The sequence below is a fragment of the Phalacrocorax carbo genome, chromosome 5, assembly GCF_963921805.1.
Source record: "Phalacrocorax carbo chromosome 5, bPhaCar2.1, whole genome shotgun sequence".
NCBI classification, from domain to species: Eukaryota; Metazoa; Chordata; class Aves; order Suliformes; family Phalacrocoracidae; genus Phalacrocorax; species Phalacrocorax carbo.
In genome coordinates, this window is record NC_087517.1 from 37,580,963 (window position 1) to 37,869,320 (window position 288,358).

General features: G+C 38.7%; 1 protein-coding gene across 1 annotated transcript; it reads right to left on the minus strand.

Annotated features, from left to right (window-relative positions):
• Positions 1-76,087: 76,087 nt before the first annotated feature.
• Positions 76,088-234,466, minus strand: ZNF804A (zinc finger protein 804A). The gene is made up of 4 exons (XM_064452050.1): positions 234,139-234,466; positions 116,909-117,052; positions 82,166-82,296; positions 76,088-79,830 (listed from the first exon to the last, which is right to left on the minus strand). The coding sequence occupies exons 1-4, from the start codon at positions 234,247-234,249 to the stop codon at positions 76,533-76,535; spliced, it is 3,684 nt and encodes a 1,227-aa protein (XP_064308120.1). The 5' UTR covers positions 234,250-234,466; the 3' UTR covers positions 76,088-76,532.
• Positions 234,467-288,358: the final 53,892 nt, after the last annotated feature.

The window sequence follows — 288,358 nt, forward strand, 5'->3', positions numbered from 1 at the left end:
CATATTCATGACTTTCTAAAGTTTGAATGCATTACCAAGCTTTACGTTTACATTTTTCGTTTTCCAAATTAAAAAGATTTTTGTAGCTTTTAACACTCTATGTCTATGAAGACTTCTGTACAGAAGAATCACTGTGTAGAAGCCAAATCTGAGAAAGCTCAGATGAATTTTAAGATGATTCTCTGATAACTGAGATTCTTTTGCATTCAAATACAAATATTGCATCACTGCCACTGGAATTGATTGCAGCTGAGCAAGAAGAAACAAGAAATTCAGTTGCAATACATTTTGGGTTTGTTTTGTTTGTTTGAACTTAAACATCATATCAAGCTTAGTATATGTTTACGGATAATAAAAACACTTGTAGCCCAGCGCCTTAAATGAACATTGTCATTTACATTTTTTAAAGGTAAAGACTTTGCAGTCAAATATATCAAAGAGGAATACAAATAAAGAAGTTAACCCTCTATTGCACTTAGTTTCATTTTCAATATCCTTAAGTATAGTTTCCAGAAGTTAGGTACAATAAGAAGGCACCAAGAAACAGTAAACTTGCCCTCTGCCTCTTCAGGCTGCTCTGGTGGTTTGATCATTTTTGAAAGATTAAATATTTGGGACTAGTATCTTGTTAGAAGTTGTCCATAAATCAAAATATGTCATGTTCGTCCCTGAAAAAATAGAGGCCCTTCACCAGCTCTCCTTTTCGTCAATGATAAACTATTCACACATCGGCAATAAAATTCCATTTCAGTTGTCATCTTGATAAATTAAACAAATTTACTTACTTGAGTTTATCAGTATAAAGAACTTTCTTTACCTTTGAAAACGTCAATGTGGGTCTTTTTTGTTCCTGGATTTCTTAACTTTATTTCCAAAAAGTGGTCATCAAATCAAGACTGAGCATTTCAGTATCAGAGTATTAAGACATGCATTGATTTTTAGATTTTGCCATCCCTCTTACATAGTAGAGAGAGGGAATGCTGCAACAGGTCTGGAAGGAAAATTCCCAGGCTGATAAATATTAAGCAGCACTAAAGCAGCACAGAAGCATGTACAGTATTACAAATTTAAGGCCTACCTGAATTCACTGTAATTTTAGTGTAATTTACCTACCTTTCTCCCTTATCACCTGCCTTCACCTTAGTTTATGTATTGTAGACCTGAATTCTGAAACACTTGGGCTGACTTAACAGACAATTTATGCAAGTCACCTTTGTGGGGGGAAGTGAGCATAGTGAAATTTAAGTTTCAAATTCTAATTCAAGTCATGCTCGCCAGCTAGTCCATTAACATTTTCAAGCCTGACAAGGTACTCCTGCTTTTACAGAACACTAGGATTGATTTAAAACTCTGCTGACTGAGCTAGTATTCACCACTCACTCAAATCCACTCCAGAGATACCACTGGCATGTTAGATTTAGTATCTTCAGATAAAAATGGAGAGCAGATTATTTTATTGTTGGTATAACCATCACGCCACTGACATTTTTTATTACAACCTTACATACTTAGCTGAGGAGAAGAATTGACAGAGGAGGAGAATAACTGAATCCTTGCTTATGACTGAGTAGACTTGCCTTTAAAGCATTGATCTATCTCTACAAAAAAAATTTAAAAATCTAAAATGGAAGTGTCCTCATCTTTTATATTTGGAATGCCTTTGGAACAAGAGTACCACGGATATTAAAAAGTATAAATAGGAAGAGATTTAAAAAGCCTCAGAAGTAACTAGGGCCATCAGTTTAGAGCAATTTGGGTTGGAGAGTCACTGCTGGAGGGTCAGCACAGCAGTATGAGGTGTCCTTCCCACCCCCTTTTTAAGCTGTAGGGCAAGTCCTTTCTTGCTATAAATTGTCACTAGGTGTTTAGCAGCCATTAACTTAAAAGTGGCTATAATTTCTCAGCGTGTAATTAGTGATGGTCACTAAACCCGATCAGGCATCATCCTGTCAGCTGTCTCAGATTATGGATGCAAGGCACCTCTCCCTCTCTGCCAGTCATGACAATTCATTAGTTCTGCTATTTGAGAGCAGCTGTACCATTTGAGATGTAATTTATTCAGATTCCCTCAAAATTATTGCTGAAACATGGGAAGATAAGTGATTTGATGAGGCTATGTATTTACTGTCAGATAATATTATAGGTTGGATGTGTGGTCAGAAGTAATAGGAGATTATGTTTCATGAGAAATATTGGCCTTTTTAAGGCAAAAGGTTAAGTTAGAGGAGGCAAAGGACAAAATGTTTTAACATGTCAGTCATGTCTCATACTATTATCCATAAAACATCCCTAAAAAAGAACCTGTGAAGATCATGAAAATTTTACCTTTCTGTCCCAGTTCATTGATGTATTTTTTTAAAAAGCACCTGATTTAGTCAAAGAAATCTGTTGAAAGGATAAGAAAATATAAAATTCTCTGCTTGAGCAGTAAGTAGGGTGGGACAAGTAAAATTCAGACAGACTTAAATGCCAAACTAAAACTGATGAATTGAGAATTTAGGGATTTAACTTGTACTCTGAGAAATAACACCAATGTGTATCTTCTGAACAGACCTGGAACAAATCTGTAATACTTCAAAAACTCAACCATCTAACCTGTGTCTGTTTTTTAACCCCAGTGACACCACTCACCCCTGTACATGGCAGCATAAAACCAACTCAGAATTAAAGAGCAGACGGGGGGGGTTCTAACCAGCTCACTCCCCTGAATTTTCTTTTTCTTATTTCACGTTAATAGCATACCAGATGAGTAGCCACACTGAGCTGGACCCAATGTCCAGTTTTTAACTTCAGTAAACTGCATGACTCAGTTCTGTTTCATCAGGATAATACTTCTTCTATTTCTTTCACAGTAAATATATTCAGACTTACTTCTGGTCCCCATGACTGACTGTAACTGAGGATGCTCAATTGCTTATGATGACAAGTTTTCCTATTGATTTTACTTAGACTTTCACCCAGCTTTAGCATTCAAATATATACACACACTGAGTACACTGATACTTTTCCAGCAGTGAAGTGTCATAACCACTGACAACCTCTTCATGGTCTTAAATTCAATATCCTGTGGCCTCACTGACTTCAGGATTTTAATTTGCTATCCCAGTGCACAGTAATTTGTGGTTATCTATGTCATAGTCTTAAGCACATCTCAAGATGAAATTTTGGCAGGTTGTCATGTTTGCTAAGAACAGGTGCTCTGACTTTTTTTGCAGGTTTTTTTTTGCTTGGATTCCCCCGCCCCCCCAATCTGCACTTCAAAATTGGGCACTCTGTGTGAATGTATAATCTCTGACCATCTGAATATGTAGATCTTATCCCCACTTTTTTACATACATGCACAGACATTAATTTTAATCAGGGAAAGCTAAGATGAAATACCAATAAAAGAGGAGTTGTTAGGCATGACATTTCATTTATGGATATAGCTGAGAAGATTAATGTCTGAGCCGGCAGCCTGTCCGTTACTACCTTCAGCTACTGGGGAACGAAACATCACATATGACAACTCATTCCTCACTGCTCATGAGATATTCTTACTGCCATTTCATTCTATCGCCCTCAATTTATCTATACAATAGTATTAATTAGACTATGAAATACAGATAATTTTAAAGAAGAAATTCTGCATGATCTCTTTTCAGGGCATACGTGTATGTGTGCATTTGCATATTTTCTTTTGATTAATATTTTAAATGTCTTTAATGTGTGACTTACATAAAGGAAGGTTAGCTCCTCAGGACTCTGCTTATGGAAAAACTTCAAAGCAAATGAATGTACCTGTAACCTGGATTAAACCAGAAGACTGAACTAATTAATTCCCTTTGAGTACTTTATGTGGCAAGTGGTGTTTTTATGGTTTGTTCATAAGCATCAGGTCATATTTACTAATGGAGTTTTACCTTCAGAATACGGTAAGTTTCCTTTGGCTGGATACACCGGGTTTATTGACAGAAACAGTAATCTGGTACTTATTACTTCACCTGGCCCAGTAACAAGAACAGAAGTGAGAAGCAAATACTGATACAGTCAGAACAAAGTGAATATTAATTAATCAAAATACTGAATGGGTATCTTTGATAATATATGCTTTTACATATAAGGCACAGAATTCATACATTATCTAGAAAGAGTATATAACAACACAGCAATGTCTTTGACTGGAATCAATCACGGTTGAAATGCCTTTTTTCATGGCAGCTCCACTCTTTTAAAACCCATTCTGTAAATTGCACAAGGACGGGTGTAACCGGAGAGCCCCTGGTTCCGATTATAAAAAAGAACAGCAATGATGTCATTCTTTCTCCCTCTGGGTAACCACCACAAACTCAGCACAGTGCCATCTCCACAACGGGGTGAGATTATCCCATTCTACCTTGCCACCAAACAGCTGAACAGCTCTGTGTTTAATCAAAGGGGATCTTAAAAGGTTTTTTTTGAAAGTGCAATGATGGAAAACGTATTAATGCAGTGCCATGCTATATGCTTTCAAATGCAGAGCGGGGTTATTCAGTAGCCCAGGTACCACTGCCCTGTGCTTTACCAAGAGGAAACGTGTTAACAGGCGACTCATTTTTTCTGATTACTGGGACATCAGCCTTATACGGGGATTGACCCAGGTATGTTTGAGAAAGCCCACGCCAGGCTCATGTTCTGCGCATACAGCCTTCAGTGAACCCTGAGCCATTGTGGTTTGTCTGCAATTTTGGATGCCAACAGCAACAGGAAGATTACCCATGTGCCAGAGAAGGCTTCCACTGGGGAGTAGGGGGAACAAACCAAACCTGGTAGATTGGGTAGAGAACAACTCCATTGCTCCCCCCACCTCCAGGCACATAAAAATAAATATTTTTGTTCAGTGGGGGGAGAGAGGGAGAAAATTAGAGGAAATGGAAGAGAAGGGAGAACATGCATGAAAGTATATTTGTTTGCAGACGAGCCAGAATGACTATTCTACAACTGAGCTAGGAACTTGTCCTAAGCATCTCAGGTCCTTTTATTCTCAAACCTCTCTATTCACACTGTCAAATTAATTTCTTGCTATTAAAATGAAATAAGAAAACACACTTTTTAGACAAAAGAATGACTTATATATGAAGTACAACACCTAGAAATGAAGAAAAATCCATTTTATTTTCACACCTGTTTAAGCAGAGTGATATTTTTCAATTTTACCTCAAGTGAGTATTTAACTGATTAAAAAAAATGCATTGTCTGACTTACCCTGCTCACAGGGATAGTCCCATGAAGAGTATTTATTTGCAAACAGACTAGTGGGAAAACAAAGCCTAATTATTTGGGACAAAAGTAAAATATGGACATAAAGTAAAATTATGACTCGACACCTGTGTGTGTGAAAAAGGGAAAAATAAAAGGAAGATGATCTTTTTCCCCATGAACATAAATAGATTTATCCCAATAGCTAATGATGCTGTGTTACATTTATAACAAAAATCTTTCCGTAAGTGCAGAGATCAAGGTTATTTTCTACAAACTCTACCAAAGGAACAACTTGCATGTCCTAGATGATCCACAGGAATAGTAACTCTGCACTGTCACAGAAAGTGTTAGCCCCGTAGTCTGAGCTTCTCCCCAAATTCACATGTGCATCACATACATAAAGATTGTCAGGGGGAAAAAAACCCAAACTTATTAACTCAAATACACAATTTGCATAATTTATGAAACCTCAGAAATTCAGAGTCTCTAGGTGTTTTGAATCGTTGTCCAGGACTGCATCCCTTATTTGTGGATATTGTCCAAAAGACAGTGAGAAAATCCAGCTTGTTGAAAATATACATCCTTGTTTACATTACACAGCAAGTAGTAAAGACCATCCCTGCCTTTACCAAATATAATTTATAGCGATATTTTGTATATTTTACCTAAATACTTCACGAAACACTTTTCTGCTCTATAGCATGCATTAGTATCATAAGACAACTTGACATCTTTTATGTTTTTCAGAGGGGGTATCTTCACATAAGACTAGCTAGACTTCAGAAAGTGTCATTATAGAAAAATCACTGGAGAATGGATTGTTTACAGTGACAAGAAGTTTCTTGAGCTTTCCTCTTTGAGAAAATGCATTGCCTGCTACCACCAGGTATTTTAGTGCAGCTCTTTTCCACTCAAGCACATTCTTTCTGCAATGCCAAAATGTCAGACACTTGGCAGACACTTTACATTTGCCTCATTTCTTGTTACTGGAATTGTCTTTGGTAACAAAAAAGAAACTCAAAGCCAATTTTTCCACTAATAGTATTTGTCATCTCTTTGGACTCCATGTTCAATGTCTCTGGAAAATTCAGGGTCAAGTGTCTGACATACGAGTTGCTTCACCATAAAATCTCATCATTTCTTTGCAATACCTATCCTGCTGAACAGATAATGAGGTGGTTGTGCTGAAATGGTATGTGTTTGTGTATAGGAGTCAGCAGGTTAAACACCTCCCTAGAAAATTAAAGAGAGAAGAAAAATTATAATTCTAGGGGGAAAAGCTATTAACACAGTAAAATCATAAAACAACAGTTTCAGGAAACTTCCTTTTGAATATTGTTTATAAATTGATGAATTACTTGAATTCAAAAGATCAAGGGATCTCTGCTTCAAAAACATCAGCAAGTCTTTGCCACATGAATAGAATAATAGAAAACTTGGTGGTGGACAAGCAGATGATGCAGTGACTCTAATATCCAATTTTAGTATATAGGGAACATTTCATTAATTTGAGCTATACACGGTATAGACAGAACAATACATTTACAAAAATAAGTCAGACTATCAACAACAACTTACATTAGCTATGAGAAATTTTTTTTTCCTTTTAAATATATACCTGGAAATTAAATGCAAAAATCCAGCTATGTAGGGTAAATAAAAATGTTTAATTTTTAAAAAATTATTTGTTGTGTTAGAGCTATCATTGAAGGTTCCTTTCCATCCTTGTATTGCTGCAGCAGTATTTCCAGCTTTTTGCTGCTCCTACCTAAATGGCAAGCCTAAAGAGAGTGCATGCAAGTCTCTAGATACACAAGCTAGTGAAGAAGCTCTGCTCCTCCTCCTGAACAGCAGTGAAAGAGGAATCACTATACAAGACAGCTCTTCACAGGATTGCACAGTTAATGCAATTCCTCTCATGCCCTTGCCCCAAATAACTTTTTCTAACAGCATAGTTATCTATAATTTCTTAAATCACATATATGTTATAGTATGATCACTGTGAAAATCATCACCATTCTGCTAAATACTACACAAACATACAGCTGGGCTTAAAGTATGTGTGGGAAAGAAAAAAGCCAAGGGAAATAAAAATAGACATATGGAACAAGATTCACTCTGGTTGCTCCATTATTATTATTATTTTTGGCCAGGAGGGCTGTTAACACAGCAGTTCCCCTGTGAAGCTCCAATCCAAGGGCTGTCTCAGTGCCCAAGTCTCCTACCAGAAAGACAGCCAGGATGTTAGAGTGGACTCTTGTTGAAAAACATTGCATCAAGACACTCTCACCAAAAACAAAACCACAACTTCTTAGAATTTACTTGGGTACCCGATTCTTGGTTGCGCAGGACAACATGCTTCCAACAGAGACACTGTTTGCATCACCCTGCAGACAACTCCTCCCTGTCCCCCAAGCCTGTAATTAGTCACCATTTATTTCTAATATTGCTTCAGGGGAAATCTCACCTTCAAGTTTTATCACTGAGCCAAGTTAAGATACTTTTAAAGTTACCTAATTACAAACATCATTATTTCTCCAGCTTCTTTCATGTAAGAATTACAAAGAACTGCAATAAAAAAATCCAATTAAAAAACAAAACAAAAAAAACCTACACCAAAAAAAAAACAACCCCATAACCGCAAAAAAAAAAACGCAGAACAAAAAACTGAAAGGGGATATTTTTTCTTAAAAATTTTTTTTTTCATAATCACACCATCAGGTCTCATAATATGCAGGTGTCATTCTTGTTCCTGCTGTAGACTTCCTGAGAAATTGTAGGGAAATTATTTGTTCTTTGTTCTTTAATTTGATGTTCATTAACCTGAGATAATAGCACTTCCTTTCTCTGACCTTTTGTACATTTGCTCTGAAGTCTAGTGTAAATTTTACTGGGCATGTACTGTCTCTTATTACGTGTAAATTCAGTATCTATTGAAATAAAACCTTGATTTCAATTGGGACCTTGAACAACAACTACGGAAGAAACAATAACATACAGACATTTCAGGGGGAAAAAATGTTCAAGTTATTTTTTTCTTTTAAAATACAACATGCTTCAGCTGTGAAGTTTGAAGATGAATGACAGTATAAAACAGGTATTTTAATTCTGTGTTCTGTAATGCCACATCATCTTGCAGGCATTCAACATTAAACATGGAAATCTTTCCCAGAATATATTATTTCTATCAACCAAAGTAGCATTGATTAACTCATGCATCCTTTTTAAGCCCTTGAAGATTTTATAGGCTATGCAAGTTATTTTTAAGAGATAATCTTGAAGAAGGGGACTTCTGATCTAATTTCCTGATGCCTTCCCTCCCTGACAATTTGAATGCCAACACTGAATACTAGTGTTTCCTGGGATCAATTGGAGGGTCCTCTTAACAGACAGGTTTTGACCATGGAACAACATTTAATGTACATCAAGGAATAAGCAAAGGTGGTGGTAAACCCTTGATTAACCAGTTGTCTTTAAGCACTTAATTCTACTATATTGCACACTTACTGTTATACAGAAGGCCACTAGAAAGCTACACACCCACAATTATGAACTCGGATGGATTAAATGTTCTTTAGTGTTGCCTTGTACTACTGAAGAAATAAAGACAGCCCCAATAAAAGTGATGTGGTCTTAACTTCACCAGTAAGCAGGACTGGAGAAGTCACTGTTTCTGAAAGTAGTCTTCTCCTGCCCTACACTGCTAAGCTAAATAAGGAAAATTATTTTTTTTCCTCTCTTCTCATAAAATAGACTCATCATTTCCTTTTTCTTTGTTGCTCTTATTTTCACCTTTGCCTGGATTCAATCTCTTTAGATATGAAAGGCTTTTCAGATGCATCCACAGCAGTCAGCAGCATGCCACTAGTATAGTACAAAACCAGCTACAGTAAATTCATTTTAATATTATCCCTTTTTTTTTTGTTTAATAAAAAAATATTTCCTGTGATTGTTTTTCTTTAGTATAAAAAAATGAAAGAGAAAGAGCAAGGGGATGGACAGGTTGCAGTGTTTGCTGTTAAAATTCTGGCTTGTTCCATGGAATCTCCAAGTGCAGGGTTTCAGATTAATGATTCTTTAAAACTGAACTTCAGACATATTTTTCCTAAAAGGTGAAGTTTCATTGAAAAAGTTGCCATTTTTTTTGCCAGCAGGCAGACAGAGTTTTGAAAAGAGATAAAAGGGATTTGAATTTCAGACAAATTTCTGCTTCTTTGTGAGATAATACATTTGCCTCTCTATCATTTTGTTTGGAAAATTAACTGGGTTTTGTTATATGTCTATTTCAAATCAAAATTTGTCTGTAATCACTGTATAGTTTAGAAATATATTAGAAAGACATACTAAAAGTCTTTTTAATATTTTAGTATAATGAAGTTCATTAATGTAACAACAGTGACTCTAATCTAGCTTTATACAACTGGTTAGTGCCTTCAATACAAATCTCCAAGAGACTGTAAACTACTGAAATTCATAAACTGGAAAGAGTTGCAAATAATCAAAAGAAAAATAATAAGTATAGGTTCTATGGACTTGAAAATATAGGAAAGATAAGGTTGTTTTCTGGAAAAAAAACCCAACAAGCTAATGATATGCGCGTGAAAAATTATTACTAAAAGACAAGACACTCAGAAAATATATCTGTTTAGAATCATAGAATCGTTAAGGTTGGAAAAGACCCTTAAGATCATCAAGTCCAACCGCTAACCTATCACAAGTCCACCACTAAACCATATCCTCAAGCACCACATCCACCCTTCTTTTAAATACCTCCAGGGACGGAGACTCCACCACCTCCCTGGGCAGCCTGTTCCAATGCCTGACAACCCTTTTGGTGAAGAAGTTCTTCCTAATATCCAACCTAAACTTCCCATGGTGCAGCTTGAGGCCATTTCCTCTCATCCTATCACTTGTTACTAGGGAGAAGAGACCGACCACTGCCTTGCTACAACCTCCTTTCAGGTAGTTGTAGAGAGCGATAAGGTCTCCCCTCAGCCTCCTCTTCTCCAGGCTAAACAACCCCAATTCCCTCAGCCGCTCCTCATAAGACTTGTTCTCCAGACCCTTCACCAACTTTGTTGCTCTTCTCTGGACATGCCCCAGCACCTCGATGTCCTTCTTGTAGTGAGGGGCCCAAAACTGAACACAGCACTCGAGGTGCGGCCTCACCAGTGCCGAGTACAGGGGCACTATCACCTCCCTGCTCCTGCTGGCCACGCTATTCCTGACACAAGCCAGGATGCCATTGGCCTTCTTGGCTGCCTGAGCACACTGCTGGCTCATGTTCAGCTGGCTGCCAACCAACACCCCCAGGTCCTTTTCCTCCAGGCAGCTCTCCAGCCACTCCTCCCCAAGCCTGTAGCGTTGCATGGGGTTGTTGTGACCCAAGTGCAGGACCCGGCACCTGGCCTTGTTGAATCTCATACCGTTGGCTCCGGCCAAACAATCCAGCCTGTCCAGGTCCCTCTGCAGAGCCTTACTGCCCTCCAGCAGATCAACACTTCCACCCAGCTTGGTGTCATCTGCAGATTTACTGAGGGTGCACTCAATCCCTTCATCCAGATCATCAATGAAGATATTGAACAGGACCGGTCCCAACACTGAGCCCTGGGGAACACCACTCATGACCGGCCGCCAACTGGATTTGACTCTGTTCACCACCATTCGCTGGGCTCGGCCATCCAGCCAGTTTTTAACCCAGCGCAGAGTGCACTTGTCCAAGCCGTGAGCAGCCAGCTTCTCCAGGAGAATGCTGTGGGAGACAGTGTCAAAGGCCTTACTCAAGTCCAAGTAGACAACGTCCACAGCCTTCCCCTCATCCACTAGGTGGGTCACCTTATCATAGAAGGAGACCAGGTTAGTGAGGCAGGACCTCCCTTTCATAAACCCATGCTGGCTGCGCCCGATCCCCTGGTTGTCCAGCATGTGCCATGTAATGGCATTCAAGATGATCTGCTCTGTTACCTTTCCTGGCACTGAGGTCAGGCTGACAGGCCTGTAGTTCCCTGGATCCTCCTTCCAACCCTTCTCGTAGAGGGGCGTCACATTCGCTACTTTCCAGTCATCTGGGACCTCCCCGGTTGACCAGGACTGCTGATAAATGATGGACAGTGGCTTGGTGAGCTCCTCTGCCAGCTCCCTCAGTATCCTCAGGTGGATCCCATCCGGCCCCATGGACTTGTGAACATCCAGGTGAAGGAGCAGGTCGGTGACTGCCACCTCTTCAACAACTGGGACTTCATTCTGCATACTATCTCCATCTCCCAGCACAGGGGCCTGACAACCCCAAGGATGACCAGTCTGACTATTAAAGACTGAGGCAAAGAAAGCATTAAGTACCTCAGCCTTCTCCTCACCTTTCCTGGCAAGGTTACCTTCCGCATCCAACAAAGGAGGGAGGTTCTCCCTGGCCCTCCTTTTGTCACTGATGTATTGATAAAAACATTTTTTGTTATCTTTAACAGTGGCAGCCAGTTGAAGTTCCAGCTGGGCCTTCCTAATCTTTTCCCTGCATAACCTCACAACATCCTTGTAGTCCTCCTGAGTCACCTGCCCCTTCTTCCAAAGGCAGTAAGCTCTCCTTTTTTTCTTGAGTTCCAGCCAAAGCTCAGTATTCAGCCAAGCCGGTCTTCTCCCCCGCCTGCTTGACTTATGGCACATGGGGACAGCCTGTTCCTGCGCGTTTGAGACTTCCTTTTTAATAACATCCAGCCTTCCTGGACTCCTTTGCCCTTCAGGACTGCCTCCCAAGGGACTCTCTTAACCCGACTCTTTAACAATCTAAAGTCTGCTCTTCTGAAGTTCAGGGTAGCAGTTTTGCTGACCCTCTTCCTTACTTCTCCAAGAATCGAAAACTCTGTCATGTCATGGTTGCTGAGCCCAAGACGGCCTCCGACCATCACATCACCCACCAAGCCTTCTCTGTTGGCAAACAGAGGTCCAGCGTGCCACCTCCCTTGTTGGCTCTCTTACCAGCTGTGTCAGGAGGTTATCTCCCACACACTCCAGGAACCTCCAAGACTGCTTTCTCTCTGCTGTGTTGTATTTACAACTGATATGTGGTAAGTTGAAGTGTCCCACGAGAACAAGGGCTAGAGATTGTGAGACTTCAGCCAACTGCTTGCAGAGTACTTCATCTGTCTCCTCATCCTGGTTGGGTGGTCTGTAACAGACTCCCACCAGGATGTCTGCCTTATTGGCCTTCCCCTGATCCTCACCCATAGCACTCAACCTTATCATTACCATCGTTGAGTTCCAGACAGTCAAAACACTCTCTAACATACAAGGCTACCCCTCCACCTCTCCTTCCTTGCCTGTCCCTTCTAAAGAGCTTGTAACCATCCATTGCAGTGCTCCAGTTGTGCAAGTCATCCCACCATGTTTCCGTGATGGCGACCACATCATAGTTTCCCTGGCATGCGATGGCTTCCAGCTCCTCATGTTTATTGGCCATGCTACGTGCATTGGTGTAAATGCACTTCAATTGATCTATTGATCTCTCCCAACACAGGCATGCCACCCCCAGGCTTATTCCTAGCAAGCCTGGTTTTATCCCCTTCCCCTTTCGTATCTAGTTTAAAGCCCTCTCAACGAGGCCTGCTGACTCCTGAGCTAGAATCCTTTTCCCCCTTTGTGACAGGTGAACCCCATCTGTCTCCAGCAGGCCCGGTGCCACGTAAACTGTTTACATCTACACATTTCTGTTAATAATATAGATTGCAATTATTTTATCTCTAGGCCTCTTATATAGTCAGACAAAATATAAAGATCATACAAAAATTAGAAACTTACTACTAATAATAATAATATCAATAATAAAACCACTCACTCTGTCACCAAAGGAAAAATCACAAAAACATATCTAGTTGTCTTCTGAGATCCCGCCCTGCCTGGCCCTCCTCCCCCCTACCTGAGGAAACACTGTGTCTAATGAGTTTCTACGAGGTAAAAGCAGAAAAGTCTCCCAGATGACATGTGAATTATGTATATTCTAACAAAGAGAAATGTCCTTTACCAAAATCAAGAAGTAGCCAGAAAATATCTGCAGTAAACAGCTCATTTTGTTCTACTGTGGCAGCCATCCTAAATAAAAGATAAGAGTGGCATGACTAGAGGTAGAAGAGGTCTCACTCAGAAGACACGGAAGAACTTAGGAACAAACACTTAGAAGTATTAGGAAAAATATAAAACAAATAAGAGAGATAAATTATTAAATAACTAAGCAAATTAGGGGTAAAGAAACCCCAGCCAGTACATTGGGAATGCTATGGGCAGAGAGAGGAGGTCTACTGAAAACACTGTTTTGGCAGAAGGGAGATTTTTTAAAAGTGTGCAAGACCTAAGGCTGAGAACTGATAGGTAATTAGATATCAACTTGTAAATTGATATGACAAAGAATGTTACTGTGATTTTACACCCTACTAATAAAGATTTCATTTTGTGGACAACACAACTAATTAAACATCTTCCATTGACAACTGTTGAGCCTAAAATTACTATATTGCACAAACCTGATGCAACCCAGACAGATACAGACAAACTGGAATGGGCTGGGGGAGGGAAGAAGTGTCGCCAACTATATGTGAAGAAACATTTCAATAACATTAATTCGGGGGTTGAATAAGATGACCTCCAGATGCTCCTTCAGCCTCAACCAGCCTGTTATTCTGTGATGATTGTTCAGATGGTTCGACAAAAAATGGACAGAAAATTTACAGCACAGGTGAGACAGTACACTTATCACACTAGAGAAACTGTGTTTTGTAATAGTGAAACAGACTGGAAATAGAAAGAGGTATTTGTGAGAGACAGTATTTGTGTATGAGTGAATGCAATACAGATTGAGGATGCTGTATCAGTTAGGGTAGTCCTGTACAATCTGAGACTTAAGCAAGGTTTGATTGACTGAAAAGTGTCAAACTCCAATTTAAAGATCTGCTGTTCTTGTTGGAATATTTGGGGGAAAATCAGAAAGTTTTCTTTGACTCAGCCTCAATTAGCAGATGGTCAATATTGTTTTGCCAGGACCAAGGGACAGGAAATACACATTTTCTTCGTATCTAACCTCAGTTCATAACTGACTTCTATAATCACAATGGTCTGATTACAATGCAAATCACTTTAAATTAGAAACATCTTTTTCAAGAATTGACATGAGCACACAGCTGGGAATCACACAGAATTTTCATAGCAAGCTTAACAATTACTTTGCCTTCTTTCCAGATCCTGTCCTTGTCTCCCTGCATCAGGTGAGGAAAGGAATTAATCTGTTCAGGCACCATCACATGCACTAAAGGAAATGAAAAACATTCCCACACAGAATCCCAGTTTGTTCCTAGTTCACCTAGGGAGTGAACATTGCTGTTTCTTGCATTATAAGGAAAAGACAGACAAAGCCAAAGATAACTTCATTATCTATTTGGGTATTTGACATACTTATTAAATATTTATCTTTCAGGGCATATTGCTGGATAGGTTGTCTTGGCAATAGTTGGGAACATGAGGGGACTAGCTGCTCTTCAGTTTTCAGAGATTTCTTTCCAATTTTTGCATTTAATCCCAGCCTTAATTTCTTCCCTGTAAAACTACTATAACTAATAATGTATAGTAAAGAAAAAAGTCACTGTAATAATATACTACATATACTTAAATAGCTATATATATGTATGTATATGTGTGGGTATATAAAATTTTACTCGACAGTCAAAAAACAGTCCTCAACATCTTTCCATTGGCTTATAAATTTGAACCAGAGCCTGGAGAAATTATAAAAACCAATGACAATTCCAACTTCAAATTTAGCATCTGCTGTTGAAACATCCTTGGGAAAGTATAGGAAGTTTTATGAATTCCCATGGAGGCCACACAGCCAATTTAGCTGGTTAACACGTGAGTCATCTGTAGAAACAAGGTCTTCAGGCAACATGGATAGCAGCAGTGCCTACATCTACATCCCTTGGAGAAGCCCTTGTTTAATGAATATTAAACTGTTTCAAACAGATCTGTTTAGATTTCGCTGGACTGTGAGGAAATTTTTGTGGTCCATTGCGAGACGTAAGAAATCCATATGTAAAGCTAAAATGATATCAGATGACAATCTTATTTATAATGATGGCTGCAGTATCATGTCAATATTAAGAAACTAATTTCTCACTCTATTTCCCTCCTGCAATTTTTTGAGATTTAACTGATCATTCCTCAGTTGTAATTTTGAGCTCCGCTGAACTGTTGTGGATATTCCATTTTAAAAATGAAAACAAGAAAGAAGAACATGTGTGAACTGAAGTCTTTCTTCTGCAGCCAGATGGTGCAACTGATTGTGTTCTAACCTTACAAGCAGTCCTCAAATGGTGACTTATTATCTTTGTTGGATAAAGCAAACATATCAACACTAACCCTGCTTTTTTTTCCTGATTAAAAAGCCACCATCATGAATAGAAAGACAGAATCTGTGTATGTGTATATGAGCATATGATTGTATATATTTATATTTTAGGTATACATCTGTGTGTATGCAAGATTTGTGTTTTAGTTATTCATCCTCAAATCACATTTTTGGGTGAATGTGATTAAGAACTTAGAATTTTGGAGGAGAAATAACATCTAGTCTTATCTGCTATAACTACTTTGCAGTCTTATGCAAATATTTATTTTTCTGTCCACTTTTCTTGAAAAGTGGATTAACACAAGCTTAGGTTTTCTGACATCCTTCAAAGTAGGTAGCCACAAAAATCCAAGCTACATCATAAATCACCATTGCTTACTGGTTTTCGTATCTCAACCTGTAAAATTAGTTTAGTTATTTTTGATCAGGATACCATTAGAACCATCTCACACCAAATTACTGATTTAAAAAATATCATTGCAAATGGGTAAGGCTATGATTAGAAGAAACAAAATTGTTCTGTGTGACAATTAACCTGTTTTTCTACTAAAACCCAAATTTTTATATTCCATATACCTATACTAATGTTATTTAGCTTTAGTATAAGACTGTTTGAATCTTGCCTTAGAAAGATACTTATGAAGAATTTCTATGATTATCAGAATAATTTACAAAGCTGTAATATTTTATATACTTGTAACAGAGCCTTAATGATTCCATTAACTGCAACCCATACTTCTGCAATGTCAGCTATTTGTGCCTCTGTATTACTGAAATGAATAAACAATTCAGTTCTGAGGCCCTTTTCATTAGATAAGATCAAAAGTAGCTTTCTAAAAGAATGAAACAGCTGCAGGAAGGAAGGGAATTCTGCATGTCTCTGATTATGATGTACTGTAGAGATTTGGATATTGTGAAGTTATCCAAAGCTCCAGTCAATGTTTTTTTTCTAAGCAAGACAACCTCCAGTACTAATATACAGAATCCACCTACCATTGTTTAAAACAATTGGTGTTGATTTTTAGCCCAAGAACAACACTGGATTAAATAAAAAAAAGAGCAGTGTAATAGTATAGTATATAATAAAATAATAGTAATAAAATGAGAGGTTTATGGAAGTGCAAGGAATATTTATCTAAGATACAGAAAAGATTATGTTGGAGAAGCACATACATTAATTTGTCTGTGGACCTGCAATAATTTCCTTTACGTAGCTTTACTTTTTTCCCCACAAAGAAAGTTACATATTGTTTTTCGAGGTCAGATATTTTTACTCCTTAAAATGCCACAAAAACCATCTATGTTGCTTATAGTTAATTGGTTCTGGAAGGTTAGCAACATTTTAAACATATCTGACATGTTCCACTTGCTCTCAGCAGAAGACCTATTACCTTTTACATTCCTTCAACGTTATAATTTAATTACTGTGGAAACTCTACATATACAAGCTGCTTTTATTAATAAATATAAATCAAAATGTCTACTGTAAATTATTGATATGCTACATTATATCTCAGCTTTTCTGTAGAGGTCCACATAAAAATAATTTTAGTTTTGACAGTCTGACTTCCAGGTTTTTTTTATCATAGCTCTCAGTAGGACATACTCATGCATATATATGTTAACCGTTAAATAAATTTTCTTTAAGCAAATATAATCTCTTTGACACCAATCCATGCACATCCATAGTTTGAAGGTTATAATTTTAAATTGCAATGATTTTGCCCATTTTCTTGCAGTGAAAAAGCTGAAGACTTTCTGGAAGGAAGATAAAGATGCTCACTATTAAAATACCTTGATTTACAGAAGATATTCTTTAAGTAAAACTATTAATGTACCTCTCAGAATTAACCTACTTTGTTGCACACCCTCCATCACCAGCCACACACTTGCTTGAAAGCCACCTACATTTAAATCTCACTAACCTCTAGGTATGGTACACAGCAGCTAAGTCACAGTATGATGCACAGCAGTTGACATGCTTACCATAGCGTGGCATTTTACCTACATTCATATATACACACCACAATGATGGTGCATGCATATGAGCTTAAAGATATTATACACATTCCTGCCAGTTGCCTGTTGAAAGAGTTCTCTTGTCCTAAAGACACCGGAGCCAGCCATCATCCTGAAAATTAAAGTCATAGATGCCCAACATAAAGATTCCAGTGATTTTTATTTTTTTAACAGTATTTTCAAGTAATTATAGCATCTATCTGAACAGCCCACATCCAGGATTAAGTTAGCTAACCATATCTGTCAAAGATATTTATGTGTCACCAGTAGTACCTAGTCATTATAAAGAAGTTATTATGGGAAAGAATCTAAATCACAGTTCGAGAAATCTCAAAGTACAATGTTGTAATTACAATTTGAATTTCAAATACAGAATACGGAGAGCAATATGTCTCTTTGGGACAATTTTTGCTAGTCTTATTGCTTTCAATTTTTGTAGTTTTTATTAGAAAATAGTATTTTCCATTATTTTCTTGTAACACATTGACACACTGCAAATGCCTTTCTACCGGCATAATAGACAATGCTATGAATATATTTACATTTACTCTAAATACTTAAAGAGGAAAGCCATGGATATAATCACATAAAGGTTATTTCTGAGCTGGTATATTTTTGTATTTTATCCATGCATTCCACTGGAGCTGAAAATCAGTGGAGAAATAAATCACCAATGCCTCTTGACTGTATCTTCAGGTTCTGTCAATTTGCTTGAAATATATCAGGTGATCCTTACAGATAAGAAATAATACACCTGTTCTAACAAAAGACCTCTTAATCCCCCTGTTAGTGACTGAGGTACCATGGTGGTACTGGGAGGAAGGCCCCACTTCCATGGGCAGTGACAACAACCTCTGGGGGAAGAGGGGGCAACCCCTGCCAGCAGCATCCCTCCTGAGACCCACTCCCTCCTCCCAGTCTCCTGACAGCAGCAGAAGCAGCAAGCCCGGCTCTCCTTGCCTTCCCTTTTCCTCCATTTTGTACATCTAACCTTAATTTTGTCTGCAATTTTCCAAGAAGCCCCACATATAAACTTCATTCTTCACACACTGAAGGCTAGAACTGTGGATCATTACCTTGATACTTCAAAACAAATGTTAAATACACCAATTGTTGTCACCTTCTGGAAATATTTTAACTTAATGGAATAAACCCCCCATAATCCAGAAGGAAGCAGTTTACAACCTGCTGAGCCACCTGGATGCTCACAAGTCTATGGGGCCGGATGGGATCCACCCCAGAGTATTGAGGGAGCTGGCAGAGGAGCTTGCCAAATCACTCTCCATCATTTACCAGCAGTCCTGGTTAACAGGGGAGGTCCCAGACAACTGGAGGCTTGCTGATGTGATGCCCATCTACAAGAGCTGGAAGAAGGATCCAGGGAACTACAGGCCTGTCAGCCTGACCTTGGTACCAGGGAAGATTATGGAGCAATACAGCTTGAGTAGAGCTAACCCAGGCAAGTACAGGACAACCAGATCAGGCCCAGCCAACAAAGGTTCATGAAAGGGAGGTCCTGCCTCACTAACCTGGTATCCTTCTATAACTAGGTGAACCACCTAGCAGATGAGGGAAAGACTCTGGATGTTGTCTCCCTGGACATTAGTAAAACCGTTGACACTGTCTCTCACAGCATCCTCCTAGAGAAGCTGGTGGTTCATGGCTTAGATAGGTGTACTCTTTGCTGGGTTAAAAACTGGCTGGACAGCTGAGCTCATGGAGTTGTGATGAACAGAGCTAAATCCAGTTGGCCACCGGTCACAAGGGGTGTTCGCCAGGGCTCAGTGTTGGGGAGAGTCTTGTTTAATATCTTTATCAATGATCTGGATGAGGGGATTGCATGCACCCTCAGGAAGTTTGCAGATGACACCAAGTTGGGTGGGAATGTTATCTGCTCAAGGGTAGGAATGGTCTACAGAGGGAGCCAGACAGGCTGGATCGATAGGCTGAGGTCAATTGTATGGCATTCAACAAGGCCAAGTGCTGGGTCCTGCACTTTGGTCACAACAATGCTACAGGCTTTGGGAGGAGTGGCTGGAGAGCTGCCTGGAGGAAAAGGACCTGGGGGTGTTGATTGACAACAGCTGAACATGAGCCAGCAGTGTGCTCAGGCGTCCAAGAAGGCCAACAGCATCCTGGCCTGTATCAGGAGTAGCATGGCCAGCAGGAGCAGGGAAGTCATTGTGCCCCTGTACTCAATGCTGGTAAGGTCATGCCTCAAATACTGTTTCCAGGTTTGGGGCCCTCACTACAAGAAGGACATCAAGGTGCTGGAGTGTGTCCAGAGAAGGGCAATGAAGTTGGTGAAGGGTCTGGAGAACAAGCCTGATGAGAAGCAGCTGAGGGACCTAGAGTTGTTTAGCCTCAAAAAGAAGAGGCTGAGGGGAGACCTTATTGCTCTCTACAACTACCTGAAAGGAGGTTGTAGTGAGGTGGGTGTTGGTCTCTTCTCCCAGGTTACTGGTGATAGGATGAAAGTAAGTGGCATCACACTACATCAGGGGAGGTTTAGATTGGATATTAGTGAAAATTTCTTCGCTGAAAGAGTGGTCAGGCAATGGAACAGGCTGTTGGAGTCACCATCCCTGAAGGTGCTCAGAAAACATGTAGACATGGCACTTCAGGGCATGGTTTAGGAGTCATGGTAGTGTTGGGTTGATGGTTGGACTTCATGATCTTAAGGGTCTTTTCCAACCTTAATGATTTTATGATTCTAAATTAAAGTGAGTTTTGTATCTAGACTCTTAGCCAAGGTGATTTTTAACTCCACCTCTTAAGACCGGCATTGTTTCCTCTCAAACTACAATCTGTTTGAAATAAAAAGTATTTGTAGCCAGGATACTTAAACAAGTTTGTAACAAGGAATGCTTCTGAAAAGGACTTTCTTTTTTACAAGACACTGTTGATCATCTGGTATTTCCCAACTTTTACACAGAAGTATCACATGCCATGGCTACTGTGATGATCAAATCACTCCTCTGGAATCTCACCTTCGAACAGGAATATTTATCTAGGAAAATACACTGATAAGCCTCATGACAGGTTTATTATTCACATTTCAATTTTCTCATAGCAACATACCAGCCTTCCTAATTAACAAACAATCAAGAAATTCAGTTTCTCCAGTTTAAAACACAGATGTTACACCAAGATCTGCTGGGAGACTTCCAGGCATACTTTGTTCTGCCAGTTTTCCCAGGTTCTTTCCCTCATTTTCAAGGATTTCTGTTCTTATTGTTTGGTGGTTTGGTGTTATTTTGTTGTTTTTGTTTATTTTGGGGTTTTTTTTGTTTGCTTTTGCACATTGTCTGTCCTCTAACTGGTTATATTCACATTTCTTTCTCACCTTTTCAGAGAAATTCAAGAAAATATGTACTTTTTTCCTACCAATGAATGAACAGACATTCTTTATTTCTGATATGTCTGATTTCTCATTAATTGAACTCGGGATGCTTCATGATGCTAGTGTAAAAGGATGAGACTTTACCATACCAGTACAGTTAATACTGAAGGACATGATAGCAGTCTCCAGAATTCATTAGAATCAGCAAGTGTGGTGAAGGAAACAATAATTTAGTTTCCATTAACATCCAGTGCAACACATGCATTCCTGCACACCCTTAGTAACCCAGTCAGAGCTTCAACAGGGAGTCAGTAACTGTGTAATGTATAGATGTTAAATCCTACACCTGTTTGATCTTTCACAAGCGTTCTGTAGTCAAACCATACCTGCAGCATGTCCAAGAGATTTGATACAGACTGTTCATGCTTTACATAGTCAAAAGTGTGTGCAAGCCCAGAACATCCAACACATAGTGCAGCATATGTGTGCTTGACTTCAGATTTGACATTCGCTATACATTACACATGGAAGTTTCTTTCTGGCATTCCCCTATTATACGTGCAATATACACTACTGCAGATTTATACAACATCAGATTATAGTTTATTTCAAAGTAGTTTGGATCAGAAAACACACAGATACAATAGGCAAGATTAATCTAAGTTGGAGACTTAGGAGTTATAGGTTAAGGGAGCAAATGCTGCATAGCTGAGATGCTGATGGGTAAACCCCTCAAGGCTCACTCTTAAATTCACACTTGTAGATAATGAATTATTAATGCAAACCAAAACTTCAGTTGGGAAGTATTTTGATGGTTAACTAATGAATACTTGCAGCCGTTGATCACTTCCGGTGACCATCCTCCAGAAATGTGTTATTTCTATTAGAAAGTACTTTATGGAGCAACAGTGGAAAATACTACACCATATAGTATTTATGGGTTTATCTCCAAAAACCTTCCTACACTTGAGTTTCTCTTTTGGAAAAATCTAGCTAGTAGAGATAGATTTTTAGTCTAAATTCCTTGTAAGTTGCACATTTCTGAAAATCTTGTCCTAATACTTCAATTGTTAAAGATGCAACCAGGGAAGTCACAAAAGGAATTTTGCAGCAAAAGCTAGGTGTACGAGTAATGAACATTTTGCTAGCTATAGAACATTTAAAAAGAAGCCCACACAACTTCTGAGGTTGGCTCGTCCCCTTCCTTTCATTAACAAGGGCAAAAAATATGCTACCTAATTGGAAAATTGTGTGATACATGACATTCTCACTGCATGTATTGAAATTAACATGAGCAAGAATGTCTGGGCTCATTGGATAGTGAATCGACAAGGCTGCACATAAATTCATATACACTGACCAAAAATAAAAGCAAGGTATAAAAATATTATTTTCATTTTAGCTGTACTAACAGTGGTCACATCACATGGATTTGGAAAGACGATTGGGAAGTATATGTCAGACAGAAATAGCAGTTTTGAAATTAAAGCAGTAATAAACTTTTATACTTGTCACTGTTTTATTCGTAAGCACAAAAGATGGATCAATGTTCTAAGTCTGCCAAGGTACCAGTTGGGCACAATTAGTTTTCTGATTTTATTACAAACCTAGTAATTATGTAATATACTCTATTAACCACTGTACAATTCAAGAACAACCTAGCTCAGAAAATCTTAGACATTACATTAAATCACAAGAGGCTTTGAAGTATGTTTTCTCATAGAAAAGTATTTCTCAATTCCAAATTTTATTCTATTCTCAATGATCCAATAGCATATTACTTCACCAAAGACACCCAAGTGTCTATCCAATTTTTGCACAGAAACCCTGGAAATACCAAGTTTTCCAGTGCTGAGGTGAAGATATAATATATGCTAAGTCTTGAGAGAATTTAATGTAGCTTAAGAAACTATATCAACGAAAAAATATGTATACTAGAAAAATCTGCTTTTACATTTGCTTATAAAAATCACTTAACAGTTATTTAGTATGTCTATTACATTTATGGCACTTGAAGCTAATGTTCCAAAAAATAAATTTGTACTTTCCTCTGAAAGTGATTAGTATTGTTCCTGACATTTGCTGTGAGAAGAATTAGTTTAAAAACATCAGAAAGCTATTGAAGTTCTTATTTTTAAATCCAGTCTAAGATATTTGGACTTTGATAAAAATGCATATGGATCTCCCGCCAGTTCCCAGAAGCTGTACAAGGAAGACTATAGGTTGATCAAGGAAGTTTCAGTCCTTAAATACAGTGATGAAATCTCTGAAGGAAGTCTTTCTTAATCTTCAAGAAAATATGAGACTGTCCACACGGGTGCCGCTGATCCTGGGATCTAGCCCTTATGACCCTAACTCATGCATTTCTGGTTTATGATTCTATGATTTCTGGTTTTAGTCCACATATGTAAGTAGTTCTTCTTGACTGAACAGCCCCTATGGTTCTCACATTTCCTGATACTTTCTCTTTCCATCAATATCCTATTAACATAGAGAAAGTTTCCTTAAAATTGTTTGTTGAAACATCTGTTTCCTTCACTTGAAAGATATTTCTTAATTTTTGTATTATTTAGTAGGTATTTCCCTTCAAGTAATTTTTCCTACTATTCCAGTGTAATATCTTACAACCTTCAGTATTTTCTGAAGGTTCATTTTCATCCATTTACTACAGAATGTACATAGTTTCTATAGTACTACAATCACTCGGGGCAGGGGAACAAAACAAACAATCTTAAACAAAACCCACAAAATCCCCTTAAAGCCCTTCCAAAGTAGTCTGAATTTTTCTACCGTATGCAATAAACTTTACCAGTGATTAAGGAATGTCAATAAAGCAAGACAAATTAGAAATAAACCAGGAAGTGGTACCTTAAAACCTAAAGGCTGTCAGCTTTAATGCTTCAAGCTTCAAAAGAGTTGTTTGTGCTTCCTGACCTCTACAACTCCTGGTCTTCCACATACCACAATGCCTTATTTAAAGTGTTTGGTTTATCATTCCTGCATCCGAACCTCTGACTTCAGTCCCAGCAGTCAGTCACAAGCCAGCTCACTCCCTCCCACCCCTCCAAAATCATTAGAGGTTTAACTGAATTTAATTATTTCTTGAATAGTTTATCAAGTGTCAAAGACTTCGTTACTGTGGAGCACAGGCACTGAGCAGACAAGGAGCTATCAGTCACGTTACCAAACCCAGACCCCCAAATATTTGTTGCCAAAGCTTGAGCAATAAGCATTGATATACAGATTTAGTATCAAGCTGAAGTTGTCAGCCAGGTCAGTCATCAATTAACACCTTTCCAAGAGTGTCAAAATGACTGTGATCATCTTGGCTGTGCCAGAGGGCTGAGAAACCAGGACTGTTTGCATTGCTTTTACTACCATGTGTTTGGGAGGTATATGTAGAATGTGCTTTACCACTAAAAAGGTAACCCCTTCCAGAAGCCAATGCTTCAGTCCTTTCCATGATCTTCCAGATGCTTGATTTAGCCATATCCTACACCATTTTATAACAGGAACGGTTCAGTGCCAGCCTGTTACCCTTGGGACAGCAATTTGCTCATCATTGAAGAGCCTTGAACTGAATCAATATCATTTATTCAGATCAGTGTAATTTATTCATTACTCAGGAATATGTGATTTTATGAGTTGGCAATCAAAAGGGACCCAGGGACGCAATGCATATTCAATAGCTGGCCTTCCTTGTCTTCTGTGTTGCACAAAAGCAATCCTACCTGGGGGCATGTCTCAGTGCTTATGAGTAGATGGATAAGAGAGCATGAGTGCATAGGCTTAACTTGGTTTTGATTTAACTTTCTAAGCATCTCTCATGCAGTCTCTAAGAGAATTTTGTTGTGTTGATCGTGGCCTATGGAACAGGCCATAGAGAACAACATGCCAGTCTTGCCTTTCCCAAACTCTACCATCTTACAACTTCTCCCTTATGTTTTTCCCCCCACTTCGTGACTAGTGACAGATTAGATGCTGGTGATCATGCATCTACCTACCCACATATTACTATGGCAATAAGGATGGACCATAGGTCTTTAACTATATTCAAGTTCTCCAAGAGCTGGTATAACACAAGTCATATCTCTTAGCCTTATTAGCCAAGGTTTTAGAAAAACATGTCTGGACTTGACATGCAGTTCAGCATCCAAATACACAAAACACTTTGTAGCCCTCATTATCCTCCAGATATCATGATTACACACACCTACAGAGGTGATGCATTTTTTCCTTCTAATGTACCTACAGGTAATTATTTTTAGCTAAAAATCTGTATAAGATCACCTTGGCAACTACAGCCATTAGCTACTCAATACTTCTTGCAAAGAGAGTTGAAGTCAACACTAGTCTTCCATAGAAATTCCAGTAATGTTCTTAAACAACCCTGCAACTTTAACTAGTTTTATTGCATTTCTGGACAGGACTGTTTTGTCATAGCAGTGACGGTTCAGGGAAATAAGCCTGTGTCCAAGTTTAAGTTTCATCTGATTCTGTAAACACTGGTTGTAAATATAGCTGTCATTCTGTTTTACATCATTGCATAACAGGCAGCAAAAACACAAAAAAAGCTACATCTCGAAAACACAACAGAGCAACCAAAGGACCATCAATACAGCGCCTCACAAGTGGCTTTTTTCCACATGGGAACTTTGTACCAACTTTGTTTATATAGTAAACCATTCAAGCACACTGATGTGAGCACATGACCATGTAGGACAGTGGTTCTTTTCTCAGAGAAAGCCAGACTGGTTAGAAGGGAACTTCCTTCACAGGGCACAACAGTTCCCTGTGATTTGAGGTGTAAACATCCTTTAGCAGGAAGAAGTAAGCATTTACAGGCTCTTCACTCAACGACCTAGTAGCAAATCTTGGGCCTCATAAAAGAAGCTAGAAGCTGATGCGCAAGGATTATCTCTAGATTAACACACTTTCTAAATCTGCATGTTACTGTTTAATTGTATGTGTGCATCTTCCTAGAATCCTATTGCTAGCCTTCTTTCTGAGCACCCCTTTGCCTCTGAATGATAGCTGAGTAATCAGGTGTACCAGTGAGGACTGAAATATTAATTCTCTTTTACAGATAGCTGTAAGGCAAACAGAACCTCACCACAAGAAGCATTACTGCTGTCCTACCACTTCCTAGAGCATCCAGAGCTAAATGTCAGGATGATGTTGGATGCTTGTTGTTAGAGTTTCACAATGGATGCAAGTTAGCATCTGGAAACAATAGGAGCAGTTTAGTTCCCAAACAAAAAGCCACTCAGTATGTGATATCACAGCCTAGGTATTTAAAAGCTCTCTCTGAAGACTCTACCCCTCCTTAAGAAAAAACAGCACATGCTCCAGTCATTCAGAAATGGGGGAATTGCAGCCTCCTGATATTTTATACTCAAACAGCTCTCTGAAGAGAAAGCTCATACACTTTCCAACTGAATCAGCTTCATTTAAGTGGGTGGTGAATTGAGCCTGCATATGCTAGGCTTTAAAATGCTTCAGGAGAAAAAACATTGTTTAAGATATCATATCTTTTGATTTTTTTCCCCCATACACACATGAATTATTTTGAACTACTAAGCCATTAAACCCCTTCTATAGTAATATATTACTTAACCACACTTCATTTGAATGCACTACAAAATTCTAGATAATTCACATCACCCAAGAAAGAGAGCTGAGTTACAACACTTGCTGAATTGCCACCAACTTACAGTTACCAAGTAAGCATGCTGAATTCCAAGCAGAGATTTAAAGTCTACACACTTTGGTAGAGGCAAGACACATTTGTCTTGTTTAGTGCTAAGGAAAACCACAGTATATTAGGGCATCCCATTGTTCTGTTAATCAAAATAGATGCACTGACCTCACAGATGAGGCTCCTGATCCAGGTGAGCAGAGCAGGGACAATAACAGCAACAAGACAACCCATCAACAGCCCAGTGATCCTCAGCAAAGGCAGGGTTACAAGTCAGGCCCAAAGTCAGCCCAGAAAAATCCAAACAGTAAGACAGGAACAGGACTAGGAACACATATCTAAAACAGCTCACTCTAACCCTAAGCCTTCAGGCTGGAGCTTAAATATGCTCCTGGGCTGATGGGCTGCAGGTGTAGGTTGAGGGCCAGGTGAAGCTGGTCAGGGCTATTACCACCTAGTGCTGCCCTGAGAGCTGACAGACAAACGCCCCTCATTATGTCTAATTCCCTTTTGACTCTTCTGATTCTTTCCCTCTAAACATCTGGTTTTGGCCAGCACCAGAGGCCTGTACAAGACTAGATAGAATATTGGTCTTGCCATGTGTGGATGTTCTCAAGTTAAGTGATTTTCTCTTTATGGCTCTGTGTATTGTTTGTATTTCCTCTGTTTAATTTCAGGTAGAGAAGGAAATGCACAAGTGCATACTGGGCTCATACTCCACTTGCGCCTATGCATAGCTCCTTCTTAAATTGCCACTAACATATAATCTCAGCCTCCTACTGCACTCAAGGCAATCACCTGCAGCAACAATACACAGGCAGGGCTTTTGCCCCACTTTTACAACTAGAGGTCTCCTGTTAATGTCCTTGAAAGCAAAACTTGACCAAAAGATACAGAGCAAATGTCTTTCAATTCAGAATCCAGAGAGAGATCTGAATTTCACAGCCACTCTCTAGAAAGTAATTTGCATATCTGGGCAAACTGATGTCCCAAAACAGCTTGAAAGTTCACTATTTCAAGCTCAATTACAACTCTACTGTAGCATCTAATAAAAGGAAGTGTAGTAAGATATTCAGCTGTAGAAACCAGAGGGATAAAATGCAATTAAGTTGCATGTAATGAAACAAATAACTTTGATATTTTGACTGACACAAAAGATCCTATTTCTGCCACATATCTGGGAATTATTATTAAAGAAAGGTTTTCATATACACATGTACATTCCACTACAGAAAAACAAAAATTACCATCAAAGAATTAAGCCATTATATTCCTTCTGCTCCACCTCAAATGAGTCTAGACAGGAAAACAATTACTTTGTTCCTTTTCCTTAAAAAAACAATAAAGAGAGAAAGGAACTTTATACTTCATCAAAAGAAAATAAGCATTTTTGGGAGGGTTTCTCTTCAATGTTCATTTTAAAAGTCTAATTTTAGGCAGACAGTATTTCAGAAGAGAGAAGAGGTATCATTTCCTTTTGTTGTTATACATGAATATGTTCTCCAGCCTGTCCAACATCTAAAGTGTAGGCTGAGATTCTTAAAACCCTACAAGCGTTACTTATTTTTAAAATTCTTACAGATCTTTTTTTCTGAAGAGATTAAGATTGTGAAAACATACATCAGAGAAAGGGGATCAGCCAATTTTCAGATTAAATAGTCACAAACCGTGTAAGCAAAGGGATGAATATTATCCATCTTCACTAGGGCAGTGTCGAAATTCCCATCTTCTTTAAATGTGGCAAAATTGGAGACACTTTCCAGACCACACACTTTGGCCTACCACGCTTGAAGAATGGAAAATACTTCTAGAAAAAAATAGCCAAATAATAATAGTGGTGTTATTGGTATTTTAAATTTGTGATGTGTGTTTTTCAGCATATATTTAGTTCCAGAATTAATTTAAATCTTCAGCTTTATTAACATGTCTGCACCTGCTGCAGTGAACTGCAGGTCATGCCCTCTACTTACTAGGGAAGTCCAACCCAAATGGAATGGAAGTGTTCTGTTCATCTTAGGAAAGGTTTCTTTCAGGCATGACAGTGTGAGAAAGACACTAAAATAAATCATCAACTAAAACAGATATGATTCTTGTCAAGCATTGACATAGATTAACTACAAAACTGATTTTAATTCCCTTAAAATTATATAAAGGATGCAATCCAATCACTTTAGTGAATTACTTCTATCTCCCATGAAGAAAATATTACATTATCAAACATGCTATGCATTTGTATGATGACTTGATGCTTTTTAGAAAGGACTCTATTCACCAGTAACATCTACCGTCTGAGGGTTTTTATATGCTATTACACATCCTGTAAGTACTGCAAACATTTCTAAAAGCTGCATATGTGCTGTAGATCAAGTTACGTCCATGACTACTTAGATGCTGTTTTAAGTACACCACATACATGAATTAAAATTGAAAATAAAAAAAAATAAAATAGAAAGAGCCGCCAAATCAAATATTGATATATGTTTGCCTGAGTGTGCACTCTTTGCATGTTTGTGTATATAAAATGTGTGTCTGGAAACGTTGTCCATGTTGGTTTTGGCCATAGCACAGCACGCTGGGAATCAGTATGGTTTGCTGTATGCTTCAAGAGTAATATTTGCTTATATACAATGTCTTTGCATTTTCCGAAGAAAAGTGTTGTTCCAAAGATTCCTATAACTAATCAGTGTTACAAAGACAGCCTCAGAGGCAATAACACAACCCTCAAATCCTGGCTTGCTGTGCTTTGTCCTTAAGACACCAGACTAAAGCACTTCACTTGTGTTGGTTCTGAAGCAGCTATAAAGTTTGGGATATTTCCCTCATCTGTTCATCAGCTAAGACAAACTAGCTGATTTTCTGAGTGCTCCTACTCTATTTCCGTAGAAACAGAAAACAATACGTTTGATTCATTGCTGAAATTTTCAAGGGAGTACATGGGTAAATCATGACTTTGGAAGTGCAAGTAACAGTTTTAGGAAGCCACTCCAACAGCATTTTGGGCTATGCTTGGTGTTATATCTTATCACTAAAACTGTATATGGAAGGCTTTTTGTTTGCTTCAACTATTGAATTAAAAATGGAACTGCTTTAGAGGAGAGGGAGTTGAACTGCTGTGGCTCTCTTTTCGCTGATGAAATAATAAAAATTTTGTTAAGTTCAATCAGTGAGATCTATAGCAAACCTCTTGGCTTTCAGGCTCGTGGAAGAAAAGCAGTGAAGGCAGATAGTGGACTTTAACCTTGCCTTGAGCTCTACTTTCCCACTAGACTGTACAGGATATCCCTCCGAGTGGATATCCTGCTTTGTACACATTGCATGAAAAGTCACGGAGGCTAAGGGAGTTAGACCAACTCTCCAGTACGAGATCTAGTACAATTCAAATGGCTTCTTTGATGACTTGCTCCATAACTTTCAGAGGGACTGAAGTGAGGCTGACTGGCCAGTAGTTTTCCAGATCCTCCTTCCTTCCCTTCTGGAAGACAGGTGTAATGTTTGGGTTTTTTTAGTCACTGGGGAACACTTGTGATTGCCGTGACCTTTCCAATGCTGGAGAGCCGCTTTGCAATGATGCCTCTGTCCTGCATCACCCTCAGATGCACCCCATCTTGTCTCCCGGGCTTATATAGGTGCAGGTCACTGAAAGAGTAACAGGTCGTAAATGATGTTGCCAATTCTGGATGTTTTATAATGGGAACTACATACAATGATTCTCACTGTCTGAAAATAGGTTGTCATCTCAACCAAAATCAGCTTCTGGAACTTTTCCAACAGGCACAGAAATTGAATATAATTTTTAAAATTATAATTTTTTAAATTGCAGCACTCAAAAAATCTTGTGATTCTAAAGAAATTTTTAAAGATGAAACAAAAAAAAAGATATAAACATGCACTTTGATGCCTCTGTCCAGTGTTACATTACAGGTGACAGAATTAGGAAATGGGAATGCTTTCTCAGTGCCTGATGTAACATGTTGGGCATTATAGATTTCCAAGCTTTACCATATCCCACAAAGATATTAACACCCACTGTGGTAATTTCTGATTATGGAATCTCATTTCTGAGGTTCTGAATCATCAGGTAAATATGAGTCAGAAAAATGCTGCTGCTTTAATAGACACAATTGACAAAGAGGGTGGAGGGCAGGGGAGGAAGCCTCTTATTGTTACAACTAACATCTTTCTTCATAACTACCAAGATTTATTTGGGAAAAAAAATTGTTTACTGAGTGAAATTACCAACAATTTATGTGTAGCTATGGCAACTTTCACAAAGTATGAAAAGGAAAAATGGATAAAGCAGAAAAATAAATTTGCAGGGAGATTTGGAACGAATACAATTGAAATTTTCCAAAAATGAGTGCATTTCCATTTAAAAATGATCCTCTCAAAAGGAAATGAAAAACTCTCCCAACATTCTGGGGTTTTAGCCTACAATCAGTTTTTATAACTGGAAACCTGTCAAGGAAAAATGAGTCCATTTTCAACCGCAAGAGAGAAAGAAGAGCTTCAACAAAAGATTTTTAACTGCTTACAAAACCAGGCTTTTGCTTCAGATTTAATCCTATAATCACACACAGTATGCAGACAGAAAATGTTACAGTATTTACTTGTAGTTGAATTGACTGAGAAAAGTGTTACTGTTAGGCACTTGCCTTATCTTAAGAAGCATTAAATCTGCTGGATGTGATGAAATCTCTTCCAAAGTGTTTATCAAACACTGTGAAAATCAGTAAGATTAGTAACACAGCAATGTCATCATTTGTCTAGTCAAGGGTAAAAGGTTCTTGGAAATGGGAGAAGTAGAGAATACTTACTTCAACAAGTAACCTCAGAAAACTTTGACATTATGCTAGAAAAGCCTGGAATATAGAGGCCATTTCTATGCAGTAATTCTTTTGAATACACTACCAAAACCTTTGCATGGCTTTCAGTGCACTTTGGCTGAAGTCCCAGATGGCGCAGTCACTCCCAGGGCTTATGCTTTCAAACTACTGCCCTAAACACGAGCTCAGTGTCATGCCATGATGAATGCCAGCTAAGGGAGGAGAAAACTGAATCCCTGCTCACCTGAATCCCTGCTGACAGGGAGAATGGGGATGGTGCACGCTCCTCCAGCATGGGTAGCTGGTGGGTGTGGGAAGAGGTGAAAGTCACCTTGTCACTAGCAGAGACATGAGAATGGCACTTAGTCACTATGGGAAGACTTGGATGGGTTCTTCATGTGCATCATTATATGTTTTAGTTGAGTCACAGAATCTTGATGGCCCAACCTCCCCGCTACCACCACTCAGTGTTCTCAGGCAAAACCTCTTGTCTTCTGACATCGCTTGGTATGCTGCATAGAGACTATTTTCTGCAGCTTATTATCCCACATTTCCATGCTATAGCAGCATGCTGCTTCTGGGTATAGGTGGATTATTTGGGAGTTTGTGCTAGAAACCAACCTTGTATTTTATAACCCTGAAGCAATTTATTGAAAAAAAAAAAAAATCAGCTTTTTTTCCTACTTGTTTGGGAGTTGGTGGTGGCGTTATTGAGTCACCAATGTTTATGTTAAAATCAGGAATCTAGCAAAAGAAAAAAAATTATGAAAGCATATAGGAAAGGTAGATGTGTTTAAAAAAAACAGGAGTGAAAATAGTTACAGTTAAGAAGTAACTAGGCTTGTCAGGGGAAAAGGCCAAATAACAACAGACCTTTGACAGGAAGAGTGAATGTAATACTTGTTTTAAAGGAAAGAAGGATTGAGCAGGAATGGTGTGTAAAATACACAGATCTCATTTGTCTTTAGTTAAAAGAAAAAAGGCACTTTAAAAATGAAACACTGTTTTTTTGACAAAGGGAAGATTTGTGTCCAATGTTACCTACTATGTCTCAGACTGGGGGCCTTTTAAAAGCATGTTGTGTCTGTCTTACAAAGGCAATAAACGTATGCCCTCAGAAATCTGTGATGTTAGACATTAACCTTAAAAGCTCATGCTTTTTAGTGGATACTTCATATTTTCATTCCTTCCACACATTGTTTGCTTGTCGAAAATGAGTCAGAAGGATTAAATAAAATTTTCCTTCTAAATAGCAGCTCGAGAGGTAATTATTTCATTAAACAGAGACCTCCAGGGCTGCTCAAAGCTCAATGCTGGCTTCACTTTGGAAAGACACCACTGCTCCTCATCTTGCTAGCTCCACTGAGAGAGGGAACCGTACCCCTCTGCCCATTAACGCTCCTTACGGATTGCTCCCAAGAGCGATGCGCTGCGTCGTGCTGCATGGGATTGATGGCAAGCAGGCAGCGCAGTCCCCTGCGAATCAAGAGCTCAGCACTGTCACCATGGCTCATTGCCATGCAGTCTGATAACACATAACTCAGCTCTGCAATCTCCCAGTATGGCACAGTGCATTAACATGTGTTAGATCTGCAATTGATTGGGCTTTAGAGAAATACAGTTGCGAAGCAGATTGGTAAACTGGTTTTAATCTAATAACACAGCCCAGCTGTAATCTAACTTAACAGCATCCCTGAATAACCTCACTGGATAATATTCTGTGATATGGAATAGAAATGGAGTTGGTAACAAACAGGAAGGCCAGATCTGGAGATTTATCAACATCTTTCAAGACACAGATATATTGGCTGTATTCAAAATGGGTAATTTGGAGTATACAATCTTCATGCAAGATGTAGGAAACACATGCTGTTTTGAATCTGTGGGGATTTAATGTTAAATAAAATCATTCCCCAACTGACACAAATGATAACAGCAGTGAGGCAATGACTACACTTCTGGCTAGAAGTGACACCTGCACTGTTGCTTCATTTAGGTATAACGTTACTGGATTTTACTTTTTTTCTCTGAAAAGCTTTTAAGAAAAGCTGAAAAAGTTAATCAGGATTAAAATTCTTATACAGAAAATCTCATGAAATAATAATCACCAGTTATTTTTTTCTAAAGTGAAATAATTTTGTTGTTAAACGTAGAACAAAAACATAAGTAAAATCCACAGTATATGAATAAAATTCCTAACAGCTGCATTGCCTTCTAGCTATGCAGATCTCTCCACTTCCGTGGCACAGTTAATATTTTTTTAGAGAGTGCCGTGTCCACATTCAATATTCATATAATTAGGTTTTTTGACTGACTTCTCCCATCCCAGAATTGAATAAGCAATTTTATGTCATAAATTCCAGCTGATTCAGTGGGTGGTGAAAAGGCAGCGATTTTTTCTATTCATCTAGAAAGCTCAGAATATGGCTCTCCTAATGACATTTGGATTGTCCCACACTATATTTTGTTTGAGGTGCCCTCTGCATTTTGGCAGGTACAAGGTCCCCCAAAAGCTGTTTTATTTGTCTCTGTTCCTTTACTTTGACATGTGAGTATCAACAAATGTCAGCAAACCAAGAATGCATGTGATGCTATTGCAGTCACGCAGAATCAGGGCTCCTAATAAAAAATACAGTGCGTGTTGAGACATACAGTCTGCTCTTTTCAAGCTATTGCTGCTTGGCACTGATGAAGTCCTAGTGAACTACTCCAAGCAACCCATGAGCAGGAATGCACCATCCAAACAGATGGCTGCAACTGCAGGCAGCCAAGAGACCACGTTGGGTTTTTTTTTTTATAACGTGTGGGTGTTGACAGCATTTCCAGACATAAATCCAAATGGCTGTCAGTTCTGAGCTTCTCGTCTAAAGAGGATATGTCAGCGTTAGTCTACCTCTGAGACAGATTACCCTTCACAATAGAAAATCTTCCCCTTATTTATAATTGGTTTACTCTTAACACTTGCAGGTCTTTCCTTTCCTGAGCCATTATATAGTGGGTTTTGGATGCCTTTAGCTCCAGTTCACCTCTGAGGTAGATGCATCTCAGGAATGAAAGACTAATTTGCACATGATTTGGGGGTTTGATGGTTAGTCCAATAAATAGGGCTAATTACAAGCTAGCATCCAGACACGGGTCTTGAAAAAGTTTTTCAGCTTTATGCATGTTCACACACAAAATAAAATACAGACACACTCTTGTTCTCTATTTACAAATGAATGATTTCACGTTTGGTGTACCACTGTTACATACTGTCAATGTTGTGCAAGGTGCTTATGATGAGGAGGATTTCTCATTCCCACCCAGGTCACAGTGGAATTGCTACACTGTATTTTAAAGGAGGATGCTGATATATGTAATAACAGCACATGACCTGTCAGGATTTAGTGACAAAATGTCAAAATCAGCTAGGTAAGGCTAAAGCATAGCTAGTCTACACAGAATATGTGGAAGCTTTCCAACAATCCTTAATTAAAGAGAGTGGTGAACCATACCGATAGCTGCTCTGGCATTGCCCAATACAAATAAAACTATTAAGAAAATTAAAGAATGTATGGAGGGAACAGTAGAGGACTATCCCTAGTCTGCCTCAATATACAAATACAGTTAGAAAGTGTTTGCAATAAATCAGTGACAGAATGTTTCCATCAGCTTTAATTTGCACTTACCTTCTCTGTTAGCTCACATCAGCCTTAAAATAGCCTTTGTTTATGCATTACGTCCTGTGGTACAGTAAATTGCCACAGGCTTCTGCATCCCAGGCCTCAGATGAACCCTTGACAAGGCATGGTCATTCCAGAGAAACAATATCAGTTCAGTATTATACAGAGAAATGTGCATGAAAACTGTCAGTAGAGTTAGTTCCATCAGGTGAGCTTTCTTTGGACTGCAAGCCAATGGCAGCCCCCAACAAAGCCTGCTATAAAGCTATTTTAAGATCAATTAAATAAAGATGAAGATAAAAATCTATACATTGCATTCTAATTTTCTTTTCAACAGAGGACAGATTAATTTAAGAAGGCCTAAAATGCTTTTATCCCTGTTGCCTGTGTGGCTTCCTTCATCTATGTGCCTTAGCAATACTTGACATTTGATTAGGAGATGGGAAAAGGCACAGCCTTATAAAAATTCACGTTGCTTTTCTTCCTCAGTTCCATTCCCTGTTAGTACAGCCTTTCGTACCTCTTGGGGGTGACTAAAGGCCCAGACACTTTAGCTTGAGGCACCACTGAGGCATGGAGATAGTGCTTTGGTGTCTTCCTTTGTTCCCAGGTGAGCTCATGGACACACAAATAATCCCTGTACCTTCCTCTACTCAAGTCTGGGGTTATCTTTCTGTTTATTTGCCATGTTATCACAATACTTAAAAAGCTTTATGAGTGTATTTACAGAGAAGGCAATCATTAGTAAGAGGCCTCCTGGGCTCTCCCTTGGAAAACAAGTCACTCAAGAACTCAGCACATGTTTCTGCCTGTCAGAGGGACAAGGACTTCATGGACTCATCTCCTCATCTCCAGGAGCCCACCCAAGAGTCAGGCTTCTTGTAGACAGAGCCCTAACTTGCCCAGAGGCACCACAGTTTGGGGCGCCATATTGCTCTCATGAACTTGCTATGGACAACTATATTTTTTCCTGTGGATTCTGGAAGCAGTGTGTACGGGCTGCAAATTCAACATGAAAAAAGGCGTATCTCACATAGATTATCGGCAGCTGCATATGAAGTACTCATTTGAAATTCTCCCATAATTGTAAAGTGCCCCTTGAGAAGAAAAAATAAGCCCTGCCATGTTTCCTAATCTTGCTACACTAGTTATACAGAGAAATGTTCATTCCTAATGATGACACAAAAGCTGCTGTAAGCTTTTCTTCTGCAACACCGCTGCTTATATCAGCTATTATTCAGTTATTCCATCCTAACAGTGGAGAATCATTTTTGTGCTTTTCATTCTTCCTCCCAGAGGGCAACAGATGTAATAACTTATTCCCTGTCTGGCGCATTAAGGCTTGAAAAATTAATGCAGTGCTGCTCAGATTTCCACTTTCTGCTTTACTTAGAGTGCCAAAGCTTTGAATATCAGTGAAAAAATATTAAGTAATAAAAAGCTTATTTTAAGTTTGTTAATGTACTTGTCTATTTTAATGTCTTTCTGAGGTTTCAACAAAATAAGAATTCCAGTGACTAATCTTCCTGAATTTCTTTTGCTTCTAAGCTATTACGGTACTGTCTAATTGAGACCTCTTCAATTTCACAATTATGACATACCAACTGAAATTTGAACACTATAATCAACATTATTATACTAAAAAATAATCATTTAGGAATATTAAATGCATGTAGAAATGCTTACTTGCAATGTTTTATCAGGCTGCTCACAAAAAGTCCCCAGTCACATCACCCCACAGCTTAATCAGTCACATATTGCTCTCTACATGTAGCATATGCTTTATACCCAGGCCTATCCATTGCTTCAAAAATTTTGTCCAGTTACATAAATTTTGTAAAAGAGAGTTCCAACCAAATTTCATCTCTGTTTTATTGCTTTTGCTCAAACCATCCCTTTGGAAACAGCATGAAAAGTAAACATTGCAGTTACTGTGTGAAGCTTGCCTGGGGTTTTGATAACTGTGACACAAAGCTTGCAGCAGAAAATCAGAGCCTGCCTAGTTGAAGACTTCATCACAAAGGGTCCAGAAGATGGCACAGAGATAAATGCGTCATGTACTCCTTTGGAGAAGTACAGGAGATGGGTTTACATATGTAAAAGTGTTTCCCTCTAAATTAGCACGCACTAATCATTCATGTCATACAGCTTCAACAGGCATATCTCCAAAGTGGCTACCTTTGCATCTAATAAACAGACCTATATCAATATCAGGTGTTTATAGTGAAAGAAAAAGGCAAAAAGTAGTAGACTGTGAGTTGAAGAAGGCCAAGAATAAAATCAGAGATGGGAACTACTTCTCCTCCAAAAATAATGCAGATTTTTTTTCTGCCCTCTCCCAGATCTTCACAGTAAAAGAGGTGAAACAAACCCTTGATTTAGACTTTACCTGTGCAGAAGTCAGTTCTTAGTGTCAGAATTCTTACCCAAAAGGACAGGGTGGAAAGCGTTAAATATACAGGTTCAAAACGTATCAGCAGTTACAGGAAGAGAAAGTCCCCAGCAATTTTCCCTAGCACTGTAGAGCATTTGCTAATGCTACTGCTTTGTGTATTCCAAGTCTGCAAGCATGGGAACAGGCATTACCTATACATCATATCAGGCTGTCCTTTCACTCCTACATGCGGCCACTTAGCTCTCTTTTCCACCTTGGATAGAAAGCCTCCTGTAATTTCTCCTTTGTCCTCCAGGCTGCTGGCTGAGCCCCAGAGAGCACTGAGCGTTAAAGAGCACAGATTTCATATTTCCAGTCTCTAGCAATGCTTGTTCCTTTATTCCACAGAGGGATTTCTGTTTCCTTAAAAGCTTTCTTTGCTGATTCAGGCTTCCTCATCTCAGCAGATTTCAGTTCAGAGTTTGATCTATCAGCATCAAAGACATCCTTCTGTTCAGAACATGCCTCAGCAATCAGACAATAAGCAGCAGAAAAGTTTCAAACGAGGCTAGTGGTTCCCCAGGAGACCAAAGGCAATTAATAACATGTTTTTCTGCAAGAAGCAAAGCTAATGAAGCCTGATTTTCTACACATCCGAGACATTCATCTTCTACCCTGTTTGTAAACTGGTAACCCAGTTACCACTGTAAACTGATCTCCTCAGTTTAAAAACCTCATGCCTCCCGCTTCACCTGCCGATCCCCCTTACCCAATTCCTCCTAGATCTTACTGTGACAAACAATCTTCTTGTTTAAACACTCTTCTTTGACAAATATCCACTTTCCTCTTGTTCCTACCAGGACCTCCACAGGGTCCTAAGCTTCCTCTGTGCATGTTTATTTGCTCTATCACTTGCAAGACAATACACGCTGTGGCTAGCCCAGAGCCGCGTGGGTACTCGGGGCCAGCAAACTGCTGTCAGGCAAAATGAGTAATGTTTGCACCTTCAGCAAAAGGCATATTAAAGCACATGCCAAAACAGCAATTTTAATGAAAACCATAGGCACTTCACAGCTACAAGGCATCGGTTCAGCCAGAGTTGCCAAGTTTGGCTGAAACAGTCCAATAAATACAGAAGTTATCAGGAGTTATCAGGAAGCATTGGACAAGTGAGACAGAAGGAGCAATAAGAAACAGTGTGAGTGCAAAAATTTTTCTTTGAAAACCAGGCAACCAAAAGAACAAAGAAGTCTTTCAACAGCTGAACTGTGACCCTGACTCAGTCACATATACTGATCAGAATCTGATATGAACTACTGTAGTTGTGACACTGACCATCTTCTTTCAAAGAAAGATGTGGAAACTGTAATTTTATTAACACCTGGACCATGATAGCTGACTGCCATTTTAAAAAATGACCAATGTTAAGCTAGATGATGAACAGAAGCTGATCAGACTGACACTACAGAGACTCTAGTTTAAGTAATTTGGTTCCCCTCAAGTGTGTGATTAAACTGAATTATTCTCTATCATATTATGTGGGAGCACACTTACTTAGAGGAAACCTCTGAGCATAGCTATCCAGCTGCTCAAGGGACTCATCCTGTGGACTCTTTGGATGTAACTTTTGCAAATAGCATTTAGTCCTACTAGCAGGATTGTGAATGGGTAATTACTTTAATTTAGAGTTGCTGACCCAAATTTTTAAGGGAGCGTCTGGCTCAACCTACAAACAAACACTTCTGCTGTTAGCCAGGGATTTAGAAAAAGCCAGACAGATTGAAGTGTCCAACATCCAAGGAACTACTTAATGACATATCTTACCTAATATCTAGATTCACTGGACTGTACCTTGTCTTCAATCATGTGCTATTGTCAAGTTTCAAGTGGAAACTGAGCAGACTTCGCAAAATACTCTTTCAAGAGAAAAGTTTTCATTTAGGAGGCGGCAACTCAGGGAAATGGAATAGTCTTTATGAGCTACTGCTTACCTTTCAGTCAACGGCTTTCTTACAGGTCACGGCATATTGTGATTGCTGCTGCTTGCAATAACGTCTGCATGACTTTGCAGATTTTGCTTTCTTGTTATTATGAAATCCAACTCTACCGCTAAAAAAAAATATCAGAGAGCATAACATCACTAAGGACATGGTAGTGGGCAACTTAGAACACAGATTCAAAGAAGTTTGACACTGTTTTGTTTTGCCTTTTTCCAGACACAAACGATCATGCAGATATAAAACAGCCATACTAATTGCAGATGTTGAAACTGAGGCACATAATTTCTGCAAAGGTCCTAGAATAAATGTCCTTATTTCCCACAATCCTGCCAGACATACTACATTAATTAAATAGGGCTCTGGATGTGCTGTTAATTTCTGCTCCCTGTGATCAGTTAAAATTGAGTAAATAGATGCTGCCATTCTGATCACATCATTTACACCTTTGTATTTAGTGCTTTAAGTACAAGATTACGGAATAGCATCTTTTTCTGAGGGGAGAAAACTTCTGGCATGACTTATTCACCAGGTAAGACTTTTTGTTCACACCATTTAAGAGATCTACTTGGAACCTAATTATCTTTGTTCTTTTTTTAACTTGCTATTAAAAAATAAGATGACCATGCCTTAGATTTAAACTAGCTCATCACAGGAGCTGAAAATTGATATGTTTCTTGAAGATGAATGGAAATACCATCAAAGGGAGAACAGTTCATTTGTTTATGTATTTTATTTCAAACTGTGAACTAGTTCTAAACTGAGCAGAAAAAAGATGCGTCAAGTGGCTTCAGTAAGAAGGAACTTAATAGCAACTTGGATGAAGAATCAAAAGAAAAACAAGGTGATAAGAGGAAAGAGAGAGACCACAAATTAAATCATTATTTAGTTTATCTCAGTCATGTCTCGGGTTGACCTCCATCTAGTGCAAAATTGTGCTATGATTCATTGACTAGTAGCTCTTGTATTTGTAGAAAATAAATGTTTATGAGAAGAAAGAGATTATTTAATTTTCAAGACAGAGAGTTCCTGCAAATTAATTTGTTAAACATCTGCAAATCCAAGGAGAAATATTTCACAGCAGCAGCAATGGAAAAGCTGACTGAGGATTTACAAAGTATGTGTGAAACTATTTCAAACAGTTCTTAATCACTAGCTTAAAAATCAGCAGGCTCTCTGAATGTCACTGGTATCAAGGTGAATATCATACATACTGCAATGATTTTTTTTTAAAATTGGCAATGCTTGAAATGGATATGAGAGATTTTGTAGGCTATCCGAAAGGTGCAGAAAATATAGAAGAGACAGAGCACCAATGCTGCACTCATTGCAGATGTACCTTTTCACAAAACATTTATTGAAACATTGGAAAATTTGCAGACCATTTTGCTTTAACTGGGGTTTGTGGGGAACAGCTTTCAGAGACAACTCTCTCCAAACTTGAAGAAAACAAGTCTCCAAAATTGGAGAGGAAAGAGGAGAGGGCATAAAGATGAAAAGGAAAAAGGAGACTAAAGCAGTTTACAGCATTCTGAGACCATACAGTGGAGCTGTTTGTGACAGAATCCAAACCACCTCTTTATTTCATAGAATCATAGAATAGTCTGGGTTGGAAGGGACCTTTACAGGTCATCTAGTCCAACTCCCCTGCAATAAGCAGGGACATCTTCAACTAGATCAGGTTGCTCAGAATCACATCCAACGTGACCTTGAATGTCTCTAGGGATAGGGCATCTATCACCCCTTTGGGCAACCTGCTCCAGTGTTTCACCACCCTCATCATAACAAATTTCTTCCTTATATCTAGTCTGAATCTATCCTCTTCTAGTTTAAAACCATTACCCCTTGTCCTGTCACATCAGGCCTTGATAAAGACGTTTCCCCATCTTTCCTGTAGTCCTCCTTTAAGTACTGGAAGGCCACAATAAGGTCTCCCCGCAGCCTTCTTTTCTCCAGCCTGAACAACCCCAACTCTCTCAGCCTGTCCTCATAGGAGAGGTGCTCCAGCCCCACAGTCATTTTCAGGGCCCTTCTCTGGACCTGCTCCAGTAGGTCCATGTCTTTCCTGTGCTGAGGGCTCCAGAGCTGGACACAGCACTCCAGGTGGGGTGTCACCAGAGAAGAGTAGAGAGGGACAATCACCTCCCTTGACCTTCTTTTGATGCAGCCCAGGATATGGTTGGCCTTCTGAGCTCCAAGCGCACACTGCTGGCTTACGTCCAGCTTTTCACCCACCGGTACCCCCAAGTCCTCTACAGTGCTGCTCTCGCTCCTTTCATCCTCCAGCCTATATCAATGTCAGAGATTGCCCTGACCTAAGTGCAGGACCTTACACTTGGCCTTGTTGAAACTCATGAGGTTCAGGGGGGCCCACCTCTCCAGTTTGTCTGGGTCTCTTTGGATGACATCCCATCATTCTGGCATGTCATCTGCAAACTTGCTAAGGGTGTATTCTGTCCCACTGTCTCTGTCATTGATGAAGATATTAAACAGTACTGCCCCGGTACAGACCTCTGAGGGACACCACTCGTCACCGGTCTCCATCTGGACATTGAGCTATTGACTGCTACTCTCTGGATGTGACCATCCAACCAATTCCTTATCCACCAAACAGTCCACCCATCAAATCCATATCTCCCCAGTTTAGAGAGAAGGATGTTATGGGGGACCATGTCAAAGGCCTTACAAAAGTCCAGATAGATGACATCTGTAGCTCTTCCCTTGTCCACTGATGTAGACACTCCATCACAGAAGGCCACTAGGTTGGTCAGGCAAGCCTTGCCCTTGGTGAAGCCATGCTGGATGGCTCGAATCACCTCCTTGTCCTCCATGTGCCTTAGAATAGCTTCTAGGAGGATCTGTTCCATGATCTTCCGAAGGGCAGAGGTGAGGCTGACAGGACGGTAGCTCCCAGGGTCCTCCTTTCTACCCTTTTTAAAAATGGCCACAATGTTTCCTTTTTTCCAGTCACCAGGGACTTCACCTGACTGCCACAAATTTTCAAATATCATGGAAAGAGTCGCTTGGCAACTACATCAGCCAGTTCCCTCAGGACTCTGGGATGCATCTCATCAGATCCCATAGACTTCTGTATGTTCAGGTTCCTCAGTCCTATTGACTAACTCCTTGAACAGCTGGAATTTTGCTTTCCTAAAATTCAGCGTTCTGACTTTACTCTTTGCCTGACCGATATCCCTCAGGATTGTGAACTCAACCAATGCATGATCACTGCAGCCCAGGCTGCCACCAATCTTGACGTCACTGTTTAGCTCACGTCCATTGGTGACCAACAGGTCCAGCATCACATCCCCTCTGCTAGGGCTGTGTACTACCCAGCTTGAGAAGTTATCCTCAATGCACTCTAGGAGTCTCCTGGATTGCCTACAGCTCACAATGCTACTTTTCCAGCAGACATCAGGGTGGCTGAAGTCACCCAGCGAGTGTGATGCCTCCTATAGGTGGAGTAAAAAGGCTTCATCAACAGGCTCCCTTTGATCAGGCAGCCTGTAGTAAACACCAATCACAAAGTTCCCTTTGTTGCCGCAGTCACCAGTTCTTACCCATAAGCTTTCAACCTGCTTGTGGTTATTCTTCAGGAACAGCTCTTCACACTCTATTGATTTCTTGATGCAGAGGGCAACACCTCTGCCCCTCCTTCCTCCCCTGTCCTTTCAGAACAGCCTGTAGACATCGATAGCCACATTCCAGTCATGGGATTCATCCCACCAAGTTTCAGTAATGGCAACTAGGTTGTAGCTTTCTATCAGCACATGGCTTCCAGCTCCTCCTGTTTGTTGCTCCTGCTGCACACATTGGTGTAGAGGCACCTCAGCTGGGCTGTCATCCGTGTCACCTTCTTAGAGGATGTCATGGTTTTAGTTTCCCATGCTCTGCCAGGTGCACAAGAAGCCAGGAGGGGAGGGGGCACAGCTAAGAGAGTGGATTCAAACTGACCAAAGGGATATTCCACATCATGTAACATCATGCCCAGTATGTTACCTGGGAGGGGCTGGCCGGGGGAGGGAGGCAGCAATTGCAGCTCAGGGACCAGCAGCGTCAGTCAGCAGGTGGTGAGTAGTTGTATCGTTTGTGTTTCTGGTTTTCTTCCCTTTTCCTTTTTATTATAGTATCATTATTGTTATTATTATCAGAATAATTATTATCATTATTATTTTAATTATTAAACTGTTCTTATCTCAACCCACAGATTGTTTGGTTTTCTTCCTTTTGCTCTTCTGATTCTCTCCCCCATCCCACAGGGGTAGGGGGGAGAGAGCAAGCGGCTGCATGGTGTTTAGTTGGCCAACTGGGGCTGAACCATGACAGAGGAAAACCCCTTAATTCCTTTGAGGTACTTCACCAGTATTTCCCTGTTGGCTCCTATTACCTCAGGAGCTTCTGGATCACCTCTGTAAGACTTCAAGCGTGCTCCAGTGTACCCAAAAAGTCTCAGAGCAACAAGATGAAGGCCCTTGCTAACAGGACATCCCTCTAACCTTGGTGTGTCATCCCACAGCTTGCCAAAGATGAGCCTGATATTATCCCCACCTTTCCCTTCAAGCCTAGTTTAAAGCTCTGTCAATCAACCCCGCTAGCTTGTGAGCAAAGACCCTCTTCCCCCTTTGAGAAAGATGAATCCCATCTGACACCAGCAAGCCTAGTGCCATGCGGGCCATCCCATTCTAGAAAAACCTGAAATTGTGGTGGTGACACCAGTCACAGAGCGAGGTGTTAACAGACTGAGCCCATCTATTTCTGACTGCAACTGGAATCACAGAATCATAGAATCATTAAGGTTGGAAAAGACCCTTAAGATCATCAGGTCCAACCGCTAACCTATCACAAGTCCACCACTAAACCATATCCTCAAGCACCACATCCACCCTTCTTTTAAATACCTCCAGGGATGGAGACTCCACCACCTCCCTGGGCAGCCTGTTCCAATGCCTGACAACCCTTTCGGTGAAGAAGTTCTTCCTAATATCCAACCTAAACTTCCCATGGTGCAGCTTGAGGCCATTTCCTCTCATCCTATCGCTTGTTACTAAGGAGAAGAGACCGACCACTGCCTTGCTACAACCTCCTTTCAGGTAGTTGTAGAGAGCGATAAGGTCTCCCCTCAGCCTCCTCTTCTCCAGGCTAAACAACCCCAATTCCCTCAGCCACTCCTCATAAGACTTGTTCTCCAGACCCTTCACCAACTTTGTTGCTCTTCTCTGGACATGCCCCAGCACCTCGATGTCCTTCTTGTAGTGAGGGGCCCAAAACTGAACACAGTACTTGAGGTGCGGCCTCACCAGTGCCGAGTACAGGGGCACTATCACCTCCCTGCTCCTGCTGGCCACGCTATTCCTGACACAAGCCAGGATGCCATTGGCCTTCTTGGCTGCCTGAGCACACTGCTGGCTCATGTTCAGCTGGCTGCCAACCAACACCCCCAGGTCCTTTTCCTCCAGGCAGCTCTCCAGCCACTCCTCCCCAAGCCTGTAGCGTTGCATGGGGTTGTTGTGACCCAAGTGCAGGACCTGGCACCTGGCCTTGTTGAATCTCATACCGTTGGCTCCGGCCAAACAATCCAGCCTGTCCAGGTCCCTCTGCAGAGCCTTACTGCCCTCCAGCAGATCAACACTTCCACCCAGCTTGGTGTCATCTGCAGATTTACTGAGGGTGCACTCAATCCCTTCATCCAGATCATCAATGAAGATATTGAACAGGACCGGTCCCAACACTGAGCCCTGGGGAACACCACTTGTGACCGGCTGCCAACTGGATTTGACTCCGTTCACCACCATTCGCTGGGCTCGGCCATCCAGCCAGTTTTTAACCCAGCGCAGAGTGCACTTGTCCAAGCCGTGAGCAGCCAGCTTCTCCAGGAGAATGCTGTGGGAGACAGTGTCAAAGGCCTTACTCAAGTCCAAGTAGACAACGTCCACAGCCTTCCCCTCATCCACTAGGTGGGTCACCTTATCATAGAAGGAGACCAGGTTAGTGAGGCAGGACCTCCCTTTCATAAACCCATGCTGGCTGCACCCGATCCCCTGGTTGTCCAGCATGTGCCGTGTAATGGCATTCAAGATGATCTGCTCTGTTACCTTTCCTGGCACTGAGGTCAGGCTGACAGGCCTGTAGTTCCCCGTATCCTCCTTCCAACCCTTCTCGTAGAGGGGCGTCACATTCGCTACTTTCCAGTCATCTGGGACCTCCCCGGTTGACCAGGACTGCTGATAAATGATGGACAGTGGCTTGGTGAGCTCCTCTGCCAGCTCCCTCAGTATCCTCAGGTGGATCCCATCCGGCCCCATGGACTTGTGAACATCCAGGTGAAGGAGCAGGTCGGTGACTGCCACCTCTTCAACAACTGGGACTTCATTCTGCATACTATCTCCATCTCCCAGCACAGGGGCCTGACAACCCCAAGGATGACCAGTCTGACTATTAAAGACTGAGGCAAAGAAAGCATTAAGTACCTCAGCCTTCTCCTCACCTTTCCTGGCAAGGTTACCTTCCGCATCCAACAAAGGAGGGAGGTTCTCCCTGGCCCTCCTTTTGTCACTGATGTATTAATAAAAACATTTTTGTTATCTTTAACAGTGGCAGCCAGTTGAAGTTCCAGCTGGGCCTTCCTAATCTTTTCCCTGCATAACCTCACAACATCCTTGTAGTCCTCCTGAGTCACCTGCCCCTTCTTCCAAAGGCAGTAAGCTCTCCTTTTTTTCTTGAGTTCCAGCCAAAGCTCAGTATTCAGCCAAGCCGGTCTTCTCCCCCGCCTGCTTGACTTATGGCACATGGGGACAGCCTGTTCCTGCGCCTTTGAGACTTCCTTTTTTAATAACATCCAGCCTTCCTGGAAGGAGAGAGGAAAAAGTAGCCTGTACCCCAGATTCCCTTACCAAGTGTCCCAAGGCCCTGAAGCCTCTTTTGACTGCCTTGTACTATGCATTGTGGCTTCATCGCCACCCACATGGAAGAGCAGTACAGGTAATAATCCAAGGGCCATACCTGGCTAGGAAGTTTCCTAGTGCTGTGTGTAACCTGGGCCCCAGGGAAGCAGCAGACTTTTCTAAGAGCAGGGTCTGTCTGGCATATTGGGCCCTCCGTTCCCCACTCTGAAGTGAGTTATCTACAACTACAATCCGTCTTTTGTTCCTCATGGAGGTGGTTGTGGTACCGGGGGTAGGCCTTTCTGACCTTGGCAACACCTCTAGTGTAGACGGACCATAATCTACACCATCCATTGATTGATATTGCACATCTAGAGCCTCATACCTGTTGTAGAGAGGCATCTGGGAAGGCAAGGTAGGCAACGAGAGCGGGTTTGTCTGCTGCCTCACAGATGGACTTGCCTCTGTTCACTCCTTTCCTTTAAGCTACTGCCTTATGCCTGGTTGGGAGGAGGATACAGGAACCCCTTGATCTTATTTTTTTCCCTGGTGACTGTTTCTGTCTCAGGGAGGGCAGAACATGGTTCCACCAGTCTCTTTCTCAGACTCCCCGATGGTCCTTAACCTTTCTATTCCCTCTTGTAGGTCTGCCACCAAGCTAAGCAGATCATCCACTTGGTCACACCTCACACAACTGTTCTCATTACTGCCCTCCATTACCAGTGAAAGGCTCTGGTATGTTTTGCAGCCTGAGACCTGTCTGGCTACAAGTTTTCGTGGGAGCTCCACCTCGGTTGCCACATCTGTTCTGGTGAGTGCAGAGGAAATAGCTTTCTGCCGGGTGGATACATTGGCTAAGCTACTTCTGGGAGAGTGAGGACCACCAATTGAACTGACCTTTTGACATCCTTTCTGCATGAGCTGACATGTCACGCTCTGTTTGCCCGCTCTGGTCGCCAGCACTCCCTAGGCTGCTTTGTACAGGTGTGTGGGGTGGCTGTGGTGGCTCTGCAAATGCCCAGGCCTTGTCAGCACGTCTTACAAGAGCTTCTGCCTCCTGGTGGGTCTCTCTGCTGCCTGGGCATTTCCCTGCCTCAGGGATCCCTAAAGAACATTTTCTTTTCTAACACAGGCATGGCGTACAGCAGTGATATTTTACATCAGCTAAGAATCTCAGCACCTAAACATTTCAATAAACCTAAATCAAGTATGGCTACTTCTGTTCAAAACCTGAATATTTTTTATAATACTCCTGAACAAGGCTCAGCTGGAATATCCTTATTAGTCTGCTTGTTTGCTCCAGTTATATCCCACGAATGCATCAGCTCCCTTCACAGAGCACAGCAGGTTGCAGGGACCCAGCTCATATCCTACATTAAACAGCCACCACAAATTTAGTGTGGCCACTGGAATACCTGTTCAAAACAGATTGGCTTTAAAATGAAACAACTGCTGATTGCTTTCGAAATTACACCAGCTTTCCTTCAAGGACTTCTTACAACAAAAATAAATCAATAAAATATTAACTGCCATTTCAGTTGTTAGGTAAGACAGCTGCAGTTCTCTCTCTTCTTTCTCTTCTTCCTCCTTAAAAATTAACTAGAATACATAAAACACAAAATCTTTATAACATCCCTGTTTTTACAATGCAAAACGTGAAAACATTACCTCACATACCAAAATGGGCATGACTCCTACTTAACATGTTTCAGAGGAGACTAAAACAGTCTTTGGAAAAAGTAACTAGTTGTACATACAATCATTTGTAATGTGCAGAGCATTAGGATATAATTTATGTTTATTAGACTTTGTGGGGTGCAATAAATCATTGTTTTCATTTGTAGAGCATTATTACAGGAGTGATTTAACTGAAGAAATTCTTCCTCATGGCCTATAGGAGTGAAAGGTTAATGGCATAATGAATTCCTATAAAACAAATAGTAGACTTTCGCCATCCTTCAGCCAGCAGGTGGTAAATTAGCAGGTAATAAAGTGTGTATGCAATCTGCATTCACAGGCCAATAAATAAAATTCAGGGCTAGTTTTACCTGCTCTAGTTGACAGTGCATTACTGGGACTACAGAGCTCCATAGCATCTAGGAAAGGTACAGAGAGCAAAAGGGAGCTGATTTTGCAGTAGCCTGACTTTTAGCACTGATATATGTCAGATATTACTAGGGAGGCATATCTAGAGTATTATAGCAATGCTCATAAATTCCACATTGCGCTGTAATAAAGTACTGCTTCTATATGTGGCAAATACATATTCCTGTGGTCCTTTCAGCTTGTGACATTTACTCTGCCAACCTATTAATACTGGTGGCATTTCATTCTAGTAATGGAATAGCTGAGGGGGAAAAAAACCTTAATATGCAGCACCACTCTGAAAGCCAAAAGAAACCCCTCCTAAAAATAATATCCTAGCTCTCGCTGTGAAAGTTAAACATATTATCAATGTATTTCAATGAATGGTCATTAATTAATCATTCAGCCTACAAGACTTGTGTAATGTGTTGATGCTCTCCAGCTACAAGATATACTGCTACATTGCAATACAATTAAATGAAAGCATTATTAAAAGGTACTTTTTGGTTTTTTTCTATCTATGATTGTATTCTTTGCCCTAACCAGTCTCAGCTTTCCCTTTTCTTTCCAGTATTGGAGGAGAACAGGTCCCCAGTTAATTCGTTGTTGTTATTGATGGTTCTGTACTACACAAGTCAAGAAGCAAGACTTGTGTAAGGGTTATTGTAGTGAATCCCAATGCTGAAAGTAAATTCAGCAGCTTTGTTAAAGTTTGGTTTTGTTCTATATTTCCCAGGGAAAGAACTATTTTCTGACAGGTAGCTGGAGGTTTGGGATCATATTTGAAATCCTTTCACCCCAAAGAGAAGAAAATGGGTCAGGTGTCTCAGGGTATTAGGATGTTGCTCTCTTCAGCCTAAACAGATCACACGGTGACTTTTGAAAACCTTATTCTGAGTCCCATGTACCTTGTAACGTAATCGGGCTCAGGGGCTTGTCTATGCTGCAAAATGAAACTCTTAAATTAAGCCAAGTGGCACCAAACAAAAAAGACCCTAGGTCTCCTCAGGGCCCCAGTGGTCCTAAAATATAGTTACTGTTTGTGTTTGGTAATTTTTCCTGAAAGCTACCTGTAGTATGAGGCCTGCACAGCTGGCAAGGGTGGTGCTTTTCTAGCACATGGAGGTGCCAGACAGAGCCAAGGCTGCTGGGACAGCGCTGGGGACCAGTGGGAAGAGCCCATGCCACTGCCAGGCTTTCTGGGGGCGCTGCTTGCAACAGGGCACCCCAAGTTGCTCCCCAGAGTTATCGCAGAGACTGATACCAGGCACCAGTCAAAACTACTTTATAACTAATTGCAAAGCCTCTTCTTAAACCCATATGTTTATACTTCATTTTACTAATTTTAGTAACTGAGTTTATTACAATCAGGGCAATTACTTCTGTGGTATGTAAGTTTATAGATATCTGCTGAGAGAGGAAAAATTCATATTTAAGCTCTTCAGATTATCCCAAATGACATTCTTATTTGTGAGCTGATTAAAAGAAATAAAACAAAAACCCAAAGAAACCAGATTAAAAAAATCATATCAATCATGCCCCAAGTATGTCATTTATAGCTTTCAGGAAAACTTCGTATGAATAAAACTTAAGAAAATTACAGTTACCCTACTTATTATAGTACTTGAGTGAGGGTATGAAAAATTACATTTTTGAAGTGACAGAGCACCACAAAAGCAAATAATGCCACCACAGTGCTATCAATGTCATTAAATTGCTGTTTCAGTGAGAATAACAACTGCCCTGTTGCAACAACTATAGACAGACCAAGGGATAAAGTGAGTTAGTTTGTACCTTGTTCATTTTCTTTTTATTTTAGTTTGATTTTTCCATCGCTCCAGCCTCAGTTTAACATTAAGCTTATGCTTATAGCAGTTTAAGTAACCAAAATGGCTGTATCCAGAATTTGTAATACGTGTAAGTTGATCATGTTTTTTGTAAAGCAATATTCACACAAAGAAGTCAGGACTCTCTGGTCTTATTGTTGAATGGGTGTCTCATTGCTTCCATACCCACATCAGTGAAGCTGCTGGAATTAATAGCTGCTTTTTAAAGAGTATTTATCACATTTAAATAGACAACATATGACTCAGCATGGGAGTTCAGGGCTTTTATCAGGTGATAAAAAGGGACATTCAGGAGCCCTGCTGGGGCACAGACAAGGCAACCAGCTTCACAAAATGCTTTATGTCTGTTCTGCTTTAAAAAACACATAATTGTTGTGACTGTGTAAAAAATAGACAGGTAATTGTGGATTGCAACGTTGCTTTAATTTTGAAGATTGCCTTTTCTGCCAGGTCCATGCAACAGGTTTGGGTGTATACATTTTGAAATGGTTAAAACAACCTATACCCCCTTGCATTTAGCTTACATTTTTTAACACCTGTTTGAGACAGTGTCTAACGTTTTTTGCTACTGAGTAGTTTCCACCTGTGTACAATCTTGGAAACACATTTTGCAGCAAAAAAAAACACACACAAAAAAATAAATTAAAAAAACCCACAAAAAAACCCAACCCAAACAATGACATATACCTTGTAATGATTTTTAGGTAATGTCTACTTATTGTAGAGAATATCCTCCAAAACATTAAACAGTTATGGTATCACACAGATATTAAGATCATAATTCTGTTAGTCTATTGGTTGTAATTCTAAGACCCTCCTGCATAACCGTATTATCCAGGCTGCAATAATTTTGTCAAGAGCGCTGTAACTATACCACATTTTGAAACTAGGACTAACGTCTTAAAATCTGTCACAGAGCCTTTTAAAGAAGAGCTGGGAGCTGAGGGCAGGGAACCATTTTGATGCTGCTGACTGGAAACCCTGCCCTCGGACACGTGCACTTGGTGGTTGGACAAGGTTTCCCAAACGCATCCCTTCACACAGCCCCATCTGCTGTGATGGCACGGTGCCAGCTGGCCCAGAATGATGCCAGTTTTCCATGGTGCCAAGCAAAATGAGTTTAGATGGGCAGTTTGTGAGCAGTATCTCTTCTATAGAAAGTCCCTCCTCTGTGAGGGCACTGGCGAACAGGTGCCAAATGCTACTTTATACTTGATTGCATCTGCTGGTACTTACATGCCAAGAGCAGAGCACCTAAATGGAGAGGGTAACAAAGATAGGAATCTACATTTATGCTTGCCAAAAGGCTGCCTGTGCTCAGACATAAAGCCATTAGAACAACATAGGGTATCAAACTTGGTGTTAAACTAGACCACAACTTCAGAAGAGCCTGTTAAGGCTAATTCATGACTGATTATGACATCGGGAAACAAAAAAAACACAAGGGAGAAAAGGTGCAAAACAGTTTTGCACCTATCTGAAGGACTAGAAAGCACCTACAACCATATTACCCTTGTGTGTTCTCTGATACATTTACAATGAAAGAATTAAAGGTGTTAAAACCAATTCAAATGCAAAGGTGCATAGAAAAACAAAATCAAGCCTCACTAGAAATTCCTTTGCCTGTCCTCCATTTGCCTGCATAGATGTTTATGCTCTACTCATCCTCTCAATGGGCCAACACGTTAAATAGCTGTCCATTCCAGACCTCAGAAGCAGAATAACATCACTTTCCTTTCCTTCTAAGGCAGAAGATTACAAGCATTTAGAGACTCTTCAAAAGACAGTAAGTGTTTACTGACATTTTTTTTCCTGCATCTTCCTCCTTGTCTGACCTTACTTACTGATAAGCTTCTGGCATTCATACTTTTTTCCCTCAGAGTCTATAAATCATAATGGATTATAATTATATGTTATTTCATTGCATTTTTTTTATACATCAAGAAGGTATTTCTGTTGCATTATGAACCATACACACCCACACAAAGAAACGAGGTCTCCCATAAAGAGCAAACAGCCCTGTCTGGACAAGGCTCAGAAAGACATCCTAAGTGCTACTCATCAGCTCATTATTCCCCCTCCTGAGGTGGGGAAAAGGGCTAAACCAGAAAAAGATGTTGTCTCTAGTTTGCCACTTACTTAACATGTTGTGAGTCCAGGAAATTCTTCTCATGTTTATGTAAAGAACAATACACAACACATTAATTATTACACTCTAGACCAGCTAATCTCTTTTGGATGCTTTGATTCTATGACGTAGACCATGAGGATGGCCATATTGAGTCTTGGCAAAGGCTCACCCAGTCCCTATCTGTCTGGTCTAGCAGGGGCTCGAGGGGACTGCTTCAGTAAATACAGATCAAGGTGCTTCCTACAGTGCCCTGTTGGTAATTGGTGATTATATATCTAAATCTTTCAGAGAGCTTCAACTCTTATGCTTCATTTTTATTTTTTAGCTTTTCAGTTTAATTTGTCTTTAGCTAAGGTTTTCACAAGTGATTTTTCACAGCAACTCTTTTTTTTTTTAACAGAGGAAGTGTACTATTCTGTTAACACTTTATACTTCAAGAAGAAACTTTAATAAAATATCTTATTTTACGCTAGATGTCTGTAATATATTTAAAATGTTTGCATCTTGTCTGAAAGAAGCATTACCCTATTCATAGGTTAGGTGGCAAAACCACACAGAGGCAGCCACAGCACCTTACTCACTATTTTCTCACCTAAGCTGTTTATGAAACTTGCATCTCAAGGAAGAAGAATACACCTCAGTGGTACTGCCAGGACACAGCAGGGGCTCCACAGGCTGAACTTGAACAGACTCCCCAGCAGGGGTGGATCGTGGTCCCAGGTGAGGCTAGTTAGGGCAATTCAGGTGCATTAGTAACTCTCCTAGTCTTCTTTTGGCTATGCTTTCTGCTCTGCTGATATTGAATGACATTAGTCTTTCTTTACGGGGAAATGTTTCTGTCATTTACTGAGAATTCTGTGGCTTCATTGTCCTTTTCAAGAATTGTCCCAGACATTTCCCTGTGCTGATCCTACAAATCCTTAAATATGTAAACAATCTTCACATATCCAAGTCATTCTCCTGACTCCCCATAAAATTATCTTTCTTCTGCACTCTGCAGTTAGGTAGTTATTACCCTCTCACACCTCAGATACATCCATCCTGGCTCCAGAACAGATTTTAAAACCCATTTCCACAACGACTTCTCATCTGAGTCAACAACTATTCAACTCAATAGGAATATTAAAAAAGATCTTGCTGGTTTTACCAAGGGTTAAATCAAGCATATGACCTTGTAACTGCTGAAACTCTTACTGAAACTGGCAAACATGTCAGTTCCTGGCAGCCCAGCCATATTTAAGGAATGCTTAAATGTCAATATTGTTTACTTCTAAGCAAGTGTAGCAGTCCTATTGCCTTCAGAAAGACTTTAGCACATACTTAAGGATAAGACAAAATATTTTCTAAGTCAGTAACATATATTACAACTGCTTTTAATTATAATTATTTGTAATTATGTTTTTTACACTCTACTATATATCACATATGTTGGATTGCCAATAGCTACTAGCATTTTTGCACTTTCAGTATGCTGCTTATTTCATCAGCACAGACTGTGCTGCTGTTTTTGTTCTCCAAAACAGCCTGACTTTATGATTCTGTTCATTTCACACCTGGCAACACAGAAAATGCAGAGGTAATAGAGGGGAAATCCTTTAGCAATCAGTAAAATGACTAGAACTGCAGTGGTGATGTGTGTTATTTTCTCAAGCAGCAATAAAACGCATGTGAATTTTCAAGGGAGCTACAAGTCATTGTTTGCTACAGTGACACGCCAGCATATGCTCATGTTATCATTTAATAATATGGAAGATAGCACTCATCATAGCCATCACAAAGCAAAATACCAGGGAGGTAGGTGTTGCAATACAAAGTAACTCAAGGTGAAATATGTGTAACACACACTGTTGATGTTAGAAACAGATTTTATGCAGACATACATAAACACAAAAGCTCGTGAACATACATAGGCATATGAACCTAAGCTCTTCTATTACTCAGAATAGCGAAAAAGCACAGAGTATACTTTCACCTGGAACATGGTGGAAAGTTTAGACTCTGAAAAATAATTCCAGTAATGATTTTATAGAGTTTCATCTTTGTGGTTTCATTATGTTTACTTGGTCACAATGTCTTCTACCTTAGTATTCTCCAGTGATTACACCTTTCTAGGACTGGAAAAATAAACTGTAGGCTTTCCAGTAAGTATTAATAGGAAAGAGACTACTAAAAATCCTACATCTGAACTAACACAAAGCTTTCAATGTCTTCACCTAAACAGCGATTTATGCAGTAATTTTAATTCACCAACAATAAACAATCTACAGTACGAACCACCTGTCATTATCATGAATCCAGATACAACCCATCTTCCTCATCTGTGGATGCAGAGGAGATAAGGAACCAGAGAATGGGTCACGCTTGAGCTCCCCAAGCTGAATTTCTCCAGGGTATCTGGAAGGAAATACCAGAAAATACATCTGAAACATGCAGTGGTAGAGAGGTCAAGTCTAGATAAATTCATGAGTCATTGTCTTATGCAGCCAGCGGAAGACATGTAAGGAGGAAAAAATTCCCCAAAACAGAATACGGAGTGAGAAGAACATCACCATAATAGGGACTGTGGTGATCCAAATCTCATGAACGACAAAAGACAAAAGCAACCAAGACTTGGAAACTCTCCTTCAAAACTATTTTACACACTCCTGAGCTTATTTCAAATTAATTTCCTGAACTTCTTTCAAATAAATTCTGCTGCATGTTGCACCATAAAATTATACTTTTAAAAATCCCTGGTGAGTTTCTATAGTTTATAGAAAATGCTGTCATTTTACCTATGCAAGCTAACTTTCATTCCCAATGATTCTTTTACTGCTTCAATAAATATTGAGACTGCAATGAAACAGGACTTCTTACAGTAAAATGAGCGCTGAGGAACTGGTTCACCATTAGTACAGAAAGTGTCCCTATAAAATAATATATAAAGCAGGGATTCAAATGTAGATTGTTTCATAAAGCATAAATTATTAAGAAACATTTTTATGTTTACATAAATAAATATTACATGTTTAGTAAGCTTTAATAAACATTTATTATTTAAATTTGATAACATTAAATAAATTCATTCTTAAAAGCTCCAAAATGGTCACACAACAGATGTATACAAGACTATAAAACCTTTGGGAGAAAAACTTCTTATTTTAGTGGTATTTTGTAAATAGTCATTATCCCATTGTTTCTAGTAAAGGCTCTTGCTTTAAAAACACCCTTCCTAAAATATCATGTGTAGAGAAAAAAAGCATATACTCTAATGACTTTTTGCCTTATTTTTGCAGGGAGGGGCAAGCCTGTAGGGGCCTTAGGGAAGGCAGGAAACAAATGCCATCTTTCTTTTCATATAATTGTATACCCATGTGCTTTACGTAATCAAAATGAATACTTCAATTTGCTACTTATTTAGCTGGAGGAATAAAAGGCATATGGAAAAAAAGCCCCAGGGGCAAATGATCTCACTCACCTGGAAAACAATGTGTGTGTTAATAGAGTAATTTGTTAATTAAAGATTCTAAGATGTCCACCAAAGCCATTTATTTCTGAATTACCACTTCCTAGAGTTAAACAAGATCCCGGGTAAAATGTAATTAGAAACTCTATTTTTCCTCTGTCTCAGTTGTTTCTGAGTTCAATCAATTTGACAAGTATCCCAAGAGTTACCTCAGCGGCAGATGGTCTATGCACCAGCCCAATCAGCACAGCGCACCAAGAACAAAAAAGATAAAACAATTTCACGCCTGTCGCTAAAGCTCGAAGATACAGTGTTGTATTGAATTATCTTCAAATTAAGCTCCTTACTGGTGGTGGAACACAAAACAGGGATGAGTGCAGAAGACAAATAAATACTCATATATGAGACTCCAAGTTCACAGTGAAAAATTTTTTTTGGGAATGCTTAAAACATAAGTGGTGGTGTTTCAGCTCACGGTAGCAAATACAATAACTTGGCCATAAAGAGTTATCCAGCAGCAGACTCCCCTGGTACCTGGGAATACTCTCCATTTCAACTATGTGGCAGCCCATTACAAAACTTTTAGCTGATTTTTTTTTTTTCCTGTGAAGAAAATAAAAAAGAATTACTGTGTTCTGTGTTGCGAACCCAACAATTCAGTTTTGTTTTTTTAAAAAAGGAAATAACAGAAATGACTACCTTGCACTTGCAGCAGTAATATGAAACAAGGAGATAAGTAACCCACAGGCGTGTGTTGTTCAGGAAAGCCCTAACTTCCAAGGCTTTCCGGGGGATTTCTAGGTTGCTACTGCAGGAAGAAGGAAGAATTGTTCTGCTAGGAACCACTCTGGCTTTGACTCCTGCTGCTGCTGTTGGCTGTACTGCCAGGTTTATCTCACTGTGTGGTACTTGGCTCTCCATCCTCCCTGAGACTGGAACCCAAAAGGATGAAAGAAACTTGTAGAGTGGTATTGGAAGCGGGAGTTATTTTTAAAAGTCCACTTCCAGGTGCAAAATATAGTAGGAAGATGGAGCTAATACCTTGCTAAGACAGTGGGGAACTGCATACTGCATGGTATGGTTGCTCCCACTCTTAATGGAGGAATTTGGCCAAAACTGTTGGCAGATTATGTTTGGATTATAAGTAATCACAGCAGAGCTTCCTTTTGGCAAGTTGCTAAGAGACATACTTAAGTTGTCAAAAACTCCATTGTCTGGTCCCCACGCAAACTGGGAAAATCTATACGAAAAAAACCTCACTGTGTACATCGTAATTAGTCTTGGGGATTTCTCAGACAAAAGCTTCAATGAAGAGCTATTCTTAATCATGGGCTTATCCTAGGTGTAAGCGTTGCTTATCACATGGGTACTCTTTTACAGCAGGTGTTGGTCAGTGGTTCTTCACTAGTTTGTTTAAAAGGGATTGTTCCTTTAATTAATTAATGGTTGTTCCTTAATTAATCTTATAGATTTATGTTATCAGATTTTACAGTTGATATTAGGAACAAGATGTTCTCTTTGCATTAATATGTGCTTTGCCATATATAAAGTTATATTTATAAAAACATAGTGATTAGATCATATAAACACATATTTCTAGACATAAACCCCTAAATCTGCCATTTTTAATTTCTGAATCAAGTGCATGTTATGCATCAGTCAGAGGATGTACTATGAACTCAAATACTCCTAAACACTAATCCACTGATAAATCTTTTTGCTGTAGTAAGCATTTAAAAGCAGAGTAATTAAAGTTGACGTGAAAATAACACAGCAGGGAGGTTAGTACTCTAAACACAGCATGTAAGACGTGGTAGTCCATGAAGACATATGGTAAATAACGCTGTTCTGTATGCCAGATAATCGGTATTTCTGAAAAAATGTGACAAAAGTCTCAGCACTGCAGTAGCAAAACGCTAAACATATGGGATCCATCGTTCATATTATAGCTATTGCTGACAGAGAGGTTTTATCTTTCTGTGCTGGCCATTGTATCTTCAGAGCTCAGCGATTCTGATATTCCCCTTCTCATTCTGTAGAGTAGTTACATTTACTTTTGGTGTTTGGCTTGATTTCAGCCATTGGAAACTTTTAATATTGGTTCACTTTACAGCTCTGATAAAAAGTGTTTCTTTAGAGAGGAGACCTTTCTTTTTCCTAAACATCTTGGATACTTTTTAATACCTTTCTTGACTTTCAAGAAAAAAACAATACCCTGTGAACACAAACAAGCATCATTTTTCTACTCCAACAGTCAGAAACGGAAGTGCTCCAAGAATCCACCAGACTATACCAAAACAGACAAAATTATTTTCCCTCTTTTCCTGCATTCTGCCTAAGTGGCCTCCCTAATGCCCATTTTGCTTCAGACTGTGGATAAACAGAAACTCTTCACCCATCCATCTCACAACCTCTTTCAACACTGACAATTTTTCTTGAGTTTGTTCTGGACAGAGAGAACCTATTTAGAGCATAACTGACACATCAAAATAACGTACTGATGGTTTTCGAGTTTCTTTCCATAAGGCAGACCAATACGCAAGGAAAAATCTTATTTTAATACCTTCCTCTGAATCTTTGCAAGGCATTGTCAGCTTATTAAATGTTACAAAATAAATACATAGGAAATGTGTTTGTATGAGGGTCTGTCAGTGTTTGCGTACACCCCCTTGTCCCAGGCAAACACTTGCCTAATACAATGTTTATAAACTGATTAACTATATTTTGTCCATATCTGGGGTTCTCAGAGAAGACTAGAGATATTGATGGGGTACTGATGAGGTGAGAATGCAAATTCGCTACTTTTGTTGCTCAGCAAAGACCTTGTGGAAGTCCTTGCATTTCAGTTTTTGGTTTCAGGAATAAACCCACCATCTGCTGCATTAATTCCTCCCTTCAATTGCCAACTCATGCCAAGCAAAATTAATTTCTTATTAGCTTGTATCACCATCAGTGCATCCCTCTGATGCAGATTGGGATTGTCTCTTTTCACAAATTAGCAAAGAGTTTGCAGTAACGTGGAGCTGATCAAAAGCTGTGCTGTTATGGGAAGGATTACTGGGAAGAATAAATGACTGAAGGGGCGCTCGCATGCTTATAGAGATATTCTGTCACTTCACTAGGAGAGGAACAAAGGGGAACCTGCTCTAGGAAACAGAGGGGAGACAGAGCTAATGGATTTTCTAGTAACCTGCACATTTCCTTGATAAGGAACAGTGGGGCCTGTTGCTGCAGAGGTCTGTAGAGAATCCCATTGCATACTGCCCGCTCAGCAATCTCTGTCTTAGATATTTGTGTTGCAGACTAATATTTGCAAGTTCAGGCAAAAGTCTAAACATATTACTTTTGCTCTAAAATGAAAAGACTGAATACAATTACCTCTTCTAGAAAACTGATGTATGTGCAAACTAAAATAAGAAAGGAGAATACATTACTGGGCCAAGATGAATCGGTTAATTCCAATTTCTTTGCCTAAGCTGTTTATCAATGGGAAATGTGCCTAGCATTAAACACATTTTCTTTCATTTCTATGTAGAAATATTTTGAAAGGGAAATACGACTGAAAAGCACGGAGCCTGCTCCGCAAACTCACTCTGTGAACAGTACTTTGGAATATATTTTTAAGGCTACAAACAAACTCCATGTTCTTATGGCTGCTGGCAGAGCAGTCAGTAAATCAATGCCTGGCAAATCAATAAGATAATCTAATGGGACCACAAGAACAAGTTGAAACTCGAGACGTTGAACCAAAGTCCAGAACGGATCTGCCACTGTAACTGAACTGTATCTTAAATTACTTGGGGGAACGAAAGAGTTTTGAAAACCTTTGACCCATTCTATTTGATAGAATACAACTTAAGAGTAAAATAATCAATAAAAGTAATAATTCTTTTAACATCTACAAGTGAAAAGGTTTCAGTTGAGGTACTGAATAAATATATAGCATAATTGTGGTTTGTTAAAAACAAATCAACTCTCAATGAAATCTACAGAGATTAGAAAATGTCAGTCACCAAAAAGGAATTTAAACTATTGTAAGAAAAGCATAAATAAAAATGTGTTCTGCCCCAATAGTCAACAAAATCTGGATTTTAATTTCTTTGAGAGGTTGTTGTGACAGGACTTAATGGAGATGCTGACTTATCTCTGCTCCAAGCATGAGACTTAGCTGTCCCTTGTAATCCCACTTCTGTTCAGGCTGATTTTTAGCAGTGTGCCTCTAATGAAATCACTCGGATCTAACGGTCTTCCATGCAACTTGGCAGCTCAGCCATGGCTCTGTCTACCTGACTCCTGAAAACCTCTAAGGATGGATGTTCCACTACCACTCTTAAAAACTTCGTCCACTACTGTCTGAATGGAAAAAAAAAAAAGGAAAAAAGAAAAGAAAAAAAAATGCGGAGCTTCAAGCTTCAATAGAAATTTTCACTGAAACTCTATCAGAATGTTCAGACTTTATTCCCAAAATTTATAGGTAATTAAAAATTTTAAATTAGAAATATTTTAAAAAATGAAATATTTTAATAATTAAATTTAAATTAATAACAAATTCACTAAGTAAAACATATTTAAAAATCATATAATATTTCAAAAAATTATTTAATCTTCCCCCATGCTTTAAATTATATCATCCTGCCCTGTTGAGCAATGTTTCTTTACATTATTGAGCAATGGTTTCACATCACACCAAAGGTAAAGGCAATGTCAGGGCAGCCTGGCTTTTCTCATGGTTTTTGGAATGTGTTGAAAAACACTCATTGATTCTCTGATGTAATTAATCTGATACTTATTTATAAAGAAATACATATGAAATTTGATGGTTGGACTTGATGATCCTAGACGTCTCTTCCAACCTTAATCATTCTATGAGTCTATGAAATATTTATCAATGTTTCACATAGATTCCAAAATACACCAGAAGTATTTAATCATCAATTACAAATGGTTTAAATTAAACCAGTATTAGCAACAGTACATTACAGTTCACATAATAATATATTTTATTATATTATTTTTGTTGGCTTTTCAACCAACAAAGATGTTTTTCTCTAAAGTCTTAATAGCAAATTAGTCCATTCAAATAATGTAGGAGAAAGTGAGGCATAAGCATAACTGCATAAAATCAGTCATCCTGGTTAGTTCTGTTATTCTTCATAACTAGAAAATGGATTATTACACTACTTTGAATACTATGATATTAGGAAACAGGTCAGGCATATATATTCAATTTGCTTTATAGGTATTTGATATATATTTTATTTTGAGGGGGTTATGCTGGTTTTAGCTGAAAGTTTTGATAATTTGGGGTTTTTAAAATGATGAGCCATTGATTGAAATTGGTGTAAAAATATGTATATAAATACAAACTCATACACATTTTTTATATCATTTAGCATTCCGTTATCACCACATAAGTCAAACAGCAGATAAAGCCCTGTCATATAGGTCACCAGACATCTAGGAGGAAGCATCAGTAATTTGCTTTACAGTCCTGATTGATATGGAAACTATAAGCAGTTTGCTACAGATGGCCATAGCTGGATGTATTTATAGTGACTGGCATGAAAATCCAAAAGTAGCCTTGTTAAGTTCATGAAACAATTTATGAAGGAAAGTGCTACTTATAGGGAACAGAATTATTACACTGTAACCCCAAATAGCTAGAAGGAAACACAAGAAATGTTACATAAAATGTTCTTTACTCAAATGTAAAGTGTACTTACCTAAATTTGCTCGGAACGGAGCTTTGTTAGGCTTCAGCCATGCACAGGTCTTTGGCACCGAGTGAATGCAGTTTCTGGGTGTTATTTCAACTGGGAGTTTTTCATCTTTATTCTGTTGCTGGTATTGTCTCTGTACTATGAAATTCACAATGTGAAGCTGAATTTAAGTGAAGTCGTTCAAATGAAGTTATGCTCCTGGCTATTCTTTAATGGGATGGGATTTTGCCTCATAAGCTGTCATGATTAACTGTTGCTTTCCTGGTGGTTTCTGCATTGCATTGCCAGGGTGCAGGCATTAAAGAATTGCACACTACTGTAAGTGGAGGGGGGAAGAACAAAAACAAATGTCCAAAAGTTCAAACAAGCAGCGAGACATGGACAGCATGTTACTGTAGAAATAAACACCTGTAGTACATGAAACCTAAATTCAGGTAAGCATCAGCAAGGATATAGAAAACAAAATTGAAACTAAGAAAGGAAGACAGAAATGAGACTATCCACCCCATTCACAGATTGAACGCCATTTCACGGCAATGCACTCAAGCGAAAGCGGTCACCTACCCTGCTTTTTGTATCAGTACCTATTCATTCTTTAGAGATCATGCACTTGAAATGTTTTTGGTAGATACCATATCCTTTGTTTCTGGAGCTCACAATTTCAACTGTGAATGTCTGCATTATAGGCAATGTGGCTAACTAATAGCAGTAGGACTTACCCTCTGGAAAGGAATGTTGTCAGCTAGTGGGTTCTCTATTTGTAATTGAATACCATTGATTAAAGAGTTCAAAATGAAAATGTTTGCTTATAGTGTAATCTCTTTGCAGATCAGAATTAAATTCATAGCAGCTATGACTATGATCACTCTTTGAACCCTCAAAAAACAATTAAGGTTGCTGCAACGGAAAACATTAATCACGACAGAGCAGAACTGATGAAGAGCAGAAGGCAATGGGCATGAAAAGCCTGTTCAGATCTCATCAACTATGTAGCACGCACAAGCTGACAAGAAGCTGTATAGATCCTGTAGGAGCAGATTGTAGCAGAAAGATAATGATGCATTACCTGAGAGCTACACAATTTCACATGGCTAGAAAATACTTGTCTTTTCTCAAGGCGTATATCAAAGGGTTTATAAATTTTCTGGATAAAGCTTGTTTCTAAATATCTACCCTTTAAATATAGTACATGAAAGCTATTCAGTAGTGACATCAAAAGATATTTAGTTAAATTCAAATGTACTACTTCCTATTTAGAATCACAGAATCATAGAATCATTAAGGTTGGAAAAGACCATTAGGATCCTCAAGTCCAACCATCAACCCAACACTCCCATGCTTCCTAAACCATGCCCTGAAGTGCCATGTCTAGGCATTTTTTGAACACCTCCAGGGGTGGAAACTCCACCACCTCTCTGGGCAGCCTCTTCCAATGCCTGACCATCCTTTCAGTGAAGACATTTTTCCTAATATCCAACCTAAATTTAGAAGCTTCCTTGTATGTACCATTCCTATGGTAACCACGTGTACTCCATCCCACACAGGACCCACCTGGGACAGCAAGATAAAGTCAAATTATGTATCACATAAATTGAACATACTTTCACTTTCTTACAATATGACGTCATACAAATGCATTTACAGTTTTGGCTGTCACTGCTCGATCTGAAAGAAATTTATACACAGCACTGACCTACTACCTATATGTACAAAATCACTGTCATCCTGCTCGTTGCAAAAAGAAAGATTTCCTAAAAAATGTGTAATTATTTTATTACTTAATACTAGACCAAACAACAGTTTGAGAGAAAAAAAATGTTGTGGCATACCAAAAATGAGTAACTGATTTTTCCTTAAGATCACATGTTGGATATATATATTGTTCGTTTAGCAGCAAAACCCAACACAGTATCTCTGAAAATCTGTTGTCATCCTGTCCTTTTCTACAGTGCACCCACAAAAACACAGACTGAAAATGACTTATGGGTTACTGACTTCAGTCCCCTGCTGATTCAAGCAGTCACAAGCTTACCCATAAATAAATCAAGCTTCATTAAAAAAAAAACCCTGATGATTGTGTTTTTAGAACTACTGGTTTATCACAATAATGGTTTTACTGCAGCATTTGTGTTTGTTTGGGGTTTTTTCCCTGAGTTTTTTTGCTGTGTGTAGGTTTTTTTTGTTTGTTTGTTTGGGTTTTTTTTGTTTGTTGTTTTCTTTTTTTTTTTGTGGTTTGGATTTTTTGGGGGGTTTTCATGTTTAGTTTTGGTGTTTGGGTTTTTGTGTTGTATTCCCCCCCCCAAAAAAAAAAAAAAAAAAAAAGGGAATCACGTAACTGAATTATTATTTCTGAAGATTATAAAGTCTTTGGCATTTTGGCTGCATCTCACTGATAAATGTAGGCATGACTTGGGTAGTCGCAGAGCACTGGATTGTGGCTGATTACAGGTGTCAATACACTGCCTTGCACAGACTCAGCTTACACCAATTAGCACTTTTCCAAGCAATTACCAGGCACAGTTTTGCATTTTGAACAATCTGAGGACCATTCCTTCGCTGTTTGCTCGCACGCACCTTTCCTGGGGCAGTACAAGAGCCTTGCCACAGGGCCGGCTGGTTTCAGCATGCAGAAACATTTGCAAGCCCATTTATTTCATTATACCCTAGTGAAAGAGAACACTCTGCTTATGAATTCTGCCAGTCTATTAACTGTGAGGCAGTCTCTCTTTTTTCTTACTGTCCTGCTAAGTAGAACTTGGGTTGAATGGACAACTCATTATATTTTGCAATTTCTACTGAGCAATTCCAGACATAATTTAATAACTGGATTTTGTATGTTGTCTCATGAAAATATACATACCTATGATACGTGTGTTGGGATCTCTTGAAATCTGTTCATTGATTTTACTAGTTTTTTCCAGGTTGTTTCCCACATAAGTTTTTCTTGCTCCATTTAGAAAAAACTGACCTGACTGTAAGATACCGTAAGATATCCATATACAGAAAAGAGTTATTTACAGTTAGTGACAGTGGAACAAGCTCTTACTTTAAGAAACTGTAAAAAATGGTCTTGCATCCCTTCAGAATACATATTATATCAAAATCAAGCACTTTCTATAATAAGGACATCGCCAAAATGATGGCTGAATCATTTAAACACTAACTGAAATACTAGAGAAATATATGGTCCTGGATCATTCTTCAGGTCCCAGGAAATGAGAAGCACTTTCTCATGTGGAACACTTCACTTCTATGCATTTTATTACTCAGAGCAGAGACTAAGAAACTCAGTCTCTTGACTGAGCAGAGACTAAGACCCAGGTTCTAAAAAATTGATTTAAAGTTGGATTAGTGGCACTGGTGAACATTGTCACTCCATAACTCTGCAATGTTTGTGGACCTTGGCCTGCATTTATGGTCTGATCAGAGTCGGGGACCAAACGGAGCTGCTGCAGAATGTTTCCCTGTTGCTTCAATTACAAGGGTTAGTCTCTGTATTTCTTTCAGAAATTATTTCGATTTGTGTAAAAAATACACTAAAGATTTATATCATAAATTTTTCTGAAATAATTTTGGAAATAAAGTCAATTTGTTAGTATTAAAAATATTGTACCTTACTCTTTTCCTGGCTGAAAATTTCATGAAACTTAAAAGTTAATGTTTTTCATCTACTGATCAACCAGAAGATAAGTGTACCCACTATATTAGAAGTTAATTGCAATTGTTCCAGTCTCCTAAAGGAAGCAGAAAGAAATTATTTCTGTCCTAAGTCAGAAACCCTGTTTTTGACTGAAATAAAAATAAAATCTATGGCTCCTCATTTCTATCTTTAAGTACATTCTGCTCCTTACAATACCATAACCATTTCAGGACCCTGCATATGTTCTAGTGTGAATATCCAGGACTGTCTGACAGTAATGGAAATTCCTTCCTAACCCCAAACTGCAACCAGAATGCCACATAGAGCAAGCCTCAGACGTACGCCAGCAGTAAGCAGGAAAGGCTTTCTTTCTCTTCCTCTGCATTTTGGAACACAAAATGAATCCCTGGAAAGAAAGGTGTGTTTTTAATCTTCCTTTTTGACAGCTCAGGTAGCAACAGCTTTAAAACATACTAATCTGACAAGGAACATCAAAAGACAGAGCTGAGAGGAAACAAGAATTGTGTTTAAACCCTCAAAGAAGCAATGGTTCTTATTTTTTGCCTGAAAAAAAAATCTCTCGGGATAAATAGTCATTCTCTTATTGGATAACAGAGCAAGCATATTACAATTTCTGGATGACTTGAAAGAAAAAAAAATATTATTGAATATAAAACGAGTTTCTTGTGACAACCAGTAAGAGAAGGACAGCTCTCAAAATTTTCCCTGCTTGCGAAAGAAGAATGAATGTGAAAATTATTGCATAGACTTTAAAATAAAACCAATATGGTCAGTGTTTTTAAAATTACTAAATTCAGTTACTCTAAACAAAATTTGGTATGGTGAGATTTTCCAGGAAAATAACTGGATGAGGTCCCATTTGTGGTTGTTAGTACACAAATACAGTATGCTTGGTATGCTGAAACTCCAAGTGGCTGCATCCATGAGGCTCATGATCAGTGTGATTTTCTCTTTGTGGAAAAAGAAAATTCAAAACAGTTCTTATACAGACTCAAAAAGGGCATCCAGAACCATTCAATGGCTTCACAATTGCGCACCAGACCCACAAAGCTGTCGAATGTAGGCCCAGTTCAAAAGTTTCCTGCAAATATCCCAAATTCAAATCCAGACCTTGGCTTGAGATTTCTAAGCTAAATCTTCAATAGAACCAAAAAGTAATTGACACAGACTAGTTCATTCTACAAATATATATTCAGAGCAGCTCAACCAGCTACATATGTTGTAGGTGAGCATAGGCGGATTCATGATTTCAAGTCAAACCAATACCTACTTAATACTACTTTAACAGAATACTGAAAAGCAAAAGGCCCTTATGCTCATATTGTGTAGTTGTTATCATATAATAAGAGTCACAAATCACTTACTGGAATAATTAATTAATTTCTAGAGGGTAAGATGCATATGACAATTCTGTGAAAGGAAAAGGAGTAATAATTTAATAGAACAGGCAAAAATTATTTTAAGCTCCATTATCACACAGCGAACTCAAATATCATGATGAAAAATAGTTAGTCTGATGCAATGTTAACGCGAAATGGTCTGTGTGTATTGTAGGTACATGAAACTATAAGAAAAATGGAACATATGTAAACCATAAGCATCTCAGGCCACATGGTACCTTGATATGTTCATTTCTAATGACCAGAAGCAATCTGCTGCAGACAAGTGCTTGCTGGGAGAACACCAGTAGGACATGGCACTACCCAGCTGAGTGAGCTCTCACTGTTGTGAGGAAGACTTCAATTGCTGGGGTTTGAAAAACAAAATTCCAGTCACTATTGAGCCTTCCTTTATCACCCATTTCTAAGCAGGAAAGAAATCCCATCTTATTTTTTATTGAAAAACATGAAAATTAGTTGCTTAAATGAGCTAACAGAGGGTACAGATGATTTGCACCATTTCTCTGCAAGACTACTGAAGGTCCCTTTTCCATTTCTCACCATTTTGCCCACTTCTGCAACACACCACTGCCATCTCCTTAGCCAGCTTTTCCACACTGGGGCTGACAGTCTGCGGATCCTTCCCTCTGCTCTCAAGTCTCAAAAGTCACTCTCCACCCCATCCTATCACCTAAACCTACTGAGTGACCCAGCACCTAACTGAGCAATCCTGAATTCTTCCATCTAACGACCAGACTCAGACAACTGCCACCACAAAACTGAATTTTGCCTCCTTATAACTTCAGGACAGGATGATAACATTAAACTACAACCTTACCGCTTACCTGCACTAGGCCCAACCTTGAAGGCTATCAAGAACTCCTGATGATGTGAGTACTTGGCATTATGGCTTTAGGAAAAAATACGGATTTATTTTGCACATTATTTAAATTGCCTTACATTTTTTATTTCCACTGTTACTAAACTGTAATAAAGTTGTTTACTGAAGTGTGCACCGCATGTCTAGTACTGTTCTATAATAGCTGGATTTAAAGCCAGACTCTGATTTCTATCCTAGACTTCATTGAACAATTTATTTTCTGTGATAGGGGAATATGCTCTTGGGCAAGAGCTCTCCATTAATATGAATTATTAACAATACGTATATACACGCATTATGGATTTAAAAGATGAAAAGAAAGATTGCAAGTTATTCTATTGAGCTTTCTCCATCTACAAGGCCACTGAATTTCAGAGAGCTGTCTGCTGAGTGGTCACAGGCAAGGAACCCCTGAAGACTACAAGGATTTTGCTTTCCTGTTGCTAAAATTATATAAAATGTTTCAGGAAAAAATTCTCTGGTTGGCAGTATCTGCTTAACCCTCCACTACTTCTTCCCATTGTAAGGTAACGTTGTAAACCAGCTGATAGCTCCCCAAATATCCATGCTCCATGGAAAGGGGTCTCAGCACTGTCATCAAAATGCATATAGTTTTATTTTAAAATATCTTACAAGGATATTTTTGTAACTGCAGCATTTGAGAAAATTGTGTCATTTTTAGATGTTCCTGCTGACGCATCTGCTTGTGATGTGTCAAATCGCATCTATCAGCTATGTTAAGCTTCATAACCCTGCATGATAATGAAAAACGATGGATAGAAGCAGCTTTGATACCTACATCACACTGCGACACAGCAGCAGAGCCTAAAACATTTAAATGTCAAATAAAGCCTCTTAGACATACAGCTGCAGTGGTCTCCATTCATGTTTCTGTACAACTTTGCTCTCTGTGAAAAATACTCTAATAGGTGTTTGCTCTGTAAACCTTTCCAGGTAATTAGTCCCTGTGCTACCGCAGGATTCGTGCATCCCACTGCTCATGCTAATGCCACACAATGCTGTGTCAGGAAATCCTATCGCTTGGTATCCAGGGGTTAAAAAGTAAAAGTACCCCCAAGGAGAACTGAATAAAAGGAGGCAGGAGGGTTTCTAGAGATTAATTATCACTACACTCTGCAGGCTTGGATAGAGTTTATTAAAGCTCTCTTTCAAAACCCTTGCAGCAGTGCCCCCTTCCACCTGGCCTCCTGTGTATCTCTCTGCATTGCCGTCCAGCTTGATAAATATTGCCAGGTTTGATCCCCCCACTTTTTTTTTTCCTCCTGCACGTTTTCCCCTAAAACCACTTTCTATTGCCCTTCAAAGACATTCTTTAGAATAGCAATTACTACTACCCCTCTGCACACCGTTCTGTGTCCCACGCAGCACTGCCTCCCTCAATAACCTGCTGCCCAGAGGACAGCCACACTCCCAGTGCTGGACTGGTGACTAAGGACTGGTTTACACAGATATTGTATATCTAAAGATATTTTATATTGCATGTAAAGTAGCATTATTATTGCTTTTATTCTTCATTATCACTTTCTTACCTTTGAGAATTCCCTCGTGATAGCTTTGTGAGTGACATTCTTTATCTCATCCCAACATTTAGCTTCTATTTACTCTGCGTTTTACAACCTGAATAGTGTTTTGCCTTTTTTTATGAAGCAATAACACATTTATTGCCCATACCATTTTGTGGAAAATAAACCACAAAATACCCTACAACCTAGACTAGATTTCCTTTTGTGGCTCCAAGCCAGACCTAGTCCCACCACAAGAACAGAGTCCTGACTGACCTCTGCTACAAGCAGGCAACTGCACCTTTGTCCAGGGAACCCAAGGAAACCCAGTGTGAGATCTGAGTCCTTCCATTAACTAAACATAAACCTGGCAGACAGCTGGTGGGCGCACACAGAAGCAACGCAACTGTACCCTACGGGTCGTATGTGCTCCCATATACTACTGCTGCTGCCCAATGACCTTGTACCTCCCCATGCAGAAACTGGACTTGCAGCAGCAGAACAAAAGGAAGGTCCTCCACCCTGTTCTACCAAAGTATCTAGCCAAATCAAGATAAAACAATAATCTTTAGGAGTGAAGCATAATTCGCTTCCTTGCCCACCCAATCACTGGCCAATTTCTTACGAGAGTTCTCACTGCCTAAAGTCTGCAACGCAGAGAACTCAGCATGTCAGAGCTGATGGGCATCTAATGAGACAGTAAAGTACCTCAGTTTTTTAAATGCCTTATTTGCCTAAACCACTTTGCCTTAATGTTTCTACTCATGTGCTTTATTTAAACTGGCTGTAATTCATTCTGAAGAAGATAAAGACTGAAAAATACATGTCCAGTGATTGTGACACTCCTTCCACTTAAAATAACACCTCTGCTGAAAAGGATGTTATTAATCCTCCTCCATGTTCCTCTACACCCAGCACTGGGTAAATTGGTGGTGCTGGAAAAAAAGACCTTCTTTTTAATTTCTTCTGCTTCTGGAGAATGACAAGTTAACAGAAGGCAAGAAGAACACAGTGCAGCTGCAGGCAGTGGCAGGGAGAGCAGCGTGCTTATTTTGCATGCTCAATGTTCATTCTAGTGAATAATTCCTCCAGAGAAAAGGGACTTTATTAAGAGCAAATTGTATGCAAATATCTCGCTATCCTGTCTTTTTTTTTTACAATGATGGATTGACAGACCAGCTAGCAAAAGGCATACGAAGGAAAACGGCACTGATAATTTAAGCGGTGAAAAGATACAAAATACAGCCGGGCAATAAAAAGCAGGTGAAGTAACCTGAAGCAATTGCCCGCTACCCTAGAGAGAAAAAGATGGGTTTATTATGCAATAACTTTTTTCCCTTCTTATTTGGTGTCAATACCCCTGCCTTCAATGGCTTCTTCCCTTTTACTACAGACATTTCAAACAGGCTATTCTTACCACTACTTAATTACAGGTGCAAAATTACATCTTGAAAGAAAGCATCCTGAACCAGTAACCTGGTATGTGCATGCCAACGTACACATGCACACCTGCATACGTATGAATATGTATGAACACTAAAATGCAAATAAAATTCTATTTCCAGTTACAATTCCACAAGCAAAAAGTATTATTTAGGCATCGGCAGATTCAGGTTTCCTCCCTTCAGTGTGTCTTACAGTGACACCTCCTCTTTATTTCAACAGGCATATTAACATGAGAGAAGAGATTGGATTTTACTGTCATTTTTGCCAGCACTATGGTGACTTAAAAGCCCTATATAAAAGAGTCTGTTACACACAAGAAAGCTTTGGGTCAAATTACCCAGGCTGTTAAATCCAAGCTACATTGCAAGAAAAAATTTGGACCTGAATTGGGCTTCACTTTCACAGTATTTCACTATTCACAGTAGTGCAAACATGCCGATTTAAATGGATCTTTCTTTGATTTATTACAATATAAAAAGAGGATTCTGCCCTTCTGGAGTAGAACTTTCTATTTTTTAGGCTAGTTCTCCCTCCAAATTTCACCAGCCTAATCAAATACGTGATTGCCCTAGAAATGCAAGATGTTTCTCTATAACACTTATGATTTTAAATGTGCAATACTTACTTGCTGTTTCTCATCCTTGAGAAAGGTACACAGGTATTGCCTACATTTAAAAATTTTTTTTTTTCAAAAGTACTTTCCTGTTTGCTTCTTGTTTTGAGGGGAAAAAAAAGAAAACAATTTCTCTTTAAAGATCTCATGCATAGCAAACAAACACCACTGCTGATTTAAGAGTAACCTTCTTTAATTCATATAAATAATACTATATCCATCCATCGTGGATTCACATTTGAAGTTTACTTAACTACTATATTTTTATCTACATGTATTTGCACATTTTCATCTTATCTCCGGAAAAATAAAGACCACTAAATACCTAAATATTGTATGGTTGTAGTCCTACATACTAAAACTCCTAAATGAGCCTGCACAAGTAGAAACCCCAATGTTTTCATTAGCTGTTTTTTACTTTGGTATCAGAATGGAAGGTGCATGTATGTGTTTCAAAACACTGATGATATATAACAGAAATTTTAAAGATGTACCTTTATGGTCATTAATTACACAAAACAATGGAGGTAAAACACTGCTTTAAAAAGAATTAGTGTTTCTTTACTGGATGGTGCTTCTCATCATACCTTATGAAATTATTATTCAACTGAAAGCAGCAAGTATTAGGGAGTTTTAATAAATAAAGAGCCCTAATGCCCCAGGTCAAAATAAATCCTCAGTAATATTAATGGCAAAGCTTCTTTAAACTTCACTGGTTTCAAAATTTCCCCAACAGGTCAAAATTCAGATTCAGGGTAGCAATTCTCCCAACCTGCTACAAAATCCATAAAATAAAACAGAAGCTTGAAGCGAAAATAAGATGATTTATAAATCTTAAATTTGGTACACTAATTTTTGCAGTTAGAAGTAATAAAAAAGACTGGTTTGTATTAATAAATATATAAATTCCAATAAACTCTGATAATCTTACTCACAGACAAACAGAAAAAGAGAAAACTTTATAGTGTTCCTGAAGTAAAGGGGAGAAGGTAGGACATAAAATAATATACAAAACCATGCCTGCTGCAAACATTAAATCTAAGTGATCTATAAAATAACATACACGTTTAGATAGTAAGCGGTATTAATTTAAAAATATCAAATGATCTTTATACAGTAAAAATATCCTTACTTTCAATAAAGAGAGTTAATATAGCTTTGTAAAATTTTACAACAGGTAGGCATATTGCATAAATATGTGCACTGCTACATATCTGGGAGTCTTTAGGCAATGTACAGTAATCGATATCAGAAAATGCATGAATGGAGTTTAGAAAGTGTAGACTATGAGCACCACAGTAAGATACCCAGTAGATTAAAATTTACTACTTTAGTTACAACAAATAACTGTCTTCCAAATACATTCACGTGGTCATAACATATTGCCTTAATCCGGGAAAGTTAACAAAATCCTTAACATTGCAACATGAGTGATTTTCGGGTGGTACAAATGAAATTCCACCGAAGTCAGAAGTTGTACATTGATTTACACCAATGAAGAGTCTGGCCAAATATACTTAAAGCTGTGTTTTAAATACAGCGTATCAAGTAAATATTATCATAATGCAAAACATGCATTTGAGAAAAATTCACAATTATAGAAAATGAACTAGACGGAAAAATTACAGCCATGTTGTATATTGTATAAGAAACATATTATCATGTACAGTAATATATTAAAGCAAAATGGATGTCCCAACGGTCTTTTAAAGCTTACTGTGCATACCATATCCAAATGAGTTTGAGTCTAAAAGCTTACTAATAAAACGTTAACACTGCAAGTAAAGACGACTGCTTCGTAATGATTCTGTTGTTCGATTACACCAAATGATGAAAATATTCTTACTCAATAATGCTCCATAAAAGGTGTTTCTGTTACTAATGTCTATGATCAGCAGTTTCTACATCCATGATTACCCATCTCTCACTCCTGCAGAATCAGAAACCTGGTGATTTCTCCTCAGCAATTAAAAGTTGCATAGCCTCTGGTTTGTGGAAGAAACCAAATAAACAATTTGATTCTTGGCATGTATTGGTAGCATTACAAAAATTCTTTGTACTTACAGACAAGACAAAAGGGCCTGATTACTCCAAACTGCCCATAACAGCAGAAGACAATTATGTTCCTTAATGCCCAAAAGTTCCTCTACACCATTACTCTGGCTCACGTTACCTAAAAAATGGTACGACCCCAGGAAGGTCACAGTCTGGACAGATTGCAGCTTTCCAAGGACCAAAAAAAGATACTCTTCTCATCCCAGTGGAACATGTTAACTTTTTAAGCATTTCTCTGCAGACCTGTTCTGGGAAATCACTTAAAAACTATAACCTTGTTTAGGTCTGAAGATTTAATTTGTGCAATTCAGGTGTATCACTTCTTCTGTTTACGCTAGGAAGACAGCCCAATAATTCTAAAAACTGGCAAACTGGCCAAGAACATAGACACACTAGATCTGTGTAAATTTGTAAATTCAGAAGTAAATTAATGACATTTAACAAATTTGGTGGAATTTATTTAGAATTATAAAATTTCAATTATTCAGCATTTGCAATAATTTTATTTATAAACTAGACTACCAAGTTATGGAATAAAAATACACATTTAATCTAAAATACCAGATAAAACATGAAAGCTAAGAACTAGCCTTATATAACTTACTCGAAGTTATATATTTAATAATAAAACAGAAACTCAAAAGAGCATTTTATTAGGTCATTTAATTTAGCATGTTCAATTTTAAACTAACTCGTGATTTATTTTTATATTGGTTTTGCTTTTACATATGAAGTCATATATACAAACAGCTCTAGCACTAAAGGCAATACCATATTAGGAAATTATTACATTTGATGGTTATTAGTCTTTTATTGTAAGTAGTTTATACACTATCGAAAAGCAGTTACAGTAGATAATAAATAATTGTGCAATGTCTAAAATAACAACTTAAAATAGAAAAAAATTAATTTAAATTGTAAAAAAAGAAAAGTAATGTTCAAAGTTCATTGGACATTTTGTTGAAAAAATGTGGAGTTTAAGTTAATAGATGGGATTTTTCAATTAATGTTGCAACTGGAAATCTGAGATTGGTATTTTTAATCTCCCGCCAGATAAAAATGTATGGATATGATCACACGCAATCATAATTGTTCTACATGGTTTCTTTTTTCAAGTGTACTATTAGATAATTAGACGGATTTTGTCTTTAATAAGACACCAGAACCCAGGGGACCATCTGAGCTGACTACCGCAGAGGAGGGCAGAAATACAAAAGTCAGTGCAAGTCAGCAAGAGACAAAGCAGCTAGCATGCACTTTCCACCTTCAAACAGAGATTCCCATGCTTAGAGCCTGCTTGGCATCTGCATTTTACAGGAGGTAGTGGAGACACACAGATTATGTAGGCATACTCTTAAAATAAAGAAGGAGTAAAAAGTCACTTATATGCTATATTTTTCAGGTAGCAGATAAATAGAAATGGGCATTCACCTGAAATTACAACTAGAGAAAATATACTTTCTTCATGGCATTACAGGGAGAGATGCTCAGCAACATCCCGCTCCATGCCACAGCCTCAGGCAGGGGATCTGAGCCGCTCTCCAGAACCTGACCGCTCATCTGCTCCTTCTTACCCACTTTTTGCTTATTAACGTAGTTTAGCCCTTTGTAACTGCACGACACAGAAAACTCGCATCCCTTGAGTAACTGGCACTGTAATCATAGTGGCAAGATGCTGTTTGCTGTAGTTTTAATGTAATATTATAGTAAAACTTGCAATATTGATATAGGTAAGTTCTACCGCTATAGATGCAGAAAAGAATACCCAGATATATTTGTTTTAGGATATAGTATTACTTTTCAAATGGATCATTAATTTAACTATTAATATGCAATGTATATTGATAATGTTCCAAAATTACTATTCTTTCAACTGCATATACTTTTATTATACTATATAAAAAGGTGAAAAGTAATTAATCGGAGAGCTAGCACCTACCTTTAATTATGGAGGGCCTACTTCTAGCACTAATGGTCATACTGCAAATCCTTAGCTTTTCTCACATGATAACACTTCATTTTAATTCAAAGAGATGGTTCTATCTCAGAACCACTTCTGGTTTTATTCTCAGCCATCGCAGGTGTGGGCCTGATATATCTCATACTACAGCAAATGGGAAGATTTCCCTGGCTAAAGCCGGGTGAGGTTAAACCGCAATAAAAAGGCTGCAGAGGTAGGGAGAATTCTCTGAAATACAGTTAGAAAAATGGCAGTATATTAGTATTATTATTAACTTCTACTCTATGTTATTCTATTTCTTTACCAAAATGCTGTGGGAAAGAGGGAAGTGAGGTAAGAATCCGAATCAAACCCAGGGGGGTTTCCCATGTGAAGCTGTTCCTGACCTCCCCTTCACGCTCATGTGCTCTTGCTGTCTTCATGTATTGGACAGGCAGTGAGGGCCTTCACTCCGACCGATCTGTCCCGCAACGAGGGATTTGTGCAATCAGAGGGAGTGTGCCTGGTGGAACCAAGACATTCCCTACGCTCTACCTCTTTGCTATAAGCAATATTCCTTTGAAGGCAAACTGCCATTGATATTTTCCTCCTTTTTCCTCCTCTATCATTGATGTTATTTTTGTTACATTGTCTTTTTGTAGTTTAGTATGAAAGGGATTAGCTGCAACAGCCAGCAGTTTGTGCACACACTACAAGTAGGCAAAATTTGTCATGGTGACATCAAACCACTAACACAAACAGATCTATTACCCTTTCTCTCTTGCTTGGTAAGACAGCTGCCCTCAAGGTATTAGCCTCTCAGCCTCCCTGATAAATCACTGACGTAAAGGAAACCTGATTATCCCAACATAGCAGGGGTGGAGGATGCTATTCAGCTGCAGAAGAACATGGAAGAACAACATCCATGAGGCTTATAATGAAAGATTTTTGATATACTTAAGTAGTGAACAAAAATTTATTGCAAGAGATAGTTTGTCACTAGATTTACAGTTTCAGAGAACATAGTACAAAACATAGTGCATCAGCTTTGTCTAAACATTAAATAGGTGCAAATACACAAAGATAAAAAACAAAAAGTGAATACTTTACAACATAAGTTATAGAACTATAAATATATTTTATATACATTATACATATTCTAAGACATGATTTTCACTTATATATAGAGTTCATATTAGTATGAGACTATTCAGTGCTTTAGTTATAGTATAGGTCTGAACTTTACATGAATGTTTGCATCATTATACTTACAGTAAATGCTTCCCGAGGAACGAGGGATTTTATAACCAGTTTATTTCACAGAACTGTTTTGCAAAGCTGAGGGGACTGTAGAAACAGCAGGACCATTTAGCTGTAGGTTCCTTCCCCCATCCCAGAGAACCTGTCCTAAAAGAGGGGCTGCAGGGGAATGACAGCCGGGTGTGGGGACAGGAGGGATGGGAACACGGTGTGCGGCAGTGGGGGAAACGCCAGATGGGTCGGGTGCAGGACCGAGGGCGGCAGCAGAGGCAAATGTGGCGCGGCGACGAAAGCTGCGTGGCCCCCCGGGCAAAGCCTCGGTCCCACTGGTAGATGAGGTAAAGGTGCTCTAGAAAGAGTCGGGACCTGGGAGAGGAACTGCTGGTGGGGCTGGAGAACCTTCAACGTACTGGCGGCAGCGGCAGCGTGCTGCTGTAGGACGGTGTGATGGATGGTGGTAACGGAGGTAGAACACAGTGGTGGCTGCAAGGGTAAGGGCTGCAGCGGGGAATTCGGGGGCTGGATCACTGGGGAAGGGAAGGTGAACTTCACTTTGCTGGCCAGCATGTTTTGTGGCATGATCTGCTGATATGCCTCGGATGGGAGGTCTTTGAATTTTTCGTGGTTATCTGGAGGGAATATCAATGTCTGATCTGGCAGGGTGAGTGGGGCTATTAACTGCTCAGTAGTTAAAAAGGTATGACTGTTTATATGTGCTTCTTTGAATGGCAAGGGTGGTGGGCTGCTAAATATGCCAGGATTACACTGTACCCATTCGCTGGTCACCTCATTTATTTTCTCATGTGGTAGAGACTCAGACAATTCATAATGGCAAAGATAGGATTTAGGAGGAGCTTGCTCCAAATGTCTGCTGGGGAGAGGAAATTTGTAATGAGCTTGATTTTCATGACTGTTGATATTTTCTTTTTTCTTTTCATCTTGCAGAACTTCCTGTGTCCCAGCAGCTGCTGGAGCACTGTGCTCAGGAACAGAAGCAGCAGAATCTGCGACAACATCAGAAAATATACTTGGGGCACTCTCCATCCCTGTGCATGCTGTCAGTTTGTCGTTTTCCGGCACTTGCAAACTGTGAGTTTCTAGAGATGACTTGCTGTCCTCCAGCTGCATTGTTTCAGCCGTTTCTTTTGCATGATCAGCTTTGGGATCCACATTAGTTTCTTCTAGGCTGTCTTGAGTCAAGAAGTCCCCCAAAATACTTAATGTAGACTTTGCAGAATTTTCTTTGGAAGGTCTGGGGGTCTCACTTCTTGTGTTCCTGTGAAGGAATACATGACGGATTCTTATTTTCCTCCTCCTGCCTTTCCCTTTTGCCTTGTGATGTGTACCTAAAATATGCGCTTGCCTTAGATATTCTTCTGCTGATATTGTCTGTCCGTATGAGCTTTCATCTGAAGAAGAGGAATAGGTATGCTGTCTCCGCTTGCGGTGGGATTTTTCAGGTTCCTCTGTCAGAACATTGTAACCTCTCTTTATGGACTGGTTTTGACTCAGACTCTTCTCCTCACTGCAGTGTCCTAAACATTTATGCTCTGGGCTGCAGCTCGACTTCCTGACTTTCCAGCTACAACATGTTTTAGTGTACCTTAAGCTGTGCCTCCTGGAACTCAGAGCCAGATGCTTTGCCTGTCTCTGAGAGCTTGCTTTGCTCTTTCTGTGCAGTCGTTTACAACCATGGTGTTGGCCGCTATTTTTTGCACTCCAGATGTCACAGCAGCCTCTGTCCCCGTGTACATGATCTGACGCAGACATGACTCTCTTACTACCATTCTCAATGCCAAGTTTTTGATGTGGCTGCTGTATCTCACCTGTAGCTAGCCAGAGGTTTTCCACATCATGTCTGCACTTCTCTGGATTATTTTGGAGGTGCTGATATTTGTTTTCATCTCTGTAACTAATTTCTTTTTCAGTCACTGAGGACATCTCCATTTCTGTCGATGTTGTGTCCCCACAGTGATGATGACGACAATGACATGATTTTCTTCTCCTTTTCCGTTTTCTACTTTTGTGAAGCCATTTTTCATGGCTTTCTTTGACCCAGACTTTGTTATATTTCTCATCTGTCACAGTGTTTTGTCGTAAGTGATTTTTAGAAATGGGATACTTTTCTATTTTTCTAATCCTGAATGACTCATCCAAGGACACTTTATTTTGCTTTTTTGTAAGATCACAATTTCTGATGAGGGAAACATCACTTACAAGGGGTACTGTATAGTTGCACACATTTTCATTAATTTCTGTTTCATAATCACCACACTCTGAAGTGGGTTTATTTGTAAAATCTGAGACTAAGCTAATGTTGGATTCAGTTTTATGGTACAAATGAGGTATGTCTGGCTGATGCTTAGACTTTTCTTGGCTGTTAATTGCTCTTGATGACTTGAAATCAAAATATAAAGGATTACAGCTATAAGAAATCGACGGGTCTGTACTTGTGTAAATTAACATTTCCGATGGCCACTGAAGGATATTTGATCCATATTTGCTAAGAACAGGAACAAAGGGTTCACAAGGTCTCTTGCGCATGTCCAGTTTTCTTTGTGGGGCTCTACTACTATCTTCTTCAGTCAGTGATGGAACTAATGCACCTGCCCCCATCTTTTTTATTTCAGTTTCAGCTGTGGATGAATCACTGTTCCTGTCTTTATCATTTTCCTCCACAACATCCTGCAGAGATAAACAATCTTCTGCAACTGCCCGCACAAGAGCCCTGTCCACCCGCAGCTCGTACCCGCTGCAGTCCAGCGGCAGGACCTGAGCACTGTCTGCAACCACAGGCAGCGTTTGGTCTGGTAAATCTGCTGCACTTACACCGATACCGTAGCCATCCATGTCTGAGGACACCAGCTGCTTTGAATGGGACACAGTAGGAGTTAATACAGGACTCTCTAGTGCCCTGCTTTCTTCACTGGCCAGCTCTTTTGACTCCTGAGCTTCAGGAGTTTCTGCTGTGTCTATGCATTTTTCCACCAGCGGATGAAAACAGTTATGTTTCTCCTCAGGGCACAGGACTATTTCTGATGCTGAGGGAGACTGAAGGTTACATGCTTCTGGAACAAACCTACTTCTTCTGCTAAATCCGTGCTCCATAGATGTTTCATCATTATATTCATAGAAAACGGCAGCTGAAGACTCCAGTTTGACGGCTGCTTTCTTAGGAAAAGCAAAAGAGAACCCAACTCTATGTCCTTGAGCTCCTTGAACCTGATCTCCACATTTGTTAATGTCAGATTTATTACTACAGCCATTTCCAGGAGTGGAGGAAATAATAGAAGCAACATCTTTACAATTCTGTGCGCCGTGCATTGATGTACAGCTGAAATCCTGTTTGTTGGCAGAATCTAGGGCAGCACTTTGTGGGATATCATTGCCGTGATCTCGCACAGTCACTGTAGTGGATTTGAACATAGGGCCACTTCCAGGAGCACTAGGAAGGAAAACAAAACTCCGAGTCAGTCCCTTTCAGAGAACTGCAGACAGAAACATTGTGTTAAATTGGCATTTAAGAGTTTTCTTAAGGAAAGAGGAAGAATCTGTGGATCCGTAGGTTTAGAATATGGGGAAAAAAATCATATTTTATAATAAGATCAGTTGACTAGTGTAAAAAAATAAAATTGTGTCCCCAGTTCCTTCACGTGAAGTTATCAGCTGAAGGGCTAATATTCCTACAAGGTAGTTCGCTTTTCCTAGCCGTACTGGCTGGCCTAATGAGAGACTGTATATCTCCCTAGAAATCTTGCTTTTCCTCCCAGTAGGCCATCATGGTTACAACACTATTACTACAAATAGTAGAGGTTTTACATTCCTTTGTGCTACAAAATAAGTTAAAAAAGAGAGCACCTCATAGACCATTTCCCTCTTACTCATCACCCTAGTGACTGCTGCTCTGCCCACAGGCAAGCACCCAGCAGCCCCCATCCTATTTGTGTCCACAGACCAAACCATCGCAATCTTAGCAATTTCTTTTGTGGAAAAATAATATTGGGGAGAGTGTTTCAGCTGACAGGAGTGCAGTAAGTGATTCATCCCTCTTGAGAAAAAATTTATCACTGTCTACTTCTGTTCTTCATTTCATGTCCTCTTCCCATCTGTTCTATTTGACTTAATAGGAAGCAAAGAGAAGAGCAAAAACTGTTTAAGCTGCCAGTTTTCCAGGATCCACAGGAACCGCTCAACACTAGGAGTAATGTTAAAACACCTTTTTCTGTTTGTTTTAACCAAATTATTCTATGTTACAGTGCAGAGTACTAGGTGATGGGTCACTGGGAAAACTTGCAACTGTTGTTTAGGACCCCAAGAAGTGCTGAAATAAAGAATGATGAACTTAATCTATTTGGTCTAGAAATTAAGGTAGAGGTTTTGTGAGAAAGGAACTCCTCATGAGAATTCCGCTTTGTCCAGTTCTTCATAAATTTAATATATATATTAAAAACTCCACACAAATACCTCCTTTAACAGAATAAAATGGTGACTTCTACAAAACCAACCGAGAAAACACCAGTTTAAAAAATCCTGTGCATCTTATATCACATCTCAAAGGATGCAAAGTGGTAGCAAACAGCAATTCTTAAACAGAGAAATAAAGCTCAGAGATAAAGTCTCCTTCAGGAAGTAGAAGAAGGGTATTTAAAAAAACGAACAAACAAAAAACCAGAAACAACAAACCCTCACAAAATCTATGCTTCACTAGCATGGAAAAGGGGAAACAATAAGTTCCTCTTTCTCCTGAAACATGTTAAATTCAGATTTTGGAGTATGTTTCGGGGGAATAATATCTAATATCCTCAAGTATATTTGGACAATTAAAACACTGATGGAGGAGAAAGAGTCTCTTCATGTATTTTTTTCATAAAAAGATTAAAAAATTATAATTGGGTGTCACCTTGCACATATCAAACAGACCTCACAACATTCATGTCCCATCCACCTGCTTAGACAGACTTTGTTTCAGCATGCTGCCCACCACCCAGACTGTGGGGAAAAAGACTATTACTGAACAAAAGCTACAACTTCGTTGGACTTTGTTAGTTCATCTGGTGAGACAAAGGCTGGGTAAAAAAACCCCCAAACATTTGTGTTCGACCATCTAGTTTTTTACTTCTCTACAGATTCCACTGTGAAAAACTGGATGTATATTTTCAGCGGCTTGTCAGTGTCATATTTAAGTGAGAATACAGTCATAACTAGCAAGTGTAATATTAATTTCAACAGTATGCCTAGATGCAATACTAAAATGTATGACTAGCAAGAAGTCACTTTTGCAGAGGGAGGTAAACACACTGTTGAGATGGGGAAAAGAAGCACTTACCTTTTAATATGAAAAACCTAGTTATTGAAATTTAAAACTAGATTTCTGGATGCTTTCCCAGGCAAGCAGTTTGAAAACTAAATCGCAGAGATCTGTTACATCCTAGAAAGACAGACTGTATTCCTCACCTCATCAATGAAGTAGTGTCAGCCTGCAAATGCATGACCTAGTTCACTCAGCTTTCAACTAATGTGCCTGGTTTTATGAAATATATATCTTCTTTTAAACTAAAAATACATACCATTTTAGCTCCAATGAAAAAAGCAATGTTGAACATTCATTTCTGCACATAGTGTGAATCAAAATACTGTACACATACTGCTTCAAAAATGCCACAAAATGCGTGTGTGGGGCTCCAGCTGAGGGACTCCAACAGCCCTGCATCCCACAGCACCAGCTACAGTGGAGGGATTATTTTAAAGTATTTTTTATGTTTCAGCAGCTACGCACTCACCACGTTGTCTCTTTTCTTAGTTCAGCTAGCTTGTGCAAACGTTGAAGAGCTTTTTCCTGTTTCCTTTCATCTTTCCGTGACTTAGATGCTACATTTCGAGCAAACTCCCTCTGTTTCAGTTCCTTCAGTCTCTGCAAGAAATAGTCATATAATACACACAAAAAAAATGGGTGATAAAATGTGTATAATGACAGTTACTTTCTGGTAAGCACTTATGGCACGAATTATTTTTGAACCTAACCAAAGTGACCCATTCAATAAATGTATACATTTCAAGTGAATAATCAAAATACATAGAGATGCTCGAGACAGGTTAGATAGGTTAGAGATAACCCAGAAAATTTTACTGTAGCTTCTGTGATTAATGTAGACCAGCCTCAGTAGGATGAGGCAATCTTCATCCAGAATTTTGCTCGTGACTCATGACTCTCTTCCCAAAAACTTCCCACAGCCTGATTGCTCTTTGAGATAGTAATAAAAAATAATGAGACCACACCAGATATTTTTCCACAAAGCCACTCTGTAGCCTGTTGACCCCCCCAGCCATTATTAAATCTCAGGTTTTTCTGCATGAGACATTGGGCATACCATTTGTCACCGCTGAACCGCGGGAGGTCTCTGTCAGCCCTTTTCTCCAGCCTACCAAGGTCCCTCTGGACCTGCCCTGCCACATTATGAGCGTGCCATCATCTGCAAAGCTCCTGAGAGTGCACTGTCCTGCCTCCCAGGCCGTTACTAAAGATGTTAAAGGGTCCTGTCGAGCTGGGATTCCCAAGGGATGTAAAGGCCAGAGAAATCTTGCATTTTGAAATGGGAAGATCTTCCCTTTGAAGGAGCTTGTTTCCTGCTCTCACTGGTGTCTGATGCAGCGGTCAAGCAGAAAGTGAAGTTCGATCCAGTATCTCATTTGATTTAATCTCCAGCCTGTTTCTTTGGGGGGAAATTAAAATGCATAGCTTTGATTCTCCACACAAAAAGGGGATATAATTTTCTTTATATCGCAGAAGGATGATATGCAGACATTTTCCTAAACCTTCATGTCAGCAAAAAGTATTCCCATAAGTCTCAAACCCCATCGCTGTTACTCAGTGTGTCCCCAGTTGCTCAGTGTGTCCCCAACATGGCTCACAGTCTAGATGACATCATCTTGAAACATCATAATCTTAAGATTCTGGGAAGATCCCAGTAACTGAGTCACCATCCAGGAGATATTTAAAAGATGTGCAGATGTGATGCTTAGGGACATGGTTTAGTGGTGGATGTGGCAGTGTTAAATTAACTGTTGGACTTAATGATTTTAAAGGTCTTTTCCAACCTAAATGATTCTATGATTCTATAACTTGCCACCATTTTACTATCCAAGGGCTGACAGCTGGCCACGAAGAGGAGCCACGTGGATTTGTAAAAGCAATACTTCCAGCTTCAAATTGCTCAAGGGGTATTGAGAACTTTTCTTACCACCGATGGCACATGTTGGATACACACGTAATGGAGTTTGCAGAACTCTATAAGCACTGTTCTCCTGCTCCTCAATTTTTTTAATTTGCCCCTTTTGTGATTTTTTTTTCCTGTTCACAGAAAAATATCCCTCATATAACAGCATTCATTTACACACTGGGTTTGTCTTTGCCATTTTGGGTGCTGTTAATATTACCTTGACAGTCCATTTAATGCCAAGAAACATATACATAGAAACACGTTGAGAAAGCACACACACTTGCAGAAAAATGAGTACTACTCTCTATTTTCAATTTTTGTGTTATTTTTCAAACTACTGGCTATTCCTTTGAAGACATCCTTGATAGATATAGAGAAATCATTTGAAAGGTAATCATTTCTACCATTTATATTTTTTAGAGTTATCAACATTTCTACCACTGTGCTAATGCAGTGAAAGGTTATAAATTCACCCAGAACGGGATGTACGGTAACTTTTTTCCACAAAAAAGAGTTTGAAACGTGAAGCATCTTTGTAGAACATTTCTTACCCCTGTGCATTCTTGTTTTCCTAAAGATGGTATGATACTGACCCTGCTTCCCACCAGCCACTTATGAAATCTGAAGTATTTAATTTCATAAGTGACTTCTGAGTACTCAGAATACCAGAGAAGGGATGAAGTTTGCTTCTTCCCCTCCCCACCTCCAGCCCTTGGGCATTTAAAGACAGGATTTCATTCCGTTTTGTAGAGCTCAACAATTCTTCAGGTTTTTTTCCCCTCCAATGCATAAGGAAAGAAGTGTGTGACAAAACAAGGGAAGAAAAGAGAGGTAAAAGGGTGCTTTTTCACAAGGTTAAAAAGGAGAAGCTGAAGTGTATACAAATCCATAATCACCCCCCAGAAGCAGCACTTCACTGTAATTTCTGGAATGATTGTAATTAGTGAGTTGATTCTGTCCAGATTTTGACCCCTCTTCCCTTACTACTGAAAGTTAGCAGGACTTCGTGCCATCAGGAGTGCCAAAGTTAACACGACTCCATGTTTCAGGGTGTAAGTAGGGACTCACTCGCAGTGAGTAGGGACAATGCTGTTAAAGGTAGTTTTACAAGATCTTGGAGGCACAGAAGAGGTGCCTATCATTGCCAAGCAAACATCACTCTACTGATCTGAGCATCTCATCAGCCCGATTACTTATTATCATTATAGCACAGACCACCTCTGGTACAGAATAACCATTCACAATTTTAAAGTAATTAAATTGTTTCCCTTGGTTGCTACAAGTAGGTGTCAACGTGTAAGACAGAGGAGCCTGGCAGAGTTTTTGTGTGCACAGCCTTTGTGTCGGACTGTCTGTTCTTCTCTTCTGGAGAACTACCCGTCCCAGAGCTCCCCTTCTGTCAGACCTCCTGTCAAATACACCGCCCCTTTCCTGTACAGAAAACTGGTCTTAGCAGATTATGAACTAGTTATACAATGTGGGTTTTCTTCCTTACAACTGCTATCTCAGTCTTTTCCATGGAGAGCTTTAACGATCTATAAGGATTATACCTTGGTAACTCCCAAGGACTTTATTTAGCAAATGCATATGTGTAAGTGGAACTTTTCTTAGTTGTAAGCCACAAAACATGCACCTGGTGCAACTTGATTTGAGGCCTGATTGGGTGGTTCCAAAAAATACTGTTTCCTATACATGAAAGGTCATCTCAGTGAGAAAATGTGTGTCCCCATTTTTTGATATTGTAGTTATTTTCCATTTGTCTTTGTTTAGCCATCTGATGAACTATCACCACCTGCATTCCCTTACTGCACTTAGTCATGCTAGTGATTGCTATCACTGCATTTATGCTGCCCTATATTTGTATTTTGTTGGGTTTGCCTGCATTATGCAAATGAAAGCAAGATATTACCCAATTATATGTAAAACGCCATCAGTCCATGCATTCTGAGCATCATGAGGCCCCCCCCAACAGTGTTCAAAGTAAACGGCAGCAATAAAAAAAGTGTGCCTTATTCCTAAAAAGCATCTTTTTCTTAATGTTTTTATGCCTTTCCAAGTGGCAGAGCTAGTCACTGATGCTAACTTCAATAGTTAGTTTAACGCCTGTTATGTTTGTTTTGTTTCCATGGATCAGCAAGCAAATAATTAGCAGGCAGTCATACAGTATTTATATATGATTCCCTCCTGTATTTTGCTCTGCTTGTGAACCAGCTCAAAATGTGTAAGTCCTAGCAAGCAGAGTTCAACAAACTGTTCACGATGAATAAATAAATGACATTTCTCCAAGAGAACTAAATGCCTTCATCATTATCCTGATGGACTGTATTGCCACTTTGAACCTGCAGAGCACGGACCACTGTTGGTTCGCAAATCACTTCCCCCACCCTGAAGCAATGGGAAGCCTGACCCCAATTCTCCAGCCTTGCAATGGGATCCTGCACTGGGTTGCTTTTACTCTGGCAGAAGCTGGATTATTTAAAAAAAAATCTAACTGTTAACACTGGGCCTGAAGCAGAAATATTCCATTATTTCTAACAAACTCAGCTGGGAATCTTACTGCAGACCCACTACATCATGCTGAGCTGAAGTATGCAAGTCCAGATGAAAAGGAAGACTTTACTACGTACCTACGCATGGATAAAACTATACATGAGAAGACCACATGAGGTCCTAACTCAGATGTGGTTGCATTTAACTCAGAGTCATGCAGCTCAGGTGTCATGAGGCTTGCCATGGAAGATGCCCACTAAAAAATATCAAAGAAATCCTAAGTGGACTTCCAACAGGACCTCATTTCTGGTTACTTCAATGTTGTCTTTATTCCCCCATTTACCACATTAGACAGTTAATTTTAGCATGCCGCTTTTCAAAAAGCTCATGCTAAGTTTCCTAATTCTCTCCTGCATTTTAGAATATAGGAACCACAAACCTAGAGTCGGAGTCAGGTGCCTGAAGAACTCCGTGGATCAAAGCTTTCTGAAAGCAAAGACACATTATGGTGTTAAGTGCACTTCTTACATCACTATTACAAGCCTTCTGCCACCTTGCAAAGTGGTTGTTGGCTTGTTCGTGTTGTGGTTTTTTTTTTAAAAAAAAAACACCTCAGGATTTAAGCACTTGTAACAATAGCACTTCAAACTAATAGGTCTTCAAAATATTGAGAAGACATTAATTAATAATATATGCCTGGGACAACAAAAGCATGTAAAGGCTGAATAGTGAAACACAATGTACCTGAATACTACGATAGCAGATGATAAAATCGTGGGTGTGTGGGGGGACAGGACACAAACCCAAAAACAACAACAAAAAAACCTCAGTTTCAAATAACTTTATACCTTGAAACATATACTTTAATGTTATCAGAACTGACTCTGAAGAAAAGCAGTGACACTTTTAACAAAGTTTATTAAACTGAAGGGGAAATCATAACAAGCATCAGGTTCTCTCCGCAGTGTTAATATCTCACATAAAATCCAGCCATCCCTCCCAGCACAAAGGCATCACCTAAGGACTGCTTATTCAGAGAGGCTCTCATAAACTACCCGTGCAAAGCTTATCTCCCTAGTCTCAGAACAACTTTAACAGGGTCATGAACCAATGGGAACAGTTTTTATAATAGCAGAAGTCAGAAAGATGCCTATCAGGGGACTTCAGGGCAGTGCAATTCAGATATCATTATGCTAATTTGCTTTTGACCTTAGATTAACAATTAAATTATGTGGACTTTTACGATGCTGAAAATATGCAGACCATAAACTCATTTTCTGATCAATGGAAGTGTAAAATTATAGAACTTAACAGCCATGACATCAAATTTTGCTGCTTTATTGTCTTTTTATTTTATCAGGAAAAATGACCGTAATTCCAGTAGTCACTCAATCAAGAATTTATGTGATTGTTAGCTTTTAAAAATGACTCATCAAAATAAAACTTCTTTTTCTTGCTCCCTAACTATGAAATACTCAAAGCTGCAGCCCAAATAGCATAGGTAGGTTGCTAAAGCCCTTTATATATTGAGCACTAAAATACCAAGTGTTTGTGTTACACCTTGAAATTTCTGTCATAGCTCTTTTTCAAGTTAGTTGCTTCTGAAAGATCAGATATAGCAGAGCCACAGCTAACATGGGAACCTTTGAGAAAGTAGACAAGTGATCAGGGAAAGAGTCCAGCGCCTAATTCATTCCTATAGCTTTACATTACATTAAGAGAACTGACATACTGTCATGTCTATGCCACACACCAGAAAATGCAGCTGCTGCTTAACTGGCACAAGGACTTGTGTCTGGCTTAACTGGCACAAGGACTGTAATGGCAGGTGAAGCTAAATGCAGTAATTGATGAAGAATTAAACTGCTAAATTGCCCATGTCAGAAGAGGGAGAACAAGGAGACTGCAATGCTGCAGCCATGGGCATCAGCACCGGTTTTGGTGAACAACCTGCCACACCGAGAGAGCAAGGCACAAGTCTGCTCCTACTCCACTCCCCCAGCCAGCGACAGCAGCATTAGGCTGAGACCACGAAGATACACGATAGTCAGTTCTACACGTGTGTCCTAAATCCAGCACGAGCTTCCCCAGTTCCTATGATGCCTATAACTCCATTTGCACCCTGAAAGAACCTCTTAGTTCATTGTAGCTGCCTCCTGCCCTTCAAAAATTTGCTAATTACCTAAACACGGAGAACACATGCAGTGTTGGTAGTTCATCACTGTCGTAGACGTGGCACAAAAGTGGCAATGGGACTTTTTAAAAATTAATATTTCTTCCCTCTAAATCTGTATATGATATAAAACATTTTAAATTGTTAATAAAGGGAGGTTTTGGCTTATATTCAGTTTGTTCTTTTAAAAAATCTGATTACTGCTTAATACAGGGATTAAATATGAGTATTTCTTAGCTGCCGGTGATTATTCTAGAAGCTGAGCATATTCCCCTTCCTCTGAATACTACATGACTCCGTTTACTGAGATGGTTTATTGCTTCTTTATGTAAATTATGGTATGAAACAGAGCAACGAGGTACTCATTAGATAAACACTTGTCACACCAAACCAGATTAGTATCCTTTCGCAAAGAGGACTGAGCTTAATCAATTATAAATAATAACTGAATAGATCAGAGCTCCTGTAACACCTGTAAACACTTAAATGGGGAATGAAATGTGCTATTTAAAGAAGAATACATTGCTTACTAAGATGTAAAGTACACATACTTTCCTTCTGTCTTTGGTGGTTCGTGTAGGCATATGTATTTTAATGTTCTGCAACTGGAGACTTCTCCACTTCACACAGCACAACAGGGCAGCATCTCTTCACTTGCGCTCTGGTCTGCAATTCTACATACTTTTCATGACCATATCTTTCATGTTATTAAAAAAAATTCTCCCTTTGTAAAGACTATAGAAAAAAATAAAGCTCCAAGAAAACAATACTATACTACAAGAATAACCTACCCTGTTAGTGCTACAGGCTTTCCCTAGCAGAAGTTAAACAGAAAGGAGAAATGTCAAGATTTCTCAATGAAATTAGTAATTCAATCACTCAAGTAAGTGTGCTAAGGAAGAAATTAATAAAGAATTTTTTTTTTCATGCTGCCAGTATGGAATTATTGCTATAATGTGTTCCTGCAACAGAAGAGGAACAGGGGGGAATTTTAACAGACGCCTACAACTGCATGATGGGGAGTTATGCGGCAGATGGAGTCACTTCTTGCTAGCGGCAGGGAAAGCTTCCCTGATATGGGGGTTCAGCACCAGAACGCATTACCTACAGGTACCAGGGCTTTTCCAACCCTGCAGAAATTCAGGACGTTGCTGAAAAAAGCCCCATCTTACTCAGTGATTTCGTATTGGTGAGCAGGAAGCCAGCAGCTCCTTCCAACCACCATTTCTACGATGTAGTGAGTTATCCCATCTCCTCACTTTATCAGTGTATGGACTGCATTGGCCACTCACTTTGTTTTTAAGAGGCCTTTAATAAATAACATTAATCTATTGCTGGTTTATGAATAACTTTCATGTTGTTGCAAGATATAAGCTACTTCTAACTGCCTCTGCCTATGGCTGTATGTATCTCACTTTAAGCTGCAAAATTTAAACCTTTTCCTAAAAACTAAGCGCTCCACAAATCTGCAACAGAACCACATTTTATGTGGTCAGATATTAAGCCCTCCAGATGACAAGGAACACCTAGGTTGTGAATAATCCTTTTCCTCTCCTATTTCTACCACTAATTGCAGCCATACCCTCCTGATGGTCTTTTAATATTAGAAGCAATCTAACACACAGAGATACAGATCTATGCAGGATTTAAAAATAGTTAGTCCTTGGAGTCCACAGTATTGCTGAATAGTTAGAATGAGCTGAAGTGAAACTGTGCTTTTTCTAGCACTGTCACTAGCATCATCCTAGACTGGGGAGAAAGTGGGGATTAATTAAAAGGTAGGGGAGGCTGGGATTGTTTTACCTGCCCATCATGAGCCTGAAGGGAGGCAGGTGAGAAGATGAGATTCTTTATGATTTGGGAGATTTTTATTACCTTTAAATAAATCGATGCAATGCAAATGTTCACAGACAACTGTAACTTGCTCATGAGCACAATTGAGCAATATGCAGTAGTTCGGTTTGTTGTGTAGTCTGCAAAAAAGCACCCGTGAACCAGCTTTTACATTCAGATCCTAAAAATCTATATTAAATACGTGTGTTATGTGTACAACAGAAAATTCACATTGGTCTTTTCCACCTTTGTGATCTAAAAACTGAAATTGTTTTATCATGAAATATAATTAGTTTTTGAGACTACTTCGTACTCGTATATGAAGCATCTTTCTTGTAAAATGTCTTGAGTTCAGTTAGATTTTCCTATGTAAGTTCATAGGGAAAAAATAAATGAAACTTGAGCTTAAAATAAAAACTGAAACCAAATGAAAACATAATTGTTTTCAAAGTCATGAAGATAATCATCACATTAAATATTTTGCACACTTGCACCTGTAATAGAAACGAAAGATAGTTATCTTTGATGAAGATCTTACTAATTACTCTTGATTAGGTGACTGCAAAAGATATACGCTGGAGTAATAGAAGGAAAAGTAAATCTTACTTTGCTTTTTATTCTTTTCAATGCTTTTCCTTCAGAAATCATCTGCCAGAAACAAACACATACTTCATTATGTGATGATTAATGTCCTTCCCAGCATAGTAAGCCTCATGTTTCATCTGACATCATTCTGGTGCCTGTGCATCCTCTGCTTCTTTCCAGTACCCCGCTGCAGGATTCAGATAGCATTATGGCTTACAGTTGAACAAGGCTCCAGGACTTTGACAAATAACATGTTATGGAGCATAAATTAAGACTTTTGTTGCTTTTGTTTTAACTATGTTTTCTAAAGTTGACTAAATGGCCGCAGCATTGCCTTTGTGCAAAACCATTGTTTTAAGCCTGCAGAATTGCTGAGGTTGGTTACTGAATATTTCACTGTGATAGCTACTAACCACGTGAATAACAGCCTGATCTTATTGCAAACTGTAGGATATTTTTTGTTAGCTTCAGCAAAAATCAGCTGAATACCTCATAAATATTAAGGCCAAGACCAAAGAAAACAGCATAGAAGTACAGAACTAGCATCTTGCCTATCAAATTAATCTTACCCAATAATGAAAAAACATAAAGCTAACACACACTTATGTATCTGGAAAGCAGTTACATATGCTAGCCTCTAATCTGAAGGTATTTACTTTAATAACTCTAGGCCTAATTCTACTTCTCCTGAAGTCAATGGAGAAACTCCTGCTGAGCTCAGGGAGAGCAGAGGTTTTAAATTCACCATGGAAATTTTCAGCAACACTTAAGGAAGCTTCTTCAGTCACAAAGATTAGCGAAAAGATTGGTACACATCACACGTCACTTTTTTAAGGATCATTTTACCTTTACACCCACTCCTTCACCATTTAGGAATCTACTTCAAAAAAAAAAAATATGCAAAATTCTAAATCCTGTCAAGAAATGGTTATTCCTAGCACCGCTAGAGAAAAGGGCTTGACTCCACACTTCTGGGAAGACACAGGCAGCCTTAAGCATGAGGCTGCCCTCAGTGGCCACAGCTCCTCTCTGCTGATACAGAGGGACAACCCAGCACTGATCATTTCAGACATCATGTGCCATTGCCTGGTCCCACAGCATTATCCTCCACCTTCCCTTCACTCCAGTAGTGAAGTGTAAGCATCCAGAATACTTGGTCTGAACATGGCACATACGATACTTTCAAGTTTGACAGTTCTGTTGCAACCAAAATATTCATTCAGTTGAGGCATTGCTGCCTGATATTTTCAGTCACTGAGTGCTAAATGTTGATGACCACTTTATTCTCTGGCCAGTTACAATTTTCCATGCATAAATAATGACAGCTCTGCAACATCCCATCTAAACTCTTTCTGGAAAGCTTTAACCTATTGGAAAAAAAACAATTTGAGCAGCATTCAGCTTCTATACATCATTTCACAGAAACAACGACTTCCTCACCAAGTGGGCCAGCAAGAACCTTATGAAGTTCAACAAGGAGAAGTATAGAGTCATGCACCTGGGAAAACATAATCTGGGAGTGCAGCACAGACTGGGATCCACCTGGCTGGAGAGCAGCTCTGTGGAAAGGGACCTGGGGGTCCTGGTGGACAGAAAGCTCAACATGAGCGAACAGCGTGCTGCTGCGGCCAAGAAGGCCAACAGGCTGCTGGGTTGCATCAAAAAGGGCATCGCCAGCAGAGAGAAAGAAGTCATCATCCCACTCTACTCAGCACTTGTCAGGCCACACCTGGAGTACTGTGACCAGTTCCGGTCCCCGCTATGCAAAAGGGATGTGGACAGGCTGGAAGGGGTCCAGAGAAGGGCCACCAAGATGATCAGAGGACTGGGAAGCCTGCCATATGAGGATAGGCTGGGAGAGCTGGGTTTGTTCAGCCTTGAGAAAAGGAGGCTCACAGGGGATCTCATCACCATGCACCAGTACTTAAGGGGTAGCTACCAAGAAGACGGAGACTCCCTTTTGACACGGAGTCACATGGAGAGGACAAGGGGGAATGGACACAAGTTGCTCTTGGGGAGATTCCGATTGGACACAAGAGGGAAATTTTTCACAGTGAGGACAGTCACCCATTGGAATAATCTCCCCAGGGAAGTGGTTGACTCGGCCACGTTGGACACCTTCAAGAGTCGTCTGGACAGGGTGCTGGGCCATCTTGTCTCGACTGTGCTCTTCCCAGTAAGGTTGGACCAGATGATCCCTGGGGTCCCTTCCAACCTGTGATTATGTAAAATCTTTTCAGAAAAAGGTCACCTCTACACTTCTTTGGAGAGGGAATATTGAATTTCCTTTCAGAATGACATTTTAGTGGGAGATAGGGCCACAAAATGAATGTCTTCATCAACACACAAGTGCTAGATGGCTCAGCTGTTAAAGCTGTCTTTTACTTATTTTGGAGGCTGTTTTGCTGTTTTCTGCATGAATAACATTCTTGGTAGCTCTGAGATCTTTGAGACTTCATCCCACAACTCTTCACTCCAGTGTGCTCTAACACCTACTGGTGTCTATTGTGACCCATCAGCTTTTCACCTTGGTCAAAATGGTTCACTGGGTCTCTAGCACTGAAGTTCTCTCTCAGATCATGCTGCTATTCTGATTATCAGTCGTTCTTTACTGAAGGAGGACACAATACACTTTCTACAAGCACATTAAAAATTGCAAGCAGAAATTTTAAGTCTATGTTTTCAGCCTCTTTGGTCACTGACATTTTAGGAAAAACAACCCCATGCACCAGTACAGGCTGGGGGCTGAACTACTGGAAAGCAGCTCTGTTGAGAAGGACCTGGGAGTGCTGGTGGACAACAAGGTGACCTGGAGCCAACAATGTGCCCTTATGCCCAAGAAGGCCAATGGTATCCTGGGATGTATTAAAAGGAGTGTGGCCAGCAGACTGAGGGAGGTTGTCCTCCCCCTCTACTGTGCCCTAGTGAGACCACATTTGGAGTACTGTGTCCAGTTTTGGGCACCCCAGTTTAAGAAGGATGTGGAACTGCTTGAGCAAGTCCAGCAGAGAGATACCAAGATGATCAGGGGACTGGAGCATCTCCCTTATGAGGGAAGGCTGAGAGACCTGGGTTTGTTCAGCCTTGAGAAGAGGAGACTGAGGGGGGATTTCATCAATACCTATAAATATCTGAAAGGTGGGTGTCAGGATGATGGGACTAGGCTCTTTTGAATAGTGCCCATGACAGGACAAGGGGCAATGGGCACAAGTTGGAACACAGGCAGTTCCACCTCAATATGACAAAAAAATTCTTTCCTGTGAGGGTGCCAGAGCAGTGGCACAGGCTGCCCAGGGAGGTTGTGGAGTCTCCTTCCCTGGAGACATTCACAACCTGCCTGTATGCGTTCCTGTGCCCCCTGCTCTAGGTGTGCCTGCTCAAGGAGGGGGGTTGGGCAAGATGATCTCCAGAGGTCCCTTCCAACTCCTACTGTTCTGTGATTCTGTGAGAGACTGCCACGGAGACTGAAATGAACCTATCAAATCTTAAATCTTTCCATTCTCTACAATGTGCACAATGACTGAAAATGAGGAATTAATATTTACAGTGAGGATATCTAAAGCATATTTTCCATAATTCTTGAAGGGTACTCTAACAACTCTGGTGGTGCTGAAGGAGATACATGAATCCCCTCAAAGTGAGCTCTTTATTTTAATTCTTTATGTCAGAGCTAAATCACAATCACTTTCTCATATCAATTTTATACTGGATCACTGAGCTGTTCAAAGCCTCTGTTCACAAATTGCTTCTCGTCAGCAGGATCTGGCCCTTGCCAGAGATTATCCCAGGACCATGACAAGCTTCTTCAAAGAATATATACAATTGGACCAATGAAAACTGAGACAAGAATGGGCTTTTGCAATTTTTGACATACATCTCACAGCTATGGCTAATTGACACAGATAAAATCTGGTATCTTTAACCCAACTTTTAATATTATTCACACAGACTCCTCTGAGAAAAAAAAACCAAGATTAAAGAAAAAATTATTAAATATGAAGACTGCATCTTGCAAGGCAAAATGAATTAATACTGTAATTTGACTTATACTTTTATTTTCAACTATGCAAATGAAATGTGTTGTAAGGTAACTTTGATAACATACCACTGACATTACTGTGAGTAGCAGATATTGGTAGCAAGCAGTTATGAGAGCACGTGTCTCTGTTTATGTGTGTCTTCTACTGCATCATTACTTGTGCAGACTAAAATATTAGTAACTGTATAGCAAGGAAGTGCCACCACACTGTGTTAATAAAGTATTAAGGTATCAGTAAACCACAGCTTGGAGGCTAATGAGGGAAGCCAGGACCATAATACAGACCCCCAAAAGCACAAGCACAAGGTCATAGCAGAGGCCTTGGAAGTGGAAGGAACAGGATGGCACCAGGGTCCCAGGGCTATAAACAACTCACTAATGTTCAACTACTGTTTGCAAAAGGAATGCAACTTTAAAACATGCATAAAAGTGGGTCTAGGGATAAAAAGAAAATTAAAAAGCATCCAAATTACATAAAGCATACTTTATATAGCAAATTTCACTACAGTATGCAATTGGAAACCACTGGAGCATGTGCTTGTGTTAGTAAATACATTAAAATGACCCCAAATGGACCTCAGAGTGAGGAGAAATAAACCATCGAACTTCATCCCCTTCCTAGCACAAAGGAGGAAGAAACTACCGCACCACACTCCCCCACAAGTACTCGTTGTGCTGACAACTTGTAATGACATCTCCCTTTTCTTCTTGGGAGGACTGTAACATCAAAAAAGGATCTGACACTAGAAAGCTTACATATATCTGTATCATTATCTGGAATGAGCTCTTATAATTGGATAATTTGGGCTATAAGCGCCAGTATCATTGTAACTGGCCTAATAATAATTCTCCCAGTAGTCTGTTACGACTTTAGCTAAACCAGCAACAAATTTTTGGCTTTGCACATCAGGCGTGTTTCTTTCACCCACGTCAGGTGAAAGAAACCCAGTCAGGTATCCCAGCCTCGAGAACTGCTGAACCCACAATGAAATAATGATCGGTACAGCAGGTCCAGCTTTCTGTTTTAATGTAACCCAGAAGCAATTCACAGCAATATTCCCCTGCCTCAATCAGATATGAACCTTTTAGAAGATAATTTACCCTTGATTAAGAATCACTAGGAAATTAATAAAAACAACAATTAACTAATAACATAAAGCTCATTACCAAATGGAAATGTACCCAAATCTCAGTCCACATTCTTAAAGACAGAAAACAGTTCCTAAGGAAAATTTCACAATATCTTTTTTCACCTTTTCTTTCCAATAACAACAGCCAGGATAGAAATACATCCACACTCAGGATACAAGTTCTGATTAACAGGTGAGCATCGCACGTGGAAGACAGCACAAAGCACTACCTACAGCGCTGAACTCTGAAATCTGAACTGCTATATGCTGAAGCTTTGAGAAAAAGAAGAAAAAGAAGCCCAGAAAAAGCCATCTATCTGCCACATAAATAACAGAGGCAATTAACTAGGTGGACCTTCTGTATATCTCAGTAGAAGATAGATTTAAAATGTCTATACTCAAGGTATTCCTGGATAAAACACTGCCACAGAAAATGGAATATAAGAGCAAAAGCTTTATCATCTCAAGGCCAATGTAACTGTATGTTTAGGGAAGTTAAAAAAAAAAAGTGCCTTACTCTACCTACCTACAGCAAACTCAAAGAAACAAACAAAAGTACTCTGCAACTAAGAACTACCAGTGAGAGCTAAGAAACCCTTGCCCACTCTTCTTACAAAGACCAGAAAAAAAAATATCTTATTTTGAGAACTCCCAGCCCTGCAAACAAACCTCTTACCGTCCTCAAGCACTCCACAAACCTTGCTACAGCACTCCACAATTAATAAGTATTTACAGAACAGATTCTCTACTTTTGCACAAGATTTACACTATTCAGTTGAAACAGGTACCTTTGTTGATCTTTAATTTGGCAGGAGAACCCTCTGGGTGATCACCATGTTTTTCTGGTTCTGATTCCCCAAAGTTGTTGGTTTTTTAATTTTTTCAACTATACAAATCACTTACTTTCTAGAAGAATCTTATTGTTTTCTTTAATGAAGAACAGAGGAAAACCTTTCCACATATTTGGGTTCAAATTTCTTTATATACTTCTTTTCCTATGGATAGCTATAAAAAAATACATGAAGCAAATCATGACATTTCCTTCTATTCTACAAAAAATTTGGCTGTTTTCCCCACAAGTTACGCCCAATGGAAACCTAAATATTTCAGATACCTGCTCTCAGTCTTCACAACATCCCTTAAAGTAGGCTGGTTAAAATGTTACTTCTGCCTTAAGGTTCCCACATTACCGTTCCAAGATTTCTCAGATGTATGCTTTAGTGCCCTCTGGCTGGGATGGGAAAAAAGATCTGTAAGACACTTGTCTTTCCCTGCCACATCCTCTCTTTTTTTTTTCAAAAGTCCTACAGAAGATGCTTAGGGAAGGTTAGAAGAACACAACGTTACACAAGCGACACTTTTTTCCCTCTGCAGATCCTGGATATACTATTCAAATTCTTTATCTTAATGGCATTAAAATGACTCAACCTTTATTAAAGTCTTGAATCCATTCATCAAATTTATCATCGCCAAAGACTGTTTGTTGCCTGCTTCTGTAGGATGCACAGAATCACATAATCACAGGTTGGAAGGGACCCCAGGGATCGTCTAATCCAACCTTACCGGGAAGAGCACAGTCGAGACAAGATGGCCCAGCACCCTGTCCAGACGACTCTTGAAGGTGTCCAACGTGGCCGAGTCAACCACTTCCCTGGGGAGATTATTCCAATGGGTGACTGTCCTCACTGTGAAAAATTTCCCTCTTGTGTCCAATCGGAATCTCCCCAAGAGCAACTTGTGTCCATTCCCCCTTGTCCTCTCCATGTGACTCCGTGTCAAAAGGGAGTCTCCATCTTCTTGGTAGCTACCCCTTAAGTACTGGTGCATGGTGATGAGATCCCCTGTGAGCCTCCTTTTCTCAAGGCTGAACAAACCCAGCTCTCCCAGCCTATCCTCATATGGCAGGCTTCCCAGTCCTCTGATCATCTTGGTGGCCCTTCTCTGGACCCCTTCCAGCCTGTCCACATCCCTTTTGCATAGCGGGGACCGGAACTGGTCACAGTACTCCAGGTGTGGCCTGACAAGTGCTGAGTAGAGTGGGATGATGACTTCTTTCTCTCTGCTGGCGATGCCCTTTTTGATGCAACCCAGCAGCCTGTTGGCCTTCTTGGCCGCAGCAGCACGCTGTTCGCTCATGTTGAGCTTTCTGTCCACCAGGACCCCCAGGTCCCTTTCCACAGAGCTGCTCTCCAGCCAGGTGGATCCCAGTCTGTGCTGCACTCCCAGATTATGTTTTCCCAGGTGCATGACTCTATACTTCTCCTTGTTGAACTTCATAAGGCTCTTGCTGGCCCACTCTTCCAGCCTATCCAGATCTCCCTGCAGAGCAGCTCTCCCTTCTGGAGTGTCTACTTCCCCACTCAACTTGATGTCATCCACAGACTTCATCAGCCTACCCTTGATGCCGTTATCCAGATCACTTATGAAGATATTGAATAACATTGGGCCCAATATCAATCCCTGGGGGACTCCACTTGTGACAGGTTGCCACTTGGAAAAAGAGCTATTTACCACCACCCTTTGGGTGTGGCCCGTCAGCCAGTTCCCCACCCACTGCACAGACCACTTGTCTAGGCCATAACGCATTAATTTCTCCAGGAGAAGACTGTGGGGAACCGTATCAAAGGCCTTGGAGAAGTCCAGGTAGACAATGTCCACCGCCCGCCCCATGTCAACCAGGCAAGTCACTGTGTCATAAAAGGCCACCAGGTTTATCAAGCACCATCTGCCCTTAGTGAAGCCATCTTGGCTTTTCCCAATCACGTGCTTCATTTGACTTGTGATGGCCCCCAGGAGGATTCGCTCCATAACTTTCCCAGGGATTGAGGTAAGGCTGATGGGCCTATAGTTACCTGGATCCTCCCTCAAGCCTTTATTGTAGATAGGGGTAACATTTGCCTTCCTCCAGTCCTCTGGGACATCCCCCATTCTCCACGACTTCTCAAAGATTATGGAGAGTGGCCTTGCAAGGATGTCAGCCAGCTCTCTCAACACCCTCCGGTGGATGGTGTCAGGGCCCATTGATGTGTAGGGGTCAAGCTCCTGTAGTAATTCATGTACTAACTCTTCCTTCACTGATGGTGGGTCAGTGTTTGGATCAATTGGGAATTTTGTTCCCAAAGCCTGGGACCCAACAGTGCTGGTAAAGACAGAGGTGAAGAAGGTGTTGAGGATCTCTGCCTTTTCTGCATCATTGGTGATTGATTCTCCTTTTCCATTTAACAGCGGGCCTATGTTTTCTGTCTTTTTCTGCTTATGGTTGACATGTCTGAAGAAACCTTTCTTGTTATTTTTTATGTTTACAGCCAGTTTCAATTCAAATTGGGCTTTTGCTTTTCTAACTGCATCTCTGCACACTCTGGCTATGCCCTTGTAGTTCTCGGCAGATAATCCTCCGCTTCTCCATCTCTGGTATGCTTCCCTTTTGGATTTGAGTAGACCCAGGAGGTCATGGTTGAGCCAAGGGGACCTCTTGCTCTGCTTACTTCCCTTTCCTTTGTAGGAGATAAACTGGCTTTGTGCTTCCAATAGAGAGTTCTTGAAGAACTCCCAGCACTCACTAGCTCCTTTGTCTTCCATGGAAGCTTCGCATCTTATCCCTCCCAACTGAGCCCTGAGTGCACTGAAGTTTGCTCTTCTAAAATCCAGAACCCTTGTCTTAGAGCTGACCTTCAGCACGCTTAGCAGGATCCTGAACTCCACAATATTGTGGTCACTGCAGCCAAGGCTATCACTAACCGAGATATTACAAAGCAGGCTTTCTCGGTTTGTGAATATCAAGTCCAGCAGTGCCTCATTGCTGGTTGGCACATCTAACATTTGTACCAGGAAACAGTCCTCTATGCATCCCAGGAACTTGGTGGATGACACATGAGCTGCCATATTGTTCTTCCAGCAGATGTCTGGGTAGTTGAAGTCACCCATCAGGACCAGGTTCTGTTGGCCTGAAGCTTGCTTTAGTGCCCCAAATATCACTTTGTCAGCTTCGTCATTGTGGTTAGGAGGTTGATAGCAGACGCCCACTGTGAGGTCCTGCTTGGAGATGACCCCTTTGACTTTAACCCAGAGGCTTTCGATAGAGCAGTCGCAATCACCATAATTGACTTCGATACATTCGATATATAGGCACAGAAAGACTCAGAAAGGCTTAGAAAATTCCTCAAAGTTCCAAAGCTTTAAAAGTTTCTGAAAACAAACTTACAGTTTTACCTCCAACACAAACATACGCATGTTAAAATGTGTTCTAGTTCCAGTAAAATTATGCAATTCAGAGAATAGCATTATTGCTATTATGCAGTCCGTATGCTGAAAGAATAAGTGTCCTTACCAGTGTGCCACAAAACTAGGCTACATCAACACATGAATACGTGGCACACCGGGTGGTGAGCACATTTGCAGTTAAAGGAAAGCATGGCCAAATAGGCTTCAAATACAATCAGGAGACCCATACACCATTTCTGGCTCTGACTCAGATTCATTGTATGGCCCCAGTCGTGAAACAAAATAGCCTGTCCTTCAAACTGTGCCTGTAAAATCGAGTTAGTGTGAAGCAGCTGCCATGAAAAACATTGCACAGTACTGATACTTGATCTGATTTCTTATCTGAGAATATTTAGAAGGAGCTGCAATCTGCATCACCCATTTCGTGTTGTTTTGTCTTGTTAGAGAGGCCCAAAGATGCTTAAAAGTGAGGATCAGTTATACATCAGCGAAGTCACAGATCTTGTGAACGTAAGGCAGGAGAATGGTTCACTGTTTCCTCATTCAAAACACTTCTTCAGATGGAGCAGCAGACAAACATCTGCCTTATTTCAGGACCATTTGCCATTTCACCATCCTGCAAAGGCAGCACCAGAACTCAGCTTGTGCACCCAAAACCTGCACCTGGACTCAGTAGGACCTTCCCAGATTCCGAGGAATCAGGTCCCTGGGTAAGCTGCTAGCAGAAAGTTAAAGCTCGCTCTTGATCCCACTGCCCAAATTAGAGCAATTTGTATTAAAAGAAATAACTCGCTAAAAGATGACTGAAAACAGAGCTAAAGTTTTAATAAATTGGTTATAAGTTATATAGCGTGTTCTATTCTCATCAAATCTTATTAATGTATAACACTTTACTGCACAGAGATAAACTGAATGAAGTTATGCTTTGAACCAACATCTTATGCCAGGGTTTTAGCACTTTTTTTTCTCTCAAGTTTAAGAAAGGTAATCCGATACTGGGTGAAAAATTGCAAATGGCTTTCCAAAATGCATACTAATGACTGCATTGAAAAATGGACACTAAAAGCAAAATAAAAATACCGCTTAAGTAATTTTGCATAATTTTAAGTACCACTTGTATTAAAATATCAATGTTTTGCAGTGCTAAAACTTTAGGCTTTCATTCCATGGGTAAAAGATGGTAAAGTGTAAGAAAAAAAAATCACTGAAAACCTAAATTTGGATATTTGGTTTCTCATCAGAAATCCAAAGCCTTCCCTGAGATGCTGTGTATACACAGCTGCACCTAACAAAAGTACAAGGAGGGTCTTTTCATCAAACACGCACACATTTAAGCAATGCAAGTCTCTGGTACTTCTCACTACTGAAACCAGTTCTAGTGTTTTCCAAAAGGCAATGAAGACTTCTGATATGATTACAGGTAGCAGTCTCACACCCTTACCAGCAGATACATTAGTACAGCTTTGACTTGTGCTCCTCTTTTAACAGATGTTGTGGAACAAATCTCATGTGCCTACAAAGAGTACACGTCACTTTGATGCTGCAAACTCTCACTTCTGCCTGGGGCAGTATCACTAACAATAAATAACTCTGAAATTTCTACTGACCCTCAAGACACCAGCTGGCACCCTGTATGCAGCACATCTGCAATCTGTGTCCAGATTTCTGCTTAGTGACAGGGAAAGCATTGCCTCTCCCACTTCCACTCTGCAGGAATTCTCCAGCCACCAACATGTTACAGAAGAGCTTAACTCTATCCACCAGCAGCAAACAAATGGCCAATGGGATGTAAAATATAGGAAAGACTAAGTCATGTTATATTTAATGTCCATTCACATTTAAGTTATTTGATCCTTCCTCTTGAACAGCTCCTCAGCTATTTCTGGCCTTTCGTAATGGCTTTCTGAATTGGGTTTATGATGGAAGTGTCTTCCATTTTCTCATTCTTAATCCTAAAGATAATGGGAGAACCTGGGGCGACAATCATTATTTTCTAAGAACTGGTCTTTCTAGTCCCTGCTATTTGGGGAGACAGAGTTGGCAGCTTGGTTTTCCAGGCTCAGCCCAACCGGACCATGAAAATGAAACTAATTACTACAGGTTTTGATAGTTTTGCCTTTCACTCTTGAAGATCCTGAGTGCAGTGAAACTGTTGATTACACCATCTTAACAGAGGTTGTTATACTTCAGAGTCAACAACCTGAAGAGGAACAGTTTACTGTTCTCCCAGTTACTCTGTGTTCACCACATTACTGTAACTTCACCTTCTTCCAGGTCAGTGGGAAAAAAACTTAAGATTCCAGAGCATCTCAGAGTAGTCATCAGAAAAAAAACCCACACCAAAGCACATCAAACTCTCCCAAAGAATATTCTGCTACTGCACTTTCAGCAAGCTGAAGCACAAGCACTGCCTTTAACTTGCATTCTCTTCAATGTGATCTGATTAGTGCTGGGGTATAACTGTGCCGTTCATCTGCTGACATATAACGTAAATGCAGAAACCAGTGATTTCTAGTGACTCAAGTACTGAAATACAGAGAGTAGTATTTTCCCTTTCCCCAAACCTATCTTTCTAGCAAGGAATTCTACAGTGTAACAATTGCTTTTTATTCTTTTCCAGGTACTGGGGTTGAGGAGTATACCTGTACCATGTTGTTCATCAATGAAACACAACCGCTCTTGACTTAGACGGCGGCAGCTGCCCGATGGTGCACGCCAATTACACTGAACAGTAAGGATAAGAAGAGGAGAAGCCACTATCATCAGCTGAAGCTGCAGGGGAGATTAATGTAAAAGAATCTAATTACCTGCCTGGATTTTGGCCAGTGCACGACTGAAGTTACCACCCTCACTCCTAAGAAAGCAGTCTGGGAACTTCAATTATCGTGGTAGTCAAGGTCTTGGTTTTATATCTTGAAGGCGGCGACTCCAGCAACACAATTATATTGCTCCAATACTGACTCAAAGGAAAGAGTGCCACCCGTTGATATACCATCATGTTCTGTAGCACATAAATGTTAATTAGCGGTCTTTTTTTAGAAATTATGAGATGCTGTAGTCCTGCGCAGCATGAGATTTGATGAGATGAGAGCACTGGGTGGTATAGCTAATAAATCAGTTTACTGTACAACCTCATTTCTTTAATGAAGAGCAAATACCTGAGCATTGGTAAAGCAAGAGCCCGAGGCATACACTTGCAAACCAAAATGCTGGATTTAATTTTTTTTGCGCTCTCTTTGAAACAGGGAGCACTGACCTACTGCTAGTCATTAGAGAATGCTCTCCTGTCAGGGGGCAATACTAAGCATAAACTTTGATGTCAGAATTAAAAAACACAGAAGAGATGAGTGGCAAGGCCATTATGGGAGAATGGAAGAATAACCAGTAGAGGTACAGTTTTCATGAGGGAATAACTTTTAAAAGCTGACAAGAGCTGTCAAGGTGTCAGGCCAGGAGAAGAGCCAGCACAATTAACATATACTAGGCTTCAATCTACTGGGAGGGAAAAAAGCAGGATTTATTTTGGACAATTACAAGTTAATAAATGGAAGTGTCAGTTCCTCTGTAGAGCACCCATTAAAGCGTACTAAAGGCCAAAACCTTTTACAGTTTCTGTCATGGTAGGCAACACGCTACCATTATTTTATATTTCAAGCAATTTTATTGTCAATGACAGCAGTTACAAATATACAAGAAAATATTTTTCCTTCGCAGCATACCAGGCAGTTTACTTTGCAGAAGTCATCTGTGCTCCCAGAAGTGACGAGTATTTTAGATTTTTATTATGAACATTGTGTATTTATTTTACTTATTTTTCATTTTCCAAAGTGCACACATATGAACGAGCGCTTGAAGTGAAGTGCTCAGGAGGGCACACCATACCACTTTACATCCTCCAGCTACACACAATCCCTGCCTGGGGAGTGAATGGCACCTATTTAGGGTGCCTGCCACTGCAGAGAGCCGAGCAGGCTCCTGCACACCTGCAGCTGCTTCCTACGGGAAGATGAGCTCCCTCCTCAATAAGTGCAGGGCAGGCAGGGTATCACTCCCTCCCTGACCTCACTGGCTGCCCTTGTTTCCCTCACTCTGACTCCACATTTAATTCAGAGCTTGAACAGCACACAGAGCCATTAACTTGTTTGTGCGAGGCTCACTCCAAGGGTTAACCAAGCTCAGAAACATGCTTCTGCTTTTTTTTTTTTTCTTCCCCCCTTTCACTTCAAAAAATATCAGAACAATGAAGAACTGGGTTGGCTTCACCTACAGAATCACTCACCCTCTGCAGTGGACCAAGAAAAGATACGCACACTGCTTGAACCCTGTTATTCTCAGTTGCCTACTTAACAATAAATTACAGATCAGATACCTCCAAATCAGGTGGTAACTCAAGGGACTTGCAAAGAAGTCAGATGTCCCTGTGCATACCCTCAAAGGAAGGCACAGAAGCCCCTTTGTAGCAGTGAATCTCTATTGTACAATGAGCAGGTACAGAAGCTGTACTCAAATGAGGACATAAACCTTAAATTTTATCTTAAATCCCCTTTAAGCTTCCAAACCCAGCACTTTCTAATACACAATCTTTTATCCTCACTATTGCTTAAGGAAAATGATATTACATTATTTTTGCCTTGTTGATCTTCCTATTAACCACGGCAGAGAGATGAGTCATTAGCTATTCTAGCTTCCTTTTGTTCATAGCCAGCCAGGTGTGCAGAGCCAAAGCAAGATACCCGAACAGTGCTTGAAAAGAAAATCTGCTACTCGCAGAGTCATTTGGAAAAGAGTAGCTATCATTTAAGACATTACCTACCATTATTTAAGTAAAGTAACCCTCCACCTCATCATCCTAAGTGAGGTTATTCAACACCTACCATTTTAGTGGTGCCCAGCTCTCACCAATGCAAATCCTATGGCTCAGCTGTTATGAATGCTTTGCTTGGACAGCCACTCCTCCTCACTCTGATTTTTTTTTTTTTTGAGTTTAGAAAAAAAGAAAAAGGATCCTAAAATAGGCTTGGGTATAGCATATGCCTTGCAGGAATTTTGGCACAGGGTGGATGGACATCTGCTTCCGGCCTGACCTATTTCTAAGCGTCTGAACACAAAAATCTCCTTGCCATTATTCCCTGTAGGATATTTTTTTTCAGCTGTTAATCCCCCAGTTGTTTCACCTGCCCCTCAGAAACCTTCTTTGCTCGTTGAGATCCAAATTTAACTCAGTTATATTGGGTCTGGCCATTTGAAGATGTTGGCAGTGTTGGTCACTAAGGAGTAACTCAGACTTGAGCTTCCACGGTGTAAAGCAAACACCAAGCGCTCAATGAAGAGGTTTCAGCCTTTGTAGGCAAAGCAGATGTGAGACAGGTTAGGATTCAAACATGTTCTTACCCAGTGAGCATATAATGTTCACAGGTAGACTACGGTAATTTATCTTAGATGGTATTTTAGTATATTTCTCATTACACAATACATAACTTTTAACCAACCTTACATAGCAGACTGATGCCAAGAAAATCTAATTGAGATATTCCTTAGAAATGCAAATCATGTAACTATGGGCAGAAATGAGGAAAGAAAATCAAGTAACCCACATCAGTAGCATGTATTGTACTTACATCTAAACAAAGGAAAAAAGAAAGATGCATTAAGCAAGAAATGAGTCTTGAGATCTCATAGAAGAATAGTCTCCTGCTGGGGCAGAGAAGTGAGATTGCAAAGAGCGACGAGATAGAAGGAGGGGTGGCAGCATCCTCTGTCTCACAAAACAGAAGAAAAAGAGAACCGTTCATGTTTGCTTAATGCTTGCTTAGCAAAAAGAGTGAAAACAAGTAGGGATCAGTTTGATAAGCATAATTTAAATGCTCCACTCACTTATTTGACTTTTTTCTAATTTGTCCCATTTGTGAGTTAATTTTCAAACCAGTATAGCCTTCCATTTCTTACCATACTAGTGATAAGCCTTGTCTCACAGCACGCCTTTTCTTCATGAGACAAAGACTAACCTTAAGTATCCATAAACAGGTGCCCTGCTCTTGCAATGCTCACTGTAACCAGTGTGCCTCCACCGCAGGCCCCCTGGCCAGGGGTACAGCTGCTTTACTTGCAGCCAGGAAAAGGACAACAATAATAGCAGGGGAGGAAGATGCACAGTGGTGAGGAGAAGACCTGATCTTTAAGGGAGTCTGCAATAATGATCCCTAACCTCTGGTACTGTTGCAACCCTTCTCTTCCACGCTACCACTGTGAGTCTCTTGCTTTGTTTCTAGCTCTCATTACAAGCATCTTGTAAGCAGATATTTCTCTGTGTAGTTATAAATCATGTAACACAGTTAGATCCTGTACCAGATGTGAACATAGAGATGCCAGTGCAAGCGCTTGAAAGCTATACAAAAATACACAAAAAAGTTGGTTAAAAATAAATAAATAAAAACCAGCATTAAATAAGGTTGACGTTTTCATTTAATAGATCTTTTTTAAAATTTTCTTGAATTTCAGTGCTAAAAAAGGGAAGGTGGGTTACAGGTACAGAGCTAACTTTTTATGTTCTCTCTTGGTATCATTAGGTATATCAAGACTGCATATTGAGACAACAGCAGTAAGTCATATCAGAGAAGCCGGACATTTAGAAGTAGTAGCATTAATCATGAATGAACTTGGATTACTATTATTTATTATTTATATTACAGCATACCATAGGTCTCTTGTCGGCTTTAATTTAAGAAAAGATGCCACATGCCGTTGGAACAGACAGTTCAAGGAAAGGGGATGCCTGCAGGAGGGAGGCATAGTCACGTAGACTGTATTTATATTGTCTTCTGCAGATTGAATGTCTTAAAAAAAAAATCATTCAGCAAAAAGACATCAACACTTTCAATCATTTGATGTTGAACCACTACTCTTCTGCCACACATGGAGACTTTGGAAGAAACTGAAAGGTCTTTACAGAATAAATCAGGTTTGTCACAAGGATGTATGTCACGAACAAGCACAGGTGAAAGCACAGTGAGAAACTCAAGGTATTACTGGAATAACAGTGTATGGTATCCTTGAGGTGAAGGAAAAGGCTCAGCTGAATCCAAAATACAAACAGGAATGAAGGCAGGGGCACCCTTACAGCTCTCCTTTCCACTGACTCTTGAAATCTTCTTAAATGAGGGCTACTACCCGTCTGTCAACACCGGTCAAAACAGATTGCATTCCTGCTTACCTAATCTGTCCCTACAAATCCTCATAGAGTCCTTATTTAAGTCTTTCTTATTTCATTCAGTTGCAGTGTGAGGGCAGGGAAAGTTTAAATTAGGGGGTCACTCAGACCTTTACTGGACAGCTGTATTTGTAGCACTAATTAAAAAACAAACCTTAACAAAAGCCAACCAGCTAACCGCTGTAGCTAAAACCCAAAAAGCTGACCACAGACGCAGAAAAGGCTCTGCAGCTAAACTGTTCCAAGACTGTGTCAACTGCATGTGGAAAAAGGAAGAAAAACACGAGTTCATATTTTATACTTTGCTGAATGCTCCTAGAGCCGTGTAGGAATTTGAAGACATTTCTGTATAAGCTGCTACTGAACTGCAATTAAAATATGTGGAACAACACTGATTATAATTTCTAGAGTAGCACTAGTCTGCCTAAAGAGACTACAGCGCTAGTCGTCTGCTCAAGTCATACAGCTTTTCCTTAGATGTACTGTAAGTTAACCCCTGGCTCTGTCGAGGTCCTGGTGTCCTACTGCACACAGCGCAGGAATCATCACTTGAGGGAAACCAGCTTCCATATACTTCGTTTGCCTCCTCACATCTCTTCACAGAAGGCAGTGCTGACTGCAATGCTATGTTTCGTCAGCAGGTCAGAACCACCGCTGAAAAAAGAACGAGCTCTTTCTGAAATGAATGAAGGATTGATTTTGCAAGGATCAGCAGAGACTCTGATAATTACCCAAAGATTTACTGTGGATTGTACTGAAAAGGTGGCACAGTTCTTCCCAATGAACTCTTACGTGTAAACCAGCATGCACAAGCTGTAGGGCATAAAATATAATTCTAGCAGAGCTCCCAAGGGAAAAAAAAAAAAAATCCTGAAACTTTTTGTTTTGGTAGCAAATAGAAAACTGTAAGGTGGCTTTTGCAGCATCAGGCATGGAGTACTAACCATTCACATGCACCACTTGTTTTAGCAAATTAGATCATGTTAATGTCACAAAAAAATTATTCGCCTTGAAAGGCCAGAATTTAATATATTACTAGCAACATATCAGTTTCTCCTTCATTTAAGAAAATTTAAAACTTCATTGTAAATACCATTTTTTCTCCATGATTACTGACAGCTCAAAACCATGGAGTAACAAAATGCTTTTTGTATAATTCATTGCTTACAGTTAATCTATATTCTACTTGATTACTTTCAGGACAGCCATGGAACTGCATTTGGACTTTCTGAAAATTGCAGAAAAGGTATTCTGTTAATTGGTTTGAACTTTGCAGCCATAAATGCTTAAATTAACTTTGGGAGATTGGTTCTCTTAAGGAATGAATGAAAATAAAAAAGAATATTTTTCTTCCAGATAATGGCTTAGCTGATCTATAGCCTAACACAATAAAGAGAGGGATAGGTAAACTATCATCTGATCTCCAGGTTTGTATAATGCAAGTTTTTAATACTTTCTCCCCATTAAAACACTGTATGCAAAAAGATGCATTACAATACACATGACCCCTCAGGAATCGTGTACTGGAACACTATATTATTTCCTATCTTCAAATCCTAATTATTATGTCCATTCTTATCTTAGAGCTGAATGGAAAAAGTATTTTCTTTTGCAACAGTGTTGGCCAAATAGCAGAAACCTGATAAATGCCAATACATTAAACCAAAGTTTAAAATTAGCCTCAAGTTCAGCTAAGTTACATGTAGAAAGTTTCATGAATTGAGTTTAAAAGACAAAGCTGAACAGAAAATTATGAATACAGTTTTAAATAAAAGAGTGAATCACACAACACAGAAATGCATGCCAGGGAGCTGTATGGAGTAAGCCATGGTTCTTCTTGTCCCTTGTTCTTCCCTCCATTTTTGTGCTGGGGCTGTATTTTTTTTCCCCCACTGAAGTAACTTGTTCAGTCTAGAGCTGGAAGATAATAATAAATGAGCAACGGGTGGCTGAATTAAATTCGTATTTTTTTTTTTAAATATAACATTACTGATTTATCAGGTTATCAGCCTGATCTGGATATTGAAAAGGACAGAAAGGACAAGGCTGCAATAATTCAAAACAGAAAAAAAATAAAGAACTGAGGATAAATACCAAGTTTCTAAACTCAGGAAGGGTTGCAGCTGGGTAAGGCGACTCCTGTAGTAAAGAACAGGCTCCTCATGAAATCAGAAGTGTCAGCGTATGGGGTTAATATTCTGTTCGCAGGATGTTAGTGGGACAGACAGGGTACTTCTCTACCGTAATTATGTTTGTTCTAAAAATACCTCTTCAGAACAAATAAGTCAATTAGTTAATCAAACATTATTACAGAACATAATTTCCCAAACATGAAAAACAGAAAACGTTATGCAGTATCTTTTCTGCTATAATTACAAAAGCAGGAACGCAGTGAGGTAATGAGGAAACAGAATGTTAGCTGGCAACAAAATTGGATTTTGCAGTATTACTATTTTACTCAAGAATATCCTCATCTAACCTGTCAGTAAAAGTTTTGAGCTAAAATGTGCCTAAATACTCTGTTACACTGACACTAATCAAGAAACCAATTTCTGGGATTAAATTTTATAGGTAAAACAAAAGCTGGAAGGAAAATAGATTTTTTTTTTTTCTTTCATTCCGGAAACAGTGTGTGAAGTTTCTCCCTAATATACTGAAATATTCATAAATAACATAACTATTTAATTTCAAAATGCATTCTGTAAAGCCGAGTACGGACTATTATTTGCAGCCTTCCAATGCAGACACATTACTAACAGACCAGCAAAACACTTTCCAAGTGTTTTTATGCCCTAATGCAATGGGACTATATTTCCCCTTTTCCTGAAGCCTTCCAGTTCCTGCTAATTATCTCCCTGCACTTCATTCTGTCTACACCAAAGCCTACCCCAAACCACCTACCCAGGGGCGACCCCAGAAGCAGCACTCTTGGCAGCCTACCATCCAGAAACAGGCTCCTCATCTGACATTTCTCTCCAGCATTTGCTCTGGGCACATCCTTACATTGCAAAGGAGCAGAGACCCTCCTTTCTGTTTCCCTCCTCCTTCGTTGCCCAGTGAGGTCCTGTTATGTCGGCAGTTTTGCCCTTCTCTTCAGAGTAACAGGAGCAGGTTTGTTGGTGGGGTTTCTTGGGGTTTTTTGCTTTTCTTTTAAAGGAGCTGAGAAAGAAAGCACAGTGTCTATTGCAATACTCTGTTCCTATGTTACCAGCAGTGCTGAGCTATAATTAATAGGTCCGGTGATGACTCTTATTAGTATTACTGTCAGTATAAAGGCTTAAAACTTAAAAGGAAGCTTTTTACTAAAATACAAACAAACCCCAATCCAATCACAAAAGACCATTAAATAATGCAATATTCATGGAAAAAATGGAAAAAAATTAGAGCAGCCTGTGTTTAGAAAAGGAGGAGGTAATTTTGTGGTTGTCTGTGCATTACAAGTATGCATATGTATATTAACACGCAGCTGAACATTTGTTTGCATCCCCTTAATATTTAAAAAGGCTACAAAGATTACTCTCTTTTCCTGAGAAAAAAAAATATAGGTAGAGATGCCAAGTTACATTCTGGGAAAGCAATAACAGTAAGAAAGAGCTACACAAGATTGATTCAAACGAAAATGCTTAAATCCTCATCTATGCTTGCTTAACATTCGGAAACTTTAGCCTACCTGCCCGTAAGGACACACCAAGATGTTGCTCTCTTCTAACATGAGAAACAAGCTGACAGGAAGCAATATAAAATTTCTCCATTCCAGAAAAGTCAGCTGCCAGAATCCTATCTGATCTCAAAAGTGATAAGTCACTTAGCTACAAAGAAGAGAAAGCACACTGAAATGTATTGAAATAATTATTTTCACTAGCACGGAATGGAAAAAACGAAGTTGCAAGTGCTTCCCACCCCAGTTCCCCCAAGGTCCACCCAACGGCACCACTTGGGACCACCCAAGGTCCACCCACCAGGGTCACGCTTTCCCCAGCAGGGCATGAAGCGGCTGGCACTGCAACTGCCTTCCTGCTGCCCATCCCCACTCTCCCTGCACAAAGATACCCTTGTCACACAAGAAATCGTGGGCTTGGCACCGAGACATCCATATGGGCATTTTTCTGATCCAAGGCCAGCCTAGGTGGTTCTTGAAGAAGTGATTTATTTTATCTCTCTCAGGGATTTTCACAGCCATAAATTCTCACCATGGCCTTCTTGTCTATTTTGTCATCTTAAACATCCCTCCTGGCTGGGCTCAGTGCACAGCACGGTCCAGCAAAATGGAATGTGATGTCAGGCAGCATGGAGCTATAGCAGGGCTGCTGACAGGTGGGAGAGGACAGGACCCCGGTGAGAGCAGCTGGCCTTGGGCTCTGCCTCTGGGCTCCCCTCTCAGGCACACCTCATCAAGCAGAGCGTGGCAAAGCTAACACATGTCATGAAATCAGTGCTGTCTTGCTCTGCCTTGCTCCTTGTGATCCCCTTCACCGTTACTTTATCAAGTAACCAATTCCAGCTTATCCACACGAAGGGCTACACTTAAAACTTGAGAATCGGAAGTTTTAATATTCTTATTTTATGAAATCCCTTAGTGGTGGACATTCCCAAAACTCTGACCCACTACTTATTACATTCATTTTGCTTTTGAAGCAAATCTTCAGAACATTTTTGAAACTTTTAAGGTTTTATTCTGTACTACCGTAAAGCTCTTTATTGACATACTGCTCTAGAAGATGACAGGTTTTTTAGAGAATCTTTATTTCTATATTTCCAGGATGGTATACAACGTGTTGCCTGTCTTAGTCTGATTCAAATAGCTCCAGTGGGACCCAACCTGCAAAAATCAAGTCTGAAAAAACCAACAAAAAATACTGTTCGCTCCCAGTAAATAGTTCATTTCTTTCACTTTGCAATTCTCTGAGCATGTGCCACATTTCCCTTCAAAAAGATATAAACTCTTTGGCTATGCCAGAAGCTGCAGACGGCCTGTGAGCAGATGCACCACAGCACTCCAAGCTGACTTACTTGTGACCAGCAGATGCACCCCAGTGCACCCTCTGCAGCCACCAACGAAGTAGAAGAGGTGGGATCTTTTCTTTTTTTAAGAGGGAATAACTCTATAACGAGATTTTTTTTAAAAAGAGCTGTAATGATGACTGTAAGGATTTGTCGCTTTGTTTTTAAATTGCAGAGTCAAACAACTGATAACATCCAATTATCTTTGCTGAGAATACTGGCATCCCCAAATGTGCTATACTGCTTTTATACCTTATATGCTTCATACCTCATAGGAGGTATTCCTTTAGTAAAATTATGGGTTTGTCATTATTGTTATGCCTAACCACACCCTTCCACTTCTGAATTGTTTTCTTCACCCATATGCCATTAAGTATTTATTCAAACACATAAAGATGTTCAACGTTTGGACTTCTGATTGGCTACAGATTGATATTCTCTAACCTATTTGGCACTGATCTCCTAACAAATCTGCAAAGAAGAAAAGCATGTAGAGAGGAAAAATGTAGACAGGAGAAATCTGCCTGTAAGAGGGAAAAAAAGACACCTACTAATTTAGTCTTCGTGCATAATTTGAGTTTTAGTACTTCCATACAATATAAAATAAATTTTTAGAGCAGGGAGATCATTTTGACCCAGGGAGACACAATTTGAGAAATGACTTCTGATTCTGTGGGGAAAAAATCCTACTTATAATTTACTTACTTGATTGTATTTGCATATCTAGATGCATATACGTTAGGGCTACTAAATTTATTTTTCATCACAGCTTTTGTTGTTGTTGTTGTTGTTGTTTGCTATTTGGAAGAGCACTCCCGGGAGAGTGCACCAAGATCGGGTGCACTGCTGTGATATTAGGTGATTAATCAGAAGTTTTGGGACGGAGACTAAGACTTTAAAATACAGGAATAAAACCACTTCATTCTTGTAGCAACAGAAGTCTCTTGAGGAATGACTGATGTAGGGGACCTAGCTGTGTGATTCAGCCTTCTTTACTGACAAGACAAAACAACTCACCAACGCTGAACGGCTACAAGACGAAGGTCGTTCAGAGGCTTACACTTAATGCTCAGCCACATTTATCAAAACCGCAGCATTTCAAGGAACACAGGCAGGATTTTTTTCACCCTGTGTGAATACAGCACTTCAGAGAGCTTCTCGTGCACTTCCACATACTTAAGAAATGCTGCATAAAATCATACAGAGGTGCTTAAACTCCTGAAATGGGTCTCAAAAGCTGCACTCTGTGATTTTAGACCACCGTCATCAAATAGCAATTCTCTCATTACTATATTAAATAATACCAGTTCTGCCTTAGTTACATTTCTCTTTGTATTAAGCCCAGAAGATTTTTGTTTTTAAAGACACCTGCATTACATTTTGGGCTTTTTTACTTTTTGTTTTTTGTCTAGGCTTTCAAAGCAAACAAGAGAGTTCATATTTCTCCATTACCACTGACTGCTTGCAAGTTGCTTTTCCAGGAGTATTTCATAAAGGCTACAGATATTGCTCTCCAAACCATATTTTCAAGGCTAAGAACAAGAAAACACTAACAGAGGCAGTGGAGATCTTGAGATACTGGTCTGAACTCCTTCAGGTCCTAGGAAATAAAATTAGTTTTGCCCCCTATTCCTATCCTTTCTTTCTTGACCAGTGAGAAGGACCTCATGCTATCTCAAAGAGGTACATTCAGAAGCTATAAGACACAATAAATCAAATCACAACCAACCCCTGACGCTACAGGGTCCCCCATCCAATGGAGGAAAACCACATAATTATAAAATCTTCTCTTTTAAGTCCTGTAAATTTTCTGTGCTAGCAAGCTTCGAGTGGATGTACAGAAAATCTCCTACAATAAAATTGAGGTACAGGAGCTGTTATGAACATTTTCTCTGATAAACCATCCCATGGCTTAGATAGTGTGATAACAGAGGGCTCAATCAGGATTAAATATGGCTTTTCAGAACCGCTGGGATGAACTCAGGTTTAGGCAGAGCTTTCAACCACTTGATCATCTAGAAACCACTGTCAGGTGCCAGGATCAGTGAAACTTAACTGGGTGCATTTGCTTACAGCTATTCTCGGATCATGGGAAACTTTTTCTAGTAAGTGCTTCCCCTTACCTGTCCCTTATTAACAGAAAGGTGTGATCAAAGGGAGAAAGTCAGTGAAACATATGAAACAAAATCCAAATACAGAATATCTGTTCCTCTCACCCCTACTGAACTACTGGGAAACTTTTGCCAATGAGGTAGGAAGTTTCAAAACAAAATCAGAGCATTCAACAGTAGCACCTGCAAATGGCTCTAGCACACTTAGCAAAAGTAGCTTACTCAAAAAAAAGCACGTGCTATGAAGTTCCTAGAAAATTCAGCAAATCTGAGTGAGCCTGCACTGCAGCCTTTACTGCCTGCTCCCTTTTTCACCCAAAATATGGGAAGAGGAATGGCTTATCTTGATAAGAATAATAGAAGCCACCACAAAAAACACTCCAGAAGAGTTAAACTTGACTTAACATTTTGATCCCAGCAATCAATAGTCTTATTTGCCAGCAATATTACAGAAAATTATCACTTTATCCAAACAAGCAGCCATACAATTTTTTCCACTAGAAAACTATAAATTTTTGTCTCATTTCCCACCAGGGAGATTAGAGTTGTGGACCTCTCACAGAGGAAGAGGATAGGTTTCCATGTTTCACTGAATATACACAAAGCCACATGCAAACACCAACACACAGGCCCCCTACACAAAAGATGAAGAGGTAGGATCTACTGCGCTCCATTAAATGCTGGTGCAGTGCCTAGATTTCCTGCCTAAATCCATGAGAAAAGAAGAATAGGTATACGTCAACCACTGGGAACAAGTCCCTGGTTCAGTCTCACACCTGACCTCAGGTTTAAAATAAATTTTTCACCAGTATCTAATAGAGGAAGGAACACCGCAGCCTTCATGTCTTACTATGTAAAGGTGATTCAGAGTACTTGAAAAAAAATAATCCTAAGAGTTCAAGTGGGGAAGACTGTCCATCACTTCTTTTTTCCTGCCTTCCATCAATGAGATGCTGCTGTGTGACATAACACCTGAAGAAAGAGTTCCAGCTGTATTTTAACTAAAAACATTCACAACTCATAATAAATATCTGTAGGATGCAATGAAGCTGCCTGCTAATTTCTTATCTAATATATCTTTCCCTCCAGTTTCTCATAGCTTTCTATTGCTGCTGAGTTACACATCTCTGTAGTTCTCAAAACTAAATCTTACATTCACAAAATGTAAAGCTGACAGCATAAATTATGCACTCAATAAAAATACCAGTGAGAAAGAGAGGGAAGTGTTTCAGGGAGAAGTGCTGAAGGAAACAAAAACAAATCATTGGCATACATAATACAGGTATAAAACACATATAGCAATTAATCTACATTCACCCTGAGCAGAACTACAGGACAAGGGGAGATTCAATTAGAATGAAAAGCAAGCAATCCAGATCCACAACCATATGATTTCACCAGATCAAAAAAAAAAAAAAAAAAGAGATACAGAGTAATTACGAGCTAAGTGGACTAAGCAGAAACTTCCTGCATGGTTACTGTATATATTTACATTACCATTACATATCTCTTCAGTGGAGTCGAAGACGGAGACTCCCTTTTTACACGGAGTCACATGGGGAGGACAAGGGGGAATGGACACAAGTTGCTCTTGGGGAGATTCCGATTGGACACAAGTGGGAAATTTTTCACAGTGAGGACAGTCACCCATTGGAATAATCTCCCCAGGGAAGTGGTTGACTCGGCCACGTTGGACACCTTTAAGAGTCGTCTGGACAGGGTGCTGGGCCATCTTGTCTAGGCTGTGCTCTTCCCGGTAAGGTTGGATTAGATGATCCCTGAGGTCCCTTCCAACCTGTGATTCTGTGAGATGCATTGCATTTTCCTCTGAATTACATAGCCCTGGCCCCTCCAGAGACCAGGCCGTTGCCCTGGGATGTGTTGCCTTGCTTGTTATGTGGAAGCACTGCTCTTATGTTACCAAAGTAGGATGCACAACTTGGAGGTGCAGTGATAAAATGTAATGGTAAAAATTAAAATACCAATGTTTTACAGCTTACACATAGCTTATTGTAAACTGAGCCAGTAAATTTTCATTACCATGGCTCTTTTTTTATGTTCAGAGCTGAGTCTTTCAAAGCTATAATGAGGCCAAGCCCAGCAACTTATAGCCCATTTCAGAACCATAGCTGTGTAAAAAGAAAGTTTAACAAAGAGTACGTCAAGTTTCCTATCCACATATGTTGTAACAAATACTTCCCAGTAATCTCTTTGGTACGCCACAGCATTTATTTTTGTGAAAAGTTAAGCTGATAACAAGGAAATTGTACATTTTCATTTTTCATGATTCCCTGTTCCTCTTTACAACCTAAACTGTTCACATTTTCCTGTCTTTCCATATCAGAATTTTTGACTGTAAAATCTCATGTAAAGATTTGTTTCTAAGAAAACAGTGTATTTTGCCTCCCAAAATTTGGGCACAACTGACAAGTGTGATTTCCAAGCCCACCTGAAGGACATCTTATTCCAATATTCTACCTGAAACTAAGTTGAAGTAGCGAGCAGATTCCTCTTACCTGTTTGTGAGCATGATCGTAAGAGTTAATGTGATTGTCAAACTCCTGGTGTTTATAGTACTGCTTGTCACAGAGTTCACAGTAGAAGTTGGCTTTAAGATCTTCCAGAGCTTTTGCTATCGTGTTTTTCTTTTCAGCATAATCCTGGAGGGGGGTGGGAAAAAGTAATTTTAGTTTTGCCTTTGATGCTGCAAACGGATTTTGTGCTCTGCAGTTAATCATATTTGTAAACATTTACACACCTCCATAACCAAAAGCTTTCACATATTTGCTGTGTTACACTGCACATATTTATTGTATCTGCTGTGAGGCTGATGATTTGCACACTTCAATTTGCTATACAGTTGCCAGCTCCCCTTAGGGGCTCTGTCAGAGGCCAGAAGGATTTCCCCAGGTTGTGTCTAAATACAAATATTTACAATGCTGAAGATTAATTCCAAGTTAATTTCGATCCAAGACTCACTGCTCCAAAGATCTGCTAGGTAATACACCCAAACAGAATAAGCATGAAGATAAAAATGCAGTAATTTAGTTATCAGGCTTTTATAAGAAAGTACGCTTACTTTAAAGAAAACAAAGAAACCCTACTGGGTTCTTCCTGAATGCGTGCACACGTGAAAACATGGGGAACGCTTTCTTAGCTGAGATGTAATGAGTATCTTCCATAGCTTTGTTATTTGTCATACAATATTAGAAGGACAGACACACATCTCCGTTTACCATACATTAGCAAAAGCATTACAAACAACCTTGCCTATCATTTATGAGCAAATTATAACGAAGTAATATTTATTACTTTCCTAAATACACTGATGATAACATGGCCTGTTCTGAAAGAGCATGGAAATGGTCTGTCATCTCAAATTAGTTTAATACCAGTTAAACACTGGACATGTGTAACTTCAGTGCAACGACTCCTGCTTTTGACAAGTCAGTCTGGGATAGAATCACACCCTGAAATCCCAAATGCAGCAAATATTGCTTAAGAAAATACACCCTTTTGATTTGTTTCATAAAATTTCATCGCTGTGAGCTCTTTGGAACTGACCCTAAATTCCCCTTGTTCCTATCTTTTTCCTTGTTCAGTTAGATGAAGATAAAAGATGATCTTGTAATCAGAACACCAAAACTGAGTTAATTTGGTGGAAAAAATTCCCTATTTGCTAGCAGTTTTCACAGCTTAGGGATCATATACTTGCAATATATTTTGGGGAGTTTAAAATGGAAAATTTGTGTTTATCAGATTATAATATGTTCATAACAATGACATTCATTAAAAAAAGAGAGGAATAATAGTCACACAATTAGAATTATAACCACAAAGTACTTATTTAAAATAGTACTTTAAACATAATTCCACATGATTGGACTGCTAGCAAACACGGTTCATTCATATCCAAACTGAAGTACTCTCTCATCAAAATTTTGTCCATTAAAAGAATTGCAAAAGTCACTTCAGAGTGGTGTTTTGAATACTGGCTGACATGTGAGGAATTCACACATTTGTAACACATTTCTAAAATTATGTTTCATAAAATCTGTTTCATTTAAAACCAACGTGAGTTAGCATTTTAATTCAAGAAACAGCAGTATTTTATACTTTGGAATATATTTATGCTCTATGGAAACCTAGCCTGGAATCTCTGCACTTAGTTCTTGGTATGAACTAGTAAGATCCTACAGGTTTTGGACCACTTCAATTATTACCACAATGCCTACATTTAGGAAAGCAGTGGACACAGCATATAGAGACCCTAAGGAGATAGACTCCCTTGAAACGCTTCTCACAGTAATTCTCCTCATCTACAAAGTGATGCTATCTAATTTTGCTTTTTTAAAACTCAAGAAAGAATTCTGGATTTAGGGGAATTATCAGAAGTCTGAAATATTATATATGACATCTGTGAAGGACAAGAGTGAATGTGATGGATTCGAAGACAAGAACTGTGAACTGAATAATGATTTTTCATGATACAAAGATCTCACACCTTGTTAATGATCAACTCTCAAGCAAAAATTTGCAAGACTTACTCAAGTAGCATAATACCTTGAATAAAATTATGTAACTTAATTGGTGCTCCTCCTGACATAAAGCACCTTTTTTGAAACAATATACTTATTAAATAGCAGAATCTAACCTGAATGCAATTACATTTGACATGCCAATGCATCCTAATGGAGCAGAGACACTGGAACCCCACGAATTTACAGGGTTATGACCCCATAAATTGGAAGTACATAATATTATTGTGTGGGGTTATATATATACTTACAATATTATTATAACCCCATATAACAATATATAATTAACTTTACTGCCAAGTAATAAAATCTCATAATGATCTTGGGGTTTCTACTACCAAACTCCTTCAGCAAGGGTTATTTTGGGGTAGGGTTAATGTTACATTACAATATTACACCACAGTTTCAGAGGCAAGTAAAGAATGCCATCACATCATCTAAATTAGACGAAAATAAGAGATGGAATATGATAATGGAGTTCGATCATGCCTGGGGGAGGGGAAAACCAGGACTTTCAAACTACAAGAACCAGAAGTATTTGACCTTAGGAACATATGAATGGCTGTATTGGATCAAGTCAACCTTTTGAACTTGTGTAAGATTTTATTCTGTGCAACTAAGGAAAGTGACTCTCAACTAAGGGTCATTCCCCTTGCTTTGCAGATGCATTCTGCTAGTTTCAGTTGTTGCATACTGGAAAAGGTCATAAACACCCATTTTTTATTCCCTTTGACTGGGTCATTCATAATTATATACACCCACTACCACACTGTCTCTCACGTATATACTCTCTGAATGATGTATTCTAGTTTATTCAAGCGTTCCTTATATCAAGGCCACTCATCGCCTCTGCTTGTTCTTTTCACAGCCTCCAAAACATAACACGATATACCATGGTACCCTGGAGTACTATATTAAAGTTCTCTTTTCTACCCTATTCTTTTTCATAGTAAGTCTTAACATATGAATTTTTTAAAATCACAATTGTGCACTACTGAACTTCACCTGACTTCAGAAACATCACGTTTCTTCAGTGGCAGCAATGGCCATTAACAAACCTCATAGCTGAGGTACTGGCTTTGGGATCTAAGCATTGGCAATAGCATTAACTATTAATTTTGGCCAGTGAAGCATCTATCTCCAACAGGAATATATTCACAGCAAAAATTTGTAAAGCAATAGTAGCAGAAGTATTTATTTTTACAAAATTTTGTGTTGTGTTGCATGTCAAACAATCATGAAACACAAAGGAAGGTAGCTTCTTCATGCTAGCCCCTAAAACTACCAGATGAGACTTATCATTTTTACTGTAATCTGGTGGGAAAAGATATTGAATCACCGATCCAAACATCTTTGTTAGTCCTCTCCGAGACTTTAGCTTATAGTATTGCACATGTATGCACAAAACCCCCCTTAATGGAGAGGTGTACAGGAGATTTCCTGAGGCTGTGGGATCCCCCAGGCTGTGTCAGGATTGAGGATAAGTTCCTGTTGCTGGTTGGCATCGGGAGCTGAGGAAAATCTGATTTCAAGGATGAACAGGGAATGGAAACAGGAGAATACAGGCTGGTAGTTCTCTGCCTGATAGGCTATTTCTATTGATTTTACATGGAGTACTACCTTGGAAGAGAAGGCTTTACGCTAGCTCTATCAATTTTGATGAGGGATAACTGCCCAAAAACTGACAGTAAAAAACCACAGTCCATGGACCTTGACAGAACTGGGCAATGGATTGCAGACAGAAATTCCCTGGAAACTCAATGGAGAGGAATATTCATGGAGAAAAGCAGCAGCCAAAAACCTAACTTAAAATGGTTAAATATGATCAAGCTTAGTCTCAATTTCATCAAGATTTGCAAACCATCCTGGAAGTTTTAAAAGAACTTTGAATTATGATTCAGCTTGGTAATGAAACTCAGAAATGAGTGTCACTTAGTTTCTTTTTTTTTTTTCCTGAAAGGCTTATTATCTGAAAGCCTACAGCTATAATTCACTGTAGCTATTTTTCATAATTTGTATGAAAGATCTCTAATAAGTGATCACATCTATCAGCTGGCTTTATTTCTCTAAATCCATCTTCTCCATCCTCCAAAGCCTTCAGCCTTGGCAAATGCTACTGCAACTGTCTGATAAATGGGATTAAGAGCAGGCTCCATCCACAGAGGGGCTACCTGTAACTACCTAGACTGGACTTTCTGCTTCCATTATATGAGAGAAAAAGAAGGAAAGCTACAGAAACACTAAACCCTTTACATAGATAACTTTGGAGAGGTGAATGGATGCCTCAATTTAGTGGATATTTTTATAGAGTGCACTTCAGGCTCGTACTTCTGCCTGCTGAAAGGTCAGCTAGAAAAAAAAAAAGTGTGAAATTATAATACGTCATCTACTCCATGGTGATTGCCAGTGTGAATATTCTTACTTTACAATAAATGTGAGCTCCTTTTATCGCAGTAAGCTATTCTGCATTTACTGTAGACTTAAAAGGGTCAAGCCTGCAGTCACTGCAAAGTAAAATGTATTATAGAAATAAACCCCTTCTTCAGGATAATTTACTGGTATAATCATCCCAGAGAGGATTATACTACATTAGACCTGACAGCTCTTCCAGTATAACCTTGTTTCATAAAAAATATTTAAAGCATTTTTTTCTGTCCCAATAACTAAAAAAAAAAAAAAAGCAAAATTGTATTTTAAACATTGTCAAAAATGAGCTAATACTCTTGATTTGGCAAAACTATTATATATATTATCTGTATTTATATGAAAGAATCTGCCTAAAAATATCCTTTTCCCAAAAAAACCCCAACAAAAAAAACCCCAAACCCAACAGAAAAATCAGCCATAGCTTAAGAGCACACTTCTCTATAGTCCATTAACTGCAAGACCCGTGCACACAATTAACAATTGATTCCTTAATTTCTGGTATATTTACTAGGTATTATAAAGACACTACGAAGAAGCAGGTTTTGCTGAATAAAATGTACAATTTACTAACCTCTCCTCAGCTATCAATCTTGGTACACATAATTTTTTATAGTATCTTCGCGTATTACTTTTTTCTCATATAAGCAGTCTGTACATCATCTACTGATGCACTTGAAGGAATAAATAAAAAATAGAATACATTAATAATATTAATGCAGTCTAGTCCCAATCTAATTATTTATAAGGTTCCTGTCCTTATCAAGGCGGTGAGACCAAAGCAAAAGGCAATTAGATGCATCGATCAAATTATTCATTGATCCTAACAAATAAATTTCCAAGCAGTGATAGCGAGTTTCAGTTTCATACCAAGTTCACAAGGAGACTGGCTGGGAAAATAAATACCAAGAATATTGTCAGATCTTTTTTCATTACCTTACCTGAAACTTTCCCATTAGCTGTGAGATGGGAAAGAGGCCTAAAACTCACAAGGCCAAGAACATCCAACGCTACTTCCTTGGTTTCTTGCTCCCTCCTGACATTCTCCTTTCAGGCAAAGGAGTTTCCACCAGCAACGATCCCACTGTTTCACTGCACTAGATGAGGATGGGCCAAGTTAAAAACGGTGTCCTGAAGACTCCTATGTTAATGGAACCTCAGAGGCTCAAAAAAACCCCACCCTACCTTTACCTTCTCTTCAAGATTACCTGCAGACAACCAGTTCCAACCAAAATAATACATGCAAGAGAGCTAAGCAGTATTATGCTATGTGTTCTTTAAAATGCTGTTGAAGATGTAAATAATTATAAAACTTGTTTCTCAACTTCCTAATAAACACACGGACAGTATTTCACATTTAGATAAACATTCTAGCATTAAGATAAATAAAACAGTGAAATTAGAAGGAAATAGTAAAATTTATTCTAATTAGTAGTTTGTTTCCTAATGCCATCTTCATATTTTTTGAAACACCAGATTTGTTAACCATATACCTACTAATGCAAACAGCTGAATTCCACACCCCCTGCACTAAATAGAGTGAGATGGATGTGAACAGGGACAGAGCTGGACTCAGTGGAGAGCAAAGCAATGCAGAACAGTGTCCTGCAATGTTAGGATTGAATTAACTTGAAAGGATGCTTATGATGAGACAGCAATTTGTTATCAGATTTGTCTGTCTCATTAACTTACTTAAAGCACTTACACTGTATAATTACTTTTAACTGGGACTCATAAAAATCACTTGATTGGGTTTTTTTGCCATTAAAACTATCTGTTGTGCATAGATCTGTAGAACTATTTATTTATTCCAGTGCTTTAAACCTACTTCCAGGCAGAGCATGCACTTACAAGGTGAGAGTGCTGGCCACAGATCTTTGCTTGGATACTTGTATTAAGAAAGAACTTTTCACCAGTGCTTATGAGAAAGCACGGGTCTAGTTATAATGGAAGAAAATTTATCTCTGCCATCTCTACCACTAATCTTTTGAAGTCCATATAAGGTGGAACTCAAGAAGGCTTTGCTAGAAAAGAAAGAAGGTTTAACTGTAGATAATATCTTCTTCACTGAATGTTCATCACTGTTTAATGATTAGCAAGGGAAGAAGGGAACCTGGTATTAATCTCCTTTGCTCCTCCACATTAAATAGTCCAGTCACACACTTTAATTAGAGCAGGATTTTGATTTAAAAACATCCTGGCATTGATCTTTGGCGTTTAATTTCCCTATAGCAGACATGTAGATATCTAAAGATTTTCATAGCTACTTAATGTAATTTCATTGACAGGTAAGTGTCTAATGTAATTAGACTCCTGGGGAAAATCAAGTTTTTCTATTTGATCCTTCCAGTGACACACTAAACTAAATGAAGTGCCTGTTAACCCTGCAGAACTTGCAGCTCCGGAGATGGACTGAAAAAACCCTTTTGAGCACGAAAACCAAGCACTGCAACAAATGTCAGTGTTCATGCCCGGCAGCCCTCAATCTGCAGGGGGTATGACCATGTCTTGCATCAGGAGTTTCAAGACCCGAGGAAGGGCAAAGAACAGGGCAAGGGCAGTTGTTTATTTATTTCACCTCAAGTTAACTGACTGCCAATTGACAGGCTGCTATTAATTTGTATTTTAAAAGTTGCCCTAGAGCATTTCAAGCTTTAATTTGTTGATGAAGTTAGTTTGTGGTCTAGTAAAAATTGCCAGTGAAGTTGCCTGGGGCATTGGGGAAACAGAAAAGTAGACCCCATCTTATTTAACATATTTAATTTTGAGCATGTGATTGATCTATGGGACAACTTACACATGAAAATTTGCATACCAATATTTTCAGGATGAGAGTTCTTGGTGATTACTGAGTTTAGTTTTCCTAGCTTTGGCTACTGTGCTTGACTGTAATAAATTTTTTTTCTGCAAGATTTTTATCCTGATCCTCTACAGTGATTGGGGGGGGGGGGGGGGGGGGGGCGGGGCTAAGTTTTCAAAACACTATTTTTTCCCATATTTTCTCTTTTCTGCTTCTGCTTGTATTTATAAATTATTTTTTTTTAAGGAAATCAAAAGGCAATACAAAAATCTTTTATTTGAAATAAAGATGTTTCTGTCCCATTTTGTGCTTCCCAAGAACCCAACTTCTTCATGACTGGTTAAAATTGTAATCAACCCTACTTTCAAACAAATCTAAAACTTTGATATTTAAATATAAATCAGTGTCTCAAAATCATGAGCATTATATTTGTCCTACTGAGGAAATTTCAAACCGTATTTTAAATTCAGTAGGCCCACTATGTTTTCACAACCAATGTGTGTGTTAGGAGCAGAGTGCTGCTGAACTGCGCATGGTGCCTATGGAAGTAAGTGCTCCTGGAAATCCCCCAACAGGCTCAGTGATTTTTCTTTACAGACCCTTTTATTGATTCCATTTTACTACTGCTTTCCAGACCATTAAACCTTTTAATGCAAATTTACTATCTTTTTATAGCTTCAGGAACCCATCATGACTAGCCTTACATTATGTGCTTTGAAGGTATATGCCATGAGCACTTAAATATCCAGCCATTGCAAAAAGGTTACCTTAGAACTGGGCCAGGCCTGAAATACTCCTAGGCAGGTTTTTGTGCCTGCCCAATGAGTCCTGGATGCAGACAGGAAACAGTTAGAGATGCAAACCAGAAGGACGGTCTGTTATGATATATAGCTTATAGTCTGTATCAGCTTATCCCACTGGAAAGAAGTATCTCCTGTGCATACGTTTGGTTATTAAATGGAAAACATCCTGTAGGGCTGGACTAATGTACTTTTAATTTTAGTTAAAAAAACAACCACCACCACCACAACAAACCGCCAAACCCACTAGGAATGCATTATGATGCAATATGACACAGTAAATATATATATTTTCCTAAAATTATTCCTCAGTTCTGCCACAGTCAGAAAAAGACTTCATCTGAACACACAAAAAAAAGTTAAAAAAACCCTAAACCAACATAATTTCTTTTGGTATCTTTAAATAATGCAAACAAATCTTTCTACTCACAAGCCCACAGAAGATGTTTGTGCTAATGCGAAATGGAATTAAGTTTAAATTTGCCACAGAGAAAAATCCTTGATAAAAATCCTTCTAAAAATTCCTTCTAATTTTGGGTTGATTCAAAATGTTCTTCACAAGCAGTAACTGAGTGTGGTCAAGATGCTCAGTCTAAGTGAAAGACAGTAACATTACCTAGACAAAGAGAAATGAGGCTGTAAGAAAAGTGCTTTGCAAACGTGTAGGCTGGTTTTGAAGGTCTTGTTCTTTCATTTCTGAGATTGTTCTGTAAACTGCCAAAGTATGAGAAAAGCCCTGCAGGAGGTCTGATATACCTTGGTGGATCTATGCCTGCTAAATTATGAATGACCTTACTGCAGTCTGAAACCATCTTAAACCCAGCATATTTGAGATGAGATCGGCCTGGTCTTCATTCTCCCTGAAAAGATAATAAAAAATGTTGCAAACTTCTGAATGACCCTGGGTTTAAAAAAAATAAAGAAGGAGCTTGGTTAAGTGTAGCTGCTGCTGAAGCAGCAGTCTACGTACTAAATACAGTAAGCAACAACCCATGGCAAATATCTTCCTTCCAATGACATTTAATGAGGTTTTCTGACTTTTATTTGTGGAAGAAACAAATGGCAGATGGGGCATTTATCATTGCTATGACTCTCACTTATACAAAAAGTTATTTGAATAGATGGAACTCATGAGAATAGCCACTTTATGTGAATGATAATACTTAAGTTCTGAAGACTTTAGGCCATAAAGCTGGAGAGCTGATACTCAGCAATTTCAATAAAAGGGAAAAATAGTGGAAACATAATAAAAACACCACTTAAGGCTCATAGTGCATAAAAGCCCAATTCTAACTCCACCTCCTGGCCAAAGGGGAGATTAAAAGATGTCGGTTGATATGATACTTTTCACTCGTGTGTTGGAAAATGAGGAGAAAACCAAGGACTGTACAAGGTACAGCCATGTGTCAAGATACACTGTTGGGCAAATGCTTCTGAAGTTTTGAGTGTCAGATATAGAAAAGGCATGAGAAAGCATTTTTATTGATCTCTTTGCTGTCTTCCTAGCCAGGCAAGTGTTAAATAACAGCCAGCCCTGCAACGAAGATAGCCGAACTCAAATGTCTTACGTTCAGCATCTGTACATGAGCTGATGGAAAATACCTAAAAATGCCTGGCCATTACCACCAATGACATTTCCAAGGAGACTCTTAAAACAGCATCAGGACTGCAGCCGTGCTCTGTACCTCTTTGCTGCCGGCAGTGCTGTATGAGTGGCACCTTTTGCCGCAAGATGAATGCGGAAAGATGAAGCATGTACTTGGCGTTGCCCATAATCATTAACTGTGTTTAAAGAGATGCAGAGAAAATGACCCACGTCTACAAAATAGTAAAAGCTTCCCCAAAAATATAATACTTAAACCCACATTAGCTGAAATGATACATTTACAATGGTCCTTAGTCACACTTCTCCATTTTCTGTCCTGTTTTGTGCATAGCAAATTGACAAAAATCCCTAAAGTTGAGTAAAAAATGCAGAGAACAACATGTGGCATGCTGTCAGGTAAAGAAGCAGGGTTTTAAATATGGTTTCAATACAGACTCACAAAAGCTCAGGGAAGACTAGAGGCCGAGATCTGGCTGAAGTTTGAGGCACTGTTTCTGCCAGTCTGTCATACTGCAGCGCTCAGACCATCAGACGCTAAACCACAAACCCAACGTGAGCAGTGCTAAAACACTTGTCTCGACTTTTCCTAGTAACAGGTACATGGGGGGTGGGGGGCGGAGTCAGGTCCAGTTTGAAAGTCCGGCATAAGAGTATTCCACATACCTTTCTTACTGACCACTTCTATTAGAGCAACGCCTATAGTTTCCATTGCTTTAGAGACTTTAAATAGGATATAAAAGACAGATTTAGAGTCCCTGGAAGTTGAAGTGATACCTTGTAGGTACCTCCTCCTCCTCAACAGCAAGGCTTCTCCTCTATTCCCAGTTACTCCTTCTTGGTAACTTGGTATAAGCACACTTGTTTGCAGGAGAGTGCATTTATTTAGACCTGCAATTTAGGTTAAAAATACTTCTTCAGGGAAAAAAATGTTTAATAAAAACCCGAATCATTTCACATGTCCAGTTTAGCAGTGTTCAGCTCCATCATCACAATGCCAGTACAAATAAGCGTGGTTGCATATATGATGCAGAACAGTCAGAGAGCTGGCCAAGACCCACCAACTCTACTACAGGGGGAATCAAAGCTAATAGCAAAGGCATAAGGTTCAAAAGAAATTAGTGCAATAACCAAAACTAAAAACAAAGCCATCCAAACATGTGTGCTTTGTCTGATAAATGTGCACTTTTTGGATCTACAGTTTTATGGAAACCTAAGATCTTTATTTAGACTTCTTTGTGAAGTTGCTATAAGGTTGTGAAGTGCTCACCAGTTACAGAAGCACCATCACCCTCAGGCCCAGGGTTCCTCTGATACAACCAGAAAAAAAAGATTGGAAGGGAGAAATAATGGCACAGCACACTAGATGGAAATATATACTGAGGAGATGACAGCATTAGTGGTGAGCTCGAGGCATTCAGTAAAAGACAATGATTTCTTGCATACAAGTGCTGAATTTTTTTTAAAGGCTTCATATTCTTGGATTATTCAACTTTTTCTTAGCCTTGAGCAACCCCTGCCCAGCCACAAGTTTTCCCTTTTTAGTTGAAAGGAACTCCAGCTGCCTTGAAGAAACAAACAGCAGACAAATGCCCTACACCACGGAAACTGCTGGATGCACAACAGGATTTTCTAGGAGGAATCGATTAAATGTTTGCAAAATTACCACTTCCAAGCCCACTGATCATTTTTGTTAATAAGCAACAATATCTGCAATATTGCTGATACAGGAGTCAGATGAACAGGGTTCCAGCTTCTCTACAGTTAATAGTAAACCAACACAATTTAATACTGCAGTCATATGACTACTTATACAAAAAACTAAAACTGACATTCTGGATACAGAATTTAGCAAGGCCTTCTTAAAAAACTGATTCTTAAGTATCAGTGAGCAGACAAAAAGATATATATATATTCCCAAACCTTAAAGGTCTTTTGCATCTTGGACTTTGTTCTTCAGCAAAATAGAGCTCAGCCAGCAACTGCAGCAGCGGTCTGATTTCCTCTGGACCCGAGTTTCAAGTGTGGATCCTCCAGCATTTATGAATAATATCCTCATGCTGTGGTCTTTTCCACTAGATCCTTCATCATTGTAAAACACATAAAACTGATATCTTTGCTTCTCTGTTAAGTTAGACTGAAATGTGTTTCCCGGTTCATGTATGCACACATGTACATTAACACGTACCCATACAGAGTGTGGCAGCATAAACCTAATTTTGGAAACCAGACTTAAGGCATGCTACCTAATAGCTAACATGATCTACTGCCTTGCTGAATTTTCTGTAGTAACACAAATGGATATGGGAAAGTATCAGGCCAGGCTCAGTTTTACAAAGAAATATCCCAAGGGATATAACCCATAAAACCCAGTGAAGTTAGGTAAAATCAGTGTTAGGAAAAAATAAAAAGTCAGCGCAACAGAGTGCCTCAGGCTGAAGTCTAAGCTCAAGGTGGTTTTAATCCTGACCTTACCAGAAAGAACTGTCAGGACACTCTTTCCTGCTTTTGGCTTTTCTGCCAAATGCTGGGGGGGGGGAGCACAAAATTGGTAAGAGCTGGAGGAGGTAACGCTGGTATCAGCACACCTAGTGTTCTGCTCCCCCACCGATATTCAGCCCTTTGCTGCCTCTCACAGTGAAGGCACAGACAGCTCTTTTAGATCAATATTGCTGTGGGATTTTAAAATACATTAATATAGCACAGGCTTATCACACTGGAAAAAATGTCATACTAATGTCTTGATTCTTAAAATTGTGCTAGCAGTTACAAGGAATTTTCCTATTTATTATATGTATTCTGGGCATCCAGTGAAAAAAATAATTATTTCTCCAAGCTGAACTCCATCATAAGGTAAAATGTTTCAAGATGATTAAGTTAGACTAAAGTCTTTTAACCACTCCAGACAAGCAAGGTATTTTTTCCAAACAGGGTGGAAGGGTACTCAGCAGAAGATGCACATGCTGAAGTTTTGCGCTGAGATGCTGCCAGGAGGTGTTAAATGAAGAAAAAGCACTTAGTTTCATCCACAACAATGCCGATGAGGCTTTTATGTATGAATATTTCTAATAGCTTACTTAATTTTATGCACTGTTTTATTAAAGTTTTTAGTACATTTTTATCCCTTTGCATGTCATAAATCTTACAAGCTGAAGTTAAGTGTTATGTTTAAATATACACATATATGTGTATAAAAATAAAGTAGAAGGCAAGTGCATTTATCATCATTAACCTTCTTTTCATAAACAGCTTTTCAAACAGTTTTATCTACCGAAGCACATTAAGTCAAGTAATGACTATGTCCCTGCGTACAATAAGACTGCACTGATAGCAAAGGAGCTCGGTCAGCTCTCCTAATATGACTCAGCAATTGTTCTGTGATATCTTTAATTTGTTACAAGCTAAATCCTCTTAAGAGTGCCTGCCGGAATCCAAAAGGTCAGACAGGAAAGTGGCAGAAAATCAATACTGACAGCTTCTGACAATCTATATAGCTCTTTCTAAGCTAAATTGCTTCTTTCTAATCTTTCTAATATTTGGCTGCTTGAGCCTTGCTGATGTAACAATACTGGGGGGGGGGGGGGGAAGCAGAAGAATCACTTTCCTGAAAAGAAACTTGCTATTTTTAGCACTACAAATCAGAACAAAGCCAGTTCTTGGGTGGGGTTTGGGCAGACACTGTTGAGATCAAAGTTGCATTTTCATAGAAAGACTGTCCAAAGCCATAAGAAAACAACTGACTGCACTCCGGTACCAGCTAGAAAAGTTTTGAGGTGAGTTAGCCCAAAATTTGAAAGACAGATTAATACCAGTTTGGCCCATTTGAATTTCTTAAAGCTCTTTAAAAAGTACAGTTCCTCTATTTACATGCTTACAAGGGTTAATATCAAAATGGAGTGAAACAAAAATACCAGAAGGCTTTAGCTAAAGCTTTAAAAATGGTTTTCTTGCCTACTGTATTTTTAATGATGAATAAATACCAGCACGAATAATCAATACACGCAACATGGGGGAAAACATTAATTTTTCAAGAAAGGGATTTTAATACGAAGCAAAGAAAAAGTCATTCTAATCTAAACCAAATTAAAAATAAAATAAATTAAACATCCTTTAACTTGGATATGAGAATTTAACAAGTGCTGCAGCTCTTCACAATCTTCTCTTATTAAAAGAATGCCTTAATAACAATAATAGGAGAAAAATACAGAATTTAGCAGAGAATGACAATTTTTGTCCCTGAAAAGAAAGGTGAACATACATAGAAAAGAATCAGTGCTCAGCAGTATCCCGAGGGGTTTTTATGAGTCTTTCCTTGAGAATGTGAGAAATGTTGACTATATTATTTTTTTCTGCGTCTTGCATTTGTGAGGTTTTTTTAAACATTTTTTCCGGATTGTGCTCCTGTCATATTAAAATTGGGTTTTATAGCTCTGTAATCACAAGCAAGCAAGAGATGAAAGTAGAGAAGTTGTGATGGCGGCCATCACTTTGGATTTGTAAAATAATTCTGTGAAATGTTTTTAAACAAGCTACTGAAATATTGAATTTTGTCTTTATTAAAAGAAAACCTTTCTTTGGCCAACTCAATTGATACAGCACCTATCTGCATGGAAACGTAGCCTTCAGCAGCTCCAATTAGCAGAAATGAAGACCAAACCTACAATACCAACGTCTCATCACCTATAAAGGATCCCCTCCTTATGCCCAGGACTAATGATACTCCCTGTTACTAGCTCCAGCCAACCAACCAGCTGCAGCTCCTGGCCTCCAGATCACCCCCAAACCACCTGTTGACCAAACACCTTTCCAACAGGAACGGAAGGTGAGGCTCCTAATTGATACAAAGCACACAAAGCCCTGCACCACCGCACAACAGTGATAGGTTATGTATTTTCCCTTGCTGACTTCCTTTAGGAGTTATCAAATATCCAAACTGTCACAAGACTCATTAGGAGAATAACCTATAAGAGACTGACTGAATCTGGCACTTGTTAGCTTTGATGATACGTATTATACAAAAAGGATGTGGACAGGCTGGAAGGGGTCCAGAGAAGGGCCACCAAGATGATCAGAGGACTGGGAAGCCTACCATATGAGGATAGGCTGGGAGAGCTGGGTTTGTTCAGCCTTGAGAAAAGGAGGCTCACAGGGGATCTCATCACCATGCACCAGTACTTAAGGGGTAGCTACCAAGAAGATGGAGACTCCCTTTTGACACGGAGTCACATGGAGAGGACAAGGGGGAATGGACACAAGTTGCTCTTGGGGAGATTCTGACTGGACACAAGAGGGAAATTTTTCACAGTGAGGACAGTCACCCATTGGAATAATCTCCCCAGGGAAGTGGTTGACTCGGCCACGTTGGACACCTTCAAGAGTCGTCTGGACAGGGTGCTTGGCCATCTTGTCTCGACTGTGCTCTTCCCAGTAAGGTTGGACCAGATGATCCCTGAGGTCCCTTCCAACCTGTGATTCTGTGATTATCTACATACAATGTCCATTTTGGAAATATCTCACCAAAACAGGTGGATATAAAATTATTGCTGTGAATAACAGCTCCTGGAAAATGGTCAGAAGAAGTAAAAGTTTTCACTCTTTTCTCTTTCTTGAGCCCAAGTGTTCAACTTCTGCTTTAAATGACAATTCAGCCACTGAACATAAGGCTTTTTAATGTTGACCTTGCATGCTTAATTTTAAAGGCAATGAGACTAGAACAATTTAATAGAAATCCATTGACCTTTTAAAAAGCTTTCCTACACCATTTTCTCTCATAAATTGGTAAAATATTTACTAGCATGAAGCTTTTACTTTTTCCATTAACAAATACTTTTTCCCCTGCCTACTTGATTCTAGTCATAATATTCTTCTTTATGATGTAACTTTATGCCACACAAAAATTATGTAATGAAGTATTTTTAAATTGCACTTAAAAGCAATAGAGTCACAAAGAGAAGTCGTAGGCAAAATAGTTCAACAGTATGTAAGTTAAAATGTAGATTTTTAATGTATATTTAAATGGCTGTTTGCATAGTCTCAGAGCTCCCTGGCTCTAGCATTTCTTGTTTCAATCTTTATTATGGGCAGCCGAGCACTTCAGAAAGAGGATGAGCAGAGACGAGCTGACTCCCAACAGATGTCATCCCGCACCCACGTAACCAACCCCAAAGAGCCTATCCATACTTGAGGGCCTAGCCATTAATGAAGTAATATCTAATACTTGCAAACATTTAGGCCCACCGTTGCCACTTATGAGATGACATTGTCACTAGTCACGGGATTAACAGAAGTTTCTACCGGTGGCAGGGAGCCAAATAAGCCATCCTGGGAGAAGTTCCCAGCAGAAAGACTGGACCCAGCTCATTCCCACAGGTCCACAGCTGGTGCCTACAGCAAGCAAATATTGACTTTAATAAAAGACTTTTTTCTATCTTTTTTTATCTTTTTTTCTATCTTTTTTTTATCTTTTTTTTATCCATATATTCTGAAATCATGAAACACAAGTTCAAGCATACATCCCCAACACATTCTCCCATTTTAGGCAGCCGGATCCACAAAGCAATGCTTTTGAAGAAAGACTTAAATAACGTTTGCTATCTAACAAAACATAGCATTTCATTCCTCAGTTCAAAAACTTTCTTAGAAGCTGAAAAGTTTCTGTTCTGGATACTTTACATTGTTGTTTTGTTTTTGTTTTCTATATCTCGAACATTAGTGTTTCCAAAAATCTCTGATTATGTAACCCAATATGGTTACAACAATGAAATCTTAGACTTTCAAGTCTTGTTTCTTCTCCAAATGGGATACATTTCTACAGGATTTTGTATCTTTATACAGATTTGTACCTCTGTTTTTTTGTTTCAGTGGTTCTCAGTTTTCCCACTCTCAGTCAAACAGGTTGAGTTTTGGTGAAGAATTTTTGCACAGAGGATCACAGCATATTTGCAGCATTTATTAATGCCAAAAGAGATCCTACAACTTTCCTGCAGCTCTGGCATATATTAACATATAGCATACTAGCTCTACCATTGCACTGGAGGACAAGAAGGCAAAGCTGTACCATTGTACATATTTTTTCCAGCAAGAAAGGGGTAGCACTTAATCTACTGCTGAATATATTGACTTAACTGAACAGAAAGGTGACATCAGTGGGCAAGATTAATGGAAAGGCAAAGAAGTCAAACAATCTCACCTAAATACAAGAGGGCCACATTAAAGCCACAATAAAATCAGATAACAGTGATTTGATCGAACAGCGCAGGGGAGAAGATCTGATGTGTTGGGCTAGCAATTTCATTAACCAATTTTAAACTGTGCTTTCCAGATTTGATTATCAACATAACAGTTTGGAAACACACATCATAACAAAAAGAGGTGTATAGGCTCTCTCCAGCGCTACATAATTAAAAGCAAACATTGATCATTTGACTGTTGAAGCCAGAACCTCTGTCAAATACAACTTTATTGAACAATAAATTAAATTTCAAGTTTGCTTATTATTTTAAGATTAAAGCATGCTGTATTACACACACAGAGCTACATACTCAGAACGCAAGCGGAAAGTATTCATTACAAAAGCAGTCATGCTTCAGTGACAGCAATTATCATCTTGCACTTGTTAAATGCCACACAAAATGAGACTTGCTTCAGATGGTTTTATTTCAGCCAGCCTGACCTGAATCAAACTAATAATGTTCTGCAAAAGCTACACTTACATAATAGACAACACCAGCAATTGACTACTGTGTGGTATTTTTATGGGTATTAGTACAAAAACAGAGTGAATACAAATAACATCTTTGATTTTATTCTTATTTAAAAAAGAAATCATCCACGCTTGCATTTATCATGGAAAAGCAGTTTTATAGATGTCATTTCAACCGATGTAGCTTAGCACAATTTTAAAGACAGTTTCAGACTGGGCTTACTCCAGGTTTATAACATTGAATTAATTATATTAATAATATTGATTATAAGTGATATCTTTGGGATGAGAAGATTTTTTTATTTAAAATGTAGAAATACAAACACATAGTCTCTAATAGCACCTAGAAAAATGGTTTGAACCTGAGCATATATAAGGGCACTTAAAATATCATTTATCAAGCCTCCTCTATTCATGCTGCAGCAATGGTTCTCAGTAGAGCCTTTTAATCTGATTTAGCTATTTATGTTACAGGCAGTGAAAAGTCTTTTCCAAAGACAGGGGAGGAGAGTCTGAGGATTGTCATGCTCAAGACATCTGTCACTTTTTCTGTCAAGGCTTTAAAAGAGCTCAAAGCATGCTGCAGCTGTCTTAAAAGCTGACAAGAGAAAACAACGTATGAATGAAAGGTTGATTAGCTGCCAAAACCCACCTGCAACTAATTAAAGCACAAAAACTACCTGTCTTCCTAGGGCTTGTACATTGGTGGGCTCTCAGGTAGCGTTTTTGCAGCGCAAACCAACTGAATGAAGGAGGTCTCCTGACAGTCTTTCTTCCCTCATTTCACATACGTTTCTAAAGACCGCTGAAGCTGCTTCTTCCTTGCCATTTATATCCAGGTAAGAGATGGGAATGGAGGGCAATTCTCTCAGCCACTTCCTGTTTCAGTTGTTTGGCACAGCACTAGTTTTTTGCCCATTTTGAATATCAGAGAAAAGTTCCTCAACAGAAGAGAACAGGCTGTTTGAGTCAGGGGAATAAAAGTGCTGATGAACAACAGATACTGTCAACACACTTTTTAGCATATTAGAACAGATTTGCTCCAGGTTGATAAAATCCTTAACATTTGAAAAAAACCTAAACCAAACCCAAAACCCCCTCTAACCTCTACATGAGCAGGATCTGTTGGACTACCAAACTTTTATAAAGTTTCCATTTTCTTCTCAGCTCCAAATGGATCAAATTCTATTTAGGAGTTTATATATAATTTATGTTGGGAAGGAAATTCTTTCTAAATGGCGTTGTCTAACCTAAAGAATCAGATCTCTCAGGTAAAGTTTGTTCTTTGAAGGTAAATACAGGCATTATTCCCATTTTCAAGCACGATTTGTCACACATTTCTTAGTCTACATATGAAGGAAATATCTGGAGAAAAACATTCAATTTCTAAAAGACTGCCCAGCATTTTGGCCAATAATACTCCACTGCAACATGATGCTCACAAAAACAGTAGGCAGGCTAAGACTCTTCCATGAATTTCTGAAGGCAACCTTAAGACCCAATACACAGCCCCTTTTGTTTCTTAAGATGTGATACCACATATTTGGGAAAATACCTGCAGTTTTGGGAACTTTGAGATTACATGTATAGAATCAGGCTATACTTAGTCAAAAGTCAGAACTGATTTTGTTTCAGCAGATTTCTGTGTAAGCTCCCGCAGGACCACAGAACCCTCCCAATAGTGTATTTTAAAAGATGATTGTGTTGAAATGCTGATATTTTTGTGAAATATTTCTGAAAGGGCATTCTGTGTTTCCATAAATGTACTAAATGCTTGTATTACTACATCACCAATATTTCTTCCATTAAGTTTGTTAAATTAACTCTATTCTAAACCAGTAAATTCAGTCAATAAATGGCAGAGATTTGCAATTCATGCCTCTGCAGCTCTCCCTGGTCTGGAAGTTCAGATTAATAATCATCTGGCTAAAAACTTAACTTTTCTCCATTTTTTTTCCCTCTTTTCCCCCTACACCATGTGTGCCTTTTATGCCTTAGCAGCAGGGAAACCAGATTTGGTATTAGACCACAATACAGCTAGGAATCAGTGCAGCAAGCAATTTAGATCTGATCATGCTGATGTCCCACTCCATTTGATGCATTTGACCTTGGTAAGAAACAAGCCAACAGGCCACTGTCTTTAACAACGGCAATGATGAAATAAGGAGGACCTGCCTGCTCTGAAATGTGTCAGGGTCAAGTGGTGTGGAGGAGGCTGATACACATAATCAACTTGGGGCTGTTTGCCTCAGACAGCTACATGAATGCTTCAGAAACTACTGTTCACCTCTGGTAATACATTCAATAGTCATATTTCTATATGGAGATCTTTTACTATAAAAACACTTTTTGCTCCAAAGCAAACATGTTTTGAGATGCTTCATGACTAACGCATTACAGCTAACTCACAGTCAAACTTGAGAATGTAAAATTAACTGGCAAAAGGACACGGAAAACCTGTTATCCCTTTTCTATCCCCCTTCCCTACCATTTCTAAGAAGCACCATCACAAAGTGTAAGGACAAAGAAAAGTGCAAGAGATCCCACACCCAACACATCATTCTTGCTGAGAACCAGAACGGCACTGAAAGTCAACAGGCCTTTCAAAATGTAATTAAATTCCTACAAACAAGACTTAGAAAGGCACTGAGGAACCCAGAGGCAGATATCCCTCATGTGCCCACCCACCAATGCACCTATCTCATTCTTGTCTGAACTATCGACTAGAAAGTGAATTTAAACTTTTTCTCAATAACCTCTAAATTCATGTAACCAAACATGCCATCCTATCAAAGCTACATCTTTTATTGGCACCACTGCACTGGCTATTGTTTCCTGCACAATTTCCAACCCCCAGATTTAGCCACACCCTTCTAACTTTATTTCACAGAAGCAAAAAGGTAACTGCTGACTTTAATAGTTCATGCAATTTCTTAGGTACCAGCTGATAAATGTCTACTAAATGTACCTGTTGACATGAACTTAACATCAGAAATTGCACATTGAATGTATAACATATAGGACGAGGGTGGAATCTGCGCTGTGGTCATGAATCAACATTATGCTCCTAGTTACAATATTAAAATATATTTAATTTATTCCCCATTAATGTCAGTCAATCAGCACATTTTCATGTCATTTCTGAACAACTAATATAAATGTAGTTTGAATCTAATGGAAAAAACATAGCACATCTTCAAAACCTTGACTTTCTCTTTATTTCCAGAGAAAAAGGATGGGCAAAATTTTTCAGATATTTGCTTCTGTATAATTATAATCTTCATACAATTTTTGTATTAGAATGAAGTTTCATATCAGCTGAGAGATGAAGGAAAAATTGTATCTCTGACAGCTACTCACAGAAGCTGCGAATCAGCTTCCTTAACTGGATGTCATATGGCAAATGTTAAAACTCATTGTGGCCTCTGTCTGCAATTTTATAAGAAAAATCTGCTACCTCCGCCACTTTAAGAATGACAATAATTCACATGTGTATTGATGTAACAACACAAGGCCAGTAAGGTCCATCCACTGGTATCAGGACTGTACAGAGAAAAGGATAGTTTGCCTTCGAGAGAGATCTAAACAAACCGTGGAATTTCTGGTGAAAAAATGACATGAATCTTCAGGTACATGGTGACGTAAGTAAAGTAACCAATCATAATAGTTTCTCAAGAAATAAGATATACAATCAACTGATACGCAATTTCTAATCACATTTAAAAAGCATAGATAAAGAACTAACACTAGAAGAGGTCCGCTGTGCCACATTATTAGTGTTTATCAACAAATCAGAGAACTTCTGAAGCATCTGGAGGTGGCCCCCAACTAAGGCATTGTTACAACTGTTCTTACCTCATTGTTCAGAACACTGTACAGCTCTCCTTGCATCACCATTCTTACATCAGAGAGTAAAAGGGAAGTACTTTATATCAGAAATGCTGGTACTGTGGCCCGCAGTCATCGTTGCCTCCTGCCTTTAATCAAATATTTTTAAAATAGTTTGTGGATTTGTTGGGTTTTTTGGGGGATTTATTTCTTTTTTTTTTAAATGTGAATATTGAAAAAAAAAAATAGTAGTCTGCATCTAACAAGAGTAAACATCGGTTCTGGGCTGATTAGCATTTTATATTCTTTTATCATGGTCCACAAACACTTCCTAGAGCCAAAATACACAAGCAAACTAGACTTTGTCCTGTGGGGTGTTCTCAAAGGTCACAGATCTGGAACTTGAGCCAAAGTTGTTTCATCCTCAGAAAAAATACCACTACTACCACCACCACCACATAAAACAACCCAAACTACCAAACCCACAGATTCTGCCTTTGTCTCTGCAGAAAACCAGCCTTTGTAGAAAACAGAGGAGCCTGGAAGCCCTCTCTCTGTACAATTTAAATTATCTATTCACATACATAAAAGGTAATTATTATATTATAATTTTGTCATCGCAATACAAGATTTTGGTCAACACAGATTGAGTTTGACAGCTCCTTAATATAAACTGAAAATTGCACACACGTTTGTCACACACATCGGCAAAGCAAAAAACCGAGACCACCCAACCCACTGAGGAGTCCCTCAATACATCTGGGTGGGAGGGGCCACATTCAGTTTTCCAAAAAGCAGTTAAAAAAGGGCTTAAGAAATCAGGACTGAAGGCTCCCACCCCTCTGCCACAGGATACGTGTTATGGGATTCAAGTATGCCTTCCCTTTAGTGCTTTGGATTCTGACATCATATGCAAAGTATCTTCATGAAGATATTTTAAAATTATCTTAATAAATATAAGTGAAAAAGTCTTTTACTCTGGAAGTGTGTAGAACCTAAATTATACAGCTAATAGCTATGATAAAGCTAACACTCATCACAATGTCCACTCTGCTCGTTTCCACTTAATACTGCTTCTGAAACACACAAAAGCAATTCCCATTAGAGTCTTTGAGATAAGCTTTCTCATCTAGCCATACGAGATCAACCAGGCCCTGCACATATGGCATACACAGAAAAAAGTAGTAATGTCATCCTTTTTCCCTGTAATGTTCAGTTCACAGGAACCTGTACAATGATCCCTGGGCATTTCAAATGCAGAGATGCGCCTATGCTTCCCTAAGCATTTGTAGGAGTGCAGACAACAGTAAATGAGGTACAAGCAGAATATAGGATATGTGAAAAAAAAAAAACCCCAAACCAAACCAAAAAATAGGTATGTATGAATGGACAAGGACACATCTGTCGCTGAACCGACTATAAACTTAAGGCTTGAATGCTGTAGCTTTGTTAAGAAGAATTAGGGGAAAGTAAAAACCAATTTTATTTAGTGAGAAAATGTATAAGCCTGGTATTAGTGCTTGAGGGTTGGGGGGGGATATAGGCTGGTCTCTTCCCCCCCCCGAATATATGACTTATTTTGAATAAGAACATGACTTTTCTGAATATAATCATTTCCTTGAACTAATTATGGTAGCATATCACAGTAGGGAGAGTATCCAGAATAATTTGGATGAGTGGGTATATTAATTTCTATCCATATGTGTTAACTGGTTTTAAATAGAGACATCCATAATTAAATCATAGATTCATAGAAAGTTGAAATTCTTCTATGCAAGAAGGGATGAGTGTTGGTACAACAAATTTCCTTGTGGGAGAAGCACAATTAATAATTACAACAGCCCTACTAAAAATGCGTACGGGAAAAAAAAAATCTACTTTTGGTCAAAAGAATAGTAGCTCAAAAAAAGAAAAAAAATACATGAGGTACAGAGAGAAGGAAGTAGGTGTTTCTTACTCTATAGGAACCCTAATTTTTAATCTCCTTCCAGACCAACCTACTGCCTGGCAAGTGAGGAGACATGAAATAAATAACCATGATGATACAGCAGCTAAATACTTCCCTGCTGGACAGAACAGTCTATCTGAATTTCCCAGCACTCTCATAACTCTAATATCATCCCATTATAGCAGTGTTAATGAACTCAGTACCAGATTCTATTCTTCCAAACAAATGCTTAACAACTCTATGGGTATATCTACAGCATGCAGTGCCAGAGACTTTTATGATCATATAGAAGGAAGGGACACCTAGTACAGATACTTTCAACAGATGAAAACTACATTCTCTTCAATAAATTATCCTCAGAAAAGGATATGATGCACTTACTCGTTGACTCAGATCTTTTACCAAAGAGTACACATGTATCTCAATGAATCATATTGCGAAATGGCAAGAATTGCCAGTCGGAAGGAAAAAAACCCTAGTCAATGCTAACCTCCAGTCACATTTCTCTGGTGCTCTGATCTCCGTAACAATAGATCTGATAAGGAAGAGATCAAGTTTATACTTTTTTCAAATTTTAGATACACAGCAAAATTTGCAATTACCTCTACAGACTACAGAAATACACTCAACAGATGTTTTCTGTATTTACAGCTTATTTTTCTGCATTTTTGTTATCAGGAAACATAACAGGCAAGCAAGAAAGATTGCCTGTCCTCCAGTTCTTACCATTCAGATTCAGTTTTGGCTAAGTATTTAACAATAACAGAAATCAGGTTATTTTGTATAATACACCTGGAAAACTAACAGAGTTTGATTACCAGAAGACAGATTACTTGCCTTTTTGTTTTTTTCCTTCTTTCTGAGAAATTGGTCTCCATATATTCTGCTCACTGTGATTTACCAGCAGTAAGAATGAGTATTACAATATCTGGTACATAGCATTTTCAAAGATTCCTTCAAAAATCTTGACAGAATTTGCATTCTCAGCCCATATATTTTTAGTTGTCCAAGTATTTTTTACTATGCTGATCCACTAAGGCATCCCACAGACCTAAACATGTGCTCATTCCCAGGCATTCTACCCTCCAATCTGCCCAGAAGGACCATGAACATGTTCTTATGGTTTGTTCACACATTACACTACCATAATACTGCCAAGCAACACACACCATGGTCCCCTTATATGTGAATACAGCATCTCTTACCTTTATCCTAAACTAGCTCCTAGGCCACGAGAAGATGCATTTCATGGAGCCACCAGATGCCAGCAGACTGAGGGGGTTAACCAAATTCCTAACCATGCCATGCACAAATTTGCTCCTAGTATCCTACTACAAAAGAGATGCTCTTTTGATACATAGGCTTTAATAACTGAAATCCCTTACTTTTTAAATTCTAGTTTTGAATAATGATATGACTAAGAACGTGAAAAATTTGAGATTACCTGAAATAGGTTATTTGCTTTATAAGGCAACCACCCTGAGATTAGTGATTGTGCGAGTTCATTTAACAGCCTTCAATGCTGTGGAGAAACACTAAAATCACTACATCCCAAATAAAGAAGGGTGCCATTGGTAGGTTCTGCATCAACAGTCTTATGTTACTCCCTGTGCAGACACAAGAAAAATATTCCAATTTTGAAGAAACAAAGAAAAATAATGCAAAGACATAACATAATTACAACTTCGATACTGGGAGAAATTACTTTTTTCCCCTCATTTTTCACCTTTTTATGGGGACAACACATAATTTGGAGTAAATTTACCCTTCAAAACTAAATGGCTGAGGACTTGGTTTTGGTTTTTTTCGCAATAATTTCTATTTTGGAAATTGTCCTTTCACTGGCTATGTTATGTAGTTACTGTAGCTATGCTCTTAAGTTACTGTTTTAACCTAGAATCACATTCAGCCTTTTCACTAACAAGTCTCTATAGTAATCAAGAGTCAAGTTGTTCCTTCTACAAATACAAACCTGAAGTAACTTCAGATGAGTTTCTCCAGGTTTACTCCAAGGGGAAATTTCATTTTGACACCTGACTCAAAGTATACTAAACACTGATTTTGGCTACACCAGCTCATTTCAATCTGATTCCCCACGAGAAAAACAACGTCAATAACATGATTAGAGCTACAAAGTCATGCCAATATGCATTGTGCTGTATTATTGGAAGATCTCAATAAAACCATTTCTAAACTACGTAGACCAGTAGGCAGCTGCATTTCTAATAACATATCCTATATTCAAAGACTAAGGTCTTATTGAACAACATATGCTTAATTTACTCCACAGGAAAAGAGGCCTTTATGGGTACCTTGAAAACATACCATTCTCTCCACTCCCACCTCCCCTTCTGCCTTTCTTTCACTCACTGTAAGAGTGAGCAATTAAGCAGGTTGCTATACTTGGTGTATCTAAACATCACAAGCTGATAGCGTAATGATTTTAATAACTACTTTAAATGTAACATAGTGACAAGTTGACAGCCAAGGTTTGCATCCTGCAATTTTATTTTCCCAGAATTCTTTTGTTATGCCTCAGGAATAGTAATATGATTAGGAATAATATCTTGATAGTGCTTCTTACATTTAACGTTTTTTTCCTTTCTTTTTTTTTCCCCATTATAAACATTGCAAATCTACTAAGTACCGGCTCTCTGGCAGGTATCAAAAGTTGACTCTTCTACAAAGACTCTTGGTACTTGCTTTATCAAAAGGAATGAACTAACATTACTAGAGGCATACAAATCACCAGGTAGTCATACCTTCTGTGAAAATATGACCGGTAATACAGGCTCAGAATAATGGTATAATATTTCAATGTTATAATATGAATAAGGATCTCAAAAAGCGCTCGTAGAAGCATGAACACCAGAGTCTGCCTCCATTCACAACAGCCAAGACCTTGGAAGGAACGGAATTACCATGCCCCTTTGCCTTCAGAACTCAAAGCAAGGTTTTGGTCAGGATAAAAAGTCCCATCATAGGAAAGATGTGAAATGGTGCTTAGTTGTATGGAATACTTCAGAGAAATACCAGTCTCGCCATTTAGGGCTGTGTATTGCTACAGCCCTAAAATACCTATTTTATATGTTATTCTCAATTTTGATATTATATGTGGTACTTTTTCCCGTTTTTGTCCATTTTGACACAGCTGTGTATTTTGAAACCAGCTCTCAAAATTCTGTAAATAACTCTAATTGGAAGTGCTGTTTTCCGAGACACTGTATTTAGCACATTTCTGTGATCTGCAGAGAAGTTTACAAAGTGTGTTTCAGTGCTGCATTTTAGATGAGAATGAATGGACATAATAAATTTCATATTTTAAGAGTGCACATAAAAACCAGGGAATCACTAAACAATATTCCCAATGCAAACTTTACACATCCATCTGATGTGTTCAGGCCTGTGAATAGTATCTTAGAAGTTCTGAAAGCCCACTCTTTACATTGGCTAAGTCAGACACACAAATAATTTGGTTTGCTCAAATCAAGTCAAAGGAAGTTGAGTACTGTGGAGTGACTGATGACCATTTAATAAAATGCCTCGTTTGCTATGATATTATATAATACATTTATGACTAAAAATACTCATCTATTCTTCTGTTTTTCAGGATAGATAAATTCCCAATGAATTTACAATGTCAAACTTCCTCACATACAAGATTCAAGATTGTATCATTAAAAATGTAGCAAATTCTTGAAGGAATACAAATGATATTCATTGAAAGCATCTTTCCATCACCCTGATTTTCATCATCCTTAATGAACTTAAAAATGTAGCTGAGCAATCCTCAATGATGTATAAGTAGCAGCTTATGGAAATATTTTAAGATCTTGAACTACAGAGTATGTATCCTTGTTTTTCTGTATCCAATCTTGAAAAGATTATGTCTCCAGTAATGCCAGTTTTCTGGAAGATACAGAAAAGTGATAAAAAGTACTTAGTACTTTTATGCCGTTTGCATGTTCTAATGATGATTAGCCATGGCTCTTTTATATGTAGTATGTAATCTGAGAAATTAGTAAACCCCATATTCATTCAAATCACATTGGGCAAATCGCAGTCTCCAAAAAGTAGCATTTGCTAGTTGCACATGAAGAAACAGCCCTCTAGTTTAAATCATCCTCTTTCCCATATATTTTTTACATTTTCAAATATTCTTAATGGTATTTCATTGCTGTATATCATGACTGTGTAACTGTGTTGTAATGAACAGCTATGGAAAAAAACTTAAATGGTTCTCTGTTTTGAGAAAAACCTTTTTTTTTTTTAAACACATGGTGCGATTCAGTTGCCTAAGCCTAGAGATGAGCAGGTATTTTGATTCTCAAGAGTGTCTATGACATGACAGGACCTACAATATACCTGCACATTTCTGGAGCACTAGCTGATGGCCAGACAAAATACTTTAGAGCACTGAATACATTAGATTTTCTACTTATAGACGGGTAAATGAACCCACATTTCTAATTTTCACTTTGGAAGTCAGCTAAAAATATTTTTGGGAACACGCAAAGCTCTTGACCTACTAAGACTAAAAAATTTAGAAGACAATATCTGTCTCAAAATACCAATTGTAGCACAATGTCCTGAAAACCCTTGCAAGTAGGGTTATTCTCTTTTAACAGCCTGCTGAGCATAGACGAATTTTTCCTGAGACTCTAGTAAGTCCTCTGACTAGAAAATGCCAGGACTTGCCATGAGAAAAGGCTCATTACCTTATTTTAAAATTTTACTTGAACACACTATCCACTTTCCTTTTACAATGATATTAATACAGCAAATATTTGCACGTGAATCTTCCAGAGATTTTCTGTCTTTTATTTTGTATAATATTTATCTTGGCTTCCAAATGCAATAATAATCACCTCCAATCATATTTTTAACAGGTGATGTCTCAAGTATAAACTCACACTACATTTTTTATCTTAGAAGTGCAAATCTTGGCACTTAGATGCATTTAGAGTTTTTGCACTAGTGTGTGCTTAAAAATCCATACTACTTTGAGTTTAAAACAAGAATTATGTAACACTTAAATTGCTCAATGATTTTGCTCTGCAAAGACTTGAATGACTGACACAAACTTCTCTCACACCAATTCCCTGTTGCTCAAGTGGAAGGCAGGAGCTCATCCCAGGAGCATGGAAGAATACCGTTTCCACCTATCCTCCTGCACTCCAAGACATGAGGATCAGGTAACATCTACATTTCAAATCCCCACTTTGTCTCAATGGCAATTTTCAACTGCTTCCTATTTGTCCGGTTCCAGGCTAAAAATATCAGATCAAATAAAATTTTCTCTTAGCATAAATAATGAAGCTAAACACTTAACATTGATTCCTCACCTACTGTACAAGTGCCACAGGGAAGAACTGCACCGCATTTAAATGCTAAGTTCAATTTATATCCATGCACTTAAATGATAACCACTCTATTATCCACATATTTAGCAAAAATCTAACTGATCTCCCTGGTCTTTAAAATGCTGTCATCCCCTCTTCCCCGAAATGAATACTGCAGGTCCACTATTAAAGTACAAGTTTATATAAAAAAATCTTGCATGTATCAGAAAAAATTGGAGCATGAAGGACAAGTGTGAATGGTAGTTGAATCAAGAGAGTAGCATTTCTGCACTTCTTTAAGCAGTGCAGACTAAATAGGAAAGAACTATGTATCTCTTGTAATCTCAGAAATCACTGAGATTGTACAGGTTGTCTTTAAAAAAGAGCAATATATAAAACCTTTCAATTTGAAACATACGAGAAGTAGATGTAAAGGTATTTAAAGGTATGTTTCTCCACCATGAAAACCAAAGACCTTCATTTCTGTCCTCAACCAGCAACACACTTGTGTATCTACTGATACTCAGAGAACACCTACAAGTGCATTACAGCCTCATCGTAAGTCTGCTATAGATGAAGGGTGAAGTAGCCATTCACTCCTCTAATACTCAAAAAACATTAAGATGGAATGAAAGCAGAAGATATATATAGTGGAACACTCAAAACACACAGATAAAAGCAGTATTTGGCAGTGCAAAGAAGATGCAAAGCCTTGCAATCGATGTAAAACGTTACAGGCATCCAGAGCATAAATTAGAGTTCAGAAATTACACGAGGGCTGAATTTCATCTAGGTAATCTAGCTGCAGCACTTGGAATTAATTGCAACTTATTCAGACTCACATCTTTCTATTTAATAGCAAGAGGCAGTGGCAATGGCAGAGGTATACATCAGCATCAGACTGTTAATGATTGCAAGATCCCTGGGTCTGATTCCTGCAAACTGCTGGGCACCAATCTTAGTGAGATTATTCATGGGGGGTAACCCTATTCACCTGTTTGCAAGATCAGATCCATAGAGGCTGTAAGAATAGTCTGTGTCTCTAGACTGCAGGTCTAATTATATCTCAAAAGGTTACAGAAAGAAATATATTCTGCATTGCATAGGAGGTAGCATGCAGTTCATCTTCTTACAGCTATGGACAAACACATTCAGCATATCTGTTTGCCACCGTCCATCACGTCAGCAGAAAAAATGTCTCCATATAAGAAATTACCATAGAAAGGAAAGAAACCATTACAAGTAGAAGGTCCACCACTTAATTTGGTTACATCAATAAAACCTTGCTTATCTGAGCGTAGCACAGGAAAATGGCTGAGAGTCACAGAAGTTTGAGCTTCAGCTGCTTGGAGACTACAAAGCTAAAAAGTTATATATATATAAAAAAAAAAATCAATGAGAAGTAAAGATTGCACACTTTTCACATGCATTTATTTTCACCTGCATGCTGGTAAGTCTCCAAACTACACCACAATGTACAACTCCAGAGCAGCACAATGGAAAGCCTTTTGTTTGTACTACCTTAGCACAGAGTAGTAACGAGGTAGGAAAACACTGTGCATTGCAACATTTCTTGTTCTGCTGTTACACATTTAACTTCAAGGATTTAGAATTATGCAGAAATTAAAAAAAAAAAGTCATCATCGCTAAAGACTGGGCCCTTCTCCCCAAGCCTGGATTACTTAAATTACACAAAGGAGGAAACAGTGTTTGCTTTGCTGCAGAAAGCTGATTAATTTGTTAAGAATTCAGGCCTTAAAACTCGACCTCACAGAGAAATCATACGGATAAAAAGAAAAGTACTTACACAGTTTATTAAATTATAATATATGTCAAGCAACTAATCATATCAGCCTTTTTAAAATAACAATACCGTATCTAGATGACAATTTCAAATTATGACTCTTCTAAGGTGAAAGGTACATCAAGGGCTTAACTAAATTTTGAAGGAAAATTCCAAGGATTTTATTTAGCCTAGATAACACTGTGTGTAAGCTTTGCAGAAATAACTTGCTGCTGTTGTAACAACTTCTGCCTTCTAGCCTGTAACACATTTTCATTAGATTCTTTCTTTTAACAAAACATCAATATCCCCATAACAAACATGAAGGACTTGGTCAATGTCCAACTCTTGTCCAACATTGTATTTCACTGAAACACACCCAGATTTATTGCTGGTCCTAGTGTTACTTACAGACACAAAAAACTATGCAAACTGAAACTAACAAAACCAGAATGCGATTCAGGATCAATATTTAAAAACGGATTTAAGTTCTAAAGTCAGTTTGACAATTACATCATCTACCTTCAGAAAAACTTCCTGTGAGGTAGCACAAGTAGACGATATTTTAGGAAAAAAAAAAGTGGAAGAAATTTTTTCCACAGATGAAGAGTTAAAGATGGTGTTCCTTCCTCTTACTGGCTACAATGGACCACTTCACCTATGCTTAGTCACTGTGTGCAGGTACAAATCAAACCTGTTCAGCTCCTAAGCACTAGGATAATACATACAATGGCAAGCATAGCATCAGCCAAATAAAATCTGAAGGCCAGGAAATGATAGAAAGAAAATACATAATTTGTCACATGTCCTTTGAACATGTCCTTTCCTTAGAAGTTTTTAATAGGCTCATTTATAAAGTATATACTTATATATATAGTCATATGTAAACTACTTTACACGAGGCATTTGCAGACGAGACGAAGCTAAGCCAACAGCTGTGTTTTAAATGTTGAGGCACTCTGTAGGAGGAAGACTATTCACAGAACACATGCAGCCTCGCATTTCATAACATATTGAAATTGCAATTATCTTCCAAGACAAAAGGTTCTCCAGTAAAACAACACTATGGCAGTGTTTTTCCTCAATGGGTATGAATTCAGGTTAGGGACTGGAGATGCTCTACAGACAATAGTTGGGGAACAGGAAAAAAAAAACCAAACACTCAGTATGACACTATTTCTTCCCTTTATAGGGTAGGAAAGTAACAGCAACACCCCCAGAAACTCTCTGGGAAGTCCTTCCTTTCCTCCAGCTGTGCCAGAGTAAAGTGGAAAACCAGGCCAGATGGGACAGAGAATTTAGTCCTGTGCTATGTGAAAACCAAAATAATCCATACAGCAATAAAATGAGAGTTACTAAGATGGCAAATACCAGTTTGGTCTCAAAATGAAATGAAATAAATGAAATAGAAGATATATGAGGCAAATAGGAAGCAGCAGACAAAAAGAAATTACAGAAACAGATAAGAGGTGGAATAACTAACAGCAGGAGCACAGCAAAACAGAGGATGCCGTTGTCCAAAAGGAAGAGGAGGCAGCACGGCAGTCTTTCTGCTCAGCATCAAAATAGCAAAGGGATTCTCAACACAAGGACCGCTCGCCATTCAATGCATACCGATAGTCCCCACAATACAGCATCCTGTATTCCGCATTGGGGTTCCTAAATTGTAATTTTGAAAGTTTTCTTCTTTCTTCTCTGATACAGAGGTTGGAAGAACAGAGGTCTTCAGTCCTCTACAAACAGAAAACAAAGGCATCCTTTCTATTAACTTCTGTTCTGATTAGTCTCACAAATTGACCTGGCTTCCCAGCTTTTCTTCCTAACAATATTAATATAGAGAAACCTAGGAAACTTTCCTGAGCTGAGTTAATGCCTGCAGAATTAGTATATTTAATATGAACAGTGCAGTGAGTTTAGCAAGTCTCTAGATAATTGCCTTCAGCAACACTTCTAACTTCTCTCCCAAGTCTCTAACATTAAGAGCGTAATTCTGTATTTTGATTTCTAAAACAGTACGCTCCTGTATTCCAGTTTCCAGACACACATACACAATGACTATACTTTGCTGAAACAGATCCCAAAATTATAATGCGGTGTTTGCCTTTTTAAAAAAAATCCAGTCAGCTATTAAAAACATATTAAAATAAAAGAGAGAAAAAGGGCTACATCTCCAAACTTTGAGAACTGCATTTTTAATATACCAGAGTACTTTATTCACTTTACAAACACCTGCAATATCCTTTGTTATATGTTGCACTTATACATGCTAAACCTCATCATTTAGCGTGATTATAATTTATTGCTGATTATAACCGTTGCTAAATCAACTTAGAACATTATATCATTTTGACAAAAGCAGATGCCTTTCTTTGCATGAACATCCAAACACCTCAGATGTATTTATTTTTGAAACTGTATGAAAACACTTTCAGAAAAACTGTAGACTATTTTCATCCATACTGTCTTTTACAATATCTCCCTGCCAAATTTTCTGTAAGTGAAACCCAGAAAAATATCACTCTATTACATTTAGGATTGCACCTTAGAAATATTTGAGTTTGATCACATTAACACAGTCCTACAATTATATACAGCATGGAGTTTTTAAACTGTATTGCTGTTTATTTGGAGATGCATTCACAGACTCTGTTTCAAGGTTTTAGCAGGCACTCTAAAAGCTGCACGCGTATTATATCTAGTTCACATGTCAATAATCTATACTGGCATTGAGAAGTACTTACTGCAAATTGCAAAGTTAAATGGCAGTATCCATTATTTTTGTGGTTGTAATTGCAAATTCTGTGGGTTTTGTACACTTTTATGAAAATCCTCTACTTACCTCCCAAATAAATTAATTAATGGAGAGAAGAATAACCACATCAAGATGGACCAAAGATACCTCTAATTTAATATCTCATTACCAATACTAACAGATCTTTTCAAGGTTGTTAAAAGCACTTCATGAAAGATGCTAGAAAAATAACCATTTCATAAGAAAATTTCGTTCTGCTCCTACCACCTTTTTTTTTTTTTTTTTTCAAAAAAGAATGAGAGATTTTTACTTTCTTCCATTTTTACATTTCACCTCCTGTAATTGCAGATCTAAAGAAAGATGCTCTGATTTTTCTTTAATCGTGTTCTTGGCCTCAGTGGTATTCTGTCATACTGAATTATACATGACTTCAAGCTCCTCTCTCGGTTGTAGATGTCGTGTCCCTCAGTTCCAATGACTGCTGGTTCATTTTTTTTAAAACAGCCCTAACTGCTGAAACTTTTGGGGAAAAGTGGAAGCCCTCATTATTTATGGGGATGAGAACAGCCTCTTCTGTCCCCTCTGCCTCTAATAAAACCCACAGCCTTTTCACATCTTCCCATCTAAAATTACTTCCAGAATTGTCTCACCTCAGACACATTTTTTAATGGACTCAGAAAAACTGCTGGTGAAAGCCTTTTAGAGAAAACAGGACTTAAATTATAATTAATATATCTACATAAATAAGTAATGGTACTAAACAGTACACAGTTAACAATGTTGGTAATGGATTTCTTACAGTTGGTTCCTGCAGTACTGTAAATTTTAAAATTTGCAGAATTTTAAAATCTAGTGTACTTCTGTTCATCTTAACCAGAGATTTTCAATAAATGTGTATCACCTTTTTGCATTTCCTTTGCTTATTTGTTCTCAGAAAGAAATTCATGAAGTTATAAAAAGTATTTGCAACCTCAAAAACCTCCACAAAGACAACTAGATCTATTCCACCCGTGGCCTGTATATGCATGTATGTATACACACCATATTGTCTGAGGATAAGATACTGACTTCAGGATAACTGATGTGCCCTGGATGGATTTTACCATATAATTTTTATTTACTTAGACCTAAAAATCTGCACATCAATAGATTAGTATAAAGGGAGGAAAAAAAAAACCCCAAACCAAAAGACACATGAAGTAAAATTGATTATTCAAAATTAATTATTCAAGCAACTACAATGTGTTTAGATAAGCCCTACTTACAGCTTATTAAGACCTGAACCAATTTCAATAATAATTCTTGTGTTTTCCATTTTTGCATATAGCATTAATAAAACCTGGTCAAGATCGCAATGAGAAATTAACTGTCCAAAGTGGTTTTAGGTGATTTCACTAATGGAGAAGGTCACCTCACTCATACAAAAGTTTTCCAGTGGAATGCAGTTGAACTTCCCATACAAAATTGCAGGCAGGACAAATCTATGAAAATTTCTTGCAACGTTGTTCAGCAAGCTCTTCATCAATCATGGCTGATGGAAATTTTTAAGTTTTGTTTCTATTCTCTGTTCTGTAATCAAGATCTGAATTCTCATATGAACAGAAATTAATGTTTCCAGGCAGCTCTAACAAACAAGCAGTATAAACGAAAAAACTCTGATTTACTTTTAATTAATCGATCCTTAGAAACCAAAACTGACAATTTACGTAAGAAAAGATTGAGAAGATATTAGCAGAACTCAGTAAAAAGGGTTGTTAAATTTTATCTCCATAAGTGCTAACTACAAATTGTTATCCTTTAGCCTTTGTACAATTTTTTTTCTGACAGTAGAGGCTGCAAGAAGAAAATTACTTCATCACACTTAAAAAAATAATAACTACAAAGTTCCTATTTCTGGGAAGTATGATGTACCACTCAATCATGCTAGGTGCTGTACATGTACATTAACTGGCATATCCAAAGAAATCAACAAAAGGACACAGCAGGTCAATAAAACAAAGAGAAACAGGATGAGGAAAGAATAAAAATGTGATTTTGTTGTCACCTATCATGCTCCTTAACCTTAGCTACTTACACTCTTCTTTCTACCTATAATCTTGATATCAGACACCATTCAAACACACTGCTCACAGTTCACCATCTGAACCAGAATGGTTTTTAGCAGTAACTGATCATCTTCATCCTTTTTAGAAGAATGCTGGGATACATCATGCTCTAGGGAGACAATGTTTTGCAGTAACTAAGTACAGTCTCTGGAAAATAAACCAGTGCCTGTTTTCAAGTTACATCATTCTCCATTGTAAGCAGTAAAAAAATAATTATTATGCTGTTAACCATAAAGCTCTGAATTTACTGATTTTTCTTCTATATTGAAAAATAACCACCTAGGCTTTTCCAGATTTTCATCTATACTTTGTACCAAGTCAGTGCCCTACAGAACTTCATTACATCAGCCAAATTTGTAGTATCATAAAAATGATACCAAACTAATTTGACAAGGTCTGTTTTCCATAAACCCATCCTGATTAGCAATAATTATATTACTCTTGTTTAATTCTTTATTAATTGAGTCCTTTAGAAACCATTCCATTATTTTGCCTGAGATCAATGTCAGGCTGACAGACTTATAATTATCTGGGTCGTCCCATTTAGCCTTTTACTGGCACAACATTAGATTTCTTCCCGTCGTCTGGAACTTCCCCAATATTCTATGACTTAGTAAAAATCAACAGTAATGACTCAGATAATGACTCAAGCAGATTCTTTAAAACTCTCAGAGACTTGTAATTCGAATCTGTTGATTTCAAAATGCCCAACATTACTATCCATATTAGGCACCCATAGTTACTATTCTAATGAAATTTTGTCATGCTCTTTTGCCTTCTTTGCCAAATACAGATCAATACTTGCCCAAAATTTCTGACACTTCTGCATTATCATTTCAAACTTCTCTGTTTTTCATTTCTATGGCATTATCTAAAATTGTTCCATTTTCATTACTGATGAAGCAATCATACTTTGAAGTTCCATTTACTTATTTTTACATATTACCTTTCTATATAATATTCTAGTACAATTGAAAAAAAGAGTATTTTGCAATGTTGAGTCTACCTCACTATTGATTTATTTAGGGATATATTTATATATGTATACAATATGTGTAATATATAATACATATATATGTGTATTATATTGACATATATGTGTGTGTACACACACATTCCTCAGTAGCTTTCTACAATTTCTAGATTCTGATTCACAATCATTAACATCAACTGCCCCTTCACTTTTTTTGGTTGGCTTATTTTAGCCACTCTCCCTTGCCCTCAGCAAGTTCTCTTTTCAGTCAGATGTGTCACAATTATTCTCAAAAGCTCACCTCTTCAGTACACTGAGCACACATACATATATATATATTAAAAAAATATTTACACACACAGAGACTTTCTAAAGTCATCCTTGCAGCTCAGAATTTAGCTAACTCATGTTCTTTTGTACTTTGGTTAATTACTCCCTCTGGTAGTTAAGCCATCACTAATTTTGTCTTCATCTGTGAAGACGAGGCCTAACATAGAATTCTCTCAAAATCAGATTTTGTAGAAGGAAATTAATCATCTATGTTTATATACATTATATATATATTTTTTTAAAGAAATTCAAGCAGTACTTTAGAAGGCAGCGTGACTCCAGTAACATCACACAAATTGAAGTCTCCCACAATAGTGATTTTTCTTCCTGCACATTACAGGAGGCTTTTAAGGAGCTGGCCATGTTGCTCTTTGCTGGTGGTCTACTGCACATGGTGAATTAGATCCCCATTTTGCAAATTATACAATAGAAAGTGGAGCTGTGAGTTTGTCAAGAGAATTGCTTCATAAATTATTATGCACACAAAAAAATTCCATGTATTTGAGCCACCACTTCTCCTCGTCTTCCCTCTCTGCTATTTAAATATGTTTTCAGCCTTTCAATCATTTGAATTTTCCCATTAGGCTACATTATTAGCAACCTGTTCAAATTTATTATAAATGAGGGATTTCATTACTTTTTATTTATTGCAGGCTCTTAACATTTGCACAAAGGCAAAGCTTTCCTTCTTTTCATCTCCTTTGATGTATTGATTAATGTTATTTTCCAGTAGCTTGATTCTGTGCTAAATTAATGGTTTTTCTCCCTTTGCATCCGCTCTTTTCACTGTGCCCTTGGCCACCTTCTCCCTTCTAGAAGACCAGCTGCTCTCATAGCAACATGCAGTAAACCTCATTCCAACACACACCAACCCTACAACACACCAAAATCCCGTATCTTGAAATCCTGTCCCAGTTTACAGTTCATGGCAAGAATCTGTCGTTACCCATAGGACAAAAGGTCAGTTGGGTGCTACTTTTGTTTGCCCTTTTTCCAGTTTCCAATCATGGATTTGCTTAAGTGAGTAATTCACCAATGTGGTAAGGTAAAGAGAGAACAATCCTGGTACCCTAAAAGCCCAGGGAAGACAGACACTTAGGAAAAGATCGATTAACACTTTTGAATGTGACTAAGCAAGCAAGATAGATGAGGACAAAACAGATAAACAGGTTACTAAAAGCAGATCACTAAAAATTTTGATAACACAGTGTAGAGAAAGACCAGCTGATGTAAAAGGTGCAAGAAGGTACAGGTGAAAAAAATTAAAGATTTGTTAGTTCTATGTGAGGCGGTTCATCAATAGAAAATAGAAGGGGAAATTGATGGAAAAGCAACTTATTATCCTTTTTTATTTTTTTTTTTAAGATGATGGGATAGTGGATTTTAATTTTTTTTATGACAAGCTAGTGAATGGCTAGGTACATGAGTAAGAGTGGAGGGCGGTGAAGGTGGACTAAGTAACAGTTTGGGCAAGCAAAAAGATGAAATAAGTTCAGAAGGAATATTATTTAAGCTTTGCCTATGCCTGCATTAGTAAATCCTGTGGTGCAACAGCAGCAGGCTTCATGAGGCCTTCCTTCGGGCCGTAAGTAGTCTTCTCTGACGACTAAAGGCTGCATGGTCCACCAGAGCAGACTAGGGTTCAGCCAGTGGGACATCACTTGAAAACTGCTCTCTAATGTGAAGGAATGCGTGGCAAGTGTAGATGACCCAGAGACAGACTTCAAAACTGCTTCCCTGATCCATGCTAACACTTCATCATGCTGATCAAGACAAAAGCTTGATACTCCATGTGGCACGTTGCCAAAATATTCCAAACCTGTTGTGGTCAAAAGCGCTTAACACAATGACAACAACGTTAGCTTAAATCAATTTGTACTTCATAGATTTTAATTGTACAAAACCTTTGAAAATAATAATTTGCATTCAAAGCGATGCTGACATTTTCAGTCCACTCTTGTGTCTTCTGTTTTGACAGTGCAGTCAAGTGAGTGATTGCCATTTGTAAGCAGGATACAAATGCCATGAAAAAGTTACAGTGCCAGAAAATGCATCAGTTGTACAACACAAATTAAGATGGATAAATCCACAACAGCTCCTAATACACAGTGCTTGCAATGAATACTTTAAATGCTTCCCTAGACTACCTCCCCCAGCAAAAGAGAAATATTTAAAGGCATCCATCCTATCTATTTCAAAGACTGCTTGTTCAAGACTAGAAAACTATTTTTTGAAATACCTTTGCACAATAAAGTTTGCGATGTGTGCAGAGATCAACATATCCACACCTTCAGTATTTCTGATATTGCCAGATAGATTCTATTTCATGACATTTTTAAAAAGTGAATACCCTTTACACCTCCTTCACTCGTTTTCCTTGTTACAAGATTTACTTTGATCTTTTTCATAATTTTCCACAGCTCCATCAAGACCTGTGATAGAGACCCACCTATGATTTTAGTATTTCTTCAATCATGCTAAATCATAGTGTTGTAGAGAAAGTTATCAAAATACCATGAAAGCAAAAGCTACTATTCTGCTTTTTCATACAAAGCACTTAGGAGATCTGTAGAAAACAGCTAACACACACCGTACATTACAGCAGTGCGGGAAACTTCAGCCACAGGCACAGTTGTATTAAAGAACGAATCCCATTGATAAGAAAACTGGGAGAAAGATTACAAAACCAACCCCAAATGCAGCCTGCATTAAGTGAATTTAAATATACTCTTGGTGGCTTGAGAAAGTCTTTGTGCTACAGTGTCCCAGGTGGCTTTATGCCACGAGTTTCATATTTCCTGGAAACAGAATAACGCCTACATGTGAATTAATCTGTAATGAGTTCTAATAGTAATGAGTTCTAATGTCTGGTTGAAAAAATGTGAATTGACATTAGCATATGGACACTACTCTCTTGTTCTCAATGTAGCCACTTCAAGCTTTCTCCCGGTATTCTAAAGTGCTGGGTAAGCATTTTGATGCCACAAAAGTTCATGTTGTATGAAAATAACAAAGGCACATGCTTGGAAAAATAGGATGCTATCTCATTAGACCACAGATAACCAAAGATAAACCAATTCTCATGCTTCAGAGAAAAGCTATGACACACTGTAAATTATCACACATCCAACCACGATGTCACCACACAATTTTAAATTTAGAATATAGCCAGCATAATTTATTTAGATAAAACCTAAGGCAAGAAAACTTTATTATAAAAATAGTAGTGCAGGGAAATTGGTGAGTTTATTAACAACACAGAGAGAGAATTAGCCTTCAAGGTGTTGCAAAAATTCTTTTTCTTCTTAGGTTGCTTTTCTGGATGCACGCTAAGGGTGCACTTTGCTTTTCAATAGTCATTTTCTTTGCAGAATACAAGGCTTACTTTATAGTTTATTTGAGAAGTTGATCTTTAAAACAACAACAACAAAAAAATCACCTTAATTCTGCATGGCAGATCCTACGTATACTAGGAGAAAAAAAACCACTAATGCATATCCAGGCAAGATTTTCATTACAGGCATTGCATAAATGCACTTGTTTATCCCCTGCAAATAAACAGGTTGTGAAATCCAATCATTATTTAGCTGCAGAAACAGTCTATTTGGCCTCTGGGCTATACACTTGTATTTAAAACATTTCTTTCTGTTCTGGACTCAATACATTTTGTTTGTACCTTAAATTGTGCTATTTTTACATAAAAGGTATGTTACCTAAAAAATTATTTATCGTGAATGTTCTTATTTTTGCCTGTTGAACTGTAAGATATTTATAAGTCTTTATTCTCTGCTATTGAGAAGGTCTGCACAAACATAAAAGCCACATGCACGCCTTGTTCACTTCCACTTTAAACCTGCCACTTTTACCCATGGAAACACTACCTTATTCAGCAGAGGTTGAATCAGAACTACTCAGTTGAAATAAAGAAAATCCAACCTTAACAGTTTTCCTGGATAAAAATGTGTATGACTATATATATTAGAGGATATGGAACAAGGCCTTAAGGTACATAAATCCGGTGTATCTGTGCTGTAGTCATTCCAACTACAATCAGGGACTAATAGTTTAAAAAACATGAATGACGTGGAAAGGATGAAAGGGAGCAGTTACTCATTCTAACACAGGAACTAGTCATTGGTTAATTAAATTAGCATTAGACCAGTTTAAGAACCCCAAAAAAGGGAGGTAGTTCACCAGACAAGGTGTAAACTATGAACTTACTGCTACAGGATGCTGTGGATGCCAAAAATTACATAGGGCAGATTAGAAAAATTAGTATAAGATACATCTGCTAAGGTTTAAAAATTGTTGTGAACCATGCCTGGCTTGGGAAGCTACTGAGCTGCAAAGGATTGGAGGTTGGACTTCAGAAATTGCCCTTTGTTCTGCTGGAGACAGAATATCATGCTGTGGTATGACCCAGACCAGTCTTCACAGGTTTTTTGGTGTTTATCCATTTTATAAGGCACTTGAGAAAGTTTAAATCAAAACCATTTCATGTATACAAAGTACTATTATTATTACCCATAAGCAATGAATAACAGCACATCACAAATGTCTTTGACACATCATCAGAAAAAACTGTCTTACTCAAAAAGATGAGCTGTAACAAACCTGAAGAGCGCTCTCTCTTTTCTGATACCAACAGAGCGCACATCACCTGGGACTTAGAAATATATGACAGTAACTGACCTCCTAAGACACATAAAATTCTTCTCAATTCAATCCAGAGAGACATGAGCCTTCATAAACGTTCACAAACAGAATAAACATGCACAAAAATTTCAACGCTGGTCAGAAAACCCCAAGAATTTCGCATTCATTTGGACTTCTAGAACCAACTATTATTATTTATAAATTAATAAAATTTAATTTCAGCTAAATGCCAAGATGAGAGTGATCATTCAAAGCCAGAAACCAGTATGAAAATGAGTCAATGTACACTTGAACATTGACAGAATTGCACTATATCATACACCATATATTATATGCTTTGCTTTCAATAAAAAAGGCAAAAAAAATTCACTTTCAAATACAAATAATAGGCAAAATTTTACCTGCTCACACTAAGAAAATTATTCTTCTTTTTAAATATACTTCATTTTTTCTAATGATTTATTTTTAATCATGTTGTTTCTTCCGTATCAGAAGTAAGCTTTGCCTCATATATTACCTTTATAGAGTGCTGCTATTTGAACCTCATCTCCTTCATTGCTCACATGCAAAAACACTAACAGGATTTAGCTAATTCACTTCCGTGTACTTTTTACATTGTCTGACTGAGTACAGTTCAGCGTGGAAATGAAGAGTGACAGTCACCAGGGAAGATAACAAACGTCATAAGAAACCCATTTCCAACAAATCTAGCTTCCCCCTTTACTGTTACAAGCTTGACAGCCTGCAAATATTGAGTTGTTTCTTTGCATCATGTGCATTACTTTCTACGCCATTTTAATATTTGGCAAAGCTTCTATTACAATCACGTTTTACTTTCACAGTTACAGAAAACTGTCACACTTCTCCAGGTTAATGCTGTCTGATGAGAAAAAAAGTTTCTACACGATGGTTTTCATCCAAAACCGAACCAGTTTCTTATCCTTCCTAAGACTTCCTTTGCAGTTAATGAGAAAACAGGACGGTGCCAGTGGTCTGAGTTTATGCCTTTTCAATGCAGATGGCTAAAATGGGAGGGCTGCAGTGTCCACTGAAAGCACGTGAAAACAGAGCTGAAATCATCTTCAGCTTTCAGATGGGTGAAGTTAACTGAGATGAATCTTACCTGCTGTCTGCATGGCCATGCATTCATACCACTACATTTTAGTCCTTCAGACATGTTTTAGAATTAATTTTGGTTAATTTTATTTATTATGAGAAGCAAACAGAACTAAGCTACACTTCTAAATGTAAAAGAAAATCTGATTCAAAGATTTCTAAATAATAAAAAAAATCTCAGCTCCACTTCTGAATTAAAATTATTTATTTTGGATTTATTCAGATAGCAGAAAAATCTTTTCCTAAATGATGTGGTGAGTAGCACTCCAGCTCCTTTTTCAGTCGGACTAATGATAGCCCAGTACTTTGATAGCCAATATGGCAATTCGGAAACTCTTAGCTGGACACTAAAATGGCACCTCCAGCTGAAACTAAGTGAAATATAAAAGGGGACGAAACCAGAACTGTCATAACATTGCAAGGAGAAGAAAATACCATATAAAATTAGTTTTCATAAATCCAAACTTTAAAAGCTTTTAGCGTTAGCTTTCCATTATTATCTACTGCACCTCTGCCGACTTTGGAGGAGGTGAAACAAAATTTGATGCAACATCTTTTAAGTACTTTAATGCTCAGTCTTACGTTACCTGCACTTCAAACCAAACCATCTTACTTCTTTGACCCCTCATTGACCCATACAGGTATCTATCATTAACTAGTAACTAAACTCCCTTTTTCCTTCATAACTCTCCAGCACAACTCCTTCAGCTCAGTGACACTCCTGGTCAGATTTTCTCTTTGCTTTCTTCATCCTCTCTGACAGTGAGATCCTTTTAAGTAGCCTGAATGTTTCCAGCTTCTTTGAGACACTGAGTTTTCAAAGCATTGGCCTCACAGGTGCTAACATTTCCTTACATTCCTTAATCATGAAGTGTTATTAACAGTTTTCTCTCAGTAAATGCTATTTTTTCCTGGCAGAGGTCTGAAAAAAAACCCAACAGCTCAGTCTCGCCAAAGTCTGGGATGTAAATCGTCAATCAGTGTGAAGAAAGGAAGATGCTCAGCGGGAAGTGCTCTTCACAAAGTCCTTCAGAGCTCCTATCATCTTCCCAGGAGGAGCTAGTGAACATCCAACTGCCACGTTCCAACCTCCCCTCAGCTACAGCGGCAAGACAGCACAGACACAAGGCCACAGTCAAGGTCTTCATTATCCACAGTAAGGCAGGATTTGGCCTCAAGTGAGGATGTGCTACGTAGCCCCTTCAGATTTTTTTTTTTTTTTTAACGTGAAGGGCAAAACAAGGCGTCTTCTTGAAATTGTTTGAAGTGGATTGACATTTTTCAGTTGAAGACTGTTGTTAGTTTCACAGCAGGCCTAATTTTTAAATTCAATGTTCTAGCGCATATGAAAAGGAAAGCATCCTAGGGGGATAATAACTTTTAGCAATCAATTGATTGCATATAGCTGCTGTTTTTGCAGGTAAAATCTCTTTAAGGAGGCTGTAAAATAGGAAAATTGTAGCCTTCAGATGTACAGATTATCTGAGTTTGCAAGAAAACACTAATGTCAAGACTACTTGCTGGTATGTTTTAGATTTTTTTCCCTTAATAATAAATATGTCACATTAAATAAAGCAGCAAATGGTCATCAGGTCAGAATGCATTACCTATTTTATACTATCACTCTAGGGGCTTCGTTGTTTGGGGTTTTTTTCTGTCATGGTTTTTGTATGGTTTGGGGTTTTTTTTTTGGTTGTTTGTGGTTGCTTTGTTGTTTGTTTCTTGTTTGTTTTTTTTTTCCTTTGGTTGGGTTTTTTTTTTGTCTCTGTAGTCACTTCTGAAGAACACTTGTTTGTAATTTAACTCAGGGGGGAAAAAGTGAGATTCACCTAGACTATTCTCACTAAATAGCTCTACCCAGTCAACTGAAATAGTTAAATATCTTACTAATACTACAGCAGGGAACACATCCCTGCACCAACACTTTTTCCAGTTTTCATTGAGTCCCTCACTTTTGCCTTCTGTTTCCTAAACACATATATTTTGTTATACACACAGACTAGCATACAGAGGACAAGATATTACTAAAATTTAATAGCAGTGTATACTAAAAACCTGTATCACAATTTTTCATAGAAAATACAGCCTCTCCGTGGAAAATGGTTTCCTGAAACCCACCTTCAGGTTTGTTTTTACATTAAATAAATATCATTTAGAAGAGTTAAGAAATTAAATGGTCAAAGACTCTACTATTAACTTATGTTACCATGTAGTTATTAAATATACATTGTTATATATGATGCATGAAAATTGGCCAATATTTTCTAAATGCAAGTGTATAACAGTCAAAAATTTTAGCGTTGGTGAAAACTCAAGTTTCCATGTATGCAGAGATGATAATGCAGTCATAAAATCCCCATGACTTTTGCATAAATTTTGAGTTTAGTACTGTTTTTCAGGCACTTGTACATTCAAATTAGAATCAGTAAGCACTAGTCAAAACCAAGGAATACAGAAACATGGAAGTCACCAGTGACGGATCTAGAAATGAAACCTGCCCCTGTGTCTTGCACCAGAAAAATAGGGAAACATGGGTACCTGCTGTATGCCACAAATATTGTGAGAGATGATGCTGTAGCAATGCAGCTACTCTTTTTTATAAAAAGTGGCTTTCAAGACAGATTCAAGTTTGTAAACTAGTTTGAGAAGCATATTAGCCTTAAAGAAAGACTTAATTTTAAATTTCTATTAATACACACAGTGGTTTATGCAATATAGACAGTATACATTCTTGGGAGTGGCTAAGTTCATACAATTGAGAAGTATATTGCAAATATAAGATTTGCAAGTGTATAAGAAAATTCATAAGGGCTTAATGTTAGACCAGTCTCTTCCTCTTTACCTACGAATATTTGTTTCTATCACAACTGAAATGACAAAAAACATTCTCACTTACCTTTGTACCTGCTGCTCTTAGCCAGGCTTATAAATTAAAAACTAGGTGACAACTTCCACCCAAACTGAACTCAATAAGAAGTGTTAAAGTTGCTGTAGCAGTACCCCTGACATGAGGCTGCCAGACAGATTTCTAGGTCAAAACAATACATGCACAGGAAGACCTCAACCCAGACTCAAATCACAATCAGTGGGATAAGTCTGTCATTAAAAATATATTGCATCTTTTTATTAAATTAGTTCATCACAAATACACAGCATAAGAGATGAACTTGCATTTAAAAACTCTAGGTACTGGACTGTTTGAGCTTAATAAGGACAAAATAATCAGTTGCAGATGCTTTCACTTAACATTCAGAAAGATCCCATGGGACAGTAAGATTTAATTTTATGGTCATCTGCCATTTTAATGATGTGCTTGTTATAATGCAGAACGTCTCTGTCTTACTTGCCTGGTTCTAGGAAACATACTAAACTAAATTGGGAACGCATTTAGCTGCACTGTTGGTACCTTGTATCATTAACAAAGAATATATGTCCTTGTAATACGAATTACTAATATATCTACCCTTTTTTTATATAAAGGAAAAAACATAAATCCTTGCTATTTAAGCAACATTTAAGTCTGTCAGTTGCTCTTGTTTACATTTTGTTTTGCTTCCAATCTTGAATTTCATCCAACCTAAACCATCTTATTTCATTTTCAGTGAGCATGCTTACAAAGAAGGTGGGCTTTTCACCTACCATTACCTACAAGGAAACCTATGGATCTTAAGTAGCTCTAAAAGAAACCATAAAAAAAGAATTATAATTCATTTGCACAGGATATCACGGGTCAGATTCTCAACCTCCCTTATACCTTCCTTATACATAAAATCCCTAATGTCTGCTGAAGATGGTAATGTAACCAAAGCGAATGAGCCAGAAAGATCCTTCCTAAGGGTTCAACATTCATTCATGGACTATCTTCTGTTCCCTTGCAAAAACAAACATAAGACAAAATTAAGCTTTTATTGTAGTGTGTGTAACACACTAAGACTCTAGACAAAACAACTTTTGTGAGAAGGGAAAAGCTGTCATAAAAAAATGAATGTATTTTTTGTTAAGACCTAGATAATGCTTGCCAAATAATGATACTTTATTCAAAATTACATAGTGGTAGCTCCCCATATCTTTGTCCAGGAGGAAATTAACACAGGAAAGAAGACAAGCTACTTGTATAATATGGCCACTTCCTTCAGGTTTCAAAAATCCAACTGAAATTACTGCTCTGACTGGAATCCAGTGAAAGAAATGCAAAGACCAAATCACTTTATCACCAGAAGCACCACCATTAATATATATGATTGCTATATTTTAAATTTATATAAATTTAAAACTCATTATATCATTGTAAGTACCTTGTATTCTTGTTTTGCTTAACTTTCCACAAAGAAGCCATTTCTATGAAGAGTAAAACTCTTAACAGAGTTTTCAAGATTAGAAAGAAATAACCAACACTTCCAGAAAACTACAAGTGAATTGTTGCATTTCTGCCTCCTTCTGCGTTAGAAACTGACCTTTAGGATTCAGAGCATCAAGCTGCTACAGAGCAGTTAGAAGATGATGTAGAGTAAGTAAAAGAGTGTCCACATTCTCCAAATACTTAGCAGCTTTTAGGAACTTGATGCCACCTACAAACACTCAAGTGCATTGGAGTAAACAAAAAATTATTACAGTTGATACTGTTATTCTCGGTATCATTACATCACTTTTCCACTTACTAAGAAAGAGGTTCCACTTACTAAGAAAGGCCAAGACAGCAGGACAGCACAGCACTCAAGTCCCGATTCTTAAGTCCCTGTTCCACAGGAAGAACGTAGGCAACTATTTCCTTGCAATACCTCCTCTTCCCACTGAGATAAAGGTAGTATAGCTATTAACACTTTACAGATGTGCCCATATTACCTTGTAGAGACTCCTAAAACAAACCATAGTGTTCTGCCTTCGAAGTCCAATACAAACAGAACTTAATTTGCTCATATATAAATTATAACAGAGAATCCCATATGCTGCAACTCATCACGAGGAACTGCCTCGAATCAACATCAGTCTGGCACAAGAAGCAGAAATATCGTCCAGATGTGAAACTGGGACAAAAAGCAAAGACAGAGAGGCAGGAACTCAAGCCCAATGCAGGGTTATCCCCACCAGCAGTCTGGGACTTCCATGCTTCCATCCTTACTTCCACTGAACCTGAACATTAAAGTTCTTTCTTTTCTAATAGAATGAAAATCTAATTTATCTGGTCCTAGGTAGTAAGACTTTAATATAAACCTGTCTTTCTAACTTTTCTATTCCCTTGCCATTAAAGAATCCAGCTCAGCTTTACATCAGCACCTTCAAACAAACTCTGTCCCTGTAAAAAGTGGTAGCATGTTATTATTTACTCTACTACAACATGTTGTTGCTCCTGAGCTCCCTTTTCACTAGACCTGATGGTAGGCACAACAGAGAATATTTCAACATTACCATCTGTCTCCTTGGCACTTCATACCAAGTGAGTCGCTGTCACTTTGATGGTAAATTAGAAATTCCCACCAGATATATTATGCCAGAGGCTGCTGATGGGTTGCCCTATCTCCCTCAATGCCTTCTCCCCTTAAATCTAGTTTTGATATTGAAGAATCTGAGCATGTTAAGAACGAGCTTCTACATGACGTATTAAATTGCAGGATTTCTCAATAAAGGAACTATATACAGTCTGAAAAAATCTTTTAGAAAAAGACTTTTAAAGCATTGTTAAATTTATTACAATACTTCTAGTACGTCTAAGGCATTCTCATGTCGAGATGGTCACAAAAAGGTTAACAGTAATGTCTGGGAGGGAGAAACAGACGTGGTGATCAGATACACCAACTCACAGAGAAGCTGGAAACAGTAGAGCTGGAAACAGCCCACAACTGCTGCTAAAACACCAATACTCCATTTCATCATGTTCTCTTAAATCTAGCTCCTTCCAAGATAAATCACAATAGCTACGTTAAGAAAAGTTACGGTCCCAGTTTCTCACTACTGATTACGCTCTTGCCCGAGACAACCTAATTGTTTATTTCAACTTCTATTTTTGTAGTTTAAGATGTATGAATCTATTTGACAGCTGAACTCAGAGAACTGCAATCTTTCCACTTCAGTGCTGCAGGGAGGGTGTGAGTGGGTACCTCGAGGGACCAGAAAACGCTGAGGATACATTTGTTGTTGTTGCTGCGAGGTGAGCAACAGAAAAATCATCCTGAAGGTCTACCCAGTTTAATACAAAGAAAAACATATTTCCCAACATTTTTCCAAACACCAAAGCCAGGCTTTTTAGGTCAAATGCGCGACTTATTTTTTTAAGTCCATTTCAACTCCAAACAAAACATAGTGTAACATTCCAAGTTACTTCAGAGGGATGTAGATTATGTTTAGCGTAAATGATCAAGAAGCTATTAAAAAAACTCAGAACAAGTTATCAAGCTGACAAGACAGCACATTGGAAAGACAGGGATACTCTCTCCAGTGAAGTCTCTCAGAATAGCAGTGCCAGACCTTGCAGAGCAAAATGACAAAATCCACACGCTAAACTTCATTCATACACAAGTGAACTACAAAATAACATTTATTATGTAATACTAAGCCACTTGAAGAGAAGACAGGATGCAACACCAACTTCTAGCCTGATGCTGAGATAAATGCAAGAGAAGGATCAAACTAATACTTTTACCAAAGGTTTCTGATCCTGACAAAACATATAAATGAAAATTTCAGTGTCTTTGATTAAAATACTTTTTTCAGTCTTTCAACATATTTTCATGACTACCTTATACTTCTTACATCAAAGGACTCAGGCGTATATAAGTGTAATAGAGATTCTGTTTCTGAACATGAAAAATGACAGGGACATATCTTAGCATCATTTTATTTAACTGATCCTGGATGGAGAATTCAGGGCATATACAGATTTCTTAGTGAACTGAAAATTTTAAAAAAGTACAAATTTCTCACGTGATTTCTACCTGATACAGAGGATGTTCAGACCAGGTAAAAGCATTTGGTAGTTATAGCGGCCTGATCCTAGGCAGGTAAATGACACCATACACATAATTTAAAAACAAAAAAAAAAAAAACACAAACAAATAAAACCACACACAAAACCACTGTTAGGTTTGTCACACATGGCCTCTCAGGCAGGCAGTTGTCTCCAAAAGTCACCCTTCCCCTGACAGATACTCACTGCAATGAGCAGTGCAGGTACAAAGCAATGTTTACATTAAAACAAAGATTATAATACTAACAGTTTTATAGAGTAAACAGCCTATGTAGTTGTTGATTTGCCCTGGGCTATTGTTTACACAGTCTTCTTCCTATTCTGAAATGGAAGCTGAAGATGGAAGATGCTGAAGTGCAAGTTGTGGATTTACCTGGACACCGGAGACCACCTTTGCCCATCAACTCAGTCTAATTTGATATCTATTTACACCCATTTGGCACATTATAAAACATAACCTGTTATTCAACATATCTGTACAGCAGAGGATTTATTTTCCTGTGTTTGCTACTCAACATTCAGATAAAAAACTTACAGGGGTTGCCTAATGATTTCACTCAGGTACAGACTGCTCCAATACAGCCTTGCCAGTGCTGGAAGGAAGGCAGGGCAGCTCTCTCCTGGGGCCTAAATCAGTGTATTAATGTTTGTCCTTACATCCTTAGGACATAAGGTCCCCTTTGGCCACTTCACTAGATTTCCTTGTCCCAATGAGAGGGCATTCTTTATGCTTTCTCCCTGAAAAAAAACTCTTCCCAGATTAAAAAAAAAATAAATAAATTATTTACTGGGCTCACATTTTGGGGTTTGCTTTCCAAGTTTCTATCACCAAATTTGATAAACATGCTGTCTTTGAAGATTAATAGTTTGACACTAGGGAGGGGTTAAGAAATTAATTATAAACTATTATCTCTATACCATAAGTACCAGGAGGTCTAAGTCATTAACTTACCAAATTAAATATAGAAAAGCAGTGCTTGTCAAAGACAAATGCAAAATAATTTTAACTTTCTGATAGTCACATCCCATCCTTCCTCAATTCTAAACTCTGGACACTTAAATTCCTCCTCAGCCTCAAGGTCCTGCTTGGCACGCCCCAATATCCACCAACACCTCCAGGGGACACATGACTCCAGGAACATTTTAAGCTCCTCTGTGTCATGGGCTAAAATCAAACAAAACACTGTTAAAATACTTGCATCTTCTTTTACGAGATTTGCTTCCTTCTGGTTTACAGCATTCATAAACTGAAAACATGAAGTGTTCCTCATAAGAGCTGCGTAAGACTCAAAGTTTTTACAGTAAGCTGGGTCAAATTTGCATCTGATTGTGAACTGAAGCAATTTGATAATTAGGAACCTTGGGTTTGCCTTCCAGTAAGCTGGATTTCAGTTAGTCTGTAACACTCAAAAAAGAAATCAAGAAAACACTGAACTGCTAAGGGAGCCAGGAAACAACTCTAAAAGGGAGAGAGAAAAATAAAGAGGATAAACTTTTCCACAATCCTTTTAAGCAACTACCAGATAAAGTAGAAGAAATAATAGTATTTTACTGTGAAATTACTTTTTCCAGACTGTATTTCTTATTATGATGCCTTCATACACTTGCTATTCTCAACCAGTATTGTTATTCACAGCCACTAATATTCATATTTTCCTCAAAATACTAATTTTTCTAAGAAAACATCTTAACAAATTTATGAAGGTCTCATTCTCAATCCTCATTTCTTAAAAATCAAACAAAAAGCCTTTACTATTTTCCTGCTGCCAGCCACACACATTGTGCCCATCAGCAGAAAGAGGATGCAACACAGTTCAGGGGTTTGCATCCAGCTAAGCAAAGCCCCTTCAATACGCTAGCCAAGATGTGACGTGGGGAAGCATTTACTATAGTAACTGTGAACCACTCCAAAGTGACTAACGTTCAGAGAGCATTTATAATTATCTTGCAATTGCTCTGAGCATATTTTAGTGTCCAAGGAATTCCCTCCTTCATCTGCTGCTGCTTATCCTTCTTGAGCAGAAGCAGTAGTACTGCATTTACTCTAAATTGACACCCCTCTTGTTCACCCTTGCTGTCCTCTGACGGCATTAATATCCCTCAGTTGGGATTAAATTTAATTGCCCTATGTCATGATAAAAGGAAAACTGTGACAAACAACATAAGAAATGGTGACTATTTGTCATTGAAAACCATGTACCAGGTTTGATTTTTTCCACTCTAAATGGAAAGTTGTGAATACTTTATTTATTTATGTTCTAAAAATAAACTATTCTCAGAAGAAAATAGATGCTCCCCAAATTTAAAGTTTTGATTCTAACATTGTATCATGAAGTATGTGCAGAAATCAGTTGGATTATTTAATGCATTCTGTGGAGCAATCTCTCCAAGCCAGGTTCTCTTAAACTGCACGACACCAAAACCATTACACCTATTACTGCATCTCCTCCTTGTAACCAGGATGAAGATTAAGACTGAATAAGGATAAAATTTCCACAAGGAAGCCAACCTGTTCAGACTAGGAAGCAAAATCACATGGGGAAAAGAAAACTCTTTAAAAAACCCCTAACAAACAAAAAACTGCACTCGACTTTTTCTGACTAACAATAATGTTAACTCATTTAATAAGGCTCTGACATTTGCTTTCAGAACCACCTGGGAGCTGGAAATAAAGTTCAGTATCTAGCCTGCAGTCAGACCTATTATTACAAAATCCAGAGCCCATTTCTATATGTCATAGCAGAGCGTTTATATTCAGGCTCTCAGTAATATGTTTTCTCCTGCTTGCTGTTCAGTGTATTCGACATCCTAGTAAAATCTTTTCTAAACTGCAGTAGATCATTGTAGATATATCTTCAGATAAGATACAATTATATCCCACAGAAAACAGGAGCAGGCAAATGCCTCAGAGCTACGTAACAACATCAAGAAACAGGATAAAGGTAGGAACAGGGATCTGCTGCTTTCACTGATTAGAAACAGAAAGAGTTAGGAGACAATGACTTAGATTACTTTCTTGGATTAAAACCAACTTGTTTAATAGGACCCTTTTGACTCCAAGGTGACACAAATAATAGGATTTAATTTCAATACATGTAAGTTCTGCACATTTTGCCAGGCTTCTTCCTGACCATAACCACTGGAATTCAGAGAGAAAGTTATAGTTCTGCTTACTTACACAAAAATTAAAATGTAGGCTAGTAGTTTCAATGTAAGAATTAGATCATATGTTCACCTTATTCTTAATGGGACATGAAGAAAGAACCATGGGGTTCAGAAACATTAACTTGGCAAAATTTGTGAAGATCCATTTTAAAAATCATGTTTACCCCTTATTTGTCTAGATACTGTTTCCCAAATACTTTTCAGCTACCCATTCAGTTTAGAATAAATCCTGCTGATTTACTTTTTTTTTTTTTGAAAGCATAACAAACACTGTGCCTCTACTGCTTTCTTTCCCCCTTGTCTCTGAATTTATTTTTGTCATGCAATTATAGGAATAAAGGTTGATTGCTGGATTTTTATTCTCCAGATGTATTAGAACATTAGCTGCCTGGTGAACTAAATGCCCGTGCAGTGGTTGGATTTTATGAATCACTGTATGGTTATGATTAGAAGCACGTGAAAAAGTCACCCATCACCGCCAGATAGTATCATTAGCATTCTAATCTGGCTGCAACAAACTAAAAATGCAGAAAATTTATAAAACCTTATATAAAGAATGAAAGACAACATCAGTGTAAGCCTCCTCTCAATTTCCATCAGCAATTTCCATCTGACCTGCAGCTACCCAAGCCTGCTCCGAAACCCAGAGCAGTGGAGCCTGCTCCAGGTGACTCCATGCCTGAACTCATAACCTCTGCTTAGAGGATTTGCAGCTGAAAGGCAGCACCATACTGATGGATGCAACTGCGCTGCTTTGGGGACCTGACCTAGAATTTCAACATTTAAACACTTCAGCGTCTAAAACCCTGTGTGGATACACCAAGTCCTGATATAATTCATCAGTTTGGCACATGTTCCCATAAAGTTGGAGCTATTCCTGGTATTAAATCTGTATTTATACCATGTATTATGTTTGGATCATGCAAAGGTTCAACATACTTTGACCATTTCCGGTACTAACTTTTAAATAGCTATGGAAGTACGTGAAGTAATATGACAAATTAATATTTTGTGGTTATCAGATTCAACATGCAACTACTGACATTTTAGGACAAATATTGCCCTCAATTACATCCATTACCTTGCTGATGCCAAAGCAGAACACCCTTCACTCGCACTGTACTGATTGTTTGGTGAGAAGTCTTGCATGTGAACATTTTTCTTCTCTTCCCACCACCTAAGTGTTGGCTGGCTCTTTCAACTCAACACCAAAACTTTTACAAAACCATGAAAAGTCAAGAAGAACAGACACTGCCAGTTCAGTTTGATGTTTGGAAACGTTGACTGCTTTTTTCCTGAAGGAAATTCCAAGTTTATTTAAATAATTACGTGCTCTGCCCAGAGACTATTAATACATATGCCCACGTTTGCCTTGAGTGTTGGTGTTCACACAATATATACTACTTATTTAATGAACAGTATATTATTCCATAAAAAATATCTTCTGTGTAACACCTAAATGTGTTAGAAAGGTTAATATGGCATTTTATAACACACAGGCTGATGACAGAAAGTAAAAATGCTATTATGAAAAGCAGAAATGTCATCACATCTCTAAAGACATAAAATGACACAAAATTAAATGTTACCAACTGCTGAGTCTGAAGAAAGGCGTCTTGAAGTTAAGGGATGAAATAAAAAAAGCATAATAATTTACTTAATGAAACTTCATAGAATGCTTTTTTACACACATAAGCTTCCAGAAATACCATTCATTTCCTCTCTGCTGCAATAATTTCAAAGGGTCCAAAAATAGGGAGGTCCACAAATGCTGATCATCAATCACTCATCAACTTCTTATAGCAATTAGTATCTGAGCTTCCATATCTTTTGGCAAATTATAAATCATTCAATGGAGCCTCATTTTTGGAAGGACATTTTGTAAAATGAATCCTGACTGTATATTTCATTTCATAAATAGGGATATATGTTTGTACATATGCAGACACCACATCTTCATGTCCACACTGTCACACTACGAATAAACACATACATATTTATAAAGACTATACATCAACATCACTGTGTGTGAGTATACATCTGTAGAGAGACAGGTTCACAAAAACGTACTACCAGGTATTCAAAACAAATTACATCCATTAAGTTTGCCTGATGCAATCCTCAAAGCTTCAGAAGGATGACAAGGTTACTCTGGAAGGTGGAAAGGAAGGGCAGGAGAGAGAGTTACAGTCTCCCTTACGTACTAGTAATACTTGTTTAAAGTAACCACTCCAAAAAAAATTAACCATCAACTCTAATCAGCCCAAGCAAAAGTATTGGTTAAATACAAAATGAGATTTGTTACCATCCTGGACTCCTCCAGTCCAGATGACAAATCTAGTCCATGAGGAAGGTTTTGCAAAGATAGCAAGTCACTAGGGAAAGTCAGTGTCTGCACTTTATCAACAACAATAACTGGCAGCTGCAATAACACAGTTATCCTTACCACCCTACTGATTTCTGAATTATCAGCACCAAATCTTGAGCTTTGCAGGTTCTTCACTTGATGCTTTTAAGGTAACATCTGTAAACAACAGCATAGCCAAAGGTGCAAGGCTGCAAGGAAATATAAAACAGCTTATATTCCCAAATATTCAGACAAAACCCCACTGGGATCAGAAGCACAGCAATTAGCTTAAAGTGAAAGCTGTAGTATACCTTTATTATTGGCTCAGCACTGCATCTTTAAGATGCCAAACTAGCCCTGGGAAAATGTCAGGAGTGGAGTTCCATATGGGTACCCCAGAGGCAGAAGGGCAGTAACCAGCAGACTGGATTTTAAAGGGAATTTTAACGCTGCAGAGTCTTGAAGCCCTGGGGCACTTTCTGATGCCAACTTTGAACCATATTTGCCCAAGAAAAGTTATGCCTTGGTTGATTTTATTCATAATACAGACATTTTTTCTTCAAATTGGATGCATCTAAGGTGGTCAGCAGCACTTATCAAGCCAGCTGTGTGATTTATTTTTTTTTTTTGAGAAAGTATGAGTGAAACACAGGCATTAACAGGACACGATGAGTACAGTCTGGATTCTTTCAATGCAGTTCTTATAGAAAATACAAAATACATTCCTTTACACTATAATTATGGTGCTGTAATTACTATATTCCTATGAGATATCCAGGAAACAGTGTGGCCCTCTTCCTTTAGGACTCTAAGGTAATCAATACAAAATCTTAGCCAAAGTGAAGACCCCAGTGAGTAAAGCTCATCTACCTCTCTCTGGAAGCGCTTGACTTGAAATTCGTGCTCACTTGCTCTTTTCAAAGCTCTGATAATGAGCATGGGTGTCTTTATCATACCATGACAGGAACACAGGCAGAAAGGAGGGGAAAAAGAGAGACAAATGATGAAGGTAATGTCTCCGCCTGATGTTACTGGTCATTATAATGGAAGATGATGGCAAATCATTTGAAAGACAAATCCATCCTAAAACATTTAATCCAATTTTTCATTAGGCTGCACATTAAAGAAAATTTCATTTCTGCAAGAAAATATGGTACGTGATAGTATTTTTAGAGACAGAGAGAATCAAAAGATTCAAGATAAATATTTCCAAATGTGGCAGAAGTAGGACAAATTACTTATTTCTGGGTGGGAAAAAAATCCACCACGAACTTGAAGAGCACAGTCCACAGGTCACAGATGCTCTTTCTGGAAGGCTCAGTGGATAAATGGATTTGGTTTACTAAAAATGTCCATTGTGAATGCACATATGATTCTGTCATTGCTCAGGATTAACAACCTACTACTATTACACTGGCATGATGTGCAAGTGTCTGAGTTATGTGGACGGATTTCTCTTAAAATCCCTCAATTGTTCACAAGTACTTGCACTGATTTACAAAACAAAGCTAAAATAAAAGTTGTAGATTATACCACAACCACTATTATTTTCCATAGACAAGATTAATCCTACTTCTTCACAGTCTGTTAGTCCACAGAGATTTTTTACTTGGGTCATGGGAAGTACTTTTGGAAAGTACTGTAGCTTCAGTATCTGAATCTGTCTATTAACAGAACCTGCCTGACCTCCAACAGATTAAAGCACTATGACCTCTAAATGTCAAAGTTACTCGTGTTGCTTATATGATGTGCAGATGCCCACAAATTCATTCTTAGTGCAGACGCCAATAACCTCAGAGCAGCCAAGGTAATCCAAATAACTACTCCATCTTTTCCAGCAATTAGACACTCCTTTATAGACTTCAGTGCCGGCACAATCTCCTTGTTTAATGGACACAGTCCTGTTAAGCTCCTATGAATTCTGCAAGGATTATGCTTTCTATCCCTATGTACTGGCTATATGCAACTCCAGTCACAGGCAAATCCCTGTTTCTCACATTAACACCAGGTTGGGAAATTCCAGCACAGTTGTAGCAGTTCCTAAGAATAGGGTCGTGGCCATTCTCCATCTTCCAACACAGCTACAACAGCTGGAGAAGGCATGGGCGGAACATATTAAAGCCCAAATCAACATCAATTTTCCAAGACCCTTGTAAGCTTTCCAATTCTTGCAGTTAAGAGATCTTCCACATCTACTCACTGAAGCAGAAGATAAGCAACTGCAACAAAATTATTAATATTCTAATTAACAGAAAGTAAAAGCTATACTTTCCTTCCTGCCAAAGATCTCTTCTAATAACACAACTGACTCCGCTCTATAAATTGATCTTTCATTGGGTTTTTTTCTCTAGCTCTGTGCTACACCAGCTGGTTTGCTTAGAGCAATGAGCTGTGGAATTAGATAACATGTTTTTAATAAGTCAGTCTAGCAGAGCAGTTTTGAATGGCTTCACAATGCACAGATGTCTAAATTATCTGTAGAGTAATATTAATACTAAGTGGTAAAAACAGGGACTTACAATTCTGTTGAGTCCACAAATGACAAATACACATTTTCTCAGCATAGCTATCAGCTTTTAATTAGTGTTTTAATAGTCCAAAATAAAATTGTGCATTTCTATAGCATTAGGAATTATTTTTAACAAATTACAGATTAATAGGAATGAACCATCCACCTGAACTTAGAGCTAAACCGAATGCACGAAGAGTTATGTAATCCCTAGCTAGTGGTAAATAAGGAGAATTTGTGCTACAGAATAGAAAGATTCCTAAACTTTCTACTCAGACTTTTACTGATCCCAAGAAAATAATCCATGAAGTCGTAACCCTGCAGCACCAGGTAAGCTCAAGAGTCCCACCAGCTCCAGAAGACCCCTCCAAGAGCCCTACTAGTAAGACAACAAGACCTATGGAGGAGAGGCTGTTGGATAAATAGAGGATTTTACTGATGGGGCAGCAGGTGACTGCAGTGTAAAGCTACAGCGATATTCAGGGGTACTGCAGAACTGACTGAACCGTTACTCAAGAACATGGAAAAGAAAGATGCTTGGGGAGTTCTGCAGGACTGGTGGGGCCTTACCATGCTCCCAAAGCGAAGGGTCTCAGCCACACCATCTGGGAGCCCTTGTGCAGACTTACTGGCACAGGAACACAGCAAACCTTTCCTGAAAGCAACTGGAGATGCTGCAACTGACAAGGATGCTCTTGAAACACAACAGCCTATCAAAATAATTTTTAAAATAGTCACGAAAAGCATTTTGACATTTTCCTTGTAGCTTTTCATAAAGTTTTCATTATTTTTCAGGCAGGGTGCTAGTTAAAATTCTTTTTATGACTCAAAATTTAGTTTGGATTTATGTAAAGAAGTACATCCAGGGAAGACAAGGTTACTTGTAAAGTTTCAAGTCCTTTGTACTATGCAATGTATTATAAAAAATAAATACTATTAAAAAAATTAAAAGAATCAATGAAAACCCAATAAAGAAAACCACTTTGTTTTCAGAAGCCAAGAAAATATGCATGACTTCAAAATCAATGAAATATTTCTTCACCAAGATTTCTTTTATAGCACAGTACTTAAAGAATAAATGTGAAGCTTAACTAACAAAACACACACCAAAATAGAGGAAACTAAATCTTTAGATTAATCGATTGCATCTACATAATATTTTGCAGTTCAATAAACATTAACAAAAACCAACTTCTTTCTAACAACTGGGCAGGTTTATGGCATTTGCTAACCTGCACAAGCAATGCTGTTTCAGTAATTTAATAAAAAAAAGAAAATGTTAAAGCCATGTGTCGTGGTTTAGCCCCAGTCAGCACCCAAGCACCACGCAGCTGCTCGCTCACTCCCCCCTGGTGGGACACGGGAGAGAATCAGAAGAGTAAAAGTGAGGCAACTCATGGTTTGAGATAAAGACAGTTGAATAGGTAAAGCAAAAGCTGCACGCGGAAGCAAAGCAAAACAAGGAATTCATTCACTACTTCCCATGGGCAGGCAGGTGTTCAGCCATCCCCAGGGAAGCAGGGCTCCATCACATGTAACAGTTACTTGGGAAGACAAACGCCATCACTCCAAACATCCCCCCCTTCCTTCTTCTTCCCCAGCTTTATACACTGAGCATGACGTCATATGTTATGGAATATCCCATTGGTCAGTTGGGGTCAGCTGTCCTGGCTGTGTCCCCTCCCAGCTCCTTGTGCCCCTGGCAGAGCATGGGGAGCTGAAAAAGTCCTTGACCAGTGTAAGCGCTACTTAGCAACAACTAAAACATCTCCACATTATCACCACCGTGTCCAGCAAAAATCCAGAACAGTCTCATACTAGCTACTACAAAGAAATTTAACTCTATCCCAGCTGAAACCAGGACACCATGCCAGACACCGTACAGTATGCATTTAGATTACTAACTCATCACATCATCTAACCACCACACAAATCATCTCCACAAAGCCAATCCTCTTTGCATATTTCTTTGTTCTCTTAGCTTCACCAAATGGTATAATTCCTAACTCATTCATGCATATGAGCTGCACAAGGAATCCTCAAATACTTATGTCAGCTGGCTCCACAGGAGAACTCCAAGATCTCTGCAAGCTGTGTTATTCCCCAGCCATCCAGTACAATATGCTTTCATAAATGAAATCTCATTTCCTAAAACTTGACTCTACCTTTATTCTGCACTGTTCCAGTATATTGGGCTGCTCTTGCTTTCTGTTGACTACAGCGAACAGAGCACCGGGTATGCTCTAACATATGGTCTTAGCAAAGTCAATGGGAAAATCCTTATGACTTGCCACAAGGGAAGACCTTGGGACCCTGGTGATTATCAAGCTGCCCAGCAGCCAGCAACATGTCCTCACAGCAAAGAAGGTCAGCAGCATCCTGGGCTGCATTTGGCAGAGCATTGCCAGTGGGTTGAGGGAGGATCACACAAGGTCCCTGCCAACCTCAGCCACCCTGTGATTCACTTCCAGGACTGATCAGCTTTCAAAGAACCATCTTTTTAAACTCAGTCCCATAGCTGTAAACTCCAAAATTAATTCATCTGTTTTTAACTAACGGTTAAGTAATTTAAATCAAAATCCCATCCATCAGCTTCTGTAAGGGAAGAATTCAGTTCTGATTTACAGTCTACAATGTGTGGATGTTAAGCGACTACAACAGACAGCTTCACCTCAGCAACTTCAGGTGACAGATTATGAAAACAGAGAAAACAAAAATGTTTATACAGAAAAGGTGAGAGAAAAAATGATAGAGCATTGAATTCTTAGTCTAGAAGATAAATCCTTGTCTTCCTAGGTTTGATGGAAGATTAAAACTGAAGGAGGTTATTGGGCTTGCAACTCCAAGTTCCTCAAGAAAATTTATTTTACAATATACAGAAATACCCTAACATATACAACCCACCTGGAGCAAATTCCAGGTGCACCAAAACAATTTCAAAGTACTATGACCTACTGCATTCTTGAAATACTCTTCCTTCTATTGTGTCTAAGAATTTCAGTATTAAGTTTGTTGATCAGGTTTAGACTGTAACACAACTCTGCCAAAAGCTTAAAATAACTCTATCTTTAAAATATTTTATGTATATTAAAAGTACCAAGTGTAATAATCAAGGTAGAAATCACAAATTTTCTTTAAAGTTGGTTTTAGATCAAGTAACAAAGTTAACAAACTCAGTCAAGGCATTTGTTTATTTATTTCCCTTGGGCTGCTAAATCTTAAGACCAGCTCCTAAGGAGCTGAAATTGAAGAAAGGGGAGATGAAAGAATAAACCCATGGCTGAGAGAATAATAATGGAAAGAGAGAAACAACTTAGATTTCCTATATCTAATAAAACCTCAAATAGAGCATAAATATAACTTCATAGCAACACAGACCTATTGATCAAACCAAAATATTGTTGAGCTGGCTAAAGGACTGTCTCAGAAATGTGCTAGAATGGCACAGAGGTTCATAAAACTTTCAAGCAAAAGACAAATAAAACACTTTTTAAGAGAAGATGGTCTTGGGAAATAATGGCTTACTAAATCACAGTCCTCGGATTTGGTTCATACTGATGGCTCTTAGCTCCAAAGGTATCTAAAATTCAAATACCATTAGGAAGTATGTGTCTTGTGTGATATTTTTCCACTGCTCGGTAATATTTAGTAGACATGGCTTTGAAGATGTCCAGAGCTTTAAATATTGTTATTAGTAAATTTTACATTTATCAAATTTTATCAACTGATCCTCCAACAACTAAAAGATTGCTACAAGTTTAAATCACCACCCTTAGCCATTACAACTCACCTAAACCCCATTCATGTTGTATTATAAGCTGTAAAAACATTCAGCTGTATCCAGAAGCATCTGGATTTCAGACTTGTTACAGAAATAGAACCAAGTCCATGGAGTATAGACATTCTGTGTGCATTAGGGGGTGAAAAGAATTGTAAATACCCTGCTTACAATTTACCTCTATAAATGGACTCACCAAGTAATGTTAAGTATGTTAGAATAAGAACTCTCACAGACATTTTCAAGCCTTGCTCCTAAATCATCCTTGTGAATTGCCATGGATACCAGCTCCAAAAATGCAATGCAGATGAAGAGAAGGAATTCTCAAAGAACAAAGCAATCTTTAGTCTGTTGTCAAATTCTGCCTAATCTTTAGAAATGCAGATGTGCAGACAAGGCAATACCACATTCATTTTTGTTCTGATTTATCACTTACTTTTAAAGCACACTGTCTACCATTTCCATATTATAAATAATTCAAAGGAAGCCAAGTTTCAAAACCCTTGTGTTTTGAGTTCAAAATAGCTGATTTCAAAAATAAGCTTGCTTTTTAATACTGCCGAGTGCTTAAACACAAATGCACAGCCCTGCCCCCCATAGTCTCACAGTTGTGCTGGCAAAAACATGTAGCATCCTTTGGCATGCTATGTATATGCAGAAAATATTACAGAATCACTTTGAAATGTGTCCAATTCAATAAAAGCTGAAGATTTAAAATTGTACTTTCAGCTTTGAACTATTTTACAATTAATTATACTTCCCCTTAAAATTTTCCACAGGTATTTTCATGTTATGAAGTGATACAAATCTATCAGTATCATAATTTATTTTAAATTTCTATTGAAATTTGTTCCACAACAGAAATTGCAACAGAAAACACCCAAGCTTACAAAACACTATAACCCCTAAAAAATACCACAGGTGTTGCAATACCACCTGTAATTTTGTTTTTGAAGGATGTAGATGAGCAAGAAACATTTTGGTAACAATTGTTTCAGGGCAATAGGAGTGCAGTCATCCAAACTAAAAACCATGTCTGGCATTTTCATGCAGAAAGACTAAGGCTGAATGTTGTACGAGAACTTAACATGGAAAAGAGAAAAATAATTCTTTATTCTCATAGACCCTTGTAGTACATTCTCTTGAATAACAATAAACAAAACACATAAGAAATTTATCTCTTAACTAATGCTTTATTTGCAGATTTCACATAATATTTTAATTATTAACCAGTACATATATATTTTAATATATACAAAAATTATTATTTTAATCTTTGCATGACACCCAAGCGCAAGACACATCCTGTTTCACTGTCAGTATTGCGTTTGTGGCAACTGACCTCACTAGAGATAGAGAGATTTGGTCCATGGGATGCAGTCCCAACTCATAGCCATAGACAGCTGAGCCCAGAAGTCCTGTCCAGATGAACTCATCCTTGCAGACAGGAAGCTCTCAACAAGACTTACTCTAGCCTTATTAGTGGAAGTTGCCTATCATGAAGTGTTTAGCCTTTAAAATGAGAAAGGAGGGAAATACTTAAGGTTCTGCACACTAATTTTTAAATAGTATAAATAAATTTGATAATCTTTGTTGCACTTGAGTGAACCAGATATAAGAAGTCTGAATGATCTCCTCAGTCACCCCCATGTTGGGTTTTCTTCTGCTCTCAAATTTCATTTCAAGCTATAAAGAGATCTGAAAAACTCAAACAGAAGAAATAGTTCAATTACATACAATTAAAATAGTAATAACAAAAGTCTGCTTATTTTGCAGGACTTGGATGATATATTTATCACTACACATAGTTTATATTTCTACTAGCATTCACTGCGCTACTCAAAACATGTAATTATATACCAGAACTATAATTTGCAGATGTCCTTACTTCATTGAGCACAAAGAAATTAATTGCCCTTTTTCTAAAGAGGATAAAAACTTTGCATATAGGTCTTTGAGCAATTCTCAGATTGTTAATAATGTTACCAATATAATACAATATTACATAAATTATGCCAGTGGTACACTTTCCACTTCACACTAATAATCAGAAGAATGCCAGTGCAATTAAGTAGTCTCATATATTCGGCCATAGCCAGTGTCTTTCTAAAATAAACTAAAACTACCAAAAATATTCAGAACACAGGACTATTTTTTCAGAGAATCATAGAATCATAGAATGGTTTGGGTTGGAAGGGACCTTTAGAGTTCATATAGTCCAACCCCCCTGCAGCGAGCAAGGAAATCTTCAACTAGATCAGATTGCTCAGAGCCCCGTCCAACCTGGCCTTGGATGTTTTTGCAGTGGGCATTAGCAATACTCTAACTCCTTCTACAACATAATATGAACATCATACTGTTCAGAAACTGATTTTAAGGAGTGTCTGACTATGCAAAATCCTCTGATGGGCAGATTCTGATATCTGAGTCTTTACTTGAAGTGTACCAGGATTCACCAAGTTTTTAAATATAAAAGCGTCCCTCCTCTGGCTCCCCGTATTTCAAACTAGCCCGTTACACCTCATTCATGCAGGCTCATTGCTCAGTGTGATGAAGTTGCCTGAAAGTTTGGCATCAGCATGGAATAACACCTTCAATTCAAAGTCATATCTAAAACATCAGGATGTGACGTATGCTGGCTCTTGGAGGAGCTATACTCCAGCAAGCCTCCTTTCCTTCTGGTTATTTCAGGCACTTAGCAATTGGCTCACTTTCAGGTTTGTAAGGTAAAGTACACCGTTAGCAGTTTCTTTTTGGCCACAGTGGATTACTTGGAATAGTTCCCCGAGAAATCATACTCTTGACTGCTTACAGCTTTTCTGCATTGCTCCTGCAGTTTTTCTTATATTTCTTGAGTCCCTTACAGAATTAATCTGCTTCCTAGATTCACAGAACCACCCTGCCATGGTCGTCTCTCCAGTCTTTGTACACTCTGCCCTTTTCAGCCACGTTACACAGTTCACCTTCATTTCACTTACGTGATTGTAACGCCTGACCCTCCAACCAGTCAAATATCACGGCAAATCATATCACAGCCCTGAACTGGGGTTGCAGCAACTTTATTTGAATCCATTTCTATTTCTGAATCACAAAGGACAAAGCAATTTTACCTTCTTTTACTCAAGTGATGTTCCTGTTTTTTCTATGTCATCTTAATTAGTTCATCATACACCAAGAATTTAAGAATGTAACTATTTAGTGGGGTTTCTTTGTTAAACTTACGCTATAGCGAGCTACCAAAAACTATACACAGGTTGGGAGACATTTAATACATATATCTACATACACAAGGAAGGCCAGCTGACCTCTGCATGACAGTGAGACACAGTGTCAGGTACCAATGGTTACGTTTGGGCTTTTGCTCTGACCAAGGTTAAAAATATGTTGATTATTTGGCTTACAAGTACCAATTTGGCAGTAACTAGGGGTTTTAATAAGATGTGTCATTTAGCTTTAGTTTATATTGCTGTTCTGAGAAACTAATGCTGACTCTGCACAAAAAACAAGATCAAATGGGAAACACAAATGACCACCAGCAGGTGTTAAAGACCACAGCTTCCTTCAGTAATGCTTTCCTGGTGCCTCAGGTTCCATCCCTGGGCACAACTATTCAATCACTATTCAGTCCTGACAGCACTGCACAACTTCTTTTCTCTATTATGCCAAAACTATTCAAGAATTAACAAACTCCACGTGCCTCTGCCTGTCTCACCACCAAGACTCCTGCCAGCAGGTATTTTGGTACACGGTCGCATCCAAGGTATCACAAACTGCTGCTGTCTCTGCTCACACAATGCACTAGAATGTGAAAATCTTTGGATCATCTTTATTCTTCTGCCTGGAAGGGACCTGAACCTAAACCCCCTGGTCTCAATGCTTCATGAGGAATCACTCGGGCACTCCTCTGGCTTGTCGGGATCCTGCTCTGCTGAACCTCACTCCACCTATTTATGAAATCAGAGGCTCCAGGACCACCTCAGGCTACAGGCAAACAGACGAGAAGGCAGAGAAAATTCGTGTCTGCAATGCTGTTTGTGATGCTGACCACCTTTCCCTGGGATTTAATCTTCATGCCTCCATTCTCTTCTGTAAGAGGCAAATTACTTCCATACCTCCCAATCACACGATGTTTTTCAGAGCACAGCATTGCAGTGCTATGCTACATAAGAACATACGAGACTCCAGTTCCTTTATGCAAACAAAGTGATTCCTTATTCCAAGATAAGTTACTGCTTTACATGAGCAGAAGTACCAGGACCTCCTGGCCAGGTTTGCAGCCTGCCAGCACAATTCCTCTCAGGAAGAATCATTATTCATCCCAGCTGAGGACATATTGACTTAAACAGTTCTGACAATTATTTCACCACTTCATAGTGCATAAGGAAATGCTTTCAAATACAGATTTGTGGTGGCAGGAAGGTTATTAAATGGACATTTTCCTTTTTTGCCATTTTGCTGTAGTGAGCTGAGACTGCAAATGTAGCATTGCAAAGAGGGAAAAATAAAGCCTTATGCAACATTTATTAGTTGTATTTTACTTTTGTATTTTATACTTTCATCCTCACTCCTTTAAAGCTTTAGCTCTGTTTTTCTGGAAGCAGGTTATAAACACTGTCACTTACACTGAGCTATAGAAAAACACTGGAGATTAACCTCACTTTATTCCAGTGACTTTCAGTCTCCAAATAACTTGCTTCCAGTAGCCATGGACAGCAGCATAAACACGAATAAGAACAACGTCATTTGAAAGGAGAAAAGTCTTTAGCAAGAAATGAGAACTGAACACACTGGGAAGGGAAACAACAACAAAACCCCCAAAACAAGAAAACAAATCACAGTACAGAGCTCCAGTTAGAAATCTCCATTTCCTTATAGCAGAAGACTTTCTTTGAGAAAAAATTATTTCCCAAAGAATGAGTCTTGAGCAGGAAATACCCTGTCACTCCTAATATTTAGGCTCTGTATATGTGAATCTACCTGAATACCAGGTAAGCAAACCAGTCAGCCAACTGAAAACCAGCAAAACAGCGAATAGGAAAAAAGCTGGTTGCAAACTATTTTTTAGTTTCCCCAACACTTTAAATTATTTTCACACACACAATTTTCCTGCTATTGCTTAGGGCAGAGGAAATCTTATGGAAAGCTGCAGCAGAAATGGTTTTGAGAGCTGTGTAGAACTAATTCTGCAAACAAAGGTAATGGGAAATAAGTTATTTTGACCATATCAAAATAATTATTTCCTCCAATGGGAAACTGAAGTCACTTTACAGTTTAGGACCACAACTGAAACTTTACAAGGAATTTACCCTGGTGTTAAGATACACTTTTTGCCATCCAATGAAATTTAAAGGCATTGGAAGCCATAGAGAAAACAAACCAAAATACACACCAAAAAAAAGCACATTTAATGTATGTTTCTCACATGCTCATCAGTATCAGCAGCTAATTCTCTGAAGATCCCTTTTACAATGCATACATATAGATGGTAGGATCAAGGGAAGATATTGTTATTTGAAATAAAAAATGATAAGGAAGAATTTGATTAACAACTTAGATTGTAATTCCCACAATAAAGCAACATACTGCCAAAGAAATAATTGAAGAATGACTGCTTGAAATCCTGCCCCTCTGCTGTGCCTAAGCAGGAGATGGAAAGAAGTGTTTCCTTCATGAGCGTTCTCCTCTCCAGCAGAAGGCTCACAGGCTTAAACAAGGCATCTGAGCCTGACACGCAGTCTGAGGTTACCTCAGGTACATCTAGCCTGGGAGGGACTGTCAGTACTTCAGGTTTATGTGTCTTATACTTGAAAGACATGATCTCACTGAACAGATGGGGCTAACTGCATAAGAAGATGCTGATAAAAAGGACCTAGGTTTGTAAAAGTATTTCTTCTGTAATCAGGCACGGCAGCGTGGATTTTCCTGTGCATCCAGAGCTGTGAGTAGAGGCTTTTGTACTTCTGGATGATAGGAAAGGCTGTGCTGCAAATCTGATTCTGCTAACCTCCACTTTCGGGCTAATTGAGTACAGTTAATTCTCTTGGCACAAAAATGGGAGAGTAAGAAATTCGCCCTTATAGCCCATGGCTTAATTTGAGCACATTCTTGTAATGTGCCAAGGTAAAAAAAACTTTAGAAGTAGACTTTTTTTTATGTCAAGTTATTCTCAGTGGCGTGCCTGGTCCCCATAATCAAGTTTCTTCTGCCTTCCTTTTTCCAAAAACGAAGCACTGAGATGCAGAAGACATTCTAGCAGGCAGATCTTCAATTACTACTGCAGAAGCAGAGTAGAGCAGCTAACATTTTCTAGCCCTTACTCAGCACTGAGCTAGTGTTCAATACAGAGATAATATTGACAGTGCTTTGGGAATATCTAAAGGCAACACAGCATCACTTCTTACAAAATTTATATTCATTGGCTTTACCATGCTCTTAATTGGTCAAAGCAGGGGTGATTGGTGATGAATCCCCCAAACAATCTGTGAGTAGTTAAACACATCTTTGGGAAATTCAGGAAAATTGACATTGGTGCCGACACCACAGACAGAAGTCAGAAGCTGTGAATTCTCTTAATTTACTGCAAGATACAAAGGGGAGATCAGGTACTGCTGATAAATCTCAAGGGCTGCCACAAAACCCAGTCAGATGTCACAAGCTATAAACTTACAGAGAGGGCAACTCGGAATAATTCTTTCTGGGGTTAGTTGCACTGTCATGAGTTATTTCTACTGCAGAGTTTCACCTCCCTGCAGACACAGCAGGGCTGAGCAGACCCTTGAGGGCAGGCAGCAGTTGGCTCGCACCTGGGATGACGTTCTCCAGGTATCCTCTACAAGGCTGCAGCACATTCCAACACATGGTGCTAGTCCTACGGATGCTACAAGTCTCACCACAATAAAGGACACGATGTTTCTCAAACAAAAATGAAGCACTGACTCGGTATCTGCAAACTCCTGCTCCAACTAATTGCCATGTACAAAATAAAATCATTAGTTCAATGCTTTGCAGCAGTTCTTGCAGGATAGCAGTTATTCACGTTCACATTCTCTCTGGTTTTTTTAGCCACATTTTCCCATCCAACTTTATTTCTAAAAAAGGAGGAAATTAATTACATCTGAAGTAATTAGAAATTTAAAATCCTTTAATTCACTTCTCTCAGACACACAGCTTTAGAATATATTAAGATGTTAGGTCTAATACTCTCCTCAGAAGCCTGAGAGACTAATTTATTTTGATGGAAGGCACACATGCCTCTGAAAGCAAATATAGCCATTAACTCCTTTAATCCCTCCCTATCACAAATGATCTATTTTGTTATTTAACTACTGAATCATTAAAATGTTGGGTAAGAAAGGTTCCAGTACACTGAGACCCATGGATGTAATTGTTGCAGACTGAAAGCCTGCCTTGCCCTCACGTGCCCCTTACACCCTGGCAGGCAGCAGTAAAGCACATTGGAGTGTTCACAACCCTACCTGGAAACTCTTCTGTATTCTGGCTGAGCGCTGCCCAACAGGCTGAACTCTTCCCCGGCATAAATGTTACTAGAGACCTTGAATTCAGTGCACCAAGAGAAACTGGGCACGACACACTGAAAAACAATAGACTTGAAACATTTAATTGGCCGTGTATTTCCTGAACTGTTTACAGAAATATTAACTTTAAATGTAATTTATGTACTTACTTACTACTGAAAAAAGGGCACATTGCAATATTTTTTTAATTCTAAGGACATTAATTCACTTGACAGAACAAGCAGCAAATACACAGATAATTTTATACCATGTTGCTGAAGTAAACTGATATTAAATTCCAGCTTCAGCAGCAAACGGCAAGTTAACATGCTGAATAAACTGAATTTCTGATTGTGTCCCAGGAAAGCATATTGGGTAACGTACAGCGCAGGATGAGGAGGAAGGCACTAGTAATACATGATTTTACACTACAGTGTCTCATAGCAGACCCATCCCCTGTACTTTCTGGCTGCCTTGGATGGTTTGGCCTGATGGCTATATACAGTCTGTGATCACAATCTGTTCTCCTAATCCAGCAGATTAAAAATACATCCCAATGATTAAGGGAGCATAATACTTTTCTCCCCTAATACTCTAAGTGCTATCTGACATAATAGCCTTCAGTAGGTAACTTGATATTTAGAAGACTACCTATGTAAATATTAAATAATACAGAAATCTATGGTTTTGTCCCAATACACAGGCTGCAAGCAAACAAGAGCTGGACAGGTCAGAAAAAGTATTTTAGAGAGGAAATGTTGATATATCAGTAAAGTTATCTGCAGAAAGAACTGCAATATTCCCATACCCAGACACTAAATTTCAAATTAATACTCACAGTGTGCTAAAATGGATCAACTGTCAGTAAATATTTACTTTATAAGTCACCTAAAAAAGGCCTAGAATTTTTTTCTGGAGCTTTAACATTGAAGATTGGCAAGTGGGTTGTTTCTTTTTGTTTGGCTGGGGGGTTTTTTGGGGGGGTTTTGGATTTGGGTCATTTGGGGTTTTTTTAAGCAATGCAAAGCAGACAAAGCAGCCTAAAGATGATGAAAAACTGAAAGCATAAGAGGACACTTTTAGAAGCCTGAAGATTAAGGGCTTGTTATGTTGTGGAGCAGTTAACGCACTTGACCTTAAGCAGGGGATAATTTCTTCCAGATGAGGAAGCGAGGTGGACAGAGGACTCATGATTAATAATTATCCTAATCTACTTTCACCATTCCTGCACTGAGGTTTTTAACAGAATGGGATTTAGCAGCAAAGCAGGATAATTTGAGCCTGTGCGCAGGGGATGACGGTAAAGATATTTTCACTGCACCCACTCAGTCAGGGCTGTCTTGTTAAAGCTCCAAGTCCCTTTCCATATGCAGTCTTCATCACCCCATTAAGAGATTTGCTGGCACCCATCTGCATGGCAGAGATGTGCTAGGCCCTGAGGCCATTTGGCAAAACACTAGAGGATGGTTTTTAAATGTTATATCTAATCCACGATATCCAGCGCAAGCCAGACACTAGCAGGTTACCTAGAAAAGGTTGTAAAACTTCAGCTGTTTCAAAAGCATTCAGGAAAAGGGATGATATTCGCTTACAGCAAAAAAAGCAATAACTATTTTTGGGGACAAGCTTCGGGAGCTCCCTCATGACCAATGCACGACGAGCAGGACGACAGAATGTCTGTAGGAAAAGTGGATGTATAGGGTATATCCCCTTTTGGGACCATGCATCATTCTCCATCCTGAAGGCAGCATCCTATAGCGTGCTATTAAGGGTATGTTCTTTATAGCCTTAATTCCGTATTGTATTGTATTACATTATACTACATTATATTACGATATTTGTAATCTTTCAACAGAAACAGCACTGCTGCGGCACAGTAACCACCAGAGCTGTTGTACTGGCAGTAGCTTGAACCAGTAACTTGGGAAATGCTTGCACTCTGTTTTGTCGGGTTGAGTGGTAAAACAGTCACCTTGGCATAGGTTGTGATGCTGTTGAAGACTCAAACACATCTTAAGAAAATTGTAACAAAGACCTGCATTGGTATTTGAAAGGAAAAAATAAAAATACCCTGAAAAATAAGTACTCGTGTATGCCATAAGCAGCACAATCCCATGACAGCTGTAGCCGCAATCCCCTCAGGAACCCATACACACTGACTAGAAAAGGTCTGCCAAAAGCCACGCAGGACTGCGGAAAAATGGTTATTCACAGCTGGTCATAGCTGGGGGAGGGGAGTCAAATTAGAAAAGTCATGGCATGAAAATAGGAAGAAAGGAAAAATTACATGAGTGAACAAACGGCATCTTCCCAAATTTGAAAATAATCTGAATACAAATATTTGATAGGAAAGAGATCCATTTTCAGAGAATAAATCCATGAGGCTGATTATTTCCAATTATTTTGAAGTTTGGTACTTAAATATCAGCAATAATGTCCTTCCCTTTCCCAAGGCATAGCTATGAACAGGGGCTGACACACAACCCAATGACTTTGCTTTTACAGCTGTAATGCAAGCAAGATCCACATGTCTTAGTGAACTAGCAAAGTGAGAACTCCGCAAATGAGTTAGATTACAGGAACAAAAACTTCACTTTCCTATTTTTATGTCCTATAGAAAATATTTGGAAAGAACTTAGACATGACCTTTTTCATAGATTCTCTACACTGTACTTTCTACTTTTATACCTACATATATAAAGGCCCACCGCTAAAATAGAATCCCATATGTGAAGTCCAAGAAACTAAAAAATCCCAAGTATGTAATTAAAAACCCTGCCAGAATCAAACCTCTAAAAGATATGCTGTATGAATATTTTCTTTCTTTGAGTTGTCTTACTATCATTCCTATCAGCATTTACATCTTGGTATCTAATGTTTACAGAAGCTGAAATTCTTTGGGCTCTGCACAGTCACCTGCCATGAAAACCAGCTTGCAAATACCTGACATAATTAGTATGCAGAAGGATGCCCATACTTAAATGTGTGAAATATAGAAGGACAGAAACACAACAAAGAGAACCAAATACAGGACAGGATCAAGTCAAAATATGCTATTTATATAAAGGCTTTTTGATGCTTCATAACGTTGGTCTTCCCTTAGCTGCTAAAGAGAGCTTTTTAACGTAACGGGATGTTAGAGGTAGCACTATGATAGTAAAACAGGGAATAGTGAACATGCAGATAGGAAATTAGGTTAAAAATGGTCAGGAAATGCAGATATTGTACCTCCATCATAAAAAGGAAAAGAAGCAACAGACAGAAAATAAGAAAGTCACTCTATCTGGAAGAGTAGAGAAACAGGAGTAGCAATATTATGCCAGAGATTTTTCAGGGATAAGGACTCCTCAATTAGTTTGGTGGGTATTTTTTTTGTTTGCGTTTTTCATTTGTTTTGGTTTTGGTTTTTTGTTTGTTTTCTTGTAAAGTTGCGCAGAAGGACAGGGACTGGCTTTCTCTCTGTCACTATAAACCAAATTTTTGGCCATCAAGATAGTTACTATGCTCACAGGAAAGAAGAGGGTATGTTTACAATAGTAAAAAACTAGCATCTGGCTGATGCCTCATACAATGAGAATATACCAGGTTGAAAAATTAAAAAAAAAAAACAAAAACAAAACAAAACACAAACCACACACAACACTGTGAAGACAGTTACAGTTTGGTTTGAAACTCATACACAGACCGCTGCATAATCAGGTCCCTGCAATAAGTTAAAACATATGAGAATGTGCAGAATTTGCCACAGTCCCTGCTAGTAAAAAACCTGCATATCATTAACTTGAGTAATTTTTCTGTGATGAATTAAAATTCACCAAGATATTGTGCTTGCCAAATGCAGACTCCTAAGGAAAAGGATGAGCATCCATCAAAATAAGTTTGGACTAAAAGGTCTGTAAAAATAGCACTGAGTGTATTTTATACCAGATGCTTCATTTTTGTCATGTTTTCATTGCACTGAAAATGTACCTTAGGCAAAGTACAGTGCACTTTCCATTGTAGCAGAGCAACGAAAAAATCTGCACCTTCAAAATCTGCTGTGTCAGCAACTTATTTTCAGACTAGTTAATAATTTTGGTTTTCATAAAATAAATGCACTCATTTTAAATTAAATTTTAGAAAACTGTAGAAAACCTACATGGCAAAAGTTCATAGGCACTCTTAATAAACATTGAGATATTTGGCTTTATTGTTATTTTCTATAATTGTTCTTAAATGTTTATCCCTCGTGAGGGCAAATCCCTCACGACTACCAAAAGAAACCTTGCATCCTCCAGGAAACGAACAGTTCTAATACAGTCTTGTTACCAAAAAAGGATTTAGGGGGTTTTATTTCTCTATTTGTTTAAGAAGCTTCTTAATATTATCTACAAACAGGCATGTACTGAAGTAAAAATTTATGAGAACTTAATATACTAAATTGATTTTTTTTTTAAGCTAATTAGTAGGAGAATCAGCATGAGGAAATACACAGACAAGAGCTAAGCTGGACTCTGCAGTCAAATGCCATGTGATTAACACAACTCCACAAACTATGTTGGGGCCTCCAAAATGTTTATCAAAAAAATTTATGACATTTTACTTATGAAAACTGACTTGTTAAGTCGACAAAACTGCATATGCAGGCAAAATCTTCATACGTAAATGGACTGAGATTTGTTACCCAGACTTTAAGTGAGATGTGGCAAAAAAAGAGAAGTGAAATAAAATTGGAATTACACACAATGTAAATTGAAAATTTAGCAGTGTTATGACTTTTCTCAATGGCTTTTCTATAATGTTTAATGCTAATACATTAGCCCTCACATCATTCCTCAAAGGTGTTCTGTTAATCCTCGTTGCTGACAAGAAATTAAAGTACAGAAAGATTAAGACCAATAGTGTAAAAACAAAACAAAACACACAGACAAAACCCCACAAGTTAAAAAACAAACAAAAAACAAACCCAGCCACACAACCAAAAAAAAAGGCCACTGTTTATTTGAGAACCCAAACACAGATGCTTAAACATTGATTTTCATTTTTTACCCCTTGGAAGTGTAATCTTATGGCAGTCACAACCACCATATTTTGTACGTATTTATGTAGTAAATACAAGCATATTCCTACAGAAATGTTTGCTGCCCTTCTTTTTTAATTAAAATTTGTTCGCTTTTATGTATAAGCACCGTCGCTGCCGTCACTGAATTCCTGCTGCAGTCATTCACTCACTGTGTCACCAAACCCAGGATTCTCTCTAACATGATGTAATCACTGAAATGAAGAGCCAAAGGTCCACGCTGTACTATGGTCCCCAGTACTACGCTTCCAGTTCATTTGCAAAACTCCTTGCTGAAACTAAGAATTCACCATTAAAACAAACGAACAAACAAAAAGTCATTGCTAAATAGAACTTACACCGAAAGGTTTGGTATTTTGTACTACTTGAGAAAGACTCTTGGGAATACCATCTGCAAGAAGTTCACATATAAAGATCGAGATGTTCAGATACTGTCTCTGAATTTTAATTAATATCAAACTCAGTAATCCTAAGTATCTGCAGGGATTTTCTTTATGATTTTGCATATTATAAAATGACATCAAGAAAGTGAGAAGGAAACTGCTGATAGTTTCTTCCAGTATGAAAAATTACTGAGCATGTAATAAAACCAGAAGCCTGAGGCAGTTGTTTTGAGACCATATGCAAATACTTTGCAGGACTGTTTGTCAGAGAACTTTTTGGGTACTCTAAGTGACATAGGTTTAAAAACAACTACAAAATAAAGGGGTTAGAAAGGCAGAAAAATATATCAGTCGGCACTACTGAATGAAGATAAGTCTTGCTCTGAAAAGAAGTGTTATGTAGATATTACCTATCCAAAGAGAACATTTTGGGGACTCAGAGTATCTTCACAACAAATAACAAACACTAAATTCAGCATGTATGCATGCAAACCAATACAACTACCAAAGACAACAGTAGTGAAGACTGATCCATCTGAACTATCAATTTCCCTAAAGTAAATATACTCATCCTAACGCTAATCCAAGCAGAATCCAGTTTACTGAGAAAAATTCCATCATCTTTTCTATGTGTAAACAACACTTAAACGTCTGCCTGGTGAGGACAGCACAAGTAAGGCTGACCCAGACAGAAATGTTTGGAGATTTTGGTTCTTCAGACCAAAGGCCTTTTCCCTGCACTTTCTGTACATGCAGCGGCTCATGTTCCTCAGCAGATTAATCCTCCAGGCTGGACTGATTACAGGATATAGACCATCCAGGAGGAAGTAACAACCTCAAAAATTTGAGCCTTGGGCCTGTTGTTATAGATTAATCCTCCACAGTTTGGGGTTTTCTACATGTACAGAGTTCATTGAGTTAATCTTGTTCTATTTAGGGCAGGTTAGAATCAAACCCTGAAACCTTGCTATCTTTTTCCAAGCATCTCCATTACACACATAGCAATCCGAAGTGTAAAAGCATCCTTATGAATATAATCCTTCATAAAGGCATATATTCTCTGCAATACATATAATTATAGCACTTGACATGGAACTCCCACTAAGACAACAAGGTCACCTCCCCATTGAGGGCTACTAGACGTGAACATCTGTCACTTAAATAAATGTCACTGACCATATCAACCTGAAGACTTCACTTATCCACAGTGAATGGGGGGAAAAAAAAAGTTATATTTTTGATCTTATGGAGTGACATCTGTTTGAGTGACAGATGCCTGTGCCACAAGAGTGCTGAACACAGTTTTTTACTGAAAGAGTAATCACCTCCAAAAGACTTTACCCAGTACAATAAACTAAGTGTTCTCCTTTTTATGATAAGCTCTTTTCATACTTTAAAAACCCTATTTATCAGGGATTTAAGTCACAAAATTTCAAAGAGCTGCATATGTTAAAGTAAGGCAGTCTAAAGTAGTTAGAGATACCACATTATTTGTGCCTAGGCTTAAATCCTGGTGTTTTGATCTCATTATCTTTGTTTGACTACGAGACTGCAAACTAGTCACGCAAATTTGTAAAACACTCAGCGTAATTTGTATTAAACACTGCTTTGGGTATGTACAGTTTGGGGATATTTATTTTTACTGCTGAATGCTACACTAATCTCTGACTGAATTGATCATTGTATTAAATTAGATATTATTTGATAGTTATCTCAAGCAGAACAGAACAACCCCAAACCAGCATGCAGTCTTTATCTCAAAACAAAATCACACAGATTAAAACTGTGAAAACACAGCTTTATAATTTAGTAATGAATACTTTTTAGTTTGTTTCATTAGAACTTCATTACATGTTGGGGAGGCTGTTCACTATTTGTAGGATGCTGTAAATCCCTGTGAAATACTCTATCAAGGATTCTGTTCTTCATTAAATTATCTGGACTACTTGAACAAGGGTCTACAACAATTTCTTGTTTCTATGTCTTTGCTGTTATATAGTATTTTCATACAACAGACATGTAAGTAAATTTTGTATTCTCTTATAGAAACAACCACATAAAAAAGCCACAGCCTGAGAAGAAAGACTGGAAGGTTTGGCAAAATATAAAGTAAAGCTCCCTAAGCGAAAGTACCTATGGGATAGCTGAGTCAAATCCAGGTTCTCCCTTAGGAGAGGTAACAGAGCTGTTAGTCACTGCTCCACTGGATCGGGTCTTCTGGTAGAAAATGAACTCTCTGTAATATCTATCGGATAATCCAAACCATATTATTTTATCTCCTTTGCACTGATCTGGAACACCTACAAAATGAATTAAGGCATTTGTTTTTTAAATAACTTTGCAAAACATTGAAAAGTTCATTCCTGTCTCCCAGCGCCTCCCAGCCCTCTCCTCTTCTGTGGGTGGGTGTCTCTGAAGAGTTGGTGCTGCCATTAGAGAACTCCCTCATCTCTCTTAGTCATACGACACATCAGATGGATTACATGCAGAGGAGCTGCAGGTCTGGATACATTACTGCAAAACTAGTTTACTCAGATGGATTTTAGCAGTTGTTTTGCAACTCCAAGTAAAACAATTATATTTTGAAAACATCAAAACTCCCACCCCAAACAGGCTCATCAAAGCACATTTTAAAAAAAAGTCAGAGAAAGGGGAAAAAAGTGACATTTCAAAATTCTCCATTGTCTGGGAGAAAAAAGTAATGCTGATACCCATGCATTTGTCCAACATAATTTATGAATTCTCCTCTGCTCTACAACTTCACAGAAATCCAATAAATGCGCCATGACTTGTGAACCTTATCCCTAGGAGTGCTAGCTGTTTTTCAATGGCCCCCTGGACTCCCAGGGCCAATCCACCCCTTGGTCCTACCTCTGCGAGAAGGTGAGGGGACATCTCCGAACACCAGGATGAGCAAAGAAACGCCTGCTGCCCAGCAGCTCTGAAGTGAGGGAGAGCCTGCCAGAGAAGAGCAGGCGATGGGCACAAAAGAGGACACATTTGCAAAGAGTAGGGTGAATGACAGCAAGCAACCTGGCCACTGCAGGAAGCTGGGGCCAGGAGGAGGAAGGGATAAGGAATAAGAAACAGATTGTAGAAATTGAGCACTCTACTCAGGCTCCACAGGAAAGACTCCTCTGTGACAGTATTCTCTCCAGAATAATTTAAATGGTTTTGCTTTAAATTATTTAAATTAATGACAGCTGTCTATATCTCCACTCATTTCCCCTCAAAAACCATCTTTTTCAGATGCTTACAATTAAAGCCTTGGTTTTTTTACAACAAATTTAGCACATTTATTCTTATTCTCACTTTGTAAATAATTTTTTAAAGTTTTGAAATAAAAATTATTATGGGGAAAAAATGCTTCATGCTTATCAGTATATATTTAAGAGCAATCACAGAGATTTTTTTATGATATATGGTTCAAATATGAACACTAACAGAAGTCATCCTTCAGATTACAGCTAAGTCTTCTGGTTGATCAAAAATAGCTGTAGAACTTTCTAATTTCTTCTTCAATTATTTTACAGTATATTAAATATTTTTTAAAAAAAATGCATAACTTAACCATGAAAAATATTATCATTGCAGTATGATCTTTAGTATATACAGCAGATAGGACTTACTGGACTAGCTCCTTAAGTCAACAGACAAAAATTGTGGTCCTGTTCCTCTAATCTTTACATCTACGTGCCACAAACAGTTACTTTCCCGAACATGGAAGACAAAAAAATATGTAAAATAAATACATAAAAGTGTTTCTCCATCTTTTTTTCCACAGATAACTGAAGCCAGGCACAATCCAGGATTTTTGATAGCCATTAACTGTTTTCACATCTAAATTTTTTTTAACTTCCCTGCTCAAAGTCAAGGATAAATTCATGAACTGCATCCAGATCTCCTGCATCCAGGTTAAGTCACTAAGCCACAGAAATCAAAGACAAAATCCACACAAAGTAGTCTTACATGGCCAAAAGCCCTAGGGGGCTGTTAAAATATTAGCATGTTTTTTCATTCTGGGCTATTACAACACAGTCCCCTTATGTATCTTTTGTGTTAAAAACTGGTGTCGGAAGAATGATATCAGAATAAAACTTGACCATATGCCTTAATGACCAAGTACAGCATTTTAATTCAAAGACAGCATAAAGCATAAAAGACCTGATAAGAAGTTCAGTAACATCATATAATGAAATCAGCATTACAACTATTATAGGTGCTTTTGATGTTTATAAGGCAATCATAACTTACAAGCAAGCAACATCGAAAAAAGTATTTTTCTTAATCCCCAGCTCTCAACCATCACCTCATAGACCAAGCTGACATATGGGTAAAAGGGATTTAGTTATCTATGTAGCCCTAAACGCTCAGAAGATTTTCAGAATGAAGGAAAAGTATTTCACTATAAATACTGTAAAAATGTAAGATTAACTTCAATTAACTCCTCTGCTTAACAGTTAAATCTGTCCAAACTACTGTGGTTAGAAGAGTTAACTATTTTAAGTATGTTGTTGCTGGACGTTACTTAAGTAATAATTTTTACCCGAAAATTCCTCTTCCCTTCTCATTGTTTTGACATTATTTCAAGTTTTTTCTTAGTTATGCATGATTCACATTCTTTCTCAAGTATTCTGACACTAAAACAACAACTGATACTTCAAAGTATTTTAAATTACTTGTGTATAAAAATGAATTAAGACAATCAGCTTATTACTATAAAAAGAAACCTGAATTCAAGGCAAACTCAATTAAATTACATTCAGGTCAAACTAATGGGTTTTTAAATGGTGTATTTCATGTTAATGATCTTATTTATTCATACTGGCTAGATACATCTCAAACACTGTACAACTTGTTAACACTGTAGCTTACAAAAGTAAATTTAACAGACCAAAACTTCACAAGCAAGATTTAAAGAATTTTTACTAAAATGTGTCAATATACCCTAAAACAGTCAGGCCAGAGCTGTGCTGTGCCAGAGAGCACCTTGCCTCAACCATCTGCCAGCAGCCTGCATCACACGGTACACTCTAAGCACTGAGACCAAGAAGATTGTCCTGGCTGGACCCACCATACACAAGCTTCAGGTATTTGCCTGCTTCCTCTAACCCCGCGCATCCTTCTGTCTTGGCCAACAACCAAGTCCTCACAATGACACACATAAACCGGCTCACCTCGCAAACATCTTGCTGTCATATTCTTTTCATTAATATTAGAGGGAAATTAATACTTTCCCCACTGCAAAGGTTATTTTGTACGATTTCTCCACTTCCTTTCTGTGGACCATTCCTCTACTTTTCTTCCTTGTAAGATGCCTCCCTTTTTTCTTTTGCAATGAAAATTCTGTGGGATTCAAGCCCATATTGCTTCTTATCTACTTTGCATATAAAGCTCAGCCTGGGGAAAGTCACTGCTTGGTATTGAGTGTAGCCTTGTACAGGACAAACTGTGATGTGGAGATCCTCTCCTAACTCTTTTCACGGTTGCCACAAAATACCACACAGAATAGTTTTGCATGTTCAACTCATTGGCGCGCTCAACTATCAAAGTCCTTCCCAACTCAGAAAGAGCTTGTTCAGAGCTGTAAGGACTAGTTAACATTCAGAACAATTTCCAATAAATACCGAGCAAAAGCAGACCTACTTCCTCCAACCACAGTACTAAAACTATTTTTCTTTTATCTTTCAGCAGTGATTTTTCTTTAGCCAAAGGGACATTAACAACAAAAGTGGTCATTCCAAAACTTAGAGGAGGTTTAATGTCTGTAAGAAAAAAAAAAGAATATATCACCAGATACTTCATTATTAATTTGTTCTTTCTGATAATCCTTGAAAACTTATAGCTGGCAACAGTAGATATTGGGATAAGAACCACTTTGTGGAAGAAACACTTCTAAAGAGAATTTTTTTTATTATCTTAAAGAGAAACTAATAAACTAATGCATTGTGGACACACAAGTCAGAGTTCCTGGAGTTCCCAGCTTGAATCACCTAAATCATAAACCATCACAGAATTTATGAAAATAAGGCAATATTACTGAAATGCTGGTCTAAAAATCAACAGTGTTGGCATTAGAAGAAACCCAAAAGTACTGTTGAACTAAATTGATAGAATACTAATGTTTTAAATACTAACATTATTTCTGCCAGAAGCAGAGAAAGAAATATTAATACCCAGCAGAGGAGTACAAATATAAAAAGGGTGGGAAGATCTGGTATGTGTGACAAGTGATACACTATGAAAAAACACAGGTACAGAAGATACAGTAATTTTTCATTTAAAATAAAAGACATTTTTCTCATTCCTCCTGCCACTGGCTCCACCAATTTTGGAGTACAGCTTGTAAGAGCCCACAAGGTTCAGCTTGCCTTTATATTGAGAAAGCTTTTATTCATTGTGAAGAAGTACAAGACCACTGCTTTTCTTATTACCAAGTATCTTGGTAAAACTAAGCTGGACTGCTGTTTTCCTGAGCATTTCGCAAAGTACATTCTTCCAGAGATTATTTTTTTTATTACACTTGTTGTAGCGGTTTTGTACTCATAAATTGAGCTTACAGTTTGGGTTGGTTGTTTTTTTTAAGTATTTAAACCAGTTGTGTACTACGTGCATAAAATTCAAACTATCTCGTCCCATATTTTAAACAGAAAACCAGTCCTTCAAACTACCCATGGCAGATTAACGCCTTTAGCAGAACACTTCATTTGGCTCACAGAGTGAAGCCTCCAATACGAGTATTGGGATTATCCAGTTCCCCAAAGCCACACCAAATGATTCACTGCGAGGTGTTGCAGAAGATATATGTATCCTAATACAGTACAAACTATTATATTTAACACATACCAACAGAAAAGCAAAAGTGAAAACTGACTTCAAAAGCTACATGCTCATAAGGACAATGCTACAAAACTGACCACAGTTTGGTCCCCACCTTCCAATACGTCAGGGTGAAACACCACAGGGTTTAGGGCTGAGGGAATATGAAGACAGGGAAAGAGAGAAAATGAGCAGCTGCTTCATAACCATTCCTCGCAGAAGTCTCAAGAGGATTTCAAGCGAAATGTAGACCATGTTTATCCCAGCTCAGCCTGACTGCTTGAGTAACCACCATAAAGGATAAGAATAAATTTAGAAGGTATCTGCTGCCATAGGACCTGAGCATGGAGCAGGTGCCTCCAGCCCGCCTGACACTCAATGGTATGCAGAAATGGCACAAACCTCTTACTTCTGTGTCTCTTGATGCTCCATGGACATGGCCAAGGATTTGACCCTAAACAAATAAAAAAAAGTGAATGCTGTAGTACACACTGATAAAAGCCAAACCCACCCCCCTCAAAACAAACAAACCCTAAAACAAAGAAAAAGCCCTCCCCATAAAAAAAAATGCTATTAAGGAAAAAACCTGACATCCAGACAATGAAGTCAGGTCAATGTAAATATGTAAATATATTTTTAAAATGCCACTGAGTAGCCAAGCTCTGAGATTGTCTTTATGTATTTTTAAAAAATGTATTTTCCAAGGATCCACATGGATATAGTTATAGCCACTTCCATAGTCCAGCAGTTACAATGTTTCATCCCATCAGGAGGATAGCATGGTTTGCAACAAAAAAGAGTTTAGTAAAGAAGTTGGGAAATCAATTGCAATAAAACTAATTCACCAAACTAGTGTTTTCTTCATTTGGCATGTGTGGTTCAGGAACGGGTTACCAATTTTATTTACTTCCATGTCTACTAATAATCCCAAGTTCATCATTATGACATACTGGAAAGGCAGATTTAAGTCTGTTCCAGAAAATCTCACCTTTGGAACTGATCAGCCTTATCTGATTCATCCTTTCTCCACTCTGGAGATGGGGCTGAAGGCATGTAGCACATACCATGGCACCATGCGTTTTAAAGAAAAAAAGACATTTATTTTACTTCTGTACCCTTGCCATGGTCTTCCAAGGAAACCAAGAAACAGTGAAGTTTCCCAAAGGTGTTTAAGGACCTCAATTACTACTATTTTTTTAAAACAGATAGCAAAAAGAACATTACTCCTCAGGTCACTGATCAGAGGCAACGAAAACAAGCATGGGAAGATGTAGGTCAGCCAATGCTAAAATCGTAAGTGTAAGGAAGAGGTGTGGGGTGGAAAAAGCAAGTATCAAGAGCCTGGCCAACTACTTGTACAAAACAACTTTTGCTTAATATATTTCAAGACACTCTCAGGTAGAAATAGCTAAGCATTGCTGCACCAAGAGAGCCAGGAGATGCAACTAATGAGGTCATCGTCTACCAGAGAACTCCTGGTAGGAACCAAGGCTGAGGTTCCTGGCAGGAGAACTTAGGACCTACCAGAAGCTGCAGAAGTCAGATGAATCAGAACTTCACACAAATGTCCAACTGGGGGGTGGGGGAGAAAAAAAAAAGACAAACCCCATAATGTGAAAGCCACCCTGCTTGTGACACTAATTACATTAAACTAAATTTTAATAGCCAGTATCACAGAACATTTTAGGTGTGTTTTTAAAGCAGCTTTGAAGAGCAACATCTGTTTCCTAAAAATGCAGTCCAGCTCTTCAGCAGACCTCTCCACCCCTAGATCACAAAACACTATGCAAACAGTCAATATCCATCCCTGAGATTAAGAGATTGGTAATAGAAGGAGACTTGTGGAAGTATAAGACTTGCCTAATACCAAACAAAATGACATGAAAAGGATACAAAACAAAGATACATGGGAAGTTATTAAAAGTTTAAAAATTTTCTTGGTGACAAAGATAATACCCTTTCTTCCATAATGGAGCACAATGGTCTTAATTTGCTAGTCTTATAATTGATAGCCTTATCCAGAAATTTTTAATTCCAACCCTTCCTACCATGGAAATGTCCGAACCTAATCAATGCAATTATGGAAAATACAAACTTTTCTTGCAAAAAAACTACATTTTTATTACTTGTGTCACAGACCTTGTCTACTTCCTTGAAAAAGCAAATTAATTAATATAGAGAAATATAGTCATTCCCTGGTCACTCAAAATAAGAAGAAACAACCCTCCTGGACATGAGCAGAGCCAAGCGTTGCAGCTGTGCATGTATTATTGGCACATATTCAGAATATGAGGCACTGACTGCCATGGAGAACAGACAAGGTTAAATTATGTCCTTGTAAAACTGGAATTTTAGGTCTTCAGACTTCACCTCCCCACCCCCCCCAAAAAAATATAATCTTACAATAAGAGGTCTATTTCATGACACAAAATTACAATCATTAGGTGAGTTACCCTACTATAAAATAATTTTAATGTAATATGTTTAGCTCCTTGAAATTGTCTTTGTAGTTAGTCTCCTAGTAAAATATTTTTTGCAATAAAGTAATTTACCAAGAGCCAAATTGCTTTGCTCCTATTAGAGTTTCTCCTTTACCTATTTCATTTTTGCCTTGACAATGTATTTTAAAGGCAGTAAAGCAGAAAGCAGTAAAAGAAGCAATAATGAAGGAAGAGACACACAAAGTGATCCTTAATGGATTGTCAGCTCATGAAGGCAATTCACAAGCTGTAGCAAAATGAGTTCTATGCACAAAAGAAATCAATACTCATTGTAGCATCCTTCCTGCTACACTGCAATTTATCAGCTAAGCAGAATACTGTCACATCTCATAGGCCTCCGAAAACTCCCTGCGCTCGGAAGCATTATTTATTTTCCATGGCTGAATCGGATCCATGTATAGCAGCACCCTTTCGTTGACTCACAGAAGACCAGAACAGGGCAGCTTCTTCATCAACAAAGACCAAGGAGGCTCCTCTATAACATGAGCTTGAGAATCACGGATGGCACAAGACATCTCTGGAGTGCTTTGTCTCATTCTTATTGCTACAAACATCTGTTTAGTTGCCAGATAGGTATTTATGCAAGTAAATATACCATAATATTTATTATTTAACTTAAAACCAGGTACGTATTCAAACCACCTGAAGTTTGCATCATGCCATGTGTTTTAAAGACAGCCAGTAAAATAGGAAACACTTTCTTAAAAATGAACAAGGGACCATCGATATACTTACATTTATACATCCCAACATTTTGGAAGTTGTATAGAACAGTAATAATTTTGCCGTGAGCAAAACTCATAGTAGTAACACTACTAAATCTAACCTTGAAATAAGTAAATACTTCCCAACTCCCAAGTCCTAAAATTCATCCTCACTTATTCATGAGCCCAATTTATTAACATGAAAAATTTTGAACACAGTTAAAATTCAGAGATGTACAGCCCTGCAAGCCTACTAACGTGGCTGGAATAAATAAGACTACAGAATCAAGCAAGATGAAGGTCACAAGCTCACCATTTACCTCATGGAGCATATTTCTGCATTTCAGAATATGTGAAGTCTTTTAATGAAACATAATAGCATTAAGTAAGATAACCTCCCTGTTCAAGATGTGCTCAGATCAACTCACTGCTGTGAGAAGCATCCTCAACCTTCTAAACACACCCATGAGCTTCAATAGGGTGCCAGCATTGGCATTAATTAGCAGAGACACAAAACAGGACTGAGCTGTTCCTAGAGAGCAATGGTGTTGAACCACCAGTTCCTCCTTGGGCAGACTGGAAGATGCTTGGAAACGGTGGATAAGTATTTTGAGATTAGTTTTGAATTGCTCAGAGGTCAATCTGAGTTTCCCGTTGATAACTTGAAATCCTGCCCCTGGGAACTTTTAGAGTGTCTGTTCTTCCTCCTCCTCCTTCCTCCAGACTGTATGGTGAGTATTTAAGATACCTTTGGCATGGGTGAAGCAAGTATACCTTCCGTTTCACTGCTGGCTGAATAGGAAAAACTAGCATGAAGGACAAAAGCAGATCCAAAATGGAAATGGCAACACACCATTCTGTTTCATCAGACTCCTCCCTGTGCACAAAGCACCCCAGATACTCATCAAACATTAAAACATGAGCAGTAATGACATAATCAGCCCTTAAAGACCTGCTCAATTCCCTCAAAAGGTAATATTTACTGTTCCCTGGGCGGGGGGACGACACAACAATCTTAAAGGTAATCGCTCAAAACCACAGTCATTTCATGCTTCCAAATACCAGCTATAAAATTCCAGAGCTGAAAGCTCCAAAACTTATTTTAAATATCCATTATAAACAGTATAACAAAACCACACTTTTGATTACCTAATGTCATTGGCAGACAGGAAATTCCAGAAAATAAATATCAGAAAAATCTTAGATGCGTTTTGAGAAAAAATTCTGATAAAATTTTTCTCCTCCTCCTGTTTATTAGCAGCAACAGTACCAAACCTATGAAGCGGAACTGAGGAGTAACAGTGAAGCTACATGTTTTAAAGACTTTCCCCTGAGCAAACAGGCATCTTCAAGAGCAGATTAGTCTTTTCTCCTGATAACTTGCCTCCCTCTCTCAAAGAAAGGGGAGATTTCGGTCAGAAGACTTCAGAAACTGCTGCAATAGAGCAAATCAGGGAAAAAAGAGTTCAAAGTCTTGGGAAGATGCTACCTACTATTCTGGTAATCTTGGCCAGTTATTTTTCTAAAAGATGGCCCACTAATTGCAATGGACGTACTCAGAGTAAAATACTAGTTCATGCAGGTAAAGGGCTAAAATCTAGGTCTCATCATCCAACATTTCTCAAATACAAACAAACACAAGTCTACCACAAAATTTTCTGTTGAGCTTCTACCAGCTAAAGAGCCTGGAGCACCATATGTTAACATCAGGAAGTACATAGAAATTAAATGGTGTGTGAGAGTGAATGCAAAAGCGTGAGAGAGAGAGAGAGAGAGAGAGGGCATATGAAAGATATTGCCTCCTAAAATTAGGAGGAAAAACGCTTGGATAAATATTGTGAACATGGTTACAAAACTATTTTTTTTTCCTTAAGCAGCTTCAGTATAAAAATATAGCAGACTGACATCTTTTCCTGAATTATCAACATGTAGTATCACTTCAATATGCACAGAACCCTGGAGGGTTTGTTTGGCAAAATAGCTAAACCTAACACAGACAAACCTAATCTAGTGGAGGGAGGGAAAAAAAAACAACTGACTATCATAAAGGTGCTAGTACCTGCTGAGCTATGCTGCAGAAAGAGAACTATGAACACACCTGTAGAGCCCCAGACATGGAACTGATAACCTTGTTAAAAGGAAAGAATAAAAATAAAAGAAAAACATCAGTGGTAATAGACATTGAATTTCAAAAACAGACAGTGAAGATCCTCTGACAAAACCCTCAAAAAAATAAAGGAACTTCACAGAGGTACTCTCTGGAACTTTGGAATTATTTCTAAGACACTTAAGAGTAATGCAATGAACCGGAGGACTTTCAGTAAGAATATTCTTTTACTGGTTTCAATAGTAGGCTTAGCTTTGGTCTTAGGAACTGCTGGACTTGGAAATATCTTTCTGCGCATCTTAAGCTTCTACAGGATCTTCCAGTTCCAGAGCACTCGCTGAGGGTGTGCAGCGGGAGCTGGGTAGAAGGCTTCAGCCAGAGCCGTGCTCAGTAATAACTGTCTGTAAACTCATTTTGATGAGGATGTGTTCATTATTTGGCACTTCCCACCTACTGCTGGTAAATCTCCATACAGACAATGAAAACAATTAATTGGCAGATTACGGAAACAAAAGACTTTCCCTTCACGAGTCAGTAGTTTAAAAAATAACATTAAACGATCCATGCACCTCTTCATCCTTTCCACACTAATCTCTACCACTCCCTCCTTTAAATCACCACGTCCTGAAAATACACATTAACCCCAGAACCTTCACACACAACCCCACTTCCAATACATAAAACTCAAAGGAAAAAAATTATGCAGTACACATACTATTTCTATGCCCTGTTCATAGTTCATCAGTCTGTAGGTCACTGCGAAAGACTTAAGGCAGGAGAAAATTAAAGATTAAAATGTTGTACGATCTTTGTACACACAGAGACATCTTTCTGTCTGATTTCTTCTCATTTAGCAGGAAAAATAAACACCTTGGCCATTTGAATCTAACTGCAGTTTACTGACAGTCCTGGTTTTAAAGCAGTGAGGAAGATTTCCTCTCATCATTACCGTAACTTATTTTTTAAGGGCGTGACACATACAAAAGAAAGCAGGTTGATATGGAGGTAGGCCTATAAAAATACACATATTTGTGCAAATAGTTCAGGACCGTGTACCTAAACTATGGGGCTGAATCTTAAAAGTTGAGCAGGAAACCTGTACATATTTAAAAAACAGACATACACATACATATGCACCTATATATATTTTATGTACCCGCAGGCGCACACAGACAGAGTACACACAGATGAATGATAATCAATGGCCAATGTATGTAGTCACAGGACTGAAAAAACATGCTTAAATTCTCTCCATACTTACTTCAGGAAGAAAAAAAAAAAACAGGAGTGGATAACTCATCCCTACTTACTGTAAGATTTTCATCAGTCCCTTAAAGGATAATGTAATGTTTAAACTTTAATAGACAAAACTAGCTGCTCCACCTCCTAGCATCCAACTGTTACATACTTTTAGATAAAATACTAACCGTGCTAATGTGTGTGTATATATATTTTTGTTGACTTCAATATAACCATTATTCCAACTTCAGCACAAAGACTGGTAAAACACTACGCATTCTCAATACTTTGAGGCCAAAGCCTATTCAATGTACCAATCTAATATACAGGTTTTGTCAGACACACATACAAGCTGACAGTTCAAAAGAACTTCCTTCTTGGAAAAACAAAAAAACATTAAGATTTATGACAAATAGGTTGGGCTTCTTACCAAGACACGCAGAGATTAATTAGCTCATCTATATTACTACATTTCTTGCACGCTTGCACTACATTTTTCTCAATAAGGTTAGACCCAGATGTTCTACTAAAGCCAGTTCTACTAGGTCAGACTTTTTACTGGCTCCTTACCAAATACACAATGTGTATGTACAAAAATCAGAACTTTACATACAGAAATATGAAACTGTCTCTTTTCTCAGCATAACGGGCCTGGACCAGAAGTTACCATTTCAGGACAGTAATACACGCCACCATGCACATCAGAAGAATGTGCATGGGTACGAAAACCAGGACCACAGACAGCAAGTGTAGTGTTGTCTTTCCAAAACAGGAAAAAGAGGAATAAGTTACTTTCCCTCTGGTTACCAGTAGGCTATAGAGTTTTATCCGTCAAAAGACACCAGTCTTCCTTCTTCAGACACTCCAAGCATACTTAACTTTATACTTTTACACTTTACAAAACACACTCAGATTCTTGTTCATTTTCACTCCTTTATCAGCCTTATTTACTTCCACTGCATAATCGAATCTATCAGCTGAGAAAACCTCAGGGATAATAATGAAGTTTCTCAAAGGAATTATCACAGATTATAACAAAATCGTCACCTTAATGGGATTTGTCACACAATAGTTTAAATTAACTCACTAGATCTACAGAGGATAAAAATTACTTCAAAATATAAGGACCCAAACCTGGATCAGCCATTAGGTACGTAATGAATTCTCTCAATTCACATGTGAAATGCAGGCAGGGTGCTCAAGAGCCTGGGTTAGCATGGTTAAGCCAGAAAGCACATGTTGCAAAACACTTCACACCCAAGCCTTTTACTTTTCTCATGCAATTATTTAAGTAATTTAAATAATATTATATAAGTCTTTCCTATATTAAGGCATCTACTACACCGTGAAGAATTGTAATCTGCTATTTCCCAAAACAGAACCAACATCATCTACACTCCATTAATATAGATCTAGTTTTAAAAAGATAGATAGTTCCAAAAAGATCAAAATAATTTATTAATCTCAAATAAACAAACAGTTAAACAGTTAGGCTATCAGAATATTAACACTGTTTAAAAATAATACATGCAACACACTTGCTATAATAGCCTGTCCCTTTCTCAGTGAGGTTTGGGATAGCTTTGAAACCTGCAGTGCATTAACCATGTACCAGGTTCCTACCACATTTGTTCTAAACATTCAATGGCACAGAAGCCCACAGCTGTCACCAAGAGAAGAATTTGGCATTCATGAAAGCAACATGAACTTTGGAGGGGTTTAAATAAATCTAGCCTGTAATGCCCGTAACCCTCTTCTAACCACAGGTTATAGTGAGAAAATTATCTTTTTTATGTCAGAAATCCATGAGGAGGGAAAAGGGAGACCTTAAAACACAGAAGTGTCATCAGTAGATAAGCAGACATGGCTAATTTACTGCATGCTCACAAAATGATTTTCAAAATGCGTATGAGAACACTAGAGACAGAGATGCTGACAGGAGCATCAGTTGGTAACACATTTCTACTTTAACCTTTTTTCCTCTTCATACACACCAACCCAAGCAGTTCACAACTGCTACTTAATTCAAAACAGAAGATGCACACAACTGAATTCGCCTCAAAGGAAACCGCACAAAGGCAATCAAAATCAATTGCCGGTCTCCTCAAGAATTCAAATACATAACGCTCGTGACATCAGAGTGGAGCTCAGACAACCTATGCTTGCTAACTGCTGCCCCAGTGTGGTGTATGTTTTAACAAACGTAAGTATCTGGATTACAAAGAAAAATGATCCTGCTTCATACTTTTCTCATACTCCTTCATCCTTTTGGGTTTTCCTTTAAATCTCTACATAAGTAACAGGGAATAGTGTGCTTACTGAAGATTGTTACATGTCAGAGTTCCCCTGTACTGGAAAAAAGAATCACCCGAACATATATTTCTTTTATTTCCCAATTCAACTGCTCATTAATTTTACCTTAGGCTTGTCAAGCCACATACACAGCCAGCTTTACATCCCCACCCATCCTCTCAGATCAAGGATTTGGAAAAGCTGACTTACACAACAGAAGAAAAATGGTTAGAAGTAGAAAGTTGAGGGGAACAAATAAAGACTGGAGAGGAAGAGAGAACATGGGTCTAAGGCAAAGTCCAAAATGCCTTCATCAGTCAGAGATGAAGCAATATCTAACGCCTGTAAAAGAACAGACACCTGAGGCCATGACAAACTAGGAACTAAGAGCCTCCTGTTGAACTGCATTGTATTTACATGTCAGTTTCTAGTTTAAATAAGAGACTAAATCAAATATACTGAACTTTAAATAATAAACTAAGTCAAATATACTAAACTATACTATAAAATAATCAGTCTAGACTGCTCCAAATTATGGTGTCAATAACAACAAAAAATTGAAGTACAGCGGAATTTAAATTCCTCAGCAGTTAAAGTGTGAGCCCATTACTACTTAGCATCAATATCAGCCAGCTAATCGGTTGGGGCTGTTCACAGGTGTGGTTCTCTCTCCTGGAAAAGCATCCTTCTGGCTAAAACTATGACCAGACCCTTACCTCCCTTCTCCCTTAAGGTGCTGTAACTATACTTAATCCTTAGCCAGGGCACAGTCAGCTCTGTAAAACTAACTTATGTGGCAGACTCAGTCTTTTTATTCTCCTTTTGCAACAGCCCTAAAGAATACAGTGTCCCTTTCCTATTCTGATGGAACAATAACAATGACTGAAAAAAATATACAAATGGTTGTAGGCTTTCTTTTAAGTCACCAACTTGCTCATGACAGTTACCAGAGCCAACTGCCCCAATCCATTTTCACTTACCCCATCTTATCTCACTAGCTAATACTAATAGTAGTTATTATTTTGCACTACACGTGCTTCTAATCCAACAGTTTCACTGTACTCAAAGCCTTCATTAGAACTCATTGATGAAGCCTGCAAAAATAATTAAAATTGAAAGCTTATGAGATATGGACATAAAATCAGAGTAATTATGGGACTAACACAAGAATCTTTCCCACCTCCCAGAAAAATCCACGCCTCTTATGATTTAATCGCATTGGATAGTTGGCCACAGTACAGATGAACTACAGTTCATGACAACAAAGCCAGTATTTCCAACCTTCCTCTGATTCTCAGAAGTCAACCCTCTATTGTCTTGCATCCTCCCTCTGTAAACCAAGGATGGCACCACAGATCCCATCCAAAGCGGACACCCAAGGTTACATTCACACATGTTTATGGATGCTGAACTTGCTACCAGATGGCTGCTGGAGCTCAAGCCTGGGTTAGGTAAGACACAAACACATACATGAAATGGATTTTATGCTGGACTCATGCTGTTGGCAACTGCTCTAGTTTATTGCTAACACAGACAGTCTATGTGTGATTCAGTGTAAAGTCTACTGGCCAAAGCTACCCTTTCGCATTCAAATAAAGAGCGAGTTCTGTGTTACATGCAAACTTTTTTGTAAGTTTTGCAGCAAACTCAAACGAAGGGTATATAAACTAGGAATAGTGAGCTGTGCCACACTCCACCCAGCAGTGAAATTCTGTGTTCTCTTTATTTGCCCAGTGTTGGCTAATACCAATCTTCTCCTGGATTGCAAATATCTATCATCCAGTCCGGTATTGATCACCACTGTGCTCCAAGGAAATTACATTTGAATCAACACTCAAATAAAAAGTCTACATATGTAGTCCAACCAGAATAGTTAGGGATTCTCTACAGGCTATCAAAACCTTCATATGAGGTGCACCATGTCTACGAGTTAATTATTTAGCAATACAAGACAGGAATGTAAACACAAGCACCTATTTTAAAGCTCTGCGTTGCGGATGAGTAGAACTATGCTCACGTAGCAGGTTTCCTGGAATACTTGCTTTAAACTTGTTAAGTAGACTTCTAAGATTACCTTACTTCCAGGCTGATATATTTGTAAATTGTCAATAAGGTATTATACATGTAAAATATTCAACTATCATCTTAACAACAATTAACTATTAAACTCTTCCATCCTTAGTAGACCTCCACGAAATCATTGTGATTTTATCTGTATTTCTCTTATTAGTCTAATTCCCAAGGGAATATATGATGTTAAAAGTTGCAAAAACAGATTTTTTGAATAGGAACAGAGTAATGACTTTCTTGGCTAACTTACTGTGCCCGGGAAAGCTCTAGATAAAATAATCCATCCTTGTTATAATTACTGAGGCATCTGGGGGGAGAGGAAAAAAAGTGCTGTAATTGTAAACTTACTTATATAAAAGGTACATGCCCTAAACTCCACAAGTAAGTTTGGAATTAAAAGCATACACCAATTAAAGCAGCAGGAAAGCCAAAGCCAACCAACCAACCAACGCCATGGGAGCAACCTGTGAAAAGCAGAACTGGCCAAACCATGAGAAAGTCCTAAAGTCCTGGGCAGAAGGGGAGAGCGGGGCACACACCCAGACACACCTCCCTGCACTCAAAGGGAAAAAGGAATATTCTCCACTTCTCCAGCCTGACCAGATGAGAAGAAAGGAGCTGATGAGCTCTCATGCTTCTCACTTCATTCCTGTGTGAACATCATCTACCATGTCATGGATCATCATCTTTGGTTCCGGCGTTTGGGGGAGGTGAGCTGTGCATATTTTATTTTTTTTTTTTTTAATTGCACTGCTCTGTTATTCTCCTACTCCTAAAAAACACAGAGACTACAGATGTGAGCACCTGGGCTGGAGATGTATCAGAGTTTGGGACCAAAGTCACAGGAAACAAGAACATTTTCCTTTTCAATTCTAACAAAGACTGAAACTCAGATGCAAAGCACAATATTAATGATTTTATTTTTCAGCTTTTAAAACATTATGGAAAGTGGCAAATTTCTCCTTCCCATTTGGTTTTCATACTTAATTCTCTGCTTCTCTACTCTGTTCCTCTTCCATGAGACCAAAAAGACAAGTATTTAGCAGCACCTCAAAGGGCACCAGGAATCTCTCCTTTGCCATGCAATTGCTGCCCAAACCCCAGGCATCATGCTGCAGAGTTATGTTCCCAGATCTGCTGATTAGGTACTGGGAATTCCCATTCTCTCAAATAAATTCCTGGTATTTGAAAAGATACCGGAAATTTGTAAGAAGAGACACGAAGAAAATTAAGTTGAGGTCTGCTTCTTAAACATATTCTGTCTTTAATATATCTGTATGCCCTAAGGAAACTTGTATTCAAGATTAGAGTCCAGTCAATTCATAGAAAAGATGAACATTCAGAATTATCTCAAAGTCTTAATAAAAACAAAAAAAAGGGGAAAAAAATCCTCTCCTTTCATAAAATACTTGCACCTTTGAAATTAAATAGAGGAGAGCAGGAGAGAAGAGGGCAACAGGGAAGATTATTTATTATCTATTTTTTGCAAAGTAAGATCATAAAAAAATACAAGGCAACAAACTTAATTAGTTTTCCTCTAATTATCTCCTCTACCACTCCCCCCTCCCTTTTTTTTCAACCTGAATATCAAACAGATGTATTCAGGATACAGACTAAAGTTACTTCGTTTCAATTACAAGACTTTTCTAGCTGAATCACAAGAAACTGCGATACAAAAGTACAAAAAATACTTTTATTAAACCACTTTCTGGCAAAGAAAATCAGATCGGCTCAAGGTTTCTCCAATGTCATGCAACAAAGATGCTGCAGTACCCTCCCATCCTGCCTGGGAGTCATCTGATTCACACTCATGCCTGCCAGGACATGGCTAATGGCTATTTCCAGGCTTTGGCTTCCTGCTCCTGTACCCAGCTGTGCTGAACTGCTCTTGTCCTTATGCTCTCTTTGAGTAAGAGCCAACTAATCTTGCTCGGACGTACCTGGCAAAAGAGAGTCCAGTCATGAGTCTTTTTCCATCAAAATCTATAAACCAGAAACAGAAAAGGGAAAAAACCCAAACCCCAGGTTTTCAGAACACCTATACGAAGTGGGAGAAAATGTGATGAGTGGTCATGCTTTTACCAAAATATCCTGAAATATACAGTATTACCCATGGCTTTGCACTGGCAACATTAATTTATACCCCACACAATAATTACTGAAGCCAAAAGGAATTAAGAATTGTTTGGGTTTTTTAAAGAATGAGCAAGACCTGCAATTACAGCTCATGTGACATTCTCAAAACTCAGCATTTCCCCCCTCTATCTACATTACTAGATCATAAATGACTGCTTCTAGCTATGCCACAATTAATCTTCAAATTCAGATAAAAATTGGCATATTATTCTTTTATCTTACCTATCTATTTGAAAATCAGCTTGCTCATGCTAAAACAGAGACAAGTCTGTTAGTTTTTTCCCCTTACTTTAACTACACAGATGATGATATTGAGCCAATGAACAACAGTAAATGCTGGAGGTAAAATAAAGAAGGTGGTTGGTAGGGATTTTAAAAAGATCACTATATGCCCATGTATTTTACTCAATTTTTATTGAGCAATTTCTCAGTGGGCAAAATGCCAGCTGAACAGAAGGACCCAGCGCAGGCGGGTAGCAGTCACCCCATTTAGGGCTATTATGTCCAGTTGTTAAGGGGAGATGTCAGCTCAGGTTACACATCAGTAGCAAAAGGAAAATGCATCACTACCAACCTAGCTACCTCGTAATTTAAAATATATACGAGCGAAAATAGAATTGACCTGCCTGTATCTCATTCTATACGAAAATGGTATCATTTAAACTCTGTGCAAAATACAAAAAAATGCTTGGCCACTTACTGTTTTCCTTTCTAACAATTATTGTAGCCTTTTACACACTTGTCAGCATTTTGCTGCTGCAATAGCGAGCAAGGATGTCCCAAAAGTTCGTATCATACACATTTGATCATCTACTGCAAACATTTGCACATATTTTACATAACCAGGTAAAAAAAAAAAACACAAAAAAAAAAAACCAAAAAAACACAAAACTCAAACACAGTCACCACTGATAAAGGAGCTCCAATATTAAACTCAACAGGCATTTTGCCACCAACTTCCATGAGAAACCTTTGCTGTACAGGTTACCAAAGCGAGAAGGAGACTCTCAGAAACAAGAGCGTACATCAGAGAGGTAACACTGACTCCTTCAGCCACATAAGGAGCTCTGCAGACAAGAGAAGTCTTGGCCATGTCCCACTGCAGACGAGTGCTGTATAGCTGGCACAAGACAGAGCAAGAGCAAACAAACCTTTCAGGTATCCCAAGCTGTCTACCAGAGTCCCTGTCCCAGAGAGACAGAGCAAAACTGTCTCCAATTAATTTTGTTTCTTTCAAACACAGAATCACAGGGGTTGGAAGGGACCTCTGGAGATCATCTTGTCAACCTCCTGCTTGAGCAGGGAAACCTAGAACAGGGGGCACAGGAACGCATACAGGCAGGTTTTGAATGTCTCCAGGGAAGGAGACTCCACAGCCTCCCCTGGGCAGCCTGTGCCACTGCTCTGGCACCCTCACAGGAAAGAAGTTTTTTGTCATATTGAGGTGGAACTTCCTGTGTTCCAGCTTGTGCCCATTGCCCCTTGTCCTGTCATTGGGCACTATTCAAAAGAGCCTAGTCCCATCATCCTGACACCCACCCTTCAGATATTTATAGGTATTGATGAAATCCCCCCTCAGTCTTCTCCAGGCTGAACAAACCCAAGCCTCTCAGCCTTTCCTCATAAGGGAGATGCTCCAGTCCCCTGATCATCTTGATAGCTCTCTGCTGGACCTGCTCAAGCACTTCCACATCCTTCCTAAACTGGGGTGCCCAAAACTGGACACAGCACTCCAAATGTGGTCTCACTAGGGCACAGTAGAGAGGGAGGATAACCTCTCTCGATCTGCTGGCCGCACTCCTTTTAATGCAGCCCAGGATACCGTTGGCCTTCTTGGGCACAAGGGCACAGTGCTGGCTCAGGGTCACAGCTTGTTGTCCACCAGCACTCCCAGGTCCTTCTCAACAGAGCTGCTTTCCAGTAGTTCAGCTCCCAGCCTGTACTGGTGCATGGGGTTGTTCCTCCCCAGGTGCAGGACCTTGCACTTGCTCTTGTTGAATTTCATGAGGTTCCCCTCAGCCCAGCTCTCCAGCCTGTCCAGGTCTCGCTGGATGGCAGCACGGTCTTCTGGTGTATCAGCCACTCCTCCCAGCTTGGTATCATCAGCAAACTTGCTGAGGTTACACTCTATCCCATCATCCAGGTCACTGATGAATATATTAAACAGGACTGGACCCAGCACAGCACAATATTTAAGCTAAACCAGTTTTTCCCCATGCTCTTTCAGATGTCGATTTAAGAAAGGTGACTAGAAAAGGCTGAACAGAAGCACCAAGTTATTTTGATGCCGTGCTGTTGGACCAACTGCTAAAGAAATGCAAGAGGGCAGCTCTGCTGCACTGGTGCCAAGCTACTCTTCTGTATGTGAAGCACAGCACCTGATTTGACTTGATTACTGAACTTCAACAAATTCTGCCTAGTGTCAGATGAAAAAGTATGTAAGGTTTTTACCATCTTTAAATATCTTTTCCAAATATCATGCCTTGTTTTTCTGGTCTGGTTCATACAATCCAAAATTGAAAGAGATTAGAAATTAAATTTATGCAGTGTGAGAATCACAAGTTTTGTTTTGTGAACTTAGTTCAATAAAGTGAAATAGAAAGGATAAACTACTTAAAGATGCAATCACTGAGAAAAAAAGACAGATATAGCCTGGGGAGATAGTGAAGGCAGAGTTCCTCCTACTGATAATATTACTTCTAATGAAGCCAAAAAGACACAATCTAAGGGGAACGCAGATGGATGGGCATGGCACTGGTTCTGCCCTCGAACACTCAGGAAAAGCTTGAACTTTTCTTGCAAGCTTAGTTCTTGGGTGTTTACTTATATATCTCCACTGATTTTAATGATAAGCAAACCAATTAACTTCAAAGGACACATGAATATTCAGCTGGAAAAAAGAAAACCCAACAGCAAATATAAATTAACTCAATAAAGACATTATGGGCTTTCATAACCATAGCATCAACCTCTCCCATACTTTCATATCTCACCTGAAAAAAACAAGCCTGCCTGTAGTAAACGTTGTTTGGCAGAACTACACCTACATGAGCAGATGTGTCTGCATTAGTACCTTAGTTCCCAAAGCGTGCACCTCTGGACATCCCAAATGCTCTCATTTACTGTGTTTTGATGCACACCATGGAGAAGTCCTGGAGCACACAAGTGGAACTGGAAGATGTACTCCAGGACTCTCCTAACATACTCCACCTGCTAATGGCCTTTCAGTCCACTGGAGCAGTTCAGAGCTAGCAGGAAGGAAAAGCCCTCAGGTCCATCCATTGCACACAGTGGGGTTTTGATGCTCTTACGCTACAGACCTGCATCCCTTGTACCTCCTTACTTGGTAAAATGGACATTACCAACCACATGGGGAACAAATTTTGTATGCATCTGTGCAAGAGGGAATGTTTGCACAAAGCACATAATACAAAAATTTGAAATATTTTATTCTGGTCTTGCTTTATCACCTGTTACACTGCAAAGGAAACATTATAATTATTACAATATCTAATCACACTTTCACATTATAGAATAAAATTATGATTCTGGAAATAGCTCAGCCTACATCATATGTAGACATATGGCCATGTCTGTGTTAAAAAGAAATTGCACGAGGGGATGGATCTCTAGATTGATGCGGTAAGTGTAAACAAACGTTTACCACAAGCAGATGAGGAACTTGACTTCGAACTAGATTTATTCTGATTCTGTAGACTCAACGCGTATGTTTAAAAGCTATCTGAAGGCCAGTCATTGATTTGGACCCTTACTGATGGCTTAACATTGCTTTTGGAGAAAATGAGACTCAGAGTTTACAAAAATATATCTCGTTCACCTGTCCTTGCACTGCCGTGCAAGCTGCACCAATGTGTGGTAAAGGGAGAAAGGCAATTCACTTCAAAATGACTCTCTAAAATTATTTATAATGCGGACACTGGCAAAAATAATTTTACAGAATTTAAGCCACCTCAGTGCAGCTCCTATGGCTTAAACGGGCAATCCCAACTTCTCACAAGGCTGTGTATGTCAGCTGTCCTCATTCCTGCCCTTAACCGTAAGCAATATAAGGCAATTCAAATTAGCTTAGCTTAGGAGGAAAGAAAGCTAAGCTGAATCGATTTATTCATCGTTTCTCAGGCTAAAAGCATGATCAGATAACACAGGGTAACATTTCAAGCCAAGGTAATGCGATCATTCCTACATCCCCATGATTGACTTAAACATTGTCCAACTATTGCTATATGAGACATAAGTAACTCTCTTCTGATTCCCACTCATTAGCATGGATCAGGGTACCCATGTGGAGATGGATAGAAATTTGAGGAATCTTCATACTATTCAATAGGTCAGACATACATAAAGTATCCAAAGGCATGTATATGTTAAACACTAACATCAGAATAAACATATGATTCAGTCACCACTGCCCAGTTAAAGCAGAACATACAAGATATCTCATTTACAGTGTATTTTATTAGTGGAAAAGCAAGACATGACCCTATTTTAAAAGCTGTCACTTACTGACAAGTTGTAATACGTTGCTACAAACACTGAAAATGAGTGAGACAGACACTTTGCTTCAGGAAGAATGAGATTCGAACCACTGGTACAAGTCTTGGTCCCAACACATAAGACTTAGCAAGTCTGATGATAAACAAATATTTCTAAGACTAACAACAAAAGCTTGACAGTTAAAGAGGACTGAGTACATGTATGAATTTACCACTCATACCACTTCATTTACCTCTGAAATGCAGGCAACATTAAAGGAAACAGAAACTCTATTGCATACATTAGGAAATTAAATATAACACTGAAAACTAACATTTAATATAGCTTAAACAAGCAAAACATACACTAAATGAGCAGGAATCTTTCTGAAAACCCCACTTCTTGTTCACATGAAGAGAGACAGGAATGCTATGTTAAAATGCTAGAAAGGCTCATAATCCCTGCCCGACTAGCTATTTGAACATATTAAACTATCATTCCAACATGCTTAATACAGTGTAATGAAGCCAGTTATCTTCTGATATCTGACACCTTTGAACAATTAATATGTTTCAGTACATGCTGTATTTCCAGGTAGTAAGTGGATCTAAGTATAAAATAATCAAGAGATGTTTTTCCTATCATTTGAGCCATTGTAACATTAAAAAATAAGAACTGCTCAGCTTTCCCCTGAAAGATGCTGGTCTTTAAATATTTCAGAACGTTGCCTTTTCAGGCTTCAAGTGGCACTAAATATTTTTAAAGATGTTACTTCCTCACTGAATAACTCGTTAAGTGGCTTTTTTGAACGAGATAGCTGCTTTCCAGCCATTTAGCTTTTCAACACACTCCAAACATCAGCGTGATGAACAAGTGTGAAGGGGTGCCTAACTCCTTACAGCTGACCTTCTTCCATGCGCATACACAGACCAGCAAGTGCATGTGTGTGCATGCTTAGGTAGCACTGAATTACCATACATATTTTCATTAGAGTATTTGATTATTCCTGTCATCTAGAGAGACTGTTCTTGTGGGAGATGAGCTGGAGAAAGCAGAACTGTTCAAGAAAGCTTCAGTGAGGTTTGACAGTTAGGAGTCATCAAAAGTTTCACAATCCTGTTTTTAACATTCCTCTATGCCTATAAGAAAACACAAAGTTTAAGCAATATGAAATTTTCAGTATATGGTTTTTTTAATATCTTCTTGACTTTCGACTTCATGTAGCTCACAACTACAACAGAAGGATCAATTCCCAATGTAGCTCATTACATACCTGAACAAAGCTACACGCTGCCACAGGTTCTTGAGATCTGCTCAAGAAGTGGCCAGAGAGTCAGACTTCCCCTGAAAGTCCATCTTTCTGCCAGTATGAACACTGCCCTCTTCCAGCTACCAGCAGTTGAACCTGCCTCAGCATTTCTATCAATGCTATTGAAGCAATCCATGCACTTTGTTACCAGCTGAATCTTCCTTCGCTTCTTCTCCCACCACCCATTTCTTCAAAATCACTTTTTCATTATTTTTTTATATCTTTTTGTCATGGACAGCAGCTCAGGTCTTTATCTTACAGACCTGAAGGAGAATTCACATCATGACGGACAATTTAAAATAACAGATTTCAGTTTTACCGTTCTCTCCTTGTCCAAGAAAAAAAATCCAAAAACATCATTGCAAGAAAATTTTACAAGACATCACTTCATTTTCATGTGTTTGCACCCTGTTTACTCAAGTATAATTAAATACAGCCCTCACTACGCTGTTCATATTACAAAAGGAATGATGGCCCTTAAAATACATTTTATGTATGTATACTTATGTGTGAGCATACACAGACTCATCCTGGTGCCCCACTTGGTTTTTAGCAAAAGAAATAATAGTAATAACCATGCACTCATTTAGAAATACAAACTTCTGCGTTCCATCTAGTCATGCTTTATGAGGATTTTTCTCACTTGGAACTGCTCAAAAGAACAAATGTGGAGTATTACTAGCAGCGAAATAGGGCAGCATAAACTGGTTTTGCCATCCTCTCATTTGCAATATCTAAACACAAAAATTGTCGTGTCTTTCCAATCAGCTAAATGCCAGCTGCAACGATATCATTAAATCTGTACCAGACCTAACGAATTAACAAGCAAAGCAATTAAGACTGTATTAAAGACCTTATTCTTACAATGTAATAAAAAAATATTTCTTTACTTCTAACAAAACAAAAAAAAAAGTCAGAACAAAAGCTCAGAGCTTGAATCCTCATTTTCTGATTGACCAAAGGCAGTTAATCTAGTTCTAAAACAGCATTTGGTTTTGAGAAATAACTTGCAGAGTTTTGGAATATGACATGGAACAAAGCTTGAAAAAAACTACAAAAAAGGAAGAAAGCAGCATTAGGGAGGCACAGGCAGAGAGGAAAAATATGCAAAAAAGAGCATGTGAGAAAAAGAAAAGCAGGAGCACAGGACAGACAGACATTAAAAAGGACAGAGACTATAAGAGGGAACTGCCTTTAGCAGATCATATTTTCAATTACAAGTAATGTAGTCATAGGCATCTGTACTCCTCCAAATTATGGATATAAATGAAACAGAACAGGACAATGGGAAAAGGCAGCAAGAAACATAAAATAGTGAAGTTCACCATATGGTTTAAAAAAAACAAACGTGTTGAGCAATGTCAAGGAAAATAATCACTGAATCTGTTTATTTTCTTCAAATATTTCTCAAATCCAGAGCTCTGTCGTGAAAATGATTGCTCACCAGACAATCCTGGCATCCCAAGATTTTATTTCATTTTTTCAAACGTTTAAGCAGGCATATTAACTCGTCAGCATTGTATTTAAAAGTTTTATGATGTTTTCTTTCCTTCCTTTCATTGCCAAGCTTGGTACTCTAACCAGAGTGAAAGAAAGGTAGCCATTGCACCCCAGCTGGCAGGTTAGCGCCATGTTCCAGGCACCCTGCTCCCCAGCACAGAGAAGGAGGGGACAAAAGAAAACAGCACAGTTGCCCCAAAGCAAAATCACATGAAATCTCAGCAAGTTGTTCTTCTGTACTTCTCTGCCACGATGAAAGGTGAAAGAGAGCAATTAGACAGATGTACGAGCTAATCCTGTTATGAAAAAGTTGACAGTCTCAGTATTTCTGCAGCCTGGCAGTCTACGGCATCACTAGGAAATGGATGTTGCAAAGGCAGCATGCTTCTTCAGATTAAATAAACACACATCTTGACAGCTCTCATGTTTCGTTACAAGTAAAAATTAACTTAAGGGTATTGGTGACTAGCACTTGTCTGCTGTGAAGCTCAACTTCATTCAATTTATGTCTACCGTTTTAAAAATTCAGTCTATAAAAAAATGATGGAAGAACCTGAAGTCGTGGTAGATGGTGAGTGATGAGAATGCCAATCTAGTCACAATGGTAAAACTGAGAAAATTAAATTGTACAGCTGTATAAGAATCAACAGTGAGATCTAAGTTCAACACAGCATAGGTATTTCCAAATATTTGCAGGGAAAGGAGCAAATTGGATAGCTTTTTTCCTTAAAAAAAAAGTAAAACAAAACAAAACAAAAAAAGCACCAACCAAAAAAACCCAAACCCCTCCATGGATTCAGATCATCCCACAAACCAGAAAAAGCAGATAAAGAGACTCAGTTATAGCGGACTGGAAGGTCAAAGAGCCATGACAGAGAATGGATGTACCCACTGAGATGAGCTTTGCACAGAGCAGGACAACAGCAAAATGAGTTAGTGCTAACCAAGCTAGGGAGATTTTCCACAGGTGGGGGTGGGAGGGTGGGGGAACCCTACAGGGGGGGAAATATAAAGGCAAAGATTAAAATCTGAAGAGGTCAGAAATAAAACTTATGTCTGTGTAGAAATACTTGATATTTATTTTTGTTCTTTCACAGGGGAAAGAACAAATACATATGCACACATATACAAGTTTGAGCAATTAGTAGTGGAGAAGGAAATAAATCTGTCAGGTCCTGGTAAGGATCGCATTACTCTTACAAACAAGTCTATCTTACAAGTGTTACCATCATGGATTTATCGAAGCACCTTCTGAAGAGGCTGAAAATTATATCTAATACATCGAAGGCAACAGAGAAGCAATAATACAACTACAGACCCTGAAAACTAAAAACTCTACCCATAGCCAAACGCTGCATTTGTGGCAAGGTATCTGAGGAGGGAATTGGGGAAGCAACAAGAACAGGATGAAGTGAGCAGTCCCAATGATGTTAGTGTATAAACTATGTATAGAATAAGCACATGTCACTATAAATACAGACTGCACAATCTACCCCAAATATCTGTAACACCAAGGAACTGCTAGCAACATCCATGGAATTCTTCTAATTTCACCTTTTGTATGGACTACTGGGAACCATTTTGATAGATTCTTACTGAAAAGCTGGAGCAAGCTAAAAAAAAAAGCCACAGCATAATCAAGACTAGAGGAATTGATATATGAAGAAAGAGGAAAATCGCTAAGCGTGCCAAGCTTGGAAAAGATGCAAGTAATGAGGATTCCTACAGCTTACAAATATCTGAAGGATGTAACCATCGAGGAGGGACAGTAATTAGTCAGTACAAAATATACTTCAAATAATAATGCAGATGAAACACGGTTCAAAATAATAATAGTATCAGGATATGCTTCATGACAGAGAAGTGCAACAACAGTTATTTTAAGGCACAGAGCATCCTATATAGATGTACACATTAGATCATTTTACATGGAGCGCAGTCATAACCTATACCTCCATGAGAGCCTAGTCATGATCCTACTAGACGGCTGCTAGCACAAGGGTCAACCAAAGAGCCTTTTACCATTCTTTTTCTCATGTGAATGATGATGCCTTCTTTTCTGAACCAAACTGCACAACAGGTTCGTATGGAAATATAACTATATTGAGTATTTACGGCTATTCATTTAAATGAAAATTTCGAAGCGATTACAGCTAATAAACATCCTATTTCTAAACCTCTGAAGTGATATTATGATTCTAATAGACCATATGGTTTCAGTGTATTTATACTGCAATGAGCTCCTTGGAGCCTTTTTGTATGTCAGCTGTGACTGAAGAGGTGTACTGGGGGCACACAGCACGTTTGGGTGGCAGGAGATTGTGGGGGGACCTGTGGAGGCACTTGTGGTGGACCCCGCACACATCGTGGTCGGTCCCAACACTGCTGTGAGTCACCTGCCCCCATTCAAGCTTCACAACTTCCAAATTTCAGGAAGTATTTCATCAATTTAAGTCTTCCTTCCCAATCCCAATACCCGAATCAGTAATCAAAAGTTGGTGTTAATTACCAGTGAATTAAATTAAGCAAAATGACCTGTGTTGAGACTGTTTTGCCAGCAACAGGAGCAGATGCTATTCTTGAGGTCAGTATTTAATTTACTAAAATACCATTCACTTGCTAACAGTGTTGAGCTCGATCAAGACTTCTCCCATGTCATTGGGAAAGCCGTAGCTACTCTAAGAGTCCACCACAAGTAAACAAGAAATATTACCAAGTAATAGACAAAGTCACCGAGTAAGTATTTCTTCTTTATAGGTCACTGAGATATTAATATTTTTTTACTTTCTTTCACCCTGTTCCCATAGAGTTATATCATGAGACAGCAGAAGTACAGTCACAGTACCACTGTTGTAATCCTGCCATTGGGTTGAAAATGTAGCCTATTAGTAATTAATCTTAGAACTGGAGGTAATAAAAACACTTTCCACTTCACCATTAGCACTGCTTATCCTGCATTTATAGCTCATACAAGGACCCTTGACAAGGGAGAGAGAGCCAGGGGAATGTATTAGCTACTGCAAAAATGAGATAGAAGCTACTGACTTTGTAACCTGTAATTCACCAATAGTTTATTCTTCATTCTTTCTGCAGTTAAACACATACTTTAAGAGACAAAAAGTCCATTTTTTCTCTCTTGATGCACACATGGGAGACTCGTTAATGTTAATTGGATTTATGAATGCCTGTTGAAAAGAGAATAAACTGTAAGGATTTCACATTTGCAGGGAAACAATCAAAGGAACAATTTCTTGCACGTCTTACTGATGAAGACATGAGGAAATAATGGATGAGTCACTTTACATTATGATTCAAAATTCTTAAAATAGAAGAGATGAGAACACTGATTTCTGTATGGTCATATTCATGCAAGGGACTCTTTCTAAGAATCTAATTTGAACTTTCATGTGTAGTCCTGCTTCTAATTACCTAACTCTGAGAATAAATCATGGTCTCTGAATTGTAATTATACAGATTTGTTGCTGTAATTCAATTTGGCAGGTGTAAAATACAAGTGTAATCTCCTCTACCCCCACCCCCACCCCGTAGTCTAAGAGACACTGAACTTGAGCCATTTGATAATTTATTCCATATTGTAGCCTTCACATTTGCTATGCATCAAACTTCTGACAGATTTTTTTTTTTTAAGAAGGTGATTATAGATGGCTCTGGTTACTCCACTAACCAATCTGAAAATAAATCCAACATTCATCTCTTGACTACTGCATGGCCGGCATTAGCCACTACCTGTCCTGCAGCACCCAGAGCACTTCAAAGCAAGCTCGAAATTTCTGGTGTGATCGGGACAGGGGAGAACATACACAGGGTTCACATAGACATTTGCTCTATGGGGACTTCTCCAAGTTGGTCTTCTGCTCATTCCCATTCAAATAATTCAAAACTGCCTGTTTGTATAAAAAAGCCCCCTCTTACAGAAAAGAGTGATTCAGCCACTCATAAGGAGCTTTACCACTGCCTTCCCTCAAAGTCACATTTCCTCTACGTAAATCATGAACTATAAGAAATTACTATGATGCCACAACACTATGTTCAGACAATAGATCTGAATATACAAAATATATATTAAAATATAATAGATAACAATATTTTGTATAATATATTATATTAAATATTATATTAAAATATATTATATAAACTAAGTATATAAATATATAAAGCCCAAACAAAATCAACACAAGCAAACCATACCCACTGTATGAAAAGATGCAAAATACCTGACCAATTTCCTGGAAATACTCAAACTGTGGAAGCATACACTGTCCATCCCACTGTGCAAGAGTTCTGTGGGCTAAAGAAGATAAGCTTTATGGCTGCTCCTTATTTTTCTGGTAACCCAGGAGTGCAGCATACAATGCCTTTAGAAAATGCTAACCTTGAGTTTTTATTGCCTCTGCATAATGCTGTTCTACTGACAACAAATCAATTCCTCTATCGGTAGTGCTCCCGAGTACCTTTTAAAAGTCTTTCCAAAATTAAGATTATATACTCCAGCAATTTTTAATATGAAAAAGTGTAATCAATAAGATACTGCTGATAACACATATGATTTGTGGGGGTGAGAGCTAAATATGAATTAGTTTTGGACAAGTTCCAAGTCCATCATCTTTCTTAATTACAAATTGGGTCACTGTCTATGAATTGCATGACTCAGCCCGGGAATCCCTAAAAAGAAATCAGAAGTAGATTCAATGGTTGCATTTGATTTATTTGTTACTCAGAGCTGAAACAAGCACTTTATTTCGGATGTCTGACAGATGAGATCTCCAGAAAAAGTCAGTGGAGACACCACTCCTGCCAACTATCCATCATCTGGGACAAGGTGAGCCATGAACACCCAATGGCCCTGAAAGGCTGCGAGCAGGATGTGACAGTGATGTGCCTCACTCCCCAATTGTTGCTGTACGCTTCTATGGGAGAACTTATCTTGGGCCGCATATCTCCGGGACACAGGGCTCTACCCACCCTGGGGACAGTGATGCACAGACATCAATATGATGGATACAAAATGTCCGTCTATTTAGCTGCGTCACACGCTTATATAGCTCTTGCGCTTCCTGTTCCTGCCACTCCTATGGGGAGGAGTCTATCTTTCCGTCACATCCCGTGATCTTCCGGTCGCCGATCCCTGTCTATTCCCCTACACCCAAGGAGCCTCATTACAAAAGATTAAATTAAAAGCCGCTCTCCTACAGATCAAACATGGAATCATAACACTGATTCAGAATGGAAGGGACATTTAATCCTACGCCTCGCCTAAAGCACATCCAAGTAGATTAAGGCTGCTTGGTCAACTGTTGAGCATCTCCAAAGATGGAGTTCCCACAGTCTCTCTGGCAACCTCTTCCAGTGTTGGACCACCCTCAAAATTTTTCTTTTTCCTTGTACCTGATCAGAATTTCCCATCTCTTAACTCGAGCTTGCTGCTGTGCATCATGCACCTCCAAGAGGAGTCTAACTGCACAAAAATTCTCCAAGTCTATCCAGTTTCTCAATGCAAGAACCTGAACGAACCCAGATACTGCCACTGTCACCACAAATATGCTGACAGCAATAGGCAAACATTTGTCATGATCTTTTTCCAGTTCCATCTTCTCATTACTCACTGTAATTGCTTGCTATCATTTGGTAACTCTTTCTTTTCTCTGCATGAAATAGCTTGGGTATTTTTGTTTCCTTTGCACACCTAGCTATGCACTGGAAAACTCTACTTTTCTTCTTTATTTCTCAGTTATTTATAAAGCAGGTCCACTCTGGGCACACTCCATCACCACCTGCAGCTGCCCAGCATAATGCTACAGCTACCAGGCTTCACTAGACTTTTTTCTAATTACATTGCCTTGACACTTCCATACCCATGAGCACTCAAAGGTGTTTCATAAAGAAACTCTCAAGAACTTCTGACTTCCTGTTGGTAGCAAGTTCTTCTCTCTGCTCAACAGGCCATTAGTATAACAATTCCATAAACCTTTGGAAGTGCTCTTTTAAAACTGATTTAATCTAATTCTTAATTCTACCTGCTAGTTTACACACATTTGCTTATCTGCCAAATGAACAGGTGTCAGATGACTTAGTGGCTCATTTGCACTACGGACAACCAGGTATTATCTTGATTTTTCTCCCTTGTGAAAGAATATTTTCCTTAAAACTACCAGAAAAATCAACATTACTATTAGAAATATCAGTGCAAAGAACCTGCAAAACCCCAGTCTATTCACCAGTATATCCCACTGCTAAACTCAGTATTCTAAAGCATTAACTAGCTATACTTTACTGCTCATGTAAAAAACCACAATGTTCTTTATGTAATTACATAAAGAAGTTTCCAGAGTCTCACTTTTAAGCAAACCTAAACTTTGTATCACTTTTTTTGACAATAAAGAGTATTTTGTAAAAATATAATACTTTAAAAGAAAATACTGGGAACTATAGCCTAGTGTGCTATGCTGCAAGTACATAAGAAGCCCGAGATCTCTGGTATAACGTTATTTATATTAGTTCTCTACTTTGTCACTTTTTAAATTCAGAAACCAAACCAAATGAGTGTTTAACACCTAGATAAACATCTTCATGTGCTATTAAAAATGGGGATGATGTTTTGTGTCAATGGAATAGGTAAGTCATTCTTGACATCTCCTATGAGCTTCATTTTCCTCGGTATTAACATTTAGGGGTATAAAAACAAGTTATCCAAACACATATGAAAAATGCTGACACAATAAATAAACAAAAGCCTCAATGTAAAAGTTACCTTTGCTGGTTAATTCAAGTCTGTTGGTCCAGAGAAGCTTATTACTATAGCCACAAATACACTTTTAAAACCCCTGCCTTTTCCAAAGGCCGTAACAGTCAATGACATGCTCACTCCTTGCCCACCGGGAGCAGAAGGTCAGAGCGCTGCCCTGCAGCTGGTACCCATGTGCTGCTCAGGTCACTTTGCCATCCTCCCTGTCCACACCTCCCAGGCACTCCTTATTGCCACCACTCTGCTCCTTCCCAGCACCGCCAGCAATTAACCGAGAAGTTAAGGAGAAGTGAACGGGACATGATATTGGAAGACTACACGCCTTTTTTCTTACCACAGAAAAACAGCATCACTGAAAAGGGCAGAAAGTAAACCTGCAAATTGGGAACAGCCTAAGACCTAAGTGCCGAGCCTGGGACAGGGCAGGTTTAGAGACCGGTAAGGCTGACCATGAACGTCTTTGTCCACACTATTCTCTGTCACGATAAAGCCAACTGTTTCCAACAGGGCAAGACCAAACATCTTATACGATGAAACACCTTTAAGCAAACTTCCCTAAATATTTATATGTTTCAGTAATGACTAGTTTAAAAAAAAATTAAAAAAAAAAAAAAATCAAACATTTTGCTTTACAGATTTAGGCTCAGGTTGCAGCATGGACTGCTCTGCTAGACCCCCATATGCAACACAATCCTAAACAGACCAAGAGTGTCCCCAAGTTTTAACTCCAGACATTTTATCAAAATCCATTTTATTAAGTAGTAGCTGATATGCTATTTTGTAATGAGTATTGTGGTCTCCTGCTAAAAACACTTTCAGCAGAAATTAAATACTTAAAAACCACAGCTATTTAAACAGATACCCTAAAAGAACACTTACATTCTGCCATGTAAATCAAGTTGTAGGTGTATTAACTGAAAAAAAAAAATCCACAAACTTTATGGACACCTACACACGGAAGTATGTTATCAGCAACCTGGAAAGGAAGCAGTTTTCCTACTCCAGAAACTTACTTCTATAAGGTGAAGAGGCAAATTGTACCAGACATTTTGCACTATGAAGTTTTAAAGGAAACAACCTGACCAACACTTGGCCAATGTAAGTAATACAGCTATATGCTACCTGTGAGAAATCTAGCTATGTGAATATTTGAGCTGAGCTGGGTCCCAGAGGAGGTAGCCTGATCACTCGCTGTTTGGGGAAAGGAGCGTTTCTCTCAAAAACATCATTTTTCACACAAAAAAATCATTTTAAAGAAAGGCAAATCAGCACAGTCAGACAAAAAACCTGACAAGTCCTAAGTCATTTCTACGAAACAAAAATATTTATGAGGGACTTTAAAAAAATAAACAATTAAAAAAAAAAACACAAACCTGTCTCAGTTCCTCAAACCAAATCTAAACATTTTCCAAGACATTTCAAGAATTTTAAGTCAAACACCTGTTCTTTGTTGTAGGCAATGAGGAAAGCAATGCGAGGTGGGAGATTTGGAGATTACTCTCCAGGCCTTATTTGAGGACTTGCCCTTAGAGCTGGGGGGAAAGAATTTGCATTTCCTTTCTTGCAACACTATCTGTGTAACTACCACCATTTAAAATTCCATATTGAACATATTTGGAAGTTTACTATCTGAACTCATTAAAAAAATAGGGTTCCACAGAAATTCATGTTCACACGCAACTCAGATGGTTCAGTACAAACATCCTCTGCCAAGGGAAAAATGAAACTCTCTGCCCAATCTGTACCCCTGCCATGGCTAGTCCTCAGAGGAAGGGAATTGTAAACATATTTTAACAAAATAAATTAATTACACTATGAGTTTAAAATTCCAGTTTCCTGACGCCTTCAAGCAGTTTTCTTATCCCTGTTGAAAAAACAAGATTAAACATGACAAATATTGTGCCTCCTTGTGAGTAAATGTTGTTTTGTTTACTTTGGAGTTTTTTAAACAACACTAAGCCACAGCTCATCATGTAACAGTCTCTCAAGAATGCTGGAGGAAAAGGGTTTGTTCTTGCTCCGAAAATGTGTGGAAAAATAGGAGTCTGACTAGGATTTGTTTATAAAGGATTGGCCAGACACAGCTAAATTAGGAAGGCTCACTCCCTCTCCTGCGTTTACATTTGAATCAGAAAAAAATCAACTCACTTGCCACCACCACCAAGCAGTGTTAAAGAATCTATGCTATAAATAATGTCACCATCATTATTAACTGTACTAAGATATTAAATAATAGAAAATGCCCTGGATTGATTTTGTGGGATTATCTTAGTCCCTCCCTATATCTCAAGACACATCTATTCAATAGCTTTGACTTTTGCAGAGATTAATTGTTCCTTTTGGCACGCCTAAGTGCCATTCATAAAAGTAAATATTGTAATTGTCACCAGTTCGGTGCGTCCAAGATCTTGCAGCTACTTAGTCAAGTCCTACTCAAAAACCCAATGTGCTAAATTAAAAGGCTACTACTCAGTGTCCTCTAGATGTGCTCCTCACAGTTAACCAGTTTTTTCAATGGCGAATCCCTACTGATAGGAAGGTCAGAATACCCGTATGTTCCCACAGCCTACAGGAAAGGCGAGACTTGTAGAATTGCAGCCTGTACCTTGAGAAGGTTCACTACGTCTAATGAATAAAAAAAATGTGTGGTTTTTAAAATACGGAAGCCAACTCGCTGTTTGCCAGTTAGCATATTTGAGCAATGTATTAAAATTAATGTTATGTATCTCTGAGCTAAGAGATTACTGTGGATATTTGCATCAGAAAATATTCAAGGCAAAGGCTCTCCTCAGACTTACTCTTCGAGGCCTTGATCTGAAAAAACTAAACAAGTGTAGTAATAGCCTACTTTCATTCAACAGAATACCGATGTGTTTGAGGCTTACCATGCATTTAATAAGCTTTTACAGGACCGAAGTCTGCCTCGGTAGTAGCTCTGAATTAGAAGCTGTCCCAGTTCAAATCTGCTGCATGTTGGACTCCAGCTCCTAATATTTTTTGGACCAGACAATGCACTCATACAGTGTCTGATGGACATGAAAGCGCCGTGTCTCACTGCACGAGACTTGCGACCTCTCACAGTTGCTCTGGAAATACACTTAAGTTATGATAGCCTCCTGTTCGCTCAACTCACTGAACGTGACCCTCTTGATGATGCTTTGGATCAGTACTACTACCAATAGGTTAATTATAAAAAAAAAGTGTCACTTGCGTTCACACAAATGAACTCTGGAAGTAGAATACAGATACAATTTTATTGTTGCTTCCATTTTACCATATTATTGTTGTCTTCCGAGCGGTTGGTTTTCAATCATGATTTAAGTGACATTGATTAACTATTCAAATTAAATTAGGTAGAATTTGTTTTGTCATTTTAATATTTTAATGAGTTAGGGCTGTTCAGCTTCTCTCATAGGAAAAATGTGAACATTTTCAAGTTCCAAACTCAGGTCATCAGCACACTGAAATGCCAAAGACATTAGCAGATCCACAGGGGACAAACCACTGATGAAAGTAACAGATGATTTTTCTCCCTTAACAAATATAACTCCAGCCTAACAACTCAACCCTACAAACTCTGCAACACTGAAGACAAAAAACAATACTTTGCAACAGCTTTATTAAATCCCGCATGCATAAGATATAATTTAAAAATTACCTTCAGCTACTGGTAATATACAATATATGGCAAACAGGACTGCAAGACCTGTTTTTACCAGTATTTAAAATAAACGTATGGTTAAGTATTGTTTATTCTACATATGTATTAAGATAGTTTGAAATCAGCAGATGTTTCCACCTGATGACGCAGAAGTACAACAGCTTCAGTATTCTCCATCAGAAAAGCTGTTTTACAGGTAGTTTATTGCTTTCTTACTGTAGCAGGGTATGGACATTTGTAATAGAAATTCTCATAAAATAGATTTTCATGTCCACCACAACATATTTACTCTAGCTGGTATGAAAATACAGAAATATTCTACAAAACATAAAAGAACTAAAGACAAAAGACAGCCTGAACAACAGATGGCATTTTCAGAAGACACTAGCATATCAATATCTGAACTCCACAGAGCAGAACTAAGCCATAGGACTTCTTTAAAAAGTTCTAAGTATGTTTTTAATATATACACACACACAGAGGTATAAAAACAAAAATTCAAGGCAGTTTTGTTCAATAAACCTAAGAAGCAAGACAGCTGATGGTACAAACAATCGGATGGTCTAAATAGACATTCAAGAGCTTTATAGACAGGCCTGTACCTACACTGTATTTTAAAGGTGCATTCCCTGCACCCATGTCCAAGCTGACTGAGAGGCATAAAGCTGTACTGCATGGTAGCCACCTGAAGTTCATGTGATCTTCCTCCCCACAAGGCTTACCACATTGAGTCCAGAGTTTGATTTCAGTTTGAGATAATGTGTGCCTTCCTCCCTTGGAGCTGGGGACCACTATTTCAGTTCTATCGCTGAAGTCCCCTGTGTACGTATTTATAACCAAAGAATAAACCTATATACATATATGCATACACAGAAATCTATTATTGTGCATAACAATAATGATATGTGTTCAGTACACTGGAAACGACAGGCCTTTAACCAATTACTTACCAGGAAACTTTTGATCTTACCTACTTTCTATCAGTATCAACAGGACACTTAAAATTAGAATTAAAGTAGCAATTTATACCATCTAAAGGCCTAAACTTTTCACTGACCTCCCTGGGCAAGTAATAGGGCCTTACTTATTCTGATCACCAACAGAGAAAATTCATTTGTCACACTAAAAGAAGTGAACGAGCCCTACACGGCCAGTTCTCCAACACTGTAAGTCTTGATGAAACTGATACGGAGACATTTACACTAGTGGAGTACCTAAGGGTAAAATAGCAGATATTCAGTCACTACCCATGTACCAGCTACTTGGAAGACCAAGCAAAGAGTCAGTTCTCCTGCTGACCAACCAGAAATCATACATATAACTAGGATAATGCCTTAAAATGGTTCGATTTATATTCTGAAAGACATTGTAAGGATTTAGCAAATCACCTGTGGTTGTGACTCCAAACAACTGATTTCTTCCTCCAGAGAGCTATTCTTTCTTACAAGTTCCAATACTTTTTGAGATTATAAGCTACAAGACATCAGCCACAGCAAGGAAGATGAATTACAAAGAAAGACTACTAGCATAATTTGACATCAATACCTTAAGGCATAAAAAAAAAAAAAAAAAAAAAGAACTCAGTAAGTGCATGAAAACTTCAGGAGGCCATGGACAAAAGGAAAAAAGGAAGAGTTTGTAGCAAATTAATTTCTATAGACCGCTACTGCTAAAAAGAACAGCCTTGGGAAAAACTTCAGAGTCACAAAGTATGAACCCTGCCACTAAATGGCCAAGCAATCAGGCCTATATTCATTAAAACACCAAGGCATAAGCAATATTACATAAAAATACAGAAAGAGCATCAGAAATTTGCAACCTCATTGCCTATTACTGACCCACATAGTAAATTTTGAGTTTCTTCTTCAGAAAACATTTGCCACAAGAAGACCAGACAGCAGTCAGTTCACTCAGACAGTACTCCACCAAAAAAACCAGCCACACACCCCTTACAAAGAGCTGCCACGGAGCACTCCAGTAGTAGATAAACTATCATCATGACATTGTCCGTATTTGAAGACTATTTCAGACAGTAGAAGCTGCAGTGGGAGAGGATAAAGCCTCATCCAAAGGCCCAGATACCACCAATTTCTCTTAACCAAACTGCTGCATTTTCTGAAGGAATGTGAAGAGTTTGGATGCTATTCTTCCAGATGTGCTGAGCCCCTTTCCCATCAATTCGTAATTCAGATTTATTTTCCTGATAAGGAGCAGCAGATTACAATTGGGTAAGCGGGCCCTACCCACACTGCACAGTTACCCCGTGGCCCTGGGGGAGCACATGCATGCAAATCTATACCATCAGATACCCAGACCCATATGTAGATATGCGCACATTCATTTTCCCCCACCATCTCACTAAAGGTTCATTCACAAGCATTTCTTTCTTATTTTATTTAATTTTAAAAAGTGGTTTTTTTACAGTAGCCTCTTCTCCGAGTTTGCCTAATTCCACCTTTCGCTTTGCTCCCTCTTGTGCCTTTCACTTCTCCTCAAGCTCAGATTTTCCCCATACACCTTCCTTTGAGCAACAGAACTGCAGCCGTCCCTCCCTCTTCCTACTCCCTATTTTCATCCCTCATCCACTTCCTTCCACCTCCTAAATAACCCCACCTCCAAGCCCTACAATCAGTGGCACTGCAGATAGATAACACTTCGGGAAAGGCCATGCCTGGGAACTAGGTTACAGAAACACTGATGTTCTACCTTTTTACCAAAAAGTAACTCTCCGATTCTCCCCACCTAGAAAGACTTTTTTTAAAAAAAAAAAACCACTCAAAGTAGGAAAGATGAAGCTTTGCACTTCATGTTCTCTACTTAGGCAAGCAGGGATTTGTAGCTCTTTATTCCTGTTACCTTCTGGGAGCTTTGAACCAAAACTTTGTACAGCTTTAAACAACTTTAATTCTGCATGAAATGGGATGCAGGCAGAGGATGAACATGTAAGGATCACCTGCAAGGACAGTCAGGAAAGTGTTTCTCAGTGACCTCTCTTGGAGAGTAGGAAAAAAAAAAAAAAGATGAGTTGCAGGTGAATATCAGTCACTTCCGAGTGGAACAGCAGCCAAAAGCTCTAAAGACCTTCCTCCCGACACCTAACCAGCTCCAGGTTTGCAAATAGGCTAACGTGAAATTGTCTTGAAACCACAACTTCATCACTGGGCTAGGACCAGCACTTTCCTACTTGCTATGAAATTCTACTGTAGCATGTATCTTTCATGTATCTACAGTATGGTGGCAGAAATTTTCAACAGAAGCAAAGCTTAACAAATATCTTAAGTTTTGCAGAGAAGCAATTCTACGCTGTAGAAACAGAGGCTGTTTTCAGGTTCTCCTCAGTTTACAAGGAAGCAGTGATTTTAGAAAGCTTGGAGCACAGATGATTTGCTTTACATTCGAGTCAGACCAGCTCCCAGGTATTTCTGGTTTTCAGATTTACAAATTGCTGTTTCTCCTTAGTCTTATTCTAGGATGGAAGACACCAAGAGCATATTAAAAGGCTGCACTCTTCCCAGAGCTTCTAAAGGCATCTTCTACTTTGTGTTAATAAAGATTTTCATCTTTTGAAGTTTGAAAGCCTGTTTACAGTGAAAGTGACTGATGCTCTGAAACGATGTAACATTTCATTTTCCCATAGAAGCTGGCTGAAAGGTACTTCAGCGCCTCAGAACTATTAGTCTGAACTATCCAATCACCCTGCATCACAACCCAATGGTATTTTCATCTCCTTTAATTTAAATAGCACTCGAACATAATTACAAGTCTCTATATATGTCTACATATACCATTTATTTCATAGTGAAGGACTTTATTTTGCTGTCCACAGAGCCAACATCAAGAACTCTCCCTTTTTATCCCAGCGAAAACTTTCGCAGTTACACCGCTCACTGCCCACAACAAAAGCTTTCAAAGGTAAGGTTTGTCGTGGCAAATCCCCAACCAATACAGCCTTTTCTCCCCTCACATCTGTTCTAGCTCCCTGAAGAGCAGGGTTGAGTTAAATTTCTTTCCAGAGTGTTTCAAAGCCTACACAATATGTTTATTTGAATTTTAAGTTAACACCAGTCTTCTCAAACACATTTTGGTCACCAATGGCTTTATCAGTAAATAAATCAATCAGGAATGTTGAGAATACAGAGCTGGTTTTTTGCCAAGAGAAAAAAAAAAATTAAGAAGCAAGAATAAAATGCTATTGAAGCAGAATCAATTATGAATTGCAAGATAATACCCAGTCCAAAAGTTACATCAGAGTATTTTCGTCCTTGCCAAATGCATCTTTACTGAAATTGTTCTGTAGAAAGAAGGCGATGCATCGTGCAATTATTTAAAGTGTACCAAATATTTCTACAGTAGGTCTTGGTTTCACAGCTGCAACAGTGAAATATTACATACATATTGCCATCTCATGGATACTACAAATACTTGTTTAAAATTCCAATAATGTAATCCCTAACAGAAAAATATGCAGGAATCCACAGCAAATAAAATTGCAATGAGATTTACAACCTGAAAGCAGGAACTTTACATTTGAAACAGTCCAAAAATCTGCCTCAGATTCTCTCGTAGTAGTTACTATTTTTATGACTTGGCTCAGACTTGCTTTCATCTCTTTATTTAGGAAGAAATTGCAAGCTTGCCAACTCTAGCAAACGTTAAGTACTTTAGTAAATTCCCCATCAATATAGGTCGTGTATTCGAGGGAACAAGAATGCGGTGAGTAAGTTCTGCTCCATCTCATCCAAAGGGGATTTCGGAGTAAAATGATGACGGGAGAGAGCGATAAACAACATGGCTAAGCCCCTCTTCCAGCTCCATCCTACTCTCCAGACATCTGTCCGCACTTTATTGTGCCGTGACTGAGATGCTACGTGATGCAGCTCACCCCGCCTGCTGTTATCCTCCATCCCTTCTAACTGAACGGGCAGGACAGCACATGTATTGCCAATACTATCGCATCATTACTCTTCCATTAAAGTTCAGTAGTAACAGTGAAACGAGTCGAAACAAGTCAGCAAAAACCACAGGAAACCCAGTAGATGTAAAGATATCAAAGCATGGCACGTGCATATAGAAGCAGCTTTAGTAGCCCATACAGACTTTCAGAGTATCTGGCCAAATTACCTAAACCCATCAGTTCCTTCCAAACCCAGAGCTTTGCTTCAAACTTCGCAGCTGACAAATAAAGATTTGTATAATTTCTGAAGCTATTCTCGAACACATGGATCTCTCTACCCCAGGAGCTCAGACCTCAAGCGACCAAGTTTCTGCTCCTTTCTTCACTTGATAAGGCAGCACCTCCAGCTGCTCCTGGCACCAGGGGTGACGGGAGCCACCCGGTGACCCAGGCGCAGCCCTCCTCGCCGAAGGGTGCCCGTCCAGCCCCAGCCCTGCGGCTCCCCGCCGAGGCGGGTCTCTGGGCTTTCCATCCACAGCCTCTCCACCGCCAGCCCCCGCATCGGCGGCTCAGAAAGGACACGCAAGCACCTACCCCGCCGCTGCGCAGGCTGCCCCAGGGAGAGCCCCCCGGCAAGGAGGGGAGCCCGGCAGGCGGGAGCTGGGGGCACCGCATCCCCGCGGCCGTAAAGGCACCAGCGACCGCGCAAAAAGCCGGCCGGCACGCCGGCCGCCTGCATCGCCGGCGGGGCTCACGCAGCCGTTCCCAGTTAGCCGGAGACGCGGCTCTGAACCGGAGGGAAGAGGGGGGGCGGGGGGAAGGCAAGAGAAGAAGCCATTACCAGAGTTTTGTTCCCGTTCTTGCTGAGGGGGCCTCGGAAAACTCCCTTGATGTTGCGAAAGTGCCCGTTGCTGAGGTGCGCGGAGCTGATGACAATGTAGTAGCACTCCATGGGGCCGGGGCCGCCTCCCCGCCGGCGGCGGGGCGCTCAGGCCGGCCGCGGCTCGGCGGGGAGCGCCGGGCCGGGCCGGGCCGGGGGGCCCGCGGGGCGTGCGGTGCTGGGGGACGGGGCGGGAACGGGGGCGCAGCCCCTCAGGCTCGGCGCGGCGCCGGCTGCCGGGGGAGGAGCGGCGGCGCGGCCGCGGCGGAGCCGTCTGAGCTGCCGCCTCTGGCAGGCATAGTGTTATTATAGCGAGCTGCCTTGCCGGTCGGCTGCACTGAGCCAATGGCAGGGAGCCACTGGGCTGATACCGAGAGCTGTCAGAGGAGGACATCTGTCACACGCCGCCTTCACCGCCACCCACAGCCCCCACGCCCCGCTGCCCCCGCCGCGGACGGGCCGACACCCCCTGCCGGGGCGGCGGTAGGTAACGCAGGGAGAAAGGGGGGGGCAGACCCGTCACCCCAACCGCAGCGAGCGCCGGAGCCCCGCAGGTGGGGTGTGCCCCCCCGGAGGGGCCCCCCTTTCCTTTTTTTTTTTCCGGGGGGGGGGGCCGCACCGCCTCGGGCGCACGAGTGGGGCTCCTCCGGGGGGGGGGGGGGGGATGACCGGGGTTGCGCCGCCCCAAGCCCAAACCGCCTGCCCCTCCTCCAAGCAGCTTCCGCGCCCCGCCACCACACCCTTTTTTATTACATATATGTCTATATATATATATTTAAAGCCCAACGCGGCAGGCACCTTAACCTTTCCAGGGCGGAGCAGCCCCCGCTCGCTGGGCCGGTCCCGTTAGGGGGATCGCTCGCCGCCCCCGCCCGCCGCTCCCGGCTCTGCTGGCCCGTGACGGCGTAACGGAATGAAGTCGGTCATTTTTCCCACCCCCGCCTAGGGCAGGCTCCATCCCGCCCCTTCACCGGGCTGCAGCCGGTGCAGCACCCTTTCATCCCGCCACGGGGGCTGGCCGGCAACCTCGGGGGAGGGGGGGGGGGGGGAGAAATCGGGAGCGTACCGGCAAAACTTCTGGGTCACGGCGTGTTTTTGGTGCGGGTGGGAGGAGCGGCGGGGAAGGGCCGCGGCCGCATCCCCCCCGGGGTGCCCGCCGCTACTCACGGCTCTCCCGGCGCGGCTGCTGCCCGGCCCGGCCCGGCCCGGCCCGGGGGAGCCCGCGGAGGCGGCTCTGCCCGCCCGGCCTCGCAGGGCCTCGGGGAAAACGGGAGTAACCGCGGCTGGTGGCAGGCTCGGGTGCTGCCTCTGCGATCCGCGCCCTCGGCCTTAACGCACGGGTGATGTCCTCACTCCGTTTTATAAAGCCCCGAGCAAACTATGGATTAAAAACCATTAGGTACATCAGCATGAGGTAACTATAATATACCTCACACTCCTTCACCATCATCAGCGTTTCTGTCTTTTTGTAGCACACAAACGGGAACTCGCTGCCAGAACCAGAATTTGTCACAGTGTAAAACATGTCTAATAAAGATGCTCAAGTCAACCCCCCCACCACCATAGATCTCACCAAGAGGTCTATGATTTGCAGCTTTGTCACATAAGACTTGAAACACTTTTAGCTGGCTCATCTTCCAGCCTGCTTTACCTTCATTCTGGATTGCAAAAATCAAGATTTATGGGCTGAAATTCCAGTGCTAAAAGAGGGAACACCTTAGGAAAATAAGCCCAGAACCATGATGTAACATCTGAAAATGTCTCTGAGTCAGCATTTACTGCTGGCAACATTATACTACCATCCTATCATATTGTCCTCCAAAATAAAACAACTGCTTCCAGGAAATTTGGCGGGGGGGGGCAAACACTTTCCTGGCAGAAATTCCCATCTTTGCGGTTTGTATCCCTGATGAAGATAGCCCCAATTTATGAGAGGTGCCTTCCTCCTGTAAGTGTTTTCTGTTGTCACTTCCCTTCATACACAGTGAAGAGTAAATTTTGACAGCTGTCACTCATGCTTCAGCATTTTCAGTACTTGGGAAGGAATCATGGAAGTGGCAAAAGTGGAAAGTTTTGACAGCTGAGGCACAGGTGAGAGATTTTGTCACTTCTTATTACAGCCAAAAGAGAGGGTGAAAATATGTACACACACATAATAACGCTACTTTTCTGCTTATGAGTATGTACACGTACAACCAGAAATAACCAGCAAGTTTATTACAGTGTAAAAATGAAGTCCATATCACAAATATTTGATAGATTTTTACAACACAGCACATTTAAGGCCCGGTTCCAGTTTTAGACAGGATCACGGGTGTGATTCTCTTTCAAAAATGTTCTAAGTTTAGGTAGGATAGGGTCATGAAAAGACAGAGAAAGAATAACAAAAATATGAAAAAAAAGATAAAGAAAAAATTACATAGTTCCTTTCTGGGAATAAATATATTCCAGCTTGGACTAGAACAACAACTTTTTCCACCTGCTCAACGCCAGGACCCATCTGCCTGGGAGTGCGACTCCTCGCAGACGGTCTACTCCACGCATCCACAATTTCAAAGAACGAGAACATTTTTCTCTGAAATATGTGCACTGACCATTTCATTATACGTCACTGACCCATTTAATTACACTTACTACAATTGTACACAGGCACTTTCAGGGCTGCATGGCCACTCTTTGGCCTTTCAGAGGCATACAGGCACTGCTTGCATGCTCCTGTTAGCGTACGAGGACATGGGAAACGTATTGTAGCAACAGAGAAATAATCTACTCCTGTAGCTCAGGTTTGAAAGGGTCAATGTACTTGTACCAAATGACAGTGCTTGAAACAGCTTTAAAAGCTCCTATAGCTTCTGCTAATGAAGATTGTTGTCCTCCTCGTAAGACCACTTGCTTCCTCCAAAGCACTCTATAAAGAAATGACAAGTTGTACTAAATAGCACCTAATAAGCAAAATGTGCATTTTCTACTCCTACTTATTCTGGTTGGCTTCATTTTTTTCTTTTTTCCTTTTTTTTTTTTTTGGCTGCTTCTCTGATACTTTGCTATCTCCAGTCTTCCTTCTGTGTCTTCCTTTAATCCTTCACTATACTTTTCCTCCTTCATTCTGTTTCACTATTGTGATCACAAAGACTCAAGATGCTTCTTCCTTCCCAAATCTTTGGGTTTTTTTAAATCTTAATAAATTGCTGATTTCATCAGGCGCTAACCCCTGGCTTCTACGTACCACCAGTCTTACCTATTTCTGTCTCTTTCCTATTCGCCTGGGTAAGCATCTGGGTTTTGAGCCGTGTATACTGCTATTTATTCAACTCTCTGCCTAATAATAATAATAACAACAACAATAATAAGAATAATCAGCTCTGCTGATTTATTCATTCTCTTATTCTCCCTGATGCTTCCTATTTGGAAAAATCTTCAGGGAGTTGTTTCTTTATAAAACTGCAAATATCAACTCAAGAAACAGCCCATGGATTTGAGAGACTTTCTTGAAAACATGTGAACCAGAAGCCAGTGAAAAAATTACAATAATTCACATATACTGTACTGGTTTTCTGCCCATAACAATACTCAGTATTCTGCATTATAGTATTTAATAATATTCATCATTCAATAAATACTCCTGGCATAATAGAGAAAAAATATTCAACAGTGTAAACAATCCCCTTCTGTTTAACAGCCTTTAAAGCGTGGCATACAGTGTGTGTTACCCCGTGAATATATCCTGAGAAATCATACACTCACTGCTGAAACATATCCATCAGGGATAGAAAGAAATATCTGTGCTGTAAGTCACAAGAAACTCAATTCAACTCCCGCAGCAATTCTTATTGAATTCAATAAAATTCAGTTTATCCTAAGAATATCTCCTTGTAAGTAATCTGCTGTCTGAGACACACCTTTTTACCAACTCCTGCACTTTCAGTCTCCTTTTTTTATTGCTTCCCCCCCCCCCCTTTTCAGACAGCCTTGCACGTTTTTCCCCATTTCAGATGTCTGCCATCCTTGCATTAAGCAGAAGGAAGAATAGGAGTATCCTGTGTACATTTTAAACGCCATTATGGTGTAATACATGTTATCTGCTATTAGAAATGCATTCATTCATCTGCTATGGGAGTGGTGAAGCTAGGAAAAAGGGAACTGGGACACTTGGGTAGCCTTCACCGTATGTGAAGAGTATCAGAGCGGGTTCCCTATTTCAACACATGAGCTAAGTGGAGCGCTGGTATCACAAAAGCTAAGGAAAGGCAGTAGTGACTTCAAGCCCCGCAGCATGCAGTCAGATCATGGGCTGTACCCTGCAGCCCTCAAAAGTCACAGGGAGAGGACTGCAAAGGCTTAAACTAATATTTCTGGTTGATCCCCAAAGTAGCAACAAAGATTTATTAAAACACACTGTATTTTTTTCTTTGCTCCTTCAGCCCTCCAAAGCATGTAATTTTATACCACAGCTCTTGAACAGCTCCAGGAAGAAGCTGTCTGGCAAAAATTACACACACACCCTCTTTTCACATATCCACATGGCATCTCTATCTATCCCTGAACAAATTTATACGGATGAGAGATGCAAACGCTTTTCCACCCCTTCTTTTCCAAACTACCAATACTACCACTGTCTGCTTTAGGATACAATTGGGAAAAAAACCTTTCTGTTGTTATTGAATCAAATACCCTGTTCCTCTGTATCTTCCCTTCTTAATGTTCATGCTGCAAAATTTCCCCAACAGCTGATGCACACTCCTTTTTTTCTTCCCTAATCCCTCCCTAATGAAAAAAACTAAAAAGAAAGGAAAATTTTTAAAATGCAAATGACACTCTGGGTGTGAGGTGACATCAACAAGTAACTGATGTACCACAAAAGCATTAAATAACAGGAGACTTTTACAAGGGCCAGAAAACACCTGATGGTCCAACCAAGGTAAAAGAACCCTCTGCAAAAGCACCTGTTGCTCATTTCAAATGTTGAAAATACAATTCACTCTGCTATGTTAAGCACCAACTTACAAGCAAATCCATTATGCACGCTTGAAGAGTGGCTCTACATGACAAACAAATGGAGCCAGCAACTACTAAATGAATCCTGAGAGATACAATGGAATTAGAGTTTCCCAACATCCACTCAACCCAAACATCCAAGTCAAGACCAAACAGAACGAATGAAATCAAATTATGAAAAATCATATGACAAAGATTGAGTCATATGATCTCACCAATGGCAATACCTCCACTTTTCACAACTGAATGCTATATAAAATCCCCTTCAGCTTCACTTCTATAACAATCAAGTGCAACAGTGCAAGGAACATCTTTCAGGACAGCACAGAAAAGCTCAGTAAAAAAATATACCCATCCATATATTAAAAAAAATAAATAATGCAAAAAGCAAGTAAGACCACACAGTAGTTGCAATCCCACAGAGTCACCAGCCAAAACTCCCTAAAATCCACCAGGCAGGTTACATATCTGGCACAATATTAAGGCCAATGAGACATTAACTCCATAAGCAATATCCAAAGAGATTTCAAGCAGCCCCTCAGGGCCTTGTACTTCTCTGGAAAGGCAGCTGACTACATAATAAGCACCAAGTTTTAATTTTTACCAATTAAAAGTTTTCATTTACCTTTAACAAAGCAAGTTTTAACTGGTTAAAGAATACAACACTTCAAAGATACTTAAGAAATGAAAGGCTTTTAACCAAAATAAACAAGGCGTCAAGAGAAAACCTGGAAAACAAAAGCAAATTAGTAAATAAATAGGAAAACTGTTCATTTTGAGATCTAGGATAGCAGATGGGTTGTGGCCATTTATCAAAAGCAGATTATTTTCCTTGCCAACATCCACACAACTTTTTCCAGAGTTAAAAGATCTGGAGTCTAAAGAACTGATAAAAAGTCTTCCACAGTCAATAGGAAACGTCATCTACAGTGAGCTTGGGCTCATTTACTGAAGTAGTAGGTATTTATTTAGGAAGAAGCCCTGAAGTTCTCCTCAGGACTTGGCATTAGCTTCCAGCTTTTCCACTGGGTGGTGATAATGAGATCAAGAAGTTCAGGAAAACTGCTAATAGAACTCAGAACACAACCAGTATTCATTCAGTCATGTTTTAATTCATTCTGTCTCTATATATATGTACATATTTTTGTATGTGTGAACATGTATACCTACCTATGTGTACACACGCAACACTGGAATGGCATATATTAATTAGTCTTCATGCCACAGTAATGAAAGGATGAATAAAATAGTTTCTAAAATCTTTCAAAGGATGAAAGAAAAATTTTAAAACATTTTGGGAAGGACTAATATACTAACTCATCGTTTGCTTCTTCAGCATTCAGTTCAACAACAGTTGTTCCTCAGTGTAAAAGCTGAAGGCAGATGGGATGGCACCGATGGCAGGTCAGAAAGTAGCACTGTATTATTCCCGAATGAGCCAATATAAATTAGAGACCCACTGGGGAAAAAAACTCCAGTGATTAATATTTCAATACATTTCATTGAGTACAGCATATGACATGCTACTATGGCTTTTTTCATGTGATCTGTAATAGCCACAGAAAAGAATAGAAATAAAATTTAAAATTATGCGTTTACTTTCCTAGTACTACACATTTCAGTGAGATCCAATTTTTAGAATGGGAATGTTTGGCATCATCTCAAAGATCAAACCCCTTTGCAATATTTATGGTTACGACCTCCCAATTTAAGACACCATAAATCACATCAGGCATTAACTGGTGCACTTTCACAGGGTTCTTTTTCTAACAATACCAGAACACAGCAGAATATTAAGTACGTGGTGGGTAAAGAGGTTTCTAATACTGTGTAATATGACGTATCACCACATACAATTTAGGTTGTACCCCTTTACATCACAGCTCATATAAGGAGCAGGTAATAGTTATATACATATATAATTGAAGAGTTTGTTTTAAACCTTCACCAGCAGTGAGGTTGGTGATGATAATTAAGGCAGTCGTAGCTTTACCCCGTGGATCCTGGGCATTAGAGCACACAACACGCATTGTCAATAGCACTGCAAGGCTTGCTTGGGAAAACGAACCAAGATCCAGAGGCTTTCAAAGCCTTATGTCTACATCGGTTTACTGTTCTGCACCAAAGTTTCATCTCCTGATTTTATCTGAATAGACTTTCATGGTTAATTTGCCTTTTTTACTGTACTGTTTAAAATGTCTGTAGAACTCCTTGCAGGGATATATATGAGCTGCATGATGCATCATAATAGTAATTTTAAAACTCCACAATTTTTATGACTTAAGATTGAAATACAGGTAGATACACGCAGAACAGTAATAGTCTTGAAGTACTCATTATGGTCGTCCTGAGTGGTGCTTAACACTATCAACTTATTGTGTGAAAGGCCCTGTTTACTCATTAGAACAATTATATTTTTTTTTCCTTAATAACTAATGACTTACCAATCTGTCTGTTGTAACGAAAGAATATAATTACAAATAGGTATGTGAAAAATACTGTCAAATAATTTAATCTAACTTTCAAAATATTAATAACTTATGTGCTTAGAGATAGCCATATCAAAATAGCCTTGAGCATATTATAGATTACTAGCCTAAAAAAATTCCATTAAAAGGAACCAAGTCAGTATTGTTCTAAAAATAGAGAGGACTTCCAAAGCCCAGCATATCAGTTTTGGCATTTTGACAATTAAAAAAAGTCTACATAATTCATTTAATTAAGTAAAAACTTTGTCAGTAGCTCAAGCTATATAAATCATGCAAAGTTTTATCTAAATGTACATTTTGTTGGGTATCTGTAAAACTTGTGTAATCAGAAGACAAGGCAGAATACTATTAATAGCAATACCAAGACAACTGCCAGGGGTAAGCTGAAAATCTGTGCCCAAGCAGCGATACGAGCAGTTGTTTTTTCATCCAGTTTTTGAGCTGCCTTGGAGTTGCATTGCGCTTATATTGCTGAACCCTGAATTAACAGTCCTTCTTGTCTCCAAGATAGGAGGATGAAGTATTGTTACTTTTAATGACTACACTTCAATTAACATAAGTCTTCTGACCTCATTTATTTATTATTTGAGTGGAAAAAATTGAGATAGTTTCAAGGTTTTTCTGCGCTACAGCTATGTTCACATGCCCTTTAGAGCAACAGTTCCTGCTCATCAGTACATGGATAGGGCCACCAAAAATAAACCTTTTCCAGTTTTAAAAAAACACCTTCCACTTCCTTCTTTGCACAACTGTGACACAGTGTATGCATACAGCTAGAGTTAATAGCCTAATTTTCCACTTTTGTTACTGCTATGTACACTCCAATGTTACTTGACATACTTCCATAACTGTATATTACACTTTCTCCACACAAACCTGAATTTAACACAGAATACCTGTTATCTATATCTCCAAACACTCAAAAGAATACATATTTGCTTCTACAGAATTTCAACACTGATACTTTCTAAATATATTAAATTACCCTTGAACTAACCCTAACAACAGCACTCCCATTAGAACCAATGACCCGAATGCATTTGAAATGCAAGAAGCAAGAGGAGAAGAAAGTAAAAAATATTTTAAAAGTTTAAAAAAAAAATCAAACCAAAATGAAACACCAAATGAAACACTCAGCTGTTCCCTAGGAACTGGTGTGCTATATACTTTTTACAGGGAAATGTATTTACTGTAAAACAAAAATATTAAAACAAAACATGCAGAAGAAAAAAAAATCCAAACCATCTGCACTCAAATTCTCGCAACTCCAGAAGAAATAGAAGAAATATGTAAACCTGCTGATCTGGAGTTAGCTTGAAAACAAGAAAAACAACCCAGCAAAGAAACCCCACCCTATTTGTTTTGAAGCAGATCATGAGAGTTGTACCTTGTCTTTATTAAGACTGAGCCTGGCTCAGCCACTGCCAGGATGGTCCCTCATCCCCTTACATTGTCTAAACTTGCCACTTTTAAATGTCTTCACTGCTACACTTTTATCAGCTTGAAATCCCCACCAATTATGAGACCTAACACTGAAATAAAATAATCTTCAAGCTTTTCTCTTCCTCTTTACAAATACTCATGCATTACTGTAAGACACCGAAGCACCTGTATCCTTGTAGCTTCTGCTGGTAAAGCTTTATGGTCATTACCTTCTCAAACATAAATTGATTCCTTGAGCTTCCCAGTCATTTTTGTACATCCTCTCTAAATTCTCTCCACTCACTTTCCAGAGCAGAAAATTCTTGTATAAAAGTGTATTTATATACAAATGACCAGAAGTGTAATCTACTTGGAGACAGATTATATTTAAAGATCATCTCTTAAAGACAGCAATTTAAGTTCTTTGGCTGGATATTCATTTCCATTATCTCCGCCACATTATTTTCAGAAAGCAAGATGTGGATTAGCTTCATAATAACACCATAAATGTTGAAAAGCAGAACCTGTAACAAAATTGTCTCCTTGAGAGACTTCAGGAATAAAAATAACATTCAGGGAATGCCACTACAAAATGAGATTGAACATAACATGGCAGGGCACATGTCTACCTCTACATCACTGCTCCTTGATAGTCTCCATCATCTTTGCTTTATACTTGTAGAGGTTCTCCAGTAAGTTCTAACACCAATACTCCAGCCTGCCGTTGCGCTCTCCTGTCCGGGCTGGCAAGACCATACTATCTTTCATACCGGCATCGCAAACTCCTCACACCTACAATTTGTTTTCCTCATTGCTTAATTTTCAGTGCAGTCAATTCTTTGACTGTAACTGATGCTTTTGTTACAAAATATGTTTTCTTATAATTTCTCATCTACAGTTTTCTCACCCTTCGTATGAGGAACTAATGAGAAAGCTGAGAGAAAACCAAATACTATTTGTATTAATTTATTAGCAGGAAGCCAATTTTTGCTTCATATTGCAACTGTGTATTTTGGATGTAACAGAACATTCCTTGAACTGAAGGCTAGCAGCAAAGTAAGTGGGTTTTGGGCCAAGCATTTTCTGACCTCATGAAAACAGCAGCAGGAAACCAACTCCAGCGGTCAAAATTGGAACATAATGGTGAAAAAAACATATGTGTTTCTGGTCTTTAAAATGCTGCTCTACAGGGTGGTAAGAGACATCATAAAGAACCTTATCAGGATTTAATTTCCTAACAGAAATAAGGAAGGAATGTGCAAACCCCCTCTTATGTGATCTAACATTAGATTGCAGTACCCGATAAAAATATCTTAACAGCAGGCGTATACCTAAGGAAGATAAAATTCCATTTCTTCTTCCTGAAAATGCTTTCTATATAGAAATCCACTTAAAAATAGCATATTTCTGGTTTGCTGTGCATGACTGTCTTCTTCAGGAAATGTTTTTTGGCAAAATCTGCTCACAGTTACTGTATCTTAGTGCTTCTGTAATGATATCTTGTAAAATACTCCTAGTATATGAGATTTATGAATGAAACCTGTCAAAGAGTGCATAGTACAAAAACATCATTGATAAATTTCTTTGTAATTTAATTCTTAACTGTACTCTAACTGTATCATAAAGGGTCTACACTACAAGCCACCACCACTATATGAAATATCTCTTTTGTATGTATTTCTATTTTGTACATGCATCCTTTCTGTGTCATTCTGCATCTTCTCACTGACTTTTGGATGCTCAGTTATATTAAAAAATCCCCCCACATTTTATTACTTTTTCTAAGCTCTACCAACTACAAGGTTATTTCCAGATCAACTCAGACTTTAAAATGGTTCACTCTGAGCAATGTTGTCCTTTTAATCAAGAAAATGAGTAAATTTTACCACAAATTCTATACTTTTCACATTGCAATCTATTTACTGCAAGGACGATATAAACAGTGTTTACAAACGATGGAGGCATGTTCAGCATCTGTGTATGGCCTCTGGGAAGGGTGGAGACAAGCAGCACTCTGAATTTGTGAGTACTTCCTCTGCTGTGTAATGGGCAGCATTTTAGGATGAGTGGCTGTAGGAAATGAGTGCTCTCTCCCTCCGCTTCATATTTTTCTGTTCTGCAGATTTTGCAGTTTCACTTCCTAGTGTTTCTAACCTAATTCTGAGATTAAAGTCTAAAATAATTGTTACAACAGTCAGAATGGGATTATTTACTACTGTACAATACTGTAGCATGTGCTATTCTCATTTTGCAGCACTACTAGCACCATTAAAAGGAATAGTTTTCTAGAGTTATCTGTATTTTTATTATGTAAATTTAAAAGGGCTAATTATTAATAAAATGCAGTAACATATGTATTCCTGAACACACTAAGGCTGTGTGCATCCTGTCTTATTTTAACAATTTCTGAGTCCCACCTGCCATGCTTCCAAAAAAAAAAATTCACAAAAAGCATTTACAGTATATATTCATCAGATCACTCAGATCACATCCTAAAAACATCTCAGAGAAGGGTTGGGTTTTTTTGGTGGTTTGGTGTTGGTTGGTTGTTTTTTTTTTCTATTCCTCTCCACATCTACTGGATGATGAAGCAATTGGATTTCCCACATTTATCTCCAGTATGTCTTCTGCGTCAGCCTCTTATGTGACTCTGCAAAGCACAGTATATATATCTTGGTTGTGTGCCAAGTCTGCTTGGGAAGCCAGACTTTCAACCAGCTCTTCATGCCACAACCAAAATCATCTGGCCTTACGAAAATACACAGCAGACTATACTGTTAAGTACATTTTGGTGTGAAAAAGCTTCAGCTAAGAAAGTTTCAGCAAAGCCTGACCTTTCCTTGGACATACTTCAAGACTTAACTGTAATGTTATGTTCCAGTAATAGAAACTCCCCAAATGAATAAGCAAATATTTAAATTTTATAGATATCACCCTAAGAAAAATTTTTAGTTAAACATAAATGGCATGATTACCTAATGGGCATAAGCAAAATGTTAGGAAAGCGGAGTGTTTGGCTAAAACAGCTACAATTAATTTTAATTTTTTTTTCTCAAATATAACATGCTTCTGGAGATGATACTTAGTGAACATACTCGTGGTTCCAAGCCCACACAGTATTTTAATTCCATAAGGTGCGTGGGAGGCTTTTTTAAATCCACATAATTTTGTGTTATTTTTTTAAATTATTATCATCAGATGGAGGGGAAATTAAACATTCTAAATGTGTTAAAAGCCTCGGTCTTCTTGACTCCTATTACCAACTGCTAACTACTGCTAAAACTCATCCATTTTTGGAACATGAACAACCTTGATAACATCAGATTAAGACAAAATAAAAATAGAGCTTTGGCAAAGCCTGTGAATTGAATTCCGGTATTTCAGAACACCGTGTAAAGCTCTTGATTGCCTTTGCAAATGTAACTCATACATTAATATTGAAGCTAACTCATTTCCTAACTTCCCTAAGAGCAGCCAGGACTATAGTCATGCTGGAAAAGGGGGGAACTAAATAAAATCTAGGCTATGTAAACAGCTGTGATTTGTTTTTTCCTGAGGGATAATGAGGAAGACTGTAAGATGAGAGGAAAGGTTTTGTGAAAATTATTCCTAAACAGCCTCATATCTGGTCTTCCTTTCTTTTTGGCACATTATATATGTTAAGTTTTCCCTTCCTTCCTTTTTCTGAGGATGGTAAAAGCATTCATCATCTTTGCCTTAATTATTTGACTGGAATTAAAACACATCCTGTATGCGTTTTCTTTATTTATGTAGTCCTTATTTTGACATATAGTCCTGTATACGGCATTTGGATTTTATCATTATTTTATCATTATTCAGACATATGATAATAAAGATGCTTAATGAGCAGCAAGCTTGGTTTTTACTGTCTGGGTCCTGTTTACATGACACGACCATGAATCTGATGCATCAAGAAGAGGTCCCTGGAGCACAGCCCTACACAGCAGGGGAAATTCTGGGTTGTTGAATAGGACGGCGCTGTCTCGACCCTGCATGTCTCCACAGGATGTGTTGATACATACAAGGTGGCAACCGTGTTTTTCGCAATCCCTCCAGCAGTATTCAGAGTGAATGTGTTCTGCACAAACCTTCAGTAGGACGACGTGACTCCCATCACCTTCATGTCACAAAGCACAAGGCTGAAAAGCTCCGCTTCACAAATACATCTGGCTAAGCTCGAAAACCCTCCGCTCCAGTTATTCCGGCTCCTGTCCTCAGTGCCTGTATCTGTCTGCTTGCTTCTCTGCAATGCACTGATAAAACCTCTGCCAGACTGCGAGCTCATAAGGATGCTCCGATGAGGCAACTGTGTAGGCACTCTATGGCATCACACCAAGGTGCAATGTCACAGGGATGATGTCATAAGAAGGCAGATTATTACATATGCAGTATATATAACCACTTTTTCCCCCTTTCACAGATGAAGAGTAGCCTGAGATAAGACAAACAAACTGGGACAGGCACAAGAGACGTTTGTGTTTCCAGACCATGCTGGGTGGTAGTGAAAGCAATGTCCCTGGGAGAAGTCGTGCCAGGACAGTGCTGCGGGCTTCAGCCAGTGAGCAGCACTGCCCAAAGCAGCACAAGCATCTCCATCATGCAACCAAGGTAGTCTGTCCTGCTCCCAAAGGTCCAGGTGATAAACAACCGCACAGATACCTGGGTTGCCCTCAGGTCCCAGTGGGCTCTTCTGTGACTGCCAGAGCCTGACAGCAGGCACGTGACGTCTCATACCTTGAAAGGAGTCCCTTAGAAAACAGTTGTTCAGTCTACCTGAATGTTACTACAAATACTAACAGAAAGCAAATTCATACCCCAATTTACATATTTCTAAAAACATAATCATTGCATGATCAATGTCATTTAGGGTACTTTACTAATAACTTTTATTTGGTAGAGCTCTATGTAAGTCTTTTTGCTAAAAGGTGATAAGAGATAATAGATATTTTTAAAAAACCATAGGACACTTTAAACACTAAAAACCAAAGACCCTGGATTATTTCAATCTCAGATTAAAAAAAAAAAGCCCAAATGTCAGGTGATCTCACTGCAGTCATAAAGAGTTGGAAGTTGTGTAGTTATTTAGTGCTTTCCTCTGTTCGTAATCCTCTTACAACAGAAGCACATTCTCGACAGATCATTGGTTTACTATGTACCTAAGGAAATTAAGCTACAGCTGAATTATGGTAAATATATTTCATTCCTCCTAGCACTGAGCAGGTGAAAGTGCTTAAGTTCAGATGGAAGCTAAATTAAAAATAATTAAAAAGTCATTTAACCCCTAACATATACAGTAAGGTCCTTGCACAGCTTTGGAGGAACATGTCCTCACAACCAGTGTAGAAAACAAAGTATATAGAGCATATATATATTTTTTTTGTTATGGATTTTAAATCCATTTTCAAATCCTATCTTTGAGCAGTCATCTTCCATTCAATAACCATGTATTCTCTGAAGTTCTTTAAATAACAGATTTTAAAACTAGGATAAAATAAGCAATATGCAGCATTTATTGATATCCACCTGTATCCTATATTACCACAAAAAGCATAAGGTACAACTTAGCAACAGAAGAAATCTTTCCATTGGAACTGGGTAAACATACAGTGCTTTGGCTACAGCCTTTACCTTCCCTTTACCAATTAAATTTCACCATTATTTTGATGTAGTTCTCAGTTGTGGGTGATTTTGTTGGTCTGGGCTTTTTTTTTTTTTTTTCATCCCATAAGGTCTAATATAGGAACCAAATTTTTCACCTTTCTTTTAAAGCTCTACAACATTTTGAGTATTACACTAGGAATAGTTTTGCGGTTGCTGGTTTTGCCTTCACTACCTTGCAATTTACTGATCCATAAAGATGTTGAGGCCATGCTTCTGAAAAGGGCTCTGACACCCTTAGATGTACACCACTGAGTGGTCCTAATGAAGTCAACAAGACCACCAATCTACACCAATCGAGGTAAGTTAAGTCTTAAAACCTTGAAAAGGAGTTTGCTGAAACTGAGATACAAAAACGCAAATCTGTTGGTAATAAACAGAATCAGAAACTGGAGAGTTGAATGGCTTTGTTGACTGCTTTAAAAACAAGAATAAATCAGAGGTTGTCTAAGAACAAGGATACCTGCTTCACTGACAGAATATGGTACATCAGAAAAGCAATTAAATTGAAGGCCTTACAGTTCATTTTTGTTTAAACTGCAGTCAGTACCAGCCATTGACCAGTAACAGTATTAAAACAGAAAGCAAGCAGTGTCACTGTTGTGCAAGAAAAATAACCCAGCAAAGATGAGAAATACACTGTAGTGGGAAGACAGCTAAGCATGGGCATCAGTTATTTAGGGATTCTGCCGTGCCTGCTGCCCACAACAACAAAAACAAATCCATCCACTGTATTTTCAGAATGAGATATCTGGCAACAATATCACAGTAGTTTCAAACTTTGTTAAAGAGTTGATCTTAATTACTATGATATTCCTCCTTCTTAGCACAGAGAGCTAGACATAAGCCTTACTAAGCTCTAACCTTATGACAAAGGACTGGTTGTTGGCTCTGTAACAGGATGTCCAGCATCCTCACTTCTTTCTAATGAGAGAGCTTAGATGTGAAAAGCTCCATTCAAGCAGTTGAAATGCTTGAAAGCACCACCACTGCTATTCAATCTCCTTCCAGTTCAGATACTCTTGCAGGCCACAGACAACACCACATTATCTCTTATGATCTGTGCTGGGATCCTATAAGCCGTAAAAAGCCTCTTGCTTGTGCACACTGCCACATGTTTGTTGCCTCCTCTTGCTCCTGGAGTTAAATCAGGACTACAGAAATGTTTCTACTGGAAGGGAGCCTCCATTATTCAGCTGAGATAAACTTTTATATATATGTGTATATATCTTTTGTATAAACACATGATAGATATCTATAGATACCTATTGCAGAACTTTCACTCCCAGGGAATGCAAAAAATATTAATACTTTTATAATGTATCACTGGATTGTAATGTATAGTTTTATGAAGTATCATATTGTGATTATCATACTAAAAAGTTATAGACAAGAGAATCTGAGGCATATAAAAAGCATAGTCTTCCACTCTTATGGAAGAGCTCTCATTTTATACCACACAACAGATCCAAAATAACACGTGGACCCCTGCAAACATAGGCAGGGAAAGAGCAAAGCCCTTTTGATTGGCATGGGGATAAGCTGCTGCTCAAGGAACTCCCTGCTCATGCTGGTAATTTCCCCTGCCATGTTCCCCATGATTGATTTTCACAAGTAGGAGTAAGACAGAATCATGCAAGCTGTGACATTGCCTAAAAATAAATCTTTGAATTCAATTGACAAAATGAGTCAAACAGCAATATCATCAGAACCATGATACAGCTGAGGTCGCCTTCCCGAAGAGCAGGAGAATCTACTCAAAAACCACACTCTTACAGAAAAGCAGTTACTGTGGGCAAAATGTGTTTTTAACAGCAAATAGTGCCAGGTCGGGTGCACTGGTGCAATGTTAATGATGCAAGTTAATGCTGTATCAGCTTAAACCCTACAACATTCTAGAACAGCAGCTCTGGGTGACAGAAAAGTCGTCTTTGTACACTATTGAAATAGAAGAAAAGGAGAAGGAAAGGCAGAGGTTACAAACACATCTGAAATGGAAATTTAATGGGTGAAATTCATTATTCCTTCTCCTTTCACCACTTGTTGCTAGTTCATTGTTCATATCTTGCTCAGGGATAGTTTTTGCCTCCCATAAATGGCCTTGGTCTTTTACACCCTCTGAATAAGGCTTTTCTAGCTGCAACTTCACTGTTCTTTGCTATTTTAATGAAGAGCCTTCTTAGTTATCACAAGGCTATTTTCCACACAAAATTAAACCGACTGGCTAGTCAATACTTAGAAGTAGCAGAATGACTCTATGTGTGAAGAGCAAGGTATCGTTCTGACTTCTTCTGTGGTCCACTCTTTGTTTTTACTAACAGTGACAGCTTGCACTGCTCTCCCGCGGGGTACTTAAACAAGCAAAATCCTTCCAAGATCATCTCCTGATGTTTAAGTACAGGAAGTTTGCTAATAGTCAGTAGACTTAATGGAGAATGGATGAACAATATCCCAGTGGACATCTAACCACCACACTTCATTCCCAGTTCTCAGTGTTACTACAATAAGTGTCATTGCAATTATAGGGTTATAAATGGGTTTATAAGCAAACATATTCCAACAGGTCACATTTGCAATAAACAGTGCTATTGGGGCAACATATAAAAAGAGCTAAAATTTAAAAAGCATCTTGCCATGTACTTAAGTTGTCATACAATGCTAATGCAGAAAGATATACAACTTCCCCTGCCCCGCTTTTTCCATTATGTCCTGTTAATATAATTCCTTTCTCTGTTCCTTCTAACATACAAACCTCTTTCCCTATCACACAGTATCTGTATTTCAGCTTTTACTGGCCCACACATTACAAAAGATATTAGAACCTGTACACACTATGTTTGCATCATAATGAATTCAATAAATTAGTATTTAAGGGGAGAATGGAGAGAGCTGAAGGGGCAAATGTGCAATGTTTGTCCCATTTTCATACACAACAAATGAAGTTACTACCGAGTAGAAAAACTACTGAAAACCTCTTGAAAAATATGAGAAGAAAGGTAGGGGATTAAATGGGTTTTGTTTGTTGCATATCCAGGTGAACACATTTTTTAAAAGGCAGCTATAAAAGCCAAACCCATACTATACAAATTTTCCAGGCAATTCGTTCTCAAATCTGTCTTCATTCTTTTCCAGTAATTTCACAGAAAAATTCATGTGCATCCAGAATGAATAATCAAAAGTTACAAATGGGTATGGAGTCAGACAAGACACTTTTTTTTTGCAAGAATTAGTGCCACATCAAGGAGCCACAGAAGTACTCCAAGCAATCAAGTCTCCAGTTAGTGACTTGAAAACCTGCAAGTCATCTTTCTACTCCTTTCAACGTAAGAGAGACTAGGGAAAACAGAGGTCTTTTGCTGACAGATTTCCAGCCCTTCTCTCAAGCAGAGAAATGTGAACGTCCCTGATATACCGTGTGAGGGGTCTGATGTACGGAAAGCTGCTATATTGTTCCATATGGAGGAAGTCCCGTTGTACAGTTCTTGGGATCTATCACTGAATGTGGACTAGTATATGTATTTTTTTCTTTCTCCTAACAAGACAGAGCGAGGATTGACAGGCTCAGCCTAAACTTGTCCATTCATAATGCCCCAGGCCCACAGAGAAACTAAGCTATTAGCTGACTGATGGACAGGTGATTTCTGTGAATCACAGTTTTCTCCTTGAGGGATTATATATTTTGGTAAAGTTGCCCTTTGTCTGTATCTTTATTTTCTCCATCTGACCAGGGCTGTCTTTGCTAAGAGAGGCATCCTCTCTTTAGACTTTCAATAGAATAATATTTAGTAATAACATACAAAGTGAGGTTTTATAATGCAATTACTTTGACTGCCCAATCTCTAACATCTGAAGTTATAACAATTTCCTCTTGCCATTCCCTTTCTTTTCACTATAGAAGTTTGAATTTGCATCTTTCACAAAGAGACGTTCTCCCGCAGGATTATTTGGCAAGAGAGAAATTCTCCAGAGAGAGTTTCCGTCTTGCTGGTGACCGCTCCACCATGTAAGACTTGCTATTATCCAACCTTTACAAGATCAAATTTCTCTTGCTATCACAATAGCCTATGTTATACAGGAGGCACCCTTTATTTTTTCCACTCTCTGCTTGCCCAGAGTAGACTTAAACAACAGATACTGTGTGCATCTACAATACCTGAATTTCATGTTTACACAGTGCAGTGCTCTGATATCATCTGGGACCACTGCTCTTCTGCAAAGCACTTCAAGATTCAACCCAAATGGAAAATATGGGGGGTTTTAGTAATGATCAATAGCTTCTGCTTTTTATTTGCATCAAAAGCACATATACTATATTTCATGTTGAACGTAACAGTTTTTTCTTCTGCTTAGTGAATGGATCATAACAAATCAGCTGTAAACTTTTACAGCCAGCAGATGTAAGTGTGCTTTCTCTCCAATTGAGCTGTATCTGTGTGCCATGAAAGTACAACCTGTTCTCCTCCTGTCTCTCACAAATCTTGAAAACAAAGTGGTATTAGCTGCTTCAGAACAAAAAACACAGCATTCATTTTTCCTCAGACAAACATAACTTGTATACCTCTAATAATGTTTTCCCACTTTTTTTATCCTATTGTCGCCTGTCAGCAGAAAAGAACCTCAAATGTTATATGGATAACATAGGAGGAAAGAAGTATCCATCACCACTTACTAGTGGTAAGGAGCTAAGGAGAAGAGGCTAAGTGATTTAAAACATCACAAATCAAGCTACGCTTATGTTAAAGAAAAAAAAAATCAACCACCTGAAATCCCTTCTTAGACCAAATTCTCTCCATCCCAAGGATTTTGTCTGTATGCCCATGCACACCCTCAGAAACCAAAATTTTTTGCTCTTCCTTTTCTGTCGCTGCTTACTGGATTAAAGTCAGCACGATCCTAACAGCTCCCCACAGGCAGTCTGAACCCAGGACAGGCAGCAGCCAACATTTGCATCATATTCTGCAGCTGTTAGTGCATTCTGAGAATAAAAGTGGAAGAATGAATCAGCTCTTTTAGAGTTATAGTATACCTTGACCATTAGCATACTAAAACTACCAGAGACAGTGCTAATTAATGCATTCCTCCTTTTTCTGTCTCTCAGTTAAGCTTAGAAAGGCTTACCTGTTAACTCCTATTTTTTTAAAACTTGGCATACATGGGGTTTCCTATGATATAATTATCAAAACACAATTTTAAGATGTTTTCTTGCTTTTCAACATCATTTGAATTTGTAGAAGACGTTACAGTTCAGGGAAGAGGAAAAATAATAGCAGATCAGTGACAGCAAGGACAGCATTCAAATAACACCCTTCTCATAAGCAGTAACAGGTTTATTTTCTTTACTAAGGGCAATATAAAGTGGTACCATAAGTATACAAAGAGCTTGAAGAAAGGGGGAGCAAAATATTTCTTCTCCCTCTCTTAAAAAGACAAAAGGTAATTTTAGTGGATCGGTGTGGGTTTCAGCATGACTACTGTTCACCCAGTCCCAATTCTGAAATGGAAAGCACTAAAATACCCATTTTTTTCCCCCTCCAGCCACATCACCTGGGAGCTGGAAATATGTTACACACTGTGACCTCTCCTTGTTTTCTTCCAGGCATGGATGAGGCTCTCAGTAGCCCTCAGAGCAACCAGAGGCCAGGTAGACCTTTAGTGAGGTCTAGAGAGGAGAAGCAGGTTTGGTGGCAGGGGGGATTAAGGCATTAAGCTCCACTGGCTCCAAATCTATCATTAGGATGACTCATGCTGAGGAGGAACTGTGGCTTTTGGTGACCCACAAAATGCCTAGGTTGGAGCTTAAGCTCTGTGTTCAAACCTTAGCCTGCAATCCCTTAAATAATATTTTAATATGAGGTTTAGTAAATATACAAGGCTATCAGAGCTCCCTTTGCTAAAATTAATTAGAAATGCATTGTGAAAAGCCACTCACATTAATTGCCATGAACAGTGAAAAGAAAATATACTTCTTAGGGTGATTTCTTTCATTTTATCTTTCTAAAGCATATCAGAAGGCCTGCTAACCAAAGTTGGTGCAACTCAGAACAATCAAAGGCTTTTTGGAAATCTTTGTAAGCATAAGGCATCCCCACGTCCGGAGAGGTAAATATTCCAACTGAGGCTTGGTCAGAAAACAGCCCTTCACACAACTCATCCCCTCATCCGCACCCCAGTCCCGCCTTCCACCCTCCCTGCCACACAGCCAGATGGCTTCAAAAATGTGTGGAATATGACATTTTAATTTTAGATCATCTGCAGGTAGACAGCGAGAGTCTCGTCTGAAGAGTAGAGAAGAACAATACAAAAACAACAGCCTGGTTTCTAATTTTCTGTCTCCTCAGATGGCAGGGTGAGGAACAGGAACAGAGAGCAGGCTGCACGACAGGCCAATTGAAGTTGTTCTGATTGGCGTGGCCCTCGTGCTGAGCCCAGATCTCATGCTCCTGGCATCTCCCTTGTGTCCTATGGCACCCTCCATCTGAGGCACCCAAGCATCTCCTGCATCCCCACCGAGCCTGTTTGGGCCTCAAGCTGGCGCACACAGTCTTAAAGTTTGGCATTGGCTTCAGCACCTTGCTGGACTCCAAAACATCCTCCACCATGACCAACAAAAAGACTCCGGTGCAAGGGAACTGGCTCTAGGGGTCCATGCCACAGCTAATCCCAAAATGATCCCCAATGCACTAGTAGAGCTGTTAAGATTTTGGAGCCTTCTGTGGCCACAGCTGACCTTAGAGACAACAGCTATCCATCCAGGGGGCCTGTTAGACCAGATTAAAAGTTTGACTGTTGCAATAGATCTTTGCTGTCCGCTTTTAGTTAAATTGGCATGATCTTATTACCTCAATCCATACGGTTTTTGGTATTACCAGTAAATGGTTTCATTCTTTGTATTACAGTTATTTAAATTCTTTCAGTTCTGAATTGGTCCCAGTCAGTCAGCTTAATTCCATCAATAACAACCTAATAAACAAACTTTAATCTTGCAATAATGAATACTACTGGCAGCTTAGTCTCAAGTAGCCTTTAATTAAAGCAATTTAGCTTCAGTACTGGTCACAGCCAAATGACAGCCTGCACCACTGAGGTTTTATTCTTGAGACCCTGAAGCTCAAGCCTTCAGAGCAAGCCATGTAAGCAGAAAGAAATTGTATTTGTGGACTGAAGTGGGAAACTACTCCCAAAGGTTTGTCCATGCCCCCTTGCTCCAGATTATAGTGAAATCCAGAGAACATTAACAAGTACAGCCATCTTTTCGGGCTGCCCTGTGGAAGATAATGGTGTTGGCAGTTTTGCTTTCAGGCAGCAGTGTTGGACTGTTGGCTGTCTGTGTCTCGCCTCTCTATCCTGCTCAATATTCCCTGCAGCTGAGGGGCTTTTTCCTCTCATTATCACATGACACAAAAGAATTTGTTAATGACATGCCAAAGGTTCCTGAAAGATTTCTTTAGCCCTCAGTAGCAAAAATGCTCCTCACTTTTTTAATACAGTTTTGTTTAAACTAATTATTATTTTTTTTAAAGTGAGATTTGCATACAGGGAAAAAAAAAACCCACAACCCAGTTCTCTATCACAGATGCCAGTGTAGGTTTAAGAAATAGTACAAGGGAACAAAATGTCTTTGCTCCCTGAATACTTCCCTGTATTTCACCTGTTCACCAAAAAAGATGTTTTCAAAAAGTTCTGATTTCAAACAGGCTCAAGAATTAAATATTCCCCCTTTTTCTGCCCTTTCTCAAGAGTTCTCTGTGTAACAGACAATGTCACAGTTTACTATTGTTCTCTCTTAAGATCCAAGATTTTTTGCTCCCTCATCTTCAAAGTCATTAGTTACTCTTTTTATAATACCTATTTTATAAGTCTTTAATATTACACTGAAAAAGAAGAGTAGAGTGCAGATTGTCATGATGGTCTGGGCAGTCTTCAGTAGCCTAAACAACTGACTGCCCTAAGACAACTTGAACGCTGCCAGCACAAATGCTCCAGAAGTCTGGGAGAAGACAGATGCTGCCTTTTTATTAATATCTTCTACAAATGAGCCTTGTCATTAACTCCAGGAAGAAAAACAAGGACTGGTACAATGTGGAAAAATGAAAAGACATGAAGTGTTTTTAGGAAAGCAATTTACAATGAAAGTAGAGCTGTTTTAAATGTAAACTCTCAAGCTAAGTTAAAACAGCAGCTAGACTTAAGATGATGTGGAACAAAACCTTAATGCTTTTATCGAAAACACACATCCTAAAATTTTCTTGACTGATGCCATATTTAACCCATGTTAAGTGATCAGACTGTAAAATATTTAATCAATTAGAAACTTTGAAGCATTTCCTGGCCAGAGACAAGCAATGATAGCTGTAAATAACAGCTATCCCATTTTTAAATTGAGCTAAACACTGTAGGAATTTACATTTCATAGAGTAAGATAAGAACAGAAACGTTAACATCCAGATACTCCTATCACTAAAGAAAAGTGCTAAGTTTTTCAGATCTATATTCCCATGGCAACTTTGTTACGGCCAACAATGAATACGAGACACTGGCACACCAAATGTGTAAGATATGAGCAAGAAAGAGAATATCTAAATGTTTGCAATTTTTTAATTCACAGAATGCCAGAAAATAATAGCTGCATCCCTACAGCGAAGAAAATGTGTGCTGTATAACAGGAACACCTCTGCATCTGCTAGAGTAGGCATACCCTGGAAAAGGTTACTCTGAGGTTATGGAATAATCACTTCTATTAGATTTCTAAAATTGAGAAGATAGCCATCTATCTGGAATTGTCTAGGAATGGGGTAATCTCACATGACACTAGCATAAGGGCTAGACAATGCATGTCCTCCAATTTTAGGATGCTAAATTACTTGGACCTCTTGCCCTCTTGTTATTCCCATTGACAGAAACCTGCCTGTGCCTATAGACTTTAAAAATGGAAAAATAATATAACAAGTAACTCTATGGATTACTCAACTTTCTTCATGTGTATGTTTTATGGATGTATAAAACTTGTAAGAACATTTTAGGATATGCTAGCAAATCATTAAAATTATATTATTAATAGGTATTTTCAGAATTTGTCTTTTGGTCTAAGATTTCCATTTCTTCCAGTTTTCTAGTCTAAGACATTGCCAAGAAGCCAGTGACTTTCTTCTGTGTTAGTAAAAGTCTCTGTATCTTCTGCCCAATAATCAAATTAACTTTCTCTTTCCCACATTACTATAAATCCATTTCCCTAGAGACCCAAACATAATTACCTCATGCTGTAAACTCGAGATATTTCAGCAACAAAATCGTTAAGCCAATTCATTGTCTGGGATGCATGTATCTACTTCAAAAATTTTAGTACTTTGGCAAACGTATATGTGGGAAAAATCATAAATTGCAGCACTTGTTCCTTGTCTTTCAATATCTTCTTATGTCTCTATATACAACAGGTCATTTTTTGTTCATTCTCAGCCTTAGTTTCCAGATTTGAGGATTTTAGTCAAGATCTGCAGGGCTAACAAACACCGCTATTTTCAACAGCTTTCAACTCCTGGCATATTTGGGTTGTTTCATTGCTGGGTACCATTCCTCAGCAAGTCAATACAAAGATCTAGGTGGTTTCATTAATGGTGAGGGACTGCTTCAAGAGCACCCCTGCCCAAACACACTCAGCAGCTCCATATGCAGCTAACAGAGCATTGGGTTTTCAGTATCCCACTAGCGACGCCCAAGGCAGGGCACAGTCCAGAAGCTTAGCGGCTCAGGAGTTGGCACTCCTTGCCATTCGCAAAGCTACTCTGCAAGTGAGTGGCATACACTCAACCCTGCCTGCAGCCTAGAGCATTAACCAGGGTAGGCAAACAGCCCACAAGCCTTCCAAGGTTTTAGCCATCCTGGCATGTTCTTGACAGCTGCCTACATCAACAGCTACCAGAAGACAATGTTAATATTCACCTTAGTGGCCTTACTCTTCACTTACTGTTTGTTCCCTCTGAAAAAAACCAACACGTAGTAGTGATGAAATTTGTACAGAAGTGTTAAGAAAAGCCCAAAACATACCATACATATATAGATTTTGGTATGTGTATATATAATGTGCATATACATATACACACATACATATATATAATGGGTATATAGAACTTGTATAAACATTTTTTTGGCTGGCTTCAGAGAGAAAGGGAAGGAAAAGGAATTAAAAGATGGTTTTTTCTTTAGTAGGTGAGCTTTTCCAATAATCTTTGCTCTTTCATGTAACACTTTAATGCCACTAAGCCTGATGAACTGCTTTAGAGGTAAGGTAGGTGTAATAACAGGTACAAAGGAAAAAAGATTTGGAGAATGGTTTTCTTCTGACCCTTACCTGAAGCTAAATATTGTTCCATGGGTTTTTTTTCCCCCAAATAATGTAAATAAGATTTTTATGATGAATAATATTTGTTTCCACTATTAATATCTTTGGTTCTAGGTTGCCGCACAAGAGTTTGGAATAGATTATTCCATAGTACACTTCTGGGTCATTACTTGACCCTCAAATGATGGCACAGAGATACTGGACCCCAGAACACCCCAGTCTTGCTGCTGTGCAGAACTCTCTCTCCATTCCTGTTTGCTGTGCTACCACAATACTAATTTCCAAGCAATTTGGGGCGAGTTGTTCAAGTGGCAGAAGAGAAGAGAGACACTGTAGTTTACTCAATATTATCACTATAAAATTAAACAGAGGGCAAAGTCCAGATATAAAAAGACCCACAGCACAATGCAGCCTTGCACACAGAGGTCTGAAAATGCAGCCAAATCTGAGCCTACAAGACAGGGTCCCACTCCCCCACTGCTGCTTATGAGAAGCATCCTGGAGAGTAGAGGGCACCTTGCACCTTTTTCAGCATCTGTTCCTTCGGGGTGACTGGGGTTTTTCCCCCCAAAAGGCATTGGGTTCTCTGGAGCTGTAGTGGTGGTGCTGAGATCATGACAACTTTACTGAAGTATTTCCCTATCTCCTGCTTCAGAAAGTAGGTTGAATGGTCAGGACAGACTACTAAGAGTTAAAGCTACTGTGGCTAAAGCAGTTTTATAACCAGTAAGACTGCTAGCTCTCGTTGATTTGCCAGGCATCTTTGGTACAGTACTTAGCACTTCCCAGTTTCTTCCTCTGTTGGATACAAGGGGGGAAAAATCTAGCATCAACCTACACTGATACAAATTCAGTTGCACCTGTAATGACAGGTATCATTCTTCTCACTTTGTTTTCTGGGTATCCTTCTCCTTTTTTTCTGGACCAAAAGAAATTATACTTGAGTTATTTTCTCATAGCTTATTCAGTGTTTTGAATCCTAATCTAAAGGGACAGTATTATTACGTGCCATTGTTATGGGGATAATGGGAGTAGTTCCAACAGCATGCAGCTTACCTGTGATGGTTTTATATTAATGCACTGGTCAGAGCACGTTGCACAGTCAAGAAAGGAAGTAATTCCTTATTGTGAAATATTCCATTCAATAACTTAATGAGATTTCACACTCAATGAAACCCCCGCCAAATTATTGTGGTACTAAAAATACCCAAAATAATTATTATCCATTTACAAAGATATTTAAACCCCATCCCCAAAACATTAAGTGCCCATTATTTGTTCACCTGTCCCACCCCCTGCAGAGTTAAATATCATTGCATTTCCATATGTGAAAGCTCTAGTTCATTGTATCACAGCACCCTATGAAATTAAACATTAAGCCAGGAAAAGTTTCATATTTATATATGATATTGCACTCTATTGAGACTAAGTATTTTGTATTTTAAAATATGATATAGGCAGATGATTATTGCTTTACAATCCAGCTATTCCCACAGTTTATGGTAGCACCTCTTCACACTCCCTACATTACTCCTCACTTTTCCTTACTGAAAAACTGCTTCTGCACACTTTGCAACTTCTCCAGTTGTTTCTGGAGCTATTTGGCAGAGTGAAGTGTTGTGTACATCATCCAATGTTATACTTCCACCGTGGGAAGCAATTGGGTTTTGGGCAGTATATCTGTCAGAGGGTTTTCTCTAGAACTTCTCTGTCTCTGCTAACAAGCAGGGTTAATTTTTAACAGAGAACAGACAACAGAAGGGTTGCAGTAGTACAAGATTTTGTGTTTCTTTCCCATAGTCACATGCCCACATTCTTTTTCCTACACATCCATGCAAAAATCACTGGCTAGTTTTTTTAGTCAATCCTTTTTTGTCATTGTTTCCCATGGTTTTGAGACATTTATCCACAGTGGTATACTCCATGCGTGTCTCCAGGGCCTTTCGTAATCAGGAATTTAAAAGGAAAATGTGAGCAGAAACAGGGAAAAGTGCTCTTGGAGGCAACAATTCCAATATTATGGACCACATGAAGCTAAGAGAGTGACAGCAGTTTTCACGTTATCCATGAGAACAGAACTTGTAATGTTTTTCAGCATTCAACTAGAATTTAAATGCTTGCTTTGCTACACCAAATACACCCAACAGTTTCTGATACTAACAGAAGAGGGTGTCTATCCTCTGTGCTTTGCAAAAAATCAGCAAAAAAACAGTGAGTGATCATCTGAATTGCCTTATTTCTTTATGATAGAGTTTTGGTGAAAAATAAAAGCTTAAAGGGGGAAGTCAGAGAAACATTGCATAAGCAGAAATATCTTGCCTATTTTTGAATTGTGTAGCTTTTTTTTTTTAATGCAAGACTTAAGTAGGTCAAATTAGTATTAAAATGTCTTATTTGTAACCATGATTTTGCTAATAACTTGCAAGATTACTTTAATCACTTTGACATCCTCTATATCAGACTTCAGACTTCTTGCATTCATATATATATATCTGGTTTTGCACTTAGGCAGACCTTCTTATTAAGGAGAAAGCTTCAGTTTGATGACTTCTACATTCCTACTTTAAAAAAACCACCTTTAACATTTAGATTATCTACACTATAAAATAAAAATTCAAATTACTGTCACAAAATCTAATGGGAGCACGTTGTTTAAATTCACTGAAAAACTGAGGTCGTACCGCTCAGCCAGTAAAGGTTTAAAGTAGGAACATTAAAAGAAATAAACCAGAAGAAAAATGGGCAGTAAAACATCCTGAGGAGAAACATGGATTATTTTGGTTTTTTTCTTGCTTGGAAGACATAGGTGGCAGTGGGGCACAAGTGAATGTTGCTCAGCATGGAAATAACTGCAGGGACTTTGTCATTGGCTTCGGCAGAAGGAACTTATGGTAATGGTGAATAGGAAAAATAAATCCTCCTCAACACATAGAAGCTGCCTTCATGTCCCAAGTTCCCTTGGGGCCAAGAGCATTAAGGGGGGGAACCAACCCAAAAAAACCCACCCCACCATAGATAGGGAAAATGAAAGAAAAAAAAAAAAAAGTCTGCCCTTCCACTAAGACAACAATCCCTTCTAAATGGCTCAGTCATGAACACCACCTGCTTACAAATTTTTCTTGCAGAAGTGCCGATTTTGCACTCCAAGACAAGCAATACCCATCAATATTAGTAAATGCATAAAATATTCAGGCTGCATCCACCTGCTCAGGTCTATACATTAGGACCACTCTAAGCACCATACCTCTGGAACTTCATCAGCCTGGAAGATCACCAGCTACTGCCCCACAACTGCTGGTCTAAACCAGCATCCCCAAACCCCACATGGTCAGAAAACTGAGCATTGCATTTGATATCCCTGTTTTAATAACCACGAGGAGGGCCCAGGGTCTCCCCAGGTAGTACTCCAATTCAAAGCTGTCAGTTCTCTGCCCAGCACTTACTCACAGCAGAGAGTAGCATTGTGTTGCTTGTAAATGATGAAAGATTGCCTAATTCTTCCCTAGTACATTCACATACATCTGCAGAAAGCAATACGTGAGTGACAAGAGGGAAAGAATGTTTTAAAGTAATAGTTCATCCTGCAGGAAACAGCTTCACCTGCTGTCTTGGGGGCTAAAGAAGTATGCTCCAGAGTACAGAAATAAATTAGAATTATCAACATCCTGGCAGGGGAAAAACAAAAACAAAAAAAAAAAAGAAATGAGGTTCAACAGAAATAATAGTTTCAGTCTTTCCTTTTGAGCAACAATAATGTTACCACATACCTTTCCCAAATAGTTACAGTTCTTTCTTTATGAAGACACCTACAGGCTTATTCTATTAGTATATTCACCAATGACATAGTGGGATCAAGTGCGCCCTCAGCAAGTTTGCAGATGACACCAACCTGAACAGTGCAGTTGACACACCTGAGGGACAGGGTGCCATCCAGAAAGACCTGGACAAGCTTAAGAAGCGAGCCCATGTGAACCTCATGAGGTTGAACGTAGCCAAGTGCAAGGTCCTGCGCCTGGGTCAGGGTCACCCCTAGTATCAATACAGGTGGAGGGATGAAGGGAGTGACAGCAGCCCTGCAGAGGATTTGGGGGTACTGGTGAATGAAAAGCTGGGTATGCACTGGCAATGTGTGCTCGCAGCCCAGAAGGCTAACCATATCCTGGGCTGCATCAAAAGCAGCATGGCCAGCAGGTCAAGGGAGGTGATTCTGCCCCTCTGCTCTGCTCTGGTGAGACCCCACCTGGAGCCCTCCGCCCAGGAAAGATATGAACCTTCTGGAGCAGATCCAGAGGAGGGCCATGAAAATGACTGGGGGCCTGGAGCACCTCTCCTATGAGGACAGCCTGAGAGAGTTGGAGAAGGCTCCAGGGAGACCTTATTGCAGACCTTCAGTACTTACAAGGGGGCTTATAAGAAAGATAGAGAGGGACTTCTTAGCAATGTCTGTTATGATAAGAAGGGGTAATGGTTTTAAACTAGAAGATGATATATTCAGACTAAATATAAGGAAGAAATCTGTTACAATGAGGGTGGTGAAACACTGGAGCAGGTTGCCCAGACAGATGCCCCATCCCTGGAAACATTCAAAAGTCAGGTTGGATGGGGCTCTGAGCAACCTGATCTCATTGACCATGTCCCTGCTCGCTGCAGGTGGGTTGGACTGGATGACCGTTAAAGGTCCCTTCCAACCCAGACTATTCCATGATTCTGTGATTCCATTTTAAACATATTTTATTTATGCGTTATTCCACTGAACAACTTGATAATATCTACTTCTTGCCATGCTTTCAAAGGAAGAGCTATCAAGCTATTTTGCAAAGCAACCTCGGTCAATATACTTCCAAAGGTTTTTTAATGTGTCATGTCAAGCGACAAATATCTCTTTTTATCTCCACTAAGTCAGAAAAGAAGCCAAATACCTCAAGGACACTGTTTGATATTTGCAAACTTTGAAAAATAAATGACAACACATAAATTGTACCTACACAGAAGAATACGGCTATGCAGATAGAACAGATTGTTTTCATGATATAATACTAAAAAATACAAAACTTTTATTTCCTGGAAAAAATAAAGCTGTCTCGGTCCCTAATTATCTTGGGTCATTTTTAGATGGAAAACATTTTGTCTAATGTGGTGGACTGTAAACAAATATAGTGAGTGGAATTTTTCAGATTACAATATCCCTTTTCCTATTCACAAAATAACTTAGAGACATCAGTGAATCAAGAACACTAGCAAAAAATAGAACCTTACAGTAGCTGGGGTACATCTGTGTAATTTAACAGCAAAATTGATGGAGTGTTATGTTTTTCACACAGTCTAAATGGTCTTTTACAATAATGAATTCTTTAGGTATTCTGATTAATACATGAATATAGCTGAGGAATTGACCAAAATAATTTAAAAGGGGAGGGGAGGGAAAGGGAGGAGGATTCATTCAAGCTTATTAATAAACTTCTCCATATTTACTTCCCACATTAATTGTTTTGGGCCATAGTATAATCAACCCTCGAAAAGTATATATTAATTTTGAATGCAAGAAGGCTGATGAATTTCTAATACTATGTTCAACAATAATATGTGAACAGTCTAAACTACCAAACTAGTGCATCTAGGGCAGGACAAAGCTAAACCTGCCAGCCAACTTCAATACATTCCTACTTTTATCCCTATCAGGATTTCACGTTACACTTCTGGCTTTAGCAGGGGTGAAGGGTTGTTATTGGTTTCTCTATAATAGCTGAGCTGAACTGTAAATTTAAAGCTGGACCATTACTTCTTCAGCTCTCCAGTAATGACCCACATCTGTTTATCATCATCATCATCCACAGAGAAGAGCCTTTTGAATACACCATACTTAAAAGCTATGTGGGCTGTTTATTCTGAATTTTAATGCAGCCTAGCTTGATTGATTGGTTTCAGTGCATCACTGGCTGCTTGTTTTCATTACTATGGCTTTCAATAACCTCAGCATCACCAAATACAGTAACAGCATTTCTTGAAAACACACTTCATAATTTATAGTTAATTGACTTCGGAAAAATTGTTTTCTTAATTTTGCAGATCTTATCTTCAGAATTCTCTTTTTCTGTAGTTCTCAACACCTTGTTTGCTTTTAAACCATTAGTTCACGTGACCTGCAGCCTGCAGATAAATTTTAGGCTCAGAATGATCAATGCAGTCTGGTCTTATACAGATTATATAACGAGTAGTTTGAAAAGCTATACACTTTTTAATGAAAAAGGTTGCACACTTGTTTAAGAAATTAGTAGGACTAATTAAAATCAGTATTTTACTGATCATTCCCCACAGACCACCTATTCTTATTCAAGCGTTCACATCTCATTGTCAATGCTGCTGTTCTGCTATGGTGACAGGCTGCGTTGGATGGATCTGCACTGATCCCTCAGACAAATTCACCACCTGTTTCCACTAACAGACGTAATACATGTCTCTGTTAGACAGACACACAGTAAAAATGAAATACTGACAGGAATCTAAATAGCTGTACTTAATCTTTAAATATTTCTGTTTATTAAGAAGTGGTGCAGAGAGTGCCCTGAACGCCAAGCCAATAAAATCCACATGTGGTCTTATCAGGCTGGGACAAGGAAAAATATAACCATATGATACAGTATCTCATGTGAACTAATTAGATCTACTGCAACTGATTCAATTTGCTGCATCGCAACTGAAACCAGACATACCGCTTCCAGACTTCAGCTGGCGGCGGACAGAGTTGCAGCATGAAGTGGGGTAGGAGGCAGCATCTTCTGTCAGTGCAGGGGGACACATCCTACCTGTGGAGCAGTTGTACCGCACACACTTCAAATATAACTAAGGCTTGAGAGGTTACGTTAAAAGGAAAGTATCACCTTAACTAGTTATCTTAGTTTATAGAGGCAAACGGTCTTGGGAATTCAAGTAGTGGAAGAGGTAAACATGAAGGCCCTGTCTGGAGTTCCCATCCCTCAGTTTCTGAAAACAGCTTAGTTTATAGTATGGGAAGACGTTTCAGACAGAAGTGAATTAACAACTGTGTCAAGAAAGAAATAAGGGATAAATAAGAAACAGCTAGTAATAGAAAGCATTAGTCACCAGAACTGAGATGCAAGTCACATAAGTCATGCCTTGCAGGGATAACAGACAAATGCACAGAGTCACACTGAGCTGGAAGGTGTAAAGAAATAAAAAAGGGGTGGAAAAAATGGCTCTTCAGCTGAACATTTCTGTAAGACAGACATCAAAGAAAGAAGAAACTTTTTCTACCTGTTAGGCATAGGATAAATCACGTTATGAAAACAAGACAAGTAATTTGCTTCACATTTCAATAGGATCAAGATGATGATCTCGGGGAAAAAAAAAAAGCAAGTGAAATAATGGAAATACAGGACAAATAGAAATGGTTATTATTACAACTGAAGGATGAAAAAAAATGCAGAGCATGATAAATCCAAGAATCTAGCCATAAAATTACAGATCCAGTAGTGAGTTTTTAAACAAATTATCAAAATCATGGGTAGTTTCATGTGTTGACTAACAATGTAAGCACTTGTATTTAGGTGGGAAGAGGGATAGGAAAGTGGTCTAGACCATTTATATATGGCTGTTCAACTGATTGCTTTAGTATGTCAGAGCAGCTTTTTATTTCTCAAAGAAAAGAATGTAGGTTTCCATCCTATCAAGCAGAACTTAACTCCGATAAATGCTGCACCAGCTACTGCGTGTTTGTATTATGACTGTCACTGGGTGCTAATATAATAAAATAATTTATATTGTCAGTTTCTTATCTTGCATAAGCCAAATAAACTGGAACATAAATGGTAAACTGGCAAACGTAGATATTAGTATCTTAAAAGTGCTGCACTGGCAAACATTTATAGCTGTACTCAAAATATGGATGGCTAGTTTTAGGAAGAAAGTCCGATATCAAGTTAGCAAGTCAAGCTGGTCTGTAAACTGCAAGTAAACCTGGTATATCATGGCCATTTTTTTTGTTGTTTGGAGATTTATTTATTTAAAAACAAGGTGTTAAGCACCAGGCAAAACCAGGTGCTTCTGGTATTAAAGCAGCGCACATTTTTATGCCAGTCAACATTCATTCTAAGTCATTTCCATCAAAAAAAGCAGAAGAAAAACAGAAAGGTATGAAGTCATCAACCAAAACTGCACTTGAAGACAATATTGAGGTTTCTTCAAAATTGTTCAGTTCCTCAGAGATTTCTTTTCTTATTTTCCAATTTGAGCAAAGTAAAATAGATGTGATTGCTGGCGGTCCCAGTTCTGCTGCCTTCCACCACCGCAGATGAAATGCACTTGAATAACAGAAGGAATGTATATTCACATGAAATTTTACAGGCATAAACTATTTTTGAATCAGATATAGGTGATCCAGTGGTAGATAAAAAAACCAATGTGTCTTCCAGTCACATCAAGAAGGTAGCTTCAGTAGCTGTTATACATTTAACATTATTTCATATAAGCTCTGTAATAGGCTTGAAGAATTCTGCAGATCTGAAATTTCAATACAGATGGATAACAAAACTAGCCATGGGCTTTTGTTTTGTCCTGAATGTAAGTTGTCACCTACAGTTCATGAGAAATGTGACAGATCTGCACATTGATATTCAACTGCCGTACTTCATAAATACTTTTTTTTTTAGTGAAATGAAAATACACTTACGTGGTTTTTCTACTCAAATGAGATGTTGCCTACTGTATATTTTTATAATGAAAAATTAAACAGTTTGAAGATAAAAAAAGAACTCCCATGACTTAACCAAAATAACAAATTAGCCTGTCTGGGATGCACATCTCAAGTAAGCTTTCCCTCCCCCCAGCCTGAATAAGCAGTGGTGACAGACTTGCTGCAGTGGCATTCATAACTGGCTTCAGGCACCAAGATTTTTGATCTCTGCAGCTGATGTGGTAGATTTAACCTGAAAGATAAGTTAAAATAAACAGGGTGTGATGGAGCGGACAAAATGGGCATCTGGAAAAAAACACTAAGATCGTGATAAAAAAAGGATATTACCCAATAAAAACCTTCAAAAATACTGTGTTTTTTCAAAAAACATGTATTGATAGATTTTAGATTTACTGGCTAAACTAATTTACTGGTGTTGAAACAGAGTTTCAATATTTATAATTAGATTTAGCTATGACTGGTACTCTTTGAATCCAGCCATTCCTACCATTTTTCCTCTGTACATTATTCAAATAGTCAGAATTGCTTGGAAATTACCCTAACAGATAAGGTCTGAACACTGCTTCCTTCCAAGTCAAAGTCTTTCTAAATGCAGCTAAGAAAAGAAGCTGTGTTCGGTTCATTTTTACCAGTTATGTCAATGTTGTTAACATGGTAACATTTTCCATTGCATTGATCAGTGTAAGCAGGAATTGCCAAAGAATCTGGTTATGTGGCCCTACAAGTTATGAAGTAACCCACACTTGTCAATGCAAGAAGCAGGATACCAGTGTGGGCATGTCAGCTGTGTTCGGGCTTTACCCATGCACTGTGTTGACAGTTTCTGGATTTCGCCTATCTTAAAACTTATATTTCACCAAGCTTCCATTAAGCTTAGAATTTGCGTAGATGGCAGGAATCTCAGTCAAAAGGATCACAGGATACTAATAACCCAAGACTCTAAATATGGAAATCACAGCAAGATGAGAATCACTTGGGAAGTTCTTTTTAGTGAGATTATTGTTGTCATACTTCTGGAGTTTCCGTGGTTTTGGCAGAAAAGCTGTTTCTAAAAAGCACCACCTCTATAAAACCATTAATGTGGGACAATGTATGCCGCAGCATGGACAGATCAGGACCAGCTGATGCTTTTCTACTTGATTTGCATTTTCCTAGCTCAAGGTGATGCTTTGTTACTGGCATTGATGACTCAAAGATCAGATGTGTTGTGAAAACCGTGTATTCACGAGTTCAAGGGCATGAGATCTAAGCAGAAAAAATAAGTAAATTAATCCATGAAAATACTATTCAGGGATATACAGTTACAGTCACAGACACTTTTCCATTAATGCTTCTTTTATTCCAGTTGGCCATGTTGTTGATTAAATAAAGCTGTGCATAAGGATCAGTTAGGAAGGTTGCTAGAGATGAACAGTATCAGCCCAGGAACAGAATCTTAATAAATTGCAAATGCAATTTATTTTATATTAAAATCTAATCAGATTAGTCTCTTTCTAATACTGTATGCTAACAACTTGGGCCTATAGTCCCTCCCATGATATTACTGTCATTCTCATAATGTTACTTGATTTGTATGATATTAAGCAGCAGTACAGACAGACACTTTAGAGATGCAACTGTCTCTAATAAGAATTTTAGGAGAACTGAATCTTTTTTCAATTGCATTGTAACATTTCTATTAGATCTTTTACAGCTGAAGTCTTACAGCTAGAATACAAATGGTAAATTCTTTAGTTGCTTGCTTCATCTATTATAGTAAAGGCAGCAATAAAAATAACAGGCACACAGATAAACCCACCATCTTTCAATATTTGTCTGAATTTATTTGACAACACCTCTTTAATACCAGATTGAGTTTGGCCATTTAGGAGGGGAAAAAGAACTTCCCATCATGCAGCCACATGGAGGTCTCCAGAGCATAGCTCCATGCTCCCAAGGAAGGTCAGGGTGAAGAGGGACTGGGCTTTAGCACAGTGAGTGAGCGGTGAAAGAAGAGAAACTGCTGGAGGGTAAGTATCTGCAACAAGAAACACCAGGAATCCTTTGACTTCTCAAATGGTCATGCAGGGTGGTCAGACACCATCCAGATTTCAGATCTTACTTAGGATAGATAAATCTTGATTTCAAGAAAGGGATCCACTGTTGGAATTAATTCCCAAGCCACATGCCTTCAGTGCAAACCCTCTGACCCATATGCCATATCACAATAGCAGGGTTTAATGCCAACACGAGCACCCCATAACTACAACAGGCTCCATGCGGGAAGGAAAGGAGTCTGTCCTTCCAGCCAGATACAAATGGAAACAAGCACTGCTGGCCAACACCACACCTGAGCATCCACAAGGAAAATGTCCACACGCTGCACTACAGTCAAAGGGAGCAGCAGATGTACCTTCTGAGCTGGGAGTGCCAAGGACTTTTTCCAGAAATGACGGCTGTTCTTCCCAGTCTAACTTAATGACACCCAAGCGCCAAACTCGTACCAACACTTGGCAGCTCACCCCCGTGAGCCAGCTGGACCTCATCAGGAGCTCAAATGTACCACAGCCCCATTAATGCTTCCACCAGGCTTCTATGATTTTGAGCAAGAGCAGTCCCTGGCAGAAGAGCATTCATTGCCTAAAACTCACAAGGAAAAATGTTCAAATGTCTGTATGTCTAGGAAGCATGGAGGCAGGGGGGTGGAGGGGGGGAAGGTGTCTCAAAGAATCTCATTGATTCAGATTAAACCACCCTCTACAGATTATCACCGGCCAATGTTACCACTGTAGTTCACAAATGGATTGTAGGACTGCATCCATGTTAATCATGCAATTGCCAATACTGAAGACATCTAAAATTTTAAAAAATTGTAATAAAAACTACATTCTTGCTCCTTTTCAACAGCTCATCTTCCTTCCTCACCCTAACCACCTACAGGTCTGCAGTGTAACTCCCACATTGCTCTTGGAAATATTACTACCATGTGTAGCTTCAGCAGAGAGAAAATTTAGGTTTTGTTTTGGCTGAAGGTACTAATCTGCTTCAGCAGTAACAAACAGCCTGCTCAGGCCTGAGCTACAGGATAACACAATTCTTCATTGTAAAAAGCTCTGGTTGCAAGACAGAGGGGAAAAAACCAGATTAATTATCCAATTAATAACCCAGAACAACTCCAGCAAATGAGATTTGTGCATGCATTGTGGTGTGTAAGTGAAGAACCCTTCCCAGCATTGCTGGCACTTCTATCCCTGAACACTGTGGACCATCTGCCAGGACAGGAGCACAGCTACAAGACAGACCTTAACTGTTTGTCACAAGTCATCTATAAAATAAGGTCACCCAGGAAAATTAAGCCAGAGAAGGCATTTAGACATCCCTTATACCGATAGATGAAGATAAGATGTTATTAATACGGCCTAACAAATATTTAGCACACAGCCACCTGCTTCAACAGTGTCGTCAGCTGAGGCTGCTCCTACCCACCCTCCAGATCGACTTTCACCAAAAGCACTTGACTCCAGGTGTGACAATTTGCTCATATTTAGCCCTAACTCAAAAGGCATTAAAATGAGACCTTCAAGACAAAAAGAAAAAGCAGAAAGGAAAACTTTAAACACTAAGAATTACACCTACAGTCACAGTAACTTCCTTCTTGCTACCAAGGCAACAAACACTTCTGCTTTCCTTTTCCCTTTCCCAGACTCAAGGGTCAGTTTACTGATTTCACAACACCTTTAATTTAACACGCCTTTTAAAGCAAGCTCATTTCCCCTCACTGATGGTTCATGCTTTCACTAGACAACCATATGGCTGTATTCCAGCTTTGGGAGAGGTAAGGCTGTTCGTTCCCTAAAGTCACTATGTGGCTGTGGTAGTGTAAACACTCCCTGTCACATCTGTCTCCACGTAGGCTGCTACCTCAGATTAAAAAGAGCTTTCCAGTTAAGGGTATTCCCTTTCCATGTATGCTGGCGAACACCAAAACTTGTATTTCCACCCCCATATGGGATGCTGTTACAGTATCTGTACACACAGAAGGATGTCTCAACACCTATCCCTTCTGATTTTCTGATAGACCTCAAAGCATTTACAAGGGACATCATCAGTGACATTTTTCCCCTATTCTAGCCACCAGAAAAGCTGTCATCCAAGCAGGAAAGTGACCCATTCAACAGTTTAAAGGCTGAGCTGGAAACATGACTTGGATCTCCATAAGATGGATGCTCTACCTACATTTCAACAAAGAAAAAGGAGCAGGGGATTTTCCAGGTGCCCCTTTCATTGCATCATATGTATTCAGTGGGGATCTAGCAGACAAATTTGGTAAAAGTGGCTCTGACTTCACAATCCCATCCATCAGCACAGACCTTTTCACCTCAGCAGAGCTTCACCAACTGCAGAGAAATTTCATGAAGGGAGCATATTATAAAAACATGGGTGTTATTAAAAGTAAGTGGATTTGTCTGAGAGTAAGCACATCTCATGACAACACAGCACTATTTAAAGAATATTTTTTCCCTTTGCTCTCTTTTAGAAGGGTATTATTTGTTTTATAATGTAGCTTCAAATACCTCTTTAAAATCCATAAGATACTATGGAAGCTGACACGTTCACAATGAATAGCTTCTCTTTCAGATTCATTTCTGTTTTATTCTCTAAGTGGAGCACACAGCAGCAAGCTTTATACAAAAGTGAGTTAAAAGTAGACACTGTTAAAATGAGGATTGTTGTCTTGCACAGCTCTGAAGGAATTATAAATCTGTTTTCTAAATATAGATAGGTGGGATTAAAAAACAAACTCCCACCAAAACAACTACAATGTATCAGGAACATTATGTATATATGTAGTTAAACAGGTGAGTGACATCCATCCTTTCCAAACCAAAGTAACAGAAGCAATTATGTCAGCTTTTGGACTTATATTCATGTGCCTGAATATTTTTTTTAAATGAAGGCTGTTTTCAAGTTTCATTCCGTTAAACATTTTAAAACATAATAATAAAATGGCCATATCATACATTATAAACTGTGTTTAAGCAGATCATTTATCCCATTGAAACCCATATTTTAATAATCAGAACAGAGAAACCATACCTAACTCAGTGAATTTATTCCATTAGATATCATAAACCTGCTGAAACACACAGTCTAAGGAGAAATGCTGACACCAATACTATAGTTTTTCCTACAGCATATATACAGTTTTATTTACTGGACTTACCAAGTTCTGAGATGATGGACATCAGGACAACTTTAGAAACTTAGTTGTGTTGGTGCCCAAAGTAACTGTTTTAAAAGATTTCTTAATTTTGATGATCAAGTGCTCATTATTTTTATTAATAACATTATCAATCTTTATAAAGGCTTATTGCTACTGCATCAGTACGATATTCTTAATCTTTATTTTTAATTTTAAAGGGATAATGAAGTCTCTAACAAGCTCCATGGATGAAGAGAAACTCCCTGAAAAGTCCTTCTCTGAAAAGGTCATTCTTACCAGCAACTCTTCTATATACTTAAAACTGATTGTGGCATTCAGCAAGTTTCATTTTTCATCTAAATTATTCAATACCTGTAGGAAGCCATTCTGAAAGCTTTTTTCACAGCATGAGATGAAACATTAAGTGGTACATGGACGAATATTTGAAATGGTAAAGTTACTAGGCATCAGAACATCCAGCCAAAATTAGTGCCAAAAAGAAGAACAGCTGGCTAAACTCAAGGGAAAGTAAAGCAAAGCAGGGTTAGTTAGAAGACAAACAGACTTCAAGAAATGTACCGGCTGTAGTATTTTGAAGGGCACCTCTCCTCACACTGATCAAATCACTCACTTTATAGATTTTTGTCCTGTTCACTGCTTATTTTATGCTTATGCACCTCCTTTAAGCAACCTACCCGCCTTGGTCCTGCAGTAATTATTGCTGCTGTCATTCCTCGCTTCCAGGAATAAGGTCACACATTCCAAAAAGTTTCATAGGTAACTCAGCAGCCCATGTAACAATGAAAGCCAAGTCTGATCTACTATTCAGTATTCACTAGAGGATGGCTTCTATGTGCCCAATAGTTTATTTCTCTTTCCACAATTCTGGTTTCTAAGGGCAGCTATGGTCTAGTGAAACATTGCAACTAAAAAGATAAGTGCCATGGAAGGAAGTGACAATGCCCTATCAGCAGTTGTATCTACAGCATGGGTCACGCTTCAGGGAAAGGAAATAACAGAAAGAACTAGACCCTGCATGGGTCTAAATCCCCTAGGCCCCACTTCAAGCAGCATGCATGCTCTGGAAGTCACTACGATTTCTCTTGGGCACTGATGCTACACAGTGACACACTGAACAAGTTAGGAGAAAGCACGAGACCAAGCGGATTGGTCACTTCATTTACAGCATTTCTTGGAGGCTTTCAGGTGCAGCAGTGGAGGGTGAACACCTGAGAAGGAATGTTCCCTATCTGCTTAATGGGGAATTTGACTCAAAACAGAAGTTTTTTTAAAAAGTAAGATGTATGGCTCATATAACTAAAGAAGTAAAATAGAAATAGTTCTGTAAAAGAACATTTCTTGCTGAAATTATGTATACGCAGCGTTGTTAACAAATGTGAACTCAAATATAGTCTTAGATATTTGCCATAATAAAATAAAATTAAGTTGCTCTTCATGACAGAAGCAATAATCTGAATAAGCCGGATGGGATCCTTTTGCCTAGGGAAAAAAAAAAAAATCCGATATTTGTTATTAATAGTTCAATTTCATTTACATAAGACTTTTAACTAAAGCAATACCACAAAAACAACCCAAACAAACTGAAAAACACTGCCTCAAGTGAGAGGTATATACAAACACAAGATCAAACCCTGTGCCAGCTTATGTTGTGTTATCTCAACAAGGGGGAAAAGTCATATACCTAGACATATTAAATCTTCAAATCTCACTAAGCAAGCACAAGAGATTTCTACAGCATTTTAACATTGCTGTCATATTTGCATTGACTTCCTTTTTGAGTTCCTATGAGAAAAAGCAGAGATAAAAGATCAACTGGTGTTCTTGTGCAAATCACTCTAGTGCAGGTAAGTCAGGATTATCAGACTTCATTTGGCTTTGCAGGAAATAATGGTATATGAAACTTTTAAAAATACTTTTTAGCTTGTAAAAAGCAGGTCTATAAATATTCTAGTCAGACTTTTAAGGAGTTATCTGATAAAAATATACCACAATAAAGTGCAATAAACAAAATTAATTTCAATTTATACCTGTCTAAAAAAACCCCCAAATTTGGTTTTATATCATAAACCATAGGTATTGTGGCTTAAAAAATTGAGGAGAAAATACCCCATCATTTTATTATGAATAATAAATTTTCCGAAGAAAGAATAAAAGCAGCACATTAATTTATCAGCTGACCTCTATAAAACCTTCTTATACTCCATAATACAACTATGAGCTTCTGCATTAAAAGTAGAAAGATCATTGAATGATTAAACCTTCCAGAAATTACAAAGTAAAGTCATTTTATTAAAAATGGAACTTGATAACCTCTAATTATTTCATTTTTACACCACCTACCATCTTGCATTCTGTCCCAATGACATTTTCCTTCACAATTTTTGCTTATAATATTTTTATGCAATATGCATGATCAGTAAATAATTAACTGGATTAAAAATATGCAAAGTATTAGCAGATTTTCATGTGTAAAAGTAATTTTTCTTCACTCAACGCAAGAAAAGCAGTCCAGAAGTAATTCTACATTTTTTCCTTTAAAAAAAGTTATAAATTGTAATTATAAATAGAAGTTATGTTTTAAAGGACAAAAGCCACACATCATTAAACAGACAAATATTTCAATTCACTTAGATAACTGAGTAAACTTGCCAGGTTTTAGCTCATATATTTTAAAAAAAATTGTACTAAAGGTTCAGCTGTGGAAAATAACACAGATAATTCTTCATTTTTTAAATTGATTTTATAGTTTTTAAGAGACTTTCAAAAAGGTTGTGGTGTTTGTCAATTATGTACATTGAATTGTCATGCATTACTACATGAATACTTCTGTATTTCAGCTCTGGTGGGGACTGGAGCTATGGGAGACAAAACATTCCAGAGGAGGATAGCTTGAGGCGTTTATAGCACAACTTGAAGCAGAAGACACTGAGAGGTTCATTGGAAGTCCCATCCTTGTAACATTTCTTATAAACTTTTGGAGACTTAAAACTGTTAAGTACTTCAAAAGTTTTGCCACCATCTTGGCTTCTTCCAAAACGGGTGACAAACCTACATATTTTAAGGGTGTTTTGGTACTTTGTCAGGGGTGTCTTAATGATGCTCAGTAGCAAAAGCTGCAAAGGATCGGCGTGTTTTTGCTAGATCTAAACCACAGCTGACTCCTCAGCACAAATTTTGTTCCTGGTGCCATGCCTTACTGGATCAAATCCCTCAGAGCACTTCATAAATTCATTGCAACAAAATAAACAAAAAAGCCCACACCAACAAAAACTACCCTGTTTTGGTAGAGTGGGAAAGTCATAGAACTGTCGTGCTTCTCCCAAAGTTCAGCCCTTAACAATGCACAGGGGTGATCGCACCACCTCTTATTCTCATAATTTACTATGCCCCTGAATTTGCTCCTCTGTCATCTATGAACAGCAGTGTCACTGGTCTACCCTTGCTACCTGCACAGCTTTCCACGCAGAAGGAATACACCACTCAGACACATCCCTCCTTCTTATTGCCAGATTATTTTATCTTTGCCCTGAAATAGGTCAACCATCCTTGTGTGACTACATTGCACTTCCCTGTCTCCTGTGCTTTTTCACCCAATTGTCTCTAGTGGCTTCAGCGTTGCTGTTCTCTTTGGTGTTCAAGCAAGGACACAAGTATGTCTCCTACTTAAATCACTGCTTCCCGGTTCCACTGAACTCATTAGGTCTGGGCTTCAGAGTCATTTCTGTTCAGACCACGGAGGTCCTCCGCAACTGGCACTCAGCTGGCAGTACCGCCTTGACTCAGGACAGATCTACTAAGGCACCTCGTCTGAAAATTTACTACTGCAATAGCTGGTTGTTCCTTACTTACTCAACTACTCTCTTGCCTTTAAGCTAGACTTAAACTAGGTGTAACACCCATCTGCAGAGAATATGCCCTGGGCAGTGGCTCACTCCCCCATTGCTCCCTTATCCCAGGGGTCTAACTGCAAACATAAGGACAACACCCTGTGAACACCAAGGCTCAGCCCAACGCTATTAGCATATATTTCCTGACTGTCTCTGCAGGAAAAAAAACAACCAAAACCAGTAGAATAAAACCAAAGTCTACATACAGCTACCATATGGTCAGAAAGCTAAAGAGCATCACTACAAGGAAAATCAAGGGACGAGAGTCAAGCAGCTGAAAAAGGGAAAATATTCATTAACCATCTTCTCTCTATGACAAGAAATACTTTATTATTGAAATAGTTACACTCAAACAGAGGCTTTTAGAAAATTAGCATATTTTAGCAAAGAATTGCCCTGTCCTCTCAGGTATAACTCAACATCAATTATCAAAACTCTACAGTAATTTGTAGCAAGTAAGACTCTGCAGTAAGAGAAGACTGAGGAGGCTAACACACCTAGCTCGCAATTCCCATGCCTTATGGGAATTTATTCTGGTTCACTACAGGCTTAGACACAATTTTAAATTGCAGTTTACATCTTGGCCCTAAGTGGAATAGGGCGTAATCAGCAGTAGGAGTATTTGGAAGCAGATGCTTCATTTAAACACTTTTCTAAATTTCAGCACAACATGACCGCTGAAAGGAAGAGCGATACCGCGGTGTACGTGGCTCCAGTTACTTAATATGCGCAAATGACTGCAACAGGCTGGTTCATTCCTAGCAGGTGATAAAAAGAAGCTCCCAATCTACACAATCATTACAGTAGTATCCAGACACCTTGCTGTAAACCTGATGAAGAGATATTTTGGATGAGTTATTTCCTGAAATGATCCAGTATCTTAAAAGGAACCCCAAATCTACCTTATACTCCTCATTATTCTTGTGATAAGTCAGGACAATATTTCCAGTGCTCAGATATTGCCCTAGGAGTCCCCATTAGGATAACGAGTCTGCAAGGCACAGGGCAGCGTTATGCTGAACAGCCACAGTCCCTTTAGGTGAGCGGAGCAGATCTTTACTGAGAGAGAGGAGGAAAGCCCAGCCCACCATTGCAGCCTGCGACACAGCCTTTTCTCCTAGAAAACACCCCAGCCACAGGATGGAACGATTAGGTGTCACACAGAGGACTTGGAAATTGCTCTTTTGCCACCAGTTCTATCCACCAAGTAAAATAAGATGGAGGATGCCAGTCGCTCAACTATGCCATTTTCTTTTCCTTCATTAAGCTATCAAACACCAATTATTATCCTAAAAACACACTACCTGATAGATTATCTTTCACTGACATTTTCAGGGAGAGGTACGACTTTATTTACAGTTATTTCAGATTCTTATGACTGTAAAATATCATTTCAGGTTAATCTTTCCTTTGGCATATTTATGAAGACAACAGGATACTCGTATTCCCTCTTTTCTCTTGATGTGACCCTCAAAGAATCAAGAAATACAAAGGCATGAACTGCAAGCATAATTATAGTTTCCTTCATTTAAAATTATAAAAGGTAAGGAAATTTTGAGTCCTTTTAACTGCACTCCTATTTCTGCATTGAGACAGAACCACCTGTTAGGTTCTGTCCTGACATCAACATGTACCTTTTATAGGTATACTCTGAAAGCCCTATACTTTCATTTCATAAAATTTTAAACATTAAATGATACACTGCAGCAAAAATGCTTTTACAGATAGTTTCCCAGATATAAGAGCAATTTGTGGATAATATTAATTGCATTACCCGATTCCATAACAGAGAATTTGATCTGGCTATTTCAAATACCTGTACACTTTAAATACCTATGCACAATCGCATGGAAGAATTAAAGACACCCTGGGAGTTTAATGTTGGCACCTCTAGCCTTTTTGGAGGTTCTGCTACAGCTATTACTTTATTCATTATTTCCTAAATTTTTTTGAAGTAGTGATGTTGACATTTGTATATTAAAATATTTAAATATTAAAACTCACTTTCCATACATAATTAGGGAAGGCAGATGTATACAAACTAAAGTTAGTGAGAACAAAAATTATGTCAACCTCAGAAACACCAGTTTGGTTCACTGAATGAGACGAAGTCCTCTGGGATGAGTTAGAAACAGATAAACTCAAGGTATAGCATTGAAATCACAACAATAATATTGAATACTTAGATCTGAAAAGACTACGGTCTTTCTCAGAATGCTTTCTGGAATGTAAACCTATATTTTCTCTGCTTTCTTTGTCTAAAAATATTTCCCATTATTCTTACAATGAGAGAAAAATGACAGTGAGAATAATATTCTCAGAGGGAGAATATTGTTTCTGTTTCTAAGTTGTTTGAATCTATGCATTAATAAAAATATTTTTTTCAAACAAGATGGTTTAATATCAAACATATCAAGATAATGATGTAATTAAGAAATTGCATATCTCTCACTCTGTCCTAATCTAATCACAGAGTTAAGCATTTCATTTGTTCCTTGGAAAGCTACTAAAAGCTATTAAAAGCTGCTATTACTATTTTACTGCTTGTACACTGAAGCAGAAGAGGTTAAAGCTTATGCCACATTGCCCAAGACACATTTATTTAGGAAGCAAATGCTGCCATATCCAACAGAGATATTCACATCACCACAGGTATCTCATCTGAGAAGCACCTAGTACTTAAACCTGTGCTCTCATAGTGGCTACAGTGCCGAGTATGTCATTCGCCCAAATAAATCCAAGACTACCATTGGAATTCACTCCTTGAACAATATTTTGGGAGACAAGGCTAAGATCATAATGATTCATAAGTTCAATATTTTAACTTTATTTGAGAAAAAAGATCTTAATAACCCTAAAAGATGTGTAACCTGATGTCCTTTAAACCATTCCACCTGATAACTGATGCTGGCTTCAAAATAACATATGGCCCCCTATAACTGGAGCAACATAGCTAAGCTCTGAAATGCTTGGAATACTTTACGAATAAGATAGTCTTAGAACTTGCTATATATGATTAGATAGAAGGGAGCCTGGAGACACTGTATCTTTGAGTAGAATAATTACGGAAGATGTGCTAGAATAAGCTAGTTTAGTATCAGTAAAAATTGGATTACCAAGCCAAAAATGAACTGAGCATGGCCAGAGACTGAGTTCAACCAGCGGACACGGTGAGGAAGACTATCGACAACCACCAGAGGACCCTGGAAGACCACCAATGAACATGAATGTGCATGTGTTAAGGACTTTTGCATATATTGAGTTCTAAGAATAGTATGAATATGATAATAATTTCCTAGAAATATAATGAATATACATATTTTGACTGCATATAACCCCTGTAGTAGAGCAACTCGGGGCACACACTAGGTGGAGCGATCCCCTGTGCACCTGGCACTGCAATAAAGAATGACTGCTTTCTAAAACTACAAATTGAGTTGTAGAGGGTTATTATATTTGCCAACTTACAGTATCACACCCAGTGGAATAAAACCATATTAACAAGAGAAATATCCCAAAAGTTCTACCTTTCTTTGAGGAGTATTTTTTCTATCAGTTAAACCACAAAACAGACACTTTCTTGCTTGGTCGTTCTTTAGCCTCACAGATCTTGAATTCCTTAGAGTACATATATTCAACAAGATGGATGGAGGGCACTTCCATCAGATGCTGCTCTATAGGCCAAAGAAACAGCACCAGAAGGAATAGCTGTAGAGTCAGACACACTCAGGCTACCAAGAAACCAGTACCCAAGTAAGCCATGTTTTGCACAAGTACTCTACCATCAGGCCAAACTACAAAAGGTAGCTGTAACCTCCATTACTAGGCAGAGAGATTCCGAATGCTGAGTGGATGCAGGTTTTATTCAGGTATTTTTATTAGCTTTTCAATCAGCAGATAAGAACATTGTGTCAGTGATGCTACACTGAATTCAGGTCTGCATTCAGAGACAAATGGCTCAAGCTAGTTACAGCTCTGCTTTCCAGGGAGGAAGAGTTGGAGCAAAACCATCTTTCCTTGTATCTGCTCTGTAAATCAACCAACCCACCCCATGTTACAGTCAGCCAACACGTAAATCTAGGAAACTGAGATTATACAAGAGACTTTGCAAGAAGAGACATGACCTACCTGTTCTGAATCATTCAAGAGAGCCTTGCACATTACAAGCAGCTCCAGCAGTTGATAAGATGGGCACTAGCAGCAAGGAACTGGTAAAGTTCCCCATATCTTATGTGAAACATAACACAAGAAGTCCACAGCCCTGGCACCAGACAATCCTGTCCCTGAAAAAAGAAGGTGGTTATTTTGTTTTTATTCCCTTTAAATAGGTAAAAATTAAACCAATAATTTAATTCCAGTTACTGAACCCGCTCCATGCATACTTACAGAAGCTCTCCACCAATGCAACAGCAGGCAGTGTAACCAGATCACAAGTACAAGCTGAAAATGATGGCTAAGATCCAAAGCAGCAGTGAAGACCTGTTAGATCCCAAGCAGCACTAAACTACTACTTTTGTATTCAATCATGGAGCAGCCTGTGCTGTTGCCAGGGTAAATGAGAACTATTGCAAGGTGGCTCCAATCTACATCAGATGCCAGTGACCTCCAGACACAGGTGTAATCATTGAAGACAGGTGGGTAAGAGGGTGTGAGCAGCCACACAGAGCTTGTTTTAGGAGCTTCTCATCATAATAAGATTTTGACACTTTAAAGCATATCTGCTTGGCTGTCTCACCAGCTTTTTGATAGCTTTATGATAAGGTCTCATAGAAGCTATTTGCAATTTTGGGATTAATAGGGGCATTTTAAAGCTATTATTAGGATTGAGATGTTTTCTACAATGCTGTGTGTTGTTTAGGATACTATTTAAGAATTTTCTCTATCCTGGATAAATAAAGATATACCTGCATCATATTCACAGTCAGAATTTTAACTCTAAAAAAGATGGTTTTTTCATCTTTGTGAGCAATACACAAATCTCCTGTATTTTATCAGGGGCAGCTGATTCCATGCCAACACCACACTCCTGTGGCTCTCCTCCCTCCCGTTTTAGCACTGCCATTTGCTTTAGGATGAATGACAGACTGAATGGACATTTTCAGTGAAACTACAGTCAAAGCCACAGTAGTATCAGCATACCAAAGCTGCCCTCTGAAAACATTACGAAATCCCTATTCTTATTCTTTCTTTATTTTATAGATCAGCCTGTGTGGAGATATTCAAGTAATAGTGTAAAATTCAGGGAGGAGATTTTTAAAAATGTTTTTTCATCACAGGTTTTCCTGTCTCTTTATAAGACGTACAAATTTCCTATAATATTACCCAATAATGCACAGAGTCAAATATGGTTGTCTTCTGGGGAAAAGGAAGGTGGGTGGATTTTTCTGGACAACTACAGAGGCCACTCCAACAGCTTCTGAAAAGCTAAAATTCCTCCATGGCATGCAATTTTTACTCTAGAAGATGTGCTTAAGGAGCATGTAGGACCTGGCATTTAAATCTTCCTTTGGGAAAGCAATATTGAAAAAAAAATTAACAAATCACAACTTATCGGTATTTTGGTTCCACTTAACCATAAACCTTTTCCTTAAAACACAAGCACACACACACGCCCCCACACCACACGCCCCCATTTTGAGACAAAATAAATAAAACTTATTTTGTGGTGAAACTCTGTTTCACCTTTTTATTGTTATTTATAGAGCCTCAAGATTTATAATGTAACTTTCTTCAGTAGGCAGGTTCTGCTCACCTATGTCAGGTAAATCAGACACTCAACCTAATTAGGTAACGTGGTGAGCAAGGGCAGTAGGATATTCATTTCGTCGTCTAAAATAGAGATTATTATATTTAGTTATTAAGCCCCCAAACATGTCAATATAAATATATCTAACTAGTTATTTGGGTTCCTTGATGAAACTTTTTGAAAAGCTTTCTGCCCTCGACAGAAAAATCTGGTATAGCTCCTCCCCTCCTCCCCCCTGGCCCCAGAGTGAAGCATTTCAACATGGGAATTGTGTCGTGTGTCTAATAGGAGCTGCAAGTTCCAGCTTGCTTGAAAAATAAACCCTAAACCTTCAGAATACTGAAATTAGACCATTACTACTGAAACATCATCAAGAAAAGTAAAAAATTAAACTAGATTCTTCTGAAAATTGTCAAGACCAAGACGGAAGCACATAATGAATGAGATTCTTCTTCCACTAAGCTCAGCGATGAACCCTGCATTGTCTTGTCCTACGGTGTATAGAAGATTTGCACATTTCATGCAATTCCATCAAAACATTAAGAACTGGAGTATTTGTGTTGACAAAAACACAGGCAATTAAGTAATGGAAAATCAGTATTGTATTTCTGCAAGAATGGTCAGAGTAATCCAAATCTAAATTTCTTCAGGAGTTAAAATATATATTTGATCTGACTAAAAGCTCAAAGTTTATGCTCAGATAAGTTTGATGGTAGTTAGCTTTAGCTTTTTTATTAGCATGTTTGTGAAAAGATCTTTTATAAAATTATTTTCTATGTTTTTGGTTTTGAGAATATAGGCGCAAACATACAGATGTAGTCATCTATAAAACAAAGGTGGCATTTAATTTTACACAAGATATCAAAATTATATCTCATTAGAAGTATCATATAAGTTTAGTGTAGAGTTCATTATATTATGTGAGTGTGCTTAGGATAGAAAATTTGCCCCAGGAAGATGTATAAGTGGAATTTCTGGGTTGGATGGAAATGGGCAATACAGAGCTGGAGCAAATGCCGATCCTTTCAGATTTACACCTCTATTTCTCTATCAAATTAGTATAGATTAGCACCCATGCTTCTGAAGCAGAAGCTTTTTTGCAACTGCTTTACCCTCTGAAAACTTCTTCGTAACTTCTTCCTCTATTAAAAATAGTAAATCAGAAATATATTTCTTGCCAGCCGTTCTCCAGTTCTGAAGGTAAAAGCAAAGGCTGCATACAATATGGTCAGTATTTTAAAAGCTATTAAGAGCCTACCCGCTAGTTTCATAAGAATGCAGCGTTGATATAAGGACTTCATTTTTCACAGCCTTCCCCGGAACAAGAGACATCATCAAGATGAGGTGCCAGGGAATAATTTCATGACTTAAAGTAAGAAGATACAAAGATAAACATCCAAAGATGCAGGCGCTTCCTAAAATACTGTCCTGATTTCAAAAAACCAGACAGGAGAATAGGAAAGCAAATGAAGTAAATAAGGAGGTGGGGGGCAGGGCAGGAACAGAACATGGCAAGGTGCTGAAAATCAACAAAAGGCAGCAAACGATGCAAATTCCACTTGCTGTAACTTCTCAGCACGATACAGTTTACTTTTCATCCTCTGAAAGACCTGAATTAAACCCCAGTGAAGCAAGGTCAATCTGGATCTGAATTTCTACAGCATATAATCATACAGGAGCTTATACTATTGGGAAGCCGCTTATCGTAACAACCGTGAGCACCAGGATACACAAAATAGTTAGGCATATACTTCCTATTAAAGGCTATTAAATTTTAAAGACACCACCATTAGCGCAGGAAATCTTTGAGCCATGACTTGCTGTAGGCCAGAGCGTAGAGGTACCTGTGATGGAACACCACTGCTTGTCTCAAGCCTGTATCTCTCCTCTAGCATCCATTACTGGAGAGTGCTAGAAACAGGGTAATGAGCTAAATGGATCTTTGGTCTGACATGATACAACTCGTCTCACATTCCTAGTATGTACATAATAAATGCCACAAAGAAAAAAAGCACATGAGAAAGAACAGAATAACATTTCTCATAATCATAACATTCAAAAAAAGCCTATTTCCTGGGTTTTTTTTTCATATTTTCTTACAAGTGACAAAGTAGTAGCTCAGTGTAATATAAATATAGTTATAACTGTTGTGTAATTCTGTGTAACTTCAGGAATCTACAGTATCAGCCTTTCATATAAAGACTGAAAAAATCTTCCTAAAGAAATATAACAGCATCTGCCTATTCTACAACTTCAGAAGTCTGAAGATTTGACTAAGGTTTTGCTAAGATATGAGCTTGTAGCCAGCAAGCATAGTATGCTTAGCCTCCTGTACAGCATCTGGAGAGACGAGGCCTCAGAATCTTATTTCATTCTGAAGTTCATCAGTTCTTTCTCTTTACTACATGCATTTCCTAACACAGGCAAAGTATTCCCTCTCTCTGATGGAGATATCATTTCATACCTAAAAGGAACACCACAATTATAAAATGTAGGTAAGACCAATAGTGATGAACACTGTACAGGAAAGCACAACACAGAGTAGATAAGCATCAAAATAAGATATTTTATTCTCTAACCATGACAGAATTTGAGTACTAACATGAGGTAGATTTCTTATATTTTATTCTTTTTTTCCCCTAAATAATTACCTTTTGACCAAAATTTATGCCTCTCCTGATGGGAGAGCATTATTGCGCTGTGATTCAACTGCAGCCAGTGGAAGCAGTGAACTAAAACAGGAAAAATGTGAACCCTGATGCAGTAACATTCTAAATTTTAGGGTGTCTTCATTACCAGCAAAATCCAGTGAAAATATAAAACAAGTAAAAAACCATCTGCTTTAAAGAACTTTAACTCATCTGTGACTGCAAGTTTTTTTCAAAAAGAAATTGAAGTCATATTCATTACTATAAATTTGAGAGACAACTGAATAGGTAGAGGTATTCTACAGAAATCTGTTTTCTTAAACACGGGTAACTGCAGAACAGCAATCTGCACTGCAGAGTTGCAACCTGGCTTGCTGGGAAGAACTGTGAGAATGAATCCATTAAAGGAGATGGTAATGTTCCTTTGCTCCAGCCAGCCATTAACGTAAAAATATTCCTATTCTGACACTTGAGCCAACTCACTGAATGCTTATACAAGCTTAAAGTTAGGAGATTCACAAATACTCATCTTTCATTTATACTATATCTGTTGTGTATTATACCAGAGGTAGTTTTGAGCTCCTTGTGCTAGAGTTGGACCATATCAGAAAGATGTTTAATGATTTTTACTTTTACTGTCAATATTTAACTATTGCTATGACCACTGCATTTCTAAACAAGTAAAATAACAACAAGCTTTAGCCATCAGGTACCAGCCACTAGAATCTCAAGTACCAGAATCCATTCAACGAGGCATTTCTATTTTTCAGCTCTGATCTTCAGTTATGAAGCAATCTAATATTCACTAGAAAGAAACGGATATTTTCTGTTATTATTGTACTAGCAGGTATTGTACTCCAGGTGAAGGGATTACATTTCCCTCTAAAACACCTTGACCTTTATTAGTGCTTCAGGGAGCTTGAAAGCCAGATGGGATAACAAAAAAGTCAATAAAATAGAGTAGTACATATTTTTCTGGCTTTCTGAAGCAGTAGGGGAAATAACCATCAGGTTTAATTTGGAATAAAATGCTTACAGGCAAATAGATACAATAATTGCACTAAATCATATATTGCTTATTTCTAAAAGGGACATGGAATCTTAAAATTAAATAAATTTCTGGACCATATTTTAAGTAATGTTATTTTAATCTATTTGAAAAGGACTTTGCAAATAACTAAGGCAGCAATTAGGTACTGCAATTTAATCAGTATTTTATCTTGATGTTAAAAGAAGTAGATGAAGGCTTAAAATAAGATTTTTAGACATTCATAGGCCAATAAAATATACATATTTATTAAGATTGTGAAGATTTTCATACCTACATAGCAAAGGAATTACGTGCTGTGTTTTGTTATACTAAGTTTAGGGATTTTCATACACCTTATGTGTCACACAGATTTCCCAAGGAAATAAGTTTTATATGCACAGATAGCATTGTGCACCTGGAATAACTGACTAAAACCCTATATGATTAAAGCAGTACCTCTGCTGGCATTTTACTTCAGATGCCATTCTGTTATCCCTTTTGTACTTACACAGCACTTGGCACATAATTAACCCAGTAGCATAAAAATGACCAGTTTTTGCCCTGGATTTCAATGAATATTAAGACAGAAATTATAATAAATTAAAAGTCTTCCTCAACTTCATAAGGAAGAAGAGGAAGAGGACAATTTCCATTACTAGTAACAAATCAAACAAAAAAGCTAAATCACTTCCACTAGTGTGTTTCATATATATGAGAATCTATAACCCATTTTGAACTGCTGGCAGGATCAAGAGACACATTTTTATGAAAGTTATGCTTTCTACCTAGGAAGTCTAAATTTTTTAGCAGGCAATTCTGCAAACATCATACATGCCATTTCAAATATTCACTTTTCAGGGAAACTCAAATATAACTTACATACATAATTCTTTAAGAAGAGTAATTTTATCTAGTTAGTGCTAACTTATTGCGCCAATGTTTCCAAGACCACAACCACCCTACCACTTGGAAAAAAACCCCATCTTATTAGTTCAGCAGATCACCCACCCTAAGCCCACACAACACACGGCTTTCCTGGGCTTTCTAAAGAGAATATAGAAAGTTCCTGTGGCTGCAATCCAAGCCTAAATGACTTTTTTTTTTTTTCCCTAAACCCTATTTCTAAGTAGGATTACAAATTGTTTTAGAGGAATCTTTTTATATCATCGGAGTCTGGCTAATGCTAGCAACCCATTAAAGATTCTCTGCATTAAAAGGCATAACCTTCTAAGAGCTCTTGACTGTATTTGAGTAACAAAGATTTTGGAAGCAGCAGCTTTTCTTCCTTAACTAACTTTGGGACAAAACCACTCCACTATTATTTTAAAGATACGTCAATAAAGAGAAAGATGTTTGCTAAAGTTGGATTAATTTAAAACCCTATGTTAGAAAAGGTATTTTTAAAGACATCTTTCAAGCTTATCTAATGCATCTTTTTTAATATAAGCTAGCCAAGTTCTTAATAGTCAGAAATATACATTAACTCATAGCTTTATTTAATAACCCTATCCACATTAATCTAATGCTCCATGCTTCTACTTGGCTGTAACAGATTTTTTTAGAATTGTTACAAACTGGTTTAATATGTGCTCAATATGTCAGTTTTAGTTATTTCTGTGATATGCACTAAGTATTTCTGTTAAGTACTGTAAGGAATTGTTCACAAGATAGTGCACAGAAATCCAAGTTTTAATTTGGAATTTTAAATAACATCTTCTTTAAAGTTCTTTGGACTTTTAGGTCCAAAGGACAGGTATGGTCTTTTCAGGCTATTTAAGTCTCAAACTATAGCTGTTCTTTAAGAAGTACAAAGACGCATTATCTGGGTGGTATTAGAATAGAAAAATTGTATTCAAAATTCATAATTTGTACTAAATTCACAATTTAATCTGCATTTTTACTTTGGTTCAGGATAGGAAAAGTTGCATGTGAAAAAGAATTTTGAAAGAATGAAAAATGGTCTTTGATTTTTATGTGTATTGGGGGAATAACAGCACCCAATTAAAAAATACATACATGCATATATACACAAACCT

Excerpts from the sequence above, each read along its gene's own strand:
- ZNF804A (XM_064452050.1), bottom strand. The coding sequence starts at position 234,249 with ATGGAGTGCTACTACATTGTCATCAGCTCCGCGCACCTCAGCAACGGG. Across the intron at positions 117,053-234,138 it reads AGAACGGGAACAAAACTCTG|GATTATGCTGAAAAGAAAAA; the intron begins GTAATGGCTTCT and ends ACCCCCCTCCAG. Across the intron at positions 82,297-116,908 it reads ACGATCATGCTCACAAACAG|AGACTGAAGGAACTGAAACA; the intron begins GTAAGAGGAATC and ends TATTTCTTGCAG.